Source organism: Halichoeres trimaculatus, unplaced genomic scaffold (assembly GCF_033239565.1).
Source record: "Halichoeres trimaculatus isolate MK-OKI-2021-1 unplaced genomic scaffold, fHalTri1.1 fHalTri1_scaffold_18, whole genome shotgun sequence".
In the NCBI taxonomy this organism is placed as follows: Eukaryota; Metazoa; Chordata; class Actinopteri; order Labriformes; family Labridae; genus Halichoeres; species Halichoeres trimaculatus.
In genome coordinates this window covers 20,340,265-20,628,622 of record NW_027437196.1, presented here as the reverse complement: position 1 = coordinate 20,628,622, position 288,358 = coordinate 20,340,265, and the positions used below count along the sequence as shown (strand labels likewise).

Below are 288,358 nucleotides of genomic sequence, written 5' to 3'. Positions count from 1 at the left end.
TCATTTAAAAGCAGCTGCTCATACATCACACTTCACTCTCAGAATACAAACCTGATTACCATGACACCAGCTGAACCGCCACATGAAAACTACGTTTGAGGACTTTGCTTCTTTATGGATGAAGCAGCAAACCGTTGTGTTTGTCACACATTGCTTTGTGAGCAAAGGACATTATGTCCACACTCTTACAACCTACAGAACGACCACTCCCTATATTGAAAGAGTCACTTATGGCAGCATCTCTTTCAAAGAATCATATCGGACAGATTTTCTTTTTATTCTTTTATACAGGATGCAGAAAAGCTGGTAAATTCTGCATCCTGACATAGTCATCTGAAAACACATGAGCACTAAGCATTTACGTGACCTGTAAATCTTACCCTCAGAACTCAGGGCTCCGTAAGCATCACAAACTGAGTCTCAACATACTTACTTGCATGTTGCAAGGGGCTGGCAGCTACAGGCACAACATAGACTGGTTGAATGTCCATATAATGTGAACACGTACTGTATGCATAAATAATTTTCATGAATTATGTGCTTACACTGTACACTTCAACTGCCAAGCATCAAACACTGTGATAAAAGGATCTCAATAAAGCAGTTCAGTAAAATGTTCCCATAACACAGGGCTCTGAACTCATCAGCCACAGCATCATGACCAGATGTGCAACCGTAACGCCATCCACTAAGAGCTATATCTGAAAAAATGTCTTCCTTTTCAGCTTTGTTCAAATTATTTTCGAGGTCGGGCTGCATGGTGGCGAAGACGTTGGTGCTGCACCACTTCAAACCCCAGGTGGAAAAGGTGGACATCTCTGCATGGCTTTTCATTTTGTCCCTGTGCGTGCATGAGTGGGTTCCTCCCACAGCCTAAAAACATGCTTAGTGGGTTAAATGGTGATTCTAAATTGCATGTAGTGGGCACGTGAAAGGTTGTCTGTGTCTATGTTTGACTGACAACCAGTCCAGGGTGTCCCATGCCTCCCCCCTAAGACAGCTTCAGCAACCAGTGACCCTGAACAGGATAAGCAGTAGAAAATAAAAGAATGACTTTATAGAGGTGGTTATCAAACCTTTATATTCTTTATTATGGGGTACTGTGAGGACTTCACAAGAGTTCTTGACATATTTTCACTTTTTATATATTTGCCTGTTTACAATCCCCAATTTTGGTGCCAAATTCAGTGTAAACAATCGAGGCACCAGGCTCCAGCTCCTTCCAGGCCATTGAAAAGGTATAATCTCTTGATCCCGTCGATGGTCTACCCCGGGGTCTCGTTCCAGATGGGCATGCCTGAAACACCTAATCTGGTTCCCCTCGATGCAGAGGAGCAGCAGCTCTGCTCTAAACCTCTCCTAGATGTCTGAGCTCTGAACCCTGTCTCTTAGGCTGAGCCCAGGCACCCTGTGGAGAAAACTCAATTCAGCCACTTGTATTTGCAATCTTGTTCTTTTGGTCACTACCCACAGCTCGTGGCCAGCCCAGTGCGAGCTGAAGGTCAATGTTCAATGAGGCTAGTAGGACCACATCATCTGCAAAAAGTAGAGATGGGATCCTTAGATCCCTGAATGTAACTCCCTCTACCAATTGGCTGCACCTAGAAATAATCCTGTCCATAACAGTAATGAACAGAAGAATCAGTGACAAACTTTCATGCTCTGTTTGTTAAAGAAGCCTGATGCTCCCAGCCCAGCATGGCTCTAAATCTCTAGCCAGACTCTTCTCCTTGCTTGTCCTCTGTTGTGCCCAAATGGTGGATTGAATTACCTAACTCTATACAATGCAATGAGTCCCTTTCTACTTTTAAGAGATGTCTGAAGACTCATCTGTTCAGGAAACACTTAATCACACTTAATCTGACCCTTCTCCTCTGTCCTCGGGGGTAGAATAAGTCTTTATGCCAGAAAAGCACTGCTGATTTTGGCCACAGGTGCAATCAAGGCCGAGCGGATAGTCCTCACACAGACTTTAAGTGACAGTGGATAATGTTGGTTTATCAAACTTTATTCTGTCTAACTTTCTTACATCTTTGTTGGTTGACCGTCAACCACTTGCATTGGACCAATCAGGAGTGACTGAGTGGGTTGTGTTCACCCCTTATGGTCCTCAGTACTACACGACGTGTGTGGCACAACAGAGCTGAAATACAGCCATAAAGTAAATGCCTCACCTTGATCTGACTAACATCTCTTATTTAATGTGTCTGAAGACTACAGTTGTTCAGTCTGTTAAAATTCAGTTTATCTTTGATCAGTGAGTTCTTTACATCTGAGCTACAGAGCACTGGGTGCTGTCAGGAATGAAAAGAATAAACTCCATGTTTCTTCAGGAGAGTACCACCATACCCACTGTCCCCAGCTGAGTGCTGTGTGTGTTTACCTTGAGATCTCCTTTGTTTAATATGAAACAGTGTATGTTGACCTTGCTGGTGCTGTAATATCATCATCTTTGTCCTCATGGATATTTTCATAGCCTGTTGTGTGAAGTTTGAAACCGATTGTTCCCACAATCCTCTCTGGCCGTGCTCCGTGTTGTGTTTTCCAGTTGGCAGAGAAGAAATCATCACAGCTCGTCGGACTGGGGAGACTTTTCTCTTTTTAGTGAGTAACTGCACCATCTTGGCTCTGTGGGTGGTGGTGAACAAGGCCATGAATTCTTCTCAGTGGGGGGCTCGCTGCTCCATCCGTCAGTGGTCAGACCTGTTTACTCAGAGATACACAACCAGAAAGCTGCCAATATTCTCATGACCCAGCTCTGACATTTGAAGGATTAAAGTAATAACATTAAGAGCACTAATAGCAGGAGACTAAAATAATCTGAGTATAAATATTCATGGAGGCCTCAGGGTATTAATATACATCATAACATGATGCTGCCGCACGGTGTAGGATCAGAGCTTTAAAATGTAGTGGTGTGGTGTAAAAATATGGATATCCTTCCTCTCATTCAGGTTTAATCTATGCACAAGTATAAAGTTTATCAGCCCCTCCAACAGTTAGTATAACCATTCATAGGTTTATACAGGGGACATCCTTCATGTCACACTGGCTAACCTTTGCTGCCTGTCTTTGGACGTGGTGGCTTTTAATTCTCCCAGCAAACATGACACTGACTGGACGGACAAACTTTAGGTTTTATTATTTGTTTTGTTCAGGTATGAAATGTACAGATAGCTCCATTGTTTGTCCTTTCATTTCAACAGACAATGACGTGTCTTTCCTAGAGTGAGATTCACTCCTGGTCTTCTTGATCTGACTGCGTAATAAATTTGTGGGCCACTTTCCTAATACTGGCATGATGAAGCAACGGAGTTCAATGAAGAAGAGGAGATCCGATGGCAGCTTCAGTCCAACATCGTTATTTGAAATTGACACAATGATGGCACACAGACAAAACCCTCCTCTCCTCTCTCTAAACCTGATGTCCTAGCCTCCTTTATACTACTGGGGCGTCCCTGAATGCATGCAAGCTTCCCATGTATGGCAAACAGACTTTGTGTCTGTAGGTTGTTTTTCTGTAACATGTAGTCACTGAGCAGACCTTGGTCAAGGCAGCTGTGGGCACTAAATCTTTCAATCCTGGCGAAATGAAGAGTCATCTCAAGTACATGGCTAGGCTAAACTTGTCCAAGGGTCAAAGGTTAGCCCCTGCAGGCCCCTGGACCTCTGCAGGCTGCTCTGCAGTTCACTCTAAATGAATCCACTTTGAATGAATCCTCAACAACAAAACACACCTGATTCATGTCTAGGCTCTGGCTCAGCTCTTGATTGGTCACATGATGATTGTGGGACTATGATTACACTTGATAGGTTTTAGTTCAAGTAAATAGCTGGATTTACTTGGGGCCTAATGGTCCAAATAGAATAAACAGATCAAAAGCAAAGTTCTGTAATGTAAGATGAAACGGGAAGTTGTCATGCTGGGTTCTGTCTGCACATGCTCTGTCTTGACGCACATGCGCAGTACAAGTACAACTTGTTCCCACTGCCGACTTAGAGACTCTTCAGACTCCTATGGCTACATTTTAAAAAATGTAATTCATTCATTCATTCATTCATTCATTTTCTGAGCCGCTTATCCTGTTCAGGGTCGCGGGTGGCTGGAGCCTTTCCCAGCTGTCATTGGGCCAGGGGCGGGGTACACCCTGGACTGGTCACCAGCCAATCACAGGGCTGACACATAGAGACAGACAACCATTCACACACACACTCACACCTGTGGGCAATTTAGGGTGCACGATTAATCTGGTGAGCATGTTTTTGGACTGTGGGAGGAAGCCTGAGTACCCGGAGAGAGCCCTTGCATCCATGGGGAGAACACACACACAGAAAGGCCCACCAGCCAAGCTGAGAATTGAACCAGAGACCGTCTTGCTGCGAGGCTGCAGCCCTATGTATTTATTTATTTATTTATTTATTTATTTTCAAAAAAGTGACTAGCGACAAATTTTTGGTCTTTTCTGGAGTTTGGAGACTCTGATGTGACAGCACTATTGATCTCTTCACAACGAGTGATGTGTGCTGAGCCCCTCCCTGTTCCAAAATACTCAGAGGCAGAGAAACCCTTCTGGTTCACAGCAGTCTTTCCCAAGCTCCTGCATCTTACATGTCTTTTGGGTCACTTTCGCTGGTCCCAAGCCCTGATTGACAGGGAGGGCTGATATTTTGATTTTATAATAAAAAGAAAAAATTACGGAAGAAAGTTCATTTGTAGTTATAAACATATTTACTGTGTTTTTGCACACTTTCTGTCTCTCCAGAGATGTTATTCCTCTCTCCTACTGGGTCCATGACAATAGCAAATGACTTATTATGCAAAAGAGGCAATGGTGTCATTTAGGGACTTTCAACTTCTGGGACAGCCAAAAGTGGCTTACTGAGGAGCAAGACTGGCTGCAGACCTTCATCAGCAGCTTTCTGGAGGTGGAAAAAAACAATCAGAACTACTGTGCTAAATAGATAATGGCAGCCAGTATTACATCAAACTGACAAAGTGAGCAGAGCATGCCAGGAGTCAACAGTTTAAGGTTTTACAGCCCAACACGAAAGAGGAGCAGCTCAACATTGGTGTGTGGACTCAGTAGCTCCAGCACCTACTATATGCCTGACTAAAGCTGGTGCGAGTTGGAGGGTAGACGGACACGGATCTGGTATGAGTCTGACATTGCCTCTGTAGCAACAAGGAAGCGAAATAGATGTTTCTGTTTTACTCTCCAGTTCAACACTGTAAGACACCACTATTTCCCCCAATATTCACCATTATTTTTCTCCTTTGCAGGAGTTTTTCATCTCATTTACTGATAAAAATCATCAGTGGAAGTTCACGTAAAGGCACAGCAGCTGAACTGTGACTGAAGAGGACCTGGAAAATGATCCTTAAAAAAGAGAGCTCGAAGCCCAATTTACATTTGCACACACACACACACACACACACACACACACACACACACACACACACACACACACACACACACACACACACGAACATATTCATACCCTGGACAGAACAGATGGGTTTTTTCTTCCTTTTGACCAATAAGTGAACTCTTAAGCAGGGTATAGAGCACATATTTTTTTTAATTGAAGAAAAAATCAGTTTAGTACCAAACTAATTTAAAAAAATAGGTTCGAATCTTTAATTCATCTTCAAACCAAATTAAGACTGAAGCTGCTGGATGTGAATTGTCTTCAAGTACATCCACATTCAGGGTAACTTCTTTATTTAGTCCTCCTCACTCAAACTTCACTCTCTTCAAAATTACTAAAGATCAGTGGATGAGGGAAAGTCTCACAGCTATTGAAAGGACAGGCAGCTAACATGCTGGGATTGAACAGAAAAGTGCACAGGGTTAAAACTGCCGACCTTTGTTTCAGCTAAAAGCTAGGAGAAAAGAGAAGGAGAGTATGATAAGCAGTGAATGATATGTGTTCATTAGTGAAGTCAGTGTGTCAGTGTGTCTGTGCACGAGCAGCATTCTGCTAAAAATCTCATCATCTTTATCCCCTTTCCTCTTTCATCCCATGATGCATTTCATCACTAATTGCAATGTCTTCCAGGATGACAACACTTTTATCTACAAGGCGTAAGAGCAACGAAGTGAACAGCATGATAATGATGTTGAAAATCTAGCAATTTATCCTCTGTAACCAGGCGTCCAGGCCGAGCATTAGGGGAGAATCCTCGCTGGAGTTTAGATAATAAAACCTCCGTATTACTGAGAGTTAACACAAATTGTCCAACAGAGGAAGAGCGATCCGACTCTCATCTTCGCTGTGACTTTGGGGAAAAAGAAGGGCGGGCTTAAGGCAGAGAAAACATCTTCATCCCTCACTTGAAAATATTTTCACATATAAAAAGGAGATATTGAGAAAATAAATCTGAAATATTAAAGCTCTCGAGACACAACATTGTTGTGTGTGAAGCTTTTTTTTTCTTTTCTCAGATATCACGGTGACTAAATGAGGACTGCAGTCTAAAAATTTGTAAACACACAAACTAAACGCAGAAGTAACTCATCTGTGTGATTGTGCTCATGTTTTGTCCCATGAATCCACCAACACGTCTCCAGCAGCTGTTAGAGGCGGTTTATACAGGCTGTAAACTTTTATCAGTCTGGAGATAAACTACAGTTTCATTTATTTTCTCTCTAAAACGAGATGCAGATTTGTTATTAGTGATGGAAAAGAGTAAAAAAAGTCAAACAGCCAAAGTTAAAAATACCTTCCTGTGTCTTCGCCCTTGTCTTTGTGTCTCCATTCAGGAGATTTAAGAGGATTCAGGTGCTCTCTGTAGTCAGGGACTAACTTCCCTCCAACTCAGAAGCAAAGCTTAAACTCACCCTTGTTTGCCCTGGAAAACTTCAACCAGCTACAGCAAGCGGATAATCTGTGCAGGAGAGGACACCGTCACATAGAGGGCAACAATCGCCTGACTGTAAACAGCACCTTTATAATTCATGCAGCAAGTTTGGGATCTTTGGGATAATAGGAGGGAATAATTAGGAGTCAATTATAGTTAGAGGAAGGAACACCAACTTTTTATGCTTAACACAATTTTCTTTTTTTTCTTTCTTTCTTTTTTTTTGTTTTACAAAGAGAGCAATCCACAAAGCTTCATTCAAACAGCTTCCAGTGGGCGGTAGCTGGACAAAAACTCTCGGCAGAGGAGACAAAACTCTAATGAGACCAAAAGTCATTTCTAAACAAAGGCTGATGGATTCAATAACACTTCTATCCCTCTAGAACTCAAAATGCTCACAATCTGACGTTCAATCAAAATAAAGCACTCATCGTCACAACAGGAATCTGTTTCAGTCCATTATCTCAAGGGATCACCCTAAAATCAAATATTAAGATATCCAAAACTACAGAAGAGCTATCTGTAACTTCAAACTTAACCCCATAAATGACCTCATTCATCAGTTTAAACATGGAAAGTAAAAAGGGTTTTTATTTGGGTTTTTTTTCCCCTCCTTAAAAAAATTAAAAGTGCTCTGACAGCAGGGTGTAACAGTATGAAGAGAGAAGCATGGAGACAGTATCTTCAACCAGCTGGATAAAACCCTGTGAACTTAACCGGCTGTTAACCTGGAGATGTTGTCAGCTGTTCTCCACCAGGTCCATGTTTGATCAGTCTCTGCCACATCTCCACTTTTTGAGCTCTAGCTCTATTTCAAGTCCAGCTCTTGAAACAGCGAAAGAGAGTTGTTCGAATTGAATCATTAAGATATTTTTAAAAAGATATCCCACTGATGGGCTGGGGTCAACAGATCACAGGTTTCTAGAGGATGGATGGATGAGGAGAGGATCGGCCATTGGGATAAAGACCTACTGATTCAGTCATAACTCATAACTCAGGGAAATCCTTGGTTCCCTGACCCAGGGAATACAGAGACGGGATAATCTATGGACAAAGTGTCGTGGGGGAAAAATTATAAAGCAGAAGCGGAGAGAGTTCAGGCCAAAAATAGGAAGGATCTTGACCCCACGACACAGACAAGTTGCATCAACAGAAGATCTCATTTTGCAAAGTTCAAAATTATTATTTTCTCCTAACCCAAAAGTGTATTTGTGTGTGTGAGTGTGTGTTGTGCCTGTTGTTTGTGTAATTCTCCAAGGATCCTTTCCATGTTGTTTTGTGCCTGTTTTTGCTGGATACCATTGGAACAAGTCTGAACTCCAAAACCGTGGGAGAGTACGCTGTTTGTGCACAGGTCACCAGCTCACTGAATTCTTTCTTTGTTGTTTACAGCTGCCACTTCCTAATTGCTGCCGGTCAGTGTGACATCTAACTGTTCCAACCCGAGTGTGTTCCTCAGCTTAATATGATAAACAGGTCAAAACGGGAGTCGGGTGAGTGTTTGTTCAACTCTGATCTTCTGCACTTGGCTCCCTTACTGGTTACATCTGTCAGTTTTCCCATAACTCCCTTCAGTGTCCAGCCAACTTGTTTGTGTGTTTGGTGTTGGATGTGAACCTTACTGTAGTCCCACGATCATCATGCATATTTTCCTTCATCCACTGTCTCTGAGTCTAAACGATTAGTTTTTGGATACAGAGTTTGAGGCCAATCATCATGGGGTAGTCAGGAGGATTCAGGGATTCAGACTCTGGTGAGGTGATCATCGGAGAGCAAGGCCAGCTGTGTGTGTGTGTGTGTGTGTGTGTGTGTGTGTGTGTGTGTGTGTGTGTGTGTGTGTGTGTGTGTGTGTGTGTGTGTGTGTGTGTGCTTGATTGCCCCGATTTGTCATAGTAATCAGTCTTTAAATTGTCCTTATTAAAGTCTCCAGCTATAATATGAACGCCATGGGGGTGGGCCCGCTGCTGTTCATTAATGGCGTTCAGCAGGAGAGAGAGTGCTGTGCTAACGTTAGCATCCTGTGGGATGTAAACAGCGGTGACAATAACAACAGTTAGCTCTCTCAGGAGAAAAAAAGGGCTGGCATCTAAAAGACATGTACTCAATGTCAGGAGAGCAGTGCTTCTCTATGATTTTGCTATGGTTGCACCAGTCCTCATGCACATAGATACAGAGTCCCCCACCTCTTCTCTTATCAGAGTCTTCTGTTCGATCCCAGCTGTGCAGAGAGCGGCCGGCTAGCTGCACGCTAGCATCAGAGATCCTCGGGTTGAGCCAAGTCTCTGTGATGCTTAAGACGCAACAGTCCCAAATGTAGTGATTTCCCACAAGTTGTAACTCCAGGTCATCTGTTTTGTGGGTGATGGATCTAGCTTTGGTGAGATACAGGCTTGGTACGGGTGGCTTATGTGGGTTGTTTCTTGGCTGCAGCAGTAAGCCAGACCTGCGGCCCCGCTTTTGCTTCCTCTCCCGACGCCATCTGCGTCTCTTTCCGGACCCAACAACAATCCACGGAGCACCCAGTGGTCTCGCTAGTTCTTCAGGGATGTCGTGTCGACGGTGAAAGTCGCTACAAACTACCAGTTTATGTCGGTAGCCGATGTCCAAAAGGTTTTGACGGGTGTAGTGGTGTAATGATGATGCAAACATGAACAGAGTCCACAAACAGACACACATAAAATACACAAAAAAGTACTGAAAGGGAGAGCCATGAGCCGCTGTGTCTGTGTGCGCCGCCATCTTGGACCAACAACAACAACAAAAAAAAACTCTACTTCTGTGTAGATAACCCAAAAGTGGCTTCTGGACAAGACAGTACTAGCACCAACTACAGGCCGAGCACATTTAATACAGTGTTTTCAGTCGCTCTCTGTTTCCGCGTTTTTTCACTGTGTTTTAGCGTTTTCGGATGAAACACTGTTGTGTAAACTGGGCCTCAGATTCTCTTTAAGTCCCTCAAAGCCTCTACTGCGCAGACTCTGGCTGCACAGCGGTTGCCAATGGCGACGCCTGTGATGGGGGTAGTTTGGCTTCAAAACTGTACAATAGTGAATGGTGAAGCCACGCTGTCCACTCTATATACAGTCAATGGTTGGTTTCTCCTTTGTCCATTCACTGACTGTCCATACAAACAAGGTGAATAGGAGTTTTATAACAACTCCTCCAAATGATCAGGTAAAAAAAACTGATTGTGTGACATTGAAGGTGGAGACGGGAAACTATTACTACAGCCTGTTATTAAAGACTCCATCCCCCATAATCCTCTCCCCATTAGTGGACGCAGCATAAGACAGGCGAGGGATATATTCAGAGAAAAGAAGGGATGTACCTCAATCTAAAAGACAGCAGAATAATCTCAAGGCTTGTAAAGAAAATTGTTTGTTTAATACAGAAACTATTAAAGGCAGTGTCCCTTGAAAGTTGTGAAGCAGCAGGAGATGGATGTGAAAGGTTACGTAACAACTGACAGATGGTGAGGTTAGGATATGATGAGGCTGGTATTAGGAAAGGTAATGTGCAGCAACAATCCCTCCACTAAAAACTCATTTAAGTGATAGTCACTTATCTAATCTGTGTAGATGACTGCACGGCTGACTGCTGTTAAACAGAGCAAACACATACACACACACACACAGAGTCGTGTTTTTGATCAGATCTGCACTTTCTAACTGTAACTGCAGACACAAGGTCATTGGAGCTGGACGCTGCCGTCAGCTGCAGATGTGTGTGAAAGAGAAACGTTGGATGGAGTTGTTATGAATAAGAAATGATAAATTCATGAAAGATTCAGTCCTGTCTATCCTCAGATTTTAGCCTCTGACTCGGTGTCACTTGTGATGTACCGTGCCCTCGCTGATGACTTCAGGCTGCTGTCTGACCTCGGACTTTTTTCTTTTTGCACAGTAAGCAGATGTGCTGAGGTGACGTGTGCAGTAAGACGCACTGACCAGGTGAAGGTGTGTCTGCAAGTCTGAGCTGAAAGGACAGCAGATAACCAGAAAGTCTGAGTCACACATGGATTTACTGTAACCTCTACTTCCAAATTCATGTGATGAGGAGAGAATACAACTCTGACATCAAGCTTTAGGAATGAAAAGTGTCCAGAGATCACACGGTGGATTGTACTTCACTTAAAGGCTGAGATGGAAAAAGAAGGTTTATGTCAGCGTTAATTTAAACTGGGCTTAAAGAGTTTTTATTGAATTGTTTTTTTTAAAGAAACATCATGCCAAACATTTTTACTCCCAGTTTATCCTGTAGATGGATCTATTTTTATACTCAATAAAGGAGATTTAAAGAGGCTGTGAGGAGTTTCTGAGTGATCTCTAAAGTGTCTCCCTGCCAGATAAATGCCTGATTATAATCCACACTTTAAAATGACATAAACAGCACCAGTGTGGGTTATTTCAAAATGCTACTTTTTAGCTTGTGGGTTGGGCAGAACCGGATTGATTTACAGCACGTCTAAGTCTCCATGACAACACCACGCCAGCTGACATGGTTTAGTAGTGAGAAGAGAGATCTGTGTTTGTTCTCTGCAGAAAACAGTTTCTGTGATTAATTTTGTAGTGATGGTGGACACTGGAGCCTGACTGTCGGACAGAAAAAGGCCAGAAGAGCAGAAGAGTGATGGAGCACAAGCTAAAGGCTAAAACACAAGCTAAGTTGTTTGTGGTAATTTTCATTCCATCCCACATGCAGTCTCTGTTCTGTGTTCAAACTTTAAAGTCCAGCGATAAAATGAAGAGTGAGGTTACCTTAGCTCTGCTTGTTGAGTCTGGGCGGGGATGAAGTCCATGGGCTTACACATACACACACATGAAGTCACGTGGCACACACGCAACCTTGGACTCGATGCCTTCTTTGGCTCCCGTACAGTTCAGCTGCAGAGGGTTGATGGGAATGTGCTGAGTAAGGCTGCGTTAAAAAACGATTGTATCACATTTTAGGTTTTGAGGTTTGACCATAGACACTTAACCTAAAACGATGTACAGCCTGTGTCAAAAACAGGGTAGCCGTCATCATGCACACCAGCTGTTTCGCTTTCTGCACGCGGTAAATGTTTACTTTGTCACGTCACTGACTCGGTGCTACTGGCCTTAAAGGTGTATTTTCAGAATGGCTGTGGCAGAAAAATGTCTTCTCACGTCGGAAGAAATAAATCTCCCACATAGATTAACCACTACTCAGACTAAATTATGTGTAACATTGCTTTACCACAGTAATAACAGTATAGCAAAATTACTTTCGTGGCAACATATGATACCAGTGACAGTGATGAAACGGGTATACCGAAAATGAAATTTCCCCTCAGGTTTCAAAAAAGTATTCTGTTTCTGATTCTTGGTAGATGAAGAGCAGGGCATAACCAGAATTTACTAAGCTTACACATTATGGACATGTCTTTGAGCACCAGGCTGCCAGTAGAGCTAAATATAGCCAGGTACTTAACTAGGGTACCATTTCACATTTGCTGGTCACTTTTCAAACAGTGCTACGTAACTGCACTGAAAAATACCTTACCTCGGTGTGTTGTATCCAGTAAAAATTTGTCTTGAACAAATAAATTTTGCTTCGATCCGATCTCCACTTAATTTCAAAACAAACTCACGGCTTGTTAAAAGCCACTTCTTCACAACACTGTGTGTGAGACTCTGGGCCAAAAGGTGGTGATGCATTACAATTAAAACAGCTCCTCCTCCCAGCATCTGTATATTAAAAAAAAATATTTAAAAACTTCAGGAGCTAATGTCTGTGTAAAGTCCCAACAATGACTCACCAATCTCTTTTTGCAGGACAAATCCACCTGATTAAAAAAAAAAATCCTTACATCTAACCATCGACTGTAAAAAAAAAAAAACGGATGTTATTTTGCTCGGTTCAAAGTGAGGTCACCACGAAAACTGCTCCCCCTGGTGACTGGCTGATAGGTATGAAAATGTTATCTTTCCAGTCATTCCAGATGGGCTGTGGTCAAACTTAAAAAAAAAATACACCTCACGTCAAATTGTTGCGGTGATTTGAAGATATCATTTGGCTGCCTTGTATTCCAGTCCTCTTTTTTCCTGAAGAGTTTTGTTTATTAGTTATAGGTTCAAAATGAGGCTTTGCATCACATTTAACGATGATTGACAGCTGCCGTTTTTGTGTATTTTTGGGGGGGATTGTAAAATATGTCGGGAGGTAGAGTCAAGAAGTGATTAGACTCTTGGAAGAAAAATGTATGTATATTTTTGTACCTGGCTCTACTCAGATTCTCCTGGGATCCCTCACAGTCTTTACTGCACAGACTGGCTGCACAACTGCTACAAAGGCTGCGCCTGTGACAGAGGAATTTTGGCTTCAAAACTGGACAATGGTAAATGGCGGAGCCACGCTGTCCACTCTATATACAGTCCATGCATCTAACCAGATGGCTATGAGCACTGATGACCTGCAGATTACATATGAAAGCAAACAAGGGACAAAATTATTTGAATTTCGACAGCCACCTAATGTTAAATACTGATATATAACACCACTGAATTCATGGCATTGAATTATTTTTCTATGAAAACCATGTTTCTGCATTTATTTTTCATGAATTCAACTTTTGAAAATACAGATCCCCCCGAAAAAGTTTTTACTTACATAACCACATCACAGGATGAGGTTAAAGAAGCTCAGCTCTCACACCAATAATTGCAGCATTATCATTTAATGAACACAGTTAAATACAACAAGAGGACAGAGATCCATTCTCTGTTTATCTAAAAGCTGATCACTAAAACTAAATATTTCCATCTGCTGGATGAGAAACCTCCTGACAGAATGTCTGCCTGCATGAGAATCGATTCATTACAGTTTAATATGATCTGTGTTAGACATCTGTTTGCCTGAATGTTTGGCAGAGTGAGAAATAAAGAGGCTGTCTTTGATTTGAAGTCAGTCTGAATTTTTCCTCTTTGTTTCCTGACGCAGCTCTTCCACATATGTATCAGTCTGTTCACCAGGGCTGATTTTCTACACACCTTCATGTTGTAGTGAAGACACATGTTGGAGCCCTCACCTTCCCAGCAGGTGTTTATTTTCTTTAATTATAATCCTGCTGATATGAAGTGAATAGAATTGAATAAACAAAACCTTGAGCCAAAGCGTGGATTCTATTTACAGTGGATAATTGGGATGGGGATGTCTAGACTCCTGCCTATTAGACACAGCTTAGCCGACCACACCGCTGCTGATACCGCGCTTGTTTTAATCTGAGCAAATAATGAAACGCAGAATGAAAAATGCACCTGAGGCAGATCTGTGAATTCTTCCTGAGAATAATAAGCGAGAAACAAAGATGATGAGCAGACTGCAGCCATGCAGCAAAGCAGGAGCGTAGGTCACGCACTGATATTCATCACATCTGTTGAAAGATAGATGGATGTCTCATCTTTGTGTCTGGTCTGTGCCAGGTGAAGAACACAGAGCAGGGCCACCATCCAGTGTTTGTTATGTAAGAGAAGCTTTGTGATTGGACATATCTGTCCTGTTAACTCTCACATCTGCTGTAATCTGCTCCATATGTTCCTTTTTTTTATTGTTCTGTGTCTTTCTTCTTGTTTTTTTGACGCAGCCCTGACAGCTTGCAGATATCTGAATATCCCAGATTCCTGAGCTGCTGGTGTTTGAAAAGCTGTGCTAACTTCTCCTTTAAAGATAAAAAATGAACCAATACTAACCACTAATAAATGTTAACATATTTACAATAAAGAAAGCTAGAGAGAGAAATTGTTATCTACGTCCTCTTGACCCTCCTCATTATCCAGTCATGGTCAAAGCAAATATTATGCCGCAGCCACACCGGACATGAATCCCCATGTTTCTGGAGGTCTACCTGGAGATAAGGAAGGGGTCAAGGAAAGAGAGGAACACAGAGAACTTGTATCTTTTCCATGGCTCTGCCCCGCTCCTCCCTCCTCTCTACCAGGCTCAAAACTCCACTGAGGAAAACAGTCGGACTCAGTGGTGACCCGTGCAGGCAAATCCAGCTGGAAACGAATATTTACAGAACTAACCCTCAAAGTCTGTCTCCTCAGCAACTTTCACCCAAGCCTGCTCCTTTTTTTTAGGTCTATGTAGAGTACATACGTTATATCGTATAACTCTGGATGATGGCACACCACACAGATTATTTTCTCCTCCATCTTCCATTGGGGTTTAAGTCGGAGCAGGTGGCGGTTCCCCCCCAATGTCATCAAATCAATGACATCATGGGGGAATGTCATTGCTGATTGGCTGCTGTGGCATAACCTCAAGCAAATTTGCGTCAAAAGTTCAATATTTTCAACTCAAGCGTAGAGGCGAAGAGGCGTCTGACGCCCCAAACGCCCCCGCGCCAAACGTGTCTTTGCATTGACTTTGTATCTAATCTCGATGCAAATTGGCGTCAGGTGTTGCCGTACCATTAAAGGTACTGGCATTTACATCAGAGCTGGGAAGTGGGGAGTAGGAATGATGTCATCGCCGAGTTAAAAGCGTTCCAATTGCGAAGTCAGAAAAACCTTGCCAAAAAAACACTATTTCTATATATATAAACATCCAATAACACTATACTATTCTGAATTGTTGGGACAAACACTATTCAGAAACGCTATGATAAATGGAATATTACAGGAGCTTCATTACTGTTAATACCTGGGGCAGCCATCTTTGATTATAAACTTGGGGGTGGTGTGGATCGGCCAATTTCCCAATGGGAGATTCTCACCTTAGGGGGCGTTCCAGCCAAGATTTCCAACTCAAAATCCTGATTCTGAGTACAAATGGAACACACCATCACAAACAGGGTTGGCAAATTCCTAAATCCAGTACTCATTCAGTACAATTTCTTGTTTTGGAGTTGGACAAGTTCATTTGTTTGTGCATCTTTTTATAGAATAAGTAAAAGTCTGTAGAGAGTCTGTCTTCCAAAAGCATCTTTCAGGACACACAAGGTCCCAATTTTCTTGGGATTTTAACCCCTAACCATCAGGAATTTGTTTCTGGGGAAATGTGAAGAAAAATGATTCCTGTGACACTGTGTTTAAGTGGTCTGATTTTTAACCTCTCACATGTCCTTCTTTCTCAAACTGTAGAAGATTTTCTTCCTTTATGTTTTGTCTAGTGACAGAACCTGTGTGAACAGCTTCTGTGCTGGCGATGAAAAGTGTGTGACAGCCTTCAGGCGGTCGCAGCCTCGACATGGACCTCCCAGAGGGCGAGCCTCGCTGCCCCTCACGGTAAGTGTGGGAGTCCGTTTATTGACCCTGTATACCTCAGTGGGCTTTAACATGTTGGTTCTGAACAGTGAGGCTTTGAGTCTGCTGCCAGCAGAGCGGCTGAGTAAACACACCGCTGGTTCATCTGCCCACAGGAAAGCTTTGGAGGGATCAATAGTTAAAGAGCCATAATTAGGTTGAGATGGACTGATAAGAGGAAGCATTTGAATTATTACTTGTTTTTAGTTATTACCACAAATAACAAAAAATGTGTTTAAAAAAACAAAATGTAAAATAGAAGAATAAAAAACAACGCCGCAATTATTTAAATTCGTATTTCCCTGTCATGTCTTTTCATCAAATATTTTATTCCTCTCTCAAACAGCAAATTTGAGAGCAGACACTTCACTCCTCATGGAAATGCTTCCAATGACAGACCACACAGTCAATAAACAGTCAGCAGTGTGTGTGTGTGCGTGTGTGAGCGAGAGAGATTGCTGTGCCTCGGAGGGTCTGTTAACATCAGCCTCACTGTGAGCCGATGAGGAAGCTGTTTTTAATGATCCCCAGAGACCACCACTATATTTACCATAATCCAGAGCCTGAGGGAGCATCAACTTCTAATCACCTCCATCTTCCCTCCCCTCTGCAGATAGAGATCAGTGCCCATTATTAGCCTCATAAAGCACCAGGGTTTAACATGATTGTCTCTGTACAACGCAGCTCAAACACACTTCAGGAAACACTGCAGTTTGTTTGTCTGAGAAAAGTTTTTCATGCTTTAGTTCCAAAACATGAAATGTTGACAAAGATAGATGCTCTAACAAGTCTCTTACTTATGTCCAAGGATTTGTTTTCAGATTACACATCACGCTACAAAACTTGAACTGTACTTTACACAGCAGTCTGTAAGGAGAGCAAAAACAGGGAGAACATGATCCAGTGTATGTAAAGAGATCCTGGCTCCCATTGTTGGATTTATTTCTCTCGTTAACAGATATCTGCATGAACAGCAGCTACCAATAGACAATAATACTGATACATTAATCTGCTGATGCTGTGTCACTAAAGAAAATTAGTATTTAGATTTTCTAACTTCCTGGAATGCACCAGAAACAACAGATCCAGCTCCATTCAACTCAAAGACTGTAAAAAAAAAAATGGACGTCATCTCTCTCAGCTCGAAGTGAGGTCGCCATGAAACTGCTCCCCCTGGTGGCTGGCTGCAGTATAGGTCAAAAAATCCAACTCTGCAGTCATTCCAGATGGGCTGTGGTCAAACTTCAAAAAATGAATACACCTCAGAGAAATGTTAATCACGCTCGATTGTTGTGGTGATTTGAAGATGTCATTTGGCTGCCTTCTATTCAGGTCCTCTTTGTTCTGAAAAGTTTTGTTTTCATTTGTTATATGAGGTTAAAAACAAAGGTTTTATGTCACATTTAACGATGATTGACAGTTGCCTTTCTTGTGTATTTTTTCAGGGATTGTAAGATTGTCGGAGGTAGATTCAAGAAGGGATTAGACTCTCGAAAGAAAAAACAATATACATATATTATTTTTGTCACCTGGCTCCAATCAGATTTTCCAAGAATCCTTCACAGTCTCTACTGTGCAGACTCTGGCTCTGCCAGTGACGGGGATATTTTGGCTTCAAAACCGTACAATGGTTAATGGCAGAGCCACGCTGTCCACTCTATATACAGTCTATGATTCAACAGACGTTTGATGAATTTGAGTTAGCAGCAGCTCGACATCTGGAAATGATATCCTGGGAAAAACATGTCTGAGAGCAATATCTCGTGAAAATTTTACTTTTTAAGTTCACACATGCTCCCCACTCAGAAATTTTCTGGAAGTTTCAGAAGTTTGAAGCTTTTGTGAAAACAACAAAAAGTAAAGTTGGAGTCCTGGAAGCAGACTCTTAAAAAGATCTCTGATTCCTGTTTTCGCCTTTAGTTTCCTCATTTCAGAACATTTTCATGCAGACTGTGACACCCAGTTGTGGGGTGACTCATTCATCACTGGTGTCAGCCCTTCATTATTCCTCCATCAGCCAGCAGCACTGAATGGAGGGAGAAATTCAACCGCCTGGTCCTCATGGTTTCACTTTCACTGTCTCACTTTCTGCTTAGAGAGAGTGACCTCACTTTATATAATTACACGCCAAACTAATTATAACATCCCACATGTGTCATCAGGGCCATCCGGACCGCTGATCTGTACTTCCTGAAGATACAAACCCTGTTATCTGTGTGTGAGAGGATCAGGTCATGTGATCACGACTTCAACAGGTGAGTGTGAGTGGACAGAAAGAATATCATCCTGTCATCACAGTGCAGAGAGCAGATTGAGTGCCTTCAGAGAGCAGTAATTGGGTTAGACTTGGGTTTGTACGGGGAGGAGAACAGATCACTTCCTGGGGGGAAATTGTTGGTCCACCATATTGGCAGATCAAGCAAATTAATCCCTTCTTTATTCTTAATCCCTTTCCTTATCATAAGATTATGAAAATCCAGATCCCTCCCTCCTCTCAGATATTAAATTGCACCCATAATATAACTCCTGGCTTAAAGAGAAAAGAGGACGCAGCAGAGGAAGAAAAATCAGCTCAGGCCGTCAGCGCTCGCAGATCACGGCTCAAGTGCTCTTTGTTTTGAATTTCTTTCACTGATTTCTAATTCCTCCGCTCTGAGCGTGCTCTGCTGTGCCGTGAGGAGTGTCAGGGGGCAGCGGGGCTTTGTATTCAGGAGGCGACAATCTGCTTAAAGCGAAGCAAAGTGGGAAAAAATAGCTTTCAAATTTACTCTGATTCCTGTGAGAGAGGGGAGAGGCTGAGGAGGGTTATTTTCACCACAGAGGGCGTGTGGAGCCAACAGAGCGAGCCTCTCTCCCTGAGTGTGTGTGTGTGTGTGTGTGTGTGTGTGTGTGTGTGTGTGTGTGTGTGTGTGTGTGTGTGTGTGTGTGTGTGTGTGTGTGTGTCTGTGTGTGTGTGTGTTTGTGTGCAGAACAAAGAAGTCATTCCACGTCCTGTTAGTTATAGCCAACACTTTTTTCCCCAGCTTTTAAACATGATTTCTGGTCAAATTTGCATATTTTAGGATTTGTGAATTTTGACATCTTGTTCTGAGTTGATAAAGTTTGACTCAGAGGATAATTTTTCTCTTTTAATGACTTCTGCTGATGCTGAGGGGTGTAACATGAAGCAGGTCTGACATACCCCATCCTGTTCTGAGTAAGCTGCCTCGACTGAGCCTGAAGCTCCAGTTCCAGATATCAGGCTCATGAAGCTGGTTATGAAATGTCTCTGTTAACTCTGCAGCTTTCTGCAGCCAAGTGATGATAAATCACTAATAGTGATGATATTTGTGATAGTGACGTAGAAATGGTGGTGGTATAAAGTGGAAAATGCTTAATGCAGTGCAGAAACATGTTGTCTGGATGTTTATGTTTATTAAACGTACAAACGTCAGCGTTGAAGTGCTAATTCTGTGCACACTCTGCTGCTCCTCACATCTCATGATCCCTAAGCTCTTGCTCTGTTATGAAGAAGTTTTACATCCTTTCTTCACATCTTCCTCTTTACTTTCTGGCTTTTATTCAGAGAGGATGGGGCAGTGGATGGAGCAGGAGAGTTTTTTTGAAGTGGGGTTGTATGAGCTCTATGTGACCACTAAGGACATTAGATACAGTAGAAAGGTGTCTCCTCTCCCTCAGTAAGACACAAACTTTAATCGATGGTGAGGTGGAAATAGGCGCTAACAGGGACAGACGGTACCAAATTCAAAGGCTATTTTCTCTGCCTACAAGAACTAAAATCAAAAAGTAATACCACAGTTTAAGAGTACGCTACATACAATATTTTTTAAGTGCATTAAGTCTTCGGAAATATAAACGTTTACTCGGACCAAACTAACTGGTCATGTATCCTTCCGCACAGCGCTAGTGCGCTCCGTCCCCCCCCCCCTCCTTTCAGCTGTAGAGAATGTAAACAAGCTATGCTTCGAGCGCTGGTTTTAGCCTCGTGTAAGTTTGATCAAGTATCGTAATTCTTTTGTTTGTACTCTAAGGATTGTGAGGCAGCGTAGGAAATTCAAAATGAGTGACTATGACAGCGACGATGAAGTTCCATTCACCTTGGAACCAAAAGGATACCTGTATGAACCGGAGTACACAGAGCTGCTACAGATGGAGACTAAAAGGAATACAGAGGAAACATCCGCAGACACAGCTTATTGAAAATGCTATGGAGACAGTGGAGATATGGGCTGTATGAATAACAATGTGAGTCAGAGGTGAGTAAAGTCGTTTTAAATATTACAGATTTCTTACTTCCTCTTCGGTCAGTCAGCTGAGTCAGCTCGCGTCTTGATTGGCTTTGCTCCGGTACACATGACATTACACACTATATCTGCTTGGCTCCTCTTGGAGCGCCCCACTCACTACAGGATTTTTAGTTGCAAATATTAAACATGTTCATTAACTACGATCTCTGAATCAGAGGCCTTCTGAGTGGCTCCAACCAGAAGAAACCACTCTTAACACAACCCACACCATAGGGAAATCACACATGATGTCATCTGACAATCGGGCCTTCGCTGGCTTTGATCGTGAGGGGGAGATCGGGACAAAAATCAGCCCGATTATCCTGCAGTGTGTACCCGCCTTTAGTGTCTGCCATTTTTGTTGTACTACATCTGAAGCAGAGAGCAAAGACAAACCTTGATGATGGTCCGTGTCGCTCCTTCTTCCTCTTGCTCTGCTGTGCTTTACTGCAACTGGAACTCTTCATAACATCACAGGCCCAAAGCTTTATCAACACACTTTTGCTCTCATGATATCATGAATCTGATTTAATCATAATGTCCCTGAATGTGAAAATTCAATTATAAAAGACAATGAAAACGTGATTTTTCACTTTGTTTAATCATTATTGTCAAAACAATTGTTACCTCAACAAAAATAAAACACAACAAAACAACATTTGGTCTTCCAAATGTCTTTCTGTGAGTCAGTCTTGAAGAGGGAGGTCATCCCGAAGTAGATTTTCCAGTAGAAAATACAGTCATATCAATAAGAACAGTTGAGTCTTCTCTGAGCAGTGTGGTACAGTAATGTTAGTGTTGGTTTTAATGTAGTTAATGGGTAATGATGTCTGAAAAAAGCTGCCTGCTTGTTTTCCCTGCAGGAGACCAAATCTGCTGAGAAAATGTCTCTAAAAAGCTTGTCCTGATGTTTAATGTATGTTTGTGCATTAAATATAATATTGGTGGATAGAATTAACTGAAGGGGTTTGAGGTTTGATGTTTTACTCTTTTTGTTTTTAACACCAGACAGAATGAATCGACAATCTTACCTCCATGAACTGACTGAGCGCTGTGTCAATGTTTTTATGTGTAGTACAACCAATGAGATGCAAGAGGACAGCAGTGTTGAGAGGGGCCATGTGTGTCTCAGATGAGAGGCAATCACAGTAGTCTCTGTTGACATACATTACATCAGAAATGTTATCTGTGATTGATGTTGAACACTTGTGCTCTAGAATAAATAAGTTCAAAAGACAACAAAGACTGATGTTTCATGGGTTATTATTTTATTCAGCACCTCGTCTCTAGTTAAAGATAAGTTCCTGTACCTGTGTCTCTGCAAACCATTATCCCCAACAAAAACTTTGTTCAAATGGCTGAAGAATTTTGCCTGTCTCCTGAGTCTTGCATTTGTGTTTTGTCTAAGATTCAACACCACATATTAGTTATTATAACAGTAATTAAAAAAACATTGCTGCAATTGATTTTAAAAGGACAGAAAGGAAAAATGAAGAGCTGTTTGAGAGCCCATTGAGTCAGCTCTTTTTTGCTGAGCTGAGCCAATTTATCTGGTCACTGAAGGAGTCTAAATCCCCCCTCGCCAGTAGAAAGACTGGTTGGGTGTTTCTCCAAATAGACTTCTGATTTTTTAAACATGTGACTGCAAAAGCCCCGTTTCCACCAAGCAGTCCGGTACAGATCAGTACCGTTTGGAATGGCTTGGCTTGGTTAAGCTTGGTCTTGTTTGCGTTTCCACAGCCAACCATGGGCCTTTGTGGTAGGTGGTATATAAACATAGTAAACAAAAAGCAGCGATGGAAGACATCCAGCATTTCGTTCTCTGCGATTGGCATGTAGCCCTTTGATACAAAGTGCAGTCAAGCTTTGTTTCAGAGAAGACTGTGTGCTGCCAGGAGAACTGCAGCCACTGTCACGGGGTAAGTGATGATTCTTTTGACCAATCAACAGTCTGCAATGTTCTAACTCCACCCTCCGAGAGCGGATCGGTTCAGCCTAGAACCCATATGAAAGGGTCCCAAAAAGTGGGACGGCTCGTCTCAGTTATTTGGGGATCTGTCCTGGGATAAGTCAGTGGAAACGCCACCAAATGCGTGCCGTACCGAGACGAACCGAACCAGACTACTTGGTGGAAACACGGCTAAAGTGTATTTCTCTATGAAACAGCACATATCAGCTTTAGAAGTGTAGATCTGTATCAAAAAACATCCATGACACATGCACCGACGGCTCTTTGGCACCTCAGTGAAAAGAAAAAACCCTATATGTCACCTGACATGTGCACCTCCTGATCCTGTGGAGGTTAATTGGACATTAATTAAGTTCTTGACTCGTTCAGAGGACAAACAGGAGCTTCTGGTGGCACAGGCTAGCTCTGAGAGAAAGGGGGAAAAAAAGCACATCATTAGCACATTATTGGTGTTTCTAAATGTCACGCAGACACGACGGGGACAATGAACCGCTGGGAAACAGTTTTCATGAACAAGCCAAGCTCTTATTTAGTGTCAGAGTCCGCTCTGACCTCTCAGGAAGTCACACCGGGGATCATTATTAACCTTCCTCAGAGGGCGGCAGAAAGCACAGTCTGCGTCTTTCTTTGTGTGTGTGTGTGTGTGTGTGTGTGTGTGTTCCTATGTGTGCTGCTCATGTTGATATGCACAATGAGACAGAGAGGAGGGGGTTTGGGGGTTAGAATGAAGAAATGAAGTGTACTCATAAATCAAGTCAAGGTCCAGCCTTTTACTGCTACACGTTCTTTTTTTGTCGTCCGTGTTTCCCGACATTTGACGCTTCCATCTTCTCCTCTTTTAATCTCATCAGCCTCAACAAGTGCAGCAGGAGGAGGAGGAGGATGGGGGAGCGTGGGGGTGGAGGAGGGTGGGGGGGATACGCTGTGTCAGATGAGGTCTGTCGATATCTCTCATCAAACAGGAGCTGATCAAAGGGCCGCCTGTGCCCATGCAGGCGGGAGGATTAAGCCACATCAGGCACAACCTCCTCCACAAAAAAAGCCTCTCCGCACGAATAAAGAGATTAAGTGGAGAGTGAAATCTAATTCATGAGGAATTGTTAAGGGGGGTTGACTCTGCGCTGCACTCCACAAATAACAACAGTGTTAGTGTGATGTATTTTTAAGCTTTGTTGCACCTTTAATAGCGACAAGCTGATGTTTTCTCAATGACTGAACCTTGGAGATTCAGCAGAGATAAATGTGTTTGTATTTCTGCTGAAGTGATTTAACGCAGTACCTTTATAAGGATCTTTGCTTCCATAGCTTAAAAACCCCTAACAGCGAACCTCTCAATGTGCTTTCTGATCCTCTGAACCAGAGCTGCACAACGAGCTGTAGTTTCATTATCAGAACACAAGCATTCACAACAAACACAAAGTCTGAATTAATCACGAGAGATTTGTTTAACCTGTTGGATGGAGGTCTTAACTCTTTGTCTTGATGTTCCCTTAAAGGTCCCATATTATGCTCCTTTTCTGCAGTTTAATATGGATCATTGATGTCTTCATGAAATGGTAGTAACATGTTTTGGTCTAAATAGCCAATACATCAAGCACAGCAGCATTGTTTCCAGGCTCTCATAGCCCCTCTGTTCAGAATGGTCTGATTTAGTGGGCATGGTCTTCAGGAAAGCCAAAGACCCACAAATCTAAAAAAAAGTGATTTTTGCATAATATGGGACCTTTAACTCTTGTATCCAGAAAGTGAGTCTCAAATGATGCATCGATCTAGAGTAAGTAGATCAAGGCTCAGGTGGCTTTAGTCATCGTTAAAAACAGAAATAAGGACTTCACATCAAAATGTAGTATACTCCACTGAAGTATTGAGACATTAAACACTTACAAAGAAAAAAAAAAAGAGAAAGAAAATAATAGTTTTATTTTTTTTTTACCGCTCATCTGTTAAGCATCGCCCTGGGGGCTGCAAGCTGAGCTGCTCCTCAAATTAGCTCAGCCTCTCTACTGTAAACTTTACGCCTTTACACACAGAAGGAGACGTACATCTATCAGCGAGGCTCAGAAAGACGTCCATGTTTACTTCACTGTTGAGTCATTTCTGGAGCTCGTCCAATAACAGCAGACCACTGCCCTCTGAGGACCAATCAAACTTGATTATTACAGGCCAATCAGCAGGTGGGATTAGAAAGCTTTGATCTGTGAACCGGGCTTTGATCCACTCTACATTTGCAGCCTCTGACTCAAATGCTGCTGCTGCACAATATCAGCCTGATGTAGAACAAACACACGACACATAGCGGCTTAACTTCAACATGAGAGAGCTTCAAAGACAACCTGAGAAAACCAGCACCCTGAGACCAGCTACATGGCTGGATGTGGACACTAACATGTCTCAGCTCCTATGTCCCATTAGTCCCTTTAAGTGTCACAGAAAAGTAGCTGGGTATGGCAGAGGTGTAAAGCCTCTAAGCTCAAAGTACTGATTTAAGTTATTACCCAAACCAACAACACAGATTTATTTATTTTATTTATTTATTTATTTATTTTATTTTATTTATTTTTTTAATGAAAACCTTTATCATGTTACACTTCAGCCACATCTGATTCAGTCTTCTGAGAATAACTGGGGTCATCGGGTTTGAGAGGATAACAAATGTTGCCCTCTAGGATGTGATGTGATTTAAACTTTCATACTGAACTGGTTTGACTGTTTTTCACCACAGAGATAATTTGCACTTCAAATAGCTTTGCAATAATCTCACATCTGCCACAGCTCAAGTTCATAACCAAGTTTCAACACTGGAAGGATGGAGCCGTTTGTGTTCACAGGTGCAGCTCCCTCTGGAGTTTGATGCGTGTGTGAACACACCTGATGAGCAAGAAGAGTAAGAAGAGTATCTTCACATTCAGGGAAAAAAAAATGACCAAAGAATGCTCCAAAAATCTGCTTAGCTCATAAAAAGAGTTGTTGTCTTGGATCACCCTGTGGTTGATTAAAAAGGGGTTAAAATGGTGTTGTTCAAAAGGATCTCCTTACTGGTTTATGACACATCTGAAGGGCGGGCCTCAAACACCAAGGTCTGCTCAAAGCTCTGCCTCCTAAAGGCTGGCCAATCAGAAGGACCATGCCCTATCAGTCTCCTGTTTAGCGTTCTTATGCTCTTCTGTCCTTTTTCTTTCTGACAGTTCAGCTCCTGTGTCCACCGTTACTACAAAATTAATCCAAGAAATTGGCAGAGAATAAAACATCTCTCTCCTCACTACTAAACCACGTCAGCAGTGCTCACTTTTTCGGAACAACTGCCCCAAATGATCCAGGTGTGAATACACCCTGAGTTGTGGCATATATTGAGAAGTGAGACTTTTTCAAGCTCACTTAGAAACTCCTCACAGTCCTGACAGCAGCTGAAACAAAGGGTGACAGAAGATAAAATATTTTTTCTAAATTTTTTCTAAAACTTAAGCGTGAAAAAAAAACTGGATTTTTCTCAGACGTAAATATTGAGAAGCTGCTATGGGGCAACAGAGGGACAGTATAAAGATGTAAAAGAGGTACAATGCTGCTCTTTAAACATGATATTAGTCCATCCAGGGTTCCCTCACATGTAGGATGTGTACAGTAAGGCTTTTTAAGGTGCATTTCATCCTCTATGCATTTTATCCTCTGTGCATTTAATTACACAATTTAAACCCATTAAGATTTACATTAAATTGTAAAAAGGTCCAGCACAAAAAGTAAAAGTGTGAATTTACCTTAGGTGAAATAACAACATGTGTATTTTGGTTTGGGTAACAGCAGAGTTAAAACTGGAGCAGAGGAATGAGCCTGCACAGCACCCTTACTGTATGTCTCCATATTGGCTCTGTTCCTGGCCACAATTTGTCAAACATTTATGCTGAGATGTATTCAGATTCAGCCGGGGTATCTTTTACAGCAGCACTTTACCATTTTCTCCTGATTTTATCTTTTTTCACTCATCTTTCTATTTTAGACCTTCCATGCAATTACAGCAGCCATTAATGTCTCCATTGTCTCCCCTGCCCTCGATAAAATGGCCCAGATCGGTGTCAGATGGGGAGGAGGACTGAAATAGTCTCCTGTGACATGTGTGTAATATACCAGCCGTGAAGGATGATTCAATATTTATTCACAAACGTTGGAAAGCAGAGGAGCAGGAGACTGGAGGTTTTGTTAATGTCTTCTTTAGTTACACATGGCGCAGGACAAGGTTACACACTTACAGATTTACTCATTTAGAATAATAAAACTAAAGAGAACTGGAGTGTAGAGAGTGTGAACATACTTTGTTTAGCTGGAATAAAGAGTATAGAATTTACCTGTACCTGAAACTAACTCTTTTACAACCACAGGGCTAACTCTGCCCTGACAAACTTTACAAGCAGATCTCTAAATAGAGACACTTTGACTTTAACTGGATGTGATTATAGATATACAAGAGGTCCAGGTTTGTGGATCAGTATAGTGGAAGGAGTCTCAGCTTTGTATGTTTCTCTGCCGTGCGGGCTTTCACTTGGTCAAAGGACTGACAGTAAAGCCCACAGGTTATCGTATTATCTCGAAATAGAATCAACAATCCTGAAATTTAAAAACCAAATCACTGTCTCCTGGTTGATCTACAGCTTTATGAACACAGCCCACCTCCTGAAAGTCATCCATACGTCACACTGATGGACGCACATTCTGCAGCGACTCAGGAAAAATTGTCCTGCTGGTTTTATTGCGGTGATAAATGAGCGCTCATTAGTGTCAGACTCACACTGAAAGGTTGGACACAATGAGCCCTCCTATTTAAAAAAAGAGAAAGCTTTATGACAGGCTGATAAATGTTGTATTTCAGGCTTTTACTTGATGTTCTTATCTTTGACAGACATGAATTAGTGGCAGGTTCCTCTTCACAGAACAAAAGCAGGAGAACAGAGTATCGGGGTTTACAGAGATTGTTTTGTACAGATGAGTTTGTGCTGAAGTGTTCAGAGCATTCATGTAGATCAGCTTGTGTTTGCACGTCTCAGGCTGCAGCCATCTTTAAGTTTAATAATCCAGGCTCATGTGCAGTAGGAGGTTATTGCAGCTCCTGGGATGAGACTTTGTGTCCCTGAGGTGTTTTTATCTGCGTACTCTGAGATCATTCAGAGCTGATTGGTATTCAGACAGTCCCGAAGTCTTAATGCAGGCTGGCTTCTGTGGACAGTGAATTCAGAGGGCTGATTGTTTCTCACTCTGTACTGTCAGGAGGAAATAAAATACTCTCTGTTTAAAAGCTTACATTTATTTATGGGCCTTCTCTTTGGAGATTCACTTTCACACTCCTCGCTCTCTCTGGGGCCTGACATGAAATAACGTCAGCCGAGGACACACTAAGGTTTGAATGGATCATAACCTCAGGTTGTGTCTACTGGTTCAAGTGTGACATATTGCAAAAGGTGCCAAGTGCTTTTTATATCCCCTGTCTGGTGCTGGTTTGATGCATCACTATCACGGACTTCAGTCCCTTTAGCTGCTGCCTGCCAGTGACTCCTTGCCTCCACACATGATGATCACTCAGTTTTCTGCCATAGTATACAAACACTTTAGTGTGGTCTGCCATTTCTGGTCAACACCCCTTCATGTACACATTCTTTGTACCAGGATGTCTTTAAAGGTCACTAACATGAAGCACATGGAGAAAAAGTGAGACTGGTGGAAAATATCTTCAACCACATAGAAGGAGGATGCACAAGAGCTTATGAGATTGAAACTGCTGTCTTGTGATAGTTTCCTGAGTATTTTATGTCTTTTTAGTGCAACCTCCATGAAAGAAAGTGCAATTATATAATACTAAATGTAGCCACCAGACGCAGTCTCCTTCAGTGAGCCAGTACTCATCGAGACCAATGACAAAATCAAGTGTTTGAGATTAAAGGTCCCATATTCTGCTCCTTTTCTGCAGTTTAATTTGGATCATTGATGTCTTCATGAAATGGTAGTAACATGTTTTGGTCCAAAAAGCCAATAAATCAAGCACAGCAGCATTGTTTCCAGGCTCTCATAGCCCCTCTGTTCAGAACGATCTGATTTAGTGGGCGTGACCTTCATATGTAAATGAGCCACCGCTGATACCGCCCCGCTCTTCTGCATCACTGGGAGTGGCGCCATGCAACCAAGACTACCGAGCTCTGATTGCACAATGTTTAGAAAAAAAGCGAAACATTACATGCTAAAACAACAGGCTAACCACAGATAAAGCTAGCATCCTGAAGCTAGCACAGAGACAGGGGGGACACTGAGGAAAAGCTCTTACATCTGCTCCACAGCACACAGCATTTGATTTCCAATCATTTCCAGGGTCTGAGGTTTGTTGGCAGATGGTTGGTTATACACCTGGTTTCAGGACCAGTCTATTTCCTTGATAAATTAACTCGAATCACTCAGTCTTGTCTTCTTCTGAGATGGGAAGCTTGCGTAGGATGGAACTATGCGGCTGTTTACAGCCAAAAACAGACCCAAGTAGTTTCTTGAACAAGGGGGTTTATTTTTTTAATGCCATAAAAGTCCTTTTTTTCCGGCTGTGTGTACGTAGTTTCCAATTTTTCTGCAGCCAACCTCAAGCAGATTCTCACTGAACAGCACTTCAACTTTTAGCACTTCCTTATGGACTTCATTATGCTGGATGATGCCCCTTGGTAACAACGACCCGAAATATAACAATGACCTGCAATGTAATAAGTCGTTACTGTATTAATTGGTCAATAATGTTACAGAAGTGCAAAGCCTGAAATGCAATAAAACCCAAATCTAACAAGATGCTGAGCCCCCCAAAAAATAACTTTTTGCCCAAAATGCAAAACTTGTTACATTTTGGAATGGTGAATACATTTGGGGTTTGAATAATTTTTTTTTCATTCATTTCAGGTCGTTGTTACAAATAGACCAAGGCTCCTGTGGACACTCAAGAAACAGTCTTTCTCTGCACTTGTGCTATGACTTGATTTTTTGTGACAGTGAAGGTTGCAACCTAGATTGAAAATATCAATTTCATCCAAAATCAAGCTTTAGTCCACATGTCACATTGCTAATGTTCTTGTTTTAATGATAATTTACATTTTTCAACAGTTTTTGGACTTGGATATTCAAAGTAAGCAATGTTGGCATAGGGACTTGTTTCTCACTGTTGTTCAAACATAAGAGAGAGGATAAACAGATGGTATTAATCCACGTCAGCCTCCACACTCCCTGTGAACATGTATGAACACAAACACTCTTGACTGTGAACGCTCGCACAGAAACTCCTCGGCTCACCAGTTGAAGAAACCCAAGGGATTCTGGGAAAGAGAGAGCCACGGCGGTTGTTTGCATGTGTGGTTGTTGGTTTCTTTTTCTGTTTTTATTCGATTAAATGCTGATTCTACATTCTTTATTTGGACTCAACACAAGAGGACAAGAAAATAAGAGTTTAAGACAAATGACGGTTTACTCGTGCCTCAACATGACATCATCAATAAACAGCTTTTATGCTTTCATTGTGAACAAACTGTTCCCTGATGAGCCCATTAGAGGACGTTTCTTCTCATGTTCAGATGAACTCAGTTTGTTGGCCTCGTTTTCTCGTGTTGATGAATAAAAAGCTTTTCGTTATCAGCACCTCTTTCTTCTGTTGTCTTCCTTTTGAAGTTCAAAAACTCAGCTGAGGAGTGGGAACATTTTCTTTTATGTTTTTTTCTCTAATAAATCGTGTGTGTGTGTGTGTGTGTGTGTGTGTGTGTGTGTGTGTGTGTGTGTGTGTGTGTGTGTGTGTGTGTGTGTGTGTGTGCGCGCAGAATTATTTTTCTCTCATCAATCTGCCTGCTGATCTTTTTCGTGCCCGGGCCGCTGAATCCAATCAGAATGCACCTCTAAGCCCTCTGATTGTGCCAACAACAGTTGATGGTCTCCCAGCGTGTAAGCTGCGTATCAGATAATAGGAGGGTCTCCAGCAGCAGCCTGTGTGGTCCTGGTGTTTTCACCTGACGTCCGCCGTGTCTCCTCCGTCCTGTCTCACTGCTCCCTCCGGGGAAATCTCCTCCTAGCAGCTGTCCTTATCAATGCTCTGGCTCCCCGCTCAGCGCCTGCCCGGCCCGTTTCTCCATGACAGCGGCGCTGAGGAAGCCGTAATCTGCCAACACTTCAACAAAATTAAACCTCCAGCCGGCCACCGGGGGAAAGATTTCCTGCTCGCACTGATACGGCAACAGAGGCCACAGACGTTAATGTGGCTTTGCATCTGCAAGAAATAAGCACGGCTAAGACTACAAATCCTCCACTGCTGCTCTGTAAAGGGTCAGTCCACCAAAAGCACAGCTGCTGCTATCTGTCCATCCAGATGTTACTGCAATTATTTGATTAGCTTCATCTGATGTCAGCTCTACACAACAGAGCTGAAAGGATCCAGAAAACACACAGTGAAAAGAAATCATAGGTATGCTTTGTTTAAAAAATATTTCAAGAGAGAAGTTTTCCACTAAACGTGATAACTGCACAGAAACCTGCAAAGAAATAAATCTTCCGATGCGCAAACTTCTCACATCTGATATATTGATCCACACATGTTTAGCATTTAGCAGTAATGAGAAGAAGCTGGCATGTTTGGAATGAGGGTCAGCCTTTTTAAAGCCTGTTTTCAGTGTAAGTGAGGAATAAAGGAGATATAGTTGTGATGCTAAATGATGCCCTGTAGAGGAATCTTACACGCTTCGTGGTGCTGAAGGGTTTGATCCATTTTCCAGCATTCTGTCTTTCTCTCTGCCTTTTGTTCTGCTCACATACTGCCGTTAAACCTCCTCACCGTGTCGTCAGAATCACGAGCCGTTCAGGGTGAAATACTCTCACTTATTTCATATGGAACCAAATTCTGCTTCTCCTTATTTTGAAGTATCTTGGGAGAGCGGCGCAGCTCATTGAGGCTAAAACAAGGAGAGGCAGAGGATTAGATAAAGTCTGGCACACTCTGAGACGATAACAAGCGAGGCAGAAAGTGAGGGAGAGAGACACACAAACAGATGAAAACAGAGAGGGGGTGGTTATAAAATGATTAAGGGCCATGCTGTATAGAATTTCATGATTTATAAAAACACAAACAGGTCTGTCACATGGCTCTGCTGCACCATCTGTTTCTGCTGCCAAAACATACAGCGGCAAAGATTTATGATGCTCCAGCATTTTAAACTCTAAATAGCTCAGTGATAGAAGGTTACTGAGGTTAAAGTGGGTTAGGTCGTGTCAGTACACGTACAAACATGCTCTCATGCATCATAGATTTAAAGAAAGAAACCCTGCTTTCATTAGATAGAACAGAAAAACAACATTTCATCACCTGACTCACGATCTCTATCAGTTTGATGCTGCACGTTCGCTTTATCTCAGCAGGTGTTTTCAGGCTGAGCAGGCTGCAGACTTCTCCCACCTGCTGGAACATCTCTGTTTAAGATTTTAAACAAATAATTCATTATGCTGCTTTAAGCCAGACTTCAGACTTCACAGCAGATTTCCTGACTTCATCAGAAATGATGGATCCACTTTCATTCAACAAACAAACATTGTTTAAGTATTGTTCTTCTCAGAGTCAGACCTAACAAAGTCTGACTTTTGACTCTTTAACAATCTGTGTCATGGTATTGTCATTTCATCCAACTCAATAGACATTCATTAAAAGAAAATTTGCCTCAGTTTCAGCTTCATACATGCTGTACTAAGAATGTATAGCATGTAGCGTTCGCAACATCACCTGTCAGTTCCTAAAACCGTGAAATGAAGCTAATCCACAGATGCAGCCACATTGGCTATGACGCTGGCTGTGAGTTTTTCTTTGAGCAGCTACAGGGTGCCTGGTGACCTGATCGCGTGACCTGATCTGTGTATGGAATGAAAATCCTATCTTGAATCAAGAGCATTTTAAATTGATTTGAGAGCAGTATTTTATTGATTTCACACTCAGATTTTGTGATATCTTCTCTCAAAACTCTGCTCTTGCGCTCGAATTTGCTCTGCCCGTGCTCAAACTGTCTCCTCGTGCTCAGTTATAAAGCTGCGCGTGCTCAAACTGTCTCCTCGTGCTCAGTTATAAAGCTGCGCGTGCTCAAACTGTCTCCTCGTGCTCAGTTATAATGCTGCGCGTGCTCAAACTGTGTCCTTGCGCTCGGATATAATGCTGCTCGCGCAGATTTCCTGCGCTCACACTCCGGTTCTTTCTCTCGCGCTGAGGGAATTTTTGCTCACAGATCTCTGTCCGCGCTCGAATTTTTTTGTGGATCAACCAATAGAAGGCCGACTAGTATTGACCAATCAGATTATCCCTGTTTGTTTATGGGTGTGTTTGCTGTTGTTCACGGAGCGTCACTCTTTCAACCTGGTTTATCACCCCCTGACCTGCAGGGCTGTAATAAATGTGATTTCCTTAATTTTTTTCTCGAACACTGTTTCTCACATTGAGTTCCAAAGCTAAGCTGAACCCCTCTTGCTGATAAAAAGACATAACAATCCCAATCTCAAGAATACTAAATACTGAGCACACGGACTGGTCAGTTAGAACTGACTTTGCATTACACTGGGCACCATGTGTCTGTCACCACTGACACCACTGTCTGTCATATTCTCCTCGATTGAGCTATATAAACTATTTCAACTTAAGCCATCTGAGTCTCCTGAGTCTTCTTCATCAAGTGTCAAGATTCCTGAAATTTCTTGAACACTCTCTAACATCCCACTGTTGTTTGAAATGATTGCTGAAAGGAGTGATCATACCTCTTGTCTGCGTGCTTGTGCTCATGCATGAAGTGAACTGGGCTGAAGCCCAACTCTCCGACGCGTGCCAAAGCAGAGAAGTAAATCGTGCTAAGGCACGGCACACTTGCGGTCATAATGGCCAAACGATTTTGACTGTCGGGTTGAAGCATGATTTAGCACGGTACAGTTTGCTAGTGTGACCTCGTCCTTATTGTTTACAGTGAAACTGAGACTCATCACACATACATGAACAAGCGCTCTTCATCGCTCCTCATGAGTATGGAATGAAACAAGAGATGATTTTGTAGACATATCAGAAGAAATGAATTTCTCTTCACATTTCATTTAAGCACACGGTCCCTTCTTAAATTCTTAACTGACTGTAAATGATACAGGAAACAGTAAAGGAAGTCTGGACGTCTGTTTTTGTCGTCAAAGGGTCAACCTCCCTGAACGCTCTACATCGATTTGTTAATCATGTCCATACAAACATCACATAAAAAAAAATCCTCCCTCTGGGGTCTGATTTATCATGAATAAACTGAAATTTTAACAGACAAAAACTCTTTACTGTAGATTTGAGAATCAAGCTGAAAGTTTCATAAAGCTCGATGTTCTCTGGTCATCACGTAGTTACACAACGGGTTAAGGTGTAACAGGCTGTAAATACTCTGCTGGTATTTTTGCTCTCTGGCCCCTGGCTGTCCGGAGCCTTAGAGTCTGGACTCACAGACTGAAGGGCCAAAGTGCTGCTGGCTCACTAATGCTGTACAGACACACGCTCTCCCTCTGTGTCTCCCTTTTCTCACTCTCCTCACTTTAAAACAGGGACATCTCTCTTACTAAAGCCCCCTGCGCTGTGTGTAAAGTGCACTCGGTTTGATCACATGTGTGTAAGAGGAGACCCTGATATTGCCTTGGAGTATCATTCAAAAATATTGATTTATAACTTTTCATAAGAGGAAGGTGCATTATAGAAACATGATACCTGCTCATCTGTGCTCAGTGATGAATGGTGGTGTTTACCTCCTGGATCATCCGAAGCTCTGCTGCTCTGAACGTGAACAGTCCATAAGAAATAACCTGAACATGTGATTATTTAAGGCTCTTAGTGTGTGTTATTTACATCAGTAATTGGTGTAATAAGTAATGTAATCCAGCTTTAAAAAAAGACAAAACTAAAAAAGAGCTATTCTTATTTTTTCATCAGAGGTGATATGTGGAGGATTTCCATAGCAAAACAGAAAAATGAGCACTGGTTTCAGTTTCATTGCAGAGAAAAGTGAAAAGCTCAAAGGATTTTGTTGTTGTTGTTTTAAGAAATACAAAGTACCCGTGGCGGTAAATGAGGATTTAATGACAAGCAGTCCTCTGCAAAAATGATCCCTGCTAGTGTCAAATGTGTGCATGCACAAAGATGAAAAAAACATAAACATGTAGAGGGACTAACACTGTTAAACAATATGTAAGTCACTGCAGGAATTAAACCTGTCTGATGTTTTATTTTTCCCTCTTTCCAGATTTTGTACTTCTATTCCAGACTTTTTCTCCCTCACCACTTTAACGAAAGCATTATTTTTTGTCAAATCAGTTCGGCATTTCTGAAAATAATATTTTTATTAAGATAATTAGATCTTTTTTTTTTCTTTTCAGACGGCTGCACCACAAAAGACAGATTTTGCAACATAACCAAATGACTGTCTTAGTTGTGTTTTTTAAATCATGAACAGTTTCACAGCTCTTAGTCAGACTCAAAGAAATTGTTTATAAATGAATCAATTCAACAAAGCATATGACGTTATCGATGTGGCTGATGTTTATAGTATCTGCAGGGTAGTTTACACATGTATGTGAGGATTTCAAACTCATTTAAACAACTGCTTAAAGGGGCTGTGAGGAGTTTGAAAGTGATTGTGAAAAAGTCTCCCTTCTAGATAAATACCTGTTTGTGATCTACACTTTAAAATGAGATTATCAGTGCCAAAATCGCTGGTTACAGGTTATTTTAAATTGCTACTTCTTAGCTTCCTAAATGGGTCAACCAGGACTGGATTGATTTACGGCACGTCTAGGTCTTTATGACAACACCACGGTGGCTGACGAAGTTTAATAGTGAGAAGAGATAAAACACAGAGATCTGTGTTTTCCACTGCTAAAATCAAATCATACTTACATATATTTAAAAAATAAATAAATAAATAACTGTGGTTAAAAAGTCAGACCTCTGAAACATTTGGACAAGACAAACAAACACAAAGGAAGTCACAGACTATTTATACACCAGGAACAAGGGCACAGTTAGACAAAACAAGGGTGGGGACAACAATCACAAAGGCAGGAAATGCTTCGGGGGAAAAAAAATATTTTCCTGAAATAAGAGGAGAAATGATCATATAATAAAACAGGACAAGAAAAACAGAAGAGAAGACCAAAGACCAATAAGAACACGGATTCCTCTGATGAGTGTTGTTGCCTAAGCCCTGCAGTGTTACAGGTGCTGAATGTTGTGATTGTGCTGACAGACAACATCAGGTCTGCATACTGCCTCAGTCTTTTTACATCCACACACATTCGGCAGCAGGAGTAAGATTTGGAGGAGGTCTAGAACTAAATTATTTACATTTTGTGATGATTATTGATTTTGTTTCCTCCATCAGAAAGATTGAAAGCTGGGTGGGAAAAAAAAACGTGTCCAGCTTATACCCCGGGAGACGGATGTTAAAGGAGTACAGGTGCGTCACATGGATCCATTCATTAATATTATAACTGCCAGACTATAGGCAGTAGCTAAATTTCATTTGGCAAGTAGTTTGACATAAAACTTAAAAGCAAGTATCAAAAAGGTTATTAAGGTTTAATTGCAAATCTTCATAGTAAGTTTGTGTGTAAAAATAGGTTCACACCTTTAACTCAAGGTATGTGTCCAACCCTGAATTTGACCAATGCTTTCCCATCAGTTTTATCTAGCATGTTTTATTGAATTAACTTCACTTTTGAACCACTTTAAAAGACTGGTCTTTAAATTAACACACATTATTCACCTGTAAAAGGGTTTTCCATTTATTTTTTTTTCCAATTATGACTCTGCTGATAGTAAACTGTGTTCAAAGCAGAGCTGCAGATCAACAAACAGGGCATACCAGGTCATTATCCTCCCCACAATCAGAGTGAATTGTCGGCTCCCCCCCAGCAGGATCCGTTTATAAGAAGTTGTAATGGCTGACATAAAAATAGACGGGGAATGACTGTGCCCGTCACATTACGAGGACTGTTCAGATGCTGTTTTACCGTCTCCGTCCTCCTGGATGATTACAGCAGCAGCACAGTGGGAGGTGAAATAAAGCTGCACGGCCGGCTCTATAGCAGCTTCAGATGACTTAATCAGGCCATAAAGAAGGCCTCACTTACAGATGCTGCGCTGCCCCTGTGCTCCGCATTTCATCAGCCCCGGGGAGGGCTGAAATATGCTCCCTCTGAAGGTAATGTGCCCTATCTCCGTCCAAGCACTGACAAATTTATCGCCCCCTCGACTATTTACAATCCATCCGAGGCATGATGATGTGGCTCGTGTTATTTAAGCCGCAGAGGTGCAGCATGGTGATGATCCTGCTGCCGAGAGGTGCCAACAGAGGACCACTGCCAAAACCAGACGGGGGGAGGGGGGTGAAATATGTTTGTTTCATGTGAGGTTTTGTTGTCCCAGCATGACTCATGTCAACAGCTTCACCATGAGGTGATTAGAGTAAACTGAAAGATATGCATTCAAACATCCTGCAGCCAGAATCATAAAAGCAGATGTATCCCTAACATATCAAAGCACTCCAGGTGGGATAATCTCGTCTTTCCACCACATCACCACCACCACCCTCGAGAGCCAAGTTCCAGTGTTACAGAGCTGCAGGGGGGCTGTAAAAACCATGTTCACGTCTGTTTTATTGAGCTGTTCTCATGGAATGAAATGAAAGATGTACTGCTTTAAAACCACAACCTGACGAGTGATTAAAGTTTGCATGTTGAAACAAAAAATAAAACATAACAAGGCTGATTATTTTGTATCCTTTGATGCAAGTCCTCAAGACAAACAGGGGCACTTCAAGGTTCGCATTATGATGCTTCAGGTACCTCGCTGGTTTTAATTTAGGATTCTCTCTGCTAGTTTTTGTTGTGAGGAGCTGTGGAGGTCAATAGCATGAAAATAAGGCTAAGCTGACAGACATCCAAGCGACCAGGGTTCAGTTTATGTAAAAACTACCATGGTTTATTTTAAAGTGAAGCCACCAGGTTTTAGTGCAGAGAGACACAACATGAGTTGTCTAAAATGAGACAGATGAAGAAGTGAAAAACAATTCAGCTCTTCCAGTGTTCACCAGAGTCTGTGAGGCGATGAGTAAGTCCCCTTAGAGCTCCATATGAAATAAACTTTAGTGTCTCTTAAATGCTAATTTCAGTTATCTTTTTTCCCCCTTCTGTTTCATGTTTGGTTTTATTGGCAACTGTTTTAAATATTTTCATGTACTCTTGAAAAGCCCTAGTCCCCGTGATAGTAACTGTGCTTCTTACGCCTTAAATACACCAGATACATCTGCAGTCACCGCCCCTCTGTTGCGTGATGACTGCGTTTGTCAACTCACTCTGGCTGCGTGTTCAGTGTTTGGGTTAAGTGACGGATAGCTGGAGTCGCGAGACCAAGGAGTTCCCACGATCCCCACCCTATTGACAATGTAGTAGGTTTTAGTTTTGTATTAAAACAGACACCCCCTATTTTTTGTGAAATATATAATCAGATGTATCACATTTCAAACCATTTGGTATGACAACTACCTAAAAGTGTCAGTAGATAGCGCTGTTGCGCTCTTGTGGCTGCAGGGGAGACTGTATAGCTTGTTCTGCTCATGCGCAGCTCAGATAAAATGAGCTACGGCAGAGCACGACGCTAGCTGTGTCCTCGTCTCTCCTTAATCCACAGGTACGTTCAAAACTGTGTTTTCCAGTACAAATTGTGTTTGATGACCATTGTAAAGTTGTAACAAGAGGCTTTGTAACGTTTTGTTATGTGTAGTGATCAGTACAGCGTTGTTGTGTTAGCTTTGTGAGTGAGTAGACAGCACTGAGACAAGCTAGTCCTTTTCAGTAATGTTCGCAGGGAGCGTGTTCGCGCCAAGATGCCACACGGCAATGTATGTGTATGTCTAAGTGCGCATGTCTGTAGCTATGTGGGTGTATGTGTGTGTGTTGTGGTAGATGTGAGTGTTGATGTGTCATATTTGCTATAGAAAGAGTGATTTTATAAAAAATAGCATTTTGGTTTAGCTATTGAGTTGTATCTAGGGTTAAGTTTGCACTGTTGTACTTTTGGTTGTATTTATTTTTGTTTAAAGAGAGCTTTATATTGTTTAGTGTTTATTTTGTTTTGTACATGTGTTTATTTATGTCACTTGTATTTTATTTGGATATTTTTGAGTCGTTTATAGTCAGTATGGAATATGTGAGTGTTCCATGAAGTTATTCAGATTACATGAGCTACGGCATAGCAAGACGCTAACTGTGTCATCGTCTTCCCTCAATCCACAGTGTTAAGAACATTTTTTTGGGTTACACAGTGCGCCCTTGTACTAACCCTCTCCATTCATGTTGAACTGTAAACCTCAAACCCTCTGACTCCTGGTCTGCCTCCAAGCTAGACACAAACTGATCTTGGTTTGTTTTATTTTGAAAGTCACTGGGTGTTTTTAAGTAGTTTTAGTAGCAGATCCAGATCAAGCTGACGGATTGACTTGAAGAGAAGCCTATCTGATCCATTGCCATGATTCATCTGGTGTATTTCAGCTGTTATCTGTTATGTGTCTTAAAAACAGTCATGAAGGCATTTATTGTTTGCATACAGGCTTGCATACTTGATAACAAGCTCAGGATAACAAGCAGAGTTACTACAGCAGCTGTGTTTGCTTGTGTTGTGCTATGGAAGTGTCACTTTAAACTTCAGTCTGCCCTCTGCAGCTGAAACCTCCTCTCAGGGAGCCTCAGTCATTCCTAACCAGCACCTTGCTGGATCTTAGCTTGATGTGTCCTTGACTTTGATGTATTTTCCTCTCTCACTGGATCCATGTGACGCAGGTTTGCAATTTATTTGATCTAAACAGTCTCCCTCACCCTTCCTTTTATCCCGTTGAAAGTTGAAATGTTCCCACACCGGTGTGTTTATATTTTATTTTGCAGTCAGATCAGCTGCCTTTGTCTCTAAAGTCTAAAAGAGAACACATGGTTCGTGGACTAGTTTCTCATTTTGTTTTCCAAACGAATCTGTGATACATTCAGCACCATCAAATATGGCACCAGCTTGCAGTCTTCTGCTGCTGTCCCTCCAAAGACACCATAGCTAACCCCTCATGTTTATCATTAACACAAACTAAGTACAGGCCATGTGAAATCCAGGAAGTGAAAATGTGTTAATCTCTTCTCTGCTATAAGGATCTTTTGATTTGATCTGCAGCAGTTCTGAAAACCAAACAAGGCAGGAACATTTCATCTGCAGACTGTTTTGGTGAATCAGACCAACTTTCTTAAAGCAATTAAACTGAAAACAAAGGCCCTTTATTTTTTCTCTCTAACTCAACAAGAGTTTCCCTCAGAGCTAATTAGCCACTCCAATTTAATGAAGCTAATTAGGCTCACTCAAAACCCACTAAACACATCTGCATTAAAACATTGATTCACTAATGTGTCCTCGATGTATACAACCACAATCAATAAAAGCTCATTTGCACTTTCTAAATAATGAATGATCCGTGTTGACTACAGCAAAAGGCAAAGAATATTCTCAGACTGAAAAAACTTAATGAGGTTAAAGTACTCTTTATCTTTAACTGTCCAATCTGCTTAACTGAAAATAAATAAATGAATAAATAAATGTTTTCATTCATATGTCAAAGGGTTTTATCAGATACGGAGCCCAAAGTGCTAGACTGAATGCTCTTATTTAAAACACACTCACTTTGCACACACCTCTGTTAGCTGTTTATCTGTCCCCCTCTCTCTGCTGCCATGCATGCTCATCTTTGTATGTGCTTGTTTCTGCAGAAATGATCCAGTTTGCATGTTAGCTCCACACAACCTGCTGCACAGATCAGAAACAGAGCTGCAGGTTGCTGAGAGGGCTGAACGGATATTTGAGCAATTCTCCTCTACATTTAACATGAACACAGTGGCGTGAAAAGGTTAACTACTACTCCTACTACTACTGCTACACACACACACACACACACACACACACACACACACACACACACACACTGCACATTGCACTGTGCCTCTGAAGGATCTAGCAGTTTAGGATATAATCTACACAGAACTTTTTAAATGAGGAGTAGGCATGACGTCACTTTTTCACTTCCAGACCTGATTTCCTGAATGTTTGGCCATATGTATCATAAGGCTTGGATTCTGAATCAGCAATCAACAACACAATGGCCCATCCACTTTGTAAAAAACAAGTTCCAACAAACACACAGTGAGATAACCCAAAACAACCAAACATTGATTCCAATACCCAATTTGAGGCTCAAAACCCTGTTGTTGAGGTCCAAGTCTGAGACCCTATCCAGATTTGTGGCTATCATTCTGTCCATTCTAACCTTACATCTACTCCTAAACTAAGTTTTGGGTCACAACATAAAGAGGTTTTTAGATTTTTGAAACTGTTTATTTTCAGCAAACATGTAAAAAACTAAGTTTCTGAAATACTCACATCCAGGGCTTGACATTAACACCCGCCAACTTACCAAATGCGGGTGAATTTCAGCTGTGGTGGGTAACACTGTCACTCCCACCAGCCACTTTGGCCGGTTGAATTATTTAATTGTAGTTTTCTGAAATGGCATCTGAAGTACTAAACCCATTGCAGTCTGAGACTACGACACTACAACTCCCATGAGCACTGCCTGCACACAGTGTTTGCTCATTGGTCCATTCATGACATTGGCGCGCTCGTCTTCAGCCTCCGTCTTGGACACCGTGACAGCTCCTGGTGTTTAGCGCCTGATAACGTGATTTAAAAGTTCACTTGCGTCTTATTTGCTCTCTATTGTAAACATTACAGGGTTTAAGTGACAAACTAGTGTCAAAACTCCCTTAACTTTTTAAAAGTGAGGACATTTATCGGATGGAGCTCCTTGAAGCTCACACTGCACCGATCTCACCAGCTACACTCACCTAGAGCAGGGGAGGGAAAGAGGGGGCATGGGCGTGGAGAAGCACACGTAGAGGAGAGAAACTGGTCACAGAAATGAGGAGATGAAGGAAGTTGTATTTAGAAAGTTCACTCTGGAAGTCCTGTAAACAAAACAAATCATTCAAAATAAATGAAACTTATGGTCCAGTGTGACATATATATATATATGTTGCTTTCGACTTCATGATGCATTTTTTTCCTGTTACGGATTCAAAAAAAAGTATAATCATACTACAGAGTGACTTATTGTCCAGAAAGTATGGTACTTAGTTTATTACTGAAAAATAACTGTTGTATATGAATATTTGAGCAGACAGTGTTTCTTGCTAGATTTTTCAGTTTAAAAATTTTTCAATTAATCTTCAACTTTCACAACTTTTTTAAATGCAATAATAAACTCCTCATTTCATTACTTTGTTTCAATAGTCTGCATATTTTTATATTAAAGGAGCACAACCGTTTTAGAACTGAATACCTGTTTTATGTAGTCTTTATTTGAGTGTGCTCAGGGGTCATTTACATTTAAAAGGGTGGTAAATCTAGTTCAAGTAAACTTTACCATGTCATCACCTGCTTTAATAATATTAAAACATAATTGTCCAACAACAAAATTCTGGCTAGTGAAAATGCTGAGCGGCTAGTAACTCTGGGAAACTACTAGCCACAGTTGCTGGTGATCACAAAAGTTAATGTCAAGCCCTGCTGACATCAGTACCTTATAGAGGGGGTATTGTCTTTTTTTTTCTATCTTTATCCTGTCCCCGTACTACCCCCTGTAGTAGCTTTATATGATTTACAGGCCAAATAAATGCTGATTTTTCTCACGGTGGTGGCTTAGAAACACTAATTTTAACCTCAGTCTGAAACACTTTGTTTCAGGTGCTGTCTTTTTAGGGCTCTCTGCTCAACAAACTCCCTTGACTGGTCGGCGCTTTAGGCAGAGCTTGGTGTTTGAGACCCACCCTTCCACCATGTCAAGGACCAGCTCTGACATCTTTATCCTAAAGGCTTATCATTTCAGGCAGTCTTTCAGGAGATCTTGTGCTATTTCCAGAACAGAGCATTTTGATCAGTTTCCAGCCAGATTTAGGGATTTCTACAAAATATAAATATGTAAAGGTCTGAACATCCAGCATTGTTGCTGTATATCCATGATTAACATAATCGATGCCTGGCACTTGTTGTACGTTTACCATGTTGGCAGGTTACCGGTTTACTCCTGCTGATAGATTTCAATGTGCGTTCACAAGGAAACCTAGTTCTACTACTAGAGAAGCCAGGGCTAAATCTCGTACACCTTGTTCACAGTTTTCAGAACACTGTTTACAATCACTGCTTGATGTGCACGTGCACAATGTTCTTCTTTGATGTTTGATGTGACAGACTGATTACACATTACCACCACCTACTAGTCTGGCATGCTTGTGTGGTGGTTTCTGTACTGGGACGTGAACAGTGTATTTTTCTTACGTGAAAAGAAAAAGTCCCAGCACTGCAAAACCGGAAAATTTGAAAAGTGTATTTTGTTATTTCTTTCTAAACTTTCTCATTACACTGAAACCATCTGATTTTAAGAAATAACCAGAAATTTTAATCCAAAAGTTGGACCTTAGTTGATGGTAGTGACAAAGGTTGACTTTGTGGTCTGGTCTGTAGTGCATTTTTGGATTTTCTGAATTCATCTTTTGTGATAAGGTTTTGATTTCAGTCTGTCTCCTGAATTTCTCTTTACCGTAGCTTGTTGCATCATCTGTGGGTTTCATGCTGCATGTTTTATAAGTGTTATAACAGGACTCAAAGTGGTGGGAGGCTGAGCGCCTTCTTTAAATGACCTGTCTTTGTGTTTGGATCTTTACATGTTCATGGTATGAAGGACAATGTCTGCTCTAAACTGAAGTAAAACCAGGGCTGGTTTGTCTCTGCGTCCAGCACAGTTTGATGTGTGCAGTGTAACTGTGGGTCATGAGATCTGTGCAGATTGAAGGGAAATTGACTCTCAGTGGTTGGCTGCTGGTTGTGATGGAAACCAGGTGGACTCATGAGGCTTTTGATCCTGAACTCAGCACACTCACTCTTTCCTTTTGTCTTTGTTTGTTATTATTTAAAAGCATAGATTATCTGTTTGCATTAGTATTTCCACCAATGTATGTTCATATATCTTGAACAGGATCCAAAAGGAACAACTGATGTGTTATTCACTGAAAACTTGTTCTGGTGTTTGGAGGCATTTGACCTTGATTTTTCTTCCTCTTTCTAGAATATTTATTTCTTTGGACATTGTTGGATCTACATCAGCCATGTTTGCACTTTCTGTGGTCTGTAAAGATGAAGATTAATCACCGTTTGATGTGGGAGTATCGCTCTAATAAAAGCAATACATCAATCTAATATCTGAAGCCTGATCAGTGACAACTGCAGATTTTCTCCATCATCCATACAAAACATTAACACACGCACAAACACACACCCAACCTCTGAAGCGTTTCAGAGAATCACGGACAGTCTACAAAGAGAAGACTATCCAGCGTTTGCTTGTCTGAAACAGAATCTAAATGGCTTTTTTAACTTCAGGCCGTAAGGTCAAATAAAGATATTTTGATCAGTAGAGACATGTCAAAGATAGGGTCTGCAGGAGTGTCAACTTTTACAGTAATAATCCTGCTTAATCACCTGCTGTGGGCCTCTATGCATGTGTGTTAGTGTCTGTGTCTGCCTCGACCCCTACTCTGTCTGTATGTTGATGTTTTGGTGTGTCTGGAAGTTTCTGGGCAGAGGGTAAGCGTGGTTACCTCAGCCAATCACAGCACACCCGGTGCACAATTGACTTTGTGTGTTGATGACAGCAAACTGACGAAACTATTCTGAGCAGCGAAGATAGAGGAAGATAAATGAAATGCCAAACAGATAAAGCCTTTTCCCTAAACAAGCGTGAAGCTTGGCTTGACTTTCACTCGCTTTTGGGAACTTGGAGAGCAGCTCAGGATGAAGAGCAATGCAAGTTAGCTTTCTGCTAACCAGTTATGTGCCAAATACCTGTGAATAACTTGTGCTAACATGCCAAGTCAGGTCTCTCCCACATGATGATACATGTGGCTGCTGGGCTAGTGAATGTATTCAGATAGTGACAGTCAGGGGTAGAGAGTGTGTGCTGCCGCTGGCACTGAGCCAAGAAGGAGGAGCCTCATTTGAATGTTGTGTTTACTAACAAGTAATGAAAATTCCTGCAGACCTTAACTTAAGAGGTAAATAATTTTATTAACAAATTAAAGAACAGTGACTTAACATAAACTTTTTGGTGTGAGGATTCTGTGGGACTATTTATTATCAGCCATTTATGCGTTTAGGAAGCCAGTGAGGACCCCGTCTTTATCAAGGCTCTTGTAGCTTCTGCAGCTTGTTTGTGCATCTGCTAAGAGTGTTAGGAAACAGTGAGGATGGTGTGAATCTGTTGAATCTCAGCTCTACCCTGTGTGTGTGTGTGGTAGGAGATGCACTTTCATGTCTGCACACCGAGCGGTAGCATCAGCATTGACAGGGACTCAGCAGCGCTCTGTGAGTTTTGTATTCTTGACTGTGTAGGTAAAAATATTGGTGATTTATTGCCTCCAGTGGGTGCAGTGTCAATCATGTTTTCCTTTCTTCAAACCAGGCTCGATGTGATGAGCGCAGAAACATGCAGCATGTTCCACTGAGCACACACAGCCGTCAAACTGCCACAGATGTAAAATAAACATGTTTGAAAATCAATGTGTGGACCTCAGTGGAGTCTTTCTGTGTTTTAACATCCCCTGATGGTTCCTCAGCCTCTCTCAGCACCACGATTCCCAGCATCCTTTGCTCCTTCTGTGTCAATACAATTCTCTTCCACTCATCATACTTGGGTTCTCCTCTCAGCAGCCGCTCAGAAATGATGATTGCTTGTTGTACTGTGACTTTCCCACCGCTGCCTCTCAGTCACCTACACACACTTTACTCCCCCTCTGAAGCCGCAGGTCCCACATCTCCCTCCCCCACCACCCCCCGACTCTGTGCTTCCTCCTGCTTTTCCTCTCCATCCTCCTCTCACTTCACTGCCTTTGTGATGGGAGTGACAGGCTTTACAATATGTCACTGCAGATCTGCCTCACCTTTAATATTTCAATAAAATGCCAATGCAGGGAGGTGTGGGACCCTTGGGAGGGACTGGCTGAAGACTGCCTGTCTCTCTGTCTCCTTCTGTGGTTCTCATTTTCCCTCATCCACCCTCTTCAGTCAAGACAAAAGGCTAAACAAACAACCACCATCAGTAATTATCACACACAATATGGAGGAGAGAAGGAGCTGTGTACGCTCTGAGGACAAAAAGTCAGAGGAGTCTGAGCTGTTGGAGAGAAATCTAATAAAGAGAGGTAATGAGAAAAAGAACAGGTATGTTTGTTTGGAAATTACACACCTGACTTTTATAGACTCAGAGGGTGAGATTCATTTAGAGAGGACTGTTTTAATTACAAATACACAAAACACAAGAATAAAGCAAAATATTCACTGCAATGTCTTAAGTCATTTATAAAGAGTTCAAAAACAAAACAAACAAAAAAATGTGTAGCTACCTGCAATGATAGTTTCAGCATCTCACCTTTCCAAAAATTGAAGTATTTTGCTCTAGATTTATTGAAAAACTCAAAATTTTCAGATGTTTCTCAGTCACATGCACTCAAGTCAGTCTGTTAGCATGTTTCAAACGCTGTTTTGGGTCTCTTCATCTTCAGACCTAACACTCTCTGAGTCCATATTTCAGCTCATTCGCTGCATTTCCATTACACTTTTTTTTTGCAAAATTAAAGCAATATTTCTTAAATGTCTATTAAAAACAATTTGGAGTAAAACTTCCCTTTAGAGGTCCGCAAATTTCATCACACTGAGGTAATATTAGACATTTTTTTTCTCATTTCTTTGAAATTAGCACATAACTTCTTTAAAATATGGTTCGAATCTATTGTTGCAAGTCACAATAGTTAACTGTTGTTTTTTCAGTTTCTTTGAAATTTACTCCAAATTACAAGGTAAGGTGATGATTAGCAAATAATTTATTTGAAATTAAATCACAACCCACCATAAAAAGTTTTTAGAAGTATCCCAACGTTTCTGCTATTTCCAGAAAAGCAGGTGATAAATAGATGCTCAGTTCTTAACCCTTGTATTATGTTCGTGTCACCCCCCCCTTACTTTGATGTTCTCGGTCAAATTTGACTGATCTGGTTTAACTTCTCTTATATTAACACAAAAAACATCATTCAAGCATAATCATCACCAACACCCTTCCAATGATGTAAACAATGTCTCCAACTCATAGCGAACATTTATGAATGCAGTCAATATACAAAAAATTGACACTGAACATTAAAAGAATTATCCAAACGGACCAAGTTTTTAAATGTAAGATTATGAGGGTGTCTGTGAAAAGATGTGATGCATTGTTTAGTCTGGAAAGTGTGGTTCCCGTGGAGGAATAGGCACATAAGCGCAGGAAAGAGACATGTTACAGAAACAAACACTTAATTGTTTTGTTTGATGTGCCTTTGAACAGGTATGATGCATTAGTTTGGAAAGTGGTTCACGTGGAGGGATAGGCACACAAGGGTGCAAGAGAGAGAAAGGTTCCCATAATTGACACCTAATGCTTCAGCCTAGATGTGTGTATGTGTGTGCGTGAGGGGAGAGGGGTTGTGGATGTGTGTGTGTATGCATGGATGTTTTTCCCATCTAATGGATGAACATACTTTAGTATTACCTATTCATTTTCTGTGCCGGTCATTTTTGACCGGGAACACCACAGGTGTTTCAAAGTTGATTGGACCAGTCAAAATTCAATGAAAGTGGTGATCAGCAATTTAATATGTTAAAATGCCTGGTGTGGAGGATATCATAAGACCTTGAGGTGATCAGAGGAAAAATACATTTTTTATGTTTGAATGAAGTTGTAAATCGGTCTGATTTGACCCGAACATCATAGAAGGGTTAAATACACAAGTTAGGTTCATTGTTTCCTCAAATAATTAAAACCTTTGAAATGTTAAGTGAATAATTCAATTTCCCAATAAGCAGTTGATAGTTATCTGTTATTTAATTTCACCAAGTTCTTTAGCACCGAGTTTGTTGAAATGCATAATTGAGATCACATGTAAAATGATAAACCTTTGTGATTGATGTTTTACATGATACAACTGGAGGCTTCAGATGTGATATTCACCAAGAGTGAAGTTGTAAATTGGCCTTACCTGGTTGTGACAGACACTGCAAGTACAGGTGCACTGCAAAACAGAATCTGCCCAGAAGTTATGTGCTCATTTTCACCGAACTCTCATGAAATTTCGGGGGGGATTTCAAAGAAATAAGACAAAAACTTTGTCTAATTATTACCTAAGTGGGATGAAATTTGCAAACCTCGAAAGTAAAGTGTTGTCCCAATTTCGCTTTGCCGATGTTTCCATTACAACTAGAACTGGGCACAACTTAAGGAAAGTAAAATGTAACATCTGTCCGGAAGCTGCACTCATGATGATGCCGGTTTATGAACATTAGTGTTTTTATACATTTCTCAGACTGTCGACTGTGATCACACCTACTCAAAACAGGCAGGAACAAAACACTGAATGAAACTCATTGTCTCCAGCTCACATACTCTCACCTACACACACAGACCTCCGCCCCTCCCTCCTGCTGCCCTCTGACTCTGACCCACTCACAGCCGTCCTGATGCCTTCACTAGTGATGCTCCAAAACACAAACATCTGCACTGAACACACAACCTACAGCAGAGCTGTTACAATATGAACACCAGAGTCCATATGTGTGTCAGTGGACATGTACAAGAAAGTGAGGGAGGTGTGTTGTTTTGACAACGTGACATGTTTTGTGAAAAAGGTGTTTCCATTGCACTTTTGCAAGAAACTTCAATATCGAAACTTCTCACATCATTAGAGTGTAAAAGCGTTTAATCGAAATTTGAAAGGATTTTAGAAAATGGGGTGTTTCCGTTTCAAAGCCAGTGTCAGCTGATAAGTGTCTGTGCTGCAGTGTCACTCCATTCCCTTCAAATCAGCATCATAACTCCTCCTCTGTTTGTGAATAACTCTGCCCACTTTAGAGTATCTTTGCTCTTGACTATCACCTTGTCTCTCCAGCTTTCATCCTCATCCTGCTGTGGTTGTGAATGACAGCTGGCCTCAGTCACGAGTGCTCACTCACCTCACAGTGAAGTGAAACTACAACATATTCATGTGATGTAGAAATCACCAAATCTGTTCAAACACTCTGTTCAGAAAAATGTCAAGAGAGCGCCATGAGAGTTGCTGAAATGATGAGGTCATCACTTAAAGATTGGTTGATGACTGGTTCATGATATCCTAGAGGAGTGGGCCTCAAACACCAAGCTCTGCCCATGGCTCTATTCCAAACAGGGTGGCTAATCAGAGGGAAGGGGGTTTGTGGAGTGGGGAGTTTTAAAGAGACAGCAGCTAAAATGAAGTGTGTCTGACAGTAGCTTGAATTAAGGTTTTTTAACATCAGTAAGAGAAAAATCTAGATATTTTTTATTTTGACCATGGTAAGCTCCCACAGGGGCACCTGAGGGACAGAATAAGACTTAAAATGTTTCTGCAGTGCAGTTTTATTTAGTTTCATTCAAAGTCAGAGTAAAAATGAAAACATGTATGAACAGACACAGGGTTGAGCACAGTGACACAAATCTCTCACGATTTCCCATTTAGATGAAACATTGCATGACTGTTTCTTGCAATGACCCTTAATAAGATTAAGATTGTAGTGCTAGGATTATCCTGACATTGCATCAGAAATTGTTGCTCTGAACTCTGTTGGAATTAGCAATGAAAGCATGAACAGAGGCTTCTGACATGATTTGGTGCACGTAACCCACCTTTTCTCTTCGTTGGTTTCCTGTCTCTATCACCCGCTGTCCTGAACAGACCACTCCAAAAAGAAATCTTGAAAACTTTAGTAAAATCTTTTTTTTTTTTTTTTTTTTAACCGAGAAACAACATTCCCCCAAATTTATTACTAACAAGTAGCAGTCCAACGAATCAGCCACAAACATAAAATAAAATCTAGAAGTTTTATAGTTGGAGGTTTAGTTCATTGCAGTCAGACCTGATAGATAATGAAAAGATTCTTTTAATAAACCTGTATCTTCAGAAAGATATCCCAACATCCTTTTGGTATCCAAGATTATCACAGGACCAGAAACATCTGTTTGGTATCATTAAAGCACAGTAACATGCACAAAACAATGAGCTCCTCAGTTTGTTTCTGCTCATGGGTTGTCAAACTGGACTCTGGTCGGCCTCGCAGAGCTGGAGCAGAGCTTATACAGACTCAACTGATGGAGAAGGTGGAGGAGACATTAACTCAGCTGTGTTTATCCTCACAGAGCTTTCTAGGAAAACTGCTTTTATATTTACCCTCTTGAAATTATTGACTCTCTTTGAGCTTGGCAAAAATCAGCCTAATTTTATTACTCTGAACACATTCATTAATTAACAATCTGGGACATAATGAAAACATTTCTAATCTGAATTTGTGATAAATGCTCTTAAAATTCTCCAGTTATTAGCACAGCTTTCAGCTCTGCTGACAACAAATAACAGATCTTAGCTACAGTTCACATGCTCTTTAAATTAATAATTATGAAGCTCTTATCTGAGGCTTATCACGGCTTAATGTGATTAAACCTCCTCTGGTAAATAACAGATGATATCTGCGATACATCACTGAGCACTATGACTAAAGTGGTGATTTTTTTTCTTTCTTTTTTTTTCTCCAGATGATCCCCTTTTAGCTCATCTTATCATCATGTTTTTGTCAATTCTCTTAATTTGTCTTGCACATGATTTTATTTTCCTAATGAAAGATGTGTTTTTTGTTGAAAAAACTAATGACCCTTCACAGTGGTCACATCAGTCCACAGATGTGTGCTGAGGTCATGAAAATCTGCGTGTGTGTGTGTGTGTGTGTGTGTGTATGTGTTAGAAGGAGAGCTGATATGTGAGACAACACTCTGGTCTCTGGAGTTGGATCATGGTCCTGGGGATCATGTTCATCACTAAGGCCTTTGAATAGTTAATCCAGGAGACAGCATTGTGGATTAATCATGGAGCAGATCTATCAGGTCAGCTGTGTAAGCGTTAGCAGGGGCACGGTCCTAATACCAGAGGTTAAAGAAGCTATCGATCTAATCTGTTTAGCAGACCTTGACATATTTGTGAAATGCATCCAATGACTGTTTTGTTGTGGAGCTCACAGAAATATTTATAAGTGTTGGACAGTACACTGATCAGAGGATCAACAGTCATGGGGTGAGAAATATGAGCCTTTTCTCTTTTTTTGTCACCATACCAACTTTATTTATAAAGCACTTTTAACAACAACTACAGCTGCAAACAAAGTGCTGTACAGGTAGATAAAATAAAAAGATAAAAACACATAAGAAAAACCAGACGCATTTAAAAGAACACCAAATCAAACCCACAAACTAAACTATTTAAAATGAAAAATTGTGGGAATAAAGCTGTAGGTCACTACTCAAATTCTACAGCCACACTGTCGCGTATCATCCAAAAAAGGAAAGGCAAACGGCAAACAGATGAGTTTCTTGGTTGCAAATATTCTAATTTAACAAATTAAAGCAGAACAAAATAAATGGTGACAACCAAGTTGAAGCATAATACAGAAGAAGGTCATCCCTATTTTTGTTGTAAAGCACTGCAGGGACATTAATAAACAGTTGTTAACTAAGGTAGTTCAAAAGAAAGATATTTTACAATGAACCAGGGTTACTGACAAAGTACAAAATGTGATATTGTTTTTATTCTCATGTTATCCTCTTACAAAGCCTTATAAAACCCACAAAAAAAAAAAAAAAACATGCAGCAGCATATTCTGTTTAAATAAAAAGGGTAATAAATGTCAGCAAAAATTAACAGTTAACAAAACAAACAAAACCAAAAAAGAGCCATTACTTCAAGGTCTAGTTGCTCTATAAAGACAGATAAATAACAGGCTAGCTGCTAGCAAAGATCCTTTGAACAATTGGTGCTAATGATTCATAAATTACTCCAAATGGGTCAAACGTGAATAGCATCTGTTGTTTCTTTACTCTGTCCTATACCTACATACGAAGTACTGGTCCGCTCTTATTCATATTAGTTTGATTCCTGTGAACAACATGACATAGTTACTTTACTTGAGTCAGGATTAATGAAACCACCATGATAATTGATGCAAAATACACATCACTCAATAAAAATTGGAGAGAGCATGTTCCTGTGGCCTTTCACTTAAAACTGTACAAATCAGTAGAGAAATTTTATGGACATAGAGGTAACATTACCCACTTCTCCAGAGTTTGTTCACCTAGCATGGAAGCTAACTAACAACTGTCAGTATGCTAGTTACTAATTATTAGCATACTAATAGAATAATTGATAATTTGTCTGTCAAAACTATGCCATGTGAAAGGTGGCAATAATATTAATTTCTTCTCAATTTCTTCTTTCGAGCTTCTCAGCTTTCTTAAGCCTTTAAAACAAATTAAATCTGTAAGACAGACTTGAAAAAAACAGACTCCTTCATTCAGTTTTAAATGGAAGATGAGGTGAATTCTTATCAAGCTGTGTCTGTCTATCTGTCTGTCAGGAGACACAGTTAGTCTGCAGTCTCAGGCCAACCCTGCAGGAGGAAGGTGATCCCTCTGTCGTCTTTCCTTCAGTTCATTTAAAGTGATCTTGATCAATTCTCGGGCTCTGTATGGACTGAGTCTGCTGTTCGGAGGCGTCACTGAACTTGTTTGTGGAGACTGTCCTCCCCACTAACCCCATCAGCCCACTTACACCCAGGCTTTGATGAGGAGAGTTAGAGAAGTTAATAGACTGACTGATCCTGAAATACTCTGTGCTTTTGTTTTTCCTGTCTCGCTCTTGTTTCATCTGCTGTCCTGTTTTTTCCTTTTTCATCCTCCCTGTTTCCACCAGATGACAAGATAAGCAGCAGTGAGGTCCCTGGCCTCACTCAGTCTATTGTTTGGTGATCAAGCATCCTGATGACATCATTATGGAGTGAAATATCAGGCTGGTCCCTCAGTCCTGTCACTCCTCCTCCTGCTCCTCTTTGCATATTCATCTCTGCTGTGATCTCCTTGACGTGTGGCTGTGAGAGTCAGGGGGATAACCTGAAGTGTTCATCTCTGCCCGTGTTTATCTGGGCTACACACGGGGAGGGAGCGAGGAGGGGTGTCAGGGTGCGGAGGGATGAAGCTCGGGCTCAGCTGGGTGTGTGCATACATGATTTATGTGGCTTACACAGAGAAGGAGAGGGAAAGACGACCTTCCTGCACATGGAGCTGTACATGTTCGCATGATTACTGCTCACATGATGATACTATAAACGAGCACACAGAGAGGAAGATTCACGGCTTCCGAGATGAGATGAGGGTTTCTCTTTTATCGCTGCAATCTGAGATTTAATGTTTGCACTTTGGAGCGGTTCTGCTTTAAAAATGATTTCAACTTTTTATGAGCAGAGATCTGGGTTTTGCTGCTGTTTGTCGCCAGATGACATCGGTGATGTAGCTCATTCATGAAAGGTTTTACTTTACTCTCCTGAGAAATATGTGAAGCATTTTAGGTTTAAGGGAATCACATACTTAATCCTGAGAGAATATTGAATCCAGAGGACACAGAGTGATGCTCTCATTCAATTTTTACTCTGTTTTGACCTTGTGTTGCTGTGAGAGGCAAATTATTGAATATTAAACACTTTTCTTTCTGGTGAAAAGGCCCTCTTGGTTTTTGCTCCTAGTCCCTTAAACACACCTGGCTGATCAGTTAAAAATATGAAATGATAATGATGACATCTTTTAACCATCAGTTTTGCACAAGCAGGCCTCCAAGGTTAGGTTGGCCAAAGAAATAGCTTCACAGATTGAGTAAAGAAGTCAAGCTGGGGATAAGTTGTGAGCAATGGCTTCCCTGACTTCTCAAATCTGTGATTATTTGAGGTGAATTTTGGAGGTATCATATTGTGCTCCTTTTCTGCAGTTTAATATGGATCATTGATGTCTTCATGAAATGGTAGTAACATGTTTTGGTCCAAAAAGCCAATAAATCAGCATTGTTTCCTGCCCCTCTGTTCAGAACGCTCTGATTTAGTGGGCGTGACCTTCGTATGTAAATGAGCCACCGCTGATACTGCCCCGCTCCTCCACGTCACTGAGAGCAGCGCCACGAGCTCCGAGTGCACAATGTTTAGAAAACAGCGAAGCTCGTTTACCGTAACATTACAGGCTAAAACAACAGGCTAACCGCAGCTAAAGTTAGCATCCTGAAGCTAACACAGAGACAGGGGGGACACTGAGGAAAAGCTCTAACATCTGCTCCACAGCACACAGCATTTAAAATACTCACATTTCCAGGGTCTGAGGTTTGTTGGTGGATGGTTTGTAACGTGCCTGGATTCAGGACCAGTCTATTCACTAGCCCTCTGTTGTACTGTCCAAAGTTGGAAAAGCAGTCGGCCGTGAAGTGACTAGCACAAACATGCACAGTTTTACTGAGTGTAGCTGAAACATTTTTTTGATAAATGAACTCTAGCCACTTAGTCTTGTCTTCTTCCGAGATGGGAAGCTTGTACATGAGACTATGTGGCTGTTTACAGCCAAAAACAAAGCAGTGATGGCTGCTACTAAGTACAGGTGTTGTCATTAAATATCCCTATTTGTGGGCTGGGAGGAAAGCCAAAGACCCACAAATTTCACTAAAAGACTTAATAAAGTGAGTTTTGCACAATATGGGACCTTTAAGATAATCTAAGAGTATTCTGCTTGGATTTTTATGGTTAAGGAGTTTTTTGGTGAAATGCCTTCTTGGGACTTCTTAGGTGACCTGGAAATAGCCTCACTTTCATATATTCATACACTGTTTGTTTATGGACTGGTAAAAAGAAAAAAAAAAAGGATAGAGCACTGAAACAAGCTGTTTGTAATAATGTTCATTCCAACCCCCATGCAGCAGTTATTATACTGCAGTGGTCTGCTCAAACTTGAGAGTTTATCAATGAAATGAAGAGTGAGGTCACGTTAGTTACATATTATGGACATGTGGGCTGTAAGCAGTGCTAAATATAGCTGGTTACTGCAAACTCAGGTTGAAAAGAGTGCTCATTGTTACACGGCTACAGGTCAATGCATTTCCTTGTCACTTTGCTTTGTAAAAAAGTTGTCTTGGCAAAGAAAAAAAGAGTTGCAAAAAAGATCCACTCTCCATTCATTTGATTGCAGAGTTGCATGACAATAAGGGATGGTGCTCATGGGAAACAAAGTCTTAATCCCAGAAAAAACACAACCACTTCTGGCCAAAGGTGTCACTGCAATCAACGCCAGACACTAACAATAGAAGATAAAGCTTGAATTCACCGTTTTAATTCCTGTTGCTTTAATGAAACCATGAGATGGTTAGAGTGTCATGTGGATGACAGCCAGTTTGTGCTGAGTGAAAGCTCACTTCTTCTTTAGTGGAAACTGAAACAATCCACCTGTCCTCATTAAGACTGAGTCAGGAACTGGTTTCTTACAAAACTGATTAGATACACTTCATCATGCTCTGTTCTTCATGTGACAGCTCTGTCACAGCTGTCACATGTGGGCCATGTTAAAGCTGACTGTTAAAAAAGCAGACTAGGTGCTCTGTGGAGGTGTAAGGTGATATATTTTCTCTTTATTTAGTATGAGGGAAATGTATGTGTGTGTGTGTGTGTCATCGTCCCTGTGCTGCAGAGGGAAACTGTAACAGTCTTAGGTGTGTAAGACTCCATACATGGAGTCACATGTGTGATGAGGTTTTGGTTTTGGTGATATTGAGCAGACAACTTAACTTTTATCATTTCATTATAAAAACATTTGATTCTTTTAAGTGGCAAAAGTCATCTTCAGTCCTGTTTCACTGAGTCAGATCAGGAAATGAAGATGAACTCCTTATTTCTAAGTGTTTCTGTCAGAGGTCAACATCATTTAGTGTCCAATTTATCTCATTGTGGTGAGTCTCAGTTTCACTGTACATACCACAAAGGCTTCACTCTGGCTTTCTTGTGATTAATTGCTCTTAGGTCTGCTAAAACAACATCATAGCAGCAAAAAGTCAAACTTCGTCTGGTTTTAAAATGATGACTATTTCATAAACTTTAGTCCAAATCTGGGCAAGCCCCAACCATCATTTTTCAAGGTCATGCTGCCGAGATGAGCCAGAATGGGGCCTTTTTTTGTTCACTGCTGAAGTGAGAGCCATCATTACTTCAAACAGATGAAGAGAGGATAGATGTCCTGAAGGATGCAATGGGTGAAAACTCTGCATCTGCTCCAAAGAGGCACATGTACTGTGTTTAGTTATCGGACAATGATTACTTATGGGCTTTGGGACTGGGCCTTTAAAGGTCCTATATTATGCAAAAATCACTTTATTAAGTCTTTAAGTGAAAAGTGTGGGTCTTTGGCTTTCTTCCCAGACCGCAAAATGTGATATTTAATGACAAAACCTGTTCTTAGTAGTGCTTGTGAATGTAAAATCCTGACCTAAAACGAGCTGTTTGGATTTTGGGGATTTGCAAAAGTCAGCGATTCCCTTTTTTGACCAATCAGGAGCAAGTCTGACCTGATTGGTCCTCCGGAGCAGATACCCCCGAACCCCCTCCCCCGCTCACTCCTCTCCAGCAGCAGGGAAGAGAATGCCAAAGTTGAAGAGCCATCTCTGCTCTGTTTTTGGCTGTAAACAGCCACATAGTTCCATGCACAAGCTTCCCATCTCGGAAAAAGACAAGACTTAGCGGCGAGAGTTCATTTCATTGAGTTCATTGAGGGAAATATGCCAGCTGTTTTCTAAACATTGTGCACTCAGAGCTCGTGGCGCTGCTCTCAGTGACGCAGAAGAGCAGGGCGGTATCAGCGGTGGCTCATTTACATATGAAAGTCACGCCCACTAAATCAGAGCGTTGTGAACAGGGGGCTATGAGAGCCTGGAAACAATGCTGCTGTGCTTGATTTATTGGCTTTTTAGACCAAAACATGTTACTACCGTTTCATGAAGACATCAATGATCCATATTAAACTGCAGAAAAGGAGGACCTCTGGAGCAGAAACCCCCAAAGGAAATGAATCCTTTTCTGGTTAGATTGTAAATCTTTTCATTGAATGAATATGAAGCATTAAGCTACTAAGCTGATAAAACTACTGGAACCACATTTCTCAGGGATTGATCAGTGTTAGATAAATGTTTTACATCACAGCAGCTCTACCTTTACATCACCTGACCTTCTCAACTATAGTTTCAGTTAAAGAGACCGAGGTCTGCAGGCCATGCATGTAGTGAGGCCTGGGTCCTACTTCAAGGATCGAGTCCTCCGTGCTTGTATGAATCTCTTTACATTTCATGCCTTCATACACAGAGCAGTGACTCACATCCCCTGCTGCTCCACCTGTAATGAGATGGAGATTCTTATTTCAATGTGATGCCGAGTCATGTTCCTGAGACCTTTTTTGCCATTCTGAACCACTTCTCATCCTAATTTATACAGCGACACCCTGCTGGCAGCACCTGCACACGTCCACACAGCTCGTCAGTCTAATAAGGACGCACATATGATTATTCGGCAGCATGAGGCTCTCTACATGTTAGCATGCTGCTGATTGAAATTCACAGTCACACTCAGGCACACTGGCTTTCTATCAGTGTGGTCAGATGGGTTTGTGGTGTGAGCATGAAGTTAGAAAGGCCTTCAAAAAGCCCCCAGGCCACAGCTTTGATCACTGTAACAGTCAGAGGACTGTGTGTGGACTTCTCAATGTCAGACACTTTGTTTGAGGCTGTCAGAGGAATACATTCAGTATAAATAATCAAATTTCTTCCTGTTAGGAAAGCTGGATGTCTAACAATATTAAAACCACGTGTTTAAAATGTGAAATGTGTCACTCAGACGCAGATTCATGCATATGCAGAATGATTCACAGTCATCACCAAGGACAAACAGTTAAGTTCAGACACAATTTTATTTTTAGGAGATTCAGGAGTGTTAGGGTGCAAACAGCTCTAATGAGGAGACTCCATCATCTGTCTTCTCTTCCTTTACAACTGACATGATGAAAAAAAACAACAAAAACGTCTTTACCTGAGCTAAGAGAAGGAGAGTCTCATCTGTAAGGAAGTATGAATAACACACAAGTTCACTACACAGATCTATTTGAGCAGCTGAGGCTGCCGAACAGAAGCTGCATGTGAATGTTTGCAGTGGATGTTCCTGGATGAAGCAATGTTTAATTTGCAGTGACCGTCCTTCACACTCGACAGGCTCAGACTGTGTGTGGCTGCCGGAAACAAAAGGACATTGTTGATGTTTCAGACTCCCCTGATAGTGAAGGGGACTCGACCTAGAGGAGCACACAGACTGTTCACCTGCTGTCTGCTGCTCAGACGAGGAGAGACTGTGACGGAGGAAGTGCTTCATCGAGCAGAGAGGATATACTGTAAGTCCAGCTCCAGACAGGGTTCCTGTTTTTTTTTTTTGATTGACTGTTAACACCTGCCTCATCCTCTTTTTCAAAACACGATGTTAAACTTTAACAAGCATAGTTTTATGCATATTTAAATGGTGCTCCTCATCTTCCCTTAACAATTAGACAATAGCAGCCCAAAGAAGTCCACAACCCATGCCTCTGTTGTACATTTTCCTGATGCATCAATACCATAGACTGTAAATAGAGTGGACAGCTTGGCTCCGCCATTTACCATTGTACGGTTTTGAAGCCAAATACCCTCGTCACAGGCACAGCCATTATAGCAGTTGTGCAGCCAGAGTCTGCACTGTACAGACCGTGAGGGATTCTGGGAGAATCTGAGTGGAGCCGGGTAATATTTGTTTTTTTCTTTTGAGAGTCGAATCACTTCTTGAATCACATCCTGATAAATTTTACAATCCCGGAAAAAAATACACGAGAACGGCAGCTGTCAATCATCGTTTAATGTGACGTAAAACCTAGTATTTTACCTCGTATAACTAATGAAAATGAAACTTTTCACGAAAAAAGAGGACTTAAATACATGGCAGCCAAATGATATCTTCTAATCACTACAACAATCGGACGTGAGAAACATTTCTATGAGGTGTATTAACTTTTAAAGGGGACATATCATGCTTGTTTCTCCTTTTCACTATGCCAGACTAGGATGCCTGTAAAGCATTTCTGCCCTCAGTACAAGTCATTTAGTTCCTTCATTGCCCCACAATAGCATTCTCAATATCCTCATTTTAGGCCATTCTGAAGATCTCGTTGAAACGCTCCATTTCGAGAATGACCTCCAGTAACCTCGCAACGTCACAGCCCTTTGTGCTCTGATTGGTCGGCTCTATCAGAGGGACGGAGGGGGTAGAGCCAGGGGGCGGTTTTTGCAGCATGGCAGTATGTACAAAATCGCTATTTAGGATAGGGCAGACCGAGCGAGTTTGCTGTTTGCCAAAACTTCGCCGTAAGGCATTGATAGCACTAATAACAGTATATCAGTGTGACCGCAACCGTGCTGTGCCTTAGCACGATTCACTTCTCTGCTATGGCACGCTTTGAAGAGGTGGGCTTCGGCACGGTTTACTTCATGCACGAGCACGCGGACGGCACGTGTGATCCTTGACATATAATCACTGCATCTCTGCATCATCTCTCGACAATCATTTTAAATAAAGCAGGGGTGTTAGAGAGCTGTGTCGGGCGAAAATGGCTTACCATAAGTCCAAAATTCTCGAAAGTTGTAGAAGAGCTCACTGTGCTGACTCTGATGAGATCACGCTTCATGTAAACAGATGCTTCACCATGACGTAGGCGAGCCTTGCACATGTTATACCCACTAAAGTCTGGTTCATATAGGGGTAGTGTGACTGCTAGCCGTACTCTCCTGCGGGGGAACAGCGCTGCCGGGGGGCAATCGTGCTTAAGGACGGCGCAGTTTGGGTGGCCAGTGTGACCGCGCCCTTAGAGAAAGCCTCAAGTGGTCACAGGGGGAATTGAAGTTTGCAGCTCCTGAGTGATGACTTCATACTGCAGCCTGTGAGCTCCAAGTGTTTTTTTTTTTTTTTTTTAATTCCTGGCAAAGTATCTGACTTGTCCGCTCTCTCCATGTGGCCTCTCCCTGTGTGATGCATGCTGGGACTCAAACTTTGTACCTGTTTGAAAGCTGTGATCTCAGCTCTCCCTGTGGGTGACATGTTTACCTTTCAGCCCTGGGGCTGTCCATGAATTCAGAGTCTCTCCTTGATCATACTAGCCAATCACTGACTGATATCTGGAAATAAAGTCAACATCAGCAAACACTCTCTATTTATTTCTATTTGAAGGACATTATTATTTCTCAAGCTTAAGGGAAGAAATAAATGTAGCTGCTCCATCATTAACAAAGAAATAAACGGAAAGCGAAGCAAGGCCAGGAGGATTATCTATTAAGAGCACTTTCTTCAGGTTTTATTAAATCAGCAGGAATCTGCAGCCAGTGGATGAAGCCACGGGCGTCTTATAATGGTTTGTGCTTGCCTGCAGCCTGACAGCGCTTTAACAAGCTGCGGTTTCTGAATCTCAGACTGAGGCTCAGAAACTGCAGCGCTCTCCTTGGAAAGACATGCTGCTGTCAGTAATGAAGAAGAAATAAGCCGTAGAAACATCCAGGTAGAACGTGTGGATAAGATGTCAGGTCAGATGACAGTTTGGAGAATGATGGGCAGGTTTTATCAACAGTTGTAGAATTTGGAGCAGTATTTGTTTCTAATGTTAAGTGATCAGGTAGTGACACTTTAATTCATGAACTAAGCGGTACTCATGCAGGTTTTAGGCAGTGCTGCAAATAGGATAAATAGTGGTTTTAAAAAACTGTTCCATCTTTAAAAAAAAAGTGTTAATACCTGAGAACGGTAATAAGAAAAGAGCACAGAAGGTCCTCTTTGAATGAGTTAACTCCAGTAAAGTAACGTTTCTCTATTTTACATGTGTCCTCACACTGTGATCACAGCCTCGAGCTAAACAAATGCCATGATGGAGGGATGAATAAAGTAGAAACTCTCCTACAGAGCCACCTGAAAGTATGAGAAAGTCCTTTATTACTCGTGTCTGGGCAATAAGAATGCGGGAGAACAATAACGTCCCTGCGAGCAGCATTAAGAGAAATGGAACAAATCAAGACCAAGCTTTTCTAATTGCACACAAAGAGGCTGCAGGAGTATTTACCTGGCTGTTTACATCTCATGAGCAGGGCTTGTTTAATATCCTTTCCTGAACACAGACTATTTTAATATTCTCAGGTTTATCAACAACTGCTTCAGTTCATCAGACTTTAACAGCCTATTTCCTCGCTGGACTGTTATTACCGAGGCTCCAGCTCAAGGCCATCCTTCACAGCGCTGCACAGAATCTCCTCTACATCAAAAATGCAAGCACTACTGCATCAAACTTTTAAATATGCTGGTAAGCAGTCTGATATGCTGGGTCTCCAGGCGAGAGACGGGCCCTGAGACTTCCTGTGCTGTCATGCACGCTGACCTAATGTACTGCAGAGCTGGAGCTCAGATATTGTTTGACTTTCCTCACCTCTGTGTTTAAAAACTTTCCTCTCTGCAACCTGTTTAAACTAACTTCCACTCTTCATGCTGCGTCTATATCCAAATCCACATGAATAACTTGTGCAACAGTGGCCAGTTAAGTTTTGACATAAATACAAGATTATCGTCGTGTCCTGTCCTCATCGTATCAGCGGTCCAAGCAGCGACTCAGCCCCTCGCTGTGTAAAAGAATGCCCTGCCTGTCCCTGATTGCAGTCCTATCTCTCCTCGCTTCCACAGCGGTGTAATAAAATGTAATAAACCTGGCTGTCACTCAGGGGTTTCATCCCACTAAGAGAATATGGAGCTGACAGTTTAAAGCAGAGAGATAAGCAGGCTGTAATACTGCAGGTGTGACAGGTGAAGGAAGAAGTGAGGGGAAGCTGCTCCTTTCAAAGAAATGTTTCTCCAGTGTTGCTCATGAACTGACTGGACTCCACTGTTTGAACACCATGTGACCATGTCTGACCCTTTAAACCCTCTGAACTTTAACCCCTTAAACTCTGTCGTATTTCTCCTCTCCATCCACAAGATATCATCACTGCAGCATGTTGAAAAAAAGTCCGGTTTCAATACACAGCCTTGGCTCTGAATTTCAGCAGGTAAATACTATGGCTCGGACCAAGCCACCAAAACATGGTACACCCCCACACACCCAGGGGGCAGATCATATTCATGCGCAGATCAAACAGAGGGGGGGGGGGGGGGGGGGGGGGAGCAGTATGTTGCGTAGCGTGCGTAGTTAGCGTAAGAAAGCAGTGCGATACCAACAGTAGCAATAGCCAAAAAACAGCCCAAAAGAAAAAGGACAGAAGAGCATAAAAATGAAAAAGAAGGTCTATGACCATAACAGAGGGAAGACCCGGGTCAACATTGGTGTGGCTTTCTGACGGTGGTGGTAACTCCGCGATATAACAGAGCTGTAAACGGACGCGGATGTCGCCGTCTTTCTGCTGGACAGGTGAGAAAGATTAGCTTTGTGGTGCTTCACATAACAGTAACAGCCGTCGGGCATTTACCTTATTTTCTAATCTGCCAAAATGTACTGCTGTTGTGATGTTATCAATTATAGTCGAGTTGTGGCTACTGTTGTCTGACGAGTCAGGGTTATCAAAGAACCACGAAACCCAAACACTAGTAGCGAGCTAAAGATAGAAATACCTTTAAAACAGCTGGACAGCTTTAAAACACCTCCCTCTCCGTCGTACATCTGCGGGTCAAGTCTCTTTCAAAGGCAAGCTCAACAACCTGGGCCTTTCTATTGTGGAGCATCCCACGTCTTTGATCGGAAAATATTTATGTATCTAAATATTATACTGTCTTTTGCTACAATATTACTAAAACTTGTCACACTACTACAACTACTTTCAAAGAAATAAATACGGCTTCACGTATTACAGTGAACTGACCCTCGAGCGTTCGCTGGTCTGGCCTCCGCCATGTTGTTCACCTACGCAGTTTCTACGGATGTTTCCATGATGATGCACGTCCATCATCTTTCGGGCATGGAGCCAGGGGTGGGGTATGAAGGTAGAGGAGGATCTAAATGTGTTCATCAACAACCTCTCCACTTGTTTTCTCCCAGACCACTGACTACACCTTTACAGACACAGATCTTATGACCAAAGTAAAACTATGTATTGTTATGTAATGATGAACCAGTCTATTAACCCTGAAATACACAACCATTAATATTGTCATTTGGTGCAGTTCTCTGGATGTAGTTTTCTGGTTCTTTTATTATGAACCGGGTCTCAGACTGAGCAGGCTGTGTGCTCTTTTGGTTGGGAGGGTTTTTTGATTTATTGACACATGTTTACATCCTGGTCTGTCACAGTCTGGTAGGTGTCCACGGATAATCCAGTCATGAGCATTGAGTGACAGCTGTGTGTTAAAATTCCTCTCTGGGCTACATGGTAGATTTCTCAGCTAAAAAACATCTGTCCACGCAATATCTCTCCGCTTGCTGATCTCTTCTATTTACTCACTGCTGTTTCACAAACCTGCAAGCCGTTTACTGTCTGTGAAAAAGTTTTTTGGTGGTTGTTGGTTGACAAACCATTATTCTCCACAGCGCTTCTGCACCCAAGTTGATTGGGAAATTTTATGGCATATTTTATGTGGGACTCTTAAACATTGTCTGAATAATTTTTACTGTATTTTAGCATTGTAATCAAGTGTTTACAAATTGTCCTCGGTAGTGGACATTTGTAATTATTTACTTCATTTGGTTCTGTCTTTTTTCAAATGACAAGAAAATGTCTCATTCTCAGAAGCAGAAAGTATTTCACTGCAAATTGTTGATGAAAACTCAGATATTGAGTTGTCTGATGAAGAAGATCAAGATGTAGAGGCAGAGGAAGATGATTCAGAGAGCTCTGAGGATGAAATTCAGGCAGGGCAAGCAGATGCAGAGGAGTCAGATGAAGCAGAACGATCCACATCAAAGTTCAGTTGGCGTCACCTGTGGAGCAAGGATCCAAAATACCCCTTCAGTTTGTAATGTAAAAATGGTCCAAGATAGACAGAAGGTTTGTCCAGGTGTCAAGGCCCCTTACGGTTGCTGAGCACAAAATGAACATCACACCCATCTTCCAGAAATAGAGACCAAAACATATGCAGCAAGATGTCACAGATTAGGCTGCAAGGGCAAAACATTTAATGTTTAAAGTTTTCCTTTGTGTTTCCAAGAGGGGGAACTGATTTTTGAAGTATTAGACCAAATAAGCACAAAAAAGAAAAACAAAATAGACAAAACAAAAAGGAAGATGGGCAGTTAAACTCGTTCTAATATTCACTTTTTGGTATTTCTTTGGCACTAACTTATTGGCATCAAGGTTCAGTTTCATATGTATGGCGTTCCGATGTCCACTGCAGTAGACACATGATATCTGAAAAATAAAAACTTTAAAAAAAAAAATAGTGTGAAGTATTTTAATAATCTCACAAAGATTGGAGAATCTTAAAAACTTTGTGATTGGACAATATTTTTTTTCCTGGTAGTCAGGAGGCTATGGATATAAGTGCCAAAGCTCCCAGGCGATCCAGTCCAGTACTGTTTCTGGTGTGTGCCTTGATGCGCTTCAGGGCCGAGAAAGACCGTTCCACGGAGGAAGTGGACACGGGAATGGTCAGCACCAAACAGGTGAGATGATACAGCTGCGACATGCTCTCGGTCAGCTCTTTGAGTGTCAGAAAGTGCAGCAGGTCTGATGGACTCCTTGCTTCAAAGTTTGACATGTCGTACACGACTGTCAGTTCAGTCTTGAGCATGGGGAGGGCAAAGCGCAGACCGTAGTTTTCAGCAAGGCTCTGAAACTCAGCGCTGGGGAAGTTTTCTTTGTATGAGACAAACCTCATGGGGTACAGAAGGGTAAGGAACATCAGTTTTTCATGATCCTTAAACCTGTTCCTCAGCTGAGTGAGAATGTTGTCCAGGATTTAAGTGTGCAGCTGCTGGTGGGTTGTGTGCACGTCTCCAACCCTCCATGCCCTGCGCACGTTGTGGTCCCCTCTTCATGCAGCAGTCCAGCTTTTCGTAAGCCGTTGGTGATGGTGGATCCTCCACCCTGCTCCACGCTGTGAGGATCCACTGAGAGACCTCAGAAAAGGATGCTCTTGGCATGCGGCCAGCTTTTGTGGAGGATCTCTCACTTCATCCAAGTGCTTCCAGTCATCCAAGCCTCCCATTCACCCTGGAGTGCTGCTTTAAATGCTCGATTCACAGTGATGTTGAGGGGCTGCTAATACTTTGTTGCACCTCCAGGAATCACAGATGGAATTGAGTTGGTTCTCCTGATGGCTCCTTTCACTGAATTGGTGATGTGGGCCCTCGTATTGTCTAAAACAAGCAGCGTTTTTTTCCGCTGAAAAAATCCCCGCAGGCGCTTCCTGTAGTACTCTATCAACCAGTCCTTCATTAGACTCTCTAGCATCCATCCTCTCTGGTTGACTTTAACCACAATGTCCCTCGAGAGTTGGTCTTTCGGCATAGTTTTGCGCTTTAAAAATCACAATCGGGGGAAGCTTTTTTTTCCCAGATGCTGTGCATTCCAGGATACAGGTAAAATGTGTCCTTTGTTGTTTTTTTTTTTAGCGACTTTCTGGACCCCCCTGCAAGAAAGTTAGAGAAAAGCGACGAGCGACAAATCTATGGAGGCACATGGAGCACGAAGTTAAAATGCCATACAGAAAGTAAATACTTTACAAACCTTACAGATGAATTGTAGCAACCCATATTCATAAAGAATGTAACAGAATCACAACGTACCATATCATTGTCCAACATCTCATAGATTTCTTAGATGCCAGTGAAAAGCAAAAGTAGTGTATGTTTCACCTGATGGCTGAGGACACTGGGCAGCTCCTGTTGAGGGGTTGGGGAGGAGGGTGCTGGTACTGATTATGTTTAAAATGGGCTGTATTCATCTGAGTGTAAAAACTAAAAAGAGCATGTGAGAAATAGTAGCTGATTAAACAAGTGTTATGGGATCACGACAAGATGCAAAGATAAACAGCATTGAAAATGGCTCCCTGCGACTGACCTGTCAAATTGTTGATAGGGACCCTGCTTTCCATTTTAATCAAATTGGAGGACAAAAATGAAGCAGTTATGACACCTCTTAATTTTAATTTCACACAGTGCGAGAGGGTACTCACATTTGCTACTAGAAATATTACAGTGCGAATTGTGATTTTTATTTTGTAGCACCTGTGCAACCACGAAAAATGACCGTTCAAAACATGTTTTATCTAGTGTTGAATACGTTGGAAGTTGTGGCCGGTGGTATCCCTGAACGCAACCTCAGCTGGAAGCATGTTCAGCTTTGAAATGTTTGATTCATTGACCTAACTGCACCTCCATGTCGTGAATTCCGTGGGTTCGGGCAGCTAAACCTTGAATATTTAGGGGCATGTTATGTAAATTACGATTGTTTTCAGCCGCCACATTTATCAACACCTGATCAGGTGTACGCCGTGATTGGCCCTGGTACGCACGTTTCATAAATCACACGTGACCCTTGCCGTAAATTCGTTTTTACACCCAGATCTGCGCCAATTCCCACGCAAGACTGATAAATGAGGGCCTTTAGGTCTATGTTTAAGTCACTTTCGATTGTAGGTTTTTTATTTATATAAATTTAATTATTCTGCTTACAAATGCCTCCCCCTTGACCGCATATCTTCGTACTAAAGAAAAACATACTACGTGGTAACTTTTCCTCATGCTACTAAAAATGTATGTGTGCTGCCTCATTTTTCAACTTGGTAGCACCCGTGCTACCTGGGAAAATGCTAAGCAGCAAGCCCTGATTTCACAGCTTTATTTTTATTTCACACCAGAATAACACACTAAATAAATGTTTTGAAAATAAAGAGGAACATTAATATTTGGAGAAAGAGAATAGATAAGGGGTGTATGTGTGTTTTGTTTTGGCTGTCAGTCAGATCTGGATAGAGCACTTTCTTCTTTGCACTTTGACTACCCGCCTGTCTCATTTTTACACTCCCTGTTAAAGTGTCACCTGGTGGTTGAAGAAAAATCCACAGAAAAGCCGTGTCTTTGCATAAGCCACATGGTTCACAGCATGGGAAAGAAGTAGCGGCTTATAGTCTGGAAAATATGGTAGATAAGCTCTTAGATGCAATTTTAAACAGACTGATAAAAAACATTTCTTATTACTTAATTTTTTTTGTATTAATGGAGACATACTAAGTTGCTCAACTTTTTGGAGTCACTTGCGTCAAACGAAATAAAATAACTGACTGATTTAAAAAAAAAAACAAGATAGGTTCAGTATTTTAAACCCTTATACTGTGTTGGAGTCAAATTTAACCTGTTTTCAAGTTCAGGTTTCTGAAAGGTACCACTGGCTGTCTTGTACCAAGAAAAGGATTAATCTAATCCTCAGTCAGAAATACTCTGCGGACTCTGCACAGGTCTGTCGTGGTGAAGAGGGAGCTGAGCCAGAAGGCAAAGCTCTCTGTTTACCAGTCGATCTTCATTCCCACCCTCACCTATGGTCATGAGCTTTAGGTAGTGACCGAAAGAACAAGATCGCAGGTACAAGCGGCCGAAATGAGCTTCCTTCGTAGTGTGGCCAGGCTCTCCCTTAGAGATAGGGTGAGAAGCTTGGCTATCCTGGAGGAGCTCGGAGTAGAGCCGCTGCTCCTCCGTATTGAGAGGAGCCAGATGAGGTGGCTCGGGCATCTGATGAGGATGCCTCCCAGACGCCTCTCTTGTGAGGTGGTCAGGGCACGTCCCACCGGGAGGAGACCCTGGCGCAGACCCAGGACACGCTGGGGAGACAACAACTCTCTGCTGGCCTGGGAACGTCTCGGGATCCCCCGAGAAGAGGTGGAAGATGTAGCTAAGGAGAAGGAAGTCTATGCTTCCCTGCTTAGGCTGCTCCCCCCCCGCAATCTGACCCCGGATAAGCGGAAGTAAATGGATGGATGGATGGAAGTTCAAAATGGGATTAGGAAGAAGTGATTCAATGTTGGAGGTGATCCAGATCTGAATCAGGGGCTAACATCCCGTCAATTAAAATGAAGCCTATGCGGAAGTGCTAAATGTTGCTGTACACTGCTTGAGGCTGGCTGCAGAAAGACCTGGAAGTCACATAAGCACCTAGCCATAAAAACAGACGTTCAAGGCAATAAAAAGCACATATACAGCTTGGTTCAAAAAAACAGCTTGGGTCTAAAATGCTGATTTTACTATCGGCACACAGTGTGCAGTGAGTGAATTTTTTGTTAACTCGCCGATTTAGAAGTTATTAGGATTGTTTGATTGTCCATCAGAGACACTGCTCAGGTTATGTGGTCACAGGTCACAACTGGCGTCATATCAAATCTGGCTGCATATGCAGATAGGCTTCATTTCAAGTGTCAGGAACGGACAGGTGACGTCCAAGAGGCTGCGTCCATGTTTCAAAATTACTTTCAAGAATACTTTTCAAAACAATACAAGACAAGGTCACCATAATTTCTGACAGATGTAAAGGTATGATCCAGATCCTGGCAATAATCTGGATACTAAGATCCAGAATATGAAATATGTACTGAGTCATTATAATTTTCAATACTGTCAGGTAACAAATTATCTTACAGACCTGAAACTAACAGCAAGTTGTAGCAGACAGTCTGCGGAAAGTGAGTATAACATTAAAGTAGGGCTAAAGTGTTGGTGACAATTACAATATGCTTGGCGATGCTCTGTGCTCTCTAAATGCTTTTTTTAGTTTTTTGACTGTGGGAGGAAGCCGGAGAACCCGGGGAGAACTCACACACGCACAGAACATGTCAACTCCATACAGGGAAGGCCCACCAGCCAAGCTGGGAATTAAACTGGTGACCTTCTTGCTTTGAGGCTGCAACATCAATCATTGCGCCACCTTGCAGCCCTACTTTTCATTTTGATTTTACATTTTATCTTTCACATCTTTTGGGACGCAGACAGAAATCCAGGCATCAGAAGCAGCAGAACAGTCTCCTGTACCACTTCTTCTTCTTCTTCTTTTTTTCTGGCAGCTGGCTCTCCAGGTCTTCCAGCTGGGCCTCTATGTCACTCTGGGCCTCCTCCCGCTGTGTCTCTTTATCCTGCAGAGTCTGTTGAGCATCCTCTGTGGCCTGAACGAGGGATGACTTGTCCTCCTGCCATTTCATCTGAAGGCTCTGTAGCTGCTCCACAGCCTCCTCCAGAGCGGCTGTTTCTTTGCTGGCCTCGCTCCTCTGCTCTAGGCTTCTCTTCTGCTTCTCTCCTGCATCAGTAACGGCACTTTTCTCAGGATGCAATTGGAGGCCCTCAGTCTCCAGGTGATCCTTGGACTCCTTCAGGGCAGAATCAAGCTCTTTCCTCTGCTCCTCTTGCTCAGTGAAAGCTTTCTCCATCTTTTCCACCTTGTCCTCAGCTGCCATGCGCACCTGCTGCTCTCTCTGAAGCTCCTTCTTGAATCCATCAAGCTCCAAGTTCAGGTTTTTATTATCTGTGACAGCCTGGTCCAGCTGGGCTTGGAGAGCAGAGTTCTGGAGACGCTGCTGCTTTAAATAGCTTTGAGCTTTCCCCAGCTTCTTTTCCATGCTCAGCAGCTTGGAGTCCTTCTCATCGATCTCCTGAAAAGCTTTTTCCAACCTTTCCACCTTTTCTTCAGCAGCCACGCGCAGCTGCTGCTCTCTCTGAAGCTCCATCCTTAACCTGTGGATCTTCACGTTCTGGTTTTTATTTTCTTCGATGGTCTGGTCTAGCTGGGCTTGGAGAACATCGTTCTGGTTACACTGCTCATCCAAATAGTCTTGAGCTGTCTGCAGCTCCTCGTCCATGTCCAGCAGCTCTGAGTCCATCTCATCGATCTCCTTTTCATATTCTTGCATCCCATAGAGGAGATAAGCCAGAGACTCCTCTTTGATCTTTAGGAGGACCTCTCCTGGCGTTGTGCTCCTTGTGACACTGGCCTGACCGTTGTCGAGCATGCTGGCTAGCTCTACGATATCAGTCCTGCCACCAATATATATGGGATGTTCCTGTAAATCTGGAACATTTGTAGTGGGCTCCTCTTGGGGTGTGGTTTCACACGATCCACAAAACTTGATCGGCATTAACTCATACTGACTTCCATCTCCTGTGCCCAACATCTTGTGACACTCGGTGAGCCTGTCTGTCATGTCACTGAGATGTTTGAACGTCACCATGACAGCAGTACCAAGGGTGGCGTCAGTACCAAGCCTATATGTAAAGTCAGGCAAAGGCAAACCTGTGACTGTCCGAGCATGTGGATCAAAGAAACCATATCTTCCTGATTTAGTCCTGAAGACTGCGATGCACAGAGTGTTCATCATCAAGAGTGCGTACTGTACATCTGATGACAAACAGCTCAGTCCTGACTTAAGGTCCAGACAGGTTGATTTAGGGGTTTTTCTAAATGTGCCATATATGGAAACTTGCGACATGTCCACAGAGTATGTGCAGCTACGCGCAGGAACAACATTAGGGAGTTCATCAGTTGCTAAGTAGTCCTGTTCAGAAACCTTATCTGTGACCTGCTTGTACATCACATCACCTTTATCCAAAACAAGGTCCAGGTCTGCTCTGGTCAAGTTCTCATTCTCACGCAGAAATGCAAGGAAGGTGACTGAGTTACAAGTGCACTGCTTGTTTCTCGATTTACCGTATTTTAAAGACTTCTGGCTGCGAGAGGCAAAGATGTTTACCTCATCATGTTGGGCTGCAGCACCGGTGTTTAAAATTTCAGCTTGAGCTGGACCTGTTGCAAACTGATCGCTCCTGAGATTTTTGCTATTTGTCCAGGGCTCACTGCTTTGATGTCCTTGGTTAAAAAGCATTTTGCTGGTACTGCTCTTCACCTTGTCTACATGTGCCTCTTCTTCTTTAACTTGTGGGTGATGGTTTACATCACGTGTTTTCCTCCTTTGCGGCATCTTGGCGTTAACAAAAGTGTTCATGAAGCCAAATGACTGTGGGTAAAGTCTATGCTGAACTAACAGCTTGGGATTCCACCACATGAAGGGACATTTCACCTCATGAAGGGACATTCCACCACATGATGACATCACAATGGTACATCAAAGAGTTCCATGCCTGTGAGAGAAATTTGAAAGTAAACAAGTTTGGAGCCTATTCTAAAGCTATGGAGCCAAAAGGTTTTTAAGGGTGTTTTCACACCTACAGTGTTAGGTCCACCCAAATTTAGGTCGACCTATATTTGGGTTGATATGACACCAGTTTGGTTTGACTCTGGCCAAACCAAACTGGTGCGGCCAGAGGAGGTGATCTCGGTTCGGCTCTGGCTGAACTCTGGTGTACACTAGCTGTGGTGTGAAAGCAGCCGCACTCTGGTGCGATGCAACTGTCAGGCGAACTCAGCGAGTTTTGTCTCCAGTGCATCTGTATGCTTTTTTCAGGCCGCAGCTGCGCTTCATTTTCAAACACTATTGTTGGCAGATGGTTATACACAAACAATATAGAAATGAATTAGAAGCACTATTAAAACTTGGCATAGGACTATTTGACTCACAATCATCTCTGGTTTAAGCAAACGGTGCTCTCTGCGCTTCCAGACCCCAACTGAAAGTACGCTGCACGCGCTCTAGCCGTTGTTGTCATGGAAACATGATGCTTTCAGAATACTGCGTCGTTTGGTCCCGAGTGACAAAAAGCAGATGTGAAAGGAACTGCACTAACTGCAAAATGGCAACAAAGTATCAATTTAACATTCCAAGCTGCACCAGGGTGTGCACTATCAGGTGTGAAAACACCCTTAATTTAAAAGTGGGGGGCTGGATATTGAAGCAGGGGAGGTGAGTGGAGGAGGACTTCGGCAGAGTGCTTGGAGAGTGATGGAAAAGCATTTACAAAAAATGAACTTAAAACTCAAAGTTTGATCCTGAATTAAGAAAAAAAAAAAAAGCATAAGCAATTATTTTTCAATCAAATTTTTTTCAATTTAGCTCTTTAATTTTTTTCAACAAACAAATTATTTGTTTTCAGTCTTTATTTCTTAATATTTTAACATGTGAGATGTGAGTTTTTTTTAGGTGCAAATCTGGAAAAAAATAACCAATAACGAACAACAAAAACCAATGTTACAGTGGGTCATTTGGGTGTATTTCACTTGTATTTCATACAGAGTGTGAACAGGTTCTATAATTTATTTAGCTAATCTAGATAAAGGCTAAATAATTCATAAATAATCTAACAATTACGCATTTTATGGGTAAAGTGATCCTCGAGCTAAACAGCACACAGAATGAACAGAGAGCAGGTTTTCTTCATGGTAACGTGTTTGACAAACAGGTTAAAGGAACAGACAAATCTCTGTTACTGTTTCTGTTTGATCAGAGTTATTATGTGCAGACACACAAACAGCTGTTAGAGCTGACTGACAGATGATCCAGAAGTGATCAGCTGATGCTATCATCACTGAAACACGTCGCATGTGACGCTCCAGAGGAGAGGATGTGCCATTGCTCTAAAAGTGAATCTCCTCCATCCTCTCTCCTCTCTTCACTTCATCACGTCTCTCCCATGCATTTCTGGTGGGAGGGACTACGACGCAAGTGAACGACGCAAGTGAAGGAAGGAAGGATGGAACTTTGGAGCTTTGAGACACACCCAACGATGGCTGATTTCCGAGAAGCATAAAGAGACACATATGTCCACATTGCCAGCTACTGGCCTGGCATGGCCACTACATCGTTGTGACTTATCCTCTTGGAGTCACATGAACGTGGATTGTTTTCACGCTGTCCTCCTGTAAACGTGGGTGGCTTTTGGAAACACAGAGGAAAAATCTTTGCGGTAGTGTCCGTGTAAACGTGGCCGTACACTCAGCTTCAGACTTAGTCAAACTCCAGCCTTTGTTTAGAAGTCTTTTGCACTTTTTTTTTTTTTTTTTTTTTGGAACCTGAGCTACTTCCTGTTCTCCTCTGCCTTCAGTCCTGCTCTGGAATCCCTGCCTGTCAAACCTTTCTCAACATCTCTGGATTCAGGACTCCCTTCTACATCACTCAATTTCACAATAACTATCCAAGATAATCAGACCCATATGAGGAGTTTTTATAAATCTGAGTCTTTGAGGAAGCTGTGATATAAGGCTGTAGGTTCTTCCTCTTCCTTTTATATCAGTGACCTTTGTATGAGTTTGGCTTTTTCAGACGTTGGCGTTCTCACTGAATAATACTCTGCAGTTTACATAAGAGGATTGACCTTTAGGAGGGTCTGCTGACATACAGTACCAATTATGAAACTGAGTATCATAAACTTGGTGGAACTTGTACAGACGCAGGGATTTAAAAGGATCCAACTTTTCTTCTGGGAGCCAAGTCCCTGAGTTTATTTTCTTTCTTTCTTTTTCCTTTTTTTTTTTTTTGATTATCAAGATGAGAAAAACAAAACATTTTAACATTTTTCTTTAATTTGAAGTTATGAACGACAAAACCAATCCACCAGATCTTTCAACCTGAAAACTAAAGTCTATAAGTCCTGGTATAGTATGAAGAATGCATTTCAGGTCTGATTCAGGGTGCTCCTTGGTGTGTTAAGCATCTTTTTTGATGAATTATTTTGAATTCGAACCACAGGTAGCCTTTAAAAGTTGATATTAAGGAACCATTGGGCTCTCTTTTTTAGGTTTCCTTTAGGGTATAGTACACTTATCTTCTATTTCAAGTGCAACCATCATCTGTTTCAGGGTACCATACATACAGTGGGTTCAAGGAACTATGTACTTATCTGTTTTTGTCCTTTATTAAACCCAAAGTGTCTCTAAAGCTTCTGATTACCGATGGAGTGTGTTTTAAGGTACCCAATTTCTATATTATCAGTGTACTATTTAGTAGGGATGTGACAATACACTTGGCTCAGGAGACGAGATACTTTAACTTAAACTTCTATCCAAAAATAAAATAAAATATTCGGTAGCACTTTAGATTACAGCCCGCGTCTTACAGTGTAGTTTCCCGTCTCTTACAGTGTAGTTTCCTCAACTGTAGGGGTAACTCTCACACATGTACCTTGACATTTTGCGGTACCTATCGGGTAGTTACACTCTCGTCTTACAGTGTAGTTTCCCGTCTCTTACAGTGTAGTTTCCTCAACTGTAGGGATAACTCTCACACATGTACCTTGACATTTTGCGGTACCTATCGGGTAGTTACGCTCTCGTCTTACAGTGTAAGTCCCGGAGTCTTACAGTGTAGTTTCCCGTGTCTTACCATGAACTTATCAAAACAGTGTAATTTTCCTGGACATATGCTCTAACTATGCAAACCTTGATGTATCACTTCCTCTTAAGAATCAGCATGGATAAAGATTATGTAGACCAATGATAAAGTTAAAAGCTGTAATGTGTTGATGAGTATGGGTTTCACATAATAATGATATTCAGACGTATAAAATATCTTTATTTTTTTATACACACAGAGACCCCACATTGTAATTCTCCTTTTAAGTTACTGATCCATTAAGATCACACTTGTCTTTGCTTACTGGCTAACTATCCAGTATTTTCTGTTATAAATTGCCTCTGTTCTTCGTTGATGTGTTGTAAGCATTTTGTATATAATTTTATTCAGGCAACTTGGAGGGCAGACCGGGGTCCTTAGGATTTTGCGTATTTGCGTTCATGCCTTTATGCGGGCAGCCTGGGGTCCTAAAAGTTGTATATCCCGAACGGAGATTCCGCGATTGTTTAAAAGCATCTTCAAAACATCTTGTAAGTTATCAGTGATGCATTCTTGAGGAAGTAAGTACTTTAATATCTTACAAGTTATCTTTAAGTAGTGTTGAGAGGGGAATAAACATTTAGTTTGTTTGTTTATGTGGCAGGAATTTTGGCTCTTGTTTCCCTTACGTTACACTGCTAATGCTAAATAGCTAGTGGGCGCATCATTAACGTCTGGTAGACACTGTCTTTGATTCACCTTCTGTTATTTATTGTTTCAGATACCATACACTGCCAACCCTGTTGAGATGCACTACTGATAAGTGGCTGTTGGACGTTGATGTCACACACATTATTCATCCTCTTCGTTCATTCAATCTCCATGCATCCGGCCGTTGCTGTAATGCTGTTTCTAAAAGGATACATAAAAGACTGAACTGTGAACTGTGTATCTGCCTTTACTCTCTGACCGGAGTATCTGCGTGGATAAAGTGTCCAAGCATTATTCATCATAGAAACACAGATGTCAGTAGCTTCAACAGTTCCACTGCAACAACCCAGCACTTTACCTGTAACTACTGGTCAACACCTGGAACTGGACTAGATTATAAAATGCACACTAGTAGAGGGTAGTTAAACAGTAAGTACAGCGAACAAGTGTGCACTTTAAAATCCAGCCCAGTTCCAGTTGTTGACCAGTAGTTACAGGTAAAGTAGTGGGTAGTTACACAGTAAGTAAATCAACAAGTGTGCACTTTAAAATCCAGCCCGGTTCCAGTTGTTGACCAGTAGTTACAGTAAAGTAGTGGGTAGTTACACAGTAAGTAAAGCCAACATGTGTGCACTTTATAACCCAGCCCGGTTCCAGTTGTTGACCAGTAGTTACAGTAAAGTAGTGGGTAGTTACACAGTAAGTAAAGCCAACAAGTGTGCACTTTAAAATCCAGCCCGGTTCCAGTTGTTGACCAGTAGTTACAGGTAAAGTAGTGGGTAGTTACACAGTAAGTAAATCAACAAGTGTGCACTTTATAACCCAGCCCGGTTCCAGTTGTTGACCAGAAGTTACAGTAAAGTAGTGGGTAGTTACACAGTAAGTAAAGCCAACATGTGTGCACTTTATAACCCAGCCCGGTTCCAGTTGTTGACCAGTAGTTACAGTAAAGTAGTGGGTAGTTACACAGTAAGTAAAGCCAACAAGTGTGCACTTTAAAATCCAGCCCGGTTCCAGTTGTTGACCAGTAGTTACAGTAAAGTAGTGGGTAGTTACACAGTAAGTAAATCAACAAGTGTGCACTTTATAATCCAGCCCGGTTCCAGTTGTTGACCAGTAGTTACAGTAAAGTAGTGGGTAGTTACACAGTAAGTAAAGCCAACAAGTGTGCACTTTAAAATCCAGCCCGGTTCCAGTTGTTGACCAGTAGTTACAGGTAAAGTAGTGGGTAGTTACACAGTAAGTAAAGCCAACAAGTGTGCACTTTAAAATCCAGCCCGGTTCCAGTTGTTGACCAGTAGTTACAGGTAAAGTAGTGGGTTGTCGCAGTGGAAGTACTGGACAGTTAGACAGTAAGCAGTGGCAAGTGTTAAGGCCGGGTTACTTAAAAGGTGAATTACTATGTGGGGTCTCTGTGTGTTTAAAAAAATAAAGTTTTTTTTTTTTTTACATCTGCAAGTCTTATCATTATTGTGTGAAACACATACTCATCAATACATACAGTGTTTAGGTTCATCATTGGTCTACTTTATTCACCATACTGATTGTTAAGAGGAAGTGGCACATTAACAGCAAAAGCTTATGCCCAGGAAAATTACTCTGTTTTGACAAGTTCATGGTAAGAGACGGGAAACTACACTGTAAGACGAGAGCGTAACTACCCGATAGGTACCGCAAAATGTCAAGGTACATGTGTGAGAGTTACCCCTACAGTTGAGGAAACTACACTGTAAGACTCCAGGACTTACACTGTAAGACGAGAGCGTAACTACCCGATAGGTACCGCAAAATGTCATGGTACATGTGTGAGAGTTACCCCTACAGTTGAGGAAACTACACTGTAAGAGACGGGAAACTACACTGTAAGACGCGGGCTGTAATCTAAAGTGCTACCAAATATTCTTTTTTAAGTGGATGCAATATGTGTAAAACTATAACCAAAGTTCTACTCTGTCAATACAGAGTCCAAAAAGAGCAAAGAGACTGACCCTTTCTTTTCAAGCATTACACAGCCTAGCCTGAGCTATGATCATGTTCTTTTTCAAGAATATGAGCATATCCACATTTCCTGGAAGCAGTTGAGACCTCTGGGCATTAACTATGTCTCCTGCAGTTGAAAATGCCCGCTCACTTGGACCAGAGGTGGCAGGCAGGTTATCATCATGGCTCTGGCGCCTGAGTCTGGAAGTCTAGAAGCAAAGGCGTCCGTCGGTATTGTTTGGCCTTTAATGGTTTTCGTCACAGGCACAGTTGCTTTTTAGAAGAGAGCTGTGATGGTTTTGTATGTTCCTTAGCATCATGCTCATATTAGCCACAGTGTATGGCACTATTCTTTCACACTGCTTACATATTGTCCTTGTCTTGTCCGTCACTCGGTTGCCATTAATTATTTCCACAGGATAAACAAAATGCTGCCAAACAAAAGATTTTAAAGTGGTGGGGGCATCTTCAGTGAGGATATTTTGTAGACTCCGACGTCATTCCTGCTGGGTTCGGTATGCTGCTCCTGCTCCTTTTCTTCCTCTACTCAGTTTCTGGCATCTTTTCAAACAGTTGAAAAGATGTATTATTGCCCCTCACAGGTCACAAATAGAAAACTGAATAGCTCACAGTCTGACAGGCATCTGCCCTGGCTGTACTAGCGAAAACAGCTTTTACTCAATCTCACGAGTTCTCGTGGCAAGAGATCTCGTCACACCTCTATTTAGCATCATTTTTGTATTACCTCAGCACGTTTCATGATATCCAACAGTGTTGGTTCTAACGTAACCCATAACAGTGTTTTTAAATGGTTGTTTCGAGATACCCAAAGCCCTCAGTTAAAGGTTTCTGTTTGGGAGGACCCTTCAGTTTACTGTCTGTATAGACAGTGTCTGAAGAGGTTCCACAGCAGATGTATCAAGGTGTCATTAGCTTTTGCTTTAGTGTAAGATTCAAGGTATCTTTATCATCAGACAAAAGATCTTTTTTGTTGTTCCTGTTTCATGATACCTGGAAATGCTTTTGTTTTGTTTCTGAGATATTCAGTGTATCATCCTTTCTCACTTGTGGTTTAATTTAAGAAAAAATATACTTTCACGATTAAATTTAATGCAGCAGTACGTTAACGTCACTCAACCCTCCTCCTGTCTATCAGCCAAAACTGACTAAGCTGCAGAGACAAACTCTAGTTTAAGGGTTCGAAAACTTTTCAACCCAGTACCCCCAAAATATCGGTCCTGAAGACTGGCAACCCCTTCCATGGGAAACACTAACAGACCAATCCAGAAAATAATAAAATGTTGAAAAAAAGACCACCACAGTGCACATTTTTCAGTGTTTACTAAATGAATCAATCTCCACTGACACTGTTGTCATCCTGGCTTAGCCACCTCTTACAAAGAAATGTGGGAAACAGATTAAAACAAAAAAAAAGAAAAAAACATTTTCTGTCTGCATGTTTATTTGTTTGTTTAAAACATACTGTTTTCATGTTAGTGTAATCAAAGATGAAATATGAAATTACAAATAGTTGATATTTTGTAGGGCACTTCAAGAGTCAGGGTTAAAAACACAAATTATGGCCAGGACACAAAGAAACTTACAAATGATGCCACACAAGGAGACACACCAAGAACCTGCAACATGAGGGTGTATAAACAGTTTATATAGGCAATCAGGTAACAACAAGACCTGAGTGGGATTTATCAGGTGAGGCATACAAGGTGAGAGGAGCAGGATCTGCGAAACAGAGACTATGATACAAACAGAACAGAAAATGAACCTACTGAAATCATGAGAAATTAATAACATGACTTTAAGGAGCTGCAAACAGATGTCTGATGTTGATTATTACATGACAGAATATCATATATAAGATTAATAAGATAAAAACACTGTGGTTTGCTTCAGCAGGTGTAAGAAAATCTTTTAGACATGACACAAGCAGAGCTTTTTCAAAGTCAGAGCTCAAAAAGATGTGCTTGCGTGCTGTGCCAGTCATGGCTGCAGACACTCGTTAAAAACATCCCTCGGGTAGCTCACCACGCACGGCTCACAGGACTGTCCCTGAACGCAGCACACAGGAGCAGAGAGGAGAAAGCTGGGATTGAATCTGTTCATACAGCTGCTGTGTTGATTTTTCTGAACTGGAGGGAAAAGAGCTTTGAATGTTAACTTTGGACGATTGAAAACACCTTTGCCACAAGCAAACTAGTCCTGACATCTTTGTGAGTGTGTCTGCTGACTGAATTTACTGGATACTGATCACAATTCAAACTTCATCACATGACAGCTTGAAATGAGAGAAAAACATCTTTAAAGCTCCAGTCATTAAATTTTTAAGCATGCAGCTCTCTCTCACAGGTGCCATATGTGAAATTCATGCGAGCAATGTTCATGTGTTAGCTCCCTGCTGTCGAGGATGCAGCTCCACATTGTTTCCCCTGATCCACAAGCGTTGATAACAAGCCAATAAAGCACAAAAACGAGCCAACAAAGGCATGAAGACAACAAACTGGCAAGATGACATGAATATAAGCAATGTAGGATTTCAACTGATCCAGAAAAAAATGAATTGCAAATGTATCATGAGTCAGAAAATCTATTCAGCGAGTTTACAGAGCTTTATAGATACACAGTTCTTAAAAAATATATATTTATTTCTCTTCATACTTCCTGCAACCAAGGTTTAAACTCTTCCAACAGCTGATATATTGGGTTTTCACCGAGGTGACAACAGAGCAAAAACAAAACTTTATTAAGGGTAGAGCAAGCTTTTGGTAGAATTTAAAATGCAAGTCTGATGTATGATAAGATCCTAAAACATATCCTCTCCCCCCTGAAGTGATCACTTGTGCAAAAAGAGTATTTTACATATATATTATCTGGCCCAAGTTAGATCCCAGTTTGCAAAAATCCTGCAGTTTTTCCCGGAAAGGTCCAGTACTGAAAACTTATAAATGAAGATGTTGTCTCAGATGTGTGCAGCTCACTTTTTCTCTTTGAACCAAGTTAGATCTAAACAATAAAAAAAGTAGTTGAGACAACTGTGTTTAAGTTGTAACTTATGAGGCATTTGACAAAAACTTAGCTGCAAACATTACCAAACTGCAGGTCTTTGAAACTGAGCTGATACATGCATTAAACACCTGAAAATCTCCACAAATGTTCAGGGTGAGGTGCATGTTTAAACGCACACAGCTGCAGTTGTAACCTTGACAGGGATCAGAGAAGAATATGATGCACCTGACTGGTTGCACATGGGTCTCTGTTAAAGGTGGGCGGATCAATCCAAATATCGATAATATCGATACCAACGATGGTATCAATATCGAATGATACCAGTGTCAAAAGTGTGGTTTGATGTTGCACCGTCACATGGCTCAACGGCACCAGGGGAACAAGCGAGCAGGCTCCAAAAAGAGAAGTTTCTTTAAAACTTTTTATAACATTTGTTTTGGTGTGATAATTCTTCATACTTCAATAATGAATATATATATATATATATAAATTTATATATATATATAAATTTATATATATATATATACATATATATATATATATATATATATATATATATATATATATATATATATATATATATATATATATATATATATATATATATATATATATATGTATATATATATATATATATATATATATATATATATATATATATATATATATATATATAAATTTAATAATAGGAGGAATCTAATTTATTTTTCGCCTTGAAGTCTTTAACTCTGTACCTCTAAAGATTTTGTTTTAATTTAACCTTAAAGTGACATTTTTTTGCGCTTCATTTTCTTAAGAAAAAAATTCCATACATATAATATTTTGGGGAATTTTTTTTTGCCCAGATTCTGTCCTAGGTTTTAACAACATAATCAAAAGAAAAAATCACAAAAATACCTTAAAGTGATACTCCAGGATGGAACAAGTTGGGTCCTATCACAAGGTTTAGGGCAGAAATTACCCCTACAGCAGTGATTTTGATCAGAAGAAGCCCAGGGCGCACACACCAAACACCCCCTCCCTGCTCCTCTGCACTCAGACGGGGCCATATTTTACTTGACCAAAAACACAAATAAACGGACTCCCACCAAAAAATCTGATATCAGTCTGCATTCACGCTTTATTTAGAGAATTTTCAGCGCGTAACTTTCACACAAAAACACCGCTAAATAAGGCTCTAGTTCTCATCGTGTCTTTTCGTCCTGGCAGACTACCTGCGTTTGTTTATATCTGGCACACCGCGTGCGCGGACTGATACACTGAGGGGCAAGTGCCTCGTAGCCAGCTGTGGCTCTGCAGCGGAGGCAGCGCTGTTTTATGACACGATGAGAACTAGAGCCTTATTTAGCAGTGTTTTTGTGTGAAAGTAACGCTCTGAAAATTCTCTGAATAAAGCGTGAATGCAGACCCAAATCAGAGTTTTTCGGTGGGAGTCCGTTTATTTGTGTTTTTGGTCAAGTAAAAAATGGCCCCGTCTGAGTGCAGAGGAAACCGGCAGAGGAGCAGGGAGGGGGTGTTTGGTGCAAGTGCTCTGGGCTTCTGCTGCACAAAATCACTGCTGTAGGGGTAATTTCTGCCCTACACCTCCATCCCAGAGTATCACTTTAAGGTCAGCAGTTTGATGATAAATCAACCTGAAATATTAAAAAGTATTGGTATTGGTATCAGTGATACTGGCCCTGTATTTATTTGGTATCAGATCGATACCAAAATTCCCAGTATCACCCACCCCTAGTCTCTGTTGCTATGAGGGACATGTATGAACATATACTTGGAAAATTTCTGTGGCAAAGCATTTAAAAATGTCAGTAAATTTTTAGAAGGGCATGTGTGAAAGAAGCTTCTTTAACTATTATGCAAAAACATTAAGTGAAGAAAACTTGCTGCATGAGCTATTGTTCTCCAGTCCAGTGTCACATTCAGACTTAAGTGTGATTGCTTTGACCCTGATTAGCATACCTGCAGTACATGCACTCATGTATTAATCACTGAACAAAAAATGGGTACCATTGATGGATTGAATAAAGGACTGATTCTCTTTAGTCGCAGGAATCAGGATAAATCTGCAGAAATATCAACACTAGAGCTCTGAATAAAGCACCTTTCACCTGTTCATCCTCACCTGTGTGTGCAGAGTGACCCTCGGTCACACCAGCGTCTCTTCACAGCTCACTTCACATCTCACGTGTGAGTTGGGGACATGAAGCGGGGCGCTGCAGTCGCTCTGTTTGCTGCGAGCACTGAGGCGAAGGGACAGGAAATCATTATCGTCAAAACAACGCCAGCAAAGGTCAGAAAATCAGAGGATTAAATTAGTCACCTTGAAGAGAAGCAGAGACCCTGAGAGGGAGGAGGCAGGGAGAGCACTACAGTGTGTGTGTGTGTGTCTGTCTGTGTGTGTGTCTTTGTGTTTACTCGCTAATTAAGGTATGTAATTGGGCCATTCCTGTTCAGCAATTAACATAACAATAAAAAAGGGATTTAGATGATTTAAACTGTTGATACCTGCGTTTGGAAGCAGATAAAAAGAAAATCTGCAGTTTGTTGTTTATATTCACATCATTATCATGAACAGGTTGAATTTCTGCAGCTTATTTGTCACAGAAAATTCTCTGACTGAGCTGTTCTTCAACAAAAAGATGCACACTCCTTTTTTTTCTTTTTTTTTTTTACACTGCGCTTCCGAAAAGAAGCTGAAGTAAAATAGACTCTGGAAACATTTCAGCATGTGAATATTTTCTAATCTGAGTCAACAGTGAGCAGTCTTTTCATCAGGAAGGTCCTGTTCATGCTCAGAGAGGTTGAAAAGGTCACGATAGGCTGATTAGTTTATTTGTTTCAGGAGGAAAGGAGATGTTATTTTCAGCGAGGAGCTTCATTACAGGAGCCGTTCATTTGCTTGTTAGTGATCTCTCATTTTGTTGGATACAGAGAGGCTACGGCTGTATTCATAGAGTGATCCGGTATGTTTACACCCGTCACACTCTGCAGCTGAGGGGATATAACTCAGAGAACGATGCTGGGAAAGGACGGGAGGAGTTGATTTGTTTTATTCGATGACCGCTCCTCTCTTCAGCACTCTCTGTGACCCCGCTCAACAGATATCTCATTTTATGGTGCAGAATTTAACATTTTTACATCTCATATCAAATTCTAGCACTCTCCCTCTTTTTTTTTTTCAAAAAGCTGCAGACTCCAGCTTTATGCCTGGCTCAGTTGAGCTTATTTGGAAGAAAACAGACTAACAGATAATGATGTGATCCTTCAAGATACCCGCCGACACAGCATCATGATGAGCAAAAAAATAATTAAAGTGTACCTGTTGCATTGTTGTAAGATATAATGCTCACAAAATATTTTTAAAGTCATGTTTACCTCCTCAAGCCAAATATTTCCATATTAAATGTGTTAAACAAAGGTTCACTGAAGTCCCCTCCTCTGAAATCTCCATCCACGTCATGTTAAGGTAATGCTGGAAACAAGCGATGCTCCACAAGGGAGCCATTCCCCGAGCTGCAGGAAAAGTTGATCCAGCTGAATGTTTTCTTATTATGCTAGAGAGAACAGCGAGGAAAAGAGCAGAGCGATTATTTACAGCTTATTAGGCGGATGCAGCGGGGCATTACTTAGCTCCACGCTGCGCGCTCTGCCATCCTGACTGCATCCTGGGACCAAACCGCACGATCCTGTCAGACGCAGCACGTTGGATGTCTTTGCACTTTCTTCCAGGCAATGTGGCAAACTCCTTAGCGGCTCTCCAGGGACTTAAAATGACCAACTTTAACTAAATGTCCTGTGCAGTGGCCCAGAGAAGCCATTTAGGGATGCAGGGTAATGTTCCTTCCAGCACCAACTGCCTCCCAATTAGAGGTCAGGATGGAGGTAGCTGTGCAGAGTGCTGCTTCAGATGGATGATGTCATTGTTCAGGGATGAACACAAAGAAAATGAAGAGTCATGGCTCACTGACTCCCTCAGTGCAACTTTTGGAAAAACCCAAAGTGAAGACAAAAGCTCTCCAGCAGTTTACTTTAGGCTGAGAACAACCAGCACACACCCACAGCGATGTTTTCAGACGGTTAAAGACGGACTGAAGTTTGAGGGAGGAAACAAACGGTTCCTCTGCTGAGGCACATCCTGTTCAGAAATAAGAAACATGAATTTAAAATGTGGCTGTAAAGTAAGCAGACGGCTGTAGTGAGCTTTCCTCTATGTGTCAGAACAAGTGTGTTTTGGGTGGACAGCGGCATTTTGTAGACTCTGCCTGAGGACTCTGGTTATATTTGCCTGAGGCTCTTAAAGTGACCATGACGGGTTCAAACAGGGACAAAAAACACACCCGAGGCTTTCCTGTACATTTGACTTTGGGTCAGCTCAGTAAAAACAACACAAAGCTGCCTCAGTGTGCTGGTTTGTTTGTGTTTTTGTGAATGTTTTCCCCTTCATCAGGTCCAATACAAAGTTTGGGTAACACAAAATAACTTGAGTTAATCTTCTAGCAGTGGACCAGAGAGGCTGCTCCTGTGTTAGGCAAAGTAAAATCAATGTTTTAAAAGGAGTCTGGTCAGGGGGGAGCTGGAATTCTTTTCAACCTGGGCACTCACTCTTATATTTTAAGATACAGGTAGTAATAGCGGCAAAGTAATATTTGAAATAAAGCACTCAGTGTTCATGTGTTTGTCCCTGAGTATCCAACAAAATGTTTTCTGTTCTGTAATATTGTCACACACTTAGAGCAATCTTGTTCAAATCTGAGCCTAAAACAAAAATTAAAGACACACTTTTATCTATCAAGGATTTCATTGCAGATATTACAGCCTGTTTACTCCACTAACTTGTTGACCATGTCCCCTTTCTCCTGTCTGTGGATGAACACGGAGCAGAATCTCTCTGTCCACCGAGTCTTTAACTTCTCAGCTCCATTTGAATCGTTGGAGGTTGTGAGCAGATCGATGAGTGCAGGCACACACACAGACCTCAGCAATTAGCAGTCGCACTAATGTGCTGAATGGATTTTCTTATTTGGTTGAAGGAAAGCAATACTGTACAGCTAAATCTCCACCTGTCCTCAGTCAGCGTCTGCTGCAGGACCTGTACCGAATGAGATGCTGAGTTTATTTTAGCAGATGACCACAGACTGATTCTTCCTCTATCCGTACGCTTTTATAATCCAAAGCTCTGATAGATTTCTGGTGGAAAGGCCTTTGCATGCTGGTTTAAAAATTTTCTTTCACCTTTCATGGTTTAAAATGAGAAATCATTTCATTTAGTTGCACATCATAAAAGCACAGGAAGGACAACAAAGACATTTTTAAAGATGGATTTATTGTTTCCTGCTGACAAAGAAGAGGAAATCCCTGCTGATAGATTTTAATTAAAGCTATTAAAGAGAGTGAAATGAGTCTTTGTGGTGAAACAAAGAAAAGTTTGTAGATGCACACCTTTAGACGCACTTACAATAACATAAATATATACTTATTAAAAAAAAAAAGTACTTATTCCTCCTGTTGTTGTTGAATTATAAGAGTCATAACACTGCTATTACAATTATGGGTGTGTGTCTATTGCACCCTTTCCACCAAGCAGTCCAGTTTGGATCATTACGGTTTGGTACCAGTCGGTAAAGCCAGATCCTGTTTGTGTTTCCACATCCAACCGTGCCCCTCTTGGAAGGCGGCGTGTAAGAAGAAGAAGATATACTCTATTAATCCCCTTGGGGAATCACGCCATATACACAAGCACAAACAGCACTTCTGCAGCATGAAATTAGAGAGTTCAGAGTAATGGTGCTGCACTCTCAGTTGGGGGTTTGGAGCCTTGCTCAAGGGCACCTGGCAGTGCTCAAGAATGTAAATTAACACCTCCAAGCTATTAGCCCAAATTTCAAATCTTGGTCCACACCTGGGCTTGAACCAGCGATCCTCCTAAACCAAGTCTACTACTACTGGAGCTACTGCCGCCCCAATGCTACTGCCGCTGGGTGCCTGCTAAGCCAGATGCCAATAGCTGCGTCAGTAATAGTATGATGTCATGGCAGCGCGACATAGTGTACCCGACTAATAAATCCAACACAACTGTAAACAACGAGCAACAATGGAAGACATCCAGCAATTTGCCTTCTTTGTGATTACCATGTGGCTCTTTGATAAGCCGTTGTCACACAGTAAGTGATGATTCTTTTGACCAATCAATGGTCTGCAATGTTGTAGCTCCACCTTCTAGGATCGGATCAGTTTAGTTTGGCACCCCAACAAAGGGGGCCCAAAAAGTGGGATGGTTTGTCTTGGTGATTTGGGGATCTGTCCCAGCATTAGTAAGTGAAAACGCCAAAATACCCAGGTGCTATATATATTCAGACGAACTGAACTGAACTGCTTAGTGGAAATGGAGCTTATCTGATGGGGCCAGAAGTTACATGAATTACTTCAAGCATTATCTAGTTGTTTTGACAGAGGATGGTAGTATGACTCATCAGCAACATGCTTCCCCTCGGTCAAATCGGTTGGCTCCCACGGACTACAATTCCACGGTTATGCTGACGACACTCAAATCTTTATTTCCACAAAAAATATCACTCCTGCCATTCTGTCCACCATCGCTAACTGCCTCATTGACAAATAGACATGGATGAACTGCTTTTTTCTCAAACTCAACTGCAGTAAATCTGAACTTATTATCATCAGCCCAAAATCCCGCCTCCCCTCTACTCTGGATTTCTCTGTCACCATTGATGGTCACACACTCACCCCCTTCCCCTTTGTCCGCAACCTTGGCGTTACTCTGGATTCCACTCTCTCCTTCAAATCACACATCAGTAACATGACAAAAACATCCTTCTTCTCCACTGCCGAAACCCTCATTCATGCTTTTATAACCTCAAGACTGTACAACTGCAACCTATATACTGCATACTATAGCATCCTTCATGGCACCCCCTCTTCAGACCTTCAAAAACTACAGTATGTTCAAAACTCAGCTGCTCAATTACTAACCCACTCCCGCTTCCGTGAACACTTCCACTGGCTCCCTGTCCGACACAGAACCATCTTCAAGATCCTTCGACGTCACACCCCCACACGCCATTTCAGATCATGGGACACCAACCTCCTGACCCCCATCACCAGGACCATGCACCGTACTGTTGGTGACAGAGCCTTTGCAGCTGCTGCCCCAACCCTCGGGAACTCACTTCCACTGAACATCCGAAAGTCAGACTCACTCCTCTCCTTCAAAACCCAACTCAAAACCCACCTCTTCAAAACAGCTTTCATGACTGGTCCCCCATCAATATAGTCTCCCTGTTTCTTTTCTGTGAAGCGTCTTTGAGTATCTTTAAAAATGCACTATATAAATCTGATTTATTAATATTATTATTTTTATAAACATCATTACTGTTTTGCTTTAACCAGGTATTGGTATCAGACCCTCAAAAGCTGGATCAGTGCATCTAAACTTTGAATCTCAAAAACTGAAAATGATTGTGAATTCTTTAGCAGATAAATGTGACTTTGTCCTTTAAGCACAAGTTTGACATGAGATCTGGTCATTTCATGTTTTTATATTAATATCTGGGTTTGTCAGGAGTATGAGATCCAGTTAGTGTGCAGCTCCACAGAGCAGAGTCTGGTTTGATTATTCTATAAATTCAGCTAACTCAAACTGTATCCTCTCTCCGCAGCCCTTAACGTTTACCACTGTCTGTCTGACACCAGTTTTCTCCTCCTCTGTCTCTCCTCCTGTAGAAGACTCACAGTTCTTTAACAGAAAGTGAATCCTGCTTTCTGTCGTCCTGAAAGAGCATCGATTTTTACTTTGCAGCCCAAGGTCAGCGTGAAGAACGAGCCGGAGGATCTTATCACCTCAGAAGTGCAGCTTCCTCTCTCTCCCTCTGTTTACCCAAACACAAATGAAGCCCAGCACAGAGCCGGCTGATGTATGGTGACCTTGCATCTCTGCAGAGCAACAAATAAGTTAACGTTTAAACTGAGGGGAGCTCTGATTAAATGGAAACAGTACAATGCTTCATGATGTTACATATCTCTCTTCTTTATGGCTGCTGCTGAAAGCTGGCCGTGTCTCTGTCTGTTTATCTGCTGTTTGTCACAGAAACAGGTTCTGCTTTTCCCGGCCTGTTTGAGATATCATACTCGGGGAAACAAAAGCCAAACACGCTGCCTGGGAGGTAATGAACAGATAAAGAGACTAATTATAACAGATTAATTCTTCCCCAGAGTGGTTTAAAGGAGACATAAAGAACACGATCAGAATCAGAATGATCACAGAGAATGGGATAGGCATGGCTCAGGATACAAAAACACTCACTTACATGTTGGGAGAAGACTGTTTTTAAATCATTTTGTTGTGAGAACAGAAAAACAGGCTCATAGATTATTTAAAATTCTGTTTTATTTATTTATTTTTTATTTAACAAATGCTTTGCATGCTTGAAAAAGAACAGATGTAATCAGTTAATAGACCTTTTGGAACAAGATTTTAATTTGGCCTTCAGCAGTTTTTTTAAAGACTTGCTTAATAGAATGCACTTAAACTGGCAGATTTAGTAAATTTGAATGAGTCTGGTTTTACTTCCTATTTCTCTCTCAATAAAACCATCTTTTTCTCCCACATTCAGTTTTAAAACTCAAGGTGTGTATAGTGTTCTGCTTGGTTAGCTGAAACACTGAGCTCTGCCTGCCTAACTGTTCACAGTTAAAGTTTGATTACAGGGGCACAGTCTCTTTGACTAACAAATGGGTGTGTGGTAACAAAGTGGCAACCTCTGGTCCAAAAATATGACAATGTGGAAGTGCTAAAATCTTTTGTTTCTTTAGTGTCTGCTTGAGGCTGGCTCTGGAAGTACCGTAAGTCACACACACACCAAGCCAAAAAAGCTGTTTTCACAGCAGAAATTAACTTATTTACAGCCTACGACTTGTTATTTCATTTCTCGTTTTCAAATCAAAAATTGGAAAACAAATAACGGCCTATTTTTTCTCTGTTTTGAAATTAAAAATAGAATATGAGAGAATGGAATTTTCATGGGATTTTTGTTCTATTCATTTGTATCATTTCCAATGTGTTGTGACCCGGGAGTTGTTGACTTTTTTTTTTTTTTTTTTTTTTTTGCAGGAGGTCAGTCAGTCTCTACCTGATGATTCCATTGAATCCATTGGGTGAATCAAGCAGCATGATAGCTACTGTTTTACAGTTATTATTAGTTAACGTTTTTGTCAAGGATGGTGGACATGTGCGTGCTTTTTAAAGGCGGGAAGCGCGTCACACTTAGGAGGCATCAGTTACATGACGTTTCCGTCTGAGGTTGTGTTGGATGCAGAAACGTCTGACACTCATTGCAGAGCATCTCTGGACACCTATATCCTGCAACGTCTCTGAAATGTCTGTGTGGGTCTTACCAGCTTAGAACAACTGCTTAATAACATCAGCGTATTGTTCTAGTGCGGCCATAGTGGTCTATTTATATGTCACTCACTGTATATCGCCTTCTCTATCTCTGTGAACGGGTTTCAAGATCTGCACGGTTAAAGACTGGCCTCCCTCAGAAAAAAGTCAACAACTTCAAGGTCTCAACCAGAGACTGTATATAGAGTGGACAGCATGGCTCCACCATTTATCATTGTACGGTTTTGAAGCCAAAATACCCCCGTCACAGGTGCAGCCATTGTAGCAGTTTGGAGCCAGAGTCTGCGCAGTAGAGACTGTGAGGGATTCAAACTATGCTGTTTAGAAGATATTGAGATTGTGAGTTCGCCCAATCAAAGCAAAAATCAGTTAAAGGAACAGACGGGTGACATCATAGAGACGACATCCATAACTTATACAGTCTATGGTTGTAACTGTAGGCTACATCACTACTTTCACCTCACCAAGTTTGGGTCAGCATTTCATACATGGTGTCCTCCATCTTTGGGCTTCACAACGAATCTCCAGAAACTGATTGATGATAATAACGAGACTGCATCCATGTTTCATACAGATGGTTGTCTTGGTAATCAGCCACCAAATAAGACGTTTCCTGAGCAGTTGTGTAATCTTGTGTTAGTTTTACAGATGTAGCTCTGTAAATTGAGTTTCCAGCTTTAAGAAGCAGGTTTTTCTATGGTCAGGTGTTTCTCAAAGTCACAGTGTGAGCAATGCCAGAGCAAAACTGAGATCAGAAACAGGCAAAACTCCAGCTTCTAAAAATACCTGCTCAACACTCCGTCCAAAATCCTCTGAGTCATCTCACACTCTCATTCTCTGGCAGCTTTGTGTCTTGGTGGCCACCGTATCAGGAGATTCACAGCTACAGAGAAAGGACCACAACATGAGCTCCCTCCTCACATGAAAATGTGTGAAGCTTAAAGGAGCATTACACAAAATATCTCTCCCTCTTTGGCTGATTGGATGTTTGCTCTTCTTGTTTGCACGGTGACATCTCACTGTAATGACTCATCTGTGGCTTTGTCACCCATGTTGCACGCTGTCTTTGCACCACATGTGAATTACTCGTTTCTCACAGCAAAGAATACAGGCACAATTGATTTCTTGGTGGCCTTCGGTCTCTGTGGCTCAGTGGTGATCTATAGTCCTTGAAGTGAAAGAAGCGTCAAAGACTCATGTACGAGGCAAGATGATAGGGAAATGTTCGGTATACCCATGAAAAACCTTTCTGCTTACATCAGTCCTACAAACATGTTACTTATACATTTGCAGAAGCAGTACAACCACATACATTCAACCATTCAAAAAGCTGATCTTAAAAGCGGGGGGGGGGGGGGGTTACAGGGCAGTTAAAAACAAAATAAAAGTCTGGCAAGCTCATTTCTCTATCAGCATACTGTACACTGTACAGTGGTGATTTTTTTAGGAGCTGTTAATCGATTGGCTGTCAATGATCAGCTTCAAAACTCTGTATCAGATACACATGGATGATGTCATTGAGACTACATCTATATATCATACAGTCCATGTTCTTACAAGACCTTCCACAAAGTGTGTGTTCAGTCCATCTCTGCTCCACTCAGACCATCTCTAACAGAACAGTCATCCCCCCTGTCCTAAATTAACCACCAATGACTCACGGACAATATCTCTACTCCACTACCAGGTCAGTTGGTTTGTCTTGGAGTCAGCATTATTTTCTTGTTTTACAGACATATTAATGTAGGTGCAGAGAAACGTCACTGAAGCGCTCACTGCAATTGGTGTGAAATAGCCATGGGGCAACCCCCCCCCCCACTCCACAAATAACACACATGGGAGAGGCACCCAGATGCTTCCAGGGGTGAATCAGTGTTTTGGCTGAGGATGAATAAAGTTTGCTGCATAGTTGGCTGAATAAGAGGTGGAGAGTGTGTTAGGACACACACACTTTCACACATGTGAGTCTTTCTTTGGGAGTGAGATATCAAAGCAGCCTGGTATTGATCTCTGGGACTGATCAATAAGAAGCTATTGCAGCCTTGTGTTTGTTGCTCTGCAGTCTGCCTTCCTTTGAAAAGTGTGACCATGGAACTGATGGCTGTGTACAGAACTGCACACCTCACATTGTCCAGGAAAATAACCTGAGCTGCATGGCTGGAACAGGACACTCACCATGACCATCCTACCAACCATCCTCTTTTGCCGAAAATATTCTGTTTTGGTGGTAAAATAAACTCTGGGGGAGATTTTATAAAATTCCTTAAATTGTCTTGATTTTGCTCAGCTTGTTCAACGGATCATTGGTATTTATGATAAAACTCTGCAATGGGCCACTGGCATTATCCTGATTTATCTACCTGTTAAGATGTCGAGCATGCACGCCACATAAGTCATGCCATAAAGAAGACGCTCTTTCTCTCAGATCAGTACAGAAAACATGCTCTGACTGCCTGCACTGTGCTCGCAGTCAGGAAATGTGAAGCCAAAATGCACTCTTACTGATGAACTGGTTTTCAACATATAATAACTTATCAAGCAAAACTTTTCAGAAAAAAAGGGGGCTTGAACACATGGAGTTCAAAGCTATCACCATAGCATACTGATGGGAGAAATATTTCAAGAAGATGTATTTATTTTTAAAGTTTGGCCTCAGCTCATCTGGAGTGACTGGGGAAGTAGAGTTTTTTGACTTATACTGCAGCCAGTCACCAGGGGGAGCAGTGGCTATCTGCTAACCAGGTTTGTGTCAAATAGCCAGTGATTAGCTGGTGCTAACATGCCAAGTTAGCACAACATGAAAGTGCAGCTCTCGAGTCTCTCCCATACAGAAAGGCGTGCTACAGGTGGTTGCTAAGCTGTGGTTGCTAAGCTGTGGTTGCTAGTGAAAGTGTTCATTTGGTCATGGTTGGAGGCAGTCGGTGTGTGCAGCTGTTGCACTGAGCCAAAGAGGAGGACACCAGTTTGAATTTTTTTTCACTAACAAGTAAGAAAAATTCCTGCAGATCCTACCTTTAGGGAAAAGTGAAAATGCTATTTTTGAAAACAGTTTAAAAAGCACAAATAAACAAGAAAGCTACTCCACTGCAGTAACGTGAGTAAAGGTAATCTGTGACCTTCCTCTCTCCTTCATCAACCTGCGTTTGCATGTTACAAGCAGCTATAGGATACAGTGTCTTGAAGGGGTCTCATGCTGCTTGCGCAGGTTGCTATGTATTCGTGTCAACATATGTAGGGATGCAAAGTGTGTGTGTGTGTGTGTGTGTGTGTGTGTGTGTGTGTGTGTGTGTGTGTGTGTGTGTGTGTGTGTGTGTGTGTGTGTGACAGGTCCAGTAACACTGACAGGACGCAGGCTATTCCCATGAGGCTGTGCATGCTGACAGCAGCTGGCCACGTAGAGGAACAGCTGCTGATGGTCTCCATGTACAAAGAGCTAACACACTGCTTTCTCCTTATTGCTCTCAGAAGATAAATCTTCACGTTTGTTTTAGTTTCTTTGTTTTATCTCGGATGTAGCCCTGCACTTCCTGAATTTTAAAATGTCCCAAACTCGAGCCCTGAATGTTAAAGTTCAGTCTCCATCATTTATAAGAGAGCAAGAAGAGAGACAGAGTAGAAAGAGAGAAGCTGGTCACATCACACAACACCCTCATGGTCATAGTGATCAGGCTTCCTCTCATCCCGTCATGCTTGACCATCTCTCATCTATGTTTTTTTTCTCCACCTGCAGCAATATCTCTGGATTTACACAACATGCTCCAGGGCACACACACCCACACACACCAGACTGTACTTACACTTCCTGATCAGATCCCAGATCAGCTGTGTGAGTGACTCTGATTTAGGTGTTCAATCAAAAATTGTCAAAGTTTAATTAAAAAAGATGAGCTGTGCATATCTGTGCAAACATTTGGCTTCTTGGAAATCCTCCTCTCATTTTAGATTGGGCTGAAAACTCTGAGGCAGTTTTTTGGGAGCAGAGGGTGTATGAGAGTGTGCTTTCTATCATGGTGAAAGTCATTTGCACTGATTCCACATCTGTTTGTTGACACTCAGATGGTCAACAGGAACAGGGTTTACTTTTACATTTACAAAACAGAATATTCAAGCAGCAGCCTCTGGTGTTTAAAATGAAGGTAGGGAGAGTTGAAAAAGCTGCAGTTCCTCTGGTGTCCACTTGAAGCTGCATCCAAAAGTCAAGGATTTCCCAGTACCACCCAGGTTAAAATGTCCACGTTTATTACGAATGATTACAAGCTTACAGATCAGTGTAAAGAGAGGTGTGAGTCTTAACAGATCATTTTTCTTCACTGCATGTGAGGACAAGTTGATTTCATGACTGATATCTTTTGAACAACTCACACTGAGGGTTGTGCATAGTTTTACAGGCTGGTGCAATTCAGTTGTTTGCAAGCAGGTTTCCAATTAGACTTACACTAGATCTCTGTCTGTTTCATTTAGATCTGTTTAGATCCTGCTCCTCTTACCTCGTACGCCTAACCTGATAATCCCACTTGGGGCTTGTTACCTGATTGCCTCTATAAATAGTTTATTGATGCTTGTGTTGCAGGTTCTTGGTGTGTCTCCTTGTGTGTTTCTTTGTATCCTGACCAGTGACCAGTGGTTTCCGGCCTACATCATAATTTTTTTTTATTTATTTAAACATAAATTCTACCCTCTGTTTCTTTTCAAGAAAATGATCTGTGACCCTGTTGTACCAACCAGGTGTTTTTTCCAGGGATTTTACCAGTGTTCTCTCAATGCTTGTCATTTTTAAGACAGGTAAACTCGCTGGGGTTCGATAAAGCCTCCGGATCAGTCCAGAACAACTGAGAAGATGCTCCGGTGGAGGATTTTACTTCAAGATCGCTGACTGGCTCATTTTACTGTCAATCAAAAAGGGATTCGGCCTCAGACAGATCATCCAATCATCATGCAGAAGCCCAGCGTCCGGGCCAGCCCACTGCCTCATAGACCCCCAGAGACGCTGAGCGTCCATGGACTGTAAAAAACATGGATGTAGTCTCGCTGATGTCACCTGTCTGTTACTGAAATGGAAAATGAAGCACACCGGCTATTGCTGCCATATTGGTAGTGGCAAGGGCTTCGCCTACAGCCATAGGGCGTCTGTCAGTCATGTGACCCTCAGCTGTGCCTCTTATTGGGGGAGCTCGCGATCTTAATATCCTCTGAACGGCCGAGTTAGAAAAAAATTCACCCCCCGCACAGTGGGTGCCGGTAGTAAAATTAGCGACTCAGGCAGTAGACGTTTTTTGAACCAGGCTGTAAATAGGATAATTTCTGCTTTGAAAATGGCCTTTTCTGGCTTGGTGTGTATGTGACTTCTGCTACTTCCAGAGCCTCATATTCTAAGACCGAAGGTTGCCGCTTGTGAGTGTCCGATGGGTGGGACAAAGCCCAGCGTTTATCCAATGACCATCCAGTTTACACAGTGGAACAACCCACTCTATGCTTCCCTGCTAAAGTCAGAAGACGCTCAGCGTCTGACTGTGTTTAAGCACTGAGACGCTGCGGGGATGAATGAGAAGGAGGTGGAGCCAGTTGCCTGTGATAGGTAGCTGATTCTGAACAAGAGATGATGGAATTCTAGCACATATTTTGTCAATGAAATGTACACACAGCAGAACATATCACCATTTTTTTGGGGACATTTTAGGAGACATTTTAGGGGAAGCTGAGCTTCCCTTGCAGTCTTAGAGCAATCACCACTGATAGATAGATAGATAGATAGATAGATAGATAGATAGATAGATAGATAGATAGATAGATAGATGGATGTTATTATAGTTTACGTAGGGTCTTTCAGGCTGGAATTTTCATCACTTGTTAGTAAACACAACTTCAAACTTGGCTCCTCCTCGTTGGCTGGCTGCAGCAGCAGAGCACATCCACAGCCTCCAACAATTGGTACGCCAACACATTCACCAGCTCAGCAGCCACCTGTAGCATCGTGTTTCTTTGTGGGAAAGACTCTAGAGCTGAGCACCTGACTTGGCATGTTAGCACAAGCTACTTCCAGATATCTGGCACATGCCTGTTCAGCAGAAAGTCATCTTCTTTCGCTCTTGGTCCTGTGCTGCTCTCCAAGTTCCCAAAAGCCAGTGAAACTCGAGTCAAGATTCAAGTTTCCTGAAATCACTATAGCCAAACGCTACCATAATTTTCAGTTGTAATATAGCTATTGTCTATGTTTTTTTACAGGAAAGAAAGCATTATAAATGTAATAAACATAATAAATAAACCAGTTTCATGCTTTATAGAGTCATTCTCTGATGCTCAAGATAACTGGTTACAACCAGTTGCTGACCTCCATTCCCCTTATTTCATATTGAAATTAAGATAAAAGCCCCTACCTCTTGCAGTTTTATACCTTTGAAAAAAAGAAAGAAAAGAAAAGAAAAGAAAAGAAAAGAAAAGATTCACTTTAAAAACATTATTTTACGGTGCATGTAGAGGTCGACTAATAAAAGCTTTTTGGGAGCCCTGACACAAAGAACAGGTTTAGGGTCGCGGGTGGCTGGAGCCTATCCCAGCAATCATTGGGCGAGAGGCAGGGTACACCCTGGACTGGTCGCCAGTCAATCGCAGGGCTGACACATAGACAGACAACCATGCACGCACACACTCACACCTAGGGATAATTTAGTGTGACCAATTAACCGGATGAGCACGTTTTTGGACTGTGGGAGGAAGCCGGAGTACCCGGAGAGAAGTCAAACCAGATTGATATTTAAAACTTTTTATTTTTTAATAGAAATCTTTGAGTGAGACCTTACTGTTGCAAAGCTCTGATCTGTTGGGTACTCTGGTGGTTTTTCCATGACTCAGGCACAGAACAGGAGAAAACTGCTGGATCAAGTTTTTAAAGAGAATCTTGGTTCAATTCTCAGTTTTCATTAAAAACCTGAGTAACAGTTTAACTGGGACAAGTTGCATGTGATCCTGAGTCCTGGTTACCTATAACACAGAGTCAGACAGCAGATATTTCCTTTGAATGAGCGCAGACACATTATCACATCGTCACTTTAAGGATGACGGTAAGCGGTGCCAAGCGTCTCGGTGGGAGCTGCTGCTGGCTGTGAGAGTCTGGCAGCTTTTACCTGAAGCCTGAGTTGGAAAGGATGACACGGCCAACAGCTGCGTGTCTGTCTATTCTGTCTGTCCACCAGAACCAGCGCCTGCAGACCCTCCTGCCAACCATCACAGTCTGAACTGCACAAAAACTGTCTCTGCTTCACGCTCCAGTAAACCATCCTCCCTATTGTACAGCTCTGTTTTTTCTTTTGCTCTTTCCCCCTGACCGCTCAGACGTGTGTCCAGCTCTGAAACTTGTCTCATGTTGGGATCACACAGTTCCTCTGGATCCTGATTTTTTAGTTTCTGGTTAAAATTAAGAAAACATATATATCGCCATATCGCCATTATATGGCGATATGGCGGCGGCGCACACAGTTGCAGCGGCTCGGTGCTCATTCATTTGGTGTATGTTCTTTGGATACGTGTTGCTTAGTATCCTAAATCATTATTGTCAGGCAAGTTACATCTATGGCCGGCACGATCTCCTCAAACTCGGAGTTTGCCACCAGCAGCGGACTGTTACAGCCGAGTTCATCCGCCTGAACAAAATACCGGCGGACATTGCACGGTGCCCGGGCTCCCCATGGATTACCATCCCCGCGGAGCGGAGACGAAGGCGACGCAGGGAGAGGAGGCAGAAGCGGGGCTGCAGGGCCGGCGCACTGACGAGGCTACGGAGGCAGCCATTCAAACCACCACTTCCCAGCCTTTTCCTCACAAATGCCAGATCACTCGCCAATAAGATGGATGAGCTGAGGCTACTGATCGCAGCGAACAACACCGTGAAGAACAGCTGCATTCTCCTGATCACGGAAACCTGGCTTCACCCACTGATACCGGACTCCGCTACTGAGCTAGCTGGCTACACCGCACAGCGACACGACAGGACGGAGAATTCCGGTAAGAGTAGAGGAGGGGGGCTGTGTGTGTACGTGAATGACAGCTGGTGCACTAACACAGTGACTGTGGAAAGCCACTGCTCCCCGAATCTGGAGTTTGTGACTGTTAAATGCAGACCGCACTACCTACCCCGAGAGTTTACTGTTGTCATGGTAACGGCTGTTTACATACCGCCCGACGCAGATGCTAAAGCTGCTAACAGCCAACTGCACAGCAGTATCAGCAACAAACAGAGCAGATATCCTGATGCTGTACACATCATAGCTGGGGACTTTAATCACGTGGATCTTAAGACAGTGCTCCCCAAATTTCACCAACACGTTAAGTGTGCCACAAGAGGAGATAACACACTGGACAAGGTCTACTCTAACATTAGGCTGGGTTACAGGGCTAAACAATCACCCCACCTGGCCCAGTCTGACCACATGTCCCTGCTATTGATTCCTGCATATGCCCCCCCCCCCAGAAAACTGCTCCCACAACTATTAAAACTGTCAGAACTTGGCCTGAGGGAGCCTCTCAGCAGCTGCAGGACTGCTTCCAAAGGACCAACTGGGATGTTTTTGTACATCAAGACATCGAGGTGTTCACAGACAGCGTACTGTGCTACATTAAATACTGCACAGACACTCTGACTGTTGACAAACAGTTCCGTGTCCACCCAAACCAGAAGCCCTGGATGACAGGTGAGGTCCGGCGTCTGCTAAAAGAGAGAAACTCTGCTTTCAAGTCTGGGGATCAGGCCCTCTACAGCGCGGCGCGGGCTGACCTCAGGAGAGGCATCCGGGAGGCCAAGACCACATACAGCAGGAGGATTGAGCAACATCTGGAGTCGCACAACAGCAGGCAGGTGTGGCAAGGAGTTCAACAACTTACCAACTACAGGGCCAACTTGGGAGTTGCTGAGGGTGATGCCTCGCTGGCAGAGGAGCTCAACATTTTCTTTGCCCGTTTTGAGGTGGACCCACCTGAGGCGACTGCACCACATCCCACGGTCCACGGCAGCTTCTCTCTCACAGAGCATGAGGTGAGACGCACACTGCGGGCAGTGAACCCAAGGAAGGCAGCGGGACCTGATGGCGTCTCTGGACGTGTGCTGAAGGAATGCGCCGCCCAGCTGGCTGGAATCTTCACAAGGATTTTCAACCAGTCCCTGGCCCAGTCAGCTGTCCCACCCTGCCTAAAGGCCACCACCATCGTCCCCCTGCCCAAGAAACCTCACATCTCAAGCCTCAATGACTACCGGCCAGTCGCTCTCACCCCGGTGGTGATGAAATGCTTTGAAAAGCTGGTCCGGGGTCATATCTCATCACGCCTGCCAAAAAACTTGGATCCCCACCAGTTTGCATACAGGGCTAATAGATCAACAGAGGACGCCGTGGCTATAGCCCTACATGCTGCACTTTCCCACCTGGAGCAGCAGGGAAGCTATGTGCGCATGCTCTTTGTTGACTATAGCTCTGCCTTCAACACCATCCTACCCCATAAACTGTTCCACAAACTGCTGAACCTGGGCATTCCACACACCACCTGCATATGGATTAACAGCTTCCTGACTGGTCACTCACAGAGGGTGAGAGTGGGCCATCACACATCTACGGCCATCAGCATCAACACTGGCTCCCCCCAGGGATGCGTGCTGAGTCCCCTGCTCTACGCCCTCTATACATATGACTGCACCCCTGCACACCACAGCAACATCTATGTGAAGTTTGCAGATGACACCACGGTGGTGGGACTCATCTCCGGGGGGGATGAGACGGCCTACAGGGAGGAAGTGGAACATCTAGCAGTGTGGTGCAGTCAGAACAACCTGCTCCTCAATACATCCAAGACCAAGGAGCTAGTGGTCGACTACAGGAGGAAGAAAACTGTCATTCAACCACTAATCATCAACGGGGACAGAGTGGAGCGGGTGTCACACTTCCGTTTCCTGGGGGTCCACATTGAGGAGGGGTTGACATGGAACGTGAACAGCACAGAGGTGCTCAAAAAGGCGCAGCAGAGACTTCACTTCTTGAGGGTTCTCAGGAAGAACAACACCAGACAGAAACTGCTTGTGTCCTTCTACAGGTGCTGCATTGAGCCAGTACTGACATACTGTTTGTGTGTGTGGTTCACAAGCTGCACAGTGGCCCAGAGAACTGTGCTTCAGAGGGTGATTGACACAGCCCAGAAAATCGTGGGCTGCCTCCTCCCCTCACTAGACGAAATGCACAGTGTTCTCTGTTTTAATAGAGCCCAGAAAATCTTAAAGGACACTTTTCACCCAGGCCACTCCATGTTTGAACTGCTGCCATCAGGCAGACGGTACAGGACAATCAAAACAAGAACAAACAGATTAAAAAACAGTTTCTATCCAAAAGCAATAACCACCCTTAACGCTGCAAAAAACAAGCATTAACAGCACTTTTACAATTATGGGACTGTGCAATGGCAAATGAAATGATTTTTGTATTGTTGTTTTATATTCATCATTGTTGTTTTACTGTTGTGCTGTGTTTTTTATGTTGTAGTTTTAATGTTGCACCAACTGTATGGCACTTTTAAATTTCGTTGTGCATTTTACATGTCACAATGACAATAAATTCTATCTATCTATCTATCCTATATCATAACAAAGAAGAGTAGAGAGTCAGAGTTCACTGCAGGTTTTTGGCACATCTGCCCTGATATGGCTGCTATTTCCATAAGGTGAGCTGAAACCATCATTTTGTGCAGAAGCAAGCATCACTGCTTCTTTTTACAAATGTTAATGTCTTTATGCAAACATCTTTCAGCTGTGTCAGAGCTGAAATTACAGTGCTGGACAAACATTAATTAACAACCACTCCTACCCAACCTCCCACAAATCTCCTGCAGTGTTTTTTTTTTTTCCCCTGTGTTGGAAAGGTATTATTTTACATCTCCTGTCTCACACTGGGCTGTCTTCTTTCTGTGAAAGGTGGTCTTAAACAACAAAAATTACCAGCATCTCACCATCTTCCCGCTCTAAACCCACTGCTGCCTCCTCTTCTCCCTTCTTCGTTATGAAATGGGATACAGCTCCGTCTCTTTCGTCCAGGATCTCCTGCCAGAGATCTCTGAAACAGGCTGGAGACGCTCCCACAGGGACGGTAAGAAGAGAGGAGAGCCGAGCAGCTGTGTTCTGCCTGCCAGAAGTTTGGGAGAGCTCAGAAAAGCAGTAATGATCAGTGTGTGTGTGTGTGTGTGTGTGTGTGTGTGTGTGTGTGTGTGTGTGTGTGTGTGTGTGTGTGTGTGTGTGTGTGTGTGTGTGTGTGTGTGTGGATCAGCTTGTTATGATACACACACTGTACCGCAGATGTATGATCCCACTGTGGGCGTCTTATAGACAGCATTCAGGTTCATGTAAAGTGGGCAGGATGCTCACAAACACTGTGGGGAATCAGAGAGAGCTTCAAAGTACACTGATGTTGTTTCCTTTCAATAAACACCATTTTCTTACAAATAACGTTAAGTTACAGAGGACATTCAAGTGTCAATAATCTCAGAAGTATCAGGTAACTTTCGGATAATTAAGATCGTATAAACACACTAAGACTCTCCCAGAAGGAGTTCATTATTTTTACATCTCTTTTTATGTCATCTTTTGAACAAACTGTCCCAAAACACGTCTTCCACTGTGTTTGTTTTTCCTTGCAAATTTATGATCTAAGGACATACTGAGCTTATTTACTGTAAACGCTTATTTTTTTTCCATCATAAAGAAATGCGATACTGAACCAGGTCTCAGTAGAAATGGGTATTTCTTTGTTTCCAGTAATAGTAGTAGTAAATCTTGAGTGCATGATTTCATGGATTATTTGGGTGGAATTTTTTTTATATTGAAATTAGAGCTGTCAAAGATTACTACTTAAAATCATGACTAATCTTTCAATGTTGATAGTTAATCGTGATTAAAAGATAATTTAAGATCATATTAACTATACAAAGCAACATGCCATAATAGGACATCCCATAGACCTGCAGTCAGTTTCCATTTGTTGGAGCTGTGGTTAACTGCTGCCCCGTTTACACGACAACATTTCATCTGAAAATGGTTAAACGCACTGAAAACGCAGTGAATAAAATCTACATTTACACAGAAACGCCGGGGGACTGAAACCGCTGTAGTTAGCATGCCAGGCCTGTAGCCAGCGCTATAACTGTCTTGTCCAGAAGTATATATATATATATATATATATATATATATATATATATATATATATATATATATATATATATATATATATATATAACAGTATACAATATGCAAATAGATGCATATTTTGCTGAAAGACAGTCAGCAGATTCAGCAGATTCAGCAGCACAAGCACAACACTGTAGTTCCAAAAGTAACAGCGGTACTGTTGTCCTGTTGCATGCGCTTGTGCGAAGCGGAGTGTGATGTCAGAGTTTCCACCGAAAAGACGGCTTACTGTTTATATGGCAACGGTGGCGGCAGCGTTTCAGAAGAATCCCACACTGGAGGCCGTTTTCAAAAGTTTGCGTTTTAGGTTGGCTGCAATGCCGTTTCTGTGTAAACGAGAGGCTGAAACGCAACAACTTCTGTATGCTAAAGGAAACAAAACAGCAAGCTAACAACACTACCTTTTAGAAATTCAATATTCCAGACCTTCTGTGCTTATTTTCCTATTAAAGAAAACGAAATCTCAGAAGATTTTGCATTACTTATTCAAAGTTTTTAATCCCTTTTTTAATCCTTGAAAATGTTCATATCTAAGTATTTTGCCAAGGAAAGTTGACATATTTCTATCTTCAAGATTATCTTTTTCAGCTAGACTTTAATGAAATACATCCATCATTTTTAATCTTGGAAATGCAGGCCTCATACAGGTTTGCATTAAATCATTTAGAGACAAATTTGGTGAGATCTCAACTTATTCTTCTCACATTCTTAAAATTATAAAGCTGTTTTTCTTGTGAGAATGGGTTAATTTCATAGTGATCTACATAGCAATCAGATCACAGTGAGAGGCCAGACCACAACATGCCTTCATTGGCCACTTAACAGTGCAACTACAGACTATTTGTATTTGTTCTGTGCTTTGGAATCTGGTTATACCAGTTATCATCAACTAATATCAAGAAAACAACGAAATTAACTAGAAAACACAGTCATTAAAATGCATGGATATGTGTATAGAACAGACATTTTTAAAAAAAAATATAGCCAGCATTAAAGCTAGTATGAATAAAATATGGACAAAGTCTAATATTTTATTTATTTTAGCATTGTAAATGTTACCTGATTCTCTGTGTTTCCTCTGAAAAAAATTGTGTTGATTTATTTTGCATTCACTCTTCTGTTTATATCAGGAGGTTTCATATGTCCTACCTTCCTCCTGACAGTGAATGCAGCATCACAGCGGTACTCGTGTGGTTTGGGGAAATGTAGTTCACTTAGACGCACCAATACTTTATTTTATTCCGTTTAAAACTACAAGTCCCGTTTTCTAAACCCGGAAGTGGCACAATAACAGAGGAGCAGTTTGAGAGGGTAAAGATGTCTCATGTGGGAAAGAAAAGAAAGCTGGATAAAAGCCGACAGGACAGCCTGTACTTCGACAGCTACACCGATGTGACCATCCACGAGGAGATGATCGCGGACCACGTGCGCACCAACACGTACCGGATGGCGATCCTGCGGAACAGTGAGTTTATCCGTGGGAAGGTGGTCCTGGATGTGGGGGCAGGAACCGGCGTGCTCAGCATGTTCTGTGTGCAGGCCGGGGCCAGGAAGGTGTACGCGGTGGAGGCGTGTTCGATCGCCGAGCAGGCCGTGAACATCATCCGACAGAACAGCATGGAGGACCGGATAGAGGTGATACGGGGCACGGTGGAGACGGTGGATTTACCGGAGCAGGTGGAGGTGATAGTGAGTGAGTGGATGGGGTATGCCCTCCTGCACGAATCCATGTTGAACTCTGTGCTGTACGCGCGTGACAAGTGGCTGAAAGCAGGTGGGCTCATCCTCCCGAGCAAAGCTGAGCTCTACATCTCCCCTATCAGCGACCCGGTGGTGGAGGACCGGCTGCACTTCTGGTTCACCGTGAAGGACCAGTACGGAGTGGACATGTCTGCGATGAGCGGGTTCGCCCGTAAATGCATCATGAACTCAGACATCACTGTGAACTCTGTGACCGTGGAGGATGTGCTGTCACACCCGGCCCGCTTCGCAGAGCTCGACCTGAACTCTGTCACCGTAGACGACTTAAAGTCGGTCAAAGGAAAGTTCACGTGCGAGTCTTTCGGCTCTGCAGCTGTTAACGCCTTCTGTGTCCACTTCACGGTCACTTTCCCGTGCCCGGACAAGCCGCTGGTGCTGTCAACGTCTCCGTTCAAACCGGAGACGCACTGGAAGCAGGCGGTGCTGTACCTGGACGCTCCTGTGGAGGTGGTGCAGGACACGGTGGTGACCGGGGAGGTCAGCATGTACCCCTCCGAGGAGAGCGCGAGACACATCTGCATCCACATGGACTACACTATAGGAGAGCAGAAGAGACAGTCCAAGACTTTCTCCATCCCAGACTGGAGCAGTGAGGCTCCATGAGGCGTTCAGGGTCAGGGCTTGAAGACAGGAAACACACTCACTCAGATACAAATATCTGATCACTGTGTCTGTCCACAAGTTTCTGAAATAATCTGTTAGGTTTTTTAAAAAACAGTAATAAAATGTTGAAAATGAGGATCAGTGTTTCTATGATCATCTCAGTTTGTCTCCACATTTCAATCCAGTATCATGGTCTCATTCAAAGTATCCCGGTCATCTGTCGTACAGCCTAACTGAAATATGAGAAGCCAGGATACAGTACAGATACAGGATTCCTCGTAAACTCTTCAGTTCATGCACTCAGGGATAATTCATGTTGAATCCATGCTTGTCTCTAACATAATGATGAGCTGAGGATGATCTCACTTAAAATAACTGGGATTTAGTCGAATAAAGGTCTGTTCTTATTCTAATCTGTGATTAATATCGTAGGCTGTATTTGTTGACTGATTAACAGATTGCAGGGAGTAAGAATCAGACTACAAAGATGTTACCCAGTCAAGTAGACAATGATCATTGGTTTACAGCTGAAATGTAAAGGGTTAATTTTAATAGAAGCAAAATTGTGAAAGGGAACTTGAGCGGGGTTTTGTCAGTTTACTGCTCTTTTTTCTTTATGTTTAAATGTTAGGAGCTTTATTAGATAACTGAGAGGTGTTAAATTTCTGCTACCACAAGGGTGACATGAAGGAAGATTTTTAGGTCGGTACTTATGGGGTTTTTTTTTCGTTTAGAGAAAATACACTCATAGAGTCTGATTTTGACTTTATTTTTAAAGTAAAAAAAGATCCACATATTAGAGAAACATCAATTCTGTTACATCTACTAAAATAAAATTGATATGTTTTTGTTTTTGATTTGTTTTGTTTTGCTTGTTTGTTTCAATAACCAGCTGTCCTCAGTCGTAACAGCTTGACACATTTACTGTCAGCTGAATATTCAGTTTAAAACACTTTTAAATGCATGTATTCCATGTCCTCGTATTTATCTCCTCAGTTTGTCATCAGTTCTACAGAAATTCAGGGAACAATTATTTAATATTTTTCCAATATATTCTCGTTTTATTTTTTGATTAACAAAGTTCTACTAAGTCACAACAGTTAACAGTCTGTTGATGAACATTTATCTTTAACATGTTTTTATTTCTGCTTTTGGTCACAGAAAAAACATGGGTATTAATATTGTTTAACCTTCTGAAGACTTTCAAACTCTGCTGGCCGGTCTGTGAAACAGGTTTTAATAGACAGAGAGATAATTTCTCCATCTTGTTGATCTGACTCTGTAATGAATGTACTCACACAAACTGAACACAGTCTGATCTGTGAGCAGCTCTCAGAGGAAGATGAGGATATATTGAATTGGACTATCAACAGTCATGGAGATGTTTCACACTGGATTCTTTAGAAGTTTATAAAACAACTTAATTAGCTCATTTTGTTTCTTTTATATGGAGGAAAACGCTATAATCTCCGGCGAGAAACCACAGACTTAATCCAGATTTATAATTCCACTGCAGAGCCATTTCAGCAGGAAAAACACAAATCTACATTTTTAAAGAAAAATACCTCATCTTTACACAGATTTATCTCTGTCTGGGGTTTTATTTTAATCAAGATAACAAAAATTCAACATTAGTAAAATTATTTTTTTATCATCCATTATTTAATTGGCCAACAACAAAACATTGATTAAAGAGTGGCACAAAGTAGAATTAAACTGATCATGTTTTTGAGTCTTTCTAGTTTTCTAAGCAGATGAGGAAGTCAACAGTAATGTTTTGAGACGCAGAATGTTAAAGTCCAGTCCAACTAAGTTTTTTCACAACAAAGGAGCAAATAAAATATCGAATAATTTTGAAAATAAGCACCGATAAAATTGCTATCCTTTATATCACTATCCCAATACCATTAAGAAGGGATAAAATTTAACAATTAAAAAAAATTCTGTTGAGATATTTTTAACATGTGTAGAGACTCTTGTGTTGTGTGTGTGTTTTTTTTTTTTTTTTTTTGTTTTTTTTTTTTAATAAGGTCACACAAACATGGATTCAAAAGCTGTTGTAACACTTAGGTTGAGTATTTTCAAGATACACTTTTCCACACTTTGTAGCTTCATTCTGAAAGGTTAGACAGGAAGTCTTGTAAGGAGGACCGGGCCAAAATTCAGGACTGAAGACAGTTCAGTTTCCTATAGGTTTAAATGAGGGATGAAGAAAGAGAGATGACCTGGGTCAGCAGCCTAAAGCAGCCTTGTTGCTTAATATTTGATTTTGATTATTACTCTCAGGTCTTAAATCATTTAAAAAAGTACCGCACAAAAAATGACCTTGCATTTAAACCACATCTCTGCACTCAGAGTTCCTGATTTTCAGAGAACTTTATAAATATATAATATCCTCCTGTAGAAATGTAATTATATCCACAGAAATCTGCATAAATACAAACTTTTAAAGTGATTACCAATCTGACAAAGTTGAAAAGATTCATTGACTTTAATTAACCTTTAAAAAGTTTTTATTTAATCATATTTAGTAAAGTAATAAAATTCAGTTTAAATGGTTTTCTTACAGTTAAGAATCATAACTTCTGTCTGAACCTGTTTTTGTTTTCTTGGAGAACAAAAGGTTTCTCTGAGGTCTGAATGACAACATGAAACACTGAGTTTCTTCACTGACCTCTGGACCTTTATATGTGTGTGTGTGTATTTGTGTGTGTATGTGTCTTCTTGCTTCTGAGCTCTATAATCACACTCCAGTTAACAAACATTCAGAGTTTCCTGAAACTGTGGCTCCTTAATCCGTCTTCCACAGCCCGTCATCGCATAAAATATGAACTTCATTTGTTTCTGCGTCCTCGGTGCGAGTGTGAGGCCGCTCTCTAATGAACACATTGAAAATTAATCACAGGCTGCAGCGGCGACAAATCAACAGCATTGTCTGTCACTTTGGGAAACAGTGAATAATGGCCGAATCACAGTTTGAACGTCTGGTTTCCTCACTGATGAGCTGAACTACGACAGTCTGAGTGCGACAAAGAGGAACCAGCCTGCACCTTCAGAGAGTGTGTGAGTCAGCAGAAAAGTGCATGTGTGATCCAGTCCTGTAGAGACACTTTATCAGGAACACAGAAGTGTTCTTCTCCAGATCTGGTGAAAGTCTAAGCTTTGACTTGAAATGAATTCAGGAGAGTTTGAGGCAGTAAAACAGCAAATAAACATCCTGTGGGAAAATGTTTGGATCATAAACTGTGAAATGTGTGCTGAAGTATATCTTCTGCAGGAAGAGGCCGTCTGACCCAAACACTGACTCTATCTAACTTTCTGCTAACCTCGAATCAGACACTGCCTCGCCACTGGTCTAACGTCTACAGCTCGCCCAGCTGTCAGTCAAATAGCCCACTCCCATCATCCTCCCTCCCTTTAACCCTTAAGAGACAGCTGCAGTGACTTTACTGTCGTGAAACACAGAGTAAAACTCAGCTGAAGTGACTCCTCTCCCTGACAGCATCTCTGCTGTCATCAGCTATAGCTTACAGACAGAAACATATGGATCCATCAAAGTGGAAATGTTTTATTCTTTATATAACTAAGCAGAGCGTGTGGAGCACTTCCTGTCTCTACAAAGTGTTCATTTAGAATAAAAGTGCACACTAATTGAAATCCTGTTGTCACATTGTCTCTGGTTTGTCAGCTCTGATGTGAGTCTGAGTTTGAAGAGTTTTTTTTTGTTGTTGTTGTTTTTTCAGAGCACAGAGAGAAATATGGATGTCTTCATGTTATCTTGACAGGACTAAAACTTTGATCCATGTTTTTTTTTTATCAAATCAGTTCAAAGTATCATGAGTGATGAGGGTTTGCTCTTCTTTTTTGTCATTTAGACAGAGCTAAATGATCTGAAATAACTAAGACACTAAGACACTAAGACAAACTGAGGGAGCAGCTGACACAGATGCTTCTGACCCAATCTGACAGAATTTTGAGGAATAAGTCATAAAATTCAGGCAATTCAAAGTGCTTTACAGCTAAAATAAAATAAAATCACAATAGGCAGTATAAAATCATTGCATAAAATCATACCATAAAACATTAAAAATGATAAATAAAATTAAAAGAGGAGAGTGCAGATAAAATACTTTCAGTTGTTGCATGCTAAGCTAAACACAACTGTTTTCTGCAGGGATTTGAACATTGTCAGAGTTGAGGCCTGTCTCACATCTTCTGCAAGACTTTTCCAGATTTGGGGGCATAGAACTGGAATGCAGCCTCACCATGTAAAGTCCTGACTCTGGGCAGCAGCAGAAGACCCCTCCCTGAGGTTCTCAGAGAACGAGTTGGTTCATATGGTTCCAGCATGTCATAGATGTACGTTGGTGCTAAACCATGAAGAGATTTGTAAACAAGCAGAGCTGTTTTAAAGTCTATTCTCTGAGCCACAGGAAGCCATGGTGGAGACCTGAACACTGGACTGATATGGTCGTATTTTCTGGTTCTGGTCAGGACCCGAGCAGCAGCGTTCTGGATGCACTGCAGCAGTCTTACAGCTTGTTTTGAGAGTCCAGTGAGCAGGCCGTTACAGTAATCTAACCTGCTGGAGACAAATGCGTGGATAAGTCTCTCTAAGTCAGGTTTAGACACCATTTCTTTAATCCTGGCAATTTTTTTGAGATGGTAAAAAGCCGCTGATGTTATTGATTTGATGTGGCTGTTAAAGTTCCGGTCTGAGTCGAATATCACCCCTAGATTTCTAACCTGGTTACTCACATTTAGAGAGAGAGTCTGAAGTTGACTGATAACCCTTTCTCTTTGTTTCTGTGGGCCACAGACAATGGTTTCCGTTTTGTCTGAGTTCAGCTGGAGGAAATTGTTCTGCATCCACATACTGATCTGTTCGACGCAGCGACAGAGTGAGTCTGCTGGCCCATGTTCGCCTGCCGTCATTGACACGTAGATCTGATTGTCATCAGCATAGTTGTGGTAGGACACGTTATAGCTGCACATTAGCTGACCTAATGGGAGCATGTACAAATTGAACAATAGGGGTCCCAGGATTGAACCCTGGGGAACCCCACAGGTCAGGGCCATTTGGTCTGAGACACAGTTACCAATTTCAACAAAGAAAGTCCTGCCCTCGAGATAGGACTTGAATCAGTTTAAAGCGGGACCAGAGATTCCCACCCAGCTTTCTAACCTCTGTAATAAGATCACATTTTCAAAAGTGTCAAAGGCAGCGCTCAGGTCCAGCAAAACTAAGACTGAGACTTTGCCTGCGTCTGTGTTCAGGCGGATATCATTTGTCACCTTGATCAGAGCTGTCTCAGTCCTGTGGTGGGGCCTGAAGCCTGATTGGAAAGTATCAAACACATTGTTATACAGGAGAAAGTCAGTAAGCTGTTGGTATACAACACATAAACCAGGATACCATTACTCTGAATCGTCTTCCTCCTGCTTTTTGCTCTCCATACAGACTGTTTTTCCTGCTGACAGCACTGGCTCTATATTTCGGCTCCTGCTTGGTTTTCTGTCACGTCACAGCTCCGTAGGGAGCAGGATGAACACAACAAGTTGTTCTTTCTGTTTTTTTTGTTAAACCAGAAGTCCTGTTGGGTGTTAGGAAGCCAGAAATGAATATAAATGTCTTCACTTCAGTTAAATCCTTCACTTGCACACCTGCAGTGTCTGAAACTCCTCTCGGGCTCCTCAGCTGAATCACAGGCAGAACAAAAGAAGGTGTCTGGAGAATAGAAATGTCAGCTGCAGACACAGTTGAGCTCAGAATCACACTCATGCATGCGCGGCCACTCTCGGCCCCCTTAAATGCTAAACTAATTGTGATCCATTCCTGCCTGAAATGATTTGAAAACCATTAGAAACAAGTGTTGAGACTTGAAATGGGATTATTTGTCTGGTTTTGCACAGCAATTTAGCAGCCAATCAATAGACGATGTGCTTAATCTAACTGATTTCAGGACTTGTTTGGTGCAGGAGTGAGGAGTCAGTCTCAGACGCAGCGGAGTCCAGGACTTACTGAACTGCAGTGTGTGTGTGTGAGCTGCTGTTTTAGGAGCCTGTTTTTAAACTTTCTGACAACAAGAGGCATGGTTAGTGAACAGGAATTATACCCTGGGTTTTCACAATAAAAGCAAATCTTATACTACAATTGTGTTTTGGTTATAAATCTTGCAGAAGCACACCACGCAACATGTGAAGACAATCTGAGTAAAATGATGGGCTTTATTTTAAGAGAGGGTCCCAACATGAAGGACACATATAGATCATAGTTTACCTTCACACACTGGTCTCAGTGCTGTAATGAAACTTTAAAAACCTGCATGGAGGACAAAAACTTCTGCAGTGCAAACATTTGGTGTTGGAAAAACCTATGAAGTGACAAAGCCCCATCCAACATTTTCATGTCTGAGATTATTTCTTGTTTTACCTCCATCTGTCTCACGCAACATCAGTGAGACTTTTATTTTCTCTATCATTCAGATAATTAGATCTTTACTTTCCTGGGATGTTTTGCCCATTTTCAGACTGAATTGTTAGCTTTCATTTTGCATCAGCCTTTAATAAGTCAAAGAAAACATATCATGCCGTGTTCAGAACCCAGCCCTGGACTATCCTCACACAGAAGTTTCATATTTCCTCTGCATCTCTGCTGGCTTTCTGTGAGCTCCACATCTGTGCTCTGTAGCTCTTCCAGACTAAAACTGGCAGACGTTTCCACACGAGGTCTTGTTGGATCACCCAGTCTGAGGTCTCTGGCAGTCTGCAGCAGGTTTTATTTATTGTTTCCTCAGAGGTTTGAATTCTCCCGACTTGTGCCAGAGAAGAAGTCCTGAGCTGTGATAGGTGATATCTTTGATGCTGAGCACCAAGGAGAAATTCTGTTAATGTTTCATCCAACAACAAACTTTCATGACATGCAGAAAGCTGTATTGTTATGTAGTATTTTATGCAGATGATAGTGCAATGTGTTAGCTGGAGCTTCATCACAATCATGTCTTTGTGACCTCCAGTTTAGCTGTCACTCTTACCATTTCAATCTTTGTTACTCCAATGAGGGTGTGGTTTCCAGTCAGGATAGTCAGGTGACCTTGGTGTGAGTTCCCTAAAAGCTGCAACCTCTGGTCTAAGAAAATAAGACAATGCGGAAGTGTTTCTTGAGTGTTCGCTTGAGACTGGCTCCGAAAGTACTGGAAGCACATACACACCAAGCCAAAAAAAAGCCGTTTTCAAAGCAGAAATTAACCTATTTACAGCCTGGTTCAAAAAGTGTCTCCTGTTTGAGTCGCTAACTATACTATTGGCACACACTGTGCAGGGGTGAATTTTTTTCTAACTCGGCTCTTCCGAGGATATTACAATCGCAAGCTAGCCCAATCAGAGGCACAGCTCAGGGTCGATCGTCAGGGATTATCAGTCTACGTCATTTTAAAGATGCGCACACACCACGACCGAAAAAGCAGCATTTAGCTTTATTCATTCAGACAAGTTAGCGTTTTTTAAACACCAAATTCAACCTGGTAGAAGCATCAAAATGTACGGTTTTTCTCTGGACAGCTGTCAAAAACAATACTACACAATAGAGACTGTTACAGGGCAACCGGTGTTTCGGTGTTAATAGCGACCATGCTAACTGGTGACTTTCAGCTGACAGCAGCTGTGATTAACGGCTGAGAGTCACCAGTTAACAGGGTCACACTTTACACTGATACACCAGTGACGTCTACGTGTGTGTTATTATTAAATGTGCCGTCTTTATCCAACCTCAGTTAACCAGGTTTGACTGCAAACAAGCAATAATAACTGCTGATACTCAAAATACAGATTTGACTTTGCTTATTCAATAAAAAAGTTGGTTTGGAGCTGAGGTTCTGACCAAACATGGACTCAGTATGGACAGTAAATAATGAGTGAACCTATAAATTATGATTAACAGAAACAGATTTTATGACCAAAGTAAAATTAGGGAATATTATGATGTTTACGATGTTTACATCTTGGTCTGTCACAGTCTGATAATGCAGTCATGAGCATTGAGTGAGAGTTGTGTTTCCTCTTTGGGTACACACTGGTTTCTCTGCTAAAAACGTCTGTCCACCTAATATCTGTCCACTCACTGCTATTTCACAAACTTGGGAGCTGTTTATCGTCCGTCAAAGTGATGACATTAAGTTTAACAATGTGTTTTTTGGTGATTAACTCTTCCACATCGGTTGACAAACCATTATACTCTGCAGTGCTTCTGCATCCAAGTTGCGCGGGCATCCGCCGTTGTTAATAAACAAATAATCCCTCTATAGGTGTACACGAAGCCCTTGCCAATACCAATATGGCCGCTATAGCCGATGTGCTTCACTTTCCATTTCAGAAACAGGCGGGTGATGTGAGGGAGACTACATCCATGTTTTACACAGTCCCTACCAAGTTCTTTTTCACCTTCTTTAGTTAGATTGTTGGCGGTTTGAGGAAAATTTCAACCAGAATTTTGTGCTCTCAGAACAAGTGTTTTCCACCAGATCAGGCTGTTACATGCTCAAAAATAGATAAGGTTATTCCTGTAATAATTTCCTTTCAGTGTGTGAGAGGGTTTCCTGTGTAACAAACACCATTTCAAAGGCTTTATTAGCAATTTTGTTCCCTCCATAAAAATACTTAACCAGATTTTAGGAATTAAATCCCTGTAATGTTAAAATAAAGTACAGTAACTAAGCTACAGAAAAAAGTTATAAATTTTGCCACACAGAAATATCTAAGTTTCTTCTCACCACAAAAATGCGGAAAAACACTTCCTAGAAGTACCAGATTTCTGCACATTTTTCAATATTTTTCTTGATTGAAGCAGTTACTCTTGATGAAATAAGTTTTTCCATCATACAGACGTACAGCCAGTCAGGAAAAGTTTCTAGCAAAAAACACTGGATTGGTTTCCTTGTAACTCTAAGGCCGTCATCCACCCATCCATTGTTCAAAGCATTAGATAAGTATAAAACAAACAAACAAAAACATGGGAGGTGCAAGAAAAAAAACAGATTTTCAGTTAGAGAGACACAAAGAACATCTAGAGGAGTTTGAACCCGACTCAGAAAGAGAAGAATGAGAACAGACTGCCGTCCTTTCAGTCACAGGTCAAAGAGAAGCACAACTTGCAGTTATGTGAGTCTTGCGTGACAGTGATGATGTTTATCCTTGACTTGTTGGTCAGCACAGAAACAAGAACACCATGTACAGATCCTCCTGTCTCTGCTGACCATTCAGCTGCCACCACAAAGCATACAGCGCTGTACAGACACAACTATAGAGAAAATCAGAATCACATCTCTATCTGCTGTCCTTCTGACGCTGCCCAAACACAAAACTGACTCAACACATCATGAAGATATAGAGGCAAAAACCTTGTAACTCTATGTTTCTCATCAACAACTCATTGTTAAAGCCCTGACACCAAAAGGCACCCTCTTTTTTTCTTGGACCTTCATCAGAATTTAACTGAATTGAGACATTAAGATATGAAGATAATCGAGTGTAACATGCCAAACTGCCATAAAAACCTTGAAGAAGAAAATGTAAAGAAAGAGGAGAGCAGCTGTGCAAAAAGTCATTTTAAAGGTTCCATATTGTACAAAAATCACTTTATTAAGTCTTTTAGTAAAATTTGTGGGTCTTTGGCTTTCCTCCCAGCCCACAAAATGTGATATTTAATGACAAAACCTGTACTTAGTAGTGCTTCTGAATGTAAAATCCTGACCTAAAACGAGCTGTTTGGATTTTGGGGATTTGCTGACATCAGCGATTCCCTTTTTTGACAAATCAGGAGCAAGTCCGACCTGATTGGTCCACAGGAGCAGATACCCCGAACTCCCTCCACGCCCACTCCCCTCTCCAGCAGCGGGGACCAGAATGCCAAAGTTGGAGTGCCATCACTGCTCTGTCTTTGGCTGTAAACAGCCACATAGTTCCATGCTCAAGCTTCCCATCTCAGAAGAAGACAAGACTAAGTAGCTAGATTTTATTTATCAAGGAAATGTGCCAGCTACACTTAGTGAAACTATGCATGTGTGTGCTAGTCACTTCACAGCCGACTGCTTTTCCAACTTTGGACAGTACAACAGAGAGCTAGCAAATAGACTGAACCTGAATCCAGGCGCATTACCAACCATCCACTAACAAACCTGGGACCCTGGAAATGTGAGTATTTTAAATGCTGTGTGCTGTGGAGCAGATGTAAGAGCTTTTCCTCAGTGTCCCCCCTGTCTCTGTGTTAGCTTAAGGATGCTAACTTCAGCTGCAGTTAGCCTGTTGGTTTAGCCTGTAATGTTACAGTAAACGAGCTTCACTATTTTCTAAACATTGTGCACTCTGAGCTTGTGGCGCTGCTCTCAGTGACGCTGAAGAGCGGGGCGGTATCAGCGGTGGCTCATTTACATATGAAGGCCACGCCCACTAAATCAGAGCGTTCTGAACAGAGGGGCTATGAGAGCCTGGAAACAATGCTGCTGTGCTTGATTTATTGGCTTTTTGGACCAAAACATATTACTACCATTTCATGAAGACATCAATGATCCATATTAAACTGCAGAAAAGGAGCAGAATATGGGACCTTTAACGTTGATTTTGAATTTCCCCTGCACTAAAAACTGAGGTACAGATGAAACCAGACAATCAACTATACTTCACACTAACATCATACACTTTGAGACATTTGTGATGTACTATACTTTTAATTTAACCAAGGTGAAGGTTTCTGTACAACAATATGTCTGAAGAACAGCTTTCAAGTATCCTCCTCCGCTGCGTCTGTTTTTGTGTGTGAGCATGTGTGTGAGTCTTTCTCTCCAGAGCTCATTTTCACCCTCTGCCCGGCTCACAGGATCTAATCATGGCTGCTCATTCATCCTCATATGCTAATGACACCGTGAAGAAGCCAATAAGATTCAATTCCAGCCGTCTCTTACAGTAACCAATACTCCTGTCAGCACATCCTGAGGACACTTTGGGAACATGCTATTGACTGGAGCTAATTTGGTGCTTACACCCTCCCCTGAGAGGTGGACATCATTTCTCTGGAGCCTGCAGGCCTCATCATTTATCATCATTAGCATTAGCAACAGGAGCTGACCCGTGCTAACACAGCTGAACCCCGAAATAACTCTGTGACACTGAATGTTCCTCTCAGCTTTAATAAAACTGAACAATATTTAAATTAAAACATCCTGCTAAGCTGTAGACCTCGACCGCTGCCTCTTACACATTCATCCAGCTGAACGCACCGAGTCGTGACTTGACGGACGCAAACACACACACAGGCGCCCACACACACATGCACAGAGCAGCAAGGACAGATCTGCACACTGCCTGTTAAGGAAGTAAATCCTAAATCACTGGCAGGAGCACGTAAATCTGAACGGGATGAACCCGATTCACAATCAGCCCGAGGCAGGCGGCGGCTCGCACTACAAATCCACCAAACTCTGCCCCTCCCTCTCCTCCTCCTCCCCTCTAATCCTTTTTCAATCATGCACTTTTTGGATTATGCCACTATGTAATTCTTCTCAGGTATTGTTTTATAACTTAATATGATATATTTTAGAGAGGGGGGGTGCAGGATGTGGGTTTAGGGCGGGATAAGCAGCAGAGGTCTGCAGGCAGCAGATTGGAGGCTGACAGAAGTGATAAACCTCTGACACAAAGTCCAAATGGAGCAGGTGCATAAAGGTGCTCACACTGACCTGATTCCGTCTTTTAAAACTTCCCAAATGCAATGTGAACTCTGGACATGTCTGGAGGAGGATTCAGTGTCTCACCTCTCAGCAGAAGTCCAGATACTTTGCATCAAAGTTAAGAATGAAGTCTCAGTTCACTTTGTCCTGATCATGTGGGCAGAATATCAAGCACTAATGGAGAGGAGAAATATAACTGGGACATCCTTCTTATCCCCCAAAAACACAAACCTGCAGAGTTCTCACTAGAATAAAGTGTGGACACTTCTTTTCAATAATGCAGCTGTCTTTGGACTATTTGACATTTTATCTATAAAGTTGGCAAGTGGATGATTACACTCCAAAACATTAATTCCACACTGTAAAAGAAACAGGTAGTATTTGCTTTAACACTTCTGTGTGAACAGTCTGAGTAATGTCAGGTGCTAAAACTGTAATCCATTGTTTCATGTTGGTGGGGAAAAGGTTTCTTCCTCAAGGTGAGACTTTTATAGAGAACTTGAGCTGTCAGCGTTAAAATGGCAATGCATTGCAATTAAGGTCCAGAATTAACAAGTCAATTAAGTCAGGTTTAGTCTGAGCTAGAGCCACCAGCCATGAGCTAAGCATTCAGGTGCAACCATATCACAGAAGCTGACAGAGCACTGTTTGGGATAGAGTCTCTATAAAGCTGATGGAACCAAACTACAGAAGTTCACGTCACGGCTATAACTGTCTGCAGGTCTGTCAACAAGGAGGAAGATGTGTGTAGACCAAGCCAACGTTTTAAGCCACTGAGGTGATACACCTGGATAATAAACCTTGTTGGATACTCAATCTACTTTTTTTTACAAGAAGCTCAAAGAGTGTTCAATGTAAACTGTTCCATAACAAAACAGTCACACTGACTTCAGCAGCACTACTGTTTCACTGGTTAAAAACTGTTGTTTACCCTCTGGGTTGAACACCTCACCCCATCATCAAGGTTCCCACCTTATGTAGAATCTGAGCACTCATTACCTCATACTACCTTACATACAAACACATTCACCATTTTAAACAAAACATTTATGATCTTCTTCTACTACATGCTTAGCATACTGGAACTCCTGCACAGTGTAAACGCTGTCACATCAACCAGGAATCACTGGATGTCAGTGAGTTATGATTGCACACCATACTAACAGTCTGTCTTTAAAATAATAAAGCAGGGCAGCACAAATAATATTGAATAATACATCTAGCAGATCATAAATAACATTTCATTATGATGCTTAATTCACAAATCAACCCACTGACAAGAACTGACTGAAGTGTAGGTGACAGATGGATGAACAGGTAGTACCAATATGTTATAACTGTGCAACCAAAGTTACCATCATTTAACTTAGAAACAGAAACTTCTAAAACTTACTTTTGAATTTTCCTGAACTATGCATATTTTGACACATGCGCAGAGCACATTGTGTGTCATGACCCCAACACAGTCGAGGCAGATGTCTGTCTAACATGAGTCTGGTTCTGTCCGAGGTTTCTGCCTGTTAAGGGGAAGTTTTTCCTTGCCATTGTAACTTGCTAAATGCTGCAAAGTCCTGTACTCATGGTGGATTAAGATGAGATAAGACTCCTTATCTTGTCTTGATGTTTGGGTTTCTGTTAATAAAACTTTATTGACGTTAACGGGTCTAGACCTATTAATCTTTTTTTAAAGTGTCTTGAGATAATGTTTGTTATGATTTGGCGCCATACAAATAAAGATTGATGGATGAAAAACTGAGCAGCATCAATACGGATATGATATAAAGCTACAAGTTCTTTTTCCAGACTTTTGTCTTCAGATTTTTCTGAAACTCTTCTCATGGATTTCAATTCTTTGATTTCTGGAACCCTCTGGCTTTGTACACAAGTAACCAGGTATTTCCAAAAACAAATTTACCTTTTCATTTGTTTTTTTCTAAAAAATACTTCTGTCCACACGTAACCAGGCAAACTGGTGATAAGTGCAACCAGAAACATGCCAAACCCATATCTGGCAGTGTTTTTCAGATGTGAAATCAGAATGAACCTGTCATTCATTCAGCTGTGACATCTGACAACCAAGGGTTCCCTGACGTATATGTGAAACCAGAGTTTTCTAAAATCTTCTATTTGGCCAGAGTTTACAGAAAACATCACTTTAAGTGACATAAAGCTACAGTTTCATGTGGCTGACAAGCCTTAACATATAAAAACATATGCTGTTTCCCAGATACCCGGCTACGGGTGGACAAGGCCTCAGCTTCATGCACTCTCAGATTCAGCCTGATGACACAGCTTTATTTGACCTCATTAAAAAGAATTCAGCTCAAGCTCAAACACAATATTTCTCTATAACCCCCTTTCACGCACACACACAAACACACACACTAGTCTGCCTCCTCCCCTATGACAAACACTCCGGATGGAGCAACATTAGCTTCATTGAACAGTCGTACGAATCCGATAGCTCTGTACCCGGCGTCTGCAGACAGGGAGGTGCAGAGACAGCCTCACACGTCAATTTTCTAATAACTGTCGTGCATCATGATGAGAAGGAGAAGGGTGTCACTACATGAGGATGGAGGGTGGATTTTACGGGGGGGGGGGGGGGGGGGGGGGGGGGGGGGGTGTCATGATTACTGGAAGCAGTGATCTCAAAGACATCCTCCTTGCTGACCTGCCCCCACACACACACACACCACGAAAATAACAAGAAGTCAAAAAATTGTGACCACATTATTGTTTTATTCTTATAAAACTGGTGTGTGTGTGTGTGTGTGTGTGTGTGTGTGTGTGTGTGTGTGTGTGTGTGTGTGTTACATCTGATCACACTTTACCTTTTGTATCAATTTCTCAAACTCCAGCAAAGTTTGGCATCACACCACAATATTGTATTTCAGTTTAAGGCTCAAGATTTCCAATAAATACCACAGTCATTGTCACGTTTGGTGGATTTCATGTTAGTTTTGCATGAAGACAGGTGATAACTTCCCTCCTCTGTCTGTTTTCAAAGGGAAGCTGTCTTCAGAGACTTGAGCTGCAGCTGAAGAGCCCCTCAGCCTTTTTACCGTCCGCATTCACACAGTCACTGAACAAAACCTGAGAATGTTTTTAGGCCTTGAAGAGACGACATAAAGAGCTGCTCAGGCTGCTTCAGAGTCTTATTGTGAGGAAGCATAAAATACTGTGTCATTGTATTGAGTCTGTAAGTGGGATTAAATGTGCTCGGTGCTCACTCTGCGCTCTGTTGTCATTGAGAGAGGAAGAAGAGGAGGTTCATGTCAGAGAAGTTGGCCCCCGGCTCAGAGAAAAGGAGACAGAGAGAGGAACCGTCTCCCTAAACACACACACACATACACCGTCCTCCACCTTAGCATGGTGTCTCTTTCTCACACACACACACTCAGAGCCCAACCACCATCTTCTGTTTTTTATCTGCAGGCTTTGGATGTGTTTATTAATCAATATGACTCAACTCATCCTGGCATGTTTGAAACATTTCAGGCTTTCAGAACTCTTCATGCTGCTGCTTTGCTGCAGGCGGCTCAGATGTAACAGCTCATAAATGGGGACAAGTGAGCGTCAGATTTTCTATTTGGAAACAAGCACATTGAAAAAAAATTCTTGGCCTCCTCCATGCAAGCCTCTGTTGGATTCCTCAGTATAAATCTTCCATGAAAGCTTTTCCTTTCCTCCTGATTTTGAAGGCAGGGAACTTCTCTCCATGCCACAAATTAGACCAGATTTAAATAAAGCAGAGGAACTGCTCGTGTTGAAAAAAAAAAGAGCTTCACATGGTAAATTCTCCTCAACATGTGTGAAATAATCAAATTGCAGCAATTAAAGGCGATTGAGTTGGGCTTCGCCCTGAGCTGTGGCTCTCAGGCTTCAGCAGGGAAACAAAGTTGAGGTGAAAGTGAGCTGTCAGAGGCTGAGCGGCTCATTGTGTGTGAGAGCAGTGCGTCTGTTCGCTCTCTCCCTGTGGCTCTCTCAGGATCACACACCTGGAATCTGATGTGAAATCTTTACTTTAGTTAGATCTGTACATTTGGAGGATTCCCCTCTTGGCCCCTTGTCTGTGTCCTTCTCTTCGTGACGTCGCTGGTGCCGGGATCTCTCCTCAGCCCCGGTAGCGGTGGAGACGAACTGGTCGCTTCCACGGCGTGTCCCCGGTTCCTGCGCCGCGCGAAGATGTCCCGTTTCAAAGCGGATTTATTTGGCTGCAACAGGCGACATGACGGGCTGTCCCCGGACGAATGAGACACTGGAGACACACAGAGAGGTGAGGCGCCGCTGCTCATCATTTCCCCTAAATTCATTCATCTTTTCCAGCGAGAGCTCGGGCGCGTAAACTTTTAAAGCTTTACTCCGACGCGCACTGAGTGGGCGAAGATGTGCGTCGTGATCAGAAAAAAAAAAAAAACGAGAACAGATGCTGTTTTATCATTTAGTACCGCACCTGCTCCAAATGTGGAACTCAACTCACCGTCAGGAGACACGTTTGGTGCGATAACGAGATAGAGATCGAGTCGAGCCGCTTTGTTTCCGACACCAGCCTGCTTTGTTCTTACAGCACACCTGTATCAATAAATGAGGAGCTGGAGAGGATGCATGGACGCTCTGTGAGCGCACAGAACCAAAGATGTGGGGGCACTGCACTTAATCTTAGTCTGTGGGACTGAATTATTATGAAAACACAGATTAACATTCATCATCTGTAAAAAAAAAAAAAAAGGGAATGTCATCATCCTCCAGTTTCTTCTCTTCTGGATATGATAGTTTTGAAAATATTTTTTTTTAGAACTGAAACATTTTGTGAGGTAATGCTTTCTGTATTTCATCATTGCATGTCACGCAAACCTGCTAAAATCTGAGTGGTGTGTCTCTGTGTGTAATGGTGTATGAGTGTTGTGTGAGTGGTGTGTGTGTGCGCGGGGTGGGGTAAGGCATGGGGAGTGTCAGGGCCTGTAATTTTCGACACATTGAGCTGCGCAGAGACGAGCCTGTGCGCCAGGTGTCATGACCTGACTGCTGCTAACAGCCTCACTCTGAGTGTTAATCAATTAAAGAGGACGGTGACCCCTCCCACAACCTGCCAGGTAGCCTTACGAGAGCACAAACTGCCCAGGTTGGCGGTTTAACTATGAAGGAATAAAATGAAATTAGCCCGGATTAACCTGGGGAAACAAGAATTTATATCTGGGAGTCAGAATGTCAAGAAATAGTAACACGAAAAACGAACTCTCCGAATTTTACGCATTCATCAACTGATTATCTGAGATCAGAAAGACATTTATTTATTTATTTATTTATTTATTTATTTATTTATCTATTTATTTATTTATTCATTATCTTTTTTTTCTGACGTCTCCTTAACGTTACTCTGTTTGTATTTGGATGAATTGTTTTATATTTATTATTTATTTGGAGGTTCAGCTCCGCGACATAAAGCCTCAAAAATTCCTCCTTTATCTGCAAAGTTTAGATAAATCAATCCTGGAGCAATAAAGGCACCATTATGAGTTACTTCTAATTATTTAAGCGTTACATTTAATTCAAAAGACACACGCAGTTTTAAGCACCAAGGTAGCAAAATCGCTCAGTGACGGCATTTTTTTTTTTTTTTTTTTTTTTTTATCAAAGAAACAAAGATAAATACATTCTATACTTTAAATATCTATTGTTTTGGTGCTGGTTTTCTGCTCAGTACAGCTAAGCTGGACTCGGAGATTGTCCTCCCTCTGCTTTACTCGGATGCCCAGCTCCTCTGAGACTATTAAATCCCGCATTTATCAGATAATTTAACGCCTCCGGTGAACTCCGCAGAAAGAGGTTCAACTGGAGGCGATCCTCCCTCCTGAGCCTCCAACGGGTCCCGAAAGAGGAGTGCAGAGTGTGTGTGGATGTGTTTGTGTTTGTGAGGGTGGGGGTGTTGGATACGAGGTGGAGACTGGAGGCTGGAGGGGTGGGGAGAGAAACCATAGGTGTGCTGAGTGTGCGTCTCATCTAATCGAGCCTCGGAGCGCGTTATCGTTCCGTCATCTCAGGCTGGGCGCTCGGTGCGGAGCGGCGAGGTGCGAGGAAACGTCCAGCAGTGGAAGGTGAAGAAGCGGATTCTGAGCTTCCGAGTCTAATTTGGGGGGGATCTTGCTCCTGCTGAGTGTTTGAAAGCCATCAGAGCAGGAAGGAGAAGAGAGAGGGGAGAAATCCGCGCAGAGATCCGCGTGCGGGAGTCTTTGGAAATGAAGGAATCGTGAAGAGGAGGCACGCGCGTCTGCAGGTTAAAGTTTGTTTTGCAGCTCTGGGTTTTTAATTCCGCGGACATCACGCGCCTCAGGGTGACGCCGTGATGGAATGACACTTGGAAAGAGGATGATGGACACTTTGGCATCAGAGCTCGTGCACGCAGACCCCCCCCACACACCCCACGAGGCGCGGTGCTGACCGAGCCCCCTGGACGCTCATCACTCATTTGTTTTGAAGTGGCAGGAAAATCCTCCTCTGATCGCTTTTTTTTAACAAACAGTAGAGAGATGGTGCGCGCAGTGATTCCACAGAGACTGACGTGCGCACTCATCACATTCCCGCTAAGCAGCGCGTCTTAAAGAGCTTCTTTCTTCATTCATGTTCACTCTGAGCTCTGAACTTGTTGAGCAGCGTTAGAGAGCAGGGGGACGTCCAGGAGGTGCGTTCAGGACATGTAAGTTTTGTCTTTTGCTTGTAAAGTTTCTCTGAGTGTTGGAGCGTTGGAGCGGCTGGTGTGTGTTGGATGTGTTTGGCTGTGGCCTGACTGTGTGTGATCTCCTGATCAGACATGAGGGTGGTAGAGTTACAGGTCTGTTATAAACTCCAGAAAAACTCTTGAACCTACCTCTGGAGCAGTGCTGCTCATATTTTTACATTTGGCGACCTTGAATGCTCAAAACTTCACATCATTTCTGCAGGTCATCTTCAGAGGCGCCCCCTGGTGGAGCTTATTACCTCATCGTTGCCTGTTTATCACAACGCATAATTACATTAGTGTCCCACTGCTACCCGTGACGCGTCACAGCTGAGCTGTGTGGTACAGCTGGATTAGTTTAGTTTCTGTATTAGCTAAAATGTTTTCATCCTCCTTCCATGTGAGTTGCTGTTTTCACACAACAGTCTACGGCTTTGCGTGCAGAGTTTCATAATTTATGGTATATGAAATCTGAGGATGCAAATGGTTTTACCTTGGCCTTGCTTTGGATTGCAGTGAACAGTAATCCCTATAAGGATGATCTTATAATTGTTATCATTAAACCTGATGGCTGCAGATTGCAGGGTTCAGAATCAGCCTGAGTGCAGGACAATAATGTGTGTTTAAAACTGGATTACAGTCTTTAATCTGCAGGACTCATTGGTTATTGATCTTATTAGATTTTCCCTCCCTGTGGTAATTTTATGAGCTTAATGTGACTGTGAAATGCAGGCTGCTTATTATGAGTGATCTCCTGTGAGCAGCTGTCTCTTTAAACCCTGCAGCTCTACCTGTGCGAGCTCATTCCTCAGAGCGAAAGTGGACGCTTCGAGCCGACATGTCACTGTGGCTGCAGAATAATGTGCCAGCAGCCTTTTAGGAAAAGTGTCTTTAATAATGCATAAGGTGTTCCTGTGTCGCAAAGAGAAGCATGCTTGGTGGCTGAGGGGAGGCGGTGGGAGGAGGGGGAGGCGTGATCTTGTCTCACTGTCTCATTGGGTGCTCCCTGCACTGATGTGGCGCTGAAGTAACTGACGCCCGAGGGTGTTGAGCTCGACTCGGGGCAGCTCTGCCACAGTCACCCTGTCAGAAGTGCTGCTCTGCACACGCTCAGTGCATGTGGCAGCTCCAGCAGCTCCAGGGAGGGGGGGGTGAGTGGGTGAGGGAGGGGGAGGCAGAGGGAGTGATGGAGGGTTGTGGCCGATGCAGCTGGTGGAGGCGAGTGAAGCACATCTTCAGCAGTCGGACTCATGGCCTTCAGAGGCCTGACCTGTCGGCTGCAGACACGTCGAGCTAGAGGAAACAGAAGAGCTTTATGAATCCAGCTCTGACATCCTGGAGCAGACGACGGCCACAAAATACACAACAACCTCTGACACAGCTTCAATTAGCAACTGCAGCCAATCTGTATCCGCGCCCACTTCTGCTTGCAAATTGTTAGAGCTGCTGGAGAAGGAAGTGGGCGACTGCTGTGACACAGGAAACACATTTAGTGAGATACGAGAAAGATGTGACAGTGATCTGGTTCTCCTCAAACATCAGGAGACTGTTGGAAAATTATGACGACACAGCAGACGTGCAGCTCGGCCAGCAGCCCCCAGATTTACAGTTTCCACTGAGGAGCATCTCAGACTCACAGACTTTTCACCTGAGGTCGTTTTATCTGGTGTTTAATGAGCTGGTCGACTTGTTTCAGAGAGGTGTATTCCTCCATGGATAAAAATTTATTGAGGAAACATCACTGAAGGAACCTGGAGCTAAAACAATTCACCAGCAGCAGCTCAGCTCGCAGCCTCTCTTCTTAAATGTGCTCAGAGAGTATCAGAGATAAGTGAAAGTATAGTATTGAAAGTATTAGTATTTGCTTTCATTTTAAAAAGGATCAAGTTTTAGAAGTGCTTAAAAAATGAGTGAATTTAAAGTAGAACTAACGCTTCATCTGGTTTTCCTCTGGTCCTCGAATGCAGCTGCTTTGGCTTGTTGTCGTATTAAACTGATTAAAAAAATATTTTATCACAAACTTGGCCTCATGTTCCAGCTCTAAACTGTCCCTTTTTCAAAGTGAGTCTCCTTAATCTTTACTTTTCATTTTACACTTTCTTCCAGGGCAGAAAAAAGCCTCTTAAACATGAAAAACTCTGAATTAATAAAATTCTTGCAGGGTGAGACACTTGTTATGGCTTTAATTTATATTTCATGCAGGTTTCACAGACGGCTAATAATTTATCAAATCAGAGGTGGAAAACAAGCCTCAGTGTGAGCTCAGAAACAGCCTCAGCTCTGAGTCCCACCCCCCACGCCGGCGCTTAGCTGGCTGTCAGCCTCCACCCCTTCATACCTGTCGTCATTACTAAAAGATCACAGCCTGCCGTCAAGGCGGCGACGTTTAAAGAAGCAGAGAGGAACTGGAAGTGACGAGCTGACTGGGAGGCGAGCCCCGGGGAAGAGTCGTTCGTGTGTGCTCACTGCTCCATGCTCACGCTGGCTGTCATGTTTGCAGGCCGCGCTCTGCTCTCCGTATGTTTATTCATGAGGACAGACGCCCTATCGGCAGGTTGTTAACAGGACAGATTAGGGATTCTGGAGCGGCAGGTGCAGGAATTTGGTGAGCTGAGCACAGAGAGCAGGCAGGAGGCTGTTTTTACTGAAGTCGGGCCAGCTTCTATCTTTATCTATCTTTCATCTGTTTCTGTCTGTCTGTCCGACTCTCATGCACTCAGTGAGGTGCTGGTGGGGAATATGAAACAGGTAGAGTGAGAAAAGATGAAAGTAGGCAGAGACAGGACAGAAGCGGGGTCAGAAATTGCCCTTTAAACTGAATAAAATGCGTGAAATTAAAAATGAAAAGGGGGGAAATAGGCAGGACATCAGAGGTAACCTTGTAATAATTCTTCTTTCCTCTCAGCTGAGCAAAGCGTTTACTGCTAAAGAGGACGCTCTTTACATTTAGGGACAATTTGTCAAACTGTTAAACAGGCGGGCAGGTGTGTGAGTGCTGCCCCCTGTAGGAGGCCTCAGGAGATTTGAAGGAGGTTATAACGAGATGTTTTTTTACAGAGCATCCTGTGTGAGGAGGAAATGTGATCTTCTTGATCAAAGAATGTCAGGAAATGGAGTCAGGAGCAGCTGATAGAAGGAAACTCAGACTCACTCTTAGACTTCAAAAAAGGGAAAAAGAGGATTAATATGTTGAAATGAAAGGTTTTTGGTTTCTTTCTTTGAGTTCAAAGTTGGAAACATGCAGAGGATAAACCAGCAGAAGCTTCAGGGTTACATGGAGTAAATGAAGCTGTGCAGAGAAGAGGAACCTCCTCCTGTATTTCTGCACATTTGATGATTTGCATGATTTAAAGGAGTCTCCCTGCAGTAGTAGAGGCGTCTCTGAGAACATGCGTGTAACTTCACCCCTTGTGATTTGAAGAAACACTCAGTGATGCTTGAGCGGCCCTCGGGATGAAATGTAAGCAGACACGGAGGGGGCGGGATCTGTGTTGAGTGGACACTGCATGGGCGTTTTCACAGGGGGTGTTTGGGTGGGTGCGACGGACTCAGCAGTCAAATGAACCCTCTCAGGGTCGCCCACTTCTGCTGAAAGATTCATGTGCTTGAATTAAAGATGGAGTCTGCAGTTTGCAGCTCCAGCAGGTTTGTCGGGGCACACCTCACTCGCAGGTCTGCTGCACGTGGATTAAAACAGGCGCGCGCACGGCGAACGCATGTGTTGAATGTGACCTCGTGCTGCAAGGAGCTTTTCCAAGATTTATTATTCCTTCACTGGCATTTGCTCTTTTCGTACACAAAAACATGCAAACATGCACATTTTCTGCATGAAAAATCTGTATCGTGGGGACATTTTGATGCATTTATCAAAATGTTGTAGTCCAGAGAAGTCAGGTTGCTTAGACTGCACACTTTAAGCTAAGGAGATGACCAAGAGTTATTCAATGTGGTTTACAGAATGACATAGTAGCATCACACAGTAGGTCTTTAGTGTTAGAGCTCTGTGGGGAGGATCTGAGCAGCAGCAGCAGGATGTCCAGACTCTGGTTGTGGTGGCCGGGATGAGTTGCTGGGACCAGATGTTAGATGGAGACTGATGATTCTGCAAAGAGTGATGGAGATGGATGATGAAGGAAGGGACGTGTATCGGATGAAACAGCTGATCAACCAAAGACAGTTCCAGCAGGAAAAAGTCAGTCATGAGAAGGGAAAACACAAGGATTAAGCTTCAAGACAAAGAGATAACATGTGAAGCCCATTTTATGCTACTAGGACTAACTTTTGCTGCTAAACTTTCCTGAGTTCATGTTCAAAACAAACAGAATTTGAAATGTTTTAAAGAACTTGAAACCACTCTACCCTCTGTTCTACCGTATAACTATTACTGTGACCTTTCACTGACTTGGGCCCGGTTTCACAGACAAGACTTAAGCCCAGTCCAAGACTAAAATGCAGTTTGAGCTGGCTTAACTTTAAAGCACTTGCACAGATTAATCTTAAAATAGTCATAGATTTTGTCTGTTGGATTAGAGCAACTCCAGGACTAAATTGAAGTTTATATTAGTCCTGCAAAGAGGCAGGTTTAACTTCAGCTTAAGACCTTTAGTTCCCTTATATTTTGTGAAAGGGAGCACACAAATGGTTTGGGAGCATGGAGTACTTGGAATACCTGAATGAAGATCAATATCCGCTGCAGAGGCCAGCCAGACAGACACTTGTGGATCGGAGTAATCCATTGAATCAGTTTGATGAAATGACTTTCTAAGACTGCTTTCATATGTACAAAGAAGACATATTGGAGATAATCACTTTGCTTGAGCCTAGACTTTCCTCCATGTCTCAAAGAGGAAGGCCTGTACCCAGTTTTCCCCAAGTTCTGATCACTTTGAGGTTCTTGGCATCCCAAGCCCTCCTCTTCTTGTGTTCAATGGCAGCAGTATGGCCTTTACTTTCAATGACAGAATGATTTCCCACAATTTGTTCAAGTAGAGAACTCAACTCAGTTCTTTAAACACATTCTTCTGGCTTCACTCATGTTTGGTGTCAAAATTCCCTTCAGCAAAGCTGACCTCAATTCCATTCCAAGGTTTTATAATCACTGTTAGGCTGATGGGTTGTGCTCCCACTTAGTCCAATGAGAAGTGATGCAGGTGTTGTAACTTAAGCCTACTCCAGGACTGCATAGTCTGAGACTAACTAAAACAAATGTAAGCTACGCTCATGCAAGCTACTTAAATGATCCAGCTTTACTAGTCTGACTTAGGCCTACTTCTGGCTTAATATAAGCCTTGTCTGTGAAACCAGGCCTTTATGTTTCTTTCCAGGGTTTTCTAGTACCTTTGTTTCTTTTATCACAAACTAAGCAGCCAACATAGTCCAATATGGGAACTCAAACAAGCCATCTTTGACTTCAAACTTCCAGCAGTATTACTTGGAAAAAGTCATGTAAATGAAGGTTGGGGCGTGAAAAAATAAAAACAAGAAGGTTTGAGGAAACTTTATTTGTACCGGTTGGTAGAATTGGTTTAAAGTGAACGAGTCAATCCTCAGGAAAGAATGTTAGAAAGAAACACACTTGCACACTTGCAATAAAGCAAAAAGTGAACCAAGAAAACTTAAAGCCAGCCATCCCAGATCAGTTCTAGAGAGGAAACCACATTATGGACTGGGAAAAAAATGAAGCCGTGTATTCTGAGAGCCACAGATATTAGCACTGGAAAGGGAAGGCTGTGGAGATCAGGAAGCTGGCCCAGAGGACAGTAAACTGGGATCAGGGGTCTACATACTGTCACACACCTGGGGTACTGTCCCAGGGTTGTTTGGAAACATGTCAAGGTAAAGAAGAAATCACATTTGTGTCGTTAAAAAAACTGTCTCACTAGAACACATAGATTTATTGTTTTAAACTTGAGTTTGTCAGAGGAATGGAGGAAGACTATGTAATTAACAGAATGTTCATTATGTTGCTGAATTCTTAAATCCAGTCATATATTCATTTCCAAAAAAACTTCTAAAATCCTTTTCTTTGCTGTTACACCCTAAAATTCTCTCATAACCTAACAGTATAAAAAATTTTTATGTCGCTGTTTTCATTAAGTGACATTTCCACACATCAAAAGGGATTCAAAGTTAACCCATGCAGGTAAAGTTGTTGCTAAAAGGCACATGGTTTGTTGAAAACAGGATCATCCATGTCACGTTTCAGGTGTTCCCACGCACAGAAATATAAAAAACACTTTGTCTTCAACACATGACGCAAGAAGTTGTTTCCCAGCACCCCCGCTGTTCCTGTAAGTGTGATTTTACTGCGTGCCGACTCTGCAGTAAATATTTCTGTACCTGGAAGACTTCCTGAGAGCTCTCCTCCTCTGTGTCCTCAGACCGTGATCGATGGTCGGAGGAAGTGCCCTGCCCTAAAATAAACTCGTTTTATTCTCACTTAAAATGCACATCCACACTTCTTCCATCTGCTCACCTCTCCTCCCCTCGGGGGTGACGGGGGGGTTATAAATGGGGGAGTAATGAGGGGAAGGGGTGCTGTGTCCGGGCTGGTGGAGTCATAATGACCCCCCTGTCTCTGATCTCTGTGGCTTGTTATGAAGCCTCTCTGGTGCTTGTTGTCTCATTACCTGCGGCTCACACTTCTCTTTATCCAGAGGTTGCACGTGCCGCTCACACACACCTGCACTCACACACACATGCACACACACTCTTCTCTTTAGTGTTGTCCTTAACACGGTAATATTATGTCTCTTAATGGGAACAGGGAGGCTGGAGTCAGGAGTTCTCTGGATAATTGGCTGCTTCTTCACCTGCTGACATCTCTCCCGCTGACATTCGTACATTTTACATTTAAGGTGCTTCATTTCTCGCCGCCTCTAACCTGCTCTAACGCACAGATCTCCTTCTTGGACTGATTTTACAGCCTCCCTCTCCAAAGGCCCATTTGAGATCCAGTCCCTGTCCTTCTCTGCGGTGTATTTTGCCTTAAAACTGTCACAGATCTCTCTTGGTTTGTGTTTGGATTTTAGCTTGCTCTGAGCTTATTTTATTTGCATTTATCAAACAAATCTATGAAATATGTGCTTAATGTTGAAACATATAATATTAGAATTTTTGTAAACAACCAACACATAACTTGCAGGCTCCTTCACTGAGCTGATCACTGATCCGACGGTTTATTTATCCCTCACACTGACTCTGCTGACCAATTAGAAAACTCTGAGTCTTCCTCATCTGACCTTCGACCTTCATCTCCGTCTGCAGTCAGGCAGCTGTTCAGAGGTGAGAAACCCTCACATACCTGCAGATGAGACCAGCTGGCTTCAGGTGCAGCAGGGTAATGATTTCTGGAACACATAAGAAAGGTTTTTATGGACGACAGACTCTTTAAACACACAGACTTAATGCACTGAGCGGTGGAGTAAATAAAAAAGCAGGGCACATGGTTAAATGTTTTATAGCTGGCTGAAGCTCCTGTTTAAAAAAAGATGGCTTAATACAAAAACACAGAGAAAGGGAAAACAGTCCACGGCCCACAGAATGTGACAGATATAAATGGAGGCTGTGCAGCCTGGAGTAAATCACTGTATGTGATTCAGTGCAGAGACTCCTGCTTCAGACAGCTTCACTGTTTAAGAGGAAAATCTGAGAGCAGCACAATAGTCTGAGATATTTACGTCTGCATTCGACTGTTTTTATCTTCATTTGCAAACTGGGAGCCTGTCGAGGAGAAGAGTTCAGTTCACCCCGTTAAAGTTAGAGCCCTGTGATTGTGTTTTTACTCCTCTAAGACTCAGTAAGACACGCTTTAATTGTAATTTTCATAGAAAGGATGGATTAGATTAGTATTGTTTGATGTGTTGCTCATAGTGGTGAAACCACACGCTCAGCAGTAAGCCAGCACACGCTCTGTGAAGCTCTCTGTCAGCTCATTGATTCTGCTCAACCCCCTCAGCTCCCATCATCAGTTTTTCCAGCAAAAACAGAAGAAACATTCTGCAATGAAGTCCAAAACCTCTTAAATAAACTCAGGCAGAGTCCAGCTGCTTGTAACAGTGGAGTGTTAAGCAGCTCAGCAGCCACATGACACTGTCTCAGAGTGAGTTTAACTTTACAAACCAGGAGCAGAAAAACACAACTTCAAATCAGAAAATGAGGTACACCAGGATCAGAAAGTTTCGAGGCTTGGAACGGTGTCTGGACCAGAATGCGTTTAATTCAGGGCTTGAAGCTATTGCTTTATTTCATAGTGTAAAATGCTCATTTCAGTGAGAGTAGTTCAGTTGATAGGCCTCTTTGAGGTATGAAACCAGAGAGATTTTTTTTCTCCTTGTATTTGTGGTTAATAAAAAGTTTTGCGTCACTGACTCGACTGTTTTGGAACAGAAAGAGTGGATTAGAGGAGAAAGAGGATGACGCAGATCCACTCATTCATACCGAAGAAGTGATGAGAATATCTAGACTACATAAAAACACGAAGCTGACTGAAGTTATCAGATCATTAACTGGAGCATCTCACTGTTTATTTATTTAACTATTTATTATTAAGACAGTAAAATCAGATCAAGGGAAGTGAAAATGGAAGTTTCTCTAGGTGACAAGCAGCCATGTCTGCATACAATGAAATGCTTTGTCATCCTTAGCATTTTCTCTTTCTTTCTCTTCTGAGATCATGCAGTGAGTAAGGTGAGGAGGGTGAGGAGGATGAGGCCGTGTGGGGGTAGAGGGATGGAGGAGACTGTAACTGTAGTTCTGCTCCTGCTGAGTGAGATGAGGGTTTGGTGTGAAAGCAGCAGGATCCAATTCACCCCGATGGCCCCACTTACTGATTTTCTGTGTTTTGATGGACAACAAACACCAACATGGCACCTCCCACATCCACACCTAACACATTTCACCCGAGCCGACCCCAGCTAATGTCCTCTCACTGTCAGACTGTGATCCCAGAAGAGACCGTCTGTAAACTCACCTGCTCTTCTTCTGTTTCTCTGCAGAGCCGCTTCGCCAGCCAGGACCATGATTGACAGCACGGCAAGCTGAGGAGACCTGCCACTCATCTTTCTATCAGCGTGTCAGAGGGCTATCTCCTTCTCCCCCTCCTCCTCCTCTTCCTCCTCCTCCTCCCTCACTCCTCTCTTATCTTCTCAATGGGCTGGTGACCTCGCAGACACTCCAAAAACCTGAAACAGACAGTAAACAAGTTTTAAACGGACTCGGCTCCACCTGAGGGGAGTGTGGCATGCCTCCTCCCTCCAGCTGAGTGAGCTGCTGTAAGAGGAAGAAGAAGAAGAAGAAAAAGAGGGATCTGTGTTTGTACCCTGTCAAGAGGAGGAACTACTCCCCTAGAAGGACCAGTCATGCGTTTCCAGTTGGCGTTGACGTTGCAGGCACTGTGGACTGGCGTTTGCCAGGCAGCCATGCAGCACTACCCTGCAGCGTGGGGTCACTACGACGTGTGTAAGTCCCAGGTGTACTCTGACGAAGGCCTGACCTGGGACTACATGGCCTGCCAGCCTGAGGCAGCAGACATGACCCAGTTCCTGAAGGTCACTCTGGATCCGCCTAACATCACCTGTGGAGACCCTCCGGAGACGTACTGTGCTCTGGTGAGTAGACCACAATCTTTTTCTGAGAAGTTTTACACTCAAAAATGTGTTTCCACTGTGGGAACGTCTCCTAACTGCTGTGGGATGTCAGCTCCTGAATAATTTAAGGGATGCTGTTGAGCTCCTTTCCTCATTCCTACCCAAACCCATGTGAGGGTTATATCTTAACATGCAGGGTCGGTAACAGTGAAGATGATATGACAAACCTGTTAAAAAAATCTAACACCTGCAACTCCAGTTTTCTGGGAAACCTTTGGTGGTACTTTGTTTTTTTCTACTGCAGGAATCAAGATCTGGATTAAGTTCTTGGTGGTTTATTCGACTGTTCCTGGTCCTGCTGCTGGGTTAGGTCTCTCCATAGGCACAATTACATTGGGGTTTTTAACCAAATCTTTATGAATCTTGGAAGCCTGACAACAATGAGCCAGAGTTGCCCCCCTAAAAAAACATCTAGAACTAAAAGTTCCTGGATACTGTTGCTGGGATGCAACCCAAGTACCATCCTCGGGACAAGTATTTTCTAAGATTACCTGAGTTTTGATTCTGGTAGTTCTGCACATTTGCAAGAGGTGCATTACTGTAGCTTTTCAGTCAAGTTTCTGTGACTAAAAGTTCTGGGTACTTTTACTGGACAGGAGTTCTTGGTTGAGGAGGTATTTATGCAGAGACTGTATACATATGCCTTTTAGGAGCAAACATTTCCAATCACTCAACTGTCAGAGACACAGAGATTCCCATTTTGCCTCACTTAAGTCTGACTTGTCATATCTTTATGGTCTGTGAATGAAAACTTGGACACGTTTGGGTTAGAGGAACCTTAAAGTTCCCTAAGAGAAGAAGCTCCACAGGTCTTGGTTAACAGAGCTCAAGTAGGAAAGAGCTTTCCAAATGAGCAGGGGTTAAAGGGCAGATACAGAGCTGAACATTTATGATTGGTCAAATTTGAGAAACACTTGGAAGACAAGACTGTCTGGATATGTTAGTGCCCTGTTTAGCTAAACATTCAGACGCTTTGATTCTCAGTGAGATGGAGTTTGATTATATATATATATATTATATTGATTATAAGAAGTTCCTTGAACACTAAGTCTTCATACTTTTCCTGAAAGCACATCTTAAAGGTTCCTGCTAAAATACTAGTTCTTTCTTATAGGACAGGGACTCTGTGGGATGCTTCTGATTGGTTATTACCTCCAACATTTAGCTGACTGCTGTAGCAGCAGGTATCTTAAAATGTTGTCATACCATGTTCAAATATTAACAAAGCTCTTAGAAGGTAGTGACTGTCAGCTCCATGATTGTGCTGAAATATTCAACAAAGCAGAGTGCATCAGAGGAAGAAAGGGTCTGAATGTTTGGATTCAGATGATGTTTTAATCTGAAGTTACGAAGCGTTCATGAATCGATGACAGGCTGTAACCTCTGTAAGCTTGTGTCAAACTGGAGTGGCTCTTCACTGGCGTGCAGAAGTATTTTCTGAACCTTCATGGTCATAGAGGAACCTTTCACTCCCTTAAAAGGATGCTCCTTGAACTAACCGTCCCTCGGGTATTTTTGATGGAAACACTGCTTTAGTGGAACCACAGCAGCTTTCTTATCTCTCTCTCTGTATCATGTATCTCCTAACCCACCAACCGTGACTCTCTGAAAGCCCGTGTGACTCAGATTCGTTGCCGTGGCTGAGGAAGTGGCAGTTTGAGCCCATTGACGTCACGTATTCTGTTTGGAGAGCTGCTTCCCGGCAAACTCTGTCTGATGTGCTGTTGTCGCTGCCTGCTCAGACTCAGACTCAGAACAATGTGGCCTCACACACACACAAACACACACACACACACACACACACACACACACACACACATGCGCACGCATCAGAGACCCATTAAAATACAGTCCCCTCAGTTGCTGTGATTTCAAAGTCAGTCATCGTCCCAGGTCTGTTTTTCTGTGGCATCAATAAGTGAGTGGCCTAAATATTCAAAGTATCTGAGGGTGAAAAAAGTGAACAGGTGAGCTAAAAATACGACAGCATGTGTGAGAAGAGACGTGGAGCTCTATTTAAAGCGTTCGTTTATGTTTTCTCATGGAAAGAAACACCATGCTCATACGGCGCTGCAGCCTGGCGTGAAAACACTCGGCGTCAGCAGCCATTAACAGCCATTTTTCACCCTCACTATCTGTGTTTTAGGAACCCATGATACACACTGCCTCTGAGACTTTACATCTCAGCACATTTCTCTCCCTGTGAGAAATTAATCTGAGTCTGAATGTGTGAGATTTTCTGGTTATCAACTTTTTGATAAAGACGCGCTCTGTGGGAGTCTCTTTTTTTTTTCGGGCCGTGCTGCAGATCTTTGGATCTATAGATGGAAACTTCAGTTTGTCGTTTGGTTTGTTTTCAACACACCACATGGGTCTGGATTAAAATATATACTTGTCTAATTTCCAGGAAATGTTTTAGACATTCAGTGTCCTCTGAGCATGAATCTCTTCGTACTTCAGATCAACTTTTCCTCCTGCACCATCTCGAGGGTTATCATTTCTTTTTCTTTTTTTAAACAAAAAACTCAACTAGTATTAATCCGGCCCACAGGATGAATAAAAACTAAATATAATAATAACAATGGTGATTAGTCAATTTTCCAGCAAGAATATTGCATCCACTTTTTTATGTTATGACCAAATAATAGCAAATCTAATAAGACCCCATCATCCTCAGTTTGTTTTCTGCTGGTTGATGAATGTCTTTGTTTATTTTTCTTCACACAGCTGAGAGAAAGAAAATCAATTAACCTTTTTAAAAAGACAAATATTTCAATAGTTAGTGACTTCACGTATGACACTTCTGGCTTTGAGGGATAAAATTTAAGAGTAAACTGTGTTTTTCTGTTTGAAAAGGTTTCACGTTGAAACAACAGCACAGCTTGTAAACGACTTAAAAGTGATGATTTGTAGGATGAGAGGGAGTTCATACTCAAACAGCTGAATAAAGAGCTCTGATTGGTTGATTGCTCTGCCCTTTGAAGTTCATGTGGCGCTGTTGATTCAGTAAATTACATCGCAATCATGAAAATCACATATTCCTGCTGGAGCTGAAAATGAAATGAGCCGAAGCTGCGTATCAGGTCAAGTATTTAATAAGCAAAGCGGCCTGCTCCTTATTCCTGCTGCTCTCCGCTTTGAAGCTCACAGCCGGTCGCCTCAGATTAACGCTAAATGATGGATTCATTTTGGGCCGTCGCATGTTACAAGTCATCAAAGATTCTGTGTGAAGAAATGCTTCAGGAGCTCTTTAGATAAATAGAGAGATGTTGAAGAAAAGTAGTAACTCTGGTAGTATAAATAGACGGTCGCCATCAGCAGAGAGTCAGCTGAGAGGAGACACAGAGGAGGAACAAAGAGGGATTAACAAAACACAGATGACAAAGACAGTCAGCGAGTGATCAAGAGAGCGAACATGAGGGAGACGGAGACTCGGAGGACTCGGTGGCTGACTGAAGAACTAATATCTGCTGCGTGGGGAGGGATGGAGGCTCTGAAATGTGAATAATTCAACATGTTTTGTAGCTAATGTGTTTTATTCATAGGACGCATTATTCAGCCCGCCATCTCCTAGGCACTTTTCAGAAATGCTGACTCCTGTCATACACCAAGGTTGGTTGAAGGAAAAGAGGAGGACGCCATTTCTGGGAGGTCACCATCAGAGTGGGGTCAGCGTGTGCCCTCCCTCCGGGCTGCTCTATGACCTCAGATTGATCCACTCTTGAACCTGAAGGGTGTCTGTATGGTGTGGTGTGGATGAGTCTGCTGAGCGCTGATCTTGCGTGTCTGATGCTTCAGCTGAGTTACTTATTATCGTTATATTTATATCCTTATATTTAACAGTCGGATGATCTTTCATTGAATTAGCGCTCTCACTGCTCTGTCACCCTTCACATCTCTGCTGTTCAACATTTCCTCTGTGCCGCTCTGCACTCATCACACATCATTGAAATATGACCCCTGCTGCTCACCATACAGCCCAATTCTCAGCAATCGGTTTATGTTTACCCCAGGCTGCCTGCAAATCAACAGCGGAACAATTATCATTGATATTTCAGATACTCCAGCTGCCAATAAGCCGCCGCTCTGCCAATAGTGGTTAGTATCGTGAGTCAGATCGTTGCAGATTCAAGCAATTATCATTAGGCTGCGTTATCGGAGAATTTCATCTCTCTGGTAATTGATTTTGCTCTGGTGGCGGCGGGTGTGTTTCCAGGGCTGCTTCCTGCAGAGCTGAAGGTAACAGACACCAGAGAGCCGCTGCAGCTTCAGGGTGTGGTGGTGATAATGTGAGGGTGATAATCTCAGGTTGCTGCTGTCACCCTGCACACACACACACACACACACACACACACACACACACACACACACACACACACACACACACACACACACACACACACACACACACACACACACACACACACACACTGCTCTCTCAGGAAAGGCTCTTTATTCTCCTTCTGGCTCTGCTGACCTTTTCAAGAGCAATAAGCTGCATTCAGTGAACTCTGCACACAAACCTGCCATCACATAAGATCCCCTGTCCCCTCCAGTTAGACTCAGCGGCCTCTGAAGCTGTGACAGATCGCAAAGACTCGACCGGTTGATGATTGAGCTGCAGGATCCAGAGAGCAGCTGTCACATGTCTTGTTCCTGCCTAAACCTATGCAAGTCAGTACTGGCTGCAGGTCCAGAAAAGTCTTTGTGTCATTTAAAGTGTCTTTATATGTAAAGATGCTATGAGGAGGATCTGTTTTTCAATTGCACTCTCACGCCACCTTCTGGCCTGAAGTCTCATGCACACTGTTACAAATTACTTTTAGCGAGATGTGTTTGTTTTGGAATTAAGTGGACATCAAGCAGACGTTGAAGTAACCAGCTATATGTAGCGCTATCGGCAGCCCGGTGCTCCACTTTATCTGTAGGCTAACGTGACAACAAGTAAACACTGTCAGTTTTTAAGTAGTTTAGTAGCTATCTATATTAAGTGCAGCTGGCAATCTGGTGTCTAAGACAATGTGTAACATTAGTGAATCCTGGTTAGCTGTGTCCAACCAGTCGTCTACCAAGCAGAGCTAACGTAACCTCACTCTTCATTTTACTGATAGACTTTTAAGTTTGAACAGACCACTGCAGAATAACTGCTGCATGTGAGTTGGAATGGACATTATCACAAACAGCTTAGCCCCTGTTTTAGCCTTTAGCTCAAGCTGTATCACTCACCTGTTTAGCTTACTTCTGCTCTTCTGTGTCCTGTGCCCACCATCACTACAAAATTAATCACAGAAATTGTTTTCAGCAAAGAAAAACACAGCTCTATCTTCTCATGTCTAAACTTTGTCAGCCGGTAAAATGTGCCATTAATGAATCTGGTCCTGCTCACAATGATTGAAAAGCTAAGAAGTAGCATTTTGAAATAACCTGTAACCTGTATTGTTGGTGCTGACTCATTTTAAATTGTGAATTATGATCAGGCGTAATTCTTGAAGGGAGACTTTTGCAAGATCGATTAAATGTGTCTGAACTGATAACCACCATCACAACTATCAGTGATTAACTCGGCCTGTGTCATGGTCATTTTGTTTTGGTCCATCACCATATCTCGGCACCTTCAATACCTGCTTTTACTCATGAATAGACTCAGTCTTGAGGGGGACACTTTACAGAGAAGTGGAGCTACCCACTGCTCGGAACGAATACTGCTGCTCAAAAGTCTAATCAATGATTGAGGCAGTCACAATTTTGCTGGTGTACTCTGATGAGAAGAAAGGCCCAATTATTAGTTGATATTGTATTTTTCTGTGTAAGTCTTTAGAAAAGGAAATGTCTGTTTTCATCAGGATTTGTAGGGTCAAAGGGGAAAAAGGTCACGGATTACATATTAAACATAAAATAAAATAAAATAAAAATAAAAATAATACTTGCACTTGTTTTCTGTTTACCTCCAAATAAATCATAAAAATACTTTGTGTTAATGCAAGTATTAACATAAAAATAAATCTCTCAGAGTATGAAAGTGAGAAGAAGGCTCTTTCATAGCAGGGAGTGAGACATCTTGCATCTGTCCCATCTTTGCAGAGAATATGGTGAAAGCGGTGAAAGCGGTTGAATAAATTACTGAGGAGTGAGACATCGCGAATCATTGCAATCTCTGCTGCCTGTAGCACGTGCGAACAGGAATCACCGAGCGACAGGTAAACAAAATAGCACTATGGCAGCAGCTCATGCAACACCTTCAAACAGTATAGTTTATGTCGTCCAGGTGAGTTTTAGTCTGGGTGCTGTGGAGAAAAGATCTGTTACCGGAAGTTGCTAATTAATGGAGTATATCACAGACTGAGGGGATCCATCAAGCTGGAGCCAGGCTAGGTGAGTTTAACATTTTCAGTCACTCACCTTGAAATATAAAGTCGCTTTTCTTCCTCTCCGTCTTACACCAAACAATGGTGAAAACAGTGACGATACTGCGGACAGATGCTTCATATTCAAAGTCGGTCGACCAGAGTTAGGTTGAGTCATCAGTTTCCATATGACAACCACTCTCAACAGGCTTCAGCACTCAGCCCCAGAAACTCATGTTCTTTACAATCTATGAGTAAAACCCACTTAACCTATAAACCTGTAACATGCCACATGTTCCTCCCTCTTAATGTAAATGACATTAAACATAGAAGACCCTCTTTCCTGTGGGTAACTCCATAATTTATACTGTCTGGATGTCTCTGTGCGTTCCTCTGTCGCTGTTTGTGCCATCATCTAAAACCAGGAAGTGCTGATGAAGGCTGAAACCTGAGTCCCTGCAGGTCGCTTCATATCACAGCCAATAAACATCTAAATGAGGAAACAGAGATTATTAAAAAGCAGGTGCAGCATGTGGCTGGTTTCAGTTTGAGCACAGAGAGAGAAGGACATCTGAGAGAAGGACACTTGAATATAATATCTTTATTATTTTATGGTGCTCTGACCTTTTTCAGTCATCACTAATGAGGTAAAGAAAACAAGAGCCCTTCATTTTATTTGATCCAGTAAATTAATATTTGTCGGACATTAAATGAAGAGAAAATGCATAATCTGAGAAAAACAAAGGATACTGTGACACTCTTGTGTAACAGCCATCTATCTCTATTTTTGGTCTATATGATTGAGAAATTTTAAGCATTGCAGAGTAAAACTCAGACATGTTTTTCCAATGATGTATTTCATTTGAAGACAAAGATAAAAGCATGTTTTAAGCTTTAGTTCAGTGCCTGTTGTGAGCTCCTGGAGATACAGCGATGCAGAGATCAGAGATGTGTGTTTGTTCTTCATGAGGTGTTGCTGTTCATTAGCGACTGTGTGTGTTGGTAGAATCCCTCCGGAGTGAAGATGTCAGGTGAAAGACGGATGAATCTGGGAAACATCACATCACTTTGTTCTTATGAGGGCTGCTCGTAGCTTCTTTCACAGCTCTAAAGTGTTTTAGATTTGAGGCTCTTTGTTGTTGTTTTGCACATTAGATATATGTGACCCTCCTCAACCTCTCTGGTTTATCTTGTTTTAAATCTGAAACAACCCGTGATGTCATTAAACTGACCCATGTGTTAATCTTAAGGGACCCACCTCAATGCTAGTTTTTGGGTTATCCTTCAGGAGTTTCTGAAAATGGTCAGAGATGTGTTAAGAAATGTGATCTAGAAAAGTCAGGATTACAGAAGATACGTAAAAGACAAAGAGTTTCGGATTTGTCCTAACCAAGGTTGTAATAGTTAACTAAAACAAAACTAAAAACGAAAACTAAAATTTAAAATACATTGCAGTTAACTCAAACTAATAAAAACTAGAAAAAAAAAAAAAAAAACGACAGGTAAACTAAAACTGTATCTTGTGTTCACAAAACTAACTGAAACTAACTAAAATGACAGACAAAATTTCCTTAGTTATAGTTTTTGATAATATTAATAGCCTTTGGGATTTAAATTGATCCGACACATTTTCCCAACCAATTTTATGACAGTTTTAGGCAGTTGTCAGTGCCGCACAGCACCATCATAGCGGCATATAGGGACGTGCTTGTTTACTGCACTGACTGGCTGTGCACTGTGCTGCGACCAAATGTAGTGGAGCAATGAATTAGAGCATCTGTAATAGTTTAATTGTTACAGAGTCCAAGTTTTTATTTATTGAAGCTCATATTATATTGTTTTTTTTTATAATTTATGTTAATATTATTTTTATGTAAGTTATGTCAGCATTATTTTATATAATTTATGCTTATATTTTTATACTAAGTTTATATTATTTTCATGTGTTGAAGGCAGCAGCCAACAGTTCAGTATCAGCATTGACTGAGCAGTGAGCACTATGTTGGACTTGAAAATAAACAGTATGACAAAATATTTACTCTGACCTTTTTGAATCCTGCACCCGGTTAATAAAATAAAATAAAAAAAAACAGACTTTTCACAGTGTCTCAGTGGTGAAAACAAGAAGTCTTATTGTCTTAAGTCTTCTGTTAGAATTGAATTTTGGATTCTTGTGGGATATGAGCAGCTGAGTCCTGAGAGAAGAAAAAAAGCACGTGGTGGGTTTTCTACTTTTGTTGGACTTTATGCTCATAAATGTTTCCCTGTTGTGCAGAAAAACTGATGAGTGACATTATTGCTCATCATCCCTGTTGGAGCTTCTGCAGATGTGTTAGTGCATGGTGGAGTGTGTGGGCGAGCCCTCATGGATTTACATTGTGATGTACAAACCTGACCTTTTCCTGAGCTGATCCCTATTAGAGGTTTCAGACAGACAAAGAGGTTTCACTCCCCTGTTCCTCACTGTCTCACTCTTAGACACACAAAGAGAGGCAGCAGACATTTCACCAAGAAAAGAGCGCGCTGTCAGCAGCACTGTGTCTCATTTCAGGCGAGGAGAGGCAGTGAGCTGGACTTCAGTGCATCCTGAGACAGTCTGTGTCGTCACATTATTTTTATGCTTTACAAAAAGAGGCAGAAAGAGCCGCAGACTGATTCTAAAGAAGGTCAGAATCCTAAAACAATCAAGCAGCGTGGAAAAATGAAATTAGTCAAGAGTTAAACATCAGAGCTGTGAGTCTGCTTTCTTCTTTTAATGTTCCCTCTTTCATCTCTAACTACTAATGGTTTGTCTTATTCCTGCACAGAGTCACAGAGAGCTGTGCTCATCCTGCAGCATCACTCCTCTTCTGATCACTGATAGATATCTGCTTTGTCTTCAGGCACAGCTTGAGTTTTTCACTCATGATCTTCACCTGAGCTCCAGGGAATTCAGACTCTCTTCATGTGATTTAATGAGTCCAATGAACACTCGACATACCGTCTTTATTTAAAGTGAAGCCAGCTTACGCCGCTCTGCATTCAAAGATAACTGCTGAAGGAACACTTTTCATCCTGATATAAGAGACAGGGATGAATTTCAATAAGAGCACTCCTGTTTACATCCAGCAGATCATATCTTGAGTTGATGCTCTCAGAGGCCAAGGTTTACAAATATTTTTAAAGTAATTTGATAATCTTGATTTTATTCTTTTCCTGCACGGTGCTTCTCTTTTGTATCCTGACACACTGGGCTGAAACAGAGCAGAGAAAAAGGTCAGATCCAGTCTGACACACTGAGAGGTGTCAGACTCAATCTGTCTGCTCCATGTGAAGGTTATACACACTGCGCTTACACCACGAGCTCGTCACTCTCTCCTCCTGTTTCCATAAAGTTTGCATGAGCGTCGGGCCCTGTCTGAATTTTTATCCTGCTTCCTCAAACCGCTCGATCTTCTGCACAAACACACAGAGGCTCAGAGGAGAGACATTAAACTGGTGTTGGTGGGCCTGTTGTGGCCTGGACTCACACAATCTGTCCACAGTCAGAGAGGAAACATCAGGCCCAACTGTCTCCTGTGTAATCAGGTTTTCATGCCAGGTTTGATATTAGTCTTACAGAGTTTGTCTTTTCAGCTCCAGAAATATGATTATTACCGAGATGTCCTAATCATGATCCCAAGTGTGTGATCAGTGCACTGAGCACAATGCGTCATTATAAAGGCTGATTTAAGCTTGACACATCTGCAGGGTCAGTGTGGCTTCATTTTGTGATTAACTGCCCCCTGCAGTTTGGGAATGGACACCAACGGACACCGCCCGTGGTGTTAAAAAGCATAAAAGCCCCACGCGTTCTCTCGCGCAGATCTTGTGCGTCTCATTTCTGTGCGCCATGTTCATGTGGAAAGCATAACAAAGCCTTAATCAAGCAATACGATTTTGCTAACTCTCCTGTGATATTCAGATATTTGAAAAAAAACAAAACACAGGACAGTCCATTACTTTAGCTTAGCAACACTGTGGCTTAAATGTCACCAATGTGGTTATAAGCGTGCTGTTTTGAGGGGTCTCATACAGGAGAGTGTTAAAAAAGATGATTGTTACAGCAGATCCAGCTGTATTAAACAGATAAACCTCAAGACATATTTCAGTTCACCCAAGTATCAGATCAAGACTTGGTATTGTCAGATATTCAGTATTATAAAAATTGATCTGGAACAGGGCTGAAAATGCTGACTGGGACATCGGTTATTATTACGTTTAAAACCAAGTATATAATGGAAAATGAACAAGCAGCATCACTTTTATGTCACTTAAGACCATTGTCTTCAAATGGTTCTGGTGTTAGAAAGATAAAGTTGTTTTCTTACCAAATAAATAACCAAACTTTAATTTTTCATAGAGTTACAATGGCAAGAAAAAAACTTCCTGTCACAGGCAGAAACCTTGAGCAGAACCAGCATCATGTTAGATGCTGAGACCAGGTGTGGTGAGAGCATGGATTAAAAGATGTTAGATAACACATTCCCCCTTGGGCTCATGTCTTTCAAAATAGTCAGCTTGAAACACAAACTGCTTAGCACATTAAAGCTAACTTTGACCAAGCAGAATCAGCCTGCAAATTCTTTGATGAGCTACTAGAAAAGAGGAGCCCTGTCCAAAGGGGCAGACTTCTCGTTTATAAGAATGACCAAGATCATTAGGTCATATCACTCATGGTTTGTTAGAGTCTTGTTGTTTTTTTTACACATTGTAAAGGTTCATTAAAGGACACACACTGCATACAATGTTAAATAAATAACTATATAGGGCTACAGGGTTAGTAGTAAAGCCTCACAGCAAGAAGGTCACCACTTCAAATCTCGGTTTGGGCCAAGTTGGCCTTTCTGTGTGGAGTTTACATGTTCTCCCTGTGCATGCCTGGGTTCTCTTTTGGTCCACCAATCCAGTGTGTACCCCACCTCTCACTCGAAAGCCCTTTGCACACCAGATGCATATTTTTCTTGCAAATATATATATATAACCTACTGTTTATTGATGCAGGCTTTCACATCAGCAACATTATTTCGCTAAACGAAATTGGAAAAATCCCCCTCAGTCCGAAAAATTAAATGCAGCAAAGTTTGGCTTCCAACGAGTACACATCCCAATAGGGATGGGTACCGAATTAGGTACTTTTATAGGTACCGACCGAATTCTGTCAAAAGTACCGGGTACCGATTCACGTAAAACCAAAAGGTACCATGTTTAGGTACCTAAATGTATCTTTGTGACTGTGAGAGAGTGGAAGAGTAGGTGATTTTCCATGCTGGACATGAACACAGCATTGCAAGGTTATATATTGAAGAATAAATATGTTAAATCGAAAAAATGCAATATTCGATTATTAAACAAATTAATATTTTTACCACATAAACACAAAAAAGTACCAAAAAGTGGTACTGTTGAGTACCCGTACCGGTTGCCAGGTATCGGGCATTGGTACCGTATCGTTTCAGATGTGAAAGGTACCCATTCCTACATCCCACCAATCAAAATGCTTGTTGTTGACACGTCACATACTAAAACATTCAACACTGATTGTGTTCGTGTCCCAGCACCTGGTTCTTTACAACAAAAGACATAAAAACTACAAAGACAACGATTACAAAAACCTCTTTTGGAGGAAAATAGCTGCTGAGATTGAATATGACGCGTCAATGTTGGTTTGCAAAGGCCTTAAGATGGCTGAGATAGGCTCCCGCCACCCGCGACCCTTAACAAGACGAGCTTTAGAAGATGAATGTATGAATGAATGAATGAATGAATGTAAAGGGGTGATGAGCTTAAAAATCTGGACACTGAAAGGTTAAAGTTGCACCAACACATTGATTATTTGTTATGTGACTGCACTCTGCCCTGCTTTCTCTGCTCTTATTACTCTTATCCTGTGGCTGTGTGTATTGACATGCTTGTGTCACGCTGAGTTTCTTCAGCTGGAATGTAAAGAGAAAGATTTGGTCCAGAAAAAAGTGCGAACAGGAGGAAATGTTTACTCCAGGCAGAAAGTTTGAGAAAGTAAAGTTGGAGAAGTTGGTATGCAGTGTGAGGTGCTGCTCTGTGATGCTGGGATGTGTGTGTGTGTGAGGGAGAGACTCGTCTATCTGGGCTCCATCAAGGCGTTCAGTGTTGCCTCACCGTTTACGCTGCCATAACAAGATAACAGGGGGCCTTTCTGACTCCCGCTTCCCACAGGAGACTCTGTTGACTCTGTTTTTTTTTCTTTTCTAAAAGTTTGGAGGAAAACATGTCCTCCTTTGCCGTAAAGTGCAGAGAGGAAAGTTTGGAGAAGCTAAGGAACAGAAAATGTGTCTGTTTCCCAAATTTAGATGTGAAACAAGGCAGATGTTGAAACTTGGAAAACATCCTCCTGTATTTGTGTGAATGAAGCCGCCAGAGGAGAGGCTAAAAACTTACTTTTAGGGAACATAAACATGACTTTATTTTGTGAGGATGGTACTTAAACCCTGGTCTCTGGCCCCTTTTCCTGCAGCGTGGGCTCCATCACTGAGCTGATGCTTTATCATCAGGAAACAAACTCAAGATATTTCACTTTGGTTCAACTTGTTTCCACATGCAGACAGGATAAATATCCAGGAAAAGATATTGAGTAAATGTCGAGAGAGGAATGAGTTTTCATCACTCATATTTAGACTCTGAGTATTTTAACGTTTGATTATTGACAATGAGTCACCCAGGAGTGGATAAAGTTATCTCTGCTCTCATGCAGACTCTGCACCATGTGTTGAGACTCTGATGCGTATGACACAGATTTATTTCTCCCATCGAGTTTTAAATGACGATGCTGTTTTTACTCCCGCTCCCTCTCCACTTTACTCTCTCTGAATCTGCTGCTGGAATGGGGGATTTTGTTGCGTTTCATACTTCATCACTCATGAAAAATGTTGGTCTGGAAACACCCTCATCACCCCCTGTTCTCCCTCCGACTCTGTGTGTGAGACTCCCAGAATAGATGGAGGTGCAGCGTGGGCTGCTGCACAGATCGGCTGACTTTTAATTGCTCTTTGAACCTCTGGGGTGGATTTCCCCTCAGAGCTCCTCCTCTTCCTCACAAACACTGATTCCCACAACATCCCGACTCTCTCTGTTTCTGTTTCTGTCTCTGTAGTGGAACAAACTGCACACACACACAGACACACACACAGCATACAGATTGTGGCATACGGTGGCATTCATATTTAGAGGCCCTCATGGTTTCATTTATTGGTGTTGGGGGCTTTTAATTTTAATTGCAGCAGATAAGCCGAGCTGTTCTGATCTCATCGCTCATTTTTATCCACGGTGGGAGGTCAGACGCTCCCACTGCCGCGCCACACGCTCTCCCTTCTCTACTCAGCATTTCAAAGCAGCAGGGCCGCCCCTCCCTTATCAGCTCACAGATACCTTCTGTGTCTGCATATATGCCTGTGTGTGTGTGTGTGCGAGTGTGTTTGTGTCTACACCCGGTGCTGTTAGATGACTGTTCACTTCTATTTCAGGACATAACCTGCTGTAATTTCAGCTCCTGTGGTGTGAAAAACATGGATGATCAGAATAACATGACAGTGTGTGCCTTTAAATTCCCATTTCCTGCAAACAGGAAACGGGACTTTCAAAATAAATTTGAAGAGAAGGTTTTTGTACTTTTTTTTCTGGCTGCCGAAAAGGATTTACAACACATCTTACTCTCTTAATCCTCACAAATAACTCACACAATTTTTGAGCACCCAAAGATGTGGAGCTTGTTAAAGAGGAGGAGTTTCTTTCAAAAACCACTCCAGTCTGTGGTCGTCAAACAAGGCTTAGCTTCACTACATTGTGAGGTGAAACCGGCCGAACTAATCAAGTAACAGACAAAGGTTTTCACAATTTAGCAGATGATCAGAAAACTATTGACTTTCTCTAAAACAAGCTTCTTTTTTCTCAGAGTTCAGGGAAGCTGCTCACAGATACAGTCAATGTGTTCCTTACTGTGCCAATAAATTTACCTCTACTTTTGTCAATCTTTAGTCATAAGCTGCCAGAAAATCTCCATTCTTATTGCCAATCACGACACAAAATATTCACTGAAGATCAGATGTTTTGGGCTTGTAAATATGTGAATAAAGCAAGTAAACTGCTAAATGCATTGCAAGCTTTTTCCAGTAGTAAAATTCATACAGCCCAGTTCATTTCATCTGTGTTTCCTGTAAAGAGCTTGTTGGAATACGCCCGTGTGAATGATTCTGCATGTTTGGTATGAACACAACATCAGAGACTTTGAGACTAGTCAGCTTTTTAAGATTAGGGACTGGTATTGAATTAAGACTTTTAGTGGCACAGAGTCCAAATTCCATCTGTAGTACTGTGTACCTACTGATTCATGTAAAATCAAATGGTACCATTTTTTCAGTACCTCAAAACATCCTTGTGACTTAGGGAGTGGAAGAGAAGGCAGTTTTCCATGCTGGACATGAACACAGCATTGCAACTTTATATATTGAGAAATAAATATAATAATTGAAAAACCTTGTGATTTTATTATTAAACAGACAAACGTACTCAAAATTGGTACCCTTGGGTTCCAGTACCGGTTGCCAGGTACTGGGCATTGGTACCTTATCTTTTCAGATGTGGAAGGAACCCATCCCTTTTTCAAATTATCTTATTTAGAGAGAGCCTGGCCAAAGCACTCCTCTCAGATTAAGTGGATTTTTTTTCTGCGCTCCACCGTCATCATTATTTGTTTTGATGCAAAACAGACGTGGTCTTCTGCCTGTATGTGCCAGAGCAGCGAGTGGAGCAGACAAATTTTCAAAAGAGCGTCAAGCTGTTTTTTTTTTTTTTCCTATGAATGGGGTGACGGATTGGGGCGCTGTCCTGCTCAGTTTTCGCTCATGTCTGCTCACAACAAGAGTCAGATGCATGCCCAAATCTGGTCCAACATCTATTTAAATACAGTATCTGAGTACAAATATTTATTAACTCCCACCTCTTTGGGGTCTAAGGTTTCAGTTGAAGATAGGTAAAATATGCACATATTTTTGGAGGGTGGAGCGAGTGTGGAACAAAGACGCAATTGACGCTCAGTTGAGTGCTGAGCAGTAATAGGTGGAGCAGCATGGTGGGACTCTGAGCAGGATGCTGGGGGCAGGCACCTTGGGTAGTGAGGAGCATGTGTGTGTGTGTGTGTCTGTGCATGATCCCAAACCCCTGCAGCCACATGAACTAAACAAGAACTTTTATGGGATGCACTTTGATCTATCAAGGCTTATGTGGCAGACATTACAGTCTGCCTTACATTTGGCTTTGTGGTTGTCTATAATTTCTAGTCTTCCAAAAACTAGGACCGGGTTTTAAAATGACAGAATTCCCCTTTAACAGGTGTAACATCATGTAATGCAAATGAGCACAGCTCCATAAAGCAGTTTTGTACTGTACTGTGTGTGTGAGAGAAACCCCGCCGAGAATAAATCAAATAACACAGAACGTTGAAGTCTGACCCGTTGGTAAACACGGTGTTTTGTTGTTGGCTGCGAGCTGTAGCGAGCGTTTATTTACCTCAGATAAATGAGGATGAATATTTAAGGTGTTACCACGTTCAGAGAGGTTTGCTTTTCTCTGTTTCCTCAGAGGAGCTGTTCTCTTCTCTCTGAGGCTTTTAGGTCCATCCTGACGTCTTCTGTTTGGGTAAAATGAGAGGCCGGTTCCTTCACCCTGACAGGCTTTGAAAAAGACTCCTGGATTACCTTGACTGACAGCTCCCAAACCCTGAGATCTGTTGTGTCTGGCCCTCTCTGAGCACGGGGCAAACTCTGAATCAATATCAGCGCTATCACTGATGGAAATTGAAAGCTGAATGTGACGCTGAGAGCCCCCTCATGAACTGCATAAGAGCATTTTTCCGCTGCTCCTCTCAGGTGTTTTTCTGTCCGGCTGTAAACGGACGGGTACAGTTTGTTAAGACTGACGTTGTTATGGAGCATCAGAAATAGAACGAGATGAGGCCACAGATTGTCTTCACACACAGCCGGCTCTCTTTAAAGTTATATCACTCCCTGAGAATATTTTCATTTCCCTGTGCACTCAGCTTGATCTGACGCCGAGAAGTAATTTGACGTTTGCTGCCGTGTTTCATTTCGGCTGATGGTTGCAAACAGGCTGGATGACGAGTTCAAAAAGAAAAGAGACAATGAAACAGGAAAGTGAAGTGACATTTCTGCTCTAAACTCCATCAAACCCATACAGAAATATAAGATCCAAACATTAGAGGGATATAAGATGATTTCTGAGCTGGTTGAACTTTTGAAGGCGCCTTGAAATAGCAGCAGAGGGAACTGCAGCAGTAAGTGCAAAAGACAAAGGCCTGCAAAATGTGCTTGCTTAATTAAAGGAGGGGAATAACCAGTGCAGCTATTTACACCTAATTCTGACATAAATCTGCAGTTATTGCCCTGCTGAGACTGTCCTCCCCCCAATTTAGGAAGCACCCGAGAGCTCTTCCTTAATAAGCATTCCTCCTGATTAGGCCGGCAGAGTTACGCTCTGTTTCTGCACAGAGAGGGGAGCTGGATTTAACTGGAGGGGAGGTAGTTAGCAGAGTCTGTCATGGATATTGAGATGGTTAGCATTTTATTAGCCCAAGTCAGGACAGAGGGAGTCATTGGTAAATTGGGTGCTGACTTGCAGCGTCTGCAGGACGTTAGCCTCAGGCTGCAGGGATGTACACACTTGGCATTTCAACCTCTCCATCTCCCGAGCCGTCCACTCATCCAATACCGTCTGCCTCGGTCCATCGCTTCGCTAATTAGTGACTTGTTTTATTTCCTGTGGCTGCTGAGCTCATCTCGGGCTTTCTTTCAGGCCTGACTGTGAGAAAAGAGACAACGTGCGATGAAAACATCACCCACAAGGTGCCAGGCACTTGTCAGAGAAGCATCACGTGACGAGGGTGCAAACGGTAATCTGTTCATTATGCTCGCAGAGAGGAAGCGACTGAGCGGCTTGGCTATGAAATGCATTCTACATCCCCTCTGTCTGCACATCAGAGGCTCTAAATGAAATGGTTTAGTTGGAGGTGCCAGGCGTTAGCTGTTACTCTGGGACACACATTGTTGTCATGTTGAAGGCTCTCTTTCAGCAGCGTTCAGCATGGCTCCAGAATATTCCCCGCTGTAAACACGAGGGCGAGATGCCAGCCTGCAGACGCTGAGGCAGAGCGTTGGCGTTTGATATGAGCCCGCTTCTCGTCCTCGCCTGGATTCCCTCGGATCTCATCAAGAGCTTCCTGCTCCTCTTATTATTAGCTGGCGTGCTGTGCCGCCATCACCTTTACTGCTGAGGAGAATAGAGACGCTCTGAGGAGCAGACACAACACATCAGATGTTTTTATTGAGGCTAGATTAATCATAAATGAAAAATATCTCACCTGTCAGAGCGAGAAGAGTTTCTCTGTTTCTTATGCAACAGACTTGCTGCTGGCTGTTCTCATGAGTCTGAGTTCACCTGTTCACTGTGAGCCAGGAGACACCAGAGCCTTCTTCTTCTATCAGCTGTTAGCTTCATCACCCAACAAGTAACAGGAACCTTTTCATGATGGTAGCTTTTTCACAAGTTTAATGAGGTTTACTGTTTTCAGACAACAAATCCTGTTGCACAGAGCGGCAACCATCATTACACCTTTGTTCTTACACAATGCTGGTGCTACGTGTGTGATTACAGGTTGCATCGCAGAAACCTCAAGGACTGACATTAAGATGCAGCAGCAACGCAACATTTGCACACGCACACACACACAGAACTCTTGTTTATGCGCCATATGAAAGAGTCTTAAGCTACACCAGGAATATGAACACATAATTGTGTGCGTACAGAGAGGCTAGCAGGCAGTGCTAAACTTAATTGTCTCATGCTCAAAGCAATGTCTCGGCAATGTTGCTGAATATTTTTTGTGTAAATGCTCCTTTATTCAGTAGAGAATCTGCCATGAGGCTTCGCGTCCAGCTATAGGGCACCTGTTGGCCACATGACCCTAAGTTGTGCCTCTGTTTGGGTGAGCTCGCGATCTTAATATCCTCTGAACAGCCAAGTTAGAAAAAAATTCATCCCCCGTACAGTGAGTGCTGATTGTGAAATTAGTGACTCAGGCAGGTGTTGTTTTTTGAACCAGGCCATTGATTTTGCTCTGAAATTTTTTTTTTGCTTGGTGTGTGTGTGACTTCCGGTACTTCCAGAGCCAGCCTCAAGTGGACACTCGAGAAACAGAAGATTGTAGCACTTCCGCATTGTCTCATATTCTCAGATCTGAGGTTGCTGCTTGGTTTATGCCTGTCATCCACACGAAACTGCTGCTTTACGTCACTAAAGATGATGTTTACTGAAAGCTTTGGCCTAAGGGAAGATTAAACAGAGTCTTCAGTTCTCAAACTTCACAGCTAAAGGACAGGGGCTCATTCTGATTGGCTGGCACAGGTTGTACATCTGGAAAACATTGCCCATTATGAGTGGCATGCCTTGAGCCGCACTTTTGCCTGCTGCATGTGGACAAAAAATATTTATGAAAAAGGATTGTGGGGGTGGGGTATTCAGTTTTGAAAACACGCGGTTACTTGTGGACATGGCCTCAGTGTGTACATCAGAAGCTACAACAGCAATATCTGGTTATGTTACACAAGCAGCAACAGCAGCACACTCACTCCACTTCAGAAGAGTTCACAGGTCCTGTCTAACAAAGCTTTCTTAAAATTGTCCCCACAGCTCATCAGGTATGAGGAAGTTACTCCTGTTGTTTGTTAGCTTAGCTGTGCCTCAAGGCTGAACATGGTAGAATTAAAGTGGATTACAGACACAATTTATTTCAACAAAAGTTCATCAACGACCCATTTTTCCCATTTTTTAAAGAAAAGCGAACCATGACAAGCTAAATTAATTTATTGATGACAGAAACTCAGATGAATGTAGGTTTTGATTTTGTTAACAAAATGATGATGAGACAAAATTTTTCACTGAACCTTCAAAATTTTTTCCTGTGTGTATCTAATCCACAAAAGTCTGTGTTTTTCTCTAACAAATGTTTGACATCCTTTAAGACACATTCAGTGAGACGATCTGTCCAGTGCAGGGACAGAGGCAGATTTTCAGTTTTAGGTGGGCCAAACTAATTGTGGGTGGGCATTAAATTACAAAAGTCAGTTAATAACTATTACTTTATGTGCTAATGTTACTACTTCAACTACTTGTATCTTTTTAAGCTGATTTGGATGCTTTTTAAAATCCAATATTTGATTGCAAATATTGAAATACAATACTTGAACAGTATAGAGAGCTAAGCTAAGAGATCTCCACACTCAGCTCATTTTATAGACAGGGCATCTAATGATCACAAAATGATCACAAAGTGACAAAATTGTACTAAATTTCCTTTGAAATGGTTTTATTTATTTTATTGTATTTCATTTAATTATTTGGTTTTGTTTTAATTGTTTTTTTTTTTTTTTATTGTCTAAAGAAAAGTTTACGGTGGGCCTGTCAGAAAGTTGGTGGGCCTGGGACTGTTAAGCCCACCCATAATGCCGCCCCTGGTCCAGAGTGCGCCTGACACTGCAGGTGCAATTAAGGCTGTTGTAAATGTATAACACAGTCCACAGACTAAACTGGACTCAAATGTTTTGAGTATAATACTATATATAGTATAAATATTAAATAGCAGCCAAATTAACAGTGGAACACAGGAAGGGAAAGCGAGCATGCAGCTCTTCCTGCAGTTTTCAGACAGGATCACTCCTGCTTCCCTTCAGACTACATTTAAATGTTTCTGTAACGCTGCACTCATTTTCAGTTTAGTTCAGTGACTGAGCAGTTTGTTTTAGTCTCAGCTGAGTAAAATACATCCTGCTAATAATCCTAATTAGCTCCCCTAATAACCCCCTCCCTCCCCCCATTCCTCTTTTGAGTACTCCCTCAGGTGAGCCGCTCCATCTCACTGACTGATAGAAAAGACTTTCAGCCTCTGAGGAGGGAAACTGAAGGACTCTGAGGCTTTCACCGGTTTTAATTTAATCAACCAAAAAGTACACAGAGCCCCACACTCAACAGCAGATCAGATCCAATCAGTGCTGATCTGTTTCAGCTCACAGACCTGAATTCATTCACACTGTGAGTGATTTTTAAAGCTGCAGCCACAGATGTCATAATTAAAGAGGATTAACATTTCAGCTGAAGATGAGACAATAATGCACATCATGGTTTCTTTACACTTTCATATGCAGTCACTCTGTGTGTGTGTGTGTGTGTGTGTGTGTGTGTGTGTGTGTGTGTGTGTGTGTGTGTGTGTGCTACATTGGGTTGTCGTTCTGAACCAGGCTCAGTTTGATCTGCACCTTTTCCTCCCAGACTGCAAACACAACAAACGACCTTCTCTCTGCGAGCCCCAGGTACAAACTGAAGGCGACTGGAATGAATAATTGATTATGTTTATTGACTGCCTTTGCCTGGGCGCTGGTGGACGAGACATTTTTACTTTCAGATCTCAGCTTTTTCATCTCTCTAGTTGGATGTCTGCAGTTCAAGCAGGTTGAAGAAGTCAACCAGTGTTTGTGTCAGCGTATGCGCTTGTTGGAGATGAATGCAGAGCGACGCTCAGGAGCAGATCTGTGCTGAAAGTTTGATGGAGAATGAATTTTACTTAAAGAGGAGCTTGTGCAAGTTAAAGTAATCCCACGCCCTGCAGTTCCTCCATCTCAGATTCACAACCACAGTTTCCAGAGCTGTCTCTGTTCAGCGTGATCCAGGTATCAGACTGTTATGGAAGAAATCTCTTTGGATGCGATGATAAAACCAAGACAACTGTGTTTCTATCCTCCCCGCTGGTCTTGGTGGTATCTCGCAGCTGAACCCTGGCTCGAGTCTGCTTCACTGTGACTCTTTTGAACTCGGGGAAGTGTTTTTTGGGAATAGATCATGAAGCGGCTGTGTGTGTGAGTGTGTGTGACTGAGTCTCGCTGTGTATCCGGGTGCCATGTGGCAGCGAGCGGCTCAGCTTTTCTCTGCCAACAGATAAGAACACAGGGTAAGCCGCTCGCTGCACCAGCCTACTGGATTTCACCTCTCTGCCGTCTTTGTTAGAAGTTGCTCCATTTCTAAAGTGATGATTCTTTCAGCGTGCCATGCTGATGTTGTGCGTCGTACATTCTGGATTTGGGAATCTGTTTGAAACACATTATCAATGAGAAAGCAGAGAAAGGAGCTGGATTCTGCAGGGGGTGTGAGTGTGAGGTGGTTACAGCCCTGTTAATGGAGGGCAGTGTCACATGCTGGTTAGCAACAATAGCATGTGATAGGCTGCTGCGACTGTTGTGAGCCCTTCTTGAACTCTTTACAGCAGCATCAGATGATACAAGAGATAGTGTTTAATGTGCAGAGAGAGGGAACAGGCGGCTGAAGGAAGGTGTTAGACTGTTGTGCTGACTGGATGCACGTCTTACTGCAGAGCTCTGCCAGTGAAATGTTGGCAGCGGTCAGCTAACAGGTCTGCAACACGAGGGCAGTGCCTGCTGGGAAGTGTAGGCGGAGGCTGGCATATGGCTGTTGGTGCTCACAGGCCAGCATCCCCTTGTTAGGCTGCTTGTTCAAAGTGTGCAGAACCGAGAGGATTCAGAGTCTGAAAGGTTACAGAGGGTGTCTACGTGTTGGACAGAGTGACACAGCAGGATCACGACCTCTCAGACAATGACACACGGTTAAACTGTTGACGAAAACAAGCCAACTGTGGGCGAAAAAAAAAAAAAGATCTTCAATTAAAGGTTAGCAGGCAAGAACAAATGTGATCAAACACATGCTGGCTTGAAAATCTGGCCTTAACATCTTTATGTATGTCTCAATAATTTGATTCTAGTCACAAGATTGCTTGATTTACTGATTCCTGTGTTAAGTCTTCTGTTGAATTTGCATGTTGGGTTTTATTTGATACAGACCTGATCAAAATCTTAAGACCAGTTGAAAAACTGCTAGAATTTACCTTTTGCACATTTGGGTCTTAAAGTGATACTCTGGGATGGAACAAGTTGGGTCCTATCACAAGGTTTAGGGCAGAAATTACCCCTACAGCAGTGTTTTTGTGCAGCAGAAGCCCAGGGCGCTCGCATTAAAGACCCCCTCCCTGCTCCTCTGCCCGTTTCCTCTGCACTCAGACGGGGCCAATTTTTATTTGACCAAAAACACAAATAAACGGACTCCCACTGAAAAAGTCAGATATCAGTCTGCATTCACGCTTTATTTAGAGAATTTTCAACGTGTAACGTTCACACAAAAACACTGCCAAATAAGGCTCTAGTTCTCGTCGTGTTGTAAAACGGCACTACCTCCGCTGCAGAGCCACAGCTGGCTACGAGGCCCTCGCCGCTTAGTGTATCAGTCCGGGTGCGGCGTGCTAGATACAAACAAACTCAGGTAGTCTGCCAGGGATAAGAGACATGATGAGAACTAGAGCCTTATTTAGCTGTGTTTTTGTGTGAAAGTAACGCGCTGAAAATTCTCTGAATAAAGCGTGAATGCAGACCGATATCAGATTTTTTTCGGTGGGAGTCCGTTTATTTGTGTTTTTGGTCAAGTAAAATACGGCCCCGTCTGAGTGCCAATCGGAGCATGTCCTAGCCGCCACATGTGCAGCAAAATGTGACTCAGCCAAAAGCCATAGGGCTAGGCATGAGGGTTAAGCCCAAAACTTTTCATGCCCATTGCTCAAAGTAGCTGGACAGGCTGCAGATTTGCAGCCCTGGTTGGCATCCTGGGGCATTAATGTTTGTGCAACCAGTGATAGAAATGCATTCGGGCTGTGACACTGAACCTGTGTGTGCAATTTGGTTTTGATCCAAAATTGTACAGGACAGCTATTAAGGTTTTCATGAAGCAGCCAAAATGGTCAACTTTGGTGGTCTTTTGTGACCACGCCCATTTATGTACCAAAAATCCACCTGTAGCTTTCCATTATCAATTTGTGTAGTATTAACGTGACAAGTTTGAAGTTGATCAGATGGAAAACTTAGGAATTGTTGAATGTAATGCATAGGCTAGAAATCGTCAAAATCCAATGTTTGCGTCCAAAGTGCGAACTTCCTGTTCAGAATTGACTATGGTCACCTAGACTTTTTTGCAGGTCTAGGCATGATCTGCCCAAAAAATTTCAGGCCCATAGGGCTCAGGCCCTAAGAATAGGCTGTTCATCAGCTGATCAAAAGTTTAAGACCATCACTCAAAGAATTACAAAAAAACTCTCCAAACCAGAACAAAAGTTTTTTTTCAGAAGGACTAAGTAATGAGTAGCTCCACCGTTCTTGTTAATCACCTCAAAAACTTGTTAGGGCATGCTTAATGTGAATGTTTCCAGGAAGCTTTTGGGAACATTGCTCCAAGTGGTGAAGACGGCTTCACGAAAGGCATCAACTGTCTGAAATTGACGGCCATTTTTATAAACTCCCCTTGCCATCCATTTCCAAATGTTCTCTGTTGGATTTAAATCAGGGGAACAGGCGGGATGCTCCAAAGGAGTGATGTTATCCTCCCTGAAGAAGTGGGGGGTGAGGGATGCCCACTGCAACATCTGCACATAACCAGCCGCTGTTTGACCACCCTGCACCACCTGAAGCTCCGGTGGTCCACTGAATGAAAAAGCATTCCCTCCACTCTGCCGGGTAGAAAACGTCTCAGGTGGGATCTCCTTGTCATGTCAGTAACGTTGAAGCCATCTGGACCGTCAAGGTTACATTTTTTCTTATCAGAGAATAAAACTTTTTTCCACCTTTCAGTGTCCCATGTTTGATGCTCCCTGGCAAAGTCTAAACGGGCCGTTTTGTGGCGTTGAAGGAGACGAGATCTCTGAATTCGTTTTTTTTGTTTTTGAAACCCTTTTCCCCCAGATGTGGTCTGATGGTTGTTGCGCTGCAGTCAGCACCAGTAAGGGCCTTAATTTGGGTGGAGGACCACCCTGTGTCTTGACGGACAGCCAGTTGGATCCTCCGGGTTAGCACAGGTGTAATTTTTTGGGGTCTACCACTTGACTTTTTTGTTCCATAATGCTCAGGATCTTTCAAAAAATGTTTAATGACTGTCTTACTGCGTCCAACCTCAGCAGCAATGGCACGCTGAGAGAGGCTGTGCTTATGCAGCTCGACGATCCGACCATGTTCAAGAAGATACATCTTCTTAGCTTTAGTCACCAGGAGGGCATGACCGTGTGAATGCCTGACAGGAAATGAACATTTTGAGCAGATTTTGGCTTTAATAGCCTGTGGTCTTAAACTTTTGATCAGATGATAAACAACGTATTTCAGTTTATTTATCTTTTTTTCTAATTACAAGTTCCAAATGTTTTTTGTTGCACCCTCCTTCATGCTTTTGCGTATTGTAGCTCTACTTCCAACCTCATCAACTGGTCTCAAGATTTTGATCAGGTCTGTCTGATCATTTTTTGTCCATGGCAGCTTTTACCTCTACATGATGCTCATAAAGGATGAGATAAGGAGTTTGAAAAAGAGATTTTTCTGTCAGATATCCTCACCTGTCTGCCCTGCATGGATCACTCTCTGAGTTGAGAAGCTCAGTGTGAGACTGGAGACAAAAAGGATTCTCACACCTCTCCTAATGAGCACTGATCACTATCTGATTGAACACCCTCACTCGCTGCAGTCGTGTTGAAAACCTGTGCAGGTGTTAGGATTTTAAATGCATTAGGTCGTCTTCTCTGTTAAAATCTGAATCAAAGAGTTCCTGTTGTAGAGAGAAAAGCTTTAATTCTGCAGCTTTCTGTCAAAAGCTTGAAGGACTTTAAAGATTGACACAGTTCTCCTCATGATCTCACGTCACTCCCGCTCTTTAAAGAGTCAAACTTCAAGCTTTATCTGCTCACAACAGACCCAGCGCTTCCTCTCTCACTCCATGTTTGCTCCCTGCAGCGGTTACAGCAGTTGTGGAAATTGCTGCACACTGAGCGGTTGTTTACCTTTGTTTTTTAATTGCTTGTGGCGTTCTTCTTGTTTTAACCTTGTTACCATATGAATATTCAGCAGAGAAGCTGCTACATAAAGACCTGCAAGAAACACGATATATGTTTGAGTGACAGCCACTAAACATCTTCCACCGCCCCCCAAACCTTGTCTTTAAATCCCTCCTGGACACCGCCTGGCTGCCTCCAGCATAACAATTTATATCCCACCTGGTAATACCTCTTGTCACACTGACAGCTGTCATCAAGTCAGCCGTGTTCACTGTTTAGTTTGCTTTTTAAATTAGTGAGTGGATATTCTCACAATGCTCTTTGTTTTTTCTTCTGAAAGAGGAAAAGTGCACCCTGAGGGAATGCAGCCAGACACAGAGACACTTTTGTACTGTTCGCTGGGAACTGACAGGCAGTTTGATTCGTCATTTGTTGCTGCAAAGTGTTGAAGTTTTGACTGCTCCTGTGGTTGATTCACGTATGTATATAATCATATTTTAATGCACACCACGCACAAACTGATGCTGTGCAAGTGAAATATTTGTCACTGTTCTGTTTAAGTGCCATAAAAGGACATATTTGCTGTTCTGAAGCTTCTGCTGTTGAGATTATCTTGGCCCTATCAAAACTTAAACATACTATGATACGTTACAAGTCCTAGTTATAGAGAGGAACTGCCAAAAATACGTCTTTTTCACAGATTAATAGATTTTTTTTAATATTTATATGGACATTTTTACAAAGTGAAAGCACAATAGTAGGATTTTCTTTCTATCTTTCTTTCTTTCTTTCTTTCTTTCTTTCTTTCTTTCTTTTTTTTTCTTTCTTTCTTTCTCTCAAATATTTGCAGGTTGCAATTAAATAAACAGCCATGTAAATACATGAATATGTAAACATACATACAATGTTTGAGAGGTGACTTTGACTTGAACTGGATTAAAAAAATAACAAAACAAAACAAAACAAAACAAACAAAACAAACAAAAAAAAACACTTGCTATCAAACACCTTCCTTAGTTCAGCAGTGTTGTGTGTTTTCAGTCTCAATATGATTGTTTCAATTTCATGATTTAATGGTATCTGATATTAAGCCCGAGAGTGACTTCACAGTTAGTTGCAGCTCAGTTTGCAGCCTCCCAAGCCAAAGAATACAGGAGGAATAGCAGTTTTAGCTAATTCATGAGAGTTTTTCCATTTTTTTTTTTTTTTACGTTTATCTGGTTCACTATGTGCTCTAAACCTCACAAATCTAACTGAAAGACAAGACAAAAGCACAGAAATGAGGTAGTGGAAGCTCAGCTTGCTGAACATGGGATGCGTCTCAATGCGTTAACTTCGTGCTTCCTCCGTCCTATCTCCTCCACAACATCGGAAGTACTTTCCCAGTCGCCATTTTGAAGACTGTCCCAAAGCAATAATTGCGCTCTGAGGAGAGAGGATGGAGGAGACTGATCGGAGGAGCTATGATCGAGGAGACACGAGAGCCGGCTTTGCGGAAGTCTTTTCACTGAACGACACGCCCCCATATGGAATATCACGCTCTGATTGGACGCTGCAGCAGCTCAGACTTCTCGACATGAAACTTCACAAACACAACAGAGTTTACTGAGAGAAAAGACGAGCTGAAAACAGGCACAGAGGATGGTTCAGACACTGATTATAAATCTGGTAATAAAGTGTTTGCTGTGAGTTTAAAGCACAAAATACTGAACACAACCATCATTAAATCAATATAACAGAGGATTAATACAGAAAACTGACTGATAAATAATATCTTCCTGAGACACAATAAGGTTGGTTATATTAATAAGCTTCAGAGTTCACGATCAGATGAAGCTAAATAATTCATAAATAATCTAACAATTACGCATTTTACCTGAAAAGTGATCCTACAGAATAAACAGAGAGCAGGTTTTCTTCATGGTAACGTGTTTGATAAACAGGTTAAAGGAACAGACAAATCTCTGTTACTGTTGATGTTTGATCAGAGTTATTACAGCGCACATGTGCAGACACACAAACAGCTGTTAGAGCTGACTGACAGATGATCCAGAGGTGATCAGCTGATGCCGTCATCAATGAAACACATCGCTTCAGGTGACGCTCCGGAAGAGAGGATGTCCCATTGCTCTAAAAACAAATCTCCTCCATCCTCTCTCCTCTCTTCACTTCGTCGCATCTCTCACATGCATCTCTGGTGGGAGGGACTAAGACGCAAGTGAACGACGCATGTGGAGGGAGGAAGGATGAAACTTTGGAGCTCTGAGACGCACCCATGGTCAGAGAAACATAAATTTTCAAAAAAATCAAAATCAAACAGCTTTTTGCTAAGTTTTTGTTTCAGAGAGACCCCTGCTGGTTGCAGATTGGTTCTCAGGCCCATTCTGAGGTGATGGGAGAGCGTAGAAATATCAGTATCCTCAAAACTTTAGTATTCAGTTTTTCAAAGTCTTTTCACCACCAGGTTAGTTTATCTTCTGGTAAAAACTGTGAATGATGAACAGTGGGCACACATTTCACATTAAGAGTAAAAAAGAGTAAAAAAAATGAGTTTTGAATCCCTTTTATTAAACACATCTATTGATGATTCATCCTCTGTTTAAAACCAGGATATGAATTCCTATGATGTTTAAAGCCTGCCATTTTAAAGTGAAAGAAAGCTAAGGTGCACTGAAGCGGGAGTGACCCCTGGTCTGCAGAGCAAAGGGCCAGGCCTGAGTGCTGGCTCCAAGAGTGTGGTATCTCGATGGCTGCTCTTGAGACATCTTCAGGGAACATTAGAAACCAGAGGTGTGAATTTTGTTACTTGAAACTGAAACTTTTCTTCAACTCAGTACAATAAGGAGGATAAAACTTTTAATATGTACCTGTTAAATACCTGACAGCGCTCCAAGTTGTCAGCCACAGCACAGATTGTCATATCAGCATCTGTTCAGCATGAAAACACAGCTCGATCTCCAGCTTCATGTAACAAATGCAAAACAATCATTAGAGTGAATTACAGCAGCATTACAGCAGTGATTTAAGCTTATTGACAGCCATAAAACTCAGCGTATAAGCAGAGCCCGTGGAGTAATCAGCTAATGTTTGAAAGCTACGGACAGGAATATTTAAAGAGCTGACAGAGCTGCCTTTCTGCAATCACTCAGCTCTCCATTATCCCTGACCAGGCTCGCAGAATGTGAGCTGTAAGTGCAGACACGACCTGTGACTCCAGCTGAACAAAGGTGTGTGTAAAGCTAACTGAACGTCACCTTGTCTGGTTATAGCTGACAGCACACACGCCAGTGTGCATGAATGTGAAGCAGGCTGAGAGGAGGTGCAGACCAGACTGAATTATTGAGATTCAAGCCGGCTGCTGATCACACCCTGCCTCTCTGCTCTCCTGCTGCAGAAACCCTGCTGTGAGGATGTAAACACACCCAGGTTCAGCAGCACTCTGTCCACCTCCATCCCTCTCAGAGCTCCCCTCTTCTGCACTGTCTGTCTGTGAGGCACGTCCTCCAAAAACTCCTGAATCCTCCTGGTATTAGACAGCTTTTGTTGATATTCAAACACATTTAAGGGTTAGGTTAACTTGATTTTAGCAGAACAATAACCATGTGTTATCCGCCTATCCACATCCACAGAAACTCTGAGCACAGAATCACACAACTCTGAAGCTGCCTTACTTTGTTCATTCCCACCTTTTATCTGCTTTTTTTTTTCTCCACGTCTAAACTTGACAGGAGCACAAAACAGAAGTGGGTACTGATGATTTTTTTTTTTTTTTTTGTAATTTAGATGAAATTTCACTGTTTCTGAATGTCTGTTTAAAACCATGTGGTCAATAGCAACGTTCAGTTTGTATTCATGCATATTAGAAGGACTACAGCATTTCATTATTTTTGTTGTAGAGTCCTGTTGATGAACACCAACTGCTTCAGTTATTAGCTTTAGCAGCAGTCAAACAGGCTCTCATGTCTAAAAAATTAGCTTCACTCCTACAAATTTAGGTTTGTATTTTGTCTAACCAACTAGTCTAAGAGTTAGACAATAGTTTTATTTCATGCAGCTAAACTCAGGATCACAGAGCCTACAGGTGAGCAATGTCACATTGGTTTGCAGAGTGTTGCTAACATCCACATGCCTGTGCTGGTTGCTAAATTGCTCTGGTTGTTTTGTTATGTGTCACTTTTAACAGACACAGCCTACATAAAACTTTATCCCCATTTACTGGATCAGCACACTGACAAACTACACAACGCTGCCAGGTGATATCTGTGACTGTTTACATCCAGGTAGTAGAGCTTTATGGCACTATAAATGCGGCCGTTAAGAAGAGCTGCAGCTTGGGAACAAAAAATGAGAGTCTTCTAAGACCTTCAGTAATATAAAAAGTCAAAAGTTTGTTGCAGGTTAACAAACAAGTCGAGTAACTGCGTTCATCCCAGGTTTATTATAAGACCAGTCAACATTAACTTCTTTCTTTCTTCTCTTTCTTTCTAGCTAGCTAACAGCTACTGACAAAAGCAGTATTTTAAGTAAGCTAAAAGCATTAGCTTCTGGTATACTATTGTTTGTACCTAATAGTTTGTGTTTGTGGCATCTTGATGTTTTGAAGACTCTTTTTTTCCTGTCTTTTCTTGACTTTATTCAGAGGACAGGACAGTAATAATAATCTGATTCTGATGTCTGAAATGATACGCGTAGATTGCTTCTTTTATTTACACAAAGAAGGAAAAAGAAAACACTACCCTGTGGATTTTGCATAGGAGGTGAACACAGCAGCTTCATTCCTCTCCACAGGTCAGAGTCAGTGACAGATGCTCAGCTCATTCAGAAAGCTTCAAACCTCAGCCTCCATGTTGGTTTGTTTACGCTGTCTAATTATAGAAAAATCAATTTTTCACGAGAGCCGTTTAGCAAACATGTAAATCCTGTTAGCTGGCTGTTTTTCAGGACTTAAAGAAGTGTAACAGCGCAGCAGCAGAACCGACTGTGAGCAAGTTAAATTGACACTTACAGTCTCCAATTATGTAAAACTTCCTGACAGCGGCGCAGCCTGTTTTCAGAGCTTTATTGATATTTAGAGGGTTTATTAATTCGAGTAGATTGGCTGTCATTTTCCCATTAAGAAGTAAAAACTGAAAGGAGGTTTGGCAGAGCTGTCTGTAACGCTGCCAACACAGCCTCTCCCAGGGTTTCAGTCTGGAGCTGCAAGCTGACACACTCACTCTCACACACACATGCACACACACGCACACACTTACCTCACTAAAGTAATATAACAAGCCATTGTTTTTAGTGAAATGTCAATTAATGACCTTTAAGTGGTTCATTAATAAATAACACAGATCAGATAATGTGCAGTTGTAAGTTGTATAACACACTGTTACTGTAACAGAGCTTAGCAGGCAAGATGACGAGCTGCAGTGAACATTTTAGTCTGTTTTGATCATTTTTCAGTTTGAGTGATCAAGTTTTCATCTACACCTGCTCAGAGTTAACTGAAACCAGATCTTACAAAGACTGTGGCTGTTTTTCAAACCACCTACTACATACTACATGTCAATGTAGTATGTAGTAGGCACTACATACTACCTACTGCTTTTGCATGTAATATGTAGTATGATGGTTCTGTTGGGTCTGTTTTGTAGTAAACTACTCTTGTTTCTAGTCTCAGAAGGTGGAGCTACAGATGATGTTTTTTTGCCTTTAATATAAATATACAAAACAAGCTATGGGCAGATCTCAGCGTTTAGTTATTTTGTTAATCATATAATAACAGAATTATCATTCTTGATTTCTAATCTTACACCAAAAGTTTTATCACTGGTTGAAAAAAAAATCTGGATTTTTACTTTTACAGCTGATGAAAAAAAAAACACTTCCATATAATCCACATATGATTAAAAAGGGGGTAATTAGTCTTGTATATGGGCTTTCATTAATTTGTAGAAGTAAACACCTCTTTAACAACCAGAAGTGACAAGATTTAAAGGTGTCTCTCTCTCATCACTGTACTTCTATCTCACGGACCATATAACGTTAATGTTGTTGTGTTGTAGTTATAGTGCTGACTCATTCCACTAGATGGCGGTAATTCACCGAAACCTGCGTTGACAAACAGCGTCCGCTAGGGCTGAACAGTTTTGGAAAAGAATCTAATTGCGATTTTTCGGGATCAATACTATGATTGTGATTTAGCATGCAATTTTTTTGGGGGGAGGTTTATCTTCGACATTGTTCACTGAACACAAGCAACAAACCGTTATATAGTATGACCAACACAACAAAGGATACTATCAACATGTAAACAACTCTTTCCTGCAGCCCAGGCCTACCTGTTATGATGAAATGAGATGAATTGAAGCATGAATTGATACAATCACAGTATAATATTGACTAATTAATTTAACTTCAAGCCTTGTAGATGTGTAATGTAATTATCATTACCAATCAAAAATTAAAAAATGCATCATCTCTCCTGAAAAAGAAACACTGTGTGAACATAAATATAAATATAAGGTTTTTTTAAATGTTACTGATCTCTTGTCATTAACAAAGCAAAAACTAAAGTACATGCGTTTTATTTTTATTTTTTTAATTGCAGCCTTTGTGATTTAAAAATTGTATTCTATAACATTGCGATGATGGTTTAAATTTGATTAATTGTTCAGCCCTAGTGTCAGTGTCATGCATTGTGGGAAACAGTATGCCAGGTAGACTGGTCCGTTGCGTACTGAGAAATTTTCCTAGATCAGTAGGACATCTGGGGATTTTTGGCATACTGTAGGTTTTGCAAGTTTTCGCATACTGACAACTACAGAATAAATTTTGGCCAAAATAGTAGGCACTGCTAGTGCTGTATGTGGTTTGGAAAACAGCCACCATCATAGTATACAGACAAACCTCAATGCATTTCCCTCGAGCTCCTGATGGAGAGACTTTATTATATGTTAATCAGCACATCTGTTAGCTAACCCTGGTACATTTTCTTGACTGAAGCATGAATTATCAGCTGTATGAACACACACACTACAGCAGATTGTACACACACTTCTCCTCTCAGATTTGTTTCCTACTCATGCAGCAGTCTGATAAAGCCACAGAGATAAGATCTATAAGGAAGGCTGAGTTACAGCCAGCGCTCCTCTCAGCAGATACTGTCGAGTCAGAGGAAAAGAGGAAGTCTGATACTCAGCGCTGATATGCATGAACTTTATTTTATCCTCCACCGCTTCACTGACACCATATTTATGTTGAAATGAAACGCCACTCTGAGAGCTATTGACATTGTCAGTCCCTGTTGTATCATGAATCTGCTGTTATCTGCTCCCTCCTCTGATGATGTGTGTGTTTGTTAAACTGGAGTAAAACACTCAAACAAACACTGAACTCTGTTTCCTTCATCACTGAACCAGCCTCTCCCTCCTTCCCTCTGCTCCTCTGCCTGTAAGAAAAGTAGGCCAGCTGAACGGGGGGCACGGAGCAGTTTGCCGCTGAAGTTGAAATGAGAGATAAAGGCTGAAGTCAAACAGGCGGTGGCGAGGAGGCAGAGCAGCCGCCGCCGATTTCCCAGGTCGCATCCGAGAGCTGTCGAGGCGTTCGCTTGCTGCCATGTTTAGCGCGGTGACAGAGCATTTGTAACACCTCCGCCCGTGGCTTCCACAACTCTGTCACGTCAGATGAAATCAACTTTCAGAGAGGAGAAGTGAGGAAAACAGGAGGTGGAGGAGAGGAAGCGGGGGGAGGCTCATGCAGGAGTAAGAAAGAGATCTTTTTCTGCTCAGAGTCGGGTTTTCAAGACATTGTTGGTGGAAACAGCAGCTGCACCCTACTTTCACTCTACACTGTTATTGTTGTCAGGCTGAGGCAGAGAGCAGAGTCAGGGTGGTACAGAACGACTGAAGAGGAAGCAAAGGGTGAGAGGAAACAGAAGAAGCAGCTTGAGCGAGAAAACAGAGATCCTGGATCAGCTTGGCTGTTTATTTATACCGTGCTGAATAAAACCCTGCAGACTGTACGCCACGGTACAGTAGAAACCTCAAATCTCTGACTGAACACTGAGAAAACCTGGAAGGAAACTCTCTTCTCCCCTCAGTATCCAGTCCAAACTTTGCTGCACAGATCTCCCTGTTTTCTCCTCTGAATGTGAGTAGAAATCTCACTGTGGCTGCACAAATTCACTTCTGATTGCTCGTATGTTTTTCTGTAGCTGTTCATAAATAGTGGAGCCCCAGAATAGCACATTTGGAACCTGCAGTCAGCACTGTTCTGTTTCATTTTACAAAAACCTACTTCTTTACACCTCTACGCACATACATAGACTCACACACAGAGAGATCCAGAAGATATGACTTCATACTTTGTCCCAGATCACACTGTACATCTGAGCTGTGCTCCTCTACTGCTTCTGTTTGTGTATTTAATCCTAACAATATTCAAAGTTCAGCTTTGTTTTTGGAGTTTTTTCAGCTTTGAAATTCTCAAAACCCAAATTATGTCTGAGCTGTGTCTCTAGAGTCTGAGTAACAAACATCTGAACAGACACTTAGAGTCAGTTCTGTGTCCATCAACTCTTTAGATGTGTCTCAGACTGTGAACACAAACCACAGGACAAGTTTGACTTTCAGAATCAAAACTTATCTTATTTCTTTGTTAATTTTAGACTTTATGACTTTCATGCATTTTATTTGAAGAGGACAGGACAGTGAATAGAGCAGGAAAATGCAAGAAAGTGTGTGGAGTCCTGTGCAGTGCAGTGTCACAGGTTGACAGTCTTTCAAGCTAAATCAGCTCCCCTTAGTCCTGTTTTATTCAGCAGCTTTACTCACCCTGTATCTTGGGGTTCTTCTGTAAATTATGTTTAGAGACCAAAAATGTCAAAAGAACCTCTCAGATTATTTTGGGTCAACATTGAGACGATTGTTGAGGTCCACCCTCATCAAATGTTAAAAACGGTGCAATGGATCTGTTTTACCAAGTTATTTTAAGGATTTTATACCTTTAAGCAGAGGAGTGGACAGTGTATAGAACAGGAAACAGGTTAGAGTGGCGAGTGACAAGAAACCACTGGCTACATTCAAATCAGGGTCATCCACCTGAGGACTAACCTCATGGGGCAGGAATAAAACCACCAGGCCTCATCTGCACCCCCAGGAGATGTTTTTAAAACTGCATGGGTGGTGGAGTTGGTGGACGAACAAGCCTTCTTTTAGCTTTAGTCTCTTATATTCAGTCATTAAAGCCTGAAACTTTATACATAAAAGTATCTTTTGCAATCTTAAAATGTCAGTCATTGTCCTTCAAAGCCTCTGGAATCCCATTGGGTAACAACTTTTTATCCTATTTGCCCTGGGGTAAATCTGGGGTCGTGAGTCCACCTGCCATGAACTGTCATTGGATGCTTTCATTGTCAGTTCTTGCGATTTCTATTCATACAGTGTGATTATCAAGCAGCAACCTCCAGTCTAAGAATATGAGACAATGTGGAAGTGATAAAATCTGCTGTTTCTTGAGTGTTTGCTTGATGCTGGCTCAGGAAGTGCTGGAAGTCACATACACACCAAGCCAAAAAAAGCAGTTTTCAAAGCAGAAATTAACCCATTTATAGCCTGGTTCAAAAACCTCTCCTGTTCAAGTGGCTAAATTTACTATTTTACTATAAAGGATATTAAGATCGTGAGCTCCCCCAATCAGAGGCACAGCTGAGGGTCACGTGACCAACAGGTGCCCTATGGCTGTAAGCGAAGCCCTTGCCACTACCAATATGGCTGCTATATCCCATGTGCTTCATTTACCATTTCAGAAACAGACGGGTGACGTCGGGAGACTGCGTCCATATTTTATACAGTCTATGGTTATTATAAGCTTTATGCTGGGGCTAGTATTTTGCGCCCTCTGCTGGACAGAATTGAGGGATGAACCCCCTAGTTGTGTTGATATGCAATAAGTCCTAATAGAGTCTGTTAAAAAATAAAATAAAATGAAATAAAATAAAATAAAAGCATCTGCCTGTGAAAGTTTCAGGTAGAACCTTTGGATGTGAAGATATGGATTTTTTGCAGAGTAACTGCAGCTCTCTGTATGAAGTTATGTCTGATAATAACTTTAACATGAATCCCTTCTCAGTAATGTTATCCTGGGTTAACTGAAAAATACTTTCTGGGTTCATTCTCTAGAGTCTGTCATTATGAAACTGGCTGTGAGAGCTAATGTGCTCACAATATCACGATAGAGCCAAAAGTGAATATTTATGGTTTGGTCATCACACAACTCATGAGACAGCAAACACCATACAGCCTGTGGCATCGTGTGCATGTATGCTAAAAACTGTGCAAAGAGGATCAAACTTATGAAATGGTCCATCTGCACCGACAACCTGATTATATAAAGTTAGGGACCGTCTTAAAATATCCTGCTCACTGCTTGGAAACACCTGCTGACTGCAGACCGTCTCCCTCAGTGGCCTCTCTGCTATAGCCTGGAATACAAACTTTATATAAAAGCATTAATGTGGAACCTCAATGAAAAGAAATTATCTTTACTGTCCTGCACACAGAGATGTCGTTTGACCATTTCAGATTCCCCATTATTGCTTTATTTAGGATATTTTTAGCCTCTCTGTTGACTTATTAATGGGCTCAGCCAGCGTGCAGCTGTCACTGAATCAACCACCGCATCAGACATTCCTCCTCTTTACACTGTGGAAACGGTAAAAAACAGTCTAAAGAGTAGAAGAAGAAACAAGTGCTCCTCTGCTGAGCTCAGAAACATACACAGAAAGTATTACAGGCCTCACACACACACACACACACACACACACACACACACACACACACACACACACACACACACACACACACACACACATACACACACAGACGCCCTTCTGTGTGGTCTCATTAGCTTGAATCTCTTGGTTTAATTAATCACTAACAGAGTGCTTAATTCATCTCTAATTTCAGCAGAGTGGAGTTGATTAGTGGAGTATTTCCCTCTGGCCCTGTTAAACTTTTTGATTTCCTTTTCTGTTTTTTTTTTTTTAACCCTCCTCCCTCCTCTCTCTTTTCTCCCTCCCCCCTGGCTCTCATCTTTCATAACGGCGGCTCATCAGGAGCTCAGAGACAATCAGCTGGCAGAGCCCTCTTGACTCTCTTTGAGGGGTGTGATTATGATGGCGGCGGATGCTTGAGGTTATTGTCGTGGAATCAAGTGGATCCACTCCTGCTTCGTTGTTGCTGCTCGCTCTGTGAGGTTTTATTTTTGATCTGCTCCTTTTTTTAGCCTGACAGGTGATGAAGAGGAGGAGAGGTCTGAAGTGTGTCTCCTGCCTTTGCTCATTGTTGCCGCTGCTGCTAGTGAAGAGTTTCTTTGACTTAATGAAATGTGAAGATGGAGAATCAGATACTTCAGGTTTTGATTTGCTATTCTGATGTCTGATGGTTTCCTCTTTGCTTTTCACAGGTTTTCTTTAGCTTTACTCTAAAAGGAGTTCATGCTTTAATGTCAGCCTCTTTTACTCCCTTTGCAAAAGTTGTACTGGTAGTGGTTAAAAGTAAGGAATAAGGGCTGTAGGATGCAAGGGGAAGTCTTTAGGGGTCAAGGGTACAAGGAGGAGGGAGGAAGATATATGGAGGGAGGAGAGGGGTCAAGGCTTTAAAGGATTAAAAGAAGGATAAAGGATGAAGAAAACATGGTTAGGAGGTAAGGATGAAGGATGTAGGGATGAGGGTAAAGAGTAAGGACTCAAAAATGTATGGATGAGAGTAAGGAGTGAGGGGTCAAGGATTTATGTTTTACGGTAAGGAGTGAGGGATGTAGGAAGAGGTGATGACAGTAGTGGATTTGTCAAACACCCTACAGAGACCATAGTTCTTCAGCAGGGGTCCTGGTTTTATTCCAACCTGTGGCCCCTGTCTCACATGATCTCATCTTCAGTCAGCTCCCTACTTAATCCATCCTGCATCCTTAAAGATTAAGGCATAAAAAATCTAAGTTTAGCACAATGAAGCACAGCACATAAAACATCTAAAGGTAGGGGTGGGTAAAAATACTTGTTAATCGATGCATGGCAGTATTTCATCGCCAAATTCAATATTGATTCAGCAAATCCTCTTTATCGATTCATCTCCTGGCCAGTGGGTGGTGTCGTGTGTAGGGCTGCAGCTATCGAATATTTTAGTATTCGAGTATTCTACTGAATATCCCATCGATTAATCGAGTAATCGGATAAAATACATTTTTGGGCAGTTATTTTTGAATTAAAATTTTTCTCTTTGAGAAATAGAATTTTCTGATACAGCATGTCAATAAGAGCACTTGCTTTGGTAGCTCCAGAATTTGTAAACACACTTTGACACATTTTTTGTGCCTTGTACATCTCATCAAATGCTGCGGACCCAAATGGCACCCGTTTCGTAGAATGACCCATTAGTCTCCAAACTCCAGAAAAGAAGCTAGATTTGTTTCTAGTTGCTATTTTGTATAAGAGGTAGCTTGAGGGGTCTGAAAACTCTCTTAATATGGCCTCAGCTCTATTTGAAATACCACTCTTTGATCTTTCTAAAAATTAAACGATTCCTCGAGGCAGGGAAAATTATTCAAGTATTTTTTGTAATCGAGTACCTCGAATCATTCGAGGAATCGTTTCAGCTCTAGTTGTGTGTGTTATCAGTGTTGTATGGATGAGGGGCGCTCTAGACCAAACAACAACAAAACGGCAACCAAAGCCCTCAGCAGCAGCGTAGAGCCAGCTCCTTCAGCTCTACTCCTGAAATTCACCAGTCATGATGGGGTTTGTCAACTTACGTTCAGTCCGACAAGCAGCATGACTGACAGACAGCTGGAGTCACAGGACCAAGAAGTTCCCGCTCTTCCTGCTCCATTGATAAGTCTCTCTTCATTCATGATGTGCAGTAAAACCTAAAACCTGTTGACTCCTGGTCTGGCTTCGCTCATTATGTCCGTTTATCATCGTAGTCAAGCTAAATTCGAACTGATTTTAGCACGGTCTGTTTTGTTTTGAGAGTCATTGAGTGCTTTTAGGTAGTTCCCAGTCACGACTTCCTGTCCCGCTTGATCCTCCCTATGTTAAGTTTATGCGTCACAGCTCCAAGCCAGTCAAAAATAGGATGGCTGCGTTTTACCTGCAACATGACGGAACAGAATGGATTCACTGTGAGTTGACAGATTGATTTTAATGAAACGTATTTGATCCATTTGCCATAAAGGAACGCAAACACACTGCAGACACATCCGCTGTATTTTAGCTGTTAAAGTCTGAAGTTTGGGTTGTCTTATTGCTCCAAAATGTGAGGTGACATTCCACATATGTTCACATGGACATGAAGATTGAAAATGGAAGCATTAAAAGAATGTCAAATCAAATCAATTTTAAATTGAATTGCAATCTAAAGAATCAAAATCGAATCGAATGATGAGATTCTTAGCTATACCCCACCCTATCTAAAGGAGAGCCTGTGGAGAACATGTGCATCTCATCATCAGCCAATGCAAAGGTTTCAGTCCGAATTCTTCAACATAAACTCACATGTGTTCTGATAGCCTGAATTCTCTTAAGAAAGTAGGGACTCCAACACTCCATATAACATCAGGGATAAAAACCATCATTGTGATGTCTGTAGAGAGTAATGTGTGTGCAGGGACATCTTTTGTTAAATGACCTTTTTTTATGGGCTTAGCCTTTAACCCTCACGGCTCCACAGCGTCTGCTTTATTCCTCTGCTCATCGTGATTTCATTTCTTGGATTTTCTTCAGATGTTTCACATACATAAATCCGGCCCAGTGTGCAGGTTATGTAAAACCTGCTGTAGCTGTTATTGGTTTTGTTTGGGAACATTTCAATCTGGATTATACACACGATGATGTCCACTGTGACCACAGTGTTTTACCACCTTAAATAACACAAAGCGTAGTATTGACGTCATTTTACAAGATGTGAAGGAGACTAAGCTTTCATCTGCTGAAATAATACATACCCTAGATTGTTCCTAATAAAAAAAAGGGTTATGCAAACATAGGTCGGGCCATCAGGTTCAGTTCTGCTTGGCTAACAAATATTTTACCTCCTGTGTCTGTGGAGCTGCAGGGGTCCATGAGGCTCTTTCAGAACTGTCACCATTACTTCTGCCAGTGCATCTGTACAAAAGTCCTCGTTTCATAAGTTGTTATATTCACACTTTTTATAACAAACTGATTGTGCAACATTCAAACAGCATTTTCTCTTATTCTGCGTGTAATTGGTCGCTGTGACTTTGCTCACCATTGCAGTTTAGTTAGTTCTGCAGCTGTTTGTTGAGCTACTGCCTGAAGCAAACTCACCCTCAGGGACAATGATATTTATCTTTTCTAACACCAGGAAGCTTTTATTATGAAAAATCAGAGAGAGGAAATGTTATAAAAGTCAATTCTTTGGCAAGTTTCATCGTTTCATTCATTTTTGTAAATACACTGAGCTGTCAGGATCACAGGAACATTGCCAAGAATGTGTGTATTCATCCCTATTTTTCCTTAAGGAGTGTGTGACTTGCCTTTAAAAAGGCTGTCTGAGTGTTTGTGTGTGTGCTTGTGTGCTTGTGTGTGTGTGTGTGTGTGTGTGTGTGTGTGTGTGTGTGTGTGTGTGTGTGTGTGTGTGTGTGTGTGTGTGTGTGTGTGTGTGTGTGTGCGCTGTCAGTGTGTGTGTGTGTGTGTGTGTGTGTGTGTGTGTGTGTGTGTGTGTGTGTGTGTGTGTGTGTGTGTGTGTGTGTGTGTGTGCACTGTCAGTGTGTCTGTGTGTGTGTGTGTGTGTGTGTGTGTGTGTGTGCGCTGTCAGTGTGTCTGAGTGTCGTGATCCTCCGAGCTTGGAGAGGAAAAGGCCCGGGCTCTTTGTCCCAGGAGTCAGCTGCCAATCATTTCCTCAGATTCAGTGTTAAGAAAAGGAGAAAGGAGAGGAGGAAAGGAGACAGAGAGAGAAGAATAAAGGAGGAAAAAGAAGAAAGTCTCCCTGTAGAATGACTAAATAGACCTTCAGTGATCTGACAGAGAAGCCTGGAGCTGAATCACAACTACGCCCTGCTCAGTTAAACATGCACACTGAACGCTGAGCTTTACCACGTTATTGATTTTAATCATCTTTTAAAAGCTCACACTTTACAGATAAATATATAAGACACCCTGAAGACCAGAGAAAGGAAATAAAATTCTGTGAATCTAGAAGAAGATGACTGATTGAATTTCTTGGCCCCCCTCAGCCCCTCCTGTAAATCCCTGTGAGATAATCAGAAGGTGCTAAATATACCAGTGCTCCAGCCACTGCTGACTGAGTCACAGAGGCTTCATTAAAAGGTCTCCTGTCCTCTGTGTGGTCTCAGTAATGAGGGCTGAAGCCTGATGACAGGGGTCTGATTGAAAAGGCGTCCCTGTCAGTGAGATGCGACGACTCTTATTCGACTGTAAGAGCTCTCAGAGCACAGCCTTCTGAAGGAGGAATGTATTTTACTTCCATTTTTTTCACTTAGTTTGTGTCTCCTTGGCTCAAATGCAAATTGCTGCTTCTGTCTGAATAGACAGTGAGGCTGGAGTCGCTGTTAGTGAAATGTTTTATGATAAATCTTGATCAGGCTTAAGGCCTGGTTTTCAACACCGGTGTGACCAGTGCAGTGCCTCGTAGGGCTGTGTGTGCACTGTAGGGGCTTCCTGCTGCTGTCTTTACCACATTTTTCTGTTTTATTTACCTGAAACAAATCCTTCGTTTTTGTTTTTTACAGAAACGTATGCATCAAAATATGAAACATTCTGTGCTCGATTTAGTGACAGTTTTGCAAAGCACAGGCTTAAACGTAAACTACCTAGAGAAGATCATTTCTGTTGTGTCGTAAACTCGGTTAGAATCCAGCCAGGATTGTTGACTATCTTATTCTATCTTATTCTATCTTAAGTCAATGTGTGTTTGTTGTCCTGTGTATTTATTTTTACTGGTGCAGATGTTACGTCATAATGATGATTGGCCACAGGTGCAATCGCCACCTCTTATTTAAGACGTCCTGCCCCTTTGATTAAACTGTTTGCCTGATGAAGGCCTGAGACCGAAACATTGCAAATAAATGATTTTCTTGCAAGTTAGACAGTGTGGGAATCCACCTTCTTGTTCAAATCGAGATTTTATGTTCCAAAAACTTTTTCCTCTTTACTTTTTTTTTCCTGTTGAGTAATTTCTTCTTCATACTTGAGATTTTTTTTCTTGTCAAATAACCATAAATCCAAGCTGCACATTTAAAGCTACAATAAGTAAGATTGTTAACTACATCTAAAAGATGTCTTCAGATTTACTACTTGGTGATAATCGTGCACACTTAATTTGCCTGTAATATGATGTATTTTTGCCAAACCATGTTTTTTGTCTTGTGTCATATCTGAATTGTCTGTTGCATTCACTGAGGCTCAAACAGGACTTTACCATTAAGAAGATAATTGCCTCTGCTCCTTTTATTCCTATGTGTTTTATGTCCCACCTTCAGGAGATCAGATGCAGCAGCTCTAATTTGTAGGGTAGCCGGCCAGGCGGCTTTGTTTCCGTGGGGAAGGAGCCAGGGGCAGCTCCCTGCGCTGGGGTTAGCCTCTTAGCTCGGTCAAGGTGACAATGATCCATGTCTCTCTGGAGGGCTCCTGTAACAGATATATAGCGTTATTATACCATTAAAAATACAGGCAGATGGAGGGACGACGGTGGGGGGAGGAGGCTGTGGTGAGGGTGTGATGTAGCTTCATGATGTGGGCTCCTGAGGGTTCTCTGCGTACCGATCAGCAGAGTGATCATGGCCACAGGCTGCTCTTCTCTTCACGTCTTCAGTGGTGAAAAATTCTGAAGCCTTCACGTTATCCGACGGGACAGTTTGATGGAGAGATGTAGCTGTGCAGCAGCCAGCAAATCGATTATACCCGGGTGTATTGGCCCACTGCAGAAATGTCATCTTAATAAAAGATGAATGACACAGGAGAAAGAGGAAAATAACGCTGATATGATGGAGGCAGCAGTGCTAGACAACTGAAGACATTTTTACATTTTAATCTACTAAAAAAAGAAGAATCTAGTGACACTCTGGGTCATAAATGTAAGAATGTTGCACACACATTACTAATTTCAGCTCTCAACCTTAATCTTCACTGTTTACCAAGAGGTGTGAATTCAATCCAGTCTCTTTTGTTGATTTATTTTTTTGAACAATGAGATATTTTTTCCATTCAGATGCACCAATTATACTTTCTCTTGTTAAATGTGATGCATAAATTGTTCAAGAGGATATAGACTTTACCAACTAACTGTTTTATTATCTGACAAAAATGAAATAAATAAATATAGATAGATAAAAATCAAGTAAACTTTAGCAAGATGAGACAGCTCCTTTGTCAGCCATGTTTGTTTTCTCTTAACTGACTGTGAGGGATATTTTTGAAGGAGAGTTGCTTGTTATATTAAACCGGGCCTAGTACTAAGTATAAACATATCATGCTAGTGTGTTCAATACTGAGCTATTCTGGGGAACCTGACAAAGCTACTGTGTGATTGGCAGGGCAGCAACAGAGGCAGGTCTTCCTCCGTCTTGAGGAGCTAGAAGTGAACGCAGAGTGAAGCTGTGTGCAGTTTGAGAGAGAGCTGCCGTGTTGCTGAATGTGTTCAGACCTGATTGAAAGATAACATCTTGGCCTCTGTGTATCCACTGATGTGTGTTCAAAGACAATAACATGAGGAAAAATTGAACTATCAGGGAAAAATTACTTGAAAATACTTTTGACCTCTGATCTGAACTCTTAAATCAGTCTGTGTCCGCCCCCATGTCTGGACTCTTGCATTTTTAACATCTGTTCAGATGTTGACTATCTACAGCTGCGTTTCCACCAAACAGACCGGTTCGGTTCTTCTCGTTATGGCGCACATTTGTGGCGTTTCCACTGACTTATCCCGGGACAGATCCCCAAATAACTGAGACGAGCCGTCCCACTTTTTGGGGCCTATTCATGGGTGCCAGACTGAACCGATCCGCTCTCGTAAGGTGGAGCTACAACACTGCAGACCATTGATTGGTTAAAAGAATCGTCACTTACCCCGACAACGGCTGCATTTCTCCTGGCGGCTCACAGACTTCTCTGAAACAAAGCTTGATTGCACTTTGTATCAAAGAGCTACGTGTCAATCACAGAAAGGACCAAAAGCTGCATGTCTTCCATCTGTGCTCTTTGTTTACTGTGTTGTGTTTTTCTTCTTTGTTGGATTTATTAGCGGGGTAAACTGTGTCGCGCTGCTACGGCGTCACATTATTGTTTAACAGCTGCGGCTTTTGGCATCCAGCTTACACGCCGTCTACCACGAGAGGGCACAGTTTGCTGTGGAAACACTAACGGGATCAGGCTTAGCTGTACCAAACCGTGCCAAACCGTACTGAACCAAACCGGACTGCTTGGTGGAAACACGGCTTAAGTGTTGGTCAGACATAATAGTGGTTGATAAATACTCAGCTGCTAGATGCTCATTTGAAATCATAGTGCACATAAATGCAATAAAAAAGTTGAATATAATGATTAATGGATCCAGACTGGATATAATGGTGAGGGATAATTCATCCTTATTGCTGTGTTGTAGCTATGAATGTGTTTAGTTTTGGTTTATTTGTGTGTGAGGTCACTTGGTATTCATCAGGTGCATGGTTCTGTCCTGTATGTGATTCACAGATTGATTTTTTTTCATACAAACATTCTAATTTGGTGTTTTATGGTGATATATGTCGTAGTTTGAAGTTTCCAGGGATGCATTGAATCCGTCCATTTGTCCTGCACAGCTCAACAGTAAATAACTCAGCAGGTGTACTGTACTGTTTCACAAAGCTGTCAGGTTAACTGCCTGTGTTAAAGATGTTGTACCTGCCTGCTCTCACTTATATACCATCAGTAAAGCAGAGGCTGTCGTCCTGACCCATCACAGAATCAGCGGTGAGGCTTACGCTGTCGTATAAAACATAATGGAATATAAAGTTGTTTTTATATCCTCTGAATGCGACGAAGGTTTTACCTCACTGTTGTTTTAACACTCATGAATCTTCTGAACGGCCTCTGCTGATCTGGGTGGACGACAAACACGAGGACGTTTACACATCGTCTCGCCTCATAACCTCGGCTCGCTCCGCTGGACGGCCCTCACTGAGGTGCTTTAGGTGGCTCAACGCTGTAGCTCATAGCTTTACATCACTATTGGATTTCCCCCTCTGGTGCCACTATACAGCATATTTCATCTGCCAGACCCTTCGAGCTGTCACCCTCAGGTCTAATTCAGACTGCTGAGGGCCTGCTGGAGCTGAGAATCTGTGTTTGGTTTTTGTTCGGCAGGCAGCATTGCTCATGCAAATGTAGAATTTAGAGAGAGGTCTGGGAGAAAGATTTGGAATCTGTTCATTGTTTTAGTCTGTGTTGACCAATCAGGTGTCGACGGTGGCTGGTGGGTGTCAGAAAAGCCATAACACGAATGTAAACGCCACAACACAGCGGAAGGTAAAAGAGGTTGCTTATCCAAATGGACACAGAAAAGTTGTAAAAGTAAGTGAATGATTAACTTCTTTTATGATAAATATAGCTTGGTAGGGGTGTCACTTTATGGCATCCTTCATAGTACTTACATTTCTTTCTCTATGTTTGCGTTAGAGCTATATTTATCATAGCTAAGTTATAAAAGAAAACAATCACTTACTTACTTTCACAACTTTTCTGTATCCAGGATAACTGTCTTCTTAACTCCCGTTGTGGCTGTATTTCCATTATGTTGAGGCTTTTGCATCTGTGTTGTGGTGTTTGCAAATTGGCTGACACCTATCGGCCACCGTAGGTGTCAGCAGGCTGCAAGAAAAACAGTCTGTAAGGGGAGCAAAAGAAGGAGGAAGACAATCCAGGCTCAGAGCCCCTTCGAAGTTCATCATTTTCCTCAGTCATATATTAAAACTCATATATCTGTCTGATGTTTTGTCACAGTCTTAACTCTGCAGTCAAAGGCTTTTATTCCTAAATCAGGCTCCATCCCTTTCCTTTAGCCCATGTATGGTTATATAACACAGTCTTTTCTTTGAATATTTTAACCTAAAGGTTACTGTGAAAATAAAAATAGCTTTATTGAAATCTATGAAAATGTATGCAAAGACTGTTTCTGATCCGAGGGAAGCCGAACCTGCTTTGTGTTGCTGTGTGGACGTGAGTGTGCGTGTGTGTGTGTGTGTGTGTGTGTGTGTGTGTGTGTGTGTGTGCGTGTGTGTGTTAGTCCGGTCCTTGTTGACCGTGGTCCAGGCCAGCCGACCTCCGGGCGACCCTGAGCCATTTGAAAATATGATTGTAATCCTTGTGAGGATTTGGCCCGGGTGTCTATTACCACTGTAATCTGTCACACTGGCATCCAATATTCATCCCACGTCCAGGTTAAGCCCCTCTCTCTGTCTGCATCAGCCATCACTGAGGTAGAAAGAGGGAGAGGGAGGGGAGAATCCTGTAGAGGTGTTGGTAAGACTGAAGACGGAGGAAGAGGGAGGGTTTGAAATTGAGAGAGCACTGCTTCAATCAGGCCTCTGGGTCGGGGATGAAGAAATCTATCGAGGAACACAAGGTCTCATTAATGCAGCTGGGATGGCTTTAACCCCCACCACTCTGTCTTACACACATGCACACACAAACACTGACACAAACATGAACACACACCTGGCTGAGAAAGAGGGCTAGATACCTGCTGGAGACATGGATAGATTACAGTGCACAGATTTCTGTGGAACATCAGGATTAGGTTTTTTCAAAGTAGATTTATTCTTTTAGGAAATTTATCTTTATATTTTAAACAGTTGCACATTAGTAAACAATGGTGGTCCTGTGTATAGGGAACTTCTGGCCATGCATGGTTTTGCATGCTGGTGGTTGAGTGCAAACGTTATGCAGTATGAAATGTAAGGGACATGCATTATGCTGACAGAGCTCCAGGGTGGGATAAATCTGACAGGTGATGCAATAAATGTAAACCAACATGACAAAAACTGACTCTCAAAAAACTCAAAGTTTTTTTATTAGAAATATTATTTCTCAGTATGCAAACTTGCAATACTGTGAAAAATCACCTACTCTTCCATAGGGATGCACTCATACCGATTTTGGTATCAGGTATCCGTGTATCATTGCCTCTCAAAGCTGGATCCGTATTGGTGGGAAGGGTCTGATCCATGGTGCCGGTCTAGGCAAACAGCTTTCTCCTTTTTCTTTTTTACTGATGCTCCCGGATACTTGATTTGGAATGTTACTTCTGATACACTTTCTTTGTTTTTTGCTGAATACCAGTCTACGGGGTAAAAAATATTACAGGTGAATATTAATTTCTGCACATTCTGTAGCATGGTTTTTACCAAACTGCTGGCAAACATTTAGATATTTTATAGTTTAAATAAATGATAACTTCATTAACTCCATAAACTCGTTTTTTTGCCTTTTACCTAAAACCTAATCAGTCTTATTCCACAGTAGGGCATGCAGGTTTTTATTAAACACAGATATTGGATCGATAAAGGTACCCTGAGTCCAGGTATCGGTATCAGAACCAGAAAAGTTGCATTGGTGCATTCCTCCTCTTCTACTCCCTCACAGTCACAAGGATGCGTTTAGGTACCCAAACATGGTACCCTTTGATTTTAATCAAATTAGTACTGGGTACTACAGATAGACTTTGGTCAGTACCTATATGAGTACTTCATTTGGTACCCATCTCTATGGTGAACTAATAACTTATAAACTACAGATAATTTGAACTTTCATGGTAAATGAAGGTACCACAAGAGCTTCAGTTTTCACTCACCGTAAAATACCAAATAAACGCCGAGTTCCAATTAATCGCTGGGTTCCAAACAAACGCTGAGTGTAGCAGCACGTTAAGAAAAATAGACGCCCGTTCCGAATAAACGCTGCGGGTATGGTAAGTTATTTAGCGCAGCCTACGAGCCGCGGTCCATTTCTTTTGTTCTTTTTTTTCATTCCGCAGTCATAGTTACAGAAGACACATGCAAAAGCTGAGCTCACAACTGACAGTTGACTCTTGAAAAGTGTTTTTGTAAAAGAAACATAATCAGACTGTACCTTATTAGTAGTGGTGCAACGGATCATCATTGATCCGTAATCTGTTCGGATCGACGTAATCGGTTCGGCACACACATGACCCTACAGCAGTGATTTTTGTGCAGCAGAAGCCCAGAGCGCTCGCACCAAACTGCCCCTCCCTGCTCCTCTGCCGGTTTCCTCTGCACTCAGACTGGGCCATTTTTTACTTGACCAAAAACACAAAGAAAGTGACTCCCACCGAAAAAATCTGATATCGGTCTGCATTCACGCTTTATTTAGAGAATTTTCAGCGCGTTACTTTCACACAAAAACACAGCTAAATAAGGCTCTAGTTCTCATCGTGGTGTAAAACGGCGCTACCTCCGCTGCAGAGCCACAGCTGGCTACGAGGCACTCGCCGCTTAGTGTATCAGTCCACATGCGGCGTGCCAAATATAAACAAACGCAAGTAGTCTGCCAGGACGAATTATGCAATAACAACGTAAAGATGAGGAGGCTTTGAAGAGTCAAAGAAGAAGACGTTACCACTTCCGCTGAATGTTATTTGCTGGGAAAGGAATTAAACGCCTGTCCCAAATAGTCGCCCGGTCCCAAATAAACACCTCGTCTGCTCAGTGATTGAAACAAATAAACGCCCCGGCTACTATTTGGTATTTTACAGTATATCAAAAACTTTATTTTTGAAAACAAAAATAGAATCGTATTTTCAACACCTCGTCTTCTCAGAATTACATCCTTCATCCTCACAGGGGAGATTATCTTGTATTCTTTGGAAGTGTCAGGCATTCTTGGTCAGTGTGGTTTAGTCCAAACTTCCGTTAAACTCCTCATCATGAACATGCTGCGTGTTTGTGTGTGTGTGTGTGTGTGTGTGTGTGTGTGTGTGTGTGTGTGTGTGTGTGTGTGTGTGTGTGTGTGTGTGTGTGTGTGTGTGTGTGTGTGAGTGACTACCCTGCAAACATCTGCTACCTGTCTAAACTAAGGGGAGAGAACTAAATACACGACAGTACCAACATGGCAGCTAATATCGTCCTAATCAATGTAAAGATTTCTCTAACAGATGGTCAGCTGTGTAAACTGTGCATAAACTGAAGCAGAAAGCTAAATTGAGCAAGTTGATTGTTTACGAGCAATGAGTGAGATGTGTAAAGCTGGAGGGAGGAGAGTTTATTCTCTGGGTTGCAGGTGCAGGACATCAGCCACATACAGATAGTTTGATTGGTTAAAGCTCATTTATCTCAATCGGCTGTCAGCAGTCAGTAAATTTGTGCTTCCTGTTCTTCCTCCATCAGCTTTTACTCTGATGCTTCTGTCTATCAGCCTCAGTATTCAGATCAAAACCTTTTCTTCTGTGTGTACTTCTTCAAAAAGGCTTTGTTGATGCAGGTTTCTCAGTCCGACTGGAAAATAATAAAACATGCAAATATTACTCTTTTCTTCCACAACAGCTTTAAAACCAGATAAATGAAGACACATATTAACCTTTCTTTAAAAGCACATTTAGCTTACTTTGCTCTGTTTTTCTCTTTGACATCACAGCTCAGTCGGTTTTATTTCCTCATGTCAAACACCGCACCCTCATCATTATCTTATGTTTGCTATTACCCTAAAAATAAGAGTTTATGGTAGCTATTATTGTTTTATGGCACTCGTTTCGTCTCGATCTTTATGTTCCCTGTCGTGTGAAGCAGTCAGTGTGTATTTTTACCTCTACGTGAAGCTCACTGAACTCCAGCTATGAATGTTTTTTGTAACTATTATTAAAATCATACTTATTTACATCGAGTAGAAAGGAAGACAGCAGGTGGAGGGAAATGAGAGTCAGTACAGCACGTTATGTTCCTGTACACTACAGTTGTTTTTTTTTTTCTAGCAGTGAGCAGAAGTTTCCATCCTGTCCTATTGGATTAGTAAAAGACTAAAGACGCTGCAGCAGTGGAGCATATTTTTAACTCAAGAATTCAAAAAGTGTGAATGTTTGATCATTAAACTGTAACAGTTTCAGAGACACAGTGACAGATCTAAACTCTGAAACATGCAGAAAGAACATCTCCTTCAACTCCAATGTTTTAAATTGCTTTCGACGGGTGATTTGAATTGTTGTCGTACTTCACTGTGTTCGTCAGATAAATGTTCTGTAACTTGTCTAAAAGCCTCGGTTGGTCTGAATTCTACAAATAAAGCAGCTCTGTGGAGTGCAGCTGAATGGATCCAGAAGAGTCATTATCCTCCACGTTGCTGTGTAGTTGATTTTCATTCCTGCAGTCAGTCGGCAAAATTAACCAGAGCAGTTTGACAATAACGGGGACAAAGCCAGATGGATTTGGAGCAGCTCCCTACACTGCGTGCATGTCTGTATCCACCTGCTCACACACTTTCCCTCCACCATTATCTCTCTGCATCACAATGCTAATAATCGGATTAAGCCGCTGTGTTTTGGGTGGGTCCAGAGCATCTCTATTAGCGCCAATTTAGCGTGACTTATCCGCTCCAGCAACCTGAGTGCTGGCTCTGTGATCTGTGCTGGCTGTCCCCCATCCTGGCCACTTATCATCACGCTGGGTTTAATGGAAACATCTTTTGTAATTGGAGAAATGCTGCAGAGCCGGCTGCTGTCAGTTATCTTAATGCGTGCCAAACCATTAATCGGCTAACAGAGCCCTCGGAGGCGCCCTACAGTAAAACACAGAAACCTGCCATCGATTTTCAGCAGGCCGGATACTCAGCATTTTATCTCCTCTCTGCTGCGGGATGACCGCTGTGGTTATTGATCTTCATAAAGGCAGTATTTTGTCGTCGGGCGAGAAGCGAGGAGACAGTAATGAAAGGTTTTTAACCTGCGTGTTCAGGAGAGCGCCGGACGACCGGACGAGGCTGCCAGGTGCTACACACAGCAGATTTTCAGCTGCCCAGCCACAGAGATCGATGGAGCTACATCTTTGTCTGATTACAGAGATCAGTGGTTACGTGTGTGTGTGTGTGTGTGTGTGTGTGTGTGTGTGTGTGCGTGTGTGTGTGTGTGTGTGTGTGTGTGTGTGTGTGTGTGAGTGTGAGTGTGTGTTATAGGAAACACTGATCTCTGGATATGCCTGATTTAGATGTAGGGAACTAAAAGCTTAACCTCAGTCAGGACACAGTGCGAAGCTATTGAAGTGTTGTTCTTAAAGCTTTGATAAGTAATTATTATTGGGTCATTAAACAGAATTAGTTTAATACTGATGCTGCTTTATGAGCTGCAAAACAAACAAGACAACCAGATAGAAGGCTGGTTACCTTTTTATGTCCTGTTTTAATGTCTTGCCACATTTTGTAACACATATCTCCCTTAACAGAGATTGAGTGTGAGTCTGACTGCGAAGGACAGCAGAGATTTTTCAGCAGAAATAAAAAATTTGGCGAAAAAGAAAAATGCTCATGCAAAACCAACACCAAATAAAAGTCCATTATTATACCTGTAATAAATGCATAAAATATTTCAATATTTCAGCCTATTTTAAATGTGCTCTGTGCTTAATATTTGTTTTATTCTGTCAGCATTTCAAAATGAAAAATTAAAACATAAAATATAACCATTTGTTAGCGTTAGCATCAGCGTCAGACCTGGGAAGGTTTTCTGAGGAAACGAGTGTGATATTCTCTTCCATACCTTCCTCTGTCATAGTTTTTGACAAAGTATTATCAGAAGACCAACTTTTACTTGATTTTGATTGGTCAGTGATGAAGAAGTTGCTTTTTAAATGTGCTGTTGTGTGTAAAAAGCTAAGTTGAGGGCCCTAAGGACTGAAAACTTTCAACTGCACCGTGAATGTTGTTGAATGTCAAATGGTGCTGCCAGTGTGTTAATGGACCCGGGCCCTGTCTCCTCTACATTTCTAATACCCCTAATTTCCACCGCAAGTGCTGCGCAGTGCAGTGGAGCGCCGTGGTCTTGCTCCGATTGTCAAACCCCACTGGAAGCAGCAGGCCACGCTACGCTACTCAATCCAGAGGGGGAGGGCTGGTCCTCAGAGAGTCACAGGCTCTCGTGTGAATAGCGATATCACACGATCTCCATCCACTCCCATAACTTTTGACATGTCAGTCCACACCTTGTGCTTTCTGCCTGTATCCTATAATAAGGATGTTTGGGATCATACAGAATGTTGAACTTATCCACTTCCAAGATCAGCTTTTCTTTATTAATGGCGTTGTGTTGCATCTGGGACCCTCTGACCGACTGTTTACCTGATGCACTTGCCTCCAGATGTGACATATTTAAAGCGTATTGGGGAAATTTACATTCGAGAGTTTGTGCATATGGTGTTATTTTGAATCTTCCGGGTATTTCACGCGGTGACTTCCTGTCTAGTGCTTCCTTATCGACAGTGAATTTACAAGGTTTGGAAGCAGCCTTGCTGAAAATAGACCTGAAGCGTATTTCTTGCTCTTGCACTGGCGCTTCAGCAGCGTGTGCAGTGGAATTTGCCTGATAGATTACAATGAAAGCTGAGTGCTCCGCACTACGTTTCAAGGGTGCGGCGCGGCGCTGCACGGCGCGTGCGGTGGAATTTAGGGGTTAGTCATGTTTGTAACCACTCCATATTCATTGAAAGTGGCTGCAGTCAATCTAAAGTCAACCTGGGAACTTCTGAGTTTTAGCCCACAGTGGTCTTCATCATGCTGGTTTGATAAGAAGTGGCCATATGATGTGGACATGAGGGTATAGCTGACTACAAAGTTAACGCCCCTAGTGGAGTTGTCCCTGCTGAAAGGTGAAAGGATTACATTTTTGAAACACTTTTTGCCTTGGCTGCCCTCTTGAAACTCAGTTCCCTGGTTACATGTTTGTCGAGGTCACTGTTGCTGGAGTCCACCTGTGCATCAGTGCAGCAACGTCAACTAGAGCAATAAAATCTACGTGTTCAAAGCAGAACTGTCACTGCTCTCCCATCAATGATTGCTCATTTTAAGTTCACAGCAGCTCAGTCTGCCCTTCTGCATGCAAAGTGTGTTTTTTAGAGACTGTCCACCCCCCTAAACACACATAACTGTCACCTGTGAGTTATTACACATCTGTCTGAGGAGACATGCTGCACCAGATGCTGCAGTTAATGGCACACCTAACCTCCCACCACGAAAGCTTCACTAAAACCGGAGTGGAATTTTCCACTGCCAGTCTGCCGTCTTCCGTCCAGCGCTGGGAGAAGCCTGCAGGGGATGGTCCAGACAGGATATTAATGGGGCCCCCCTGACAGTCGGGGCCTGACGGAGCCCTGTTTCATTGTCACCTTGCCTTGGAGGACAGAGAAAAACTTGCAAAGCTTATTAGCCAAAAGGAGCCGTTTCTCCCTCTGACTTACTCGATCTCTGCCTCACCGCTTCATTAGACTGTGTTACATCAGAGGCCAGTGTCCTCAACACACACACAGACACGCACAGAAGGACACACAGAAGTACACACGTTGACACGCATGCACACATACTCAGGGACACGCACAGGGTGACATCTCCCACCTAATCAAGTAGTGGATTATCTTGTCCTGATAAATTGGAGCTTGTAGCACTTGAAAGGTCCTCTTGGAGGAGTGCCTCCTCCCCCCTGACAGCTCCGCGGAGCCCCCAGGGAGTAAGGAGAGAACATTGCCTCGTAATGATTTGTGGTAAATCGGACAAATGTTTTTGGAAAGACCTCTTTCAAGCGCAGGGGGAGATGAATTTAAGGCTTCAAAGACACTCAGAGCCACAAGTCAGATATAAAAATAGACATCCATTATCCCTCTGTGATTGAATATGATGAAATGAGAGAAAACAGGGGGTGAAGTCAGGCCTTCAGCTTCTTTTAAAATGAATCAAATTGTAAAAAATAAATGAGGTGTGAGAGCAGCCGACAGTTCCTGCAGATGCTAAGAAATACAATGAAGAGAGTCTGAGAAACACTTTAATGTTTTTTTTTTTCTTTGGGAAAGCTGTTCAGTGTCTGTGGATGAACATACAGTCTGTGCACACTCTGTACGCAGATGACACTCATGCATCTGCAGCTAAAGTACATGTCACAGATCCCTTCATTACTCTCTTGCAGTCCTGCTGGTTCATGAGAGAGAACAGCGCCATGTTTAAAAGAAACTCTGTCTTTTTTTGTCCCATAGACTGATAACTGTCTACTCTCTGTATTCCCCTCTCTGCAGGAGAACCCCTACATGTGCAACAATGAATGTGATGCCACCACAGAAGAACTCGCCCACCCTCCAGAGCTCATGTTCGACATTGAAGGTCGTAACCCAACAACCTTCTGGCAGTCCACATCCTGGAAGAAGTACCCGAAGGCCCTCCTGGTCAACATCACCTTGTCCTGGAACAAGACCATCGAGCTGACCGATGACATCGTCCTCACCTTTGAGTCAGGCCGGCCCGAGCAGATGGTTCTAGAAAAGTCTCTGGACTATGGGCGGTCCTGGCAGCCGTACCAGTTCTATGCCACAGACTGTCTGGATGCTTTCACCATGGAGCCCAAGACAGTGCAGGACCTGACCCAGCACACCCTGCTGGACATCATCTGCACAGAGGACTACTCGCGAGGTTATGTGTGGAAGTACGATAAAACTGTTCGCTTTGAGATCAAGGACCGCTTTGCTCTGTTTGCTGGGCCCCGGCTTCACAACATGGCCTCACTGTACGGCCAGCTGGACACCACCAAGAACCTGAGGGACTTCTTTACCATCACGGACCTGAGGATCCGCCTGCTACGGCCCGCTACAGGAGCTACCATGGTGGACGAGAACAACCTGTCCAGATACTTCTACGCCATCTCTGACATTAAAGTCCAGGGCAGGTAAGACCTCAATCCTTCAGTACAAATGCTGTGTGGTGGACTGCTGGCTGGGTTTTTGGCTGATCAGGGCTTGAAGTCTAGATGGTTCAGATTTGTGAGGAGATGTGGATGCTGAGGCACATACAGAGGGAAGAAGCTAGAAGGCAGGTTGAGGCATTCACTTCCTCTATATTCACAGTGAGGGCAGAAGAAGGGCAGAAGTGCGATCTCTTGTACTGTGCACAAGACCAAACCATCAGACTCACCTTCAGAAAACCTTTTTTTTATTCCCTGCTTTACACAATCATTTCCTCACTGGCTTAACAACCATAGTCTTTATAAAAAGGAGGACATAACTGCTGATAAGATGCAATTTGACGACCATAATGTTGGATTATTGCAAACTGGAGTGAGCTTGTTGGATGCTTACACTGGGAACACACTAGATGCATCTCTGGTCCAGCTTTTCTCTGTTGTGCACTGCCTGTGTACTCACTCATCAGTGGGCTGTGTTTTCAGTCCGGCACCTTATAGGACTGCCACACACAGCTGGAGTCGCGAAACCAAGAAGTTTCTGCGCTTCCTTGTCCATTAAAATGCCCCTCTTTGTTCATGATGGGCTATAAAACCTTAAACCTGTTGACTCCTGGTCTGACTCTGCTCAAGACGTCCATTTGTTGATATGGTCAAGTAAAATACGACCTGGCTTTGACACTTTTTGTTTTATTTTAAAAGTCACTGGCTCTTTTTACAGTTTCCATGCATGACTTCCTGTCCTGCCTGATCTACCCCAAACTGACGTATCACAGCTCCAGCATCTGGCAAAAATAAAACAGTTACATATCAGCTGTGATCTGCTGAAGCACGGACGTAGCCGAACTGTAATTAAGTAGATCCAGTGTGAGTTGACGCTTAGAATCAGCTTTATTCTTGACAAACCTTAAATAGTGTGTGACTGACTCTAATTGGGACCGTGGTTGACTAAATAAACATAATGCTGTGTTGGAAAAGTCTGAAATTTAGAGATTGAAACCATAACCTGATTAGAAAAATCTTTACTGTGGGGAAAAAATAAACAGCTGTGAAGGAGGAATATTCAGATAGACCTTTGTAGTATATTGCAAACAGTAGAGGTGCCTCCTGCTGGACATTTGTTAGAATGAAGGTTTAAGACACCAAGTATTTGCTTCAGTATTGTCATTTGGTCCAACAGTTTTTTTATGACTGGACATTTCTACAGAGGTTATTGGCTGCTGACCAGCCGATGCCCTAAAACTATCAGCTGGTGTTTCTACAGGCTGGTTTGCTGGTGTTTTTGTCAGTCTGCCTGAGTTGAACCATAGCACACCCCTTCCTATTCCTGTGACTTCTTTCTGCTCTGATCTCAAGCCGTTAAACCAGTCACACCTGTCTTTACTGGGCTTTAGGTCCAAAGTGTGCACGCTGGTTGGTGTTGTAAGTGGGTTGAGTCCATTTTGGGCTGAACATTTGGTTGACCGAATGAGGGTTTGATGAGAACTGTTGGACCGATGTGCTCACAGGTTGGTGGGCTTGAGGTTTGACTCCTCAGAGGATCGTGTGAAGAGTGTAAACGTGATGATGTCCCTGAAGGCCTCTGTGGTTTCTCTGTGGTTTCACTGCAGGGACAGAACTGCAACCCAACATCCTGGAGGAATGCATTTACCGTTACCACTCTTTCCAATTAAGCAGAGGATCCATAATGATGTGCAGAGTTCACCGTTTTTCAGCGTGTCTTAATTAACCAAGCTGCTTACGGTTTGCTGAAGCACTCTCTTCCCGACGTCAAATTCACTCAGCTGTCTATTGGTTCGACTCAAGACGCAGCATTTCAGCCGTCAGGTCAGCGCTCGTTGTAATTAGTGTTGATTTACGGGACCCACAGAGGGTCATATAACATGAAAACAAGACGCCATTGCAGAGTTTTGTATAAGGGCCGCTTCCTGAAGCAACACAGAGTCACTAGGGCATAGGCTTAAGTGGATGTGTTTTACACTGCGTGCGTTCTGCGTCTAGCAAATGTGACTGTGGTTGTAGGGGTGAAGGAATGAAGATTTAATTACTCTTGTTTTGCTTTTTCACACATGAGAAGCTAGCAGAGCACGAGCGCAGAGTGGCGGAACGTCACAACAGTTCAGAGATATGAGAGGAAGTGTTGAAGTCAGGCTGAGGCTCACAACAAAGCTCCTGTCACAACACGAGTTTGTTTAATCAATGAGGGCGAGTGAAGAGAATAAATCAGAGTTAGCTCAGCAGAGTGTGCAGATTAGCATCATGTAATCATTTAAAATAATAATGAGAACACAGATGCTGTCATTCTTATTGTGTTGGCTGACAAACAGTCATGCTTAGCGGGCGATTTGTTAATTTTTAACCAAAGAGACAGCCAAGTGAGAAAACCATGTGTCATGTCTCCATTACTAAAAAGAAAGGATCAATGAGTCGTTTAAAGGAGAGTAACATTTTTTTTAAACTGAACTGCTTTTAGAACGAAGGAAGGGACCAGATAAGATATGGAGTATTCTGAGTGTCGACCTGCAAAACTGAGTTTTCAGATATTATTGACCAGAAACAGAAGACCTTCCTGAGAAAAAACAGATTTATTCAAAGAGGCATGTTTTAAACATTGTGTGTTTTCCAGAGTAAATGATGCAGGAGTTTGGTCAGTGACCTTAAGCTTAAAAAACCACAGTACCCTCTGGTGTTGGTTGCTGTGTATTCCCTCAAACTCATTAACATTGGTGCTTGTGGATGTGCAAACCACCATCTGGTAATACTCATTCATTTATTTATCTGATTATTTATTGATGAATATTTTAGTCTCTTGTTGGTCTTACTGCTGAGATTTTGAAGTTTTTTCGTTTTAGAGCTGCACAAAATTGTTGTCCACTCCGGTTAAAAGTCTGCTCAGTTCTGTGTAAAGTTTGCAACGAGACGAGGTTCTGAACAGATCTTAATTGATTTAATTAAATTCGATTGATCTGCATTGAATAGCTCCATGCATGAAATCGCAATTTTGAATATTTGCAGAATTTGATTATAATTATTATCATTATCATCACGTTTAAAAACAGGAAAAAACAAAGTTAGGGCATGGGGAGGTTCTGACCTGCAGCAACCTTAAGACTCAATGAGAATAAAAACTGAGATAAGAAAAAAAAAAAAAAGTACAGCCTTCTCTAGACCAAACTCAAATCATAAAACCCAACATTCCTAAAACCTTAGAGGAAAAAGCTGCTTTGTGAGGAAGAAGAAAAGACAGGAGGCTTTGTACTATGTGCTGCAAAGAGACTGAACATCAGAGTGTGTGTCCAGGAGCGAGCCTCTGCACCTCCTGCTCTCTTCATCACCGCCTTTACCTAAGAAGAGCAGGCTTCACACATAACAAGTACAAAAATTTAAGGTTCAAGTAAAGCTTGTGGTTTTGGCCCACGCTACACAAACGTATCCACACATGTAGTATTAGACATCATTCACTTACACCTTCAGGATGCTCACAGTGTGTTGAGTTGTAGAAGATTCAGATTTAGATATTTATTCGCAGCCAACCTACTTCACTGCACCTTAAGGAGAAGGAGTCACCTCCTCAAACATATTGATGTTAGCATCACATGGGTTAAAGTGTTTGATTTGTCCATGGACTGTATAAAACATGGACGTAGTCTCCACGACATCACCCGTCACTTCCTGACACTTGAAATGAAGCCAATCCACGGTCACAGCCACATCCGTTATGAAGCCAGCTGTGAGTTTTATTTTGAACAGCTACAGGGCATACACTAGTCACGTGACCTGAGCTGTGTCTCTGGTTGGACAATCAAACAATCCTAATAACTTCTAAACCACCAAGTTAGAAAAAAATTCACTCACTGTACAGTATGTGCTGATAGTGAAATCAGCGTGTTAGACCCAAGCTGTTTTTTTGAACCAGGCTGTAAATGGGTCATTGACAGATGAGACTTTTCAATAGGCCAATTTTTAAATACTAAAAATAAGAATACATATGGCCATTGTTTAAACAATGTAGAGTACACATGCGTTTATGAAAAAACACAAATTTAGTGTGTTTTAAGTTGAATTAAAAAGACACAGCCTTCAAAAAAAGTCATTTAGGGCGACCGGATTTATCTCAAAATTGATATTTTTCTTTTTCTATATCACAAATTTATCATCATAATACAAATTTGCAGATGAAGCTTATTATTCCCAGTCCCATGCGGTCGCCCCACATGATACCCAAAAGTGTTCACTACATAGAAGCAGATAAAGGATAGATTTATTTGAATAGATAAGATAGGCTAAGCAACCTTCCAGTTGTTACTCTGGATCCCCGTGTGTGTCTGGCTGATGACATAACTTGTCCTTGAGGTGGTTTCAAAATAAAAGTCCCAAAGTGTGTTTTCTTGATGGTCGCCCAGGATGATATTTCATAAGATGAAAATCTTCAGACAAAATGTGTTCGTATACAATGATTAAAGTGTTTGGGCAAATGCTAGATATTTTTTTTTTAATGAATGCAAACATTTTATATATTATGCCAAATAGCCAAAGGGATATATTCGAATGGATTTAAAGTGATTTTAAACCAGCTGCCCGAATAGAAGTCAAGGCTGGACGGTCGCCCTACATGATGTTTTGACACTTCAGATAGCAGAAAAATTACCTATAACTAACATTTTTGGAGGAATTACAGTGGTTCTGTGTATGGGAAAGGTACAAGAGTTACATGCTCTCTTTTTATGTATTTTGAGAGTTTTTTCAACAGAAAAAAATGGGTTTGACAAAAAACTTAAGTCACGTCATTGGCCCAAATGTGCTTTTTGATGCTGTAAAGGTCTGTTTTTATGGCTGGGTGTGAACGTGACTTCTGGTCTTTCTGCAGCCAGCCTCAAGCGGATTCTCAATGAACAGCAACTTTTAGCACTTCCACATAAGCTTCATTTTTACCAACCAGATGTTGCAGTGGCATCTGACTTTTAACCACAGTTACACAACACACAGGAGACCAGGCTTCAGAGAGACTCTACCTACAGCTTCACATCCTGAGACGCAGACCCAACTGATACCTCTGGTGTGTGTGTGATGAGTTTGGAGTGGGAGGGGTTAAAGGTAGACGGCCTCCCTCTGTAAACACCCTCCTGGAATGACTGCGATATTTCTGCTGCTGTGACATTATTTTAATTAATACTGCACATGCCTGCCAGCCATTTAATGACACACTAATTTGTTGATTTCTTTAATATGCCATTAAAATGGAGAACAGCCGTACTACACACAGCTCTGATGCTGTGAATGTGCAGGTACCCTTGGGCATAAAGGCTCTTTGATAATGAATGCTCCGCTCAGAGATTGGATTTCTGACTTTTTTTCTGTGATTGAGAAGGTCGTTCAGCAAAAATAACTGGAGGGAATTTACTAAACAAAGAGACGGAGGGGCCAACCATTCACCAAGGAAGAGGGCTGTCATCAAAATGCAGATTATTTATTCTATCTGACTAATCACAAGCAGACTCACACCTCCCTGTGGGGCTGTAGGTTTGAGGAATGGCTGCTCGACACCATCAGACCAGCACGCTGCCATAAGTCGCTGCCCGCCTGAGATATGTTCTCCACTGTTTACCAAAGGTAACACACAGTTCAGACATAATGAGACACACTCAACACAGAGAGGCTTCACTCTTCTTCCCCCTCCCAGAGAGAATCACCGCTCAGCTCCTTTCTCTCCATGCCTCGTATACGACACATAAGCTCCTTAACCCCCAGAATATGCTTCTGTGAGACTCCACGGGAGCGACTTTACAGGGCAGGGAGGTTTGATCTGGCATATTTCAGATTGCTGGACTCAGCTGCTGTGCTCCTGGATGGAAGGGGAAGGAGGGGGGTACAGTAGGAGAGCAAGCAGATTTTCTGCCCTTGCCACAACAGTGCAGAGTGAGAAACAAAGAAAAGAACCTAAGCTCCTCGCTAAAGTAGGTCAACCTCCAAAAAGGAAAGACAGAAAAGAGAGGAAGAGGCAGAAAGTTGCACAAGCAGACGTCTTTGCATCTGTAGCTTGTAGCTGAAGTTGTCACAGAGAATCCAGGAGTGTCATGCATGACCGTCCTATTATGGTCGATTACGAGGAGGAACCGGACCAGAGGCGCTCGGGAGAAAAATCGATGCAAAGAATTTCAAATGAAACCCAGCATGGAGCTGTGAGATGGATGTGAACAAAGCCGACTACGTGGAGACTTAAATGAATCGGACACGCTCTCTGTTTTATTGTATCAGCTGCGCTGAATGTGCACAGAGGGGAGAGAAAGAGAGGAGAGGATTTTCTAATTATCTACTGTATGACTTTGGCATAATTTCTCTGCCTGTCTTTCTTTACATGCTTTACAGTAACTGAAGCATGCAATTTGGCAAACTGTCTCTCCTTCTTCACTCCACCTCCCCCTCCTCTTCTCCCCTCCCCTCTCTGATCAATACAGTGTAATTAAAGCTGGTGAAGATACAGGCAACTCAAGGATCCCTCTCTGTTTCTCTCTGTTTCACTCTTCTCTGTCTCGCTCTGTTTCTCCGGTGTAAAGTAGACTTGTCCCTGAAGGGTCTCTGGGTCCCTGTCTTGAATTATACACAAGGACCCAGCCCAATTCCATTTCTGCACCAGCACTCAAGGGATAAACACGAACTACACACCTGCGGAAGCCTCACAACAAAAGAATTCACTAAATACACTCATCGCGGCTTATTCATGAGTTTGACTGTCAAGTCTATGAGGACGATCTAGTCTTGAGGATGGCCTCAAGTACAAGAATGATCCATTGATAGATTTCTGCAATTACTGCCAAATATGTTGCATGTGTGTTACAGAAATAAAAGCCTTGTATAAGAAATATTGCAGGTGTAGCCCCTGTGCATCCTGCAAAACCTAAGATATCTGAAGGAAAATTAGCCTCAGCAGTTTACACTCATACTCCCGGGAGTCGAGATTCAATTTGCAGTGCATATATGTGCTGTGAGGTGTGATCAGAAACAACCTCAGGGGTTCACAGTCCTACTACAGGCTGGACAGGTAATTCAGCTGGGAGAGGATTGGTTGTGATGCACGAGCAGTTTCTGTTCAGGATTCTTGATCAGCCTCATGGTGAACCTGAACATGTTGTGATGGACAGGCTGGTCGAAAAGGAGTCGAAAGCTTTGAGATCATTTGATTGTACGACTTATCCGGAGGGATAACTCAGACAGAAGCTCACATTCAGAGTAGTCCAGTTTAAATATCCATGCATAGTCAGTTTAGGACAGTTTGCAAAAAATACATTGTAATCAGTCCTTTAGAATTAAGTGGGGAAATAGGCAATAACAAATATGCAGCATGGCCCAACTTTCCAAAATAAAGCTTGCTGAGAAATATGAGTTAGAACAAACTGAAATGAAGGTAACTGGAGCACCATTTCCTCCCTGTGCTCCATCTTCACCACGCACCTGCTCTGCACTCAAACTTCTCCATCACAGCATCCACCTGCAGGCTCTGTTCAAAAGTTTAAGATATTACATCATCGCTACTCATTTTCTGCAAGTCAAATTAAAACTGCATGTAGAGATAAGGATGAGGTCTAGACCAGAACAAAACAGTGTTCTGCTGGATGCAAACACCCTGCAACAATCTGCTCTACTAGTAAGTAAAAAAATAAAAAATAAAAAAAATAAAGTAAATGGTGAATTCCCCAAAATGCCAATCTCAGAGAGAGCATCTAGACCACTCTGTTTTATTTTCTGAACACGTCCACACTTCAACCCACTAATATCTAAAAGCAGCATCCAGCAGAGCTTCCATGTGGGACACACAGAAATAAAACTCAGGAGTGAACAACATGAGACAGTTCATCTCTCTCAGTGTGAGATGGCAGTATCGGTGCGGTCTAATTGCTGTGCAGTTCAGTGTGTGTCTGCTTCGGTTGCAGCTGTTTCAACTACAGATCAGCAATTTGGTGAGTGATGGCTCTATCGGCTCCCCCCTCAGGGACGAACAAACAAGGAGTCAATCTGCTTTTCTTCCTCCCCCTCCTCTCCCTCAGCGCTGGGCTGGCTCTCAGGCCGGCCGCCGCTCGACAGATAATCTATTTGTGCTAATTTCATGTTTCTCTCTGCCCACTTCTCTCCTGAATAAGTCATTCCACTTGTCTGCCCTCCTTAGTCTCTCTCTGTCTGCCACCATAAGCGTCTTTTTACCTTCCGCTGTGCTAGGCACTTCTGCTCCTCTCTTTTTAATCAGCACTCTGCATTAGTCATTGTTTTTGGGGCGGAGCGGGTGATTGGTTTAGATAGCTGTGACCATCTGTTAATGTCCATGACACATGTTGGTTTCATGGCTGCTGTCAGTCTGTGAGTCTCAGCCTTTTGTTTGAGCAGCAGGCTGGAGGAGAGTTTTCAAACTTTAACCTGTCTAAGTTCTGTTTACTGTGGAGAGAGTCTGAGGTGAGTCATCAGAGAGGAGAAACAGGACGTGTTGATGTGCTGTATGTGGTCGTAATCAAACACCGGTTCACTCTGTCCCCGTCCATCAGTGTGTCACTCTGCTGTCCACACTCACAGATACAGTTTCTGCTGCTGCTACGATGATATTCCCCATTAAATCATCATGACTCAGAGCTTTGTTCTCAAATTTGATGTCCTCAAGTAAAAATATCACTTTGTGCAGCTTGTTGACCCACAAACCAGGGCTGCATTAAAAACAGACACTGTGATCTGTTTCTTGTCTGCCATATTTAACACAAAGGGTGAAAAACCAAAAAAAAATGAATGCGAAAAAAAAATAATTTGGTATGCTTTTATTTTTTCATCTTAAGAGTAAGCAACACTCTCTAAGACTTTGTAAGTTTACGTCTGTGTTCATCAAACAAAACAAAACAAATCAAATGTCTTCATTTTTTTACACCAGGTCTTTAATATATAAGAAAAAAAAACATTACGTGTGTGTTGATGTCATTTCGTAACGTGAAATCAACAAGAGTAGTGCAATGTTTCCCCGAGGCTAACATCCTTAAGGGGGCGGTGACATTGTCGGTAGTGGGGAGCGGGGGGAGTTCGAACGCAGGAGAGCCAGGGTTGCATCTTCATGGTGGAAGCATTGGGAGATGATTTTTGTGGTGGTTTTGCCAGCTCTCTGTCCGCTATATGGAACGTGCTTGTCTGTGTGTAAATGCGCTTACGTGTTTGAGAACATATTGGAGCAGCACTGTTCGCGCCCGGTGAAGTTACGCATGGAGAATTGTGATGTACGAACAACACCCCATCATGAAAATGGGATAAACTACATAAGGCTACTTAGTCTGTTAGATTGTCAAACAAGGTATAGACCTGATTTATGACAAAGGTAACTCTAAAATACCTCTGCTGTGATCTGACGCTGTGTGGAAAAGGAAGTTAACTCGACTTTCTGGGGGCGTGGGTGGCTCCCTCTATATAATGGTAGGGGAAACATAGGTAGTGGTAAATAAACACATAACAAAGAGTTAGCGGTGAGTTGGCTAAAATAATTTGGGTTTTATTTTTTCCCTGTTCTTCATGCTTTACACCCCCTTGCGTTTGCATCATGTTTCTCCTGATTTCATGATGCATCCAAAAAGCTGCTTTTTCATCCCTGAATCATCACCAGCGAGGCCATGAGAAGACCAGTCCTGCAGTGATTCTTCATGCCACAAGAGGCTGAGAATTAAAAGACGTGATACACAGAAGGCTTCAAAAAAGCCCTCATTGAACTTTACTGGTCTTAACCTGAAGCAAGGGTCTGATAAAGATACAGTTGACTGGTGACAGGGTTGGATTTTTGTGCTAAAAACACAATACTTTTACAAGTGCTACTTTTGTCCACAGGGGGCACCATAACCCACACAAACCAAAAGTTCCTCTCAGCAGCTTTAATCCTGAATAGCAGATGAGGTTTTGTGTTGCAGTTTTGTTTGGACTGAAAGCTTCTTGATGAATTATCAGACTACAGATGAGTTGAATCAGAGTTAAAGTGTCCTTTAAATGGAAACTGTCAGATATGATTATTGCATGAGAAATGTATTTTTGAGCTACACGATGACAAAGACCTGATTTATCTGAACCTTGTGTTTTCCTGTAATGTGGACTGCGTGTGTGCTTCAGTGATAGTGATTCAGTGCGTGGTGTTTTCTGTGAATGAGAGATTAGATAACAAACAGAGTCAAATTAAATGATTCCCTGCTCTGACTCTCTCCTCCGACCTCCTCTCTGCTCTTTTCATCCTCCTCCTCCTCCTCGTCCTCATCCTCCTCCTCGGTGCAGGAAACACTTCTTTTATTTATTTCTGCTGTGTTTGGAGTCAGCTCGGTTTGAAGCTGCCTTCCTACACTCACAGCTCCACCGGGACGCTGCGCTCAGGATGGTTTATTAACCGGTGACCTCCAGTTTGCTGCTGAAATATCATCACTCTTCCTTTGAAGGTCTGCGGATACCTCTGAAGATTTGCTGTCCGGGTATCTCTGGGTTGAACCCAGCTCTGAGTTTGGTGCTTCAGTTTGTTTCTCTTTTCCAGCCTACAGTAGAGCTGCGAATGTTTTCCTCCTGAGAGTGCTCGGTGATCCATCAGACATTTAAATGTTTCCGCGGGACCACTTTGAAAGTCAAGTCACTGCAGTTTTCCATAGATTTTGCAGTGCTTATAAAGAAAAATCATCATTTATTGTTTCCCTTACAATCAGTCATCCATCAGAGCCAGATGTGGTGGGTGTGTTTCTGCCTGAGAAGAAACACACCCACCACATCTGATTAACCAGATATTTCTGGATGCAGATCCCCCTGAGCACTGCACATGTGAACCATGAAGGTAAAGAAATATAACATGAGGAGCTTAGACAGAGAACATGATGGGTGAAGGAGAACACAGGGTAACATGTCTGCAGGCCTCATCTCTGAGACACACAGCTGCTCAGTCGCTCCATCATCACAGCCCGAGTGTCCTTTAGAGAGGAGGTTTGTTTCTGTAATACTCTGCATGCTGACATGTTTCCTGTCAGTCAGCTGCTGCATCAGATGTTTCATTAGCATGTTTTCAGCAGAGCCAGCGGTGTGACTGAATGAATGAGGTTCATTCAGTCCACATTTGACCCGACACTACTAAGTTTAGATAAAGAGCGGGGAATACATTTCTTTATAATCTTTCCACTTTTGATCCTTTATTGATATAAGTTGTGCCTCCTTAAGTATTCACAATGTGAGATAACTGTATTTTTCTCCACAATACTGAAAGGAAAATTACATTACATTATTATCATGACTGTGTCAATCAATTCATCAATCATGTTTTAAATTTAACAGCAGTATTTTAACGCAGAGTGCCTTTAAATAAATAAACATCAGTAAAATGAACAGGAATGCAAACAGGAAACTGAGAGGAGGAGAAGGATTTTATAAAAAACTAAAACTAAATGGAGAAAAGAAATAAAATAAGATACTTGAACTCTTAAAGACAATCAGAAAAAGGTTGAAATAAAGCTCACTAAAACGTGAAATGAAATAAATAAATTTATAAGACGCCAAATAATAATCAGCTGAGCAGATGATGTTGAAAAAAAAGGATTAAAGGTGTCAAAGTTGTCAATGTGTTAACAAGTTTCACACCAGGACTTCCGCTGAGGCACGAGGCAAGATGGCAGCAAGACACCGAGCTCCGACTGAAAGCCCTTGTTTAAATTATTAATACGGCTCTGAGATGCTCTTGATAAGGTTAAACTAAGAGTAAAATCTCTAAGAAAGCCTCCATGGCTGCAAAGAAAGATTCAAACACTATTAAAAAGCAGGCCGGCGCTAGAAGACACCAGGCTAGCGAGTTACCTGAGGATTTAGCTATGCTAATCAAAAAAGCAATTGCTATGGAGATGGCGGCTCATCAAGAAACGGTGGCCCACATGTTAAAGGATTCGCTCAAAAGAGCCCTCGATCCGATACAGAAGCACATGGCTGAAAATGGCAGCATTTTACGGTCCTTAAAAGAACAAGCTGAAAGTCATGCTGAAAAGTTTGGCACCGTCTTCAACAAGATAGACATCATACAAACCAGCCTGTGCAAGAATGAGAAGGAAACTAGCAGTTGCCGTGACCAAGTTACAGAGGAAGCTAAAGGACTTAGAGGACAGGTCTAGGCGTAACAAGTTTCACACCATAGTCTTAAAACATTGAACAGACAGTTTCACCAAGTGTCCTTTATCAAGAACAAGCGAACAACCTGCAGCCAATCAGAACCCAGCAAGCCCACGGACTGCGGTATCTTGGGAAGTCAGTGACTTTTTTAAATTCGAAATCTGAGTCAATTTTTTAGGGAACTGCTGGATTTTTTTTTTTTTAAGAATTATTAGATATTTATTTACTGGTCTATTTTACAGGGAAAACTGCATGAAATACTGCTTCATAAAATGCCACACAAAGATAACATACATGCAGACATGCAGCTGTGGCTAATTTAGAGGCTCTGATGGTTGGAACTTGTTCACTCAGTATTTTTTCAGTATCTGAATCTGATTTAATCTTATTTTCTCTACCATGCTCAGAGAACTAGCTGCCTGTGTTATTGTGTGGCACAGTCACAATAAAGATTTGAATCTTGAGTTAACATTATGATGTTGAAAATGTTTTCAGTGATTTCTATCAGCTGGTAGTCTCGGGAACCCTAACTAAACAACCCTCTCTCCAAACCCTCTAAAGATGAGTTTTCTCACAGCTTTTCCTTTATCAACCAGATGAAATTTAACTTTTTGTGTTCAGTTGTTACCTTCACACTTATCACATTTTTTTAATACCACAGAGTATGAACTTGTGACCTCATTCAGAAGATTTAACATGTAGCTGCATGAGACTGGAATATGACGCATAATCACATATTTAACTCACTTGTGTCCTTTTTTATTCATGTCCTTATTGAGGACACAACAACTAAATCATAATTTGTTTTAAAATGCACATTTAAACGGATCTTAACACGTGAATCTTTTCTAACCCAGGGCGTAAACAGCACAGATAATGAGGTTAATCTGAAGAGAAAACAGCTCAGGCTCAACTCTACGTCTGACAGAAATCATCTTCAGTGTTTTAAAGGATGTGGATGAAGAGGATGATTTTATTTCTCCTCTCCTGACTGCAAACGTACTTATTTTTAGTATGCTTACTTTGTGAAGAAATCAAATATACTTCTGAATCTCAAAACACACTTGTGCATTGTGATGATAAAGCTGATAAACAGAATACGTGTTTTTATGCACGCTGGTGATTTGAAGCTCAGGTGTTTTCAGACATGTTTCAGGATAAGCTCTGAAATAAAGCTGATATGATCCTCTCCCTTTCCTATGACCTAAAGTTTCTGATGCTCTCTGTTAAACATTCAGTCAGCCATAGCATCAGTGTGTGTCCTCAGGTGCTGGACTCAGTGTAAGGTGGATGTTCACTGTGGACCCTCTTCCTGTGTAAAGCAGCTCAGATTACTCCGCTGCCTTTAAACCATCCTCTGATTCTCTCTCACACACAAACAGGATGAAAGAAAGAAGGATTTATCTTTCTGCTGAATTCACTCTTTTCCCGAAACAATCCAACTTAAGTCTGCTGCCTCGTTCTTCTTCAAGGCTTATGATGTTTATTTCGTTAATATTCAGGGCACAAACAGAGAGAGTGTTTTCTGTTCACTCAGAGTGAATGAAGAAGCTGCAGCTGAAGGTTTATAGAAAGAGAGATGCAGAAACCTCTGTAGGAGTGTTTACCGTTAGGGGAGCAGAGGTGAGAGTGGACTTCTTTACTTCAGAGAGATCTAAAAAAAATCTCTGCCCACATGGGAAATAGTTCATCTCTCAGAGACTCCACATCTTTCACACACAAATAAGAAATCATAAACACAGCTTAAGAGGTCAGTATTCAAATTGAGATTATTTAACTCAGCTACTCTGACATCTGAACCAAACAGAGGGCTGGAAACGCACACACGCGCACACACACACACTGACAAAATAGCAAACCATGGCATATATCTTTTCATCTTTTTATTTCACCTTCATGATCCTAAACTCGAAGTTACTCTGATTAATCATCTGTCATTATTTCACAGATATTTCAACTTCAGTGAGCAGGTACTGGGAGATTTATCTAGTTTTCTCCTTTGCTCATCTCTTGTCATTAAAGATACGGTTGCCTTTGAGGACAAGAAACTCCTGAATGCATAAAAAGTCTAATCCTGCATTCATCAAATTTTCATCATCCAAAAATGTCTGTTGATATTCAGCTGTTTTCATCTCTCTAAAGATCTTTTTGTTCTCTCCATCTTCAGACATCACACTCTGTTACTCCATATTTCACTTAGTGTCAGCTGATCACCATGATCATGACCTCCCCTACTTTAGAGTCTCTGTAGCTGTGTTTTCACCAAGCAGTTCAGCTCGGTTCATTTTGGTAGACAACGCATTTTGAGGCATTTTCACTGACTAATCCCAGGACCAGTCCCCAAATAACTGGACCGTACTGTCCCTGCTTTCGGTTTCTTTGTATTGGGGTTCCAGACTAAATGAATCCGACCCCAGAAGGAGGGACCACAACACTGCAGACCGTTGATTGGTCGAATGAATTGTCACTTCCTGTGTGACAGTGGCTGTTGTATTTCTCCTTGTCGCCCACAGTCTTCTCCGAGCAAAGCTTAATTCTGCTTTGTAACAAAGAGCCACATGACAATCACAAAGAAAACAAATTGCTGAATGTTTTCCATCGTTCTTTGTTAAATGTGTTGTGTGTTTCTTTGTCATTGGATTTATTAGTGGGGTACACTGTATCGTACTGCTTTGGTGTTTCGCTATTGCATAACTGATGCAGCTATCAGCACCTGGCTTACACCGCCGACCAAGAGGGTGCACGTCTGGCTGTGGAAGTGCAAAGAGGATCAGGTTTTACAGATCCAACCTGTACCAAACTGTACTGATCCAAACCGGACGGCTTGGTGGAAACGGGGCTTTAGTTGTAGAAAAACACTGTGTCTCTCTGTCTGCAATCTTCCTGCTGCTGTGGTGAGTGATGTCACATTTTAGTGGTTTTACACATTTAACCACTTTACACTGGACAATACAAGCAAGTTTTTGGTTTAAGTTATATTTTTCTGCTTGTATGTCTTTATTTAAAGAGAACATGACATGGGATTCAGCTTGAAACAGGGAAAATGGGCCAAAGCTTGATGGCTATTTGCCTTGTGGGGCTTGTCTTATTTGGACAAGCTGACAAAGCTTTTAAATGCTTAGTTTACATCTAACATGAACTATAACTTGGATACATCTGTGATTAGATATTTAGCAAATTAAAAAAATTAAACAACAACAAATCTATTATGCTACATATGTTCATTGGGAATATCAACAGTTGCGTCCTTTGGCCTTTTGAAAAACTGTTAGCCTTATCAGAGAATTTTCAGGCTCCTGATGTTGTTTTGTCAGTACCCATTAGGGCTGGGTTCGGAACTTTGGTTCTTTTTATGACAATTATTTGTTGTTTATTTTTTCAAGAAAACTGCTAAAAAAATGAAAAAAAAATGCAGCTCAAAAATAAGACTCAAGATTTTTACCATAATATAAAATGCAATTTTCTTTTTATTAAAACTGACATTATAAAATTGGTGCCGAAAGAAGTATTGTTCAGGAACCGGTAATGAAAATTTCTGAATGATACTCAGCCCTAGTTCTAAATTACTAAATGAGCATCATGCTGGACTGAAGAAGACCATCATCTTAACACTGAGACTCATTAGGAACATGTTTACCCATGGAGTAAAACAGCTCAGAAGAAAGACTTTTATAACTGCAACTGATAGAGTCACCCCCTACTGGACATCAGAGGATAACAGATTGAATGCAGTCTTAAAATTAGCATTTTCCCCTCCAATACCAGTGTGTACTTTGTTTTAATTCCCATAATTGTTCAAACAGTTCTTTCTCAGTCTCTATTTTTTACTGATCCAAAGCACCGGCTGTAATCGGAACAGTGACTCTGTATCTCGCCGTTATAACAAACATAAAAACTAAACCTGCAAGCAGTGAGTCTGCTACAGAGCAGCTCAGTCCTGTGATAAAAATCAAATACACTGAGAGCTTTATGTACAAATAAAATGGAGTGATAAGCTGCCATGTCAGTGACACTGAACCCTCAGAAGCTGCACACGCCAACTCCTTCCTGTTTATCACAGGCCGGAGGAATCGAGCGAGGACAGAGATATGAGGAGCAGAGCTACAAGTGACACAAAGATTTTATCACACAGGAGAGGACTGCAGGAGAAATCTGTGCTCTGATACAACGGACGGAAGAAATATTTTCTTTACACCTCAGAAGTTTACAGCTGATGTTTGTCCTGCAGATGATCCAGTTTTATAATTTCTGCAACTTTTTTTCCACCTTTATTAGAACACAGTAAACTGGATGAGAGTGGAAGGTTTGCAGCGCATGACTCAAGCCTGAGTAGTTTGTACAGGATGTGGTGGCATAATGCAAAGTGTTTCCACATGCATGGTTTGTGTGTGTGTGTGTGTGTGTGTGTGTGTGTGTGTGTGTGTGTGTGTGTGTGTGTGTGTGTGTGTGTGTGTGTGTGTGTGTGTGTGTGTGTGTGTGTGTGTGTGTGCGCGAATGCTGCAGGCAATATCCCACCTATATTGTGTCCCATAAATCCAAATCTAGTTCAGCTGGAATGCAATCTGAAATACGCAAACACACAGACGCATGCAGAATAATGCAGGCGGCATCTTTTATTCAAGACATGATCCGTACAGAAACCCTTCATATGATCCAGATTATTAATTACTGACTGATATATTAATCACTGGATGTTTAGCTGTGTCCCACGGCGGGACAAAGAGGAATTTTCTGATCTGTTTCCCCGAGCAGCCTTTTCTTTTAGAGTCGGGGTCACAGATTCTCCTCCTTTGTGTTAAAAAGGGTCTGGGGCTCAGGGAGCAGACTCATCGGAGGTATTTTTCCTCACTGTCGACAGAACACATTCAACATTCATGTGGTGACCCATTTTATTAATGGAGAGGCCTTTTTTCCACGTGTCTTCACCCTGTCTTTGTCGGCTGCAGACGCCCTGGTAATGGGCCCTCCTGTCAGGGCTTCATGACTAATCTCCTCATTGACCTCTCCTTCACATGCAGCCCTCCACTTCCACCTCCCCCCTAACACCCCACTACCACCACAACCATACTGATGAGTGTGTTACTGGTGGAGATCAGAGGGAGAGGTTACACTCTGAGATGCAAATAAAATCAGGAAATACTTGATTCATAACAAATCTGAAGGTGTTTCTCTCCTCATTGACTGATTCTGACTTATTAGCCTGCCGGTAAAATCAGGCATTCATTCGGGCTATAATGTAGGAGGGGATCTGAGTCTTTAGGATTTTGTTTGTGTATAATTTTTAATATATAATTTAATAACCACACACAAAACCTTTACAACAGTTAACCTCTGTAGCTCCAAGTGTCCTTCATGATCGGAGTGCGGATATTTACATTGTTGCTACAGCCTCATGGTACGGTGGCTGACAGGGCTAGTCAAACTGCAGCAGACATAGCAATGTCTAGATTTAGAAACAGTGGCAGAAATGTCCTAAGACGAATCTAACATGCAACAACAAGCCAAAACACATGCATCAACAACTAACAGTCTGCACATGCTCAGTCAAAACTCACTGACACAAGAGACTTAAAAACACTGCAAACCCCAACACACCTTTCATATGAGTCAAGCACTTGGCCACAAGTGCTCCGCAAAAGAACAGGGACAGACCATAACAGAAATGGAAACAGAAGGCTGTCATAATAATAATAAAATTAAATAACATCCACATATTACATCAATAAAACAGTGAGAGTGGAAGGTGAAATAATGTTGGATAATTTGTTACAGTTAAAAGCATCAGATAAATACTACAGATAAAGAGATGATGAATAAGATGATGTTAGAACAGTGACTTTAACATTGCTATAAACACAGGCATTAAAGAAGAAGTCCTCCAGGCCTGTAGGGAACATTTTTTGTAGGGCAGGGTTTTTTTCATGTGCGGTTCATTTCTGTAGTTGCATGTTGTGCTTTTGATTCTTACGTTGTTACTGACTGTTTCTCTCCTAGTGGAAGAGTAAACTTCCAGCTGTTGCAGGGTGATTGCTCTTGTCAGACACTAGATGAGAGTTTATCTCATTAACCTCAAATGATTTCAACTATTCTCTGCTAATTTCTAACTTCAAGTTGTTGTAGATTTAAAAATTCAATTTCTTCTTATTGCTGCATGATTCCAACTCACAGTCCAGGTGAAATATTAACAACAACTTCAGTCGAGATGTCAGAAAAACTTTTCCCTTGATGTTTTTTTTATTCTCTATCGTTTCCAGGCTTCTCTTTTTCTACTTAAGTAAATTGATGCAAAGGATTTTAGAAATAATGGTGCCAAATGTGTGGATTCTGATAACGTTTTTTTCCTCTTTTGCTTTTGAGCAAATGCAACGTGCATTTGGCTCACCTCACTCGTATGAGAAAAATGTTGAACTTTCACACCCAGCTCACCACATATTTTTGGTAGAACCATAGACTGTATAAAACATGGACGTAGTCACCCGAACCTGAACATTTTCTGAAACCAAAATGAAGCACATTGGCTATAGCGGCCATATTGGTAGTGGCAAGGGCTTCACCAAGAGCCATAGGGCGCCTGTCGGTCACGTGACCCTTAGCTGTGCCTCTTATTGGGGGAGCTCGTGATCTTAATATCCTCTCAACGGCCGAGTTAGAAAAAAATTCACCCCCTGTACAGTGGGTGCTGATAATTATAATAATAATAATAAATAGATAATAAATAATAGTAAAATTAGCGACTCAGACAGGAGACGTTTTTTGAACCAGGTTGTAAACAGGTTAATTTCTGCTGTGAAAACAGCTTTTTTTGGCTTGGTGTGTATGTGACTTCTGGTACTTCCAGAGCGAGCCTCAAGTGGACACTGGAGAAACAGCAGATTTTAGCACTTCTGCATTTTCTCATATTCTTAGACTGGAGGTTGCTGCTTGGGTAGAACAGTGGCAAGGAAACATACTGGTGAGGACAGGTGCAAAATGTAGCTTTTTGGTTTCAAATGTTTAAAATTCTTCAGTTGATTACATGATTTTTTGCACCTTTTGAGACATGTAGAGATGTGTTGGTGTTTTGTCCTTGTTTTAAGTCTGAAAACTTAATTTCAAATAATTCTCTGAGAATTTGAGTCAAAGAAAAAGGTGGAAGAGAAATACAAAAACAATTTTGCAAAACTGACTTTAAAGCTGTAATACTTCTGTTTTAACACTTATATCACAATTAATGAAGAAAAAAAAGAAGTGTAATATGGCATGTTGGCCTGCAGCTCTTTTTTTAATTTCGTACCATTTGATCTGTAAGTAATATTTTGTGAGAGTAGGGGCAGACATTAAAATAACCTTTCATCTTTCTGCTCCCTTTTCATTCATTATTTTTGTATTTAATGTTTTTTTTGGTACAATGAAATAAAGTCTAATCAAATCAAAATGTGAGAACATGAGCTGACACATCTGCAAATGTACTCACTCCTGTGTTAAAGAGAGAGGTGAGGAGAAGTGAAGAACTCAATCAGAGTTAACACCAGTGTTTCCATCCTGTAATATGTCAGACATCCCACTGAGACATAGCGTCATGGTGACATGAAGGGAGAGATTCTGCTGTGTAAAAAACACCATATGGTGATATTTCCCCCTCATGGGACAGAGAGAGGGGACAGGAGAGAAAGGTGTCGATAGCTCTGTGATTCAGTTTGTTTTTGTAATTCACTTCATGTACACACACACATGCCCACACATGCGCGTGCACACACAGGGCTCAGAGAGGGAGATATCTGACAGTGATGTGCAGACGACGGGCAGCAATGAATAAAAGTGTGTGATAATGGGATCGTTGAGTCATGAAAAGCGATTGTGAGCGAGTTATCTGAATGCAGACACTCTTTCTGTTTGACCAGCGGACGCGTAGAAACACGAGCGAACAAAAGATCTGCAGCCGACAGAGAGGAGGAAGAGAACAATCAGACAAAGAGAGAGTGCTGTATTGAATTTTACACACCTTTGCTCCTTTTGTCAGGCTAATGTAACCCACTGCAGCTCCGTGCTGATGTATGAGAAGATGCTGATTGTTATGATGATAATGCAGCCACAACGAGGATCAATACACATGAAGATGTCCACGAATCCACACACTACAAAGACAAACCTGTGCTTTTGTAATCTGTTGTAGTGTGTGTAGTATCGACCAATCTTTTCAAGATCAAACATTTACACTGAGACACAAATCTGCTGGGTGCTGTGTCACAGAAGTTATTTAGTGTCGAGATTTCTTTTTACGAGTTTGCATCATGATGTTATTTAATTTAACTTTTCCAGCTTCACATCACTGAAGGAAGACAGTGAAGCCTCTGTGAAGCTGTTTACAGTGAAACTGAGACTCACAACAAAGAGATGGTTGGACGCTCTAAAGGAAAGAAAGAAATAACCAAGAGAGGAGAAAATTTTCTTTGAAAACATATGTGAAGGGGTGATTTCTCTTCTTTTTGTTTACCTGAGCACAAAAAGAAAAAAAAGTTACCTGTCATTCCAGCTCATCATGCTACAGTCGATGATGAGCATTGGAGGAGCTTCGCCTGCTGTGGGGCAGACAGGATCCAGGAGACAGTGACTGAACAGACTGCTGGGGAGGCTCAGTCCTGGACCCTGTGGAGGTGGAGACTGGCTGGACTGGAGAGTGGTGGACGGGATGTCGTCATCTAATTTCTTATGGACTTTTTTTGCACTTTCTATACTCTTTCTTACTTTTGTTTTCTTAAATGCTGCGGCGACTCCTGAATTTCCCCTCGGGGATAAATAAAGTATTTTCTATTCTATTCTATTCTATTCTATGGAATAAGAGGTGGTTAAGCATCATTCAAATTCAACTGTTAAATCTGTCAGCTCGAAAAATCTTTTCTTGAAATGAAAAAAATGGAATGATTCAAATATAATGTTGAGTATTTTTCTCATTAAGAGAGAAACTAAGACAAAAAACCTTGCTTCTGAATGATAAAAAATATTTATTTTTATTTTTTTTTTTTAATTCAAGCTTTTGCGAGAATATCAGCCTGCAGGATAGAAATCTTCATAAACCTTTGTCAGTTTTCTCAAAGGCTCTAAGAAATCTGATTATTTTCTTATGCTTCATTTCTCTTTGTGCATCCTTTAAATAATTCTGCATGCAATAAAAATCTCAGCGATTTAATAAGAAAAGGCTTCTTTAAATAAAAAAAATAAGATTTTAAAGGCTGTTCTGTTTTCAAAAATATCTCCATCAACACATTTGAAGAAGATTTGCTGTGAGAATGAACATGATGTCTTAAAAAGAATGTGATTTGGTCCTTTTAATACAAAAATGCAGAGATTATTCACTATGTAACATTTTTCTTTATTTTACTTTAACGTTTCAATACTGAACCTGATTAAAAATATGATGATTTATGCAAATCTGTGATGATTAGATTATATGACACACTTTTAACCTTCTTTCCCCACCTGTTAAGTATAAACATGTAATCCCTGAAGGAAAAAAAAAAGTTCACTGATCATGTAGGCGAATAAGTCTTGAAAAACACATCATTTTTCTGTCATTTCCTGCTAAAAAAAAAAGTTGAATATGTAACAAACTCTCATTAGAGACTTGTTTTTAGAGGAGGAACATGGAAATAAGACAGTGAATCCCCAAGGATTTATTCTCTTGTAGATAAATTAATAAATAGATAAATAAGTAAATAAATAAATAGATCAATAAATGAATAAATAAATAAATAAATAAATGGCAGTGTTTTCTGTTTTTCACTTTGAAGACACTGTGAGTGTGTTGGTGTGTGTTGTGGTTTATGGTGCTGAACGGACAGCTCCTTGTTCCCTCTGCTGCTGCTGCACGCTCTGCACAGACAGATACTGCCTCATCATACACACATGCAGTATTTCTTATCTGATATTTTATTACTCCATCTCTCTCACTCCCTTCTTTTTTCTGTCTTTTAATCAGTTAGAGTATTCACCTGCCTTTCACTGATGGTAAATCTTACAAACATTTTTGTTGCTAGGAAGATTATTCTGCAAAAAATAATCCATCAAAAATGTCTGTTTATATCTATTCTGGATGATAAGACAGTTTTGCAGAATGATCTTGCTAAAGGTGATGACAAATTGTGATAAGCTTTCACTTTTTCTCTTTGAATGATATTTTTAGGGCCTTTTCTTCTTTGTGTGGAGAAAATGGGACAGAGGACAGAGCAGGAAATAGAGAGAGGGAGAGTAAGGGCTTAGAGTTTAGGGACCTTTAAAGCTCATCCACCCATCACTTCTCTACTTGCTTCCATTCTGTTTTAAAGTCCTTTGTGAAAAATCACATTAACATATAGGACAGTGATTCTGTATTGGAACATGTTTCTGACTGGATGGAGCCTAAATGATGAGCACAAACACACATTCAGTACAGTGAGCACAAACACAGCCCAGATGTGACCCCACACAGACCCTGTTCTCCCTCCTCCATACGTCTCATCTCGCTTCTCTCTCACACCTGTGCGCTCCTTCTAGCGACTGTCCTACACTGTTCTCATCCATCATCAGGAGTCCACACTTTTACCTGAGTGTAAACATCTCCCCCTCTGGTCATCAGGAGCTCCTGTGTTCAGCACGGAGCTTTAATGACCATAGCCTGGGGTTTTCAGAGGTAACAGAGACGCTTAGAGCTCAGAGAGTTAACCCCTCTGCGCGCTGGGAAACCGCCAACATATTCTGTAATTACAGCTGATCTCAGGGTCCTGGTCGTGGTTTCAGATTCTGGCCTCTGGTGGGAGGTGTGTGCTGCAGACGTTGGGTTGTATCAGCAGGAGAAGAGAGTCAAAGTTTGGTGAGAGATGACATCAGTAAGGAGCAAAAATCAGTTATTTTCCCAATCAATTTAATGTGTTCATGACTTCTTAATCACTTCACCACAAGATCACAGTCAATGCCATCAAAGTTATCTGAGGGCACAGCATAGAGAGCAGGTCTACAGTGATTACAGAGACCCAACAATGATCTGCAATGAGTGTGAAGGAGTTTCTTTAACAGGCAGGAACCTTAAACTGAAGCAGACTGACCGGGAAATAGACATCTCCCTCCAAAATTCATCACCCCATCCCTGAGTTATCCAAAACTATTTGTAATGGAGGTGATTCAGATCTGTTAGGGTTAAAACTTTAAGTTTTAACTCAAAATCAATCGTTAGGAGTAGGGGTGCATCGATCACAACGTTCTGGCCGATCACCAATCACCAATCTATAAAAAGCCTGAGCTGCTGATACAGATTTTTATTTTTTTATAACTGACAGCATATACCTTCAATCTTCCAATCTTATTTTACTGAGAATCATTGAACAATACCTGTGAAGAAATAAAATCTTTATGTTTAAACTTAAACAACCAATAAAGTGTCCTGAGTTTTAGGTCTCAGAGCAAAAAGCAACAATGGCCGGGTGTCAGATCTTCCTGGAGGTACATAATGGATTCATATGGAAGGATGGGCCTATCACCGATCTCCCATAATTAAGAAAATCGACACAGATCAATCGGTGCACGTCTACTGAGGAGCTTTGTTTATTTATTTATCTATTTATTTATTTGTGACTAAATTGTTGCAAGAAGAGTTAGAGATGGAGAGTAAACAGATCTGTTCACATTTTCTGTTTAATAAGACTTTTAAATCCAGTCATTATTATTTTTATCACTCATTGTGAGAGAGGAGATTGTAGGAAACCATTTATGTTATTGTTAGAATAACATCATAACATGATTTATAATCTTTGATACTAATACATACAAAAAGATGGATGACGTGATGAACATGAGAGGACATTGCTATAAAATCAAAACGGGCTATAAGGCGTTTCACAAGGACAGATATAAGCTGCAAACATGCCAGCAAAACTGATGTGATGTAGTCGTGCTGCAAATTGTAAAATTAAGGGGAAAAAAAGCTGTATTTTTAGATTTTTGAGACTTTTTTTAATCCAAAGTAGGAGCCTCTTTCCACTGATTTGACTCTGATGTTTGTTTTTGTGTTTGGTGACAAGACCAAACCAGAACTAAAGAAACAACAGAAACACGATGAGCCAACCAGAGTCGTTCTGCTCCACTGATCTCACCCTGATTCGTTTCTCTTTGAGAGTTGATGCCATGAAGAAGATGTTTCTGCATGCTCCTTATTCTTTGAAACATAATATTTTTTTCAAGTTTTTTTTGTATTGGTTTTAAAAACAAAAATCAGCTCATATTCCTGTTTACATGCAGCCTCACATATCTCAGCCAATAAACTGTTGTGTGGTTGGTTTGTTTTTGTGAACTTGCTGAGCATGACATGTCCAAAGAATTCTCCCAAAGCTGGCTTTATATCTCCACATGCAGCAAGTCTCCATGCAAAAGTTTGGATCCAACAAATGATCTGACAGGAAACTTTGAAATGATTGTCGACTGCGGATGAGGGAAAAGCTGCACTATTACTCCTGTTTTTTCTTATTTTGTGCACACTCTTTCTCAAACACACACACACACACTCTCAGAGGTCAGATGCAGTCTAACCTCCTGCAGTCTGTAGACCCAAACCGATCAATACTTCGGGTTCTTTGGGGAGTTCCTTCCTTTAAAGGCTCCAATCAGTTATGTCTCTTATGAAATGACTCGATCATTTAATATCACTCCTCCACCTGCCTCGCCCTCCAATCTCTGCCACTCCGCCCTCCCCCTGATGGAGCTGTCTCACTCCCCTGCAGAGCATTTTTTCTGTCGCTAGGTTCACAGCCAATAGTCTTTATCTGAGAGCAGTATCAGTGAGGCCCAGCATGTCGATGGTATCGAGCTGGCCTGGCATGTCACAGGCAGTAAAGACCTCCTGATTGACTCCTGCTTGGATAGCATGTCCGACTGCATACATTAGTAATGCAGAGGCTCGATAGATGGATGGCCCGGACCGATTGATGCAGGCAGGCGACACATTTACCTCAAAGCAGGGAACCGGAGATGAACTGAACCTGCAGAGCTGCAACACGCTCCACGGACTACACACAGCTGACACTGGAGGTGCTCTCCAACTGCTTTAAGCAGATACGAGTGAATCATGAAACTACAGCTCAGTGTATTCAGGCAGGCTAGAAATGGAAAAATAAAATAACTGCTGCAGTTCTGTTAAAACTTTCCAGTCTGAAAATTTAAAACAGCTGATTTATGGGATTTATTTTTTTTCTCTGGATCCTTTTGCAAAGAACGGCCCAAGGAAGAGCAAATATTCAATTTTCTGTGGGTGAAAATACTTGTTTGACTCAAGGTGAATGTCCACACTGGCTCAAGCTGAAAGAAAGGCGAGAATGAAACATGAAAAGTCATTTTTATTTGCACGGTAGCATTCCTGAAAGGATGACATGTGGCACCTTGAAGCAGAGCACACTTTAGTCTCTGACAGGAAAATGAGGCTTTTGTTGCCCTAAGTTTATAGAAATTATAAAACTTAACATGTGAGGATGAGTGTTTTTATCTATTGTGAAGATCAAGTTTTGGTGTAATAGATCCGTTCTACATCAATTATAAATTCATGCAGCTGGTGGTGGTTTTTGTAACCTGAGTTTACTCATCACTATTTGCTAATCCCTGCACAGTCCACCATGTCTCAGTGTGTGAAATAATGATGTAATTATTGTTGCACATATAAAATAAATAGATCCAGTAAACCTGCAGCAGTTTAGCAGCTGGGTCACTGTGCAACAGGATATAATTGGCTATTTAAGCATCTACCTTTTTTAACAAACAAAACACAGCAAAAAAAAAATCCAAAGTGTAGCTTCTGCAGAGGCTTCTCCGTGACACATTTACAATGAAAACAGCTTCTCTCCTGTGAGTTTGTTTATTCTCCAACTGTTCGTAAATGAAAAAGTTCAACAGATGATGCTACCGACCTGAGAATAGGTTTGTTGTATGAATATTTTTAAGCACAGCTGCAGAACTTGTCTGCACTGAGAGCTCCACAGCCTCCGTTTAAGTCTTACACCAGCCTCAGAGTTAAGGTGATGGAGATGTTTTGTGTGCCTGATAAATACTTCAGAGGATCTGCTGGAGATAAAGTTTTGCATTACACACCCAGGACTCCATGTTCAGACAGAACACATATTTTCTGCTTCTTTTTCGTCTCCGTGCAGCGTCTCTGTGAACGCATTTCCCAACAAATTGAACCAAAAATTGACATTTAAGAGAAGAGTGCTTCAGAGAGTCTGCTGCATTCCTTCAGACTGCCAACTTCCTACAGAGGAGGATAGAAGGCGAGGAGGAGGATATAATTAGGGGGAGGTTTGGGGCCGAGGTCCATCCCAGGAGAGCTGGAGCTGAGATCTCACTCCCTCCACTTCCCACAATGCACTGCAGGCCAGGGGGAGAGAGGCAGAGGAGGCAATTAGCAGGTTACACGTTTGCAGGCAGGAGGATGTCTGTTTTAAGCTGAAACAGGCGACTGCTGCTGATGACATTTTAACCCCTGAAGAGACATTCGTAGAGCAGATAATCACCTTGTTCATTTCAAAATATAGACACATGCATTATCTTAAAATAAATCTATAAAGATTTCCAAACAACCAAAACAAAGCGTGGTCAGGTAACAAATCAAACTCTCAATCACATCAGACAGTGTTTAGTGTAAGAGAATCAGAGCTTAATGTCACAAGAAAGACATCGTAAGCACAGGCTTGAGTTAATCCATTTGAAATATCATATAAAAGGATATGAAAACATCAGCCAGCCTTCTCCTCTGAAAAGAGGGATGTGGATCATCTTGTGAAGTTAAATTTAACAGCTGGGTTCAAACAGTGGTTACAGAAGTGAGAATAAGCTTTCCATTAGCTGCCTGTCTTCATAACAGACTCAGTTTGTTTCACAGTCGATTCAGAATCCTGATTACAGCACTGTGGTGCTGAGGAGCTAAAGTCTTTATGTTTTAAAAGAAACTTATATTAAAGCATAACTTCACAATGTTCCCTCCTTAAGTCTGGGTTTCTCCTCTGATCTGACCCTTTATAATAAATACTGGCTAACTATAACCTGAAATCGAAGTATTTTTCTCACATGATTTATGACTTTATTCTTCTAACATCACAACCTGTTATTACAACACTTAGCCATTTTTTTAGGCAGTAAATCATTCAGCATATACGCTGACTTTAGTATGACTTATTATGCACAGCGAAGCTTAGACTCAGTGGAGACCATAGACCATTAAAAAAAAAATGGACATCTGCTTGCTCGGCTCAAAGTGAGGTCTCCACAAAAACTGCTCCCCCTGGTGGCTGGCTGCAGTATAGATTAAAAAATCTGGCTTTCCAGCCATTCCAGATGGGCTGAGGTCAAACTTTAAAAAATTAATACACCTTGTAGAAATGTTTCTCACGTCTGATTGTTGTGGTGATTTGAAGATATCATTTGGCTGCCTTGTACTCAAGTCCTCTTTTTTTCTGAAAAGTTTTACTTTCATTAGTTAAACGAGGTTAAAACGAGGTTTTACGTGAAGTGTAACGATGAGTGACAGCTGCCGTTCTCGTGAATTTTTTTCGGGGTTGTATGTCGAGAGGTAGAGTCAAGAAGTGATTAGACTCTCGAAAGAAAAAAATAATAATACGTTCATCACCCAGCTCCACTCAGATTCTCCCAGAATCCCTCAGTCTCTACTGCGCAGACTCTGGCTGCACAACTATTACAATGGCTGCTCCTGTGACGGTGGTATTTTGGCTTCAAAACCGTACAATGATAAATGGCGGAGCCACACTGCCCACTCTTTAATACAGTCTATGGTGCAGACAGAAAGACTGGTGCAACTCAGCAAACTCTCATGTCCATCAGAGAAACCCTGGAGCTGATCCTGGCTCACAGGTCATCAATCTGGACACTGGTCAAACTAATGTTTTGATCCTGAATCACCAGTGTTCAGTTTCTGTCAGTGTTAACACTTGTGGATGGGCTTAACCAATAGGAATAAACACAACTTGCAGCTGCAATCAAACCTGTGAGAGTTACATAAGGTGAGAGTTTGCTTCTTATTTGGTCTGAAATCATCCCAAGGAGATCCTAGAAAAGTGACCTATAGAAAGCCTATTTTTGAAATAAAGATTAGAGTTTATGCATTATATTTTTATACCATGGGCAGGGGCTGTAAATGGTCTTCTTAATCTGTTTTCAAAATGGCTGCAGAAGCTGGTCGCCACGTGGTGAGTGTGATCATCCCCTGTTGGTAATAAAGGACAGAATGTGCGCGAGAGAGCTAGGATCAGGTGGGACAGAGTCATTGTATAGTAAATGTCATTGTGTGTGGTGTAATTATCCAACACACACACACACACACACACACACACACACACACACACACACACACACACACACACACCTGAGGGCATTTTCTGCAGCCTCTCCTGCATCTTTATTTCATTCTCATATAATTAAGCCTGAGTGTTTTTAGAGCGGGCCCTCCCCCCTCATAAACCCTTCCGCCCGCCCTCTTCACCTCGGTGTGTCGGCGCTCATTTACAGCACACACTGAGCTCACACTGAGCTAAAAAAGGCGTTTATTAACCAAGCGTTTGACCTGATTGGCTGGCTATGAAAACACCTGGGCGTTAGATTGAAATGTAATTGCTTCACTTAGTTAACCCACTTAAGGAGCGTGTTGAGTTTAGTCTGCTCAATTTGTTGGGATCAGCAGCTTTGTGCGTCGGGGATGTTGTAGGCTTGGATTAGGGCTAATTACTATTAATTACCGGCTGATACTTTTGGCTTTGCAGCCTCGCTGAGCAAAGTGGAACAGTGTCAGAACACGGCTGAATGGATTTATGAGAATAATGTGTGGAGTGATAGGAAGGAAAGGGCGCTGAGAGTGAGACACGGGGCACAAGGCTGCTTTGTTTTTGTTGGTTGTTGCTGCCATCATCAGAGGGGAGGCACAATATGTCGCCTGCACCCATGGTGTCAATCAGAATCCCATTACTGCAGAGGTCAGAGACACACGGCTGCAGGTAAGCTCCAGCTCTGGCTGCCCCGCTCGCATTTCCTGCAGGATAAAGAAATATAATAAATTTATACCAAACAATATCTCCTGTCTCCCTGCATTTCAAGGAGAACTTTGGATAAAAGAAAATGTTTGCTGTTTTCTCTCAAACAAAATGAAATCAAAACTTCAGTCAAGGTTTTTTATTTTTTGCCAGTGTAGCAATTTGAGCTCACAGCCTCATGGGTAATTTTATGAATACATATCAGGACCTTTAGCTCGCAGCCGGTGGCTGGCACGCTCAATAATGCCTGAGGCAATATCACTCGGAGAGAACCACACAAAAACAAAGATGCCTGGGCTCCATGAATATTTATTAATGGGAGATAGTGGAGCGCTGTAAAAGAATGACAGACTAATAGGTGGATGAAGAAGAGAGATATGAAAAGAATGATAAAAAGAGGGATGGGAAGTCAGGAGAAGAAAACCAGCAGAGCGTTTAAAGAAAAGCAGGCCCACAGCTCTGTACGCAGGGACACCCTGGAGGAATCCTGCCATTAAAATGCTTAAATACACTTTTGTTTGGCTCAGGAAAGGCTGCTTCTGCTGCAGCGGTGAGGAGAGCAGCCTCCCCTGGTATCCACGTTCAGGAGCCACTGCTGATTGGCAGAACGGCAGCTCTGGTGGGTTTGAGACCCCTCAGGGCCTCACTGGTGGTCTCCATCATTATGCCGAAGGCGCTATCATTTCTGGATGCTGATTAAAACGTTGGCGAGGTTAAAAAAAGCTGAAGGTTAAACCACAAAGGGCTCCGTGTGAAGATGGTTCACACCACTTCACCTCCCACTTGTCTCACTCACACAGTAACAAGAATTTATAGCAGCATGATAACGAATGCAGCGGTGAAGGATCCTGATTCTGATTTCCACCAAACAATGCACAATGACTTAACTCAAAACACTTTAAACGATTTTCAGTTCGCCCCCTGTTTTAGTCAAAGTGGGCAGGAAATTACTGCGACTGTGCAGACTGTGTTTAAGAAGGGAGGCTGCAACCGTAATGAGACAACAGTTATCTATAGAGGAATGGGGCTGGCAGACCCTGATGTGAAACAGTTGTACATCATGTCCACAGCTAAATGATTACCTGGTTGGTTGGGTAACGAAAGTCAGTTTTTTTTAACTCAGAGTGAAACTGTCCACAAGAATTCTTACTTTATTTCTACAGTGTTAGATTAGCACCTCAGAGACTCTTAACTGTAGTTTAGAGTAGCTAGTTTTTCAGCTAGCCTCGTTAGCTTAGCTGTGCTTAGGTTTTGGTTTATTTTGCTTTGTATCTTCTTACATGATAAAGGCCCTTTTCCTTACTCTGCTGCCTCTTCTCATGTAACTTGTGGGAGCACTTGCTCACACACAACATCCCCGACAGCAACACACACACTACTAGAGTCACTATCTTAAAGGGGAAGGCTCCAGCAATAACAATAGACAACAATAGACATCCCTCATTGAGTTTGTGTCTTGTACCTAATGTGTTCAGTGTATGGCAGAAGAATAATGGACAACAACCCACCACAGATAAATCAATGTATGACAGCACTGAACAAGCTAACTGGCACATGCACGGCTAGCTGCTAATCAGTGCTAACATATAGTTAAAATAATGTTAGCATGCAACTCAGTGTTTAAACTGTGTGCCAGCCTTCTTATAGTTTATTTTACCCTGGGCTCTATGGGGAAAACAGCAGTTTGATACTTCAGTGGTGTCATTCTTTGTTTTCAAATGCTCATTTTTAGATCTTTGCAGCACTTTTGATACAGACACTCACACTGAAGAGAAATTGGATTCTGTTAGAGGCTCCAAACAGGCTGTGAAATAAGAATGAATTTCTGCTCTGCTTTCTTTAAATGTACGGTTGTAGCAGTGTTTTAACATTAAACACTCTGTACTGTGATTGGTTTATAGAAAACTGTCAGAATAAAAGTCATTCAGGGTCATCTTTGAACATTTTTTAACCAAAGTTATAAATAACTCAGAGATGATATTATATTTTATCAGAGTCAGGCAGACAGGCAGACAGGCTCCGAGTGTCAGCTACAACCTAAAAATGAGCTGAGCTGCATAAGTTATATATGTTGATTAAAAATATATGTGATATTACGAAATAACAGATTCAGATGTCTCACTCCAGCTTACCTTATATTTTATCTACGATTTATTCCAAATGCTTGGTGACTCAAATCAGAGCTAATGTGTTCATGGGTTTAGAAATGAAATGAGAAGCATGAACTGAAGGACCATTTATTTTCTCTCTGTACATGCTGGATTGTAAATTAGACACACACACACACACACACACACACACACACCAACGCTCACGCACACTCTCTCTCGTGATGACAGAGAGGTTTTTAATAGAGCATTATGAACCTAAACATGGAATTAGTGACAGAATTTAAACTAAGCTGAAGCTGCATTCAAGCTGATAATCATGTAACTCATTCCCAAAAACAAAGATAAAGAAAACAGCCTGGGACAAGCAGCAGGAAGCACAGCAAGAAAAGAGAGAAAGAAACTGTTACATAAACCTCTGATTGAAAGAGCTGCACATGTTTTGAGATAATTACCTGGCAGAATCCAGTGGTGCATCTCACCTTTACAAAGGTCAGTCTTTACAAATACTGTACAATACTGTGCAATTTTAACAAATAGTGTTGAGGTCACTGTATCTACCGTTGTTGGGGAGAAAGCGTGAACAAGGAATGCCATTGAGTAGTTGGAACATTTTTCTGCTATAACAAGTACTATGACCAATTAATTGTTCACTTCAAGTCATTTCTGATAATGTTTTTTTTTTCTTTTTTTTTCTGCATAGAAAGACCAAATAAAAGACAATGCATTTGCATAGTGACTGTTTCTCTCTAACTCAAAGGCCCCAGGTAGCTGTGAACATGCAAGTGTCAACCTTCAGTCATGTCAGTGCACGTCTGGCAAGATGGCTCATCTCTTGCTGCCTTTTATCCGGTGAAGTTTGTAAATACTGGACTTTGCATGGTAGGATGTATCGTAGCATCTCAAATACTGGAACACTGAAAAACTCCATAAACTTTAAAGGGACAAATTTAACATTTGTAGTTTTGTAGTGTCATCGAAATTTTAGCAACATATCAAGGATTTTGTTTTATAATTGATGTAAGTTAAACTTAAAACTGCCAAAATTTTATTTAGAATCAGATTGAAAGGTCAATCAGACTTAAAATGTCTCATGTAAACACCTAGGCTAATCTGATTCAACCGGATATGATTGTATTTCTAGTTGGATTGTAAAAGGTAGTCTACGCCGATTGATAATCCGCTCCATACTCCATGTAAACGGCTGAGTGGAGCGGATTGGGCTGAGAGAAAGGATTGGTTGGTCTGCGCATGCACACCCTAGTAGGTAGGAGGCACGTAAGTGGAGTACACAGAGCAGCACGCTGCCAAACGAATACAAACATAGCGAACAAACAGAAAAACTGGACACAATGGGCGTCCCCAACAAAACACGACGTGGAACCATCTTTCCAGAGGTAAACAGGAAGCAGGAAGTGCACGTCTTCGTCTTTTACATATTGAACGTGGATCTCTTTACCTAAACTTCATGTATACAGATCAAATCAGATTCACTTAATCTGATCAATTTTAATCAGATTGAGGAAAACTACCCATGTAAACGGGGCTTTTGTCTGATTGTTGTTGAGCTGGTTTGAAAAGTCATATCCCAGTCTTGAAAATCAAGGTCCCTAGAATTTACACAGATCACGCTTCCTGCAGGGCATGCATCTGAGTCTGCAGGCAAAACAAACTGACATGTCTGAAAGTTTCATCTCTTTTGACCTCAGAAACACAACATGAACATGGGAAAATATGAATCTGTCTTTAGCTCAGGGGCATATGTTGTAGACATAAAACTGTCTATTATATCACCACAGACAATCAAATGACCGTTGTGCTTGGTCTCTTGCGACTGCACCAAATATAAGTACTTATCTGGTTGTTGAATATTTGTCCTCGCGTGTATGTCTTCTCAGCCCTCATTAACCATTTGTCCAAGTGAGTTTTTTTCTGGTTAGCAATTACAACCTTTGTACTTTGGCAAAGTCTTGTACTCTGCCATGCTCAGCTCCCAGTGCTCTTGTTGTTTGTACACTGAAGTTACATTATGTTTGAGTGACAAATTTTCCTCCATCAGACTGAATCTTTGCTGAGTGGAGTGACGCCTCTGTTCAGCCCACAGCCTTAAATTTGGAACAAGCAGCTGTAACGTGTTGTTTCAGGGTCAAGGGGAGTTGAATGATTTAAGACTTTCCCCCAAATTATTTAATTAATGGGCGGATCAGGCTAAGCTGTGGTGAATGTGCAGGGTGAGAGAGACCAGCTGTCGTTCTCGCTAAGATGTCAGTGAACACAACTGTGGGGCTATCTGTGTCATCTCCCTCGTCAACACCTCTGCCTCCTTCTTTTCTTTCTCTATGCCTGAGGAAGCAGTGCAGGGCTGCCTCTCACCTGGGCCCTGTTAGAAAAAGCAGCTGAATGAAAGGGCACTTTGAAAGGTTTGAACAGTGCCAGTCTGTCTGTCTGTCTGCCTCTCGGCATTTTGTCCCAAAATAAACAAACACAGCTCCATTAATCTGCGATGAGTCACGCCTGTTGGAACTCACATTTTCAGTTTGTATTTTAAGTCGCAGCCAGTGTTGGCACATGAGGCTGACTCCTGGTCCGCTTTAGAAACAACAAGGTTATCTTTGAGAATCAAACAGGAATTAGCGTCAGATGTCAGACAGAGAGCGACTGAAGCGTCAGTTTTTAACAGTCGGACACCAGAACAACAGGATGCATGATGATACTATTTAAAATGACTGAGCATGTCTTCATTACAGTGACTTAAGAGAAGACCTGCTGGGACACGACTTAGTGCATCAAGATATAATACAATGGCATGCAAACAGCTCAAAATGTTGTTTTTTTTAATATATCACAAGAGCCTGATGAGATCGGCTAAAATGATGAGGTCATCACACAAGGATCTCCTGTCTAGTTTATGATACATCAGAGGGGCGGGCCTCAAACACCAAGGGTCTGCCTATATTTCTTCCCCTGACAGGCCTCCAGTGTGCTGGCCAATCAGAGGGCAGGGGGTTTGTGGGGGCAGAGAGCCTTAAAGAGACAGCAGCTTAAATGAAGCACTTCAGATAGAGGATGAAATACTTTAGCTTTAAATCATGTATCATGTTAAGATACTACAGACGAGGTAAAGAACAATATCCCCTCTTTTAGTAATTAAACCTATTACTTTGCTGGATGGACTCATTTAACAGGAGGTTAGGATAAGTGATAAGTGAAATAACTCTGACATCAAATTAAAGAATATTAAGGAACAGTCAGGAGTATTTACAGTTCTTTTTGTACACCTTGATCCTGTTTTGCAGAGGGAGGAGAGGTTTATTCTGCATACTTTAAAAGCACAACATAATGTAAAGAGAATCTTTAATGAGAATCTGTCGCTGCTCAACACATCTTTATGGAAACTTTGTATCATCACATAACATGAACTATATCAAAGCGAAAACAAAGATGTCAGGGGAGGTATGAGGAAAAGGTCAATCCTCCTCCAGTAACCCGGTCATTACAGTTTCTACATCACTTGCATGAGATGCTCTGTTTGTTTCTACATATGATCTGAGAGGATTCTGCTGTAACATGAAGTATTTTAAAAGAATAACTCTTTAAGTGTGCAGTCTGCGAGTTCATCTCTGAGTCATGTTGTTTCCTTTTAAAGTTTGTTAAAAAGCGTAAAAACAATTCAAAGTCGTCTTCTCTCCTGCGAGCTCTCAGTGCTGCTGGAGGATCATAAATTAATTTAACAGGTAGATATCCCCTCAATGCTTGTGGAGCCGCAGCAGAAAATGAATTTGCTGAGTTTATTGTTAAATGGAGGTTCTAGTGAGCCGGATGTGAGGGAGGATTTAGTGCACCTTCAGGGAGCCCCTCTTTCCAAACTGGAAATATGCTTCTGAGATCTCATCTCATATTAATTTGTCATAGTGAACGCAGCTCCTCGCCGCCCTCTGGCTAACTCTGAGCTGTTCAGAGCTGTGAGCCTCCACGTTTTCACTCTTTTCCTACTTGTTCCAAAGTTAAGCTCTGCTTGTTTTCTTCTTAGTTCTCCTCTCTGTCCTGATCCACCCCGCCCCGCCCGGCAACTGTGACCTTACTGCGATTACGCATCCTCCAGTGGGACAATTAAAACGTAGCTACCTTCTCGAGTGCAGGGGGACAGACAGAAAGGAAAGGGAGGAAATAATGATGCCAGATTTGTTCTCCTGCGTTTGAACTCTCTCCTCTTGAAGCTGGAGAAGAAACTGTTTGAGCCGCTCTGACTGTTCAAACGCCACCGCTAGTCAAGGACGCGCTGCCTTTCAGACACATTGTCCAACAAAATAAAAGCTTCCCGTGTTGCAGGAAAAATTCACTCATGTTGACATGTTTGTCCTTTTTCAACTCCCTCCTCCCCTCCCTTCCCCTCCTTCTGTGTGACAGGTGCAAGTGCAACCTTCACGCCAACAGCTGTGTGTTCGACAAAGAGAAGCTGAGCTGCGAGTGTGAACACAACACCACAGGGCCAGACTGTGGACGCTGTAAGAGGAACTACCAGGGCCGAGCGTGGAGCGCCGGCTCCTACCTGCCCATCCCCAAGGGCACGGCTAATATCTGTGAGTACACACACACACACACACATACACAGGACATGGACATGTGGGTGACTGGGGGATGGCACAGAAATGAGAGGCTGAGTTTTATGCACCAAACAGTTAATCTGAGTTTGAACAAAGTGATGCTCCTGTAAAGCTGCATCCTTTGTGTCATCCTGCAGAGATCTAACAGTCACTGGGTTCACAGAAAGGTTGTGAGGCACAAACAGATCAAAGACAGAAAAGTTTTTTTATATAATAAATTTGTGAAGCCCATGGAAAAATAAGTCCACAAAGACCTCAGACTTATCATCTCTTGAGAGAGTCTGAACTCAGCTAATCGATCTTACAATCTGCAGAATAATGACATTTTTAGGGTCTTGCCCTGTTGGCTACTTTGCCAGGGTAATCACATTTGGCTGCTGTAAAATGAATTTTTTGACTAGTTTTTTGACTATTTAAAGTTTTACTGTAAAGGAGTTAAGGAAAAGTTAACTTGCAGTGTACAGCATCTTCGTCTCTGGACCAGGTTGTGGTCCATAACAACTTTATCTAGACCCATCACATCTGGACTGAAATGGCAAAGTAGATCTTAATTGTGGCTTGTAGTAGAAGCTGTACATTGGGAGCTAACTCTAGCGTCATCTGCTTTTCAACAAGAAGCTTTATGTCTGCGTTTAACCTGGCTGAGTCACCTGGTTGGTTTATTTTAGGCCACTGCTGATAATATTGATGTCACAGCCTGCAGCCCCTCCTGGCCGCCTGTGTTTGTTCAGAAAAACTGATTTCAGAAGTGAAACTGTTGGATTTAGCTTTCATCACTTGGATTGTTTGCTCTAAGGAGGAGGGCACCTCTTAGACACAATCGGCCTCTGGTGAAACACCCTGACGAGTAATATAAAGATGTTAAAATTTGCAGCCTTGAAGCTAAATCTGGAGGTACTGCACCAGGACAGAGACCAGTGCTGGCAGGTGTGAAGTCACCAGTTGAGAAAGTACTTTATTTATGTCTGTATGAAAAGTCTCTGCAGCTCCTCAGTCTGTAGTTTGTGTCTGACAGTAACTGGAGCACAAGGAGCAGGTGCAGCAGGTCTCTCTGAGTCCTCTTCGTTGACCTTTTAGTCCACAGAGGTGTAAGCAGCAAATTCAGCAGCAGCAGCAGCAGATAACCTGTGTCTGACTCTGCTCTTTGTTAATGTCTCCTCTTTAAAAGCACAGACAGGCAGAGCTTTGACTGCAGAGACCATGAACACGCTCCTCTGTCTGTCTGAGAGCCAGGTCAGGGTTTCTCTCTCCCCTTCACTTTATTTTATCCGTGCTCAACAGGTGAAGTGACTGTAAACCTTCACGTCAGGTAAAGTTGGTACATTACTTTTCTGATGGAGTGATTTTAGTCAGACGTTAACGGCGCTGGACGAGTGTTGTGGAGCTGCTTTCTCGCTCATTGTTTCTAAAAATGAAGATGGATTGAGCTGCAGATTATAAAGAGTACAGAAGATAAGATGAAAAGTATTAATGAGCTGTTGCTCCATCTATACTTCTCACAGCTCTTTCAGTGGAGAGTGATTAATAAAATTAATATTTCATTAATGAATTGATCATTTAGACCTAAAAAAGCTGAAAAATAGTGTAAACATAACTCTAACAGCCTTTTTTTGGGTAAAATAATGATAAAGTCTGAGTCCAGCAAACACACACCCAGTGATTAACAGACCTTGGGTCATGATGCAGGTAGGGGTTACAGTTTTATTAATAATAATTGGGGACATGACTCTTGCTAAGATGTGTGTTTGTTTTGGAAGCAAATGAATGGAAAGCAGATCTTATTTCTAACACTACTTTTCTTTGTTCAAGGCAAATATTTTGGGAAATTAATCAAATCATTTCTAGATATTGACTCACACAGCCAGTGTTTGCTGGCCAGCGTAGTGTCTTCAAAGGGACTTTGGATTTGGATTTTCCTGGGAGAATCCCTCCTGACCATGGAAACAGAGAAAAATATTTAAAAAAAATAACCAACACTGACAATGATAATATTGTTTTAATCTGTTGAATGATGAACATGTGATTATATAAAGCAAGACTCTTTAGAGATAAGCTCCTTGTGGGGCCTTTAAGTTGTGAGTGATAACTTAACTAATTACATAACTGAAAAGGATCATATTCTTCATTATCAAAAGTCCAGATATTAGAGTATAGAGTTTTACTGAAAGCAACTTTTTGGGTTCTGTCATAACAGATCGATAGTTGTATTTACACTCAGTGTGGAATTTTTCTCTTTTTTGAAATAGTGACTTTGGACAAACATCCTCATTTTGACTCCTTCATGAATATCACTTAGCAAGTTTAAATGTTTTCTCTCCATTAGCTTTTAAAGTCAAATTGTTTACAGCATTACAACTATTGTTTTTATTTGTTTTTTGTGGTAAGCTCTTGATGTACACCATGCCTGGCTCAGAAAAGTCTTTCTCTGCCCGTCAAACTCAGCATCTGTTTGATGAGTTTGTTTTAAAGTCCAGCTGCATGAAACCCAGAGCTAACAGTGCACATGTCTCCTGCTGTTCATCAGCCTGAACAGCACCATGATGAGCAGCAGTGGCATCAGTTGGAGAGTGCATTGGAGGGCATTAATTTAAAAGCCTAGTTTTAGCCCCTCTCCCCCTCCTTTTATTGCCTCCTCTGTGATTCCTGGTTCTTTGGCTGCTGCTGCTGCTGCTGGAGGACTCGGGCCACCGGCTGATGACTTATTCTGCCTCCCAGTGGAGCCGTGTTATGAGACTTAGGGAGGGTTTGTGAAATGGCCGATCCCTGAGCTCAGATTGACAGCACATTATTAAAAAAGGTGACACACACACACATGCACACAGGTGCTCATCCAGACCTCCTCCTCAGAGCATTCATAACTACCACACAAGGGCGCACACACACACACACACACTCGCTGTGCCCTGCGAATGATGAAAAACAGTCTTAGTATAAAGTGCATTATTATACTTTGTCTTGGAGGGAAAAATCCATAATGTAATAACGCTGTGAAAAAGAAATCTATAGGAATGCTCGGCTGTCCCCACTGAACAGCAGAAAGAGCACGAGGCTGACAGGAAAACGCACCTCTGCTTTTTTCCTTAAGTCTCTCCATGTTTTCCTCAAAGCTGGCGAGCATATGGCAGCTCTACAGAGACAAATTTGTCAAAGATGAAAATTTAATTAAGATTTAATTTCTTTTTACTATACCCATCAAGTCATCTGATGCGATAAGGGGATCGATGAATCATCATGTGAGGGAGAGAGGGATGGGAGAGGGAGGGTCTTACAGTGTTAGCAGGAGATGAAGGAGAGCCGTGTAAAAGTGATGATGAAGGAAAAGAATGGCGGCGATGGAAGGAGAGGAAGTGTGCATCACTCTCTGTCACAGCTAACTCGCCCTGCTGGGGTGGCTCTGTCTCTATCGCTTTCCTTCTCCCCAGTCTCCCCCCTCTGTCCCTCCACCCTCCTCACCCTTCCCTCAGCCTCACTCATTCTCTCCTCTTCCTCCCTCTGAGCAGACAGACGGAGAGGGATCAGTTTGAGAATTAACCATGGCAGTTCATTTCACTGTGGGGCTTGGGAGGGTGAGGAAGATGGGAGGGGATGGGGGAGGATGGGGAGGGGATGGGTGGCCTCTGAAAAGTTAAATTCAAATGTTAGAAATGTTTCCTGAGTGTGATATTAAAGGAAAATCCTTAAATGCCCTTTTAAAGGATAACTCGTCTCAAGAGAGTCGCACCTTTACCTCATACTGCATGTGTTTGCATGCAGCATGAAAGAATAGCTTAGCTCAGGTTAGCTTAGCTTAGCTTAGTCCTGGATGTCTGTGGGAGCAGAAGACACTTTCCTTCACATTTCAAGCAGAGTCAAACCATCATCAATAAACAGACGCATTGAAATCAAATGCATTGTTATTTACAGTATGGTGTGACTCAAGGATCCGTTTTGGGTCCTTGTTATTTTTCATTTACATCCTGGAAATGACATTACTATACAATCAGACACTTCAGTCATGTTGCTTTTTTTTGCAGATGACACCCTGCTCTTTGTCTCACATACAGATTTAACTACTCTTACTGGAGAATTAACTAAGATTTTCAATAGATCACAGTTCATATGTTTTATCATTTAAATAATCTTATAATTTATTCACATTGACCATACTGCTTTATCTCCACACAAACTAATTTCCTTTTCTATAAGCAGAGAACAGCATCAGTCATGAAGAATTAATCCTGTAAATATGCAGTTAAAGTGCCAGAGGTGCAGCTATGGTTTTCATTTGAAAAGAGTCATATCTGTAAGCATGTTTATGTTGTTTATGTCAGATATCCTGCTTAGTATTCTAAAACACAAACTAACAAACAGGTCTCGCTCATATAGAGCATTTCTTTTGGAGTTAAAACACCCAAGGATTGTTTACAAAGCTTTTGTAATAGTTACATAGTCTTAAACTGTGCTTCATCATTACCCTACACTGGTGACAGACACAAGGTTTGTCTCTTGTTTGGTGAAACAATGAAGACAAAAATAATTAAGAAATGATTTCTGATTTGTGCAAAAACCGAAATCCAAGAAAGTTCCTTTGTCTGATTTTAAGCAAAAAAAAAAAAAAGTCTTATTATAATTAGAATGAGCTTATAGATTCTTAAAGGCAAAAATAATGTCTGAATTGTTTGCGAAGAGTTACAAAATCCAGGGTAAGAAAAACTTACTTATTAAGTTTGTTGAAATAAAAATAATGTTTCATAGAGGACACTTAACATACCTTTTTTCTGGGTATTTTTTTTCTTAAGCGACAAAATAAAGATTTTTTTTTTAAGGGTTAGGGATGAATGCACTCAAGGATAAAAAAAAAAAAACAGTCTGTCCATTACAAAGAAACACTGTGTGCAATAGTTTTAAAATAAATGTGGGATTTATGCATCTCTATTATCATGTGAAACATCTGGTACTCTTATTTATTGAGGCTTTTCAAACCACCTACAGATGACGGAATTTACAGCTATGTTTGAAATAAAATATGCAGCGTGACTTCAGGCAGGGAGAGCTTTTATACGTTTAATGAGATGCAGGAATAAGTGAAAAACAGGAAAAGATTGTTGAAAGGAAACAAAAGAAGCCTGTGAAGGTTGTGACCCGCCTCTGCACGCTGATATAAGTGGAGTTACATAAGAGTAGAGTGACCTTGAATCTGCAAAGTGACAGCCTTTAAAATGTTGAACCAGAAGATGATAAAATATCCTTCAAACAACTCGCAGTCATTGCTGCTCAGTGTTGGTTACACAGGTTTACATTGTGCACATAGCCTGTAGTTTGTTTGGCACTTAAAGAAGTTTCTCTGTCGCAATGCAAGGATTTACACTTGATTGTGGAAAACAGATAAAATGTTACAGATATTTGGACAAATAACTTTGTTTAGCAAAGGTGATGCAGTATCAGCTTTGTGTTGTTGTATCATGAACGATACCTTAGAGTATTTTAAGGTCCCATATTCTGCTCCTTTTCTGCAGTTTAATATGGATCATTGGTGTCTTCATGAAATGGTAGTAACATGTTTTGGTCCAAAAAGCCAATAAATCAAGCACAGCAGCATTGTTTCCAGGCTCTCATAGCCCCTCTGTTCAGAACGCTCTGATTTAGTGGGTGTGACCTTCATATGTAAATGAGCCACGGATACCGCCCCGCTCTCGCTAGCCCTCTGTTGTACTGTCCAAAGTTTGAAAAGCAGTCAGCCGTGAAGTGACTAGCACACACATACACAATTTTACTGAGCGTGGTTGGCACATTTCCTTGACAAATGAACTCTAGCCACTTAGTCTTGTCTTCTTCTGAGATGGGAAGCTTGTGCATGGAACTATGTGGCTGTTTACAGCCAAAAACAGAGCTGTGATGGCTTTTCAACTTTGGCATTCTCCTCCCCACTGCTGTAGAGATTTCTTTCCAGCAGTGGGGAGGGGAGTGGGCAGGGAAGGGGTTCGGGGGTACCTGCTCCAGAGGACTAATCAGGTCGGATTTGTTCCTGATTGGTCAAAAAAGGGAATCGCTGATGTCGGCAAATCCCCAAAATCCAAACAGCTCATTTTAGGTTAGGATTTTACATTCACAAGCACTACTAAGTACAGGTTTTGTCATTAAATATCACATTTTGTGAGCAGGGAGATAAGCCAAAGACCCACAAATTTCACTAAAAGACTTTACAAAGTGATTTTGCACAATGTAGGACCTTTAAATCAAGTCTCGTTGTTTGATTTAAAAACAGGCAACACTTTCCTCGTGTGTTTTTTTGTTGCCTGCATATTCTGCTGTTTCAGAAAACTGTTATGTCAGCCTCTGCCTGACAAAATTTGTTTTAGCTCCCAAGATGATCTCTATAATTTTGAAATAGTGGTCACTCCTCAAAGTTCTCAGTCTCTATGACCGGCTGTTTCACTTTATTGAGGGTCTGGTTCTTAAATTTATTATTTTTTAGGTATTTTGTTTTTTTTTCAATGTATTTTTCATGTGAGTATTTTAGATTTGGCAAAAAAAATATCTTTTCTATTAAATCCTGAAAGAACTCAATTTAAAAGACTGAAAATAACCACTTTGCCCTGCTGCTTTTTAAAATAAAAAAATAAACTCTCACAGGACTCAATCATTTCTCATTCTAAAGTGAAGATGAGTTTTTATTTTCTGCACATTTTGAGAATAATTCAGCAGAATTTTCTCCTAATTACAGAAACTTCTCAGAGATTATAGTCTGAGTTTGCTCTGCCTGCAGCTCGATTAAAAGAATAGATTTCCAGTCAGAACAGGATTAAGAGACACTTGTTCACGTTTAGCTGCAGCGAGCCTCAGTTTATGGATGTGCTTTGATCAGAGCAGTAAAAGGCATGGACACAGTGGATTTAACCGTAATGATTCATCCACATTAGGCCTCCCCTGTCTGACGGTAAACCTGCACAGCACCCTCATTTCTGCAGGTGACAACAACAACAAATGTCCCTGTATATGACTTACAAATCGTATTTCTGCTGTTGTTCTCTAATTAGAGGACATTAATGCAGAGCTGGCAGATGCCTTATTATCAGTCCAACAGGGAGCAGCTGATGGTGGACACACACTCCTCCTCACACTCATTATTTATACACACATTTAGGTTTCTTCTGATTAATCTTCCCTCATGTGCAGAGGAAGTGTGTTTCTATACATCACACCAAATCCCACAGGAGCTCATAGGGCCTCTGTGGAATAAATCTCATTCTGCTGTGAGTGAACACTAACATACATTATTCTATACAGGCCTCATGTATATATGTTCCTCATGTGTGCGTGGTCTGCACAGGAGTCTGCACAGTTTGGATGTGTGTCAGGAAACATCTTCAAACATATGGCATTGCAACATTAGATAGATGTGCAAATTTGGATCCATATCAATTACATCTGCGTGAGCACAATACCTCAACCATATTATACATGCTTCATTTCAAACTGCATTTGCAATCAAATTTATAACTTATCCTTTTAGTTCTATAGTCAAAGTTCCTCTGTGTTAAACCATACGTTTGTCATAGGTCAGAGTAGCCTTTTTCTAACACACACTTGGCCTGACAAGTATCTCCTCCAGCTGGGCAGCATCGTATTTAGTGCCCCTTTAGTGTTCCTTCTAACAATTTATGGTTCCCAGAATGTTCTGATTACATAAGCTCTAAGTTGCAACTACATTCCCTGAAGGTTACTTTCGGTTTAGGTTTTAGGTTACCCCTCAGCAGGACCAAAAACGGTGATCTGCCAAGCCACATGGACACATCTGTGAACATGCAGTGGGTAAGAGCCAGTGCAGGAGTAAAAACTTGTCTTATCCCAGACCAAATGCTCTGAATGTTCCATAAAATGATGATATTGGGGAACTGTGCTACCTGTCAAGCTATAACACAATTTTAGCTATATTAAAAATGTTGCTGTTCTTAAGTTTAAAGTTTACCTGAGAACAAAAGTGTTTTTTGGTCTTCCTCGCCTTCTTCTGTCAACAGTATTTCCCTGAGCGCCTCCTGCAGGGCTGGAGCTGATCTGTTGTCATGTCTTGAATTGCAAAGTTTTTCCTGTACAGTTTTTTTTTCCAGTACATATGTATGTTCATTTTGGGATTTAAACCGTATACATATTTTTAGTCATTATAAAGCAGCTGTTTTGTTTTTTGTGACGTTTGATCTTTATTTAGTTGTATATTAGAGAGCAACAGGGAAGTGGACTTTCACTCCTGTCCCCACCACAGAAAAAAAATCTGTCCAGCCCCACTCCTGGTAGAATGACTCCCACTCCTGCACTGCTCCTTTTTCCCCCCTTTCTTTTCATTTTTAGGCAATACATTGAATCTGATTTGATTTTCTACCCATTCTTTTTAAGTTTACTGTTGGCTTCTGGGAAGTGTAGTTCTTTTCACTTGTGTTAGAGTGAAGGCTTATTGGAAAGAAACAAAATTGCGGCACACGTCACATATTATATTTTATCTTCCTGACTGGTTCTGCTTCTATTAACTTCAGAGGAACAACCTGAGCCTGTTAGGGACAAAAACGGAACTTTGAAGCACAACATTGTGAAAAAAATGATACATTCAGCAGATTCCAGGGTTTAAAATCACAGAATATCCTGTAAACTGTAAATATGATGCATTTTAACAGGGTTGCACCTCCTCTTGATAATAATTGTGTCTTTATGCATCTTTATGCATTATTTTTACCATAGTTCTCTGAATTTCCATTTTAGCCAATCTCTCCCTCTTTCTCCCTTTTCTCTTTTTTCTTAAAACTTGTCTCGTGTTGTTTTGCATCCTCTCATTGTTTCTCCTTCTGCCCTTCTTTGCCGCCACCTTCTTCTTCTTCTCCTGCCTCCGCCTGTTCTCGCTCCATATCTTGGTTTTGTTTCATGCTCACATTTTCTCTCTTTCTCTCTTTCTCTCCCCCACAACACCCCCAACCACCCCAGAGACCGAGCTTGTTTACTCTGTCTTTTCCACATCTCGGCTCTGTGCAGCTGTGACGGTAATCTTTCTTTCAAATATTTGTTTCTTCCATCTCCAGTTTTTTTTTTTTTTTTTTTATACTCCTTCCCTCGTTGCTGCTGCCACCACCGACGCACACCTCATTCCTCCTCTTAAATCTCAAACTGTGCTTCTTCCAACATGGCTCCTGGGCACTTTAAGACTTGCCACCTTTAATTCAGATCTACACACAGAGAGCAAGCGAGGGATTCAGGCAGTGCGGCGAGGCAAGCCGTAATTTTGCTCCTGAGGAATTCAATCAAGTTGCATTGCTGTGTGCTTGTGTTTTGGCAGCCTCTGCAGCTGCCAAACGGTTAGCGATGCCTGTCACCATCAGCAGGCTTCATGTCACCAAAGAGCTCCAGATAATGACGGCAGCCAGGGAAAGTAATTACCAACTTTGCCTGCGGTGGAAATTCAGCAGATAAGCTTCTTTCAGAGACGTCCAGGTAGAGCAGAAGGAAACAGGTGACACACAAAGAAGGTCAGGACAGATTGGATGCTGACGAACACAATGTCACGCAAACACAATCTCACTTCCACATCCACAGCTGACCAGTTTCTATGAATCACCACATTCATGGTGCAGCCATTTTGATAATGTTGTTTGTAAGGTTGCTATTTATGGATGTATGGGGATCAGTCATATATTTGGTGTTTCAGGGGAACATGAGGCCATATTTCAAATCCAGACAACTGGTCTGATAATCTTATATTACTCTCTGATAACAGCATTAGAAATAATGTTAGCAAGAGTTTTATATCTTTAGACTATCAAACAAATATATTAACTAACGTGATGATGCTACTGACAAGCAAATGTTTCCCTGTCATTATAATCATGGCTCATTCAGATTGAAACATGTTTTCCTATATTCCCCAACAAAAGCAAAGTGCAGTAAGGATGCAAACAGTGAAAAATGCTTTTAAATGCAAATTTATTGAAGGTAGATCAGTGTCAAATATTTATGGTTTTTTTTCCTGTAGATATTTTCACAGATGAAACTGTACATGGTATTTGGCATTTGACCACAAAACTTGCACTGTATTTGGAAAACTTCCAACAACAATGCAAATATTTCAATGCGGAGTGCAATATCTACAATGTGAATAGCCCAACTTAATATATTTCATTTCAGAAAAAAAAAACTTGCTCTCACCCATCTTTGGTGGTTTTAATGGTTTTAATGCAGGGAAAACCTCTGAGGTGGGTTTTAAAACAGACTTGGCAACCCTGCTTTTAACCATGTGTCAATAGGTGCTGCTGCGACACATGACTTTAATTACATTTATTAGGGCTGAACAATTAATCGAATTGAAACCGACATAAAAATGTAAAAGAGTGCAATTTTCAAATCACAAAGGCTGCAACTAAAATAAATTAATTAATTTGAAAAAAAGATTTCATGTACACAGACCTAGAGGGAATATGGTAACTTGTACTTAGTCTTCCTTAAAACCAGCAAAAGTCAATATGCTGAATTTTCTGACAGAAATATAACACCTCAACAAGGCTTGAAGTTAAATCAATTCTATTGTATTGGAAATAATTGTTCATATGTTAACAGTATCCTTGTTGGTCATTGTAAAAAATGTTTTGTTGCTTGCGTTTAGTGAATAATGCAGATAATAAACGCCCCCCCGTCAAAAAAAATAAAATAAAATAAAATCATATATATATATATATATATATATATATATATATATATATATATATATATATATATATATATATATATATATATATATATATATATATATATATATATATATATATATATATATATATATATATATATATTTGCTTCCCCTATATATATATATATATATATATATATATATATATATATATATATATATATATATATATATATATATATATATATATATATATATATATATATATATATATATATATTTATGTGCTTAATCGAAATCATAATATTAGTCCAAAAAAATCGCAATAAGATTATTTTCCAAAATTGTTCACCCCTAGTATATATGTTTTTATCTATTTTTGTATGAATGTATGCATGCCTAGTATGTATGTATTTAAAGGTTCAGTGCATATTAATGAACATTTCTGTGGATCATCCATGTAAATATGTCAGAATCAGCCATGAGGCGTATTTGTTTGGTCCCTGGAACGTCTGAGACCTTAACAAGAAAAGGAGATTAAGACAGATAGAAACATCAGGATAGCATAATGATAAAACAAAATACACAACAATAACATCGTCTATATAAAGTTCAAAGTGCAAAAAAAGAAAAATAGGCGTCTAATTGAGCTTATTTAAATTCTGTGCCTGGAGTTGGACTGCACAAAGGATTTGCTCCAGCTATCTGATTCAACATACCAGTAGCCTATTTTCATAAATGCACACATTAAAGCCAGAGAAATGCATGTATACACACCTACACCCACACAACTGTGTTGCTTAACAGAGGGATGTATACAATCAGAGTAATATTATTCTGTACATAACACAGAGAAATGAAACAGACCACTAAGATGAGGTTTTTGTGATTGATCCTGCCTCCTTCAAAGTCTCTGTCAAGTTTTTCATAGGATAGCCACTAGCAAGCGAATTATTTTTATTATGTTTTTTTTTTTTTTTCTTGTATGCGTTGCTCTAGCTTTCTGTTTTACTAATCTTAGGTTATTTGCATTTGAGCGTGAATTCAACCATCCTCTTGCCTTGGGATTGTGTTTTGAGTGCTGAGACATTTCCTGGCAGCTGTTAGGGTGATTGGTTGTGCGTGTGACAGGGGTTTTATTTGCCTCTGATCCTGATATCAATACCAAATCAGCTGATAGTAATGTAATGAAGATTTGTGGGATCATCTTTGTTGATCATTAAATTAACTTGAATCACATCAGTTTGTCATTTTAAAGCATTTTATTATCAGCCTGGTCAAAAGGTCAGGCTGTGATTATGGTGAATATAGGAGCTGTACATTTGAAGTCCTGTTCCTGTGGGATTAGCCTGTTCAGTGAGGAAAAAGGATGTTCGCCAAACACTCAAAGCTCATGGATCCGTGAGAGAACATTCTTTTATTGGTTTCTGCTAATCCATTAGGGAGGTTACAGTGATGGCTTTGGATGTATGACAGCAGAGCTGGAAGTGAACCAGTGAAGGATGAACAGGAGCCGCTCTGTGAAGTGTCTTTCTACTGTATTTTAATGCCCATATTAAAATGTGCATTCTGTCATATGTGCTGACCCTACATGCACACGGATCCTGTTCAGTGAGTCACATACCCCTCTGAGATCGTGTTCACAGCCCAGCAGCATCCACTGTCTCTGCTCAACTCATAAAAATCAATGGAGCACGCCAACAACACGAGCTAATGCTCTTCCTGTGTGATAGGACAGAATTAGATTGCAGCCGTGCTTCGTAATGGCAGGTCTGAGCAGGTGAAGGGGAGTGGAAATGACGGTGATTGTGAATTAATCGAATGACCCGACATGGGAGCCTGGACATCTGCTCGAGCCCCACAGGTTGTTCATAAAGCAGAGGATAATTGCACTGACGGACCATCGGTGTTCCAGATCATGACCTGGAAGAGAAGCTTATTTGGCCACGAACTCCACAAACCGACACAGTCTGATTTATCAAACCAGCTTTAAACACTTGGACACATTACATCTAAAATTAATTATTCAAAGACCCACATTTAGTGCACAATTATAACACGTATCATGTAGAAGAGTACAAGCAGGTTTCACATATGTGATAGACTCCCAGCCTATTTCCCAGAGTGAGCTGCGTGTGTGAACACAAACGTCTGAAGTATCCCCTAGATCAGAAATCAGTCAAATTTCCACAGGTCTGCCAGAGTTGCGATGCAGTAGGTGATATCAGAAACATTCACCCTGAGTAAGAATGACGATGACGTTTAAACGTCTCCTAGTGCAGCTGCTCCATAACCTTAGCTGCGCCCATTATGCCTTAATTTTATGTTTTTATTGTAAATACTAGTGCTGTCAGGCGATTAAAAAAACTAATCAAATTAATTAAAGGATTTGTAATTAATAAATCTAATTAATCGCATTTTAATCTCGTATCTGCTTAAGGTCCCAAAATAAAGAATTTGAATTTCAGGACATTAAAATTACATTAAAAGACACTAAAAAACATTTTAAAATAAGGTGGGAATATATACAACACATTTTTAGGTACCCTGATGCATAAGGAACACATGAAAAAAGTTTTATGGTTCTATCTTTACAAAATCTACACAGTCCTGCACCTAAGATAAGCTGATTTGATTTTTAGGACGGTTTTTGCTTTTGTCACATTTTTACTTGACGTTGACTCGATTTTCACTGCAATATGAACTTCTATACTTCTATGAGGTCAGGAGAACCAGGGCTAAAGGCTAAAATCTGTAAGGAACTATGTACAAAACACTTTATTTCAGTTTTACATGCTCTGAACACACAAACTGTTGCTGATTGGTGCAGAGCAGCCCCAAGCTGAAAACACCAGGAAGTTGGAAGCAAATTTTCAAAGAATTCTTTAGATTTAAATACAGAATATATATCCATCATTCAGGGCTTGTTTGATTCAGTAAAAAGTGTAGAATTATCTGTTTTTTGCAGAATTGAGCTAGAGCAAACGGTTGATTTTTTGCAGATTTTCAAAAAGGACGTGTGAATAAACGCGATGTGGATCAGTCACAATCACTCTCGCTTCCCTCCCTCAGGTTTAAAGCATGTTGCGGACGTCACATGTGATACATTCAGGGACCGTCGGAAATTTGAAAATCTGACGAGAACTCCTCTTTTCCAAGTAGGACACACTATTTGTAAATGCCAGACATTTAATAATAAGTGCGTCTTTAAACGCCCCGCGGGTTTGGGATCCAGATTAATCTGCGTTAATTTTTATAACACGTTAATTTGTGGTGTAATTAATTAATCTAATTAACGCATTAAAATGACAGCCCTAGTAAATACCGTTAACATAAAGGAAAAATATGTATTATTCTCCCGAACTCTGTCTCTGTAATCTGGGAGATCTTGTTAAATTTAGACTCTGATTCCTGGAGGGACCTTTTTACCTCACGTCCAAGCCAGACTCCTCTGACATAGATGGTCATTTGACCTCACAGAGGATGGGAGTTGTTGCTCTTTATTATTGTCTGAATGGAGAATTCAATGTTTTGTTCGGACAGTTTGGAACACAAATATCTGAGCTGTGGTAGGTCACCGTCTCCTGTGTCTGGTGAGGCTAAAAAACTGTTTCAGCCAATGAAGCCTGAAACAAATTAAATTGGTCAGGTTTTACTTTTTTTTCCCTTCAGATTTATGATTTGGCCCCAGGACTGTACAAATAATATCCAGTAGGGGTGCACCGATCCACATTTCCTGGCCATTCACTGATCTTTAAAAAGCCTGACCTGCCAATAATGATTTGGGCCAATAACGATTTATATTTTTTTACAACTGACAGCATATACCTTCAATTTTCCAATTTTATTTTATTGAAAATCATTGAAGAATACCTGTGAAACAATAAAATCTGTATGTTTTATCTCAAACAACCAATTAAGTGTCCTGAGTTTTGAGTCTCAGAGCAGAAAGCAACAATGGCTGGCTGTCAGACCTTCTAGGAGGTGTATAAGATCAGTTTCATATGTAGGGATGGGCCAGTCGCTGATCCCCCAAAATTAAGGAAATCAGCACCGATCGATCGGTGCATGTCTTACTTTAATAGCAGTTTCTCCCTGTGAATGAGCACATATGATATATTTGTATTATCTACCTGACGACACAGCAGTCCTGTAGAAACAGTTTGATCACTGTGAATATTTCCTCTCATTAAACATGATTTTAAAATATTCTGTCTGTTCAAGCTTAAGTTTGTGATGCAAACCCAATAAAATCCCACCCAAAGTACCAAGAGCAGTAACTTCCTCCCTGGTTTTATTTTTATATCCCTCTCCATTCAATGCAGTGGGTCCCCTGCTAATCTCCCAGACTAGATGAAGATAGCGTCAGTGTATTATTGCTCTGTCAGCTACTTAACTGGGCTCTTTTTAGCTCTGCACTTCTCTCTGTTTTTACAGTTCAGTTACAGAGATAAAACACTTCCACTCTCGTATCTTTGACTTTGAGAGTAACTGGATGAATCTTTTATTTAACGCTCTGTGTGCATAAATAGAATTTACTCCAACCTACATGTGAGAGGAGATGGTAACGGTGTGTGTATCTGTTAAAATAATGCAGAGCATCTTTATATTGATAAAAGAGCTCGCAAAGATGCACAGCAGCCTATGTAACCTACTGTTTGTCCTGCTGCTGCAGCTGGCATCCTTTCTGTTCACAGTGTGAAGTTTAAAGGAACTCACACACCAGGTTTATCTCTTACAGATCAGATGTGGGCACACAGAAACACATCTTGATACTGCTTAGCAATATTACATGTTTCCAGGTTTTATTGACAGTTGCTTTTAGCTTAAAGCTCCTTCATGTGAGACACTTTGAGCAGATGTTGGTGCACCCTTTGGACTGAGTAGCACTCTTTATCTCTTTTCTCATTTTTTCCTGTAATTTGTAAAAGGTGTTTTCTGTAACTCAAGACTAACTAGGTAAATGTTTGACTATAAACAAAGTAAATGAGGGTTTAGGTTTGGGAGAGGGGTGGCATGATGACATGTTAGTGCCTCTCACAGCAGTATTTTGTGTTTTGTTTTTGAGATGGAGAAGCTTTTTTTCCACATAAACAGACAGTGCTGCACACACACGGAGTCCTCACGTTTCTTTGCTGCAGTATTAGGAGACATTTCGTGACGGCTCCATCAGATGAAAGTCTGCTCTACCTCTTCTAAAATCCTCCTCGCCTCCTCGCCTTCCTCTGCCGTAGGTGTGGTGGTGAGCTACAGGAGAAGAAAGCAATCTTTTTATTTCATTTCTTCTTCTCTGGTTTACGTGGGCGCTCTCCTCCTCTTGCCCAGCATGCCTCGCTACCTCCCCGCGGTGAGGGGGCTGTTTGTTTTTGTGGGCAGGCTGCCTTATTGAGGGCAGGGGGGAGAGCCAACAGGAGGGAGGGCCTGCGCTCAAACGGATGATTAGAAAAAGAGGAGCTGGCGCCCATGTCCTGAAAGAGAAATGCTCAGAAAACCAAAAATACACCACTGATATGTTCACGTGAAGGATTCAGACAGAAACTGGGAGAAAGATCTTTAATGTCTGAGCTTCGTGGTTTTTTAAGAAGCCACACGTGACTTCTTCTGCTCCATATTTAGAGTTTTAATTAGCTGGTGTCTGTGGTTGGTTCAGATGGCCATGAGATAGACAGAAAAACATCTCCTTAGATCCACAGCCCGGTGTGGCAGAGATCTGGTCCCGATGGCGATGAGACAGACTGTATTATCTGTCTGGCACCAGGGATTTGTTGATGGAGGGATGGACAGGCAGGCAGCAGGATGAGACATGTCCTCCTCTGGCGTCAGAGGCACAGTTTGCCATCTATGATGTCCTTTGAAAAGTCGTGATATGTGAGTGCGTGTGCATGACAATTTGTACTTTTGAAGGGACGCGGGTGCTGAGAAGAATCTGAAAGTAGCCTGAAACTTTTGAGATATATTCTCCGAGCATGTTGTGTTCATTGAGCCTGCTCTCGTCATGATGTTTGGGCGTTTGCAAGTGTGTTGTGTAAGAGGACAGTGGTGACCTTTCCTGACATTACACAGAACCAGGGACATCAAAGCAGAAATAATGGAAGGAGCTGGAAGAAACCCAAGAACCATGAAGCTAAATATGTAGCAGACAACATTCTGAAACCACAGAGGAGGCTATTGGTTAAAAAATGGAGGACTTGTGAAAAAAAAATGTATCAGATCTATTAAATGGCACAGATGTATAGACGATGGAGAAATGGATCCTTAAAGTGCTTTTACATTTCCTACCCACATGGTTTTCTGCTTGCCTTTTGGTTATTGACAGTTTCCCACATGCAAAGGTTTTTAAATCCTTTTCTTTTCTTTTTTTTTTTTAATTAAAACATTACAAAGGCTTTAAAAATAGAAAATAAGTAAACAAGAGAAGTTTAACAGTAAAATGCCTGTTCTTGTAAATATCAGCCTTTCATTGTCACCTTGAGTTTGTTTGCTATCTAATGAAAGTTGTCCTGTCTCTCTTTCTCTGTCTGTTTCTCTCTTGCAGGTATTCCTAATAACATTGGTCCAGTTAGTAAGTAAACAGTCACAAAGGAAATCTATGAATGCTTGATGCTTTGCTTTGCCTATTGTGCCAACCCTCACCATACACTCCTGAACTCTGAGCCAAGTGTTCATTTCTGATCCCGATCTCCTACAGAGGAAAATAAACAATGTACACGGACGGTTTTTGGGAGGGGAGGATAAAAAATAGCCAGGGGCGATATTGTCATGTCGTGGGCATATTAATTTATCCAGACTCAACCAGACAACACCGGCCTGGCTCTGCATGCAGAATGTCATTTGTTTTTCCCTCCTCTCTCCCATGCATTATAAATAAATGGCATCCAGACTTTATTAAAGTGCCAGGACCTCTCTGGCTGTCTAAAGTCACAGGAGGTCATTTTAATATGAGCCGTGAGCACCTCAGCCGGTATTATCTTCGTCAACCAGTAGCCCCTGAGGAGGGGAGGAAGAAGAGAGGTGCCATGTCTCGAGTTACGGCTGCCTGGAAGGCGGTGTGATGCAGGAACTGAAGGACTGTATTGAACAAGTCAAAGTGCATCCAGAGCCCGGCTCCATCTTTTCTCTCCTTCCCCTGTTCTCACTGAGGATCCTTTGTTCCTGCCGGTGCATTGATTAGCAAAGTGTCCCCTCGCTGTCTGATCCTGGACCCTCAGAGACCGGCTGAGGGCCAAACAGACAAGAAAGTTTTTCATAAAGTGGTTTTCATCATTAATTCATCAACGAGGAAAAAGACAAATTACAGTCAGCTGTTCAATAACTACGACACTGTTAGCTCTTTCTGTTATCATTCACAGTGAGAAAAGTGACCCTGAGTGGTGCAGTGAGTTGTAGGCTTACGCTAATTTTTATTCGCAGGAAATTTTTTTGCGCCTCTTCTCTAAGTATGTGTCACTTAAAGTGATACTCCGGGATGAAACAAGTTGGGTCCTATCACAAGGTTTAGGGCAGAAATTACCCCTACAGCAGTGTTTTTGTGCAGCAGAAGACCAGAGCTCTCGCACCAAACACCCCCTCCCTGCTCCTGTGCCGGTTTCCTCTGCACTCAGACGGGGCCAATTTTTACTTGACCAAAAACACAAATAAACGGACTCCCACCGAAAAAATCTGATGTCAGTCTGCATTCATGCTTTAATCAGAGAATTTTCAGCGTGATACTTTCACACAAAAACACCGCTAAATAAGGCTCTAGTTCTCATCGTGTCATAAAACGGCGCTACCTCCGCTGCAGAGCCACAGCTGGCTACAAGTTGCTCGCCGCTTAGCGTATCAGTCCGCGTGCGGTGAGCCAGATATAAACAAACGCAGGTAGTCTGCTAGGACAAAGAGACACGATGAGAACTAGAGCTTTGAGCCAACTCTAAATAAAGTGTGAATGCAGACCAGTGTCAGATTTTTTCGGTGGGAGTCCGTTTATTTGTGTTTTTGGTCAAGTAAAAAATGGCCCCCTCTGAGTGCAGAGGAAACCAGCAGAGGAGCAGGGAGGGGGTGTTTGGTGCGTGCGCCTTAGGCCTCTGCTGCACACAATCACTGCTGTAGGGGTAATTTCTGCCCTAAACCTTGTGATAGGACCCAACTGGTTCCATCCCGGTATATCACTTTAAGGCTCTGATATAAACTGCAATAAATCAACCTCTGCTTCATACGTCATCCATAGACTACCAGGTGGCATGACGGGTGCTACATCCACCTCTTGGTATAACAGCTGAAGTCTCATCACTTATATGTTAAATATTTTCAAAAAACGGTCAGAATGCAGGTTTTGATACATACAGTGCAGTTTTTAATCTTAATATCCAAATGAAGCCAAGAGTTAGTGAGAAGGTCAAGCATGAACAACATAGGCACACTTATCCGTCCTTCATCATTTAAAGACTAAGACCGTCCCCGGGCAGGTTTCCAACTCCCCACTGTGACGGACACAGATTGTTCCCAGGTGGTTTTTAATCAGATTTAGCCTGCTAGCTTACACAGGAGGTGAACACTGGTTGTAAAGTCTGATGCTATGTCATGAGTCAGAAATGGACATGTGGCCAAGAAACCCTTCCCTCTCCCTCTTTCTCTCCCTCCACCTCCTCACACCTGGGAAATGATGCTTCCTCTTCATGCACGGCCTGACGAGTGCTCAGTGTGTGTGTCTTAGTGTGTGTGTGTGTGTGTGTGTGTGTGTGTGTGTGTGTGTGTGTGTGTGCATGCTCCTCATACACAAATGCATACAAATTCACATCAGTCCCATCCGAATGCCAGGCCAGACCATGTCCAAAGGCTGTCCTCGATCCTACACGGAGAGTGAGTGCATGCTGATAGAAGTGTGTGCGAGTGTGTGTGAGTGAGTGAGTGTGTGTGAGATGTAGAGAGGACACTCTGACAAACCAAAGTCTTCACTCCTCATCCAGATTGGCCCGCAGGGATTTAAAGTCCTCCCGAGCGTGTGTCCTGTCACAACAGAGGCCGACACAGGGCTAAAAACTAAACAGAGTGAGGAGGACGTTTTCAGAGCAAACACTAACTCATTAAACGTCTGCAGATTAATAAAGGAAGAATAGAGTGGACAAATAAAGAGGTGAGGGTGTCCTTCAGGGTGGTAGACAGACATAAACAGAGCTCTCCACTCCTCATGTTGTTTGAAGGTAATTGAAATCCTTATTGACTTTTCTCAATTCTATTTCAAGTTTATTAAGCCGGGCAGAATCGCCTAATGCGCACCATTAAAGTGAAATTAATATTTAAAAAACAATTCTGGCTCTGCAAGATTGCATTTCATTACAGGAATGGCATTGATTAAAATCCGTCACCACTCATTTAACTCACACCACCTGAATATTTTCCATAACGCTGTAATGAATGGAGCCCAGATGTGAGTTACATCCATCAGTTAGCATCACAGGATGATTAAAAATGAACCCACTTCGCTAACGTGGCATTTTGGATCAGGATGGAGCGCTTTCATTGTGTGTTTTATATTTTTTCCAAAACTAAACACACGTCTTGTTCCTGCCATGGATGAATTATTCCCGCTTTGATTCAGAGCTCCACCACTGAACACTTACCAGGGGAAAAAAAAGGACAAAACTCCGATGAAAAAGGCACTTGACAGTTTATTAGATTGAAGACCTGAGTGTGAGTGCACATGTCGTGTACTCTTTTTCTTAAGCTCTTTATTTGTTAATCTGTCATTTTCAAAAAGCCTCTCATGGAGTGACTCGGGTGACTTAAACCCAGCGTAGACGTAGCAGTCACCGGAGCCAGAATCCCCAGCAGGAGATGATGTGAAACACTTTTTAGGAGATAAAAATATGAAAGCGGAGGATGAGACAGGAGATAGTGCAGGGTTGTCTTTTTGTTGGAGCTCTTTCTGAATCAATGAGCGCTAATGTTAGTGTGAAGACCTGCCAGGCTCACAGCTTACCAATGATTTTACTCCAATGCAATAAAAGGGAAAAGCTTTGAAAGCAGGCTTTTCTAAATTGATTCAGCAGTCATATTCTCTATTCACACATCGTTAGTTTAATAGGCCTCCTGCCAGCACACCACTGGACATTAATTATCTGAGATTGCATGATTCATGGAGTCGATAGCCAAAGGACAGAAAGATCAAGTGAAAAGACAAAGGGGCACAACCAGGAAACTTATCCGTATTCCTCTCTTTGCTCAAGTCCTCTCCATTTCCAACCGCAGCCAGTTTCCTGACACGGAAATACCGACTTGTATGTAATTATGAGGTTATGCTACCCGCAGCAGTCCGTCATTCCAAGTCCCAACACCTGCCATTATTTATTCATTGTTATTCTTCCTACAGAAATACACTGTAATGAGATATCGATTACTCAGTCAATGTGATGAATTAAACAAAATGCCCCCTAACTTCTTAATTTGCTGTAGCGCTTGCTTGCATAAATCATGACTTAAACGCTGAGATCCAGAGGGTTTTATCTTTTTTCTTCAGTTTGTCACTCATCACCTCCATCACCATGAACACACACATACACACACAAGCCCATGGAAGTCGCACAAACGACATACAGCGTCTCTCCAATGGGTCACTGGATGCATCTCTTTGCTCGTCCATGTCAGCCCTGCCCCATTGTATTTGCTGTTTCCTGATTTTACAGATATGAGTCATGCTGGACATGTTCGTGTCTCCAGTTGTGTGTGTCCACCACCACGTAGTCCCCCTCCCCCCTCTATAGACTAACTGTACAGTGCATCACACAAGTGCACATGAATAACTCCTGGTTTCTCTCAATTGCACGCAGTTCGGCCGAATGTGTCATCGCTAGGTGTCGCTAACCGAAAAGAAGGTAGGCATCTGTAAGAATACACAACAACTCTGTTTATGTCATACTGTCCCTGCTAAGAGGTGTTTATGAAGAGCAAAAAAAGGCTCTTTGGTAGGTTAAAGCACCTCAGTAGTGTCTTCCCCTCGACCACTCTTGTATAATGTCCTGACAAACCAAAAAAAAAAAAAAACTCTTAGTATGCATTTCCTGCTCATGATAAGGTTTTAGCTCCTCCTGTGTCTTCCCAGGGCAAAATGTGGCAGCACTGCTGTGCATTATCCTCTCAAACACTTAATCTGTGCACTATACTTTTATGCATACACATTTTAATTATGTGCAGATCTTCCCTGGATCCTCCGTCCCAGCTTAAGGCAAAGCGAAGAAAAGCAGCAGAGGTTTTTATGCAGATTGATTTTAGCCTCATCTCAGCTTAATCCATCGTGCACATGTGATGTGCAGCCACCTCGCAGAAACAGCGAGCACACAACCACTCAGCTCTGTGTTTCCACCACTGTAGCCAAGTGCACGCTGAGTGTGTGTGCGTGTGTGTGTGTTAGTGTGTGTACGTGTGTGTGTGTGTGTGTGTGTCAAGGGCTTATGTGGCCCAGCACAAAGGCAGAGGCTGGGCCTATTATTCCTTTTTCCCCCTGTTTGTTTTATGACCGGAAAGGAATGGAGGGATTGATGTGTTCACTGTGAGCCAGCGTCTTACCCACGCTCCTCTGCACAGATTTATAAGGTGAAAATTGTTGGCTGGCCTCCGCTGAGCCGGAGAGCAGTTTGTCAGGGGATAGTTTCTGTCTGGGGAAACATACACACACACTGCTGAATTACACAAAGCACTTGTTAATGAAATGAGGCATAAAAGAGGGACCATAATATTAGGATTGTTCGCCATCGAAGGCGTTTGTAACAGATGCTGCTACAGGCAGCCAACTCCACTTGGCAATGTCACTCCTTATTTCCCAATGCCATCATTCATCATTATGTTTCTTTTTTTTTTACTGTTACATTTAGTACCAAGCATGATGCTCAGTGATTCTCTGACATTACATGTTTTATTGTTTAAATGATATATCATGTTTGTTTTTGTTTTTTTGTTTGTTTCTTCTTTTTAATTTGTCTAGTAGCTCCTCAGGTTGCGTTGTCCACTGCCCCCTCAGTCCACGTTGCAAACAGCAAGCGAGGTAGGAGCTCTGGATTCATAATCCCTCCCCCCACCCAGATAACACCCAAGCTTTCTCTCTGTCTGAACTGATGTCTCTGTTTACCTGTAAGCCCCCCCTGACCCCTGCACCCCCCTGTGTCAGAGCGCTGTGAACCTGCAGCTCAGTGCTCCAAGACACACTCGTCCATCGTTTCTAAAAGCTACAAGAGCCCTAAAGGAATCAAATCTTTGTCAGTAAAAATAAAGTGGTTGCATGAGACTAAGACTATTTTTGGAGGACGTGTTTCCAAGTCTGGAGACTTTTTATTCCCTGTGCGTGCATGATTTATGACCTTAGCCTATTTCTGAACAGGAGAGATTATTTGTCTTCTGAGAGTACGTCTGCCAGAGAGAGAAATAATGTAGAAGGCCTTACTCACACATGGGTGAGATATTCTCCTTTAGGTGAAAGGTAGAGTGGACTAGACTCACTGCTCCTTCATTTCCAAGCCAGACAGAGAGACCTGACCTCAATACAGATCTTTAATAACCACAATCTCTTGGCTCTAAGCCACTTCCGCCAACCTCCCCTTATTCTGGATCCGTTGGCGAGCTTTCTGTTCAAGTGGCTGCCAGCAGGGCTTAAGGGTCACATCTGTCTGCGCTGTGGCACCCGGTGTCAGCGGTCACTCTGCGTGGCAGACTGATCCTCACTCAGAGAGCCAAGCTGAAGTCGCCCCCCTCCCCAAACCCCCTCCCTCAGGCCAGAGCTGCCAGTGAGTATCATAGTTTGCAGCGCGAGTTTCTGCACTTCATCTACAACTCCTTACATTTAATTTAGCATGACATTACAGCGCGTCGCAGGCGGTGACACACTCTCACAGCTGCAGCTCACAGTGCACTCCAGAAGACAGTGTAAGCTGAGTGGTAAGAGCCCTGAAGAAACAACTGCCCAGACTCTTGTAGCTGCTGGATGATTTCAGGGTTTCTTGGATTTAGGATTTCTCATCCATTTCACCACAGAGGGTTTGGATCCGAAGCTCCATTAAATGTTTCCTACACCCAGGAGAAAGATTAGACACAAGTCGAAACATTCCAGCCCTTCATCTCCCTGAGTGAAAAGCTTCATCTCATTCATGGTTTGACCTGCTGTGTGCTCTGTAGTGTCCTCGGTGTCTGTGTGCCGTCAGTCTGGAGTCCTCCTCGCCTCATGTTGTGGTGTGTTTGACGTGATGTGACCTCTTTGAGTCTAACTTACGCCGTGCTTCTTCATGTGGTGTCTTTTTCTAACTCTGGCTGTGCTCACGCCAGACAGCTCATGAGTGACTCCCCCCCTCATCGTCCTTCCCCTTCCTCATAACGCAGCCTTCATTTTTAACCTTGCATGCCATGGTGCCTCGCTACAATCCTTGCTAACATCTCCGTCGCAGCATTTGCAAATTCTGCAACGATTTCAACACGCCCTACCGCGTCTCTCTCTTTCTTTCCTTCCCTTCTCTTCCTCTCTTTTCCTACCCTCTTTCCTCAACACTTCCCCTCTTTTTGCAAGACTGCGAATGCTTCGGCCACTCCAACCGATGCAGCTACATTGAGCTGCTAAACACCGTCATTTGCGTGAGCTGTAAGCACAACACTAGGGGCCAGCACTGCCAGCTATGCAAGCTGGGCTTCTACCGCAATGCCTCTGCAGAACTGGACGATGAAAATGTTTGCATAGGTCAGTCCCCCCACCGGCCCCTTTCACTGCAACCCTGCTTTCACACACACTTTCCTTGCCTCACCTCCTGTCTTTGACTCGTCTCCATGGGAAAGCATCACCATTTAACCCCCACCACCTCATCAAAGGCACACCCACCTGCCTCCATGTTTATAAGTGGTCTCCATCCCCTCCTCTTTTGCTTCTTCTGCTTCAGCACAGTGATGTCACCCACAGAAGTCAGTCAAACAAAACACACTGGATGAATTAACTCTGTTAAAGAGGCTGTACAGGTTTAGGGTTCATACAGTCATGTGATTATTATCTAACTGCTGAATAATACAGTTGCTTTCTAGCTATCCCCAGAGGAGACACTTAATTTCCTTACATACCCTCATGTAGGAGCTCATCATGCTGTTGGATTTATCATCAGTGCAGCTAAACTCCCAGCCTGTACTAAAAGTTTGCATTTGTTTCAATAAAGCTGTGTACGTCTGCATTTCCACCATGGGCAACTGAGAATGGACACCTACAGTATGTGCAAGACGCAGCATAGTCCTTATCCAGATTAAATTTAAAGACTAAAGTTTAAATCTGATATTTTTCCAGGGAAGCTTTAACTTCCCTGGTGCTCTTTGGAAAGCTCTGATATCCTTAGATTACTTAACAGGTCCTGTTAGTGTGATAATCTGGGCTAGATAAAGAACAGCACATTGAGATTGATCGACAAACGAGCTGATGAATCATTGTTGACCTTTAAATCAAGGTGCATCGAGGATGTTTGCTTATTATTTTAACAGGAACATCGTTGGCAATAAGAGTGACTCTCAGTGTTGCATACTTGGTGTACTGTTTTGTTTTTTCCACCACAACATGCTGGTGTTTGATAGAACTTCATAGATACTTTTGGACTCAGAACAGAGCTTGAAAACAGGATGGTCTCAGTCATGCCAAGACATACAGTCACTTTGCAATAGTTACCAATAAGGACACAGCTTTAAGCTGCTCAAATTGCTAGCTTGTTGGAAGTGTGTGATCATAGTCTGTATTTATTGACATGGTTTTTACATTAGGTTTGTATTAACTACCTGTTTTAGTGTTAGCTTGAACTTCTAGCTACTTTATATATTTTTGTATGAAGTTTAATTCATCTGGATGATTGTCCAGGCTAAACTTGCCTTGTTTTTGCTGGTGGTGCTAGCTTGTTTTCTCTCCCCTTATCTGATAGCTCATTTTGTGGTTGGTTCTATCTGCTAACCTACTCATTTAACTACGATTTACGTTAAACTCCTAGTTGCTAACTTAAACTTGTTGGTTTAGTTGGTTGTAGCATGTTTATTTTTATGCTATCTAATGGCTACTACCTCCCGTTTGTGTTTGTAAGCTGCTAGCTAAGAGCCATTAGCTGTAATAGAAATTTTACTAGCCATTAGCCTGTTCATGTAGCATTTTTAATAGCATTTTTATTAAAATTAGCATTTTATGTCCGCTGACTTGAATCTTTGAAGGAAGTATGTTGTCATTTATCTGCTAGCTAACATAAACAGTTCAAGCAGGTTGTTAAGCCGCAAGCTTGATCAACTCAAAATTTTACAGTGACTTTTTGGCTGTTTTTTTCAGACTGCTGACATGTGTTAATGTAGCTATCTATAAGCGATGCAGACTCTCACTTTGTACCTAAATATGAAAGTATCTACACCTCTCAGACAGAGGGGGTTTAATCTAAAGGCCTGTCTCTAATACAAGCCTGCCTCACATACAGACCTCCTGCAGTAGATGCTTCCATTACAGTATTTATGGTTTAAATACTCTCTGTTTTTATGTAGTATTTTACAGTTAAATTCCATTTTCTAAAGTGAACTTGTGGTAGTTTTGAAGTCATAGCTCACAGTCTCCTGGTTCCAGCTTTCTTTTTAGTTACCCAACAGAATGGAAACTGAAGTCGAGAGTTAGCGATGAATCTTATGATTGCTAAGTGTGACCTTTTTACAGGCATTCATTCACAGCATCATGTGTTTCATGTGGGTGAAAGTGTGTGAAGACTGCCTTTCTTTTAGGCTCCTCAGGCAGTAGTTTGCTTCCCTGTTGTATTCTCGAGCTAGCATGTGGAGTGTGTGTTCACAGCACTCAGTGGCAGGTGCATTTGTGAGTCCTGAGGGGGCCGTCTGACAGGCAACAAGAGCTCTGAGAGAAATGTCACAGTGAAGTCACACCGCCAGTCAGAGGTGCCACACCAGTGCACATGTCGTATACATGAAGTGGCCTCGGGAGCAGCAGCTGAAAGGCGTCACAGAGGCGTTATACCCCGCCCACTCGCTGTCGCCCACCTCTCAGTGAGTGACGCCCCCGTTTGTCACTAACCATCACCCCCGTCCTCCCGCCTGACCCCCGGATGTCACTCGAGTGCAGCCACGTGCAGCCGGCACGGCAGCAAGCGGTGCATTGTGATGGTCAGGGGCTGTCAAAATAGGAGTCAGTGTGACTGCAGAGTGCCTGAGACACTGTGGAAAGCTGGAAGGTCAGTTGAGCGTAGGACACCAGAGACTCGTTATTCGACAGGTTATTTTCTTTGAAGACAAGTTTTTCATTGCGTGTACTTCAGGCTTAGTGTGGACAGTTTCATTGTGTGAGAGACACATGTATGCAAACTGGAACAAAATTTAAGAATCAGAGTGTTAGGGAACATATTACTACAATGCCCATTTCAATGTACTGTCTGGTCATTCCTCTGAAACCTGCACATTCACCCTGCCTCTGTTTTCGTCATCCGTCTGAAACCTGCTCATCACATCTCCTGCCTCCTCTTCTCTCTTTTTCTCTCTGTCACTCTCGCGCTCTCTGTATGAATGAATCAGATATTAATTAGTAAAGCATGTGCAGATTTGTTCATCTTAAATCAGAGCTACTGATAATGCTTTGCATATTTGCTCATTGCACTTTGTGAAACAGTCAGCTAAATGTTATAACGGTAACAAATATGCTGTAATGATGACATGCATCTATAACCAGCCTCATTCTTTTCTCATTCTGTCTCCATTACAGTTGAAATGGTAGCATTTTTTCCTGAAGTATAGCCACATTGTTTTAATAATGAAGCACCTTGTTGTGATGGTTGAGATGATAATTAGCTTGAGGAATGTGGTCCTCATAGGAAGTCAAAGAACCGCCCTGTTTCCAGCCTGTGTGTGTATGTGTGTCTTGTTTTTCCAGAGTGTAATTGTAATCCCTTTGGCTCAGTCAGTGATCGCTGTAATGGCACAGGATTTTGTATATGTAAGGAGGGCACTACAGGGCCCAAGTGTCAGGAGTGTCTGCCCGGATATTTGTGGGACGATGGCTGCAAATGTAAGTAGAACCACAACCCTCCCTACGAAGCTCCCGACTCTCCTTTCTCTCCTTTCTCTCCTTTCTCTCCTCCCCCTTACTCTCTCTATCTCTCAATGATGTCTCTTCTCTCTGTGATTCCTGAGCTTTGGCTGGAAGAATGTGCTGCAAATGTGCCCAGCTGCCTCTACAAACGCATAACAAGACCTAACCCGGAATACTAACCAAACCTGCATTTTCCACTCGCTGCGGCTGCGTGAACAATGTCACATCAGCAGGTGCCCTACAGCTCAAATAGCGAGGAATCAGAGGCATGGCAGGATGCATGCTGCACCCTAACTCAGTTACCCAGCCATGTCGCACACCAACAAATCCACAGCTGAGTCAATGTTGACTGCTTGACAAGCTGCCTGCGATCTGTTTGAGTAGCCATCACCCCCTCGCCAGTCCACAGCGGGACAATGTCATCCAACGCTAACATTTTTTAACCGTGAATGCAGGTCCGCTTCAGTTCCAGATCATTTATTACCGCCCACTGTTTATATTTCCCCTGCTCATTTAACAAAGCATGCCCTGTGTAGTCATTTTGTTTCAAATGTCACCAATTTTTCATGTTTTTTTTCTGTCAGACTTCAGTAACAGACCTGCAGGAGGCCGCTGTGATAAAGTGCACACCTCCAGATGAAGAATTTTGACTCTTTGACAGTTCAAGAAGAACAAAACACCAAACACTGTTTATTCTTATTCATGGGAATGTTGGAGCTCAGATTGTTTTTCAGCATATCGCAGGATTGACGTTAAAGCAGCCACTAACAGACTGTCACTCATCTCCTGTTTGGAAGTGTGCAACAAATTCTCAACTCCAGCTCGCAGAATACATCTGCTTGTTCAATAACTCCATACATAAAAACAGGGCTTAGTTACTCTTTATTGTTAGTTAAATACATGTAGAGATCAATGGAAAGCTAAGCAGTTTCAAGCACTTTCCTGGTAGACTTTCACTTGGCGACGTTGTTTTGTAGCTCAAGCTAAAGGAAACCAAAGTGAAGAGTATAACAGCTGAAGTTCCTCTAGTGTCCACATGGGATTGTCTCCAAAAGCCAAAACCAATGAAGAACCCTAAAATAATTGATTTCTACAACAGATATCAACATCTTCACAGCCTGGCAATAAAAGCTTCATCTATTACCTTCAATCTCTGAAAAAGAGGTCATCGACATCTAGGGAGAAAGGTCTTTACCAAAGAGTCAACATTTTATTAATCCTCCTTTATGATACAGCCTGATGATAGTTAGTATTACAAAAAAGTTAATATATGCCAACTCCCCCTGTTAAAACAGCCCTTAGAGGGGTTTTTGATTCAGTAAAATGTCTGCACAGATCTGATGTAAAAATGTCACTCCAAAATTAAACCAAGCTACCGACAGGGATTTAGGTGTTTTGAATGACAGTGTGATTAATAATCAGTTTATTTCTGAGTTCTTGACACAGATGGATGCTAATTAAAATGCACTGTTTAGACTAAAATATTCAGTGTGTATCCTGTGAAAAAAAAAGAATCATCACCTGTGTCTGCACAAAGGGCTGAAGGTGGGCTCTGTAAGTCAGACTGCGATGAACTGCGGAGCTCTCTGTGAGAGAACACTGAGCTGAAAAACAGCAGCAATGAAGCATTTACACACTCTGAATGTTCATTAAAGTGAAAATCAAGTCAAACAGATGGAAGACTCAAACAGAGATGGATCACAGGTGGATGATGGTTTTATTTTGTCAGATCAAATATGAGGCTGTGATCAGAAGAACAAACAAATATTTGTGTTCTCAAAACTTTCCTTCCTGGCTGCTGAAACAAACCTTCACTATATTTATTATATCACAATATTTGACTTTAAACTATTCAGTTAAAGCACAAACACTCTCTCTGCTCATGCTTTTACAACTTGTGGAATATGAAAACAACTTCATTTCGGACCTATTAAAGGTATTTAGAAGAAAATGTCTGATTTTGCTTTACACGGCCTTTAAAGCAAACAACTTATTTAGATGTGTTCCCATGTCAGGATATAAGGTCAATGCAGAGATTCAACCTGAAAAATACAGGTTCAAATGACTTGACAGCCATGCAGGTGATTTTTATTTGAATTTAAAAGAAAATGAGGGTTTAGTTTAGTTTAGTTTAGTTTAGTTTAGTTTAGTTTAGTTTAGTTTAGTTTAGTTTAGTGTAGTGTAGTGTAGTGTAGTGTAGTGTAGTGTAGTGTAGTGTAGTGTAGTTTAGTTTAGTTTAGTTTAGTTTAGTTTAGTTTAGTTTAGTTTAGTTTAGTTTAGTTTAGTGTAGTTTAGTTAAGTGTGGTTTAGTTTAGTTTAGTTTAGTTTAGACAACTTTATTAATCCAAATGGGCGATTCTGATTTTGCAGTCCACCTAGGCTACACATATATCAACAAACAGCAAAAAGAGACAACAATGAACAGAATATAAACAAAATAAAAGTCAGTACAGGACATAGAGCACATCAATACACAGCAGCCTTCAACAGACTCTTCCCATAACCAGGGTCAAGCAGATTACATACAAGTCAACCACAGCTCATCAACAGCAGTGTTTGCAAAAGATTTGGTCAAAACAAACTTCACCCATTGAACTATGAAAGTCGTTTTCTTCTCGTCTCACAGAAGAACTTGATGTATCAGTCTGAATTAAGTCTTGAAACCTGCATCATTTAGTTGTTTCAGCATCTTATTTTAGCCAATCATCATGAAATTATCCTTACATCTGTTCATTTGTGCTTCATAGCACTGTGGACTTAAGTCAGACGGATCTCAACTGGCTGATAGTCAAACTGAGACTCAGTCAAGACAGATGGACAGGTGCACCTCTGGTGTGTGGTGTCCCTCAGAGAAATCCTGGTGCTGATCCCAGCAAACAGGTCACCAAACTTACAAGCTTTCACAGGAAATTGAAATCTAAGCTTGTGTTTATGTCTTATTTTTTTAGTGAAGTTTTCTTTATAAGAGCCAAACTCACTGGAAAACTAACTTTAAGCTAGGCTCATACAAAGTCTAACAAGGCATTATTTACCTTTTCTTTTTATCTAATCATCTGTTTTTCTCAAAACGTAAGGCAAAGACCTAGATTTCTTTCTTTTTGTCTATTAATGGTTTTGAAACAACAATGAAGTTATTTTGTGGAGGGAAAAAATCTAAAAATGAATGAATCAAAAAATAACTGATGAGTGTTTGAGATGCTTTTTGTAGTGAAGTTTAAAAGTTCAAGTTTACATCCCTCTGTGAAACAGAACCACAAGTGAACAGAAACTGATAAAATACGAGATGACTTGTTCAGGTTTTAGCTTCTGAGTTTTTTGTTCTTAGAAAGAGGTGAAGTTAAAGCCAATGTCAGACAGAGAGAAAGAAGAACAGTTCTAGCTGTTATAATTGGTCCTGGCGAAGGGTGCACCAGGTTTTTACTCTCTAGACTTCTCCATGTGTTGTTTTTGTAACAGTGGGACATCTTGCCAGCTCTGGTATTAACTAGAGAAGTCAGTTTTACAGAAACAGTTTCAACAACAAATGGGTCTGCAGAGGAAACGTGTTCTGAGCTGAGTTTGTCCTCACACCGGCTGCTCTAAATGTTCTCCACAGAGAGATTAAAACGGGAAACACCTGAAATAAGTCAGCCAGAGGAGCTCCTAACTTTGAGTTATTCCTGAGCTGGAGCACTTTTCAAACTTCAGCTGACCTCCCCCCCTGCATCAGGACTCCTGAGTGTGGACCAGACTCCATCTGCATTCAGACGGAAGAATGCAATTAAAGCTGAAATCTCTCGTCAAACACATCGCAGTCCCAGACAGGCACACCTAGTTCATCGCTCCCCTCTCTAAATATTATCACTCATATCAAAAGCAAACGCTACAAATCTTGTCATTCAGTGGCTAAGGCGGCTGTGTTTACCTGCAGAGAGACGCTGAGAGAGGAGACGAAGGTGCAGAGAATAATTTATGCTTTCAGGCTGAAAGACAAAGCTGCACTTCTGCTTCATGTGATAGGAAAAAGCAGCAACGAGACATTTGTTTTGAGCCAACTCTCCACTTGAACATGGACCAAACAATGATCAGCTCATTACCGATAATACCCTGCTGTTCCTTTTTCGTGCCCTCAGGTTTTTCTCCTCTCCTCACAGCACCTTTAATCTCGCTGACCAGACTATGTATATTTAACAACCTGTTATTGATGTCTTTTTTAAAAATCAATACCTGTGTTTCATTTTGGACATTAGCATCACTTTAATTGGCAGCCAATGAGGCGCTCAGCCTGCAGGGGTCGGCCATTACACCTGAACTCTCCTTTGAAGTCCACTGAACTTGTTAAGCACTGTGGAGCATCATGCAGAATTCATCTCTAGAGCAGAGCTGCACTTTAAAGGAAAATTAGACTGTTTGACTTCATAATGGCTCGCTGCTTGCTGAATTTTCTCTTTTTTGATATTAATATGTTTATCAGAAATCTCTTTCTTCACTGTCTGATGAGAATCAAGCACAGTTTGCCTGTTGCAGGGCAAAGCTAAGCTCATCTCTAAAACAAATCCGATTAATACATCTTCACTTGTATTAAACACCTGTATGACATCAGAGCCTGTCTGAGGCGTCAGCCCATGTTTAAAGGGTCCTTTATTCACTGACACAGCAATGTTTTGATGAGGACTATTGATGCAGATATTTACAACAGAAGAGAGCTTCCCATAAGAAATGAAGCAGGTTGTCCTTTTCTGGAAAAAGTCAAGAGAAACAGGTTGATACCTGACAGTATTTTCTCCCAAGAATTGTAAGTTAACATCTGGTATGTGCATTAAATAACCCATAAAAGTTGCTTTTCCCAGCAAACCTACACATTCTGACACAGGAGGTGGTGATTTGAGATCAGTTATTTCATTAAGAGAGGAAGAAGTGCAGCTGCAACAAGCTAACAGGAGTTTGACAATGGCATCACTGGTGTGGGTGTTGTTTTTTTTTCACTTTGACTACAACTTACAAAACATGTTTTAAGTGTTTAGAGAGGAATAAAAAAACTCAAGTTTTAACAAAACATATCATTGAGGTCAGCTGAAAATCAGTCACCATTAATATAGCTTAGAGCAATGAAGCAGCAGGAGCCCCAGCTAACATTAGCACTACTGCTGAACAATTTTGGAAAATAATCTAATTGCGATTTTTTGGAATAATTTTGCAATTGCAATTTTGTGATTTCAATTTGGCATGCAATTTTTTGGGGGAGAGGAATATTTATCTTCCGCATTATTCACTGTACAGAAGCACTAAGTCGGTCCATAGCTCGACCAACATGACAAAAGATACTGTCAACATAGAAACATTTCTGTTCTGCAATTTTTGATTGAAAAAGAAAAAGGAACACTGTGAAATTTGGCTGACCACCAGTTGTCAGTAAGAGAAACAAACTATATAGAACAAAGTGAACAAAGGGTATTAAGGAAGAAGATTAGGGCCACTGGGAAAATAGATAAATAAATAAAAGTATTTTAAGAGAATTCAGAGTTCTGACTTAAATCTTAGAATTCTTTCTTTCTTTTTTCTTTTTTTCCTTTTTTTTTTATATAAAAAAATAATAATAAAAAATTGACTTTTTTTGTCAGTGGCCCTAATCCTCTTCTACAGAATTAAAAATTAGTAAGAAACAAAAAACTGAACGTCTTTTTTTTTTTCTTTTTTTTTTAGTGGCCCTTATCTTCCTCTGTAGGGTATGGCTCTGCCAGCCACAGTCATTCTATTGCAGATCACTGTACAAGTTACTGTATTTCCTACAGGTCTGTGTATATGAAACTCTTTTATTTAATTGCAGACTTTGCAATTTGAAAATTGCATTACATCATATTGCGATGTCAGTTTCAGTTGGATTAATTGTTTAGCACCACAAAGCTTCTTCAAACTGCTGCAATTTGTGATGAAAAAATTGTCAGTTTGTGGTCACTCCCCAAGCTCAGCCTAAAGATTTCCTAAAATTTTGTGTGCATGTGTGAATACAGCTGTATTTTATGTTATTTTAAGCAATTTCTTTGGGATCAAGTTGAGAAGATCAAAACAAAGACATCATGTTTGTGAAATTAACTTAATAGGAAACATCAGTGGTGCTAATGATGCAATTTGAAGTCCTTAATCATTCTAAACAATTAACAATATACCCAAACTTTATGTAACTTTAACTATGTAAAACCAGAACCATCAACAAAACAGCCAAAAAAAATCCTTATATTTTAACATGAGATGTTTATAAAACCTTTGACAAAACCTACAAAATTACTGCTGTATCATTTTGTTTGTGATGTTTTTATGTACCACATTTGATTTACTGGGCTGTTTCTGCAACTTTTTTAGTAAAGTTTTTAGTAAATGTGCATTACTTCAATGCAGAAAACACTTATTTTAAAAAACGCCAGCCTGTGTCACACATTTTCATCTGGCTCAAAAGACGAGCTCACATGATGCATTATAAGCACAGAAGTAATGAAATAACTTTGAATAACCTGTGAAGAAGCGGAGTTGTTTTATCATTAAAGGCAGCAGGATGAGAGTGACAGGATGAAAGGTCACCGTCTAATGAAAGGAGTCTCTCTGCATTCAAATTATATCAAAGCTTCTCTTGGATAAACACAATCTTTAATTAATACACCTGATTCCTGCATCATCTGAAGCAGACGTTCATATTTATCAGTGTCATCATGAGCAGAAACAAAAGCTTTCAGACACACAGCGCGTGCTCTCCAGCTGTGCCTCCAGCTTTATTTATCGACTCATTACTTTACTTTGTGCTGAGTGCTTGGATTGGTGGTGAAATTGATACGTCAGTTAGAGGAAAAGAGCCAGAGACAGAGTTCATATGTCTTATTTGGGGCTGGTGGTGAATGGTAATTGGTGAGTTGTGGCCTGGAGCAGAACTTAAAGAGCCAAACAGCCGCTCTGCAACAAAAAGGGAGCAGGCACAAATAAGATCCGCCGAGTCGATGTTTCTGAACTAGTCTCCATCAAAGCTCTATTTGCTATTCCTCTGAGACGGCATGCATCCAGTCCATGGTATTAGGAGAGAGCCTGATGTGTGTTATTGTGATATTTATGTCCCATAGCCTCCATAGATTGCTCACCACGTTGTTTCAGCTCCTATAAAGGGCTGAACGGGGCAGAAGTGGCCTCCGTGTTTATCACTGTTTATTCCTCTCTGTTGGTTTATTAGTTGAGCCGCGCTGCTTTGTTTGCCTCCAGCTTGCTTGACAGCTTGGCTCCATTGGGAATTGAGCGGCCTCGCTGTCCCAGCTACAAATATACTCCAATTTTCACCTGACGTTCAGTTTGTCCAGAGTCAGAGATGTTTGAGGGGGACGCCGTCAGGATTTCAGGGAGCTTAGCCGTCACAGAGTTGATTGAACATGGTGTCCTTTAAGCCGAAAATCTAAGAAATGTGAAGTTTCCTCACATTACTGACAGAAATGTTATCTCTACACACACAGATGAGCTGATGAGTTGACTTTCAGAAAAGAGTTTTTGTTCTCCTAATTGGAGGTGTGAACAGACTGTTTTTTGTTGACTGTGTCGGCCGACTGGGGACACTGACCATGTCAACATTTTTTTTTTTTCTTTTAATTCCTCAACTGTCAAATAACCAACATATATGTAAAGGTAGGGTCTGCAGGAATTTCCGTTACTTGTTAGTAAACACAAAATTCAAACTGGGCTCCTCCTCATTGGCCCAGTGCCAGTGGCAGAGCACGCCCAGTGCCAGTGGCAGAGCACGCCCAGTGCCTCCGACCGTGACTACGTGAACACACTCACTAGCCTAGCAACCACTTAGCATCACGTTTCCAAGCAGGAGAGGTTCAAGAGCCGTGCACCTGACTTGGCATGTTAGCACAAGCTAATCACAGGTATTTGACACATACCTGCTCAGGAGAAAGCCATCTCATTGCTCTTTGTCCTGAACTGCTCTCTAAGTGCCCATAAGGGAGTGAAAGTTAAGCCAAGCTTCACCCAAATTGAGGAAAAAGCTTTTTCTGTTTGGCGTTTCGTTTTACTTTGGTTGTTTTCTTCCTCCACGCTACGTCCACCATAGCTGCTCGAGATAGTGTCTTTGCTCGCTATTGTCAACACACAAAGTCATTTGGGTACGCTGTAATTGGCTGATGTGACCACGCCTGCTCCCTGCCAGGAAACGTCCCTACACAACCAAAACCTCAACATACAGGCAGAGGAGGGGGTCGAGGTAGACACTGACATTGACACGAGGCCCAGAAGTGACGAATGAGCAGGAAATCTCCTGTAAAAGTTGACTTTTTTTTTTTTAGGAAAGTCCTGCAGACTCTACTTTTGGAATTCAATACTGACATAATTTTACAAATGTTTGTATTTAGATAATGCAGTTTCTAAACACCAGTTAGGGATACTGTTGTAAACCTGAGATTAGCTGCTGACATGCTCGGTCTGCTACCTGGAAAAAAGTGGCTCATCAAGTTATGGACACTCACTGATTTTATCATTCTTGGCTTAAGCTTTGGGTTTTCTCTGATAAAGTCAAATCAGGACTTTGGTGGTAATGGTGGCTGCAGCTGCTTCATATTTGCTCTACATAACATCATTGCACTAATCACATTTCACATTGGGTTGAAACTCATTGACTGTTCTACTTCTCTGAATAGTTGCAGCACACATTGTGAATTACATTCAAGTTCTTTTCTTCTGAAATGGTGAAAAACATCCACACCAGTGAAAACATTTTACCCTCTGTTAGCTTCTTGTTGCTGCACTGCTATATCTCTCATGTTATGGCAGATCAAAGAGTTACCATACCAGAGTACATCCACGTCATGGATCCCTACATTAAAGTACTAACAGAAGACATATGACATCAAAATGTAAAGAAAGCTATAAGCAAGATGACAGCCAAACAGGAGTAGAGGAAAAGATTTTAATGATCAGTGTCACCCGCATCTGCTCATTGAACAGAAAAACATCCAAGATGGAAAAGAGATGAATCAATGTTTTATCATGAAAATATGTGTATAAGTCCACTTCTTTTTACTAAATAAGGGAAAATCTGCACACACACACACACACACACACACACACACACACACACACACACACACACACACACACACACACACACACACACACACACACACACACACGCAAACAAGCATTCTGATAAAAAAAAAAAAAGGTGTTATGAAATAAACAAGGTTTGTCAGCATCTTAAACTCCTACACTATGAGCGATTAAAAAGATTGGGATGTCATCATTGTTTCTATCTTGATAATATTCTCATGTCTTTATACAATTTTCTTTGAGAGTCTGAACTCCACCTCTAAAGTCTGTGCAGTCACTGTGACGAGAGCAGCAGGTGTTTTTAACTTAGAGAAACCCATGAGGAGAAATTTAGGATGGTAAATGGCTTGTTCCTAATACCCAAGCTAGCAGGCTGCTGCATCTAACTCCATAGTTACTGCACAGAGTTAAGGGTGGCACTTTAAGGGTTTGAAGCTTAGGTAAGAAATAAATGTTCACATTTCCAAAGCTATAACCTGCTCCTACAGAGGTTTTAATTATATGTAATGTGGTGACACTTTACTGAAAGGATCCTGTTCGTGTTTGTGGTTTGTCAGAATCTAAGATACTGTGATTAAGTCATCTCAGCAAGTTAAACTACACAAAAAAAGCTTATTTTATAATGAGTAGTTTTAGCTTTTCATAGATCACAGTTCAGGTTCAGTGTCACCTTTCCCTCTCTCTCATGTCTGCTTCTCACTCCTCTGTCTCCTCTCTGCCCCCCCTCCCTGCAGCCCGGGTGTGTGACAACGAGCTCCTTCGCTGCCAAAACGGTGGCACGTGCATCAACAACGTCCGCTGCAGCTGTCCCTCGGCCTACATGGGTCTGCTGTGTGAGAAGTCTCGCTGTGAGTCTGAGCTGGGGGGCTGTGTGGGGGCGGACTCGGGCCAAGCCTCCCTGACGCCTCCATCCTCCGCCTGGCTGCTGCCGCTGCTGCTGCTGCTGGGCTCCATGCTGCTGAGAACGGCCTCCTGCTGAAGAGACCCGGCCCTGGTGGGAGTGATGAACCCCCACTGCCTCCACCTTTACCCCTTCACCCGCTCCCACCCCTCGAAAAACCATCAAACAGAACATGAGCTTTGGACTGGACTGAACCGAGCTTCTCTGCCCCCGCTGGACTCTACAGACACTCGCTGACCAAATGGGAATGTGTGAACAAAGAGTGCAAAGACTTTATTTAATTTAAAGAATATATCAAATGAAAAAACATATACTTAAAAAATGAGATATTATAAAAAAGAAGAGCTTAAAAAGAGTAAAACAAGCCCCCCTCCGCCCCCCTCCCCTTTAAGCCATACCTGGTACTGAGCTCCTTCACTCAGAGGACAACAGACTCACTTCCTCACTTATTGCCACGGCAACAACAGCTGCGACCAATCAGCGCTCAGGCAGCGGCCGTCAGTCTCCCCCAGGACGCTTAAAGATGGCTGAACTGACTCAAAGAAAGCCCCCCTCCCTCCTCCCCTCAGAAACAGTGGAGCCCAAACAGAGCGTGTTCTTTGCTGTCAGTGCTTTGTGGATTGAAGGAAATCTGTCGGACTTCCTCTTTGTGACACAGTCCCTCCTTCCCTTCCCTTCCTTCCTTCCTCCCTGCCTCCCCCCATGTGGACCTCTCCTCCCCCTCTCTTTAGCTTCTGTCTCACCTCTCCATACCCCCTCCCTCCCCACCATGCAGCCACTGACCTGTGCTTTGTGAACGTTACTCTGTAAACCCTCGTTGGTTGAAAGATTCTTTTGTCCGATGTTAGTGATGCACATGTGTAAGAAGCCCCGCCCCTTTCCCCTCCTCCATCCAGCCCCCTCCTCTCTTCCGGAAAGTTCCTCCAATAAATGCGTCTGATTCTTTTTCTATCTCCGACCTAACACGCCATCGCCGTCATGGTCCGAGGATAGTTCTCACCCGAGCAGACGAGGAGTGCGTAGAAACCATCGGTGTATTTGCAACTTCTTTTCTGGACAGAGCAACAAAAAAAGCGTCATGTAGTCCTTTTGTATCTGAACTGTGATAGAAAACAGGCGACCTTTAATGTATCTACTCAAGACTTCCAGATGCAGAGGTTTATTTTCTTCTTTCTTTTTCTTTTCTTTGGTGATCTTACTTTTAGTTGTGCCGTTGATTTTCCTTTGTATTGGCAACGTGCTGGCATCAAAGAATATCAGTTTACATATACAGTATAAATAAAGTGTAATAAAATCCCACCAAAGGACATTATACATGTTTTGTTCTTGCTTTAACACTGGAGAATTTAAGTGAATAAAAGTTTAAAATCAAACTTTCTTTATGGTTTGTTGTTTACAGGTTGAGTTTGTCCTGTTTTTATGTTGAATGAAGCAGCAACCTCTGCAACTCTCAACACATGAAGCCAAATTTAAAGTGTAAAAAACTGCAGTTCCTCAATTGTCCACTTGAGGCAGGGCACAGAACCACCAGAGACCACATACACAGTCATTTAAAAGAGCTGAACTTTACAGCAGAGTCAAACATGTTTACAGCATGGTTAAAAAAAGTTTTTGTCTGAATAGCTTAGCACTCCATCAGCACACACTGTACAGCAGCTGATTATTATTATTATTATTATTATATTATTCTATAACTCCCCATTTTTTAAAGATATTTAGAGTATGAGTTTTACAAATTTAAGGACGTGGCTGACTGAACTGACAGGTTGGTATGCTGTATCTGGTAGTGAGACACTTGAGGCCTGCCTCAACTCCACCATAGTGCTAGATCAACTGAAGCTTGAATTCTGCATTTCCAATATGGCCGTCAGCGATTATAGCCTTCAGTTCTCTGCTTCAGAAACAGACCAGTGATGTCAAACAAAAGTGTTTCCAATGGACAAAGAGATGAATTTCACACTTCTAAGGTACTTAAGTTGTGACATGGTGTCATGCACTTAAACCTTGCACTGATCAGACTCATTTAATACTCATTGTTTAAAGAACAGATCTGCTCATGCTCAACCTGAGTAATTTTACAAACCTTTTTCCAGAAACACTTGAACACCAGTTACAGGGGAAAAAACTCAGAAAAAGAGTTTTCTTTTTGGTTTTCTCCAATTGAATTTGTGATACACTGCACAATTAAAGGTAGGATCTGCAGGAATTTTCATAACTTGTCAGTAAACCTAACATTCAAACCAGGCTCTTCCTACTTGGATCAGTGCCAGCGGCAGCGCACACCCACTGCCTCTGATCGTGACTACATGAACACACTCAATTCCCCAGCAACCACCTGTAGCATGGAGTTTCTACACAAGGTTTTCTTTCACTTTGGTTGCCTTTTTCTTCCTCTGTGCTCCGTCCACTATTGTAGCTGCTCTGAATAGCTTATTCCACTCACTATCACCAACACGTAAAGTCACTTGTGCACTGGGTGGCTGTTATTGGCTGATGTAACCACCCAATCAACTCTTTGCTCAGAAACATCCAGATACAACCATAACATCAACATACAGGCAGGGGAAGGGGTTGAAGAAGAAAAAGGCACTGACACACAAAGAAACTGGTAGGAGATGATTGAACAGGACTATTTCTCCATTTTTTAGGAAAATCCTGCAAACTCTACCTTTAACTATGCAAAAAAAAAAAAGAATAAAGTTTGCAATGATAAAAAAAAGGCTTGTTGGGTTTAAACTCAGCTCCTCATTCACAGTTTCAGTATAACAATGTTTCATGCAAAAAATGTCTCCATAAAATGCCAAAGCAGAATATTGGAAAAACAAATACGATATCTCTCGCTCTTCAGGTCAGACAGCCGAAAACAGCACATTAAAATTAAGAACATCAGGTCTGTATTATCATGAACAGTACTCCATTTTTATTTATTTATTTATTCATTGTTAGAGCATTTGAATTAAAATTTTTGAAAAAAGAGAGAAGCAAAGAAAATGTATTCCCTTTGTAACTTTGATTGAGAAATATAAATGTGTTTTGAAAAAATTGACGAAGTTTTGTGCAGGTTTCTCCACTTATTCCTCATCATACTGAATTAAGAAAAGTACATTAAACTCATTATACTGTAAATTCTATTAAATACTCTCAGATACGTCAGGTATCATCTTCCAGCCCTGTTACCTCTCTAACATCTGTTACACTGTGTGTGGGACAAACAGAAGTGCTGACTATCATGTGATCCATGGAACAAAAAACAGGGAAGCAGCTCCGACATGACAACAGCTCCCAAAAAAAAAAGTGTGTATCAGCTCTGCAGATATTTCCGTGCCATTTATCTCAAATTCAATCTGCTAAAGATTTCAGTGGCATGCATTGTCGGAGGCAGTGAATTAAATATTTACGAGTATCGATGTCCTCCTGAGAGCCGGTGTTCAAAGTTTATATAGTGGCTGCTGTCAGACAGTCGACAGTTCATCTATAACCTGAAATATTCAAACCGCAGCTTCAGAGTCGGAGCAAAGATTTTAAAAGTTTCACAGAGAGGAAGGAGGAAGTCAGGACCATCGACTGGTTTTACTCCGAGTGTCCTGAAAACAAATTCTCTTTATTGCCACTCAGGAATGAGTCCAACGAAACACACAAACAGACCAATTGCCCTCAAATACACTTTAGCAAAGTCTGCTCTCTCAGACTCTGACTGAGGAGGGTTTCACTCATCATCACAGCAGTGATTTAATCTGTGTTACTGTGATTATAATACTGACAATTATGAACCTTGATTCAGCTTAGCTCTACTTCACCTAAAATCCATCCAACAAAAAGCAAACAGGCACCAAAGAGATCATTCATTTCTTGTCATTAAACTACTAATCTATTATTTTTAGTAATATGATCAGGTTTGTGTGGAGCCCATCTGAGAAAAAATAATTACATAAAGCTGCATAACTATTCTACTAACTAATGTGTGAAAAAACATTACCATGAGTGAAGTCTTCACCTGGATAGCAGAAAAGACTGACTTTTTGATTCAATGTTTTATGTGAATTTATTTATGTTTAGTTTTACGGAAGTTTTTGAGACTTCCTTTCCCTTTTTTTTTTTTTTTTTTTTTAACCATTATATATTTTTCTTCTGCTTCTGCCTGTTACAAATTGCATTGCAAATAGAGATGACATTTCTTTTCTGGGCTTTTAGTGAATTAGGAGGAAGCACGGGAAGAAAGGAAAGGAGGAGACTCAACATCACCTAAAATTTTTTGACTTTTTTTGTCATAAACTTTTGACTTTTTTTTGGTCATAAATAGTGCCTATTATCTCATCATATTTATCTTTATAATGACTCATTTTTCATAATTAAAGCTGGAAACGTAGGTGCCAAATGTCTAAATCATTGTTTCAGATAAGTTAATAATAAAACTTTTATGTTTCTAGACAAAACAAGTTTTTGTTGACATGACATTGGGCTTTTTGGAAATACTGGTCCTTGTTTCACCATTTTCTTACCAGACAGCTGGTTGATTTGAAAAAGAATTTAATAATAAAACTGTAAGTACAAGTTTAAAGCCTAAATGTATGCTTCAAATGAGAGAAATAAAAAAAACAATTCATGTGTCTGTACAATTTTCTTTTCAAGGCTTTAAGCTGAATTTTTGAGAAAAACTTCAGTAAATGATGAGTTCAGCATTCAAAATGACTGAAAGTCTAGTGTAAAGTGAAAGTAAAAAAAAAAAACAACCACCTCTGCAGGTTCCCTGCCGTGTGTGTCGGGGTCTGCAGTGACGCTCTTATAAAAATCAGACTATTTTGTCCCCTCCGGTGGCCCATATTCTAAGCATGTTGTGCAGGATGTGGTGCCTGCTTGTCGAGCTGAGAGTTAAAATAGAGTCAGAGAGATGTTCAGGGAGATGACTTCATCCTGACCATCTCACCTCCATCAGCTGTTAGTCGACACAACCACAGAGCAGAAATACCTGTGAGCCAAACGACTAACAGATTATCGCTGCTACACCACGCTCCTTGGACGTGATGAGATGAGTTTATATGATCACTTTTTTATTTTTGCCCTGAAGCTGAAACAGTGTGAAATTATTATGCGGGGACTCCACAGAAACATTGTGACTATGGAGAAAAACTAATGTTTTTGTGGGTCTGTGCAGTAATTAGCTAAATTCATCACAGGTCAAGTCATTTACAGGTCACCGTAGGCAGCTGTCTCTTTGTGCAAACTAAATGCTGACGCAGCCTTCTCTTTAGTTTTCAGACTTTTAAATCAATAAACTGTTTACAGTCAGCAAAGATGTAAAACTTTCCTATTTATCATACACATTTTCAAACATTGTCTCACAGTTAATCTGATGCTTTCAGTTTAAGGGAATCTTGAGGATTTTCTTGTTTCCTACACAGCCAGGTTTACATTGTTTAAATCCTTGTTTCTGGAGAAAACTTGAAGTTTTTTTTGTTCTTGTTACCTGTATATTATAAAGCTTTGGGCTCAGACTTTAACCACAATTTGGGAACCTCTAATGATATGGATGTCTGTGTTTTTAATCTGTAAAGTCAAAAATCCTGGACAGATTACTGATTTTTTAGGACACATCGAGGTCCTCGGATGATATTAATTCAGTCTGAATAAGCACATAATCCAGCAGATTTCAGTAGAGATGGCATCCAATAAGGTGAACTAGATAAATAAATAACATTAGACATTTAAAAAAACATGTTTAAAAATGTGTAAAATATCAGTATTGAATTTGTGGAGTTAAAGTAGCTTAGGTGAGTACGTGTATAAAATCATCTCATTCGCAGAGAGAGGCTGTGATCCAGATTCAATCCTCGTGTTGATAATGATAATGAGAATGTATTCTGATCCTGAGTCAGTAAAAAGAGTGAATCGGGTTTAAACAGCTCACATCAGGTCAGGTTGGAGGTATTGACCCTCGGCAGCGCTCGTCTTCCCGCTCAGCTCCTGATGTGTTTGTTTGTGTGATGATCAATGAACTCATCGACCTGTGAGCAGCACATATTGATCAGTGTTCTTTCTGCTGAGGCTGATGCTTAGTGCTCTGTGAAAACACATACACCGGAGCCATAAATGGAGACAAGCCTTTCAGGTATGCACTGTCACTGAAATATTTCTTTTTTTTCTTTATATATATGTTTTTGTTTTTCTGAAGAGGCGATAAAAGTCATTTTCTCCTCTGGCCCTCATCTTTCCTTCTACCACCTGCAGCATTATGCGCTGTGAGCTCACTGCTCGCTCACTAATGAACACTTTCAAGGCCTCGTTTTTCAAAGGTACACATTTCTTCAGAGAGTTGGACACCGCAGAGTTTCCACGGCGATGTGAGGCTGGTAATACGTCAACCTGCTGCTGGTTAACCGTTCAACATCTCACTTGGGAAGAACACGAAGCAGCTGGGCTCATGTTGCCTTTGGGAAAATATCAAAAAGTCTGTTTCTGTGTTTGGAAATATTGTTTTATTTACATGGTTACAGAGGAGAGGAGAGCAGGGATCTGACAACTCCCCCTGAAAAAAAAAAAGAAAAAAAATGAACCCCCATCTGATTTACTAAATGTTTGTATTTTCACATATATGAAGTTTGCTTTGAATTAGTTATTTGACTATAAAAATGAGTGGATGTGACATTATGATTGACAGATGTGTGGACCAATGAAGCTCCTGCAGTACGGTGCATGCAGGATTTTCAGAGAAGAGGAGGAACAAGAGGAGAAAAGGATAGAACAGGATAAATCCACTTCAAAACCACGCAAGAATACATTCTGCTGTGGACTGGACATCTGAGACAGATGCACCTCCAGGACGATGCAAACAGAGAAGTGAGAAGTCAGTTCTGCAGCTCCAGAGCAGACACATTGATTGTCTTTCAAGCAGGTCCAAGCACCCGCCCAGAGCTCAAAAACTACCACCATGTGGTCTACTGAACACGGTGTGTGCTTGATTAAGCAGCTCTCCTGAACTCCAAAAAGAATCAGTGGGATACTGGATAAGTTATAGGAGCTGTTAAACATCCATCAAATTCAGCAACTCACATTGCTTGACCAAAGCTTTTCAGTGATTTCTAGTTTTTAGGAGATAGTCATCTCTTAAAAAAACAGAAGGAATAAATATATATATGTATATATATTTATATACATATAATTTATTTATCAAGTTAATGCAATACGCCATGGCAAAAATCATCAAAATTCAAACCAAGGAGGTTTAAAATGTAATTTTTACATTCAATAAATATGAGAAAAGTTTGGGATATAGTCAGAAAATAAATGTTGATATTTACACAGGTGTTTAGTCAGCACATTTAGTAACATGTTTAAAGCAGTCTGTAAGCTGAATAGTTTTCTGCAACAAAACTGTGTTTAGTTTACTTTGATTACCAGTTAAGTTAAAAACATCCATAAATAATGGTCTAACACGAAGAAATAGCATCAGCCTGATGGTTTTCTGCAGCATTATGCTGCAGCCACACCGTGAATTTGTGAATTTAAACGTGCGTCATGCGTGTAATGCGTCGTGTGAACGCCTGAGTCTAGAAGCTGGACTATTGAAACAAGCTGAGGGGCTGGAGTGCGTCACGGTGCTGGCGGATTAGTGAGCCCGCTCATTTAAAGACAGAAAGCCCAAGAGAGCATCTCACAAACAATGAGTTGTGGTTTCAAAAGCATGACAGGAGAGTGTGTGAAAGACTTGGAGATCACAATCAAGGCCTGATGCCTCTCCCTGGTAATCCACCTCCACTGGCCCTGCCGGGCTGTTCCTCATCCTCAACCCCCGACCCATGTTCCTAGAGGTCTCCCTGGGGAAAATGAAGGAGTTGAGGAAAGAGAGGACCACAGAGAACTTCCATCTTGTCCCTGGCTCTGCCCCTGCCCTGCTCCTTCCTCCTCTCTATCAGGCTTAAAACTCCACTGAGGAAAACACAGTTGGACTCAGTGATGACCCGTGCAGGCAAATCCAGCTGGAAACAAATATTTACAGAACTTACCTTCAAAACCTGTCTCCTCAGCGTCTTTCACCCAAGCCTGCTCCTTTTTTTCGGGTCTCTGTAGAGTACACAGGTCATATCATATAACTCTGGATGACGGCACACCACACAGATTACTGTCTCGTGTGCCATGTCAAAAGTTCAATATTTTCAACTTGACCGTAGAGGCGTCTGACGCCTAAAACAAGCCGCACTACAAACGCGCTGTGCCAAACGCGTCCAATGTGCCGTCCGGGGCGAATCAGCATCCAATGCGTCTTTGCAGTGACTTTGTACGTAATCTTTTCAACGCAAATTTGTGTCCAGTGTGGCTGTACTGTTATAGGGACTCTATGGTGCAAGAGGAGTCCCTGCCCCTCTTCTAAAATAAAGTGTTTTAATATTTATTTTTATATCCTCTTTGTATGTAGCACTGTCTCTGTTCAGACTTGAGAAAATGACAGACTAGTTCATTACCTTGTGATTCACATGCTCTCAAGAAAGTCTGTTTGCTGAGCTCACACCAGCAGAGTGAGACAACACAAGGGAGGAAAGTGACGGAGGAGGGAGATGGAGGTGCCATCCTGTTGAAGTGACAAAACAAAAAAAAAAAACTCAGCAGAGAGAGAAACCGGCGGGTTTCAACCCTGCAGCAGAGTTTCTCCATCTTTTTTAAGATTTCTGAGTGACACTTGTGACGGTTCTCCAGCTGTGAATGGCAAACGTTTGAAATGTAGAGAGTAAAATTCCATTGTGGCTCAACTCGGTTGATGGATGTCAAACACACCACAGAGAAGAGCAGACGCGGGCAGGAGCAGTTTTCATGTGACAGTTCAGATACGAAAACCGTCCTCTTCAGCACCCAGTGACGCACCTGTATGTGTTCCTGGAACTCAATGCAGCTGTGAATCGAATTATGTGCAATCCATCCAATTTGCTTTGTGCACAGGTACGGTGATGAACTTCCTGTCTTGGTAACAACCAGATCACACCAGATCCATCTTCAGTCCAGATCAGTCTCCGATCAAAGCTCTGCTCCATTGTGTTACGGCTGCATCTTGGTACAAAGATGATATAAGAAATAAACCAGCCTTCACTCTCAGTAATTACCTCGGTCAGATCAAGATTCTTCAGGACACAAAGACATGCTGTCATAATCAGATCAGTACTACTCAAGATAGACAGGTACTAACAGCAAAATCTGATATCCAAAGTGTGATACTCCCATCTTTATTCAGCTCTATCAATCAGTCCCTTCCTTTCTTTTGCTGATACCATCAGAGTGTTTCACAGTGTTAATTCATGCATTTTGTGCCCTTCTGTCTGGGTTACAGCTTGCTACCTGGAAATGATAAAGCTCTGGAGTTATTGTTGGAGAATAAAACCAATAGCTTGTGCATGTTGCTAAAAACATTTGAAGTGAGCACAGTAATGACGTCATCTGCAGAGTTGTTTTATCTTTTGATGGTTCGCATCAGCTTCTCACTTCCTATCTAAAAATACATTGTAATAATGACAAAGATACAAATATACTGAAGGTGTGACTTTCTACCTAATGCTGTGTGTGTTTTTCAGGTCATGTGTCGTGTGTTACACTGTCTGAAGCCCTCAGACACTCTGACAAGCCTGACGCCCACAGTGTGTTGTTTCAAGCTCAGGCTTTCAGCTGGAGATCGGGGCATCAGACACGTGCACGAGCATCAGAAGGTTAAAGAAGATGAGGATCGAGCAGGGCCCTTCTAACACAAACCAACCATAGCTCAGAGGTGTAATTTCACTCACTGTTTGTGTCTTTGGTAGTTAGTCAGAGAGAACATCACAGGGATTTATATTTTTAGAGACAGAATCTCCTCTAAACATTGACACTGTGAGGCTTTGTTAGAACAAATTGTCTCGTCACTCTTCGCTGTGTTTCGTTGTGTTCTCTAAAAGAACAAAAAATAAGGTCTGAATATAGAAGCGCTCAGATTTGAAGAAACAGGCTGTGTTTGTTTTCTGTGTCCTGCTCTCTCTGCTTTGTGTGAGCATGTGTGTGTGTGTGTGCGTGTGTGTGTGGCATCAACCTGAGCATACACTGGCCGTTTTCCACACATGTACTGTGTGCTGTGAACAAACACACAGAGTCAACACTCTGATTTTCTGATGGAGAGGACAAACAGCGGGTCAGAGAGAAAGTCACACGGCTCAGAGGGGAGACACGACGTCCTGACAAACTTTACTTTTTCCTTTTACGTCTTTATCTTGTTCTCTGATTCATCACAGTGTTTGATTTGTTAGTTGATGATCTCAGAAATCAAAGACTTCTCTCTTCTGCAACCACCAACATGGAGAGAAACATCATGGGAAGTTTACAGATAAAGCATGATCAAAGTCTACAGAAGATTAAAATTACCAGACCTGCAATGGAAAAATCTTCATTCAGCAAAACAAAGCAGTTTGAATTTTTCATTAAATTGATTTTGAAAGTGGGGAATAACCGCAGGTTATGCGAGTGATTGGTTTCAAAATCTGCCAAGAATAAGAAGATATATGACAGAGGTGGGCCAGAAAGATTTACCCATCGTATATCTCTATTTTGTTTGCTTAGCTTTTGTCCTAGAAAATTAAAATTTTGGATAGTTTCTCTGAAAAAGCATAGCTTTTGATGCACATGAGTTCATTTGTTTACTCCTAATGATTGTCGAGTATGGCATTAAAGGGTAAGCGTGACCAGATTGTGGCCTTGAAGGAGGCTGGACTGACAACAATGAAAATCATGAAAAAGGTGAATGTTTGTCGTAAGACTGTCTACAATGTCATGAAATGATACAAGGAGACTGGCTATACCACCAGCAAACCAATCCCTGGAAGAAAACGTTCAGTCCGGACCTAAAGGGTTGTTGAGATGGTGAGGAAGAGAATCCAAAGGAATCCTCGCAGGAGCATGAGGGCAACAGCAAAGGAAGTGAACATCTCAAGAACTTCACTGAGAAGAATCGTCAAACAGGATCTCGGACTGAAAGCACTAAAACTGCAACACAGGCAACTGATTTCAGCAGCTTCTAAAAAAAAACCGCTTGACAAGAGGAAAATGATGCTGCAGGAGATCCAGAGTGCAGCAGACAAAGTCCTGGTTTGGTCTGATGAGAAGATCTTCACCATTTAGGCAGTGGTCGATTCCCAGAAAGATGGGGTTTATACACATAGAGCATAGCACCTGAAGGCTGCAGAAGCCAGCTGGAGTCATGGTGTGGGCTGCTGCATCTGATGGCTCAAAGTCTCCTTTGGTCTTCATTCAGGAGGGTGTGAAAGTGAACAGCCAGGTGTAGCTTCAAATGCTTGAAGAAAAAGTGTTGCCTTGGTGAACTAATGTGTTTGGAAACCAGTATGTCTTCACACAAGATGGTGCAGCAGCTCACACATCCAATGTCACACAGGCCTGGTGCAAGCAGGACTTTCCTGGCTTCTGAGACAAGAACATGTGGCCTCTGTCAAGTCCGGACATGAATCCAATGGACTTTGATTTCTGGTCTATCCTGGAGCGGGAGGTCTCAAGAGTATCTCACAGCAGTGTCAAAGCTTTGAAGACAGCTCTGGTGAAGTCATGGTCAAAACTTGATGCAGAGACAGTGCGGCGCTCATTCCAGGCAGTGTGAGGACATCTTGAGGCTATGATAAAGGCAAAGGGTGGCCTTACTGAGATGTAAATCTTTTTGGTGACAGAGAATAAAGTATAGAAACTGTGTTCAATGTTTGTCCAAGATCCTGTTTGACAATGTTTGTTATTTTGTCTGCAAGCATTTTTGGATAGCGTGGAAAAAACAATGGGTAAATCTTTCTGGCCCACCCTGTTTATATATAAATGAAACATTTACTCTTGTCTCCGTCCTGTCTGTTGAAAACACCTGATGTACACAGTGAGACTGCAGCACATTGGAAAAATGGAGAGTCAATAATAAAAACCTGGCTGATTCTTATTTAGGACCAACATTTTTGCTGATCCTGTCTCTGTTTTCCTTCTGAAAAATGAGGCCTAAGTTGACTTAGTGATATTTGAAGTTTTTACCCTGTCAGGAGAGGATGGAGGTCAGAGTATTAGCGTCAGTGTAGCATTGTTCACCTTCAAAGTGATCGTCTAATTCCCGCTATCTTTGATGTTTCTCCTGGAGCTGGGTGCTGGTGGAAAGGGGGGTGTCGCAGGGGGAGAGAGTGATGCCTCAAACTGCCTGATAACTACAAACGAGCACTGAGATGGTCACCTGTGCCATCATTAGCCAGCAATCCTGTACTCTGCCTCTTTATAAGGGAACAAAGCAGCAGCTCTGCTGCTGTAAATACAGCCTGCTGCTCTGCTGGCAGCCCTGCAGCTTTAATAAGAACAGATCATCAGATGGGCTAATGGGAATGTCTCAGTAAAGGCTCAGCAGGAAGACAAACCAGCGGTGATCATTTCAAAGGTAAGAGACAAAAATGGCCACAGGTCATTTGGTCTGGAAACAGGTCCACTGAGGAACCTCTAGAGTCTGATCAGGCTCAGATTCAGTTCACTGTTGTTTGGCTTTTTCAAAGTAACACTGGATTAGGGTGACCTGATCTAGATACAGGTTTACCAGATAACCAGAGCTCCAAATGAGACTACATGCTACATGGTTTGTACACAGGGGGTGTCAAAATCTAAAAAAGAAAATCAAAAGAAAATTTAAAGGTTTTATTTGTTTATTTGGGGGGAGGATATGCACAAAATTATGTCAGGCCAAAAGAATATGAGATTAGGTCAGGATGCCAAATCCACTATGCCAGCCCAAAGATCTGACAAAAACTTATTGTTAATTCTAATATCAAACTTATCCATCATACCAACAATATCTCAGTTATTCAAATGCTTAGTGCTAAATTTGTCTTAAAGTAAAGAATATGCAGGGATTGAGCCACTGGTATTATGACATGATTATTATTATCATATTAAAATGTCAAGGTTATACTATTGAACTATGATAGAATACACACATATACAATTTTTTTTTTTTGGGTTGTGGAGTTTGAATCTAAAAACTCTCGAATTAGACTATTTTGGCTGGTTTTCATGGGTTTAGTTGGTCCAAAAGTCATGAAATCACCAGATGAATCAGGTCTTTCTTTTGAGAGTAAATATGAACAATTATACAGTAATTAACATACAGAGAGGGTCTAATGTAAAGGTCTGCTTCTAACACAAGCCTGTAGAGGCCTGGTGCCTTCTGAAGAAAGAGCAAATGGAATAGAATAGAATAGAATAGAATAGAATAGAATAGAATAGAATAGAATAGAAAATGCTTTATTTATCCCTGAAGGGAAATTCAGGAGTCACAGCAGCAATCAAGAAAACAAAAGTATGAAAGTGTATAGAAAGGGCAAAAAGGTCCATAAGAAAATAGATCAGTCAGCCAGTCTCCACCTCCACAGGGTCCAGGACTGAGCTTCTTCAGCAGTCTGTTCAGTCTCTGTCTCCTGGATCCTGTCTGCTCACAGCAGGTAAAGTTCCTCCAATGTGGCGTTGATGTCTGGTGTTAGCTCTGTTAGCCGTCGTCCTATGCTACTCTGCCTTCTGGTGTTCCCTCTGTTAGCACGGCTAGCTCGTCCATCTTATTGGAGATAGATCTTACGTTCCCAATAACGATGGATGGAAGGACAGGTCCATGTAGTCACTTCTTAGCTCACACCTGAGAACCAGCACGTTCTCCTCACCTCCTTCTCTCCACCTTGTGGGAAAATGTCAGGCCTTACACCAGTTAGCACTGACATGCTCCAGGCTGCTATTAGCAGAGCTCATATGTAAACAATGCAGCCATGATTACATGAAGGATCTCCAGACAAACACAGGAGCAAAAATAGTAAAAAATTCACTCAAGACAAAACCAGTTTGGTGTCCATGACCAACAAATGAGCCATACAAAGTAATGATCCACTCCAAATGCAAATATGATGAAAAAAAAAGAGAGACAAAAAGAAGTTACAAGAAACAGACAAAGAAGACAGAGCTGCTGCAACAGGCAGCTACAACCAACAGGGCAGCGCCTAGCAATACAGTATTACAGGGTCTAACTGAATGCTTTGTAACTGTGTTAAATCTTATTTGTACTTTGAAACAAACAGCAGAAACAGAGATCTTACAAACCATGAGCATGGACTTAAAAACTGATTTAATGGAAGCAGCTGTGAGGATCTTTCATGTGTGCAGATGTCTCCTGTAGACAAAGCATGCACTCCTTTAATATCATTCGTAATTTATATTGCCTTAAATCTTGTGTCTTTAGATTATTTGTGTTGAAAATAAAAACTAAATTTCCAAACACTTACAGGATTAAATTTTAGACTTCTAGCTTTTCATATGTAACAAAGCCAAAGATGAGTAAAGTCATTCTAGTGGTTCAGATATTTTATGTTAAAATCTCCTCTCAGAGACTCAGTGACATTTCCATCTCTGCACATCTTATCTTTAAAAGAGGAAAGGAGGATGTGAAGATTCTTATTCGTTCACCAGCTAATAATCTTTCTCCGGCTCTGCTGTTGCATACGCAGTCTCTAACCTAGATTGTTGCCTAGGAAGTTCTTCATTAAGGAGCCGTCTCTGAGAGGAGAAAATACCTCTTTGCTTTAGCTGGTCCCCAAGGACACAAACAGGTGTGAGAGAGAAATAATAATGCCTGGCATGTTTGCACAAAAGTCGTGTCGTGCAGTTTGCTGAGGCGTCAGTAATGAAGATATAAATATATCTCTAGCTCACTGTGATGACAGTTATCGCTCCTCACTTTATAGAAGGGTTTAAATGAAACCACAGCGTAAGCATGTGTGATTGAAATCAATTAAATTCTAGCCACATCATCCCACAGCTAATGAATATTTAACACTAACAGGTTCAGTCATGATGGAGGTAAACTGCAGCTGGATGCCTCCTGCAGAAGCACCGGGCTACTGCTTCTTTTAGTCAATCTTTAAGTCAATGAATAAAGCAACACTTAGAGGTCATTAATTTTTTTCTTCTTAAAGCATGCAGGAATTTTTAAACTGAAGAAATGAAGGTGGATAAAATAAAAACGGCTTGTTGAATATCTTAAATCAGCAAATTACTGCAGCTCAAAGAAACATTTATATCACTTATAGGTATTTTACAAAGCTGCACACTGATTTTCTATGAAGCTCCACCCTGTATTGATACATGTGTACATTCCCGATCCATCTTTGTAAAGTAAGAGAGAATAAAGAAAGCTGCAGAGGGACTGAGAACAATAATGCTGAGGGTCGACCTATAGGGAAACGCCTGTCTGACAAAGACCACATATAGAAACTGCAGCTCATATTCAAACAGACAAATAACACAGCATCAACAGAGCCAGGATGTGCTGTTTCTGCATGACCAAGAAAGTGTCTGAGCTCTGTAAGAACATGTTTTAATAAACTGCCCCTTCTGCAGAGCCCGCACCACCTGCAGCCCTAAGAAGACCTCCATGTGCCGTGAATCACCTTGAACAGAGATTCTAGTTAAGCTTAAAATAAACACATTCATCCCGGCGCTGCTGGTCTGTGAAATGTGAATAGCGGAAACAGAAACACAGCGAGCAGAGAGGATAAGAGAAAAAACACACACAAACACTCCCAGCTGAACTTTAAAGAGTTTAAGAGGAGCAGGAGCAGGAGGAGGATTTGCATTTCACCTTGGAGTGTTTTGGTTTGAGACAGAGAGCTGCTTCTCTCTAATCAGACAACCTGATTAAACCTGCAGACCCCCTGCTCAGCCCACCTGTGTGTGAGGATGTGTGTGCGTGTGCGTGTGGGTGCGTGTTTGAGAAACACTTTCAGAGGAAATCACTCTCCATGTTGCTGAATGAGTCTGAGATGTACTTTTAAAGATCTAAGTGTCTTTTTATTAATCTGTGGAGATTTTTTAAGATACTTTCTGAAAACACTGAAAACAAGCATACTGTTAATTCTGAGATTGTAAATGTAAAACTGCTGATGCAAATTTACTCACAATTGTGATTGTAACTGGTTTGTTGAATATCAGATTTTGCATCAAAATCCACAAATTTTCTTTAATAATGCCCCCTATGTTGCCCATGCCCATTTTAATATCTGACTTTACGGCAGGAAACAACATGTTTACAACCTGGTAAAAAAAAGTAAAAAAAAAAAAAAATTACCTCCAAATGCTCGGACTCAATTTCTCACCTGGTTTTAAGCATTTTGACAGGCAACATGTTTATCATGTTGTAATGTACTAAAGCTTTAAATTTTGGTTAAACTGGATCTATTGCTAGTCATCAACCCAAGCTTTGAATTCACACCAACCTGAAAAAAAGTGTTATTTATTGCAAAGATACCGTCACATTTGTAGTAACAGAGTCTGGCAGCATAGCTGAAACACACTTTCATATGGCTCTCAGTAGATTCTGAGTTTCCTCCTGTGTGTCCCATCAATGATGGACATGTTAGAGGATTGCACTGCTTCTATTTCGGGGTCTTTGAGTTGAGCTCGCTCTCTGTTCTCCCTTTTTATCCTCTCCTAACCTCAACTGGCAATCGTGCCACTCGCCGTGTGCCCGTTCCCCAGCGTCCCCCGGAGCACCTCCACACGTACCCAGCTCCCATTTGTCATTCCTGGGAATGTGGTGGTGTCAGCAGTTATGTCTCAACCTCCGCTGATGGCTCCGCCGTGTTTCCGAGTCTCAGCCCAGCCTGAGGTCACCTGCTCCCTTATTACAGTTTATACTTTCACTGTGATGGATCATAATGTTGGTGCCCTATTTAGTCTGCTGTGGCAAACACACTCACACAGCAAACGCTTATTCAGTCTCATTTCATTCGTGTGCCAGTTTAGTCCTCTTACATCAGGGAGCTACACTGCTGAGTTCACAGCCACAACAACCAACAAACAATATTTAAACCAAAACCTAGAAATTTTACCTGCTTTTGTTGTCTGTACATGCTAATGCTACAGAGATGAAGAGCTAGAGTCACGCTAGAGGAGACCAACACAGTCAGTAAATCTCCACACAGCAGGCCTCTCATGTCACAATGCAATTTTTATTTATCCACTTTTGCAGCCCATGAAGCTGGCATGAACTGCACTGTTTAGGCACTGTTTAAGCCTTGTCACATTCACTCTTCAGTAATCTAAAATTCCACCTTTGGATGACGTAGAGATGATACATCATTGTATAAAATCTGCTATAAAATCTTAATAAGGCATATCAACCTTATTTATAATCAGGGGACATGTGAATGTTTTATAAGACAGAGTGGTTTTTTTATTATTATTATTATTTTAATCTGAACAAACTACAGTTGTGTACACTGCAGTTACATGACAGTCCACTTGAGGGCCAAATTTCCACAAAACAAAACAAAACAGAGGTTCTAGCCCTCTGACTTTTTTCAGGATGCCTTTTTGTTACCCCGGATGGCTTAGGCTTCCATGGGAGACCCAAAGGCTTTTAGTCTGAATAGCTGATCTATATACCAGCACACACTGATGGCTTTTTGAATCTTTTTTTACTGAGTTGTTCAGATAATATTAAGATTTTGAGATGGACATAATTAGCACCAGGCTTTTGCTAAAGCGACAGACAGGTGAGCACACTGTATATGCTAGAAAAGTGGCTAAAAGCTTACCTGAACTCGTGCCTTCTACTTTTGCCACAAATGTAAGTTTGAGTTTAGTTTTAATTTGAAACCCACAGAATTAAAAAAACAACAACTTTACATCAGATACATATAGATGAGGCAACAGAGACAACGTAACTCAAAACATGATTTATAGAGGGCGTGCTTGAAACACTTATTACTGAGCACCTCCTCTTACAGTTTACAGTTTCATTAAGCAGACGCTTTCATCAGGGGTCAGATTAAGTGCACAAGTGTTCCCTGAACACATGGGTTTTTAGACATCTCTTTAAAGTAGAAAGGGACTCTATGGATCATATAGAGTTAGGTAATTCATTCCATCATTTGGGCACAACAGAGGAGAAGAGTCTGGCTAGTGATTTGGAGCCGTGCTGGGCTGGGAGGACCAGGCGTCTTTTACAAGCAGAGTATAGTGGGCGGGAAGGAGTATAGACCTGGATGAGGGACCCCAGGTAGACAGAAGCCATTCTTGTCAATGTTTTGTAATCCAGAAGAAGAGCTTTGAATTTGATTCGAGCTGCTACTGGAACCCAGTGAAGACAGATTAACAGCTGGATGACGTGTGCTGTTTTTGGCTGGTTAAAGACCAGACCTCTTTCCATACAGCCAATAATGAATGAGGATGGTATTAGAGCTCACCATGCCACCCTGTGCTGCAGAGCAGACATGTTAACACCTCATCTCAGTCATGATCAGATACAAAACAAGAGCAAACTGCACAAAGCTGCAAAACTTTTTTGGTATTTTTAAGCTTGATTATTAAGAGTGTAATTTACTTTCTGAATGGACCAAGGGGCAGAGCAGATATTTGGGGCGAATTACATTTAACGAAATAACACATTTTCAAGCTGCACTCCTTTTAAGGATGCAGTCACACTGCTAATCCAAACCGTGCTTCAGCCCGCTTCAACCCTTAAGTCCAATTTGTTTGACCAGTGTATTTTATATGTAAGTATTAAATCACGGATCAGCATGATATGTCCTCTTTAACAACAAGATATTGTTTTTATTCTGCTCACAGAAAAAGTTGTGATTTGTATATCAGTATTTTTCCATCAAGGGGACTACTTGCTGGGTTTATGGTCCTGTGGGAACTTGTTGATTGGCTAACAGCAGCTCTCATCTTAACCTGACAGCTCTGCTCTCATCCTCTCAGCTACAACACTCACCTACAGACGCTCAAAGACCCACAGCTACACACTCTGATGATTATCCAATAAATTAAACTCAATTAATTACCATGTTTAGCATAAATCTGGAGTTTAACAAAGGTCTGTGTGGAAGACGTAGGCATTACAACAATTCTTCATTTTGATGAGCAGGGATTATAAACGAGGCAATTAGCACGCTGTCACATCGAGCTGTGCTGCTCGCTCTTACAATCCAGCTTTTCATGGAAACTTCAGAGTCACGTGAAGAGAGGGGAGGCGGGTCAGGCCATCAGATGGAGGAGGGGAGCAGGGTCAGCTGGGTGCTGCAATGACCGGGACAGCAGCAGACAGTTAACCCCATCAGAACCCAGAGCTGCTGCGTCCTTCCATCGACTCACTTTAACCTGGTTTAACTCAACAACACACTCACAAGAGGGATGTTACACCCCTGCTTTCTGCACCTCATGTACACACACACACACACTCACACACACCACTGCCAGAAAGTACAGTCCCCAGGAGAGGAGGAGGCCACTGGGTAGGGGAGGGGGACACATTAGCCTAATAAGGGCCATCTGGTGGCCATTCATTAACTTGACCATCCTTGAAGTCCCCGACCCAAAATGTCATTTTTCACTTTGCTGAGGAATCCGTTCGACGACAAGATGAGCCCGAGCCAAATTACCAAAGATGGAAAACGTGAGCGCAACAGAAAGACAGAGTGAGAGAGGGAGAAAGGAAGTGTGAATTAGGTCACTTTGGCTTAATTATAAGCATGACTGACAGAAATGAAAAAAAAACAACCATTTTTCACCCTGTGGGTAATCTTAAGAGTAACTTTAAGAAGGGTAAAGACTGTGGTATCACCTGGATGTCAGGTGATTTAGTCTCTTTTTCATGCGGCAAATTTGTAAGGTAGAAAAGAGCTGATCTAAAACAAATCCTTCTCCTGCCCTACAGAGCTCTTCGTGGTAATGCACCATTAAAGAGCTCTAAGTGCCCTATTGCTTCAGAAAAACAGGGTAATGTTTAATGTATGGGTGGATCATTAGTTGAGCTCCTGTTCAGCATTAGTCTGCTCCAGTGTTCAGCCTGTTGAAATGAAAATTTTTGTACTGTAAATGTGTTAACTTCAGCTGTAAAATTTGGCAATTTAACACAGGGCTTTACGGTAACTGACTCACTGCTGGAGTTCAATTCTAGTGGACACTCGTGGAACTGCAGCTTATTTTAACGGTGGGCTTTTGGGTCTGGGCTGCAAAAGTTTGTTCCTCTGCTTTTTTTTTTAAATCAACAAAATTCAACAAAAGGTAAACAGAAATCCTTCTTTTTCATATTTGAAGGTAAATAATATTAGCATAGCTTCCTTTAGCTAAGGTTTGTTCACTCAAATTGTTTTACACAAATTAGGTTAATGTAATCAGAATTTAAGGATTAGATAGCTAGATGGAGTCAAAGTTAGCTGAAGCCCTGTGCCAGCCTTTGTCTAGCCTGTCATGCTTGTGGCCTTTTTGAGATTTTCATTTATTTAAAGTCTTTTATTATTTTTCTTAAATTAATTAATTAATTGATTTAATTTATTAATTCAAATATATATGATTGAAGTCGCTATGTACTTTGTCTCATGTATTTGGTGTTGTTCGTTGATAATAATCTGCTTACACTGAAAGAAATTCATGGTTTTAAAGTTTCCTATCTGTTGTAAAGTTTTGCTGTAGTTCCTCCCCTCTGGATGTAAACACTCTTTCTATATATTGCTTGGTCTGAATGAATAATGGATATGATGCTTCCCAGCTGCACAAAAAGTAAATATGTTCAGGACTAAAACTACATGAACATGGGGTATGTGTGTTGCACTCACACAAACTCTTCATCCTCAGTCAGAAGGTGAAACTGAGGCAGATCCTGGAGCAGGGTTCAGTATTGTTGAAATGCTGTCATGTAGCTGGATGCTGCGGACACACAGCATGTCAGCAGCCTGTAACTCCAGGTTTATCATCCTATCAGTCCCTCCTCGAGAGCACAACGCATGATGAGTTAACACAGACTAAACAGAAGGACAAATAACTTGTAACTGAGACAGAAGCAGTCATTCCTCCTCCTCTTCAGACTGCAGAGAACAGTGTGAGCTTTAGAAATCTGTTTAAGTATGTTTCTTTAAATATTGACTCAAGTTGTTCTAAAGTTAATTAACCTTCCTACTTTAACCTGAATCACATTTAAATTCTGTTACTGTGCTGATGCAGAATCACACTGCAGCAACACCAATGCAAATATTAAACTCCTGCAGACAGTTTTATAAGGCTGCTCCTTTTTTATGGACCAGACCTCGGTCTATACTTCCTGACAACCCAGAGAGGAATCTGGTATTTTTGAGCAAGTTGGGTCGCCTTCTATTATCCAGTATTCTTTATGTTGAACTTCAATAATAAAATATGTAGACGGGTGAGTTTTGCCTGTACAACAAAGAACATTAAAGTTTGACTTGTAACAAAAGGAGAAAATTTGTCAGTTTTTTTATTATTATTATCATTTCACAGAGGTTTAATTCAGGACTCTAAACTCTTCACCTCAAAAATCTGATCCACAGAGATGTATTTTTTTAAAGTATTTTTTCAGCAAGTTTTTGACTGTGTCCAACTCTTTTAAATCTATTTATCAATTACCTGTTCCTTTAATTATTAAATATATCAACTAATACATATCTTATTTTTAAATAGCTTGATTTGATTAATTTCCCAATAATGTGTATCCAAACTTTGTACCCCAGGCTGGGATGGCAGACCAGAACACTGAAACTCAGATCCAACTAATGCTGGGCGTGTTTAGACTGAGACAGAATCATTCTTTTGGTCAAGGCTGAAGTATATAGAGAAATCCATTATGAGAGATTATGTAATTTAATGTCTGGTTTATCATGTCATGTAACATTTCCATTTTAATCCAAAATAAGACAAGTCAAGGCAAGGCAAGTTTGTTTGTAGAGCACAATTAAACCCAGTTCAGTTCGGGGGGGGGGCTTTTTTGAGGTTTGAATGTAAGGCACAAGTAGCCAACTACTTTGACACAACCAGACTTAAAGATACAAGTCATAAGTGGAGCGACAGACATGTTAAAAAGCAGGGGAATCTGGAATGTTGGTCTATTTGACTGGCTCCCTTAGCCAGACACAGGACAGGAGCTTCAAGTACTTCAACGTAATTGATGTAAAAGGGAAGAAGATACGAGTGAACATTGTGTCCCAGAGCAAAACCTGCTTAAAAACTAACCTCTTTTGCAAAATTAAAGGTTTTTCAAAAAAGTAATGCAATAATTACTTTCCCTGGTAATTAATTACAATTATGAAGGAGTAATTCCATTACTAATTTAGTTACTTTTTTGGGAATGTAATGAGTAACTATAACTAATAACTTTTTAAAAGTAATTTTCCCAACACTGGGAATCAGTATCATAATGTATGAAGCAGGTAAAATCAGACACAGTATAAAGGAGGGGCTGGGGTGGAGGTGAGTTGTAAAGAAGTTTGCAGGTGAAGCAGGAAGAGCAGGCAGGTGAGATGTGTGAGTAGAAAAGACATTTTTCCGTTAGCTGTTAAAATGTGGTGGAGGTGTGGGCTGAGTTTGACTTCCTGGTCTGAACCAAAGCTCTGCTCCTCTCCTTTGTTAAATCGACTGGCTTAGAGTCAGATTTCCCGCAGTGAGACTGTGACAATGACAGTCAGCTCATGCACAGGTGTGATTTAAAACCACACATGTACAGTTTCTCTCCTATGTTTTTTTTTAGTCTGAATTTCTGCCGAGAGAGAAGAATGAGGGTGAAACCTGCAGGGTGTCACACACTGGGTGTTTGTTAATAGCACAGACTGAATATAACCATCGACTCACATGAGAAGCTTTTGTTCAACCTGTTTTTATTTCAGTCAGCTGCTCGTATCAGCTCACCTTGATGGAAGGACGACACTGTAACCGTTATACGAGAATATAAAAGCAAAATGTTTGAGGTATTATTTTTAATGCTGTGCTTAAATAAAACTCTGCCTTCCAGCAAATTAAAGCATATATTTTTAACTGTTTTATAATGCTGCTTATTATTGAAGGTAATAATTATGCCACCATCTGTTCACAGTTTGTGTGTGTGTGTGTGTGTGTGTTGAATGCTTGGATGTGTGAATAATAAAAAAAAAAAAAGGATACAACAGTTTTCTCAGAGTCTGCATGTGTGTATGCATTCATTTAAAGTATAGTCCTTAATAAAGCACCATGTAGCACACACTGTATGTCAAACACACACACACACACACACACACACACACACACAGGGATAAAGAGGACATGACGCTCTTTGTGCTGGAGCTGAATGAAGAACTGTGAGAATGAACAAACTGATAATCCTGAATCATGCAACGAATTCAGAAAAAGGTGCGTGTGTTTTATGGAGTTGATCTGTGTGTGTGTATGTGTGTGTGTGTGTGTGTGTGTGTGTGTGTGTGTGTGTGTGTGTGTGTGTGTGTGTGTGTGTGTGTGTGTGTGTGTGTGTTTTTTGGAGCTGATCTGTTGGGGTGAGTGTGTGTGTCCATATTTATGCAGTGCTGATAGTCCGCAGGAAAACAGGCCTGCTTGATATTTACACACAGCAGCAGCACCGTCTGGCACTGATGACGGCTCCCACATGGCCCCAAAAGACAGCAATAAACCCGAGAAACACGAGAGAGACAGAGTGAGAAACAGACGGAGAGATACGGAGCGGAGCCGAAGAAGTCAAACATGGCAGATGAGATGAGACGCAGAGATTTAAAGATGGAGGCGAAGAGGAAAGATGATAATTATTATACTTCACTATAATAAGAAAGGATCTCAGGTCCTCATCACACTGCATCTTAATGATGTTTTTTCCATTCTTTCTCAATTAAATACATCCCTGTGTTTTTCCAATGCATAATAGTTATTTAGAGGAAACCAGATTAATATAAAGCAAATTGATTAAGGCCCTGTTTACACAACGCTTCATCTGAGAACACTAAAAAACAGTAAAAAAAATAAGAAACGGTGTTTACACAGAAATGCTGAGTGACTGAAAACACTGTAGTAATCATGCCAGGCCTGTAGTTGGCGCCATAACCGTCTTTTCAAGGAGCAGCTTTTGGGAGATCTTTACTGAAGTAGAGTTGCCGATCATCTGGTGTATTGATGAATTTTAAGTGCAAAAGTGGAGCAACAGATGCACATTTTGTATGAAGACAGTCAGCAGATTGAGCAGATTAAGCAGCAAAAGCACAACACGGTAGTCAGGGACGATTGTAACAACGGTAATGTTGTCCTGTTGTATGCGCTTGCCTGAATCAGAGTGTGATGTCAGCGTTTCCACTGAATACGCCGGCTTACTGTTCACATGGCAGCGGTGTCGGCAGCATTTCTGAAAAATTCCACTATGGAGGCCTTTTTTAAAAGTTCAAAAACACTATTTCTGTGTAAATGTGAGGCTGAAATGCAACAAAACTTTTGTGTTTCACCCTTAAACCGTTGTTGTGTAAATGGCCCCTAAGTCACTGTAACTTATCTTACAGTGAAACTGAGAGTCCCCAGAAACAATGACTATTTCTAAGTGATCTTGAAAAGGTCTACCTTCTAGATTTAGAAGGGAGTAGTGATAATATTGTTGTGATGGTGAACCCAGGAGCCTAACTGTCAGACATAAAAAGGACAGAAGAGCAGGAGAAAGCTAAACACCAGAGTGATACAGCCTGAGCTAAAGGCTAAAACATGAGTATCATATGATAACATGTTTATAATAATGTTCATTCCAACCAGTGGTGATTGCTCCAAGACTGCAAGGGAAGCTCAGCTTCCCCTAAAATGTCCCTAAAAAAGTGGTGATATGTTCTGCTGTGTGTACATTTCATTGACAAAATATGAGCTAGAATTCCTTCATCTCTTGTTCAGAATGAGCTACCTATCACAGGCAACTGGCTCCACCTCCTTCTCATTCATCCCCGCAGCGTCTCAGCAATTTAACACAGTCAGACGCTGGGCGTCTTCTGACTTTAGCAGGGAAGCGTAGAGTAGGTTGTTCCACTGTGGAAACTGGACGGTCATTGGATAAACGCTGGGCTTTGTCCTGCCCATCGGACGCGCAGCGTCTCTGGGGGTCTATGAGGCAGTGGGCTGGCCTGGACGCTGGGTTTCTGCATGATGATTGGATGATCTGCCTGAGGCAAAATCCCTTTTTGATTTACAGTGAAATGAGCCAATCAGCGATCTTGAAGTATAACCCTCCACCAGAGCTTCTTCTGACCAACATTCAGTTGTTTTGCACTGATCCGGAGGCTTTACCGATTCCCAGCAAGTTTACTTTTTCTTAAAAACGGAGGGTAGAATTTACGTTTAAATGAATAAACAAATTTATGATGTCGGCCAGAAAAATATGAGCTTCCCCTCCTTGACTGACCAGCAGCCGCCACTGATTCCAACCCACAGTCAGCAGTTATTCTGCAGTGGTCTGTTCAAACTTGAGAGTCTATCAGTAAAATGGAGAGTGAGGTTACATTAGCTCTGCTTGGTAGATGACTGGCAGGACATAACCAGGATTCACTAATGTTACACATTATAAACATGTCAAAGCACTGGACTGCTACTTAACTACAATACAAACTAACAAAGTTAGCTTGTTGTCATGTATCAAACAACAGCGTAACATAACTGTTGATAAATATCATACCTCAGCCCATTCTTTCTAGTAAAAGGTTGTCTCAAACAAAGAAAATTTGGTCCGATCCGATCTCCATTTAATTCCAAAACAAACACAAGCCTTGTTAAAAGTCACGTCTTTATGACAGTGAGGTGGCATGGAAATCCATGTAAAAAAGATCCTCCTCACAGCATGTGTAACAGCTACTGTAAAACTTTGACTCACAGGAAATGAATTAAGCGTTTATGTAACTTCTTGCTTACACTGAAACTAAAGCTCTCTAATGACAAATCAACACTCATTTTGTCATTTACTTTAAAGTGATTCACCTCCTCTAGGAATATCAGCGACCATAACTTTCCTTTGTTTATTCATTAAGACAGAAACTCAGTGAGAGTCTGAATCCTCTTTATCTCATCTCAGAGTATCCTGCAGCTGTCAGTTAGACTTCTTTCAGCTCTGTGACGCAGGCTGATGTCACTCTCTCACAGCCATCTGTCACACTGGAGCTCCTTCCCTAGCTGGAGGTGGATCAGTACTGGATGCTGATTCTGGTTGTTGTTCAGAGCAGTGTCTGACCCCCCCTACAGAGCCAGAAGCACCAACGGCTTCAGCCCTGCACCGCTCATCTTTTCTGTGCCCGAGCCCGGGTCCAGCTTCAGCAGGTAACCGAGCAGCAGATGGCTGAGACCACCACCCACACACACACTTGCACACCCTGTACATGCATGCACAAGCATCTTTAGGTAGAAGCAGTGTTCACAAACATACGTTTCATTTACAGTACAGTACAACACTTCCCAGTGTGCTCTCTGTTCGTGTTCACCTTTCCTGGATTTATTCAAATTCTCTATATTTAGAAGTCTGGTTATTCTCCTGCTGTAACCGTCAGTGTGAGAGCAGCAGAGACCCTACGTTTATCCCCACATTCATTCACACCATTGTGCCAATAAAAGTGTGAGAAACAGCCCCCCACTGGCTGCAAGTTATTTCAGTCCTGTGGAGGAGAACAGCAGCAAACACAGCAGAAACGTCACCACAGACATTTAATGAGCGGCTAAAGCTGTCTCTTTTACTGCATTGTAAATTAAAGGAGGCTGTCCATGAAACAACAAACAAGTGAACTACAGTAAACTAAACCAATACACTATTTGCACTCTTTGCATTATCTCAATCAAAAATCAATGTATCAATAATCACAGTTAGATGTGTCTTTACCAGCAGTCATAGGGCTCTGAAAATGAACTAACTGTTCTGTTCGTACCCACTTTTAACAGATATTTGAATAGAATAGAATAGAATAGAATAGAATAGAATAGAATAGAATAGAACATTTTTGTCATTGTAACAAGTAAAACAAAATTGAAGTCACAGTAGCAATCAAGAAAACAAAAGTAAGAAAGTGTATAGAAAGTGCAAAAAGGTCCATAAGAAAATAGTTTTTGACAGCTTGTCCATCATTCTCCAGTTCAGCCAGCCTCCACCTCCACAGGGTCCAGGACTGAGCTTCTTCAGTCATGCTCCATCTCTGTCTCCTAGATCCTGTCTGCTCACAGCAGGTGAAGTTCTTCCAACATGGCGTTGGTGTCTGATGTTAGCTCCATTAGCCATGTCTGTGAATAGCATGATGCTACTCTGCCCTCTACTCTTCCCCCTGTTGCTGAGTTAGCACAGCTAGCTTGTCCATCTTATTGGAGATAGATCTTACATTCCCAATAACGATGGATGGAAGGACAGGTCCATGTCATCACTTCGTAGCTCACACCTGAGAACCAGCACCTCGTCCTCACCTCACATCAGGCCTTACACCAGTTAGCATTGACATGCTACAGGCTGCTAACAGCTGAGTTCACATGTAAACAATGCAGCCATGGTAACATGTAGGATCTCTAGACAAACACAGGAGAAAAAGTAGTAAAAATATTGCTGAAGCCACAAAAAGTTTGGTGTCCATAACCAACAAATGAGCCATACAAAGTAATGACCCAATCCAAATACAAAGATTAAGAAAAAGAGATGAAAAAATGACAAGAAACGGACAATGAAGAGAGAGCTGCTGCAAAAGGCAGCCATAGCCAACAGGGCGGCGCCTAGTAACTTGCTGGGCTAACTTGCCCACTGCTTTCCCAAATTCCCCTGCAAGAGGCACGGGCATCTTAACACTGGAGTTAGAGCCTAAGCAGCAAGCATCATCTGGTCAACAAGTCTTGTTTAAAACCACTTTAACTTGCAGAAAAAGTGTGGTGGCCTAGTAAAACAGTTGGTGACAGTGTTGCCATCATAGGCAGGTGCTCAGTCCCGCTGGATAACATTTTAAACACTCTTTCTTTTTTTCTTTTCTTTCTTTTTTTCCTGAGTCTCAGAAAGTTGTAAAGCTCATCAGAAGATGAAGTGTGAAGTGCTCTAGAAGACAACTGAGTTTTTTGGATTTGGACTTCAGAGTTCGACCCATGTTCCATTTGCTTAAACAGAGGAGGAAGAAATTCTGATCCATTCTGCCATCAGTCACCAGGGGGAGCTCTACATGTTTTGGCTTTCTAATGAGCAATCTTTTCTCTTAGGGGTGGGATGATATTCCATCCATCTATCCATTTTCTATACCACTTATCCTGTTCAGGGTCACGGGTGGCTGGAGCCTATCCCAGCTGTCATTGGGTGAGAGGAGGGGTACACCGTGGACTGGCCGCCAGTCAATCACAGGGCTAGCACAGAGACAGACAACCATTCACACATGCTCACACCTAGGGACAATTTAGAGTGTTCAATTAACCTGATGAGCATGTTTTTGGACTGGAAGCCGGAGTACCCGGAGAAAACCCATGCATGCACAGGGAGAACGTGCAAACTCCACCCAGACAGGCCCACCGGCCGAGGTGGGAATCAAACCAGTGACCTTCTTGCTGTGAGGCTGCAGCGCTACCTATTGTGCCACCGTGCAGCCCTGGGACAATATTCCTTTCTCCTAATTCAATTCTTTCACGATTTAAAGAGTGCCAATTAGATTCTAATTGCAGTTCTTCATTCATATTTCAGATTTTTGAGACTTTCTTTGGTTTTTTGACACCAGACCCTGTGAAAAAGTTGAATGATGATGTTGACTGACTTTATAAGGAGCTGTATTTTCCCCAAAAATGCACACCACTTCAGCCAGAGAAAATCATTTCAGTCTCTGCAATAGAAAAGCAGTAACTTTTTTTTCCAACTCAGCTTATAAAAAAGACTGAAATGGATTGAAATTTAAAGGAGAAAAAAAAGATTTTTGAGCAAAAAAAAATCACAATTTGAAAACCCTGAAATGAAAAATCCCGATACTTATGTCAATTGATTTTTTTCTCTCACCCCTTTTTCTATACAGTACATTTCATAAGTCTTTGTTTGGTACAAAAACCATATTTCTAGTTTATCCTTCATGTTATTTAAAGCTCATTTAAGTGTCGATAAAAATACTATTTAACATTTACGCAAACAGCTCTACTCATTGTGTGATGCGATCTAAATGTGAATCTGTAGAATATAGCTTGATTCATTTATACCACACATTTTTATCAGAACAAGAGAAATTATTAGAAGAAGCATTGTATATCTTTATTATGTGCTATGTACATGATTTACAGTATGTTACAACAACA

General features: G+C 41.7%; 3 protein-coding genes across 10 annotated transcripts in view; 2 read left to right on the top strand and 1 right to left on the bottom strand.

The window, feature by feature from the left end:
- Positions 1–102,230: 102,230 nt before the first annotated feature.
- On the top strand, positions 102,231–103,555 carry prmt6 (protein arginine methyltransferase 6). The gene has a single exon (XM_074693603.1). The coding sequence runs from the start codon at positions 102,373–102,375 to the stop codon at positions 103,417–103,419; it is 1,047 nt and encodes a 348-aa protein (XP_074549704.1). The 5' UTR covers positions 102,231–102,372; the 3' UTR covers positions 103,420–103,555.
- Positions 103,556–118,995: 15,440 nt separating this feature from the next.
- On the top strand, positions 118,996–259,661 carry ntng1a (netrin g1a). 7 transcript variants are annotated; one of them, XM_074693076.1, is made up of 10 exons: positions 118,996–119,418; positions 130,854–131,465; positions 185,106–185,749; positions 221,436–221,608; positions 238,810–238,836; positions 243,083–243,127; positions 244,234–244,293; positions 245,803–245,970; positions 249,160–249,294; positions 259,110–259,661. In XM_074693076.1, exons 2-10 carry the CDS (start codon positions 131,217–131,219, stop codon positions 259,352–259,354), a joined length of 1,746 nt encoding a protein of 581 aa, XP_074549177.1. In that variant the 5' UTR covers positions 118,996–119,418; positions 130,854–131,216; the 3' UTR covers positions 259,355–259,661. The 7 variants fall into 7 exon arrangements, with proteins under 7 accessions (XP_074549177.1, XP_074549176.1, XP_074549180.1 ...); XM_074693075.1 differs by lacking the exon at positions 118,996–119,418 and adding an exon at positions 121,079–121,836; XM_074693079.1 differs by lacking the exons at positions 118,996–119,418; positions 249,160–249,294 and adding an exon at positions 121,080–121,836.
- A 28,674-nt stretch (positions 259,662–288,335) lies between these two features.
- The window catches only part of vav3 (vav guanine nucleotide exchange factor 3), a 149,456-nt gene continuing 149,433 nt past the window's right edge, over positions 288,336–288,358 (bottom strand). For both annotated transcript variants that reach the window (XM_074693155.1, XM_074693156.1), the window contains one exon: positions 288,336–288,358. This exon is cut by the window's right edge and continues 4,346 nt beyond it. The gene's annotated coding sequence lies outside the window, so the exon portion shown is untranslated.

What these genes read in the sequence shown, in the direction of transcription:
- ntng1a (XM_074693076.1), top strand. Translation starts at nt 131,217, where the DNA reads ATGCGTTTCCAGTTGGCGTTGACGTTGCAGGCACTGTGGACTGGCGTT. An exon ending in GACATTAAAGTCCAGGGCAG is followed by an intron (nt 185,750 to 221,435) that starts GTAAGACCTCAA and finishes TCTGTGTGACAG; the next exon opens with GTGCAAGTGCAACCTTCACG. An exon ending in TAATAACATTGGTCCAGTTA is followed by an intron (nt 238,837 to 243,082) that starts GTAAGTAAACAG and finishes AATTGCACGCAG; the next exon opens with TTCGGCCGAATGTGTCATCG.
- prmt6 (XM_074693603.1), top strand. Translation starts at nt 102,373, where the DNA reads ATGTCTCATGTGGGAAAGAAAAGAAAGCTGGATAAAAGCCGACAGGAC.